This window comes from Myxine glutinosa, chromosome 13 (genome assembly GCF_964187855.1).
Source record: "Myxine glutinosa chromosome 13, kmMyxGlut1.1, whole genome shotgun sequence".
Taxonomy (NCBI): Eukaryota; Metazoa; Chordata; class Myxini; order Myxiniformes; family Myxinidae; genus Myxine; species Myxine glutinosa.
Window position 1 is genome coordinate 84623319 of NC_136273.1, and position 245217 is coordinate 84868535.

The following is a 245217-nucleotide window of genomic DNA, read 5'->3' on the forward strand; positions in this document are numbered from 1 at the left end:
CACTTTTCGCACTTGTGTTGGTGCAGGAAACCACTTTTGCACTTGTATTAGTGTGGAAAAAACACTTTTTGCACTTGTGATAGTGTTGAAAAACCACTTTTCGCACTTGTGTTAGTGTTGAAAAACCACTTTTCGCACTTGTGTTGGTGCAGGAAACCACTTTTGCACTTGTATTAGTGTGGAAAAACCACTTTTCACACTTGTGTTGGTTTAGGAAACCACTTTTCCCACTTGTATTAGTGTGGAAAAACCACTTTTCGCACTCGCGTTAGTGTTGAAAATCCACTTTTCGCACTTGTGGAAGTGTTGAAAACCCATTTTTCGCACTTGTGTTGGTGGAGGAAACTACTTTTCGCACTTGTGTTCGTGTTGAAAAACCACTTTTCGCACTTGTGTTGGTGCAGCGAACTACTTTTTGCCCTTGTATTAGTGTGGAAAACCCACTTTTCGCACATGTGTTAGTGTTGAAACCCCACTTTTCACACTTGTGTTAGTGTTGAAAAACCACTCTTCGCGCTTGTGTTGGTGAAGGAAACCACTTTTCGCACTTGTGTTCGTGTTGAAAAACCACTTTTCGCACTTGTGTTGGTGCAGGAAACCACTTTTGCACTTGTATTAGTGTGGAAAAACCACTTTTCGCAGTTGTGTTGGTGCAGGAAACCACTTTTTGCACTTGCGCTAGTGTTGCAAAACCACTTTTCGCACTTGTGTTAGTGTTGAAAAACCACTTTTCGCACTTGTGTTAGTGTTGAAAAAACACTTTCCGCACTTGTGTTAGTGTTGAAAAACCACTTTTCGCACTTGTGTTGGTGCAGGAAACCACTTTTGCACTTGTATTAGTGTGGAAAAAACACTTTTTGCACTTGTGATAGTGTTGAAAAAGCACTTTTCGCACTTGTGTTGGTGCAGGAAACCACTTTTGCACTTGTATTAGTGTTGAAAAAACACTTTTCACACTTGTATTGGTGCAGGAAACCACTTTTGCACTTGTATTAGTATGGAAAAACCACTTTTCGCTCTTGTGTTAGTGTTGAAAAACCACTTTTCGCACTTGTGTTAGTGTTGAAAAACCACTTTTCGCACTTGTGTTAGTGTTGAAAAACCACTTTTCGCACTTGTGTTGGTGCAGGAAACCACTTTTGCACTTGTATTAGTGTGGAAAAAACACTTTTTGCACTTGTGATAGTGTTGAAAAACCACTTTTCGCACTTGTGTTAGTGTTGAAAAACCACTTTTTGCACTTGTGTTGGTGCAGGAAACCACATTTGCACTTGTATTAGTGTGGAAAAAACACTTTTTGCACTTGTGATAGTGTTGAAAAACCACTTCTCGCACTTGTGTTAGTGTTGAAAAACCACTTTTCGCACTTGTGTTGGTGCAGGAAACCACTTTTGCACTTGTTTTAGTGTGGAAAAAACACTTTTTGCACGTGATAGTGTTGAAAAACAACTTTTCGCACTTGTGTTAGTGTTGAAAAACCACTTTTCGCACTTGTGTTGGTGCAGGAAACCACTTTTGCACTTGTATTAGTGTGGAAAAAACACTTTTTGCACTTGTGATAGTGTTGAAAAACCACTTTTCGCACTTGTGTTAGTGTTGAAAAACCACTTTTCGCACTTGTGTTGGTGCAGGAAACCACTTTTGCACTTGTATTAGTGTGGAAAAACCACTTTTCGCACTTGTGTTAGTGTTGAAAAAACACTTTTTGCACTTGTGCTAGTGTTGAAAAACCACTTTTCGCACTTGTGTTAGTGTTGAAAAACCACTTTTCGCACTTGTGTTAGTGTTGAAAAACCACTTTTCGCACTTGTGTTAGTGTTGAAAAACCACTTTTCGCACTTGTGTTGGTGCAGGAAACCACTTTTGCACATGTATTAGTGTGGAAAAAACACTTTTTGCACTTGTGATAGTGTTGAAAAACCACTTTTCACACTTGTGTTAGTGTTGAAAAACCACTTTTTGCACTTGTGTTGGTGCAGGAAACCACTTTTGCACTTGTATTAGTGTGGGAAAACCACTTTTTGCACTTGTGATAGTGTTGAAAAACCACTTTTCGCACTTGTGTTAGTGTTGAAAAACCACTTTTCGCACTTGTGTTGGTGCAGGAAACCACTTTTGCACTTGTATTAGTGTGGAAAAAACACTTTTTGCACTTGTGCTAGTGTTGAAAAACCACTTTTCGCACTTGTGTTAGTGTTGAAAAACCACTTTTCGCACTTGTGTTGGTGCAGGAAACCACTTTTGCACTTGTATTAGTGTGGAAAAACCACTTTTCACACTTGTGTTAGTGTTGAAAAAACACTTTTTGCACTTGTGCTAGTGTTGAAAAACCACTTTTCGCACTTGTGTTAGTGTTGAAAAACCACTTTTTGCACTTGTGTTAGTGTTGAAAAACCACTTTTGCACTTGTATTAGTGTGGAAAAACCACTTTTCGCACTTGTGTTAGTGTTGAAAAACCACTTTTCGCACTTGTGTTAGTGTTGAAAAACCACTTTTCGCACTTGTGTTGGTGCAGGAACCCACTTTTGCACTTGTATTAGTGTGGAAAAACCACTTTTTGCACTTGTGATAGTGTTGAAAAACCACTTTTCGCACTTGTGTTAGTGTTGAAAAACCACTTTTGCACTTGTATTGGTGTGGAAAAAACACTTTTGCACTTGTATTAGTGTGGAAAAACCACTTTTCGCACTTGTGTTAGTGTTGAAAAACCACTTTTCGCACTTGTGTTAGTGTTGAAAAACCACTTTTCGCACTTGTGTTGGTGCAGGAAACCACTTTTGCACTTGTATTAGTGTGGAAAAAACACTTTTTGCACTTGTGATAGTGTTGAAAAACCACTTTTCGCACTTGTGTTAGTGTTGAAAAACCACTTTTCGCACTTGTGTTGGTGCAGGAAACCACTTTTGCACTTGTATTAGTGTGGAAAATCCACTTTTCGCACTTGTGTTAGTGTTGAAAAACCACTTTTCGCACTTGTGTTAGTGTTGCAAAACCACTTTTCGCACTTGTGTTAGTGTTGAAAAACCACTTTTGCACTTGTGTTGGTGCAGGAAACCACTTTTGCACTTGTATTAGTGTTGAAAAACCACTTTTTGCACTTGTGCTAGTGTTGAAAAACCACTTTTCGCACTTGTGTTAGTGTTGCAAAACCACTTTTCGCACTTGTGTTAGTGTTGAAAAACCACTTTTGCACTTGTATTAGTGTGGAAAAAGTACTTTTCACACTTGTGTTAGTGTTGAAAAACCACTTTTCGCACTTGTGTTAGTGTTGAAAAACCACTTTTCGCACTTGTGTTGGTGCAGGAACCCACTTTTGCACTTGTATTAGTGTGGAAAACCACTTTTTGCACTTGTGATAGTGTTGAAAAACCACTTTTCGCACTTGTATTAGTGTGGAAAAAACACTTTTGCACTTGTATTAGTGTGGAAAAACCACTTTTCGCACTTGTGTTAGTGTTGAAAAACCACTTTTCGCACTTGTGTTGGTGCAGGAAACCACTTTTGCACTTGTATTAGTGTGGAAAAAACACTTTTTGCACTTGTGATAGTGTTGAAAAACCACTTTTCGCACTTGTGTTAGTGTTGAAAAACCACTTTTCGCACTTGTGTTGGTGCAGGAAACCGCTTTTGCACTTGTATTAGTGTGGAAAAACCACTTTTCACACTTGTGTTGGTGTAGGAAACCACTTTTCCCACTTGTATTAGTGTGGAAAAACCACTTTTCGCACTCGTGTTAGTGTTGAAAATCCACTTTTCGCACTTGTGTAAGTGTTGAAAACCCATTTTTCGCACTTGTGTTGGTGGAGGAAACTACTTTTCGCACTTGTGTTCGTGTTGAAAAACCACTTTTCGCACTTGTGTTGGTACAGCGAACTACTTTTTGCACTTGTATTTGTGTGGAAAACCCACTTTTCGCACATGTGTTTGTGTTGAAACCCCACTTTTCACACTTGTGTTAGTGTTGAAAAACCACTCTTCGCGCTTGTGTTGGTGAAGGAAACCACTTTTCGCACTTGTGTTCGTGTTGAAAAACCACTTTTCGCACATGTGTTGGTGCAGGGAACTACTTTTTGCACTTGCATTAGTGTGGAAAAACAACTTTTCGCATTTGTGTTAGTGTTGAAAATCCACTTTTCGCACTGGTGTTAGTGTTGAAAAACCACTTTTCGCACATGTCTTAGTGTTGAAAACCCACTTTTCGCACTTGCGTTGGTGTAGGAAACGACTTTTGGCACTTGTGTTAGTGTTGAAAAACCACTTTTCGCACTTGTGTTTGTGAAGGAAACCACTTTTGCACTTGTATTAGTGTGGAAAAACCACTTTTTGCACTTGTGATAGTGTTGAAAAACCACTTTTCGCACTTGTGTTAGTGTTGAAAAACCACTTTTCGCACTTGTGTTGTTGCAGGAAACCACTTTTGCACTTGTATTAGTGTGGAAAAACCACTTTTTGCACTTGTGATAGTGTTGAAAAACCACTTTTCGCACTTGTGTTAGTGTTGAAAAACCACTTTGCGCACTTGTGTTGGTGCAGGAAACCACTTTTGCACTTGTATTAGTGTGGAAAAACCACTTTTTGCACTTGTGATAGTGTGGAAAAAACACTTTTTGCACTTGTGATAGTGTTGAAAAACCACTTTTCGCACTTGTGTTAGTGTTGAAAAACCACTTTTCACACTTGTGTTGGTGCAGGAAACCACTTTTGCACTTGTATTAGTGTGGAAAAACCACTTTTCGCACTTGTGTTAGTGTTGAAAAAACACTTTTGGCACTTGCGCTAGTGTTGAAAAACCACTTTTCGCACTTGTGTTAGTGTTGAAAAACCACTTTTCGCACTTGTGTTAGTGTTGAAAAACCACTTTTCGCACTTGTGTTAGTGTTGAAAAACCACTTTTGCACTTGTATTAGTGTGGAAAAACCACTTTTCGCACTTGTGTTAGTGTTGAAAAACCACTTTTCGCACTTGTGTTAGTGTTGAAAAACCACTTTTCGCACTTGTGTTGGTGCAGGAAACCACTTTTGCACTTGTATTAGTGTGGAAAAACCACTTTTTGCACTTCTGATAGAGTTGAAAAACCACTTTTCGCACTTGTGTTAGTGTGGAAAAACCACTTTTCGCACTTGTGTTAGTGTTGAAAAACCACTTTTCGCACTTGTGTTAGTGTTGAAAAACCACTTTTCGCACTTGTGTTGGTGCAGCGAACTACTTTTTGCACTTGTATTAGTGTGGAAAACCCACTTTTCGCACATGTGTTAGTGGTGAAAACCCACTTTTCACACTTGTGTTAGTGTTGAAAAACCACTCTTCGCACTTGTGTTGGTGAAGGAAACCACTTTTCGCACTTGTGTTCATGTTGAAAAACAACTTTTCGCACTTGTGTTGGTGCAGGGAACTACTTTTTGCACTTGCATTAGTGTGGAAAAACAACTTTTCGCACTTGTGTTAGTGTTGAAAATCCACTTTTCGCACTGGTGTTAGTGTTGAAAAACCACTTTTCGCACATGTGTTAGTGTTGAAAACCCACTTTTCGCACTTGCGTTGGTGTAGGAAACGACTTTTGGCACTTGTGTTAGTGTTGAAAAACCACTTTTCGCACTTGTGTTTGTGAAGGAAACCACTTTTGCACTTGTATTAGTGTGGAAAAACCACTTTTTGCACTTGTGATAGTGTTGAAAAACCACTTTTCGCACTTGTGTTAGTGTTGAAAAACCACTTTTCGCACTTGTGTTGTTGCAGGAAACCACTTTTGCACTTGTATTAGTGTGGAAAACCCACTTTTCGCAATTGTGTTAGTGTTGAAAAAACACTTTTTGCACTTGTGCTAGTGTTGAAAAACCACTTTTCGCACTTGTGTTAGTGTTGAAAAACCACTTTTCGCACTTGTGTTAGTGTTGAAAAACCACTTTTCGCACTTGTGTTAGTGTTGAAAAACCACTTTTCGCACTTGTGTTGGTGCAGGAAACCACTTTTGCACTTGTATTAGTGTGGAAAAAACACTTTTTGCACTTGCGATAGTGTTGAAAAACCACTTTTCGCACTTGTGTTAGTGTTGAAAAACCACTTTTCGCACTTGTGTTGGTGCAGGAAACCACTTTTGCACTTGTATTAGTGTGGAAAAACCACTTTTTGCACTTGTGATAGTGTTGAAAAACCACTTTTCGCACTTGTGTTAGTGTTGAAAAACCACTTTTCGCACTTGTGTTGGTGCAGGAAACCACTTTTGCACTTGTATTAGTGTGGAAAAAACACTTTTTGCACTTGTGATAGTGTTGAAAAACCACTTTTCGCACTTGTGTTAGTGTTGAAAAACCACTTTTCGCACTTGTGTTGGTGCAGGAAACCACTTTTGCACTTGTATTAGTGTGGAAAAACCACTTTTCGCACTTGTGTTAGTGTTGAAAAACCACTTTTCGCACTTGTGTTAGTGTTGAAAAACCACTTTTCGCACTTGTGTTAGTGTTGAAAAACCACTTTTCGCACTTGTGTTGGTGCAGGAAACCACTTTTGCACTTGTATTAGTGTGGAAAAAACACTTTTCGCACTTGTGTTAGTGTTGAAAAACCACTTTTCGCACTTGTGTTAGTGTTGAAAAACCACTTTTCGCACTTGTGTTAGTGTTGAAAAACCACTTTTCGCACTTGTGTTGGTGCAGGAACCCACTTTTGCACTTGTGTTGGTGCAGGAAACCACTTTTGCACTTGTATTAGTGTGGAAAAAACACTTTTTGCACTTGTGATAGTGTTGAAAAAGCACTTTTCGCACTTGTGTTGGTGCAGGAAACCACTTTTGCACTTGTATTAGTGTTGAAAAAACACTTTTCACACTTGTATTGGTGCAGGAAACCACTTTTGCACTTGTATTAGTATGGAAAAACCACTTTTCGCTCTTGTGTTAGTGTTGAAAAACCACTTTTCGCACTTGTGTTAGTGTTGAAAAACCACTTTTCGCACTTGTGTTAGTGTTGAAAAACCACTTTTCGCACTTGTGTTGGTGCAGGAAACCACTTTTGCACTTGTATTAGTGTGGAAAAAACACTTTTTGCACTTGTGATAGTGTTGAAAAACCACTTTTCGCACTTGTGTTAGTGTTGAAAAACCACTTTTTGCACTTGTGTTGGTGCAGGAAACCACATTTGCACTTGTATTAGTGTGGAAAAAACACTTTTTGCACTTGTGATAGTGTTGAAAAACCACTTTTCGCACTTGTGTTAGTGTTGAAAAACCACTTTTCGCACTTGTGTTGGTGCAGGAAACCACTTTTGCACTTGTTTTAGTGTGGAAAAAACACTTTTTGCACGTGATAGTGTTGAAAAACAACTTTTCGCACTTGTGTTAGTGTTGAAAAACCACTTTTCGCACTTGTGTTGGTGCAGGAAACCACTTTTGCACTTGTATTAGTGTGGAAAAAACACTTTTTGCACTTGTGATAGTGTTGAAAAACCACTTTTCGCACTTGTGTTAGTGTTGAAAAACCACTTTTCGCACTTGTGTTGGTGCAGGAAACCACTTTTGCACTTGTATTAGTGTGGAAAAACCACTTTTCACACTTGTGTTGGTTTAGGAAACCACTTTTCCCACTTGTATTAGTGTGGAAAAACCACTTTTCGCACTCGCGTTAGTGTTGAAAATCCACTTTTCGCACTTGTGGAAGTGTTGAAAACCCATTTTTCGCACTTGTGTTGGTGGAGGAAACTACTTTTCGCACTTGTGTTCGTGTTGAAAAACCACTTTTCGCACTTGTGTTGGTGCAGCGAACTACTTTTTGCCCTTGTATTAGTGTAGAAAACCCACTTTTCGCACATGTGTTAGTGTTGAAACCCCACTTTTCACACTTGTGTTAGTGTTGAAAAACCACTCTTCGCGCTTGTGTTGGTGAAGGAAACCACTTTTCGCACTTGTGTTCGTGTTGAAAAACCACTTTTCGCACTTGTGTTGGTGCAGGAAACCACTTTTGCACTTGTATTAGTGTGGAAAAACCACTTTTCGCAGTTGTGTTGGTGCAGGAAACCACTTTTTGCACTTGCGCTAGTGTTGCAAAACCACTTTTCGCACTTGTGTTAGTGTTGAAAAACCACTTTTCGCACTTGTGTTAGTGTTGAAAAAACACTTTCCGCACTTGTGTTAGTGTTGAAAAACCACTTTTCGCACTTGTGTTGGTGCAGGAAACCACTTTTGCACTTGTATTAGTGTGGAAAAAACACTTTTTGCACTTGTGATAGTGTTGAAAAAGCACTTTTCGCACTTGTGTTGGTGCAGGAAACCACTTTTGCACTTGTATTAGTGTTGAAAAAACACTTTTCACACTTGTATTGGTGCAGGAAACCACTTTTGCACTTGTATTAGTATGGAAAAACCACTTTTCGCTCTTGTGTTAGTGTTGAAAAACCACTTTTCGCACTTGTGTTAGTGTTGAAAAACCACTTTTCGCACTTGTGTTAGTGTTGAAAAACCACTTTTCGCACTTGTGTTGGTGCAGGAAACCACTTTTGCACTTGTATTAGTGTGGAAAAAACACTTTTTGCACTTGTGATAGTGTTGAAAAAACACTTTTCGCACTTGTGTTAGTGTTGAAAAACCACTTTTTGCACTTGTGTTGGTGCAGGAAACCACATTTGCACTTGTATTAGTGTGGAAAAAACACTTTTTGCACTTGTGATAGTGTTGAAAAACCACTTCTCGCACTTGTGTTAGTGTTGAAAAACCACTTTTCGCACTTGTGTTGGTGCAGGAAACCACTTTTGCACTTGTTTTAGTGTGGAAAAAACACTTTTTGCACGTGATAGTGTTGAAAAACAACTTTTCGCACTTGTGTTAGTGTTGAAAAACCACTTTTCGCACTTGTGTTGGTGCAGGAAACCACTTTTGCACTTGTATTAGTGTGGAAAAAACACTTTTTGCACTTGTGATAGTGTTGAAAAACCACTTTTCGCACTTGTGTTAGTGTTGAAAAACCACTTTTCGCACTTGTGTTGGTGCAGGAAACCACTTTTGCACTTGTATTAGTGTGGGAAAACCACTTTTCGCACTTGTGTTAGTGTTGAAAAAACACTTTTTGCACTTGTGCTAGTGTTGAAAAACCACTTTTCGCACTTGTGTTAGTGTTGAAAAACCACTTTTCGCACTTGTGTTAGTGTTGAAAAACCACTTTTCGCACTTGTGTTAGTGTTGAAAAACCACTTTTCGCACTTGTGTTGGTGCAGGAAACCACTTTTGCACATGTATTAGTGTGGAAAAAACACTTTTTGCACTTGTGATAGTGTTGAAAAACCACTTTTCACACTTGTGTTAGTGTTGAAAAACCACTTTTTGCACTTGTGTTGGTGCAGGAAACCACTTTTGCACTTGTATTAGTGTGGGAAAACCACTTTTTGCACTTGTGATAGTGTTGAAAAACCACTTTTCGCACTTGTGTTAGTGTTGAAAAACCACTTTTCGCACTTGTGTTGGTGCAGGAAACCACTTTTGCACTTGTATTAGTGTGGAAAAAACACTTTTTGCACTTGTGCTAGTGTTGAAAAACCACTTTTCGCACTTGTGTTAGTGTTGAAAAACCACTTTTCGCACTTGTGTTGGTGCAGGAAACCACTTTTGCACTTGTATTAGTGTGGAAAAACCACTTTTCACACTTGTGTTAGTGTTGAAAAAACACTTTTTGCACTTGTGCTAGTGTTGAAAAACCACTTTTCGCACTTGTGTTAGTGTTGAAAAACCACTTTTTGCACTTGTGTTAGTGTTGAAAAACCACTTTTGCACTTGTATTAGTGTGGAAAAACCACTTTTCGCACTTGTGTTAGTGTTGAAAAACCACTTTTCGCACTTGTGTTAGTGTTGAAAAACCACTTTTCGCACTTGTGTTGGTGCAGGAACCCACTTTTGCACTTGTATTAGTGTGGAAAAACCACTTTTTGCACTTGTGATAGTGTTGAAAAACCACTTTTCGCACTTGTGTTAGTGTTGAAAAACCACTTTTGCACTTGTATTGGTGTGGAAAAAACACTTTTGCACTTGTATTAGTGTGGAAAAACCACTTTTCGCACTTGTGTTAGTGTTGAAAAACCACTTTTCGCACTTGTGTTCGTGTTGAAAAACCACTTTTCGCACTTGTGTTGGTGCAGGAAACCACTTTTGCACTTGTATTAGTGTGGCACTTTTTGCACTTGTGATAGTGTTGAAAAACCACTTTTCGCACTTGTGTTAGTGTTGAAAAACCACTTTTCGCACTTGTGTTGGTGCAGGAAACCACTTTTGCACTTGTATTAGTGTGGAAAAAACACTTTTTGCACTTGTGATAGTGTTGAAAAACCACTTTTAGCACTTGTGTTAGTGTTGAAAAACCACTTTTCGCACTTGTGTTGGTGCAGGAAACCACTTTTGCACTTGTATTAGTGTGGAAAAAACACTTTTCACACTTGTGTTGGTGTAGGAAACCACTTTTCCCACTTGTATTAGTGTGGAAAAACCACTTTTCGCACTCGTGTTAGTGTTGAAAATCCACTTTTCGCACTTGTGTAAGTGTTGAAAACCCATTTTTCGCACTTGTGTTGGTGGAGGAAACTACTTTTGCACTTGTATTAGTGTGGAACAAACACTTTTTGCACTTGTGCTAGTGTTGAAAAACCACTTTTCGCACTTGTGTTAGTGTTGAAAAACCACTTTTCGCACTTGTGTTGGTGCAGGAAACCACTTTTGCACTTGTATTAGTGTGGAAAAACCACTTTTCGCACTTGTGTTAGTGTTGAAAAAACACTTTTTGCACTTGTGCTAGTGTTGAAAAACCACTTTTCGCACTTGTGTTAGTGTTGAAAAACCACTTTTCGCACTTGTGTTAGTGTTGAAAAACCACTTTTGCACTTGTATTAGTGTGGAAAAACCACTTTTCGCACTTGTGTTAGTGTTGAAAAACCACTTTTCGCACTTGTGTTAGTGTTGAAAAACCACTTTTCGCACTTGTGTTGGTGCAGGAACCCACTTTTGCACTTGTATTAGTGTGGAAAAACCACTTTTTGCACTTGTGATAGTGTTGAAAAACCACTTTTCGCACTTGTGTTAGTGTTGAAAAACCACTTTTGCACTTGTATTAGTGTGGAAAAAACACTTTTGCACTTGTATTAGTGTGGAAAAACCACTTTTCGCACTTGTGTTAGTGTTGAAAAACCACTTTTCGCACTTGTGTTCGTGTTGAAAAACCACTTTTCGCACTTGTGTTGGTGCAGGAAACCACTTTTGCACTTGTATTAGTGTGGCACTTTTTGCACTTCTGATAGTGTTGAAAAACCACTTTTCGCACTTGTGTTAGTGTTGAAAAACCACTTTTCGCACTTGTGTTGGTGCAGGAAACCACTTTTGCACTTGTATTAGTGTGGAAAAAACACTTTTCACACTTGTGTTGGTGTAGGAAACCACTTTTCCCACTTGTATTAGTGTGGAAAAACCACTTTTCGCACTTGTGTTAGTGTTGAAAATCCACTTTTCGCACTTGTGTAAGTGTTGAAAACCCATTTTTCGCACTTGTGTTGGTGGAGGAAACTACTTTTCGCACTTGTGTTCGTGTTGAAAAACCACTTTTCGCACTTGTGTTGGTGCAGCGAACTACTTTTTGCACTTGTATTAGTGTGGAAAACCCACTTTTCGCACATGTGTTAGTGTTGAAAACCCACTTTTCACACTTGTGTTAGTGTTGAAAAACCACTCTTCGCACTTGTGTTGGTGAAGGAAACCACTTTTCGCATTTGTGTTCGTGTTGAAAAACCACTTTTCGCACTTGTGTTGGTGCAGGGAACTACTTTTTGCACTTGCATTAGTGTGGAAAAACAACTTTTCGCACTTGTGTTAGTGTTGAAAATCTACTTTTCGCACTGGTGTTAGTGTTGAAAAACCACTTTTTGCACTTGTGTTAGTGTTGAAAAAACACTTTTTGCACTTGTGCTAGTGTTGAAAAACCACTTTTCGCACTTGTGTTAGTGTTGAAAAAACACTTTTTGCACTTGTGCTAGTGTTGAAAAACCACTTTTCGCACTTGTGTTAGTGTTGAAAAACCACTTTTCGCACTTGTGTTAGTGTTGAAAAACCACTTTTCGCACTTGTGTTAGTGTTGAAAAACCACTTTTCGCACTTGTGTTGGTGCAGGAAACCACTTTTGCACATGTATTAGTGTGGAAAAAACACTTTTTGCACTTGTGATAGTGTTGAAAAACCACTTTTCACACTTGTGTTAGTGTTGAAAAACCACTTTTCGCACTTGTGTTGGTGCAGGAAACCACTTTTGCACTTGTATTAGTGTGGGAAAACCACTTTTTGCACTTGTGATAGTGTTGAAAAACCACTTTTCGCACTTGTGTTAGTGTTGAAAAACCACTTTTCGCACTTGTGTTGGTGCAGGAAACCACTTTTGCACTTGTATTAGTGTGGAAAAAACACTTTTTGCACTTGTGCTAGTGTTGAAAAACCACTTTTCGCACTTGTGTTAGTGTTGAAAAACCACTTTTCGCACTTGTGTTGGTGTAGGAAACCACTTTTGCACTTGTATTAGTGTGGAAAAACCACTTTTCGCACTTGTGTTAGTGTTGAAAAAACACTTCTTGCACTTGTGCTAGTGTTGAAAAACCACTTTTCGCACTTGTGTTAGTGTTGAAAAACCACTTTTCGCACTTGTGTTAGTGTTGAAAAACCACTTTTGCACTTGTATTAGTGTGGAAAAACCACTTTTCGCACTTGTGTTAGTGTTGAAAAACCACTTTTCGCACTTGTGTTAGTGTTGAAAAACCACTTTTCGCACTTGTGTTGGTGCAGGAACCCACTTTTGCACTTGTATTAGTGTGGAAAAACCACTTTTTGCACTTGTGATAGTGTTGAAAAACCACTTTTCGCACTTGTGTTAGTGTTGAAAAACCACTTTTGCACTTGTATTAGTGTGGAAAAAACACTTTTGCACTTGTATTAGTGTGGAAAAACCACTTTTCGCACTTGTGTTAGTGTTGAAAAACCACTTTTCGCACTTGTGTTCGTGTTGAAAAACCACTTTTCGCACTTGTGTTGGTGCAGGAAACCACTTTTGCACTTGTATTAGTGTGGCACTTTTTGCACTTGTGATAGTGTTGAAAAACCACTTTTCGCACTTGTGTTAGTGTTGAAAAACCACTTTTCGCACTTGTGTTGGTGCAGGAAACCACTTTTGCACTTGTATTAGTGTGGAAAAAACACTTTTTGCACTTGTGATAGTGTTGAAAAACCACTTTTAGCACTTGTGTTAGTGTTGAAAAACCACTTTTCGCACTTGTGTTGGTGCAGGAAACCACTTTTGCACTTGTATTAGTGTGGAAAAAACACTTTTCACACTTGTGTTGGTGTAGGAAACCACTTTTCCCACTTGTATTAGTGTGGAAAAACCACTTTTCGCACTCGTGTTAGTGTTGAAAATCCACTTTTCGCACTTGTGTAAGTGTTGAAAACCCATTTTTCGCACTTGTGTTGGTGGAGGAAACTACTTTTGCACTTGTATTAGTGTGGAACAAACACTTTTTGCACTTGTGCTAGTGTTGAAAAACCACTTTTCGCACTTGTGTTAGTGTTGAAAAACCACTTTTCGCACTTGTGTTGGTGCAGGAAACCACTTTTGCACTTGTATTAGTGTGGAAAAACCACTTTTCGCACTTGTGTTAGTGTTGAAAAAACACTTTTTGCACTTGTGCTAGTGTTGAAAAACCACTTTTCGCACTTGTGTTAGTGTTGAAAAACCACTTTTCGCACTTGTGTTAGTGTTGAAAAACCACTTTTGCACTTGTATTAGTGTGGAAAAACCACTTTTCGCACTTGTGTTAGTGTTGAAAAACCACTTTTCGCACTTGTGTTAGTGTTGAAAAACCACTTTTCGCACTTGTGTTGGTGCAGGAACCCACTTTTGCACTTGTATTAGTGTGGAAAAACCACTTTTTGCACTTGTGATAGTGTTGAAAAACCACTTTTCGCACTTGTGTTAGTGTTGAAAAACCACTTTTGCACTTGTATTAGTGTGGAAAAAACACTTTTGCACTTGTATTAGTGTGGAAAAACCACTTTTCGCACTTGTGTTAGTGTTGAAAAACCACTTTTCGCACTTGTGTTCGTGTTGAAAAACCACTTTTCGCACTTGTGTTGGTGCAGGAAACCACTTTTGCACTTGTATTAGTGTGGCACTTTTTGCACTTCTGATAGTGTTGAAAAACCACTTTTCGCACTTGTGTTAGTGTTGAAAAACCACTTTTCGCACTTGTGTTGGTGCAGGAAACCACTTTTGCACTTGTATTAGTGTGGAAAAAACACTTTTCACACTTGTGTTGGTGTAGGAAACCACTTTTCCCACTTGTATTAGTGTGGAAAAACCACTTTTCGCACTTGTGTTAGTGTTGAAAATCCACTTTTCGCACTTGTGTAAGTGTTGAAAACCCATTTTTCGCACTTGTGTTGGTGGAGGAAACTACTTTTCGCACTTGTGTTCGTGTTGAAAAACCACTTTTCGCACTTGTGTTGGTGCAGCGAACTACTTTTTGCACTTGTATTAGTGTGGAAAACCCACTTTTCGCACATGTGTTAGTGTTGAAAACCCACTTTTCACACTTGTGTTAGTGTTGAAAAACCACTCTTCGCACTTGTGTTGGTGAAGGAAACCACTTTTCGCATTTGTGTTCGTGTTGAAAAACCACTTTTCGCACTTGTGTTGGTGCAGGGAACTACTTTTTGCACTTGCATTAGTGTGGAAAAACAACTTTTCGCACTTGTGTTAGTGTTGAAAATCTACTTTTCGCACTGGTGTTAGTGTTGAAAAACCACTTTTTGCACTTGTGTTAGTGTTGAAAAAACACTTTTTGCACTTGTGCTAGTGTTGAAAAACCACTTTTCGCACTTGTGTTAGTGTTGAAAAAACACTTTTTGCACTTGTGCTAGTGTTGAAAAACCACTTTTCGCACTTGTGTTAGTGTTGAAAAACCACTTTTCGCACTTGTGTTAGTGTTGAAAAACCACTTTTCGCACTTGTGTTAGTGTTGAAAAACCACTTTTCGCACTTGTGTTGGTGCAGGAAACCACTTTTGCACATGTATTAGTGTGGAAAAAACACTTTTTGCACTTGTGATAGTGTTGAAAAACCACTTTTCACACTTGTGTTAGTGTTGAAAAACCACTTTTCGCACTTGTGTTGGTGCAGGAAACCACTTTTGCACTTGTATTAGTGTGGGAAAACCACTTTTTGCACTTGTGATAGTGTTGAAAAACCACTTTTCGCACTTGTGTTAGTGTTGAAAAACCACTTTTCGCACTTGTGTTGGTGCAGGAAACCACTTTTGCACTTGTATTAGTGTGGAAAAAACACTTTTTGCACTTGTGCTAGTGTTGAAAAACCACTTTTCGCACTTGTGTTAGTGTTGAAAAACCACTTTTCGCACTTGTGTTGGTGTAGGAAACCACTTTTGCACTTGTATTAGTGTGGAAAAACCACTTTTCGCACTTGTGTTAGTGTTGAAAAAACACTTCTTGCACTTGTGCTAGTGTTGAAAAACCACTTTTCGCACTTGTGTTAGTGTTGAAAAACCACTTTTCGCACTTGTGTTAGTGTTGAAAAACCACTTTTGCACTTGTATTAGTGTGGAAAAACCACTTTTCGCACTTGTGTTAGTGTTGAAAAACCACTTTTCGCACTTGTGTTAGTGTTGAAAAACCACTTTTCGCACTTGTGTTGGTGCAGGAACCCACTTTTGCACTTGTATTAGTGTGGAAAAACCACTTTTTGCACTTGTGATAGTGTTGAAAAACCACTTTTCGCACTTGTGTTAGTGTTGAAAAACCACTTTTGCACTTGTATTAGTGTGGAAAAAACACTTTTGCACTTGTATTAGTGTGGAAAAACCACTTTTCGCACTTGTGTTAGTGTTGAAAAACCACTTTTCGCACTTGTGTTCGTGTTGAAAAACCACTTTTCGCACTTGTGTTGGTGCAGGAAACCACTTTTGCACTTGTATTAGTGTGGTACTTTTTGCACTTGTGATAGTGTTGAAAAACCACTTTTCGCACTTGTGTTAGTGTTGAAAAACCACTTTTCGCACTTGTGTTGGTGCAGGAAACCACTTTTGCACTTGTATTAGTGTGGAAAAAACACTTTTTGCACTTGTGATAGTGTTGAAAAACCACTTTTAGCACTTGTGTTAGTGTTGAAAAACCACTTTTCGCACTTGTGTTGGTGCAGGAAACCACTTTTGCACTTGTATTAGTGTGGAAAAAACACTTTTCACACTTGTGTTGGTGTCGGAAACCACTTTTCCCACTTGTATTAGTGTGGAAAAACCACTTTTCGCACTCGTGTTAGTGTTGAAAATCCACTTTTCGCACTTGTGTAAGTGTTGAAAACCCATTTTTCGCACTTGTGTTGGTGGAGGAAACTACTTTTCGCACTTGTGTTCGTGTTGAAAAACCACTTTTCGCACTTGTGTTGGTGCAGCGAACTACTTTTTGCACTTGTATTAGTGTGGAAAACCCACTTTTCGCACATGTGTTAGTGTTGAAAACCCACTTTTCACACTTGTGTTAGTGTTGAAAAACCACTCTTCGTACTTGTGTTGGTGAAGGAAACCACTTTTCGCATTTGTGTTCGTGTTGAAAAACCACTTTTCGCACTTGTGTTGGTGCAGGGAACTACTTTTTGCACTTGCATTAGTGTGGAAAAACAACTTTTCGCACTGGTGTTAGTGTTGAAAAACCACTTTTTGCACTTGTGTTAGTGTTAAAAAAAACACTTTTTGCACTTGCGCTAGTGTTGAAAAACCACTTTTCGCACTTGTGTTAGTGTTGCAAAACCACTTTTCGCACTTGTGTTTGTGAAGGAAACCACTTTTGCACTTGTATTAGTGTGGAAAAACCACTTTTTGCACTTGTGATAGTGTTGAAAAACCACATTTCGCACTTGTGTTAGTGTTGAAAAACCACTTTTCGCACTTGTGTTGTTGCAGGAAACCACTTTTGCACTTGTATTAGTGTGGAAAAACCACTTTTTTCACTTGTGATAGTGTTGAAAAACCACTTTTCGCACTTGTGTTAGTGTTGAAAAACCACTTTTCGCCCTTGTGTTGGTGCAGGAAACCACTTTTGCACTTGTATTAGTGTGGAAAAAACACTTTTTGCACTTGTGATAGTGTTGAAAAACCACTTTTCGCACTTGTGTTAGTGTTGAAAAACCACTTTTCGCACTTGTGTTGGTGCAGGAAACCACTTTTGCACTTGTATTAGTGTGGAAAAACCACTTTTTGCACTTGTGTTAGTGTTGAAAAAACACTTTTTGCACTTGCGCTAGTGTTGAAAAACCACTTTTCGCACTTGTGTTAGTGTTGCAAAACCACTTTTCGCACTTGTGTTAGTGTTGACAAACCACTTTTGCACTTGTATTAGTGTGGAAAAACCACTTTTCGCACTTGTGTTGGTGCAGGGAACTACTTTTTGCACTTGCATTAGTGTGGAAAAACAACTTTTCGCACTTGTGTTAGTGTTGAAAATCTACTTTTCGCACTGGTGTTAGTGTTGAAAAACCACTTTTCACACATGTCTTAGTGTTGAAAACCCACTTTTCGCACTTGCGTTGGTGTAGGAAACGACTTTTGGCACTTGTGTTAGTGTTGAAAAACCACTTTTCGCACTTGTGTTTGTGAAGGAAACCACTTTTGCACTTGTATTAGTGTGGAAAAACCACTTTTTGCACTTGTGATAGTGTTGAAAAACCACATTTCGCACTTGTGTTAGTGTTGAAAAACCACTTTTCGCACTTGTGTTGTTGCAGGAAACCACTTTTGCACTTGTATTAGTGTGGAAAAACCACTTTTTTCACTTGTGATAGTGTTGAAAAACCACTTTTCGCACTTGTGTTAGTGTTGAAAAACCACTTTTCGCACTTGTGTTGGTGCAGGAAACCACTTTTGCACTTGTATTAGTGTGGAAAAAACACTTTTTGCACTTGTGATAGTGTTGAAAAACCACTTTTCGCACTTGTGTTAGTGTTGAAAAACCACTTTTTGCACTTGTGTTGGTGCAGGAAACCACTTTTGCACTTGTATTAGTGTGGAAAAACCACTTTTTGCACTTGTGTTAGTGTTGAAAAAACACTTTTTGCACTTGCGCTAGTGTTGAAAAACCACTTTTCGCACTTGTGTTAGTGTTGCAAAACCACTTTTCGCACTTGTGTTAGTGTTGACAAACCACTTTTGCACTTGTATTAGTGTGGAAAAACCACTTTTCGCACCTGTGTTAGTGTTGAAAAACCACTTTTCGCACTTGTGTTGGTGCAGGAACCCACTTTTGCACTTGTATTAGTGTGGAAAACCACTTTTTGCACTTGTGATAGTGTTGAAAAACCACTTTTCGCACTTGTGTTAGTGTTGAAAAACCACTTTTCGCACTTGTGTTAGTGTTGAAAAACCACTTTTGCACTTGTATTAGTGTGGAAAAAAGACTTTCGCACTTGTATTAGTGTGGAAAAACCACTTTTCGCACTTGTGTTAGTGTTGAAAAACCACTTTTCGCACTTGTGTTAGTGTTGAAAAACCACTTTTCGCACTTGTGTTGGTGCAGGAAACCACTTTTGCACTTGTATTAGTGTGGCACTTTTTGCACTTGTGATAGTGTTAAAAAACCACTTTTCGCACTTGTGTTAGTGTTGAAAAACCACTTTTCGCACTTGTGTTGGTGCAGGAAACCACTTTTGCACTTGTATTAGTGTGGAAAAAAACACTTTTTTGCACTTGTGATAGTTTTGAAAAAACCACTTTTCGCACTTGTGTTAGTGGTGAAAAACCACTTTTCGCACTTGTGTTGGTGCAGGAAACCACTTTTTGCACTTGTATTAGTGTGGAAAAAACCACTTTTCACACTTGTGTTGGTTTAGGAAACCACTTTTCCCACTTGTATTAGTGTGGAAAAACCACTTTTCGCACTCGCGTTAGTGTTGAAAATCCACTTTTCGCACTTGTGGAAGTGTTGAAAACCCATTTTTCGCACTTGTGTTGGTGGAGGAAACTACTTTTCGCACTTGTGTTCGTGTTGAAAAACCACTTTTCGCACTTGTGTTGGTGCAGCGAACTACTTTTTGCACTTGTATTAGTGTGGAAAACCCACTTTTCGCACATGTGTTAGTGTTGAAACCCCACTTTTCACACTTGTGTTAGTGTTGAAAAAACCACTCTTTCGCGCTTGTGTTGGTGAAGGAAACCACTTTTCGCACTTGTGTTCGTGTTGAAAAACCACTTTTCGCACTTGTGTTGGTGCAGGGAACTACTTTTTGCACTTGCATTAGTGTGGAAAAAACAACTTTTCGCACTTGTGTTAGAGTTGAAAATCCACTTTTCGCACTGGTGTTAGTGTTGAAAAACCACTTTTCGCACATGTCTTAGTGTTGAAAACCCACTTTTCACACTTGCGTTGGTGTAGGAAACGACTTTTTGGCACTTGTGTTAGTGTTGAAAAACCACTTTTGCACTTGTATTAGTGTGGAAAAAGTACTTTTCACACTTGTGTTAGTGTTGAAAAACCACTTTTCGCACTTGTGTTAGTGTTGAAAACCCACTTTTCGCACTTGTGTTGGTGCAGGAACCACTTTTGCACTTGTATTACTGTGGAAAACCACTTTTTGCACTTGTGATAGTGTTGAAAAACCACTTTTCGCACTTGTATTAGTGTGGAAAAAACACTTTTGCACTTGTATTAGTGTGGAAAAACCACTTTTTCGCACTTGTGTTAGTGTTGAAAAACCACTTTTTGCACTTGTGTTGGTGCAGGAAACCACTTTTGCACTTGTATTAGTGTGGAAAAAAACACTTTTTGCACTTGTGATAGTGTTGAAAAACCACTTTTCGCACTTGTGTTAGTGTTGAAAAACCACTTTTCGCACTTGTGTTGGTGCAGGAAACCACTTTTGCACTTGTATTAGTGTGGAAAAACCACTTTTCACACTTGTGTTGGTGTAGGAAACCACTTTTCCCACTTGTATTAGTGTGGAAAAAACCACTTTTCGCACTCGTGTTAGTGTTGAAAATCCACTTTTCGCACTTGTGCAAGTGTTGAAAACCCATTTTTCGCACTTGTGTTGGTGGAGGGAAACTACTTTTCGCACTTGTGTTCGTGTTGAAAAAACACTTTTCGCACTTGTGTTGGTGCAGCGAACTACTTTTTGCACTTGTATTAGTGTGGAAAACCCACCTTTCGCACATGTGTTTGTGTTGAAACCCCACTTTTCACACTTGTGTTAGTCTTGAAAAACCACTCTTCGCGCTTGTGTTGGTGAAGGAAACCACTTTTCGCACTTGTGTTCGTGTTTAAAACCACTTTTCGCACTTGTGTTGGTGCAGGGAACTACTTTTTGCACTTGCATTAGTGTGGAAAAAACAACTTTTCGCACTTGTGTTAGTGTTGAAAATCCACTTTTTGCACTGGTGTTAGTGTTGAAAAACCACTTTTCGCACATGTCCTTAGTGTTGAAAACCCACTTTTCGCACTTGCGTTGGTGTAGGAAACGACTTTTGGCACTTGTGTTAGTGTTGAAAAGCCACTTTTCGCACTTGTGTTTGTGAAGGAAACGACTTTTGCACTTGTATTAGTGTGGGGAAAACCACTTTTTGCACTTGTGATAGTGTTGAAAAACCACTTTTCGCACTTGTGTTAGTGTTGAAAAACCACTTTTCGCACTTGTGTTGTTGCAGGAAACCACTTTTGCACTTGTATTAGTGTGGAAAAACCACTTTTTTGCACTTGTGATAGTGTTGAAAAACCACTTTTCGCACTTGTGTTAGTGTTGAAAAACCACTTTGCGCACTTGTGTTGGTGCAGGAAACCACTTTTGCACTTGTATTAGTGTGGAAAAACCACTTTTTGCACTTGTGATAGTGTGGAAAAAACACTTTTTGCACTTGTGATAGTGTTGAAAAAACCACTTTTCGCACTTGTGTTAGTGTTGAAAAACAACTTTTCGCACTTGTGTTAGTGTTGAAAAACCACTTTTCGCACTTGTGTTAGTGTTGAAAAACCACTTTTCGCACTTGTGTTAGTGTTGAAAAACCACTTTTCGCACTTGTGTTAGTGTTGAAAAACCACTTTTCGCACTTGTGTTTGTGAAGGAAACCACTTTTGCACTTGTATTAGTGTGGAAAAACCACTTTTTGCACTTGTGATAGTGTTGAAAAACCACATTTCGCACTTGTGTTAGTGTTGAAAAACCACTTTTCGCACTTGTGTTGTTGCAGGAAACCACTTTTGCACTTGTATTAGTGTGGAAAAACCACTTTTTTCACTTGTGATAGTGTTGAAAAACCACTTTTCGCACTTGTGTTAGTGTTGAAAAACCACTTTTCGCACTTGTGTTGGTGCAGGAAACCACTTTTCCACTTGTATTAGTGTGGAAAAAACACTTTTTGCACTTGTGATAGTGTTGAAAAACCACTTTTCGCACTTGTGTTAGTGTTGAAAAACCACTTTTTGCACTTGTGTTGGTGCAGGAAACCACTTTTGCACTTGTATTAGTGTGGAAAAACCACTTTTTGCACTTGTGTTAGTGTTGAAAAACACTTTTTGCACTTGTGCTCGTGTTGAAAAACCACTTTTCGCACTTGTGTTAGTGTTGCAAAACCACTTTTCGCACTTGTGTTAGTGTTGACAAACCACTTTTCGCACTTGTGTTGGTGCAGGAAACCACTTTTGCACTTGTATTAGTGTGGAAAAAGTACTTTTCACACTTGTGTTAGTGTTGAAAAACCACTTTTCGCACTTGTGTTAGTGTTGAAAACCCCACTTTTCGCACTTGTGTTGGTGCAGGAACCCACTTTTGCACTTGTATTACTGTGGAAAACCACTTTTTGCACTTGTGATAGTGTTTGAAAAACCACTTTTCGCACTTGTATTAGTGTGGAAAAAAACACTTTGCACTTGTATTAGTGTGGAAAAACCACTTTTCGCACTTGTGTTAGTGTTGAAAAACCACTTTTTGCACTTGTGTTGGTGCAGGAAACCACTTTTGCACTTGTATTAGTGTGGAAAAAACACTTTTTGCACTTGTGATAGTGTTGAAAAACCACTTTTCGCACTTGTGTTAGTGTTGAAAAACCACTTTTCGCACTTGTGTTGGTGCAGGAAACCACTTTTGCACTTGTATTAGTGTGGAAAAACCACTTTTCACACTTGTGTTGGTGTAGGAAACCACTTTTCCCACTTGTATTAGTGTGGAAAAACCACTTTTCGCACTCGTGTTAGTGTTGAAAATCCACTTTTCGCACTTGTGCAAGTGTTGAAAACCCATTTTTCGCACTTGTGTTGGTGGAGGAAACTACTTTTCGCACTTGTGTTCGTGTTGAAAAAACACTTTTCGCACTTGTGTTGGTGCAGCGAACTACTTTTTGCACTTGTATTAGTGTGGAAAACCCACCTTTCGCACATGTGTTTGTGTTGAAACCCCACTTTTCACACTTGTGTTAGTCTTGAAAAACCACTCTTCGCGCTTGTGTTGGTGAAGGAAACCACTTTTCGCACTTGTGTTCGTGTTTAAAAACCACTTTTCGCACTTGTGTTGGTGCAGGGAACTACTTTTTGCACTTGCATTAGTGTGGAAAAACAACTTTTCGCACTTGTGTTAGTGTTGAAAATCCACTTTTTGCACTGGTGTTAGTGTTGAAAAACCACTTTTCGCACATGTCTTAGTGTTGAAAACCCACTTTTCGCACTTGCGTTGGTGTAGGAAACGACTTTTGGCACTTGTGTTAGTGTTGAAAAGCCACTTTTCGCACTTGTGTTTGTGAAGGAAACGACTTTTGCACTTGTATTAGTGTGGGAAAACCACTTTTTGCACTTGTGATAGTGTTGAAAAACCACTTTTCGCACTTGTGTTAGTGTTGAAAAACCACTTTTCGCACTTGTGTTGTTGCAGGAAACCACTTTTGCACTTGTATTAGTGTGGAAAAACCACTTTTTGCACTTGTGATAGTGTTGAAAAACCACTTTTCGCACTTGTGTTAGTGTTGAAAAACCACTTTGCGCACTTGTGTTGGTGCAGGAAACCACTTTTGCACTTGTATTAGTGTGGAAAAACCACTTTTTGCACTTGTGATAGTGTGGAAAAAACACTTTTTGCACTTGTGATAGTGTTGAAAAACCACTTTTCGCACTTGTGTTAGTGTTGAAAAACAACTTTTCGCACTTGTGTTAGTGTTGAAAAACCACTTTTCGCACTTGTGTTAGTGTTGAAAAACCACTTTTCGCACTTGTGTTAGTGTTGAAAAACCACTTTTCGCACTTGTGTTAGTGTTGAAAAACCACTTTTCGCACTTGTGTTTGTGAAGGAAACCACTTTTGCACTTGTATTAGTGTGGAAAAACCACTTTTTGCACTTGTGATAGTGTTGAAAAACCACATTTCGCACTTGTGTTAGTGTTGAAAAACCACTTTTCGCACTTGTGTTGTTGCAGGAAACCACTTTTGCACTTGTATTAGTGTGGAAAAACCACTTTTTTCACTTGTGATAGTGTTGAAAAACCACTTTTCGCACTTGTGTTAGTGTTGAAAAACCACTTTTCGCACTTGTGTTGGTGCAGGAAACCACTTTTCCACTTGTATTAGTGTGGAAAAAACACTTTTTGCACTTGTGATAGTGTTGAAAAACCACTTTTCGCACTTGTGTTAGTGTTGAAAAACCACTTTTTGCACTTGTGTTGGTGCAGGAAACCACTTTTGCACTTGTATTAGTGTGGAAAAACCACTTTTTGCACTTGTGTTAGTGTTGAAAAAACACTTTTTGCACTTGTGCTCGTGTTGAAAAACCACTTTTCGCACTTGTGTTAGTGTTGCAAAACCACTTTTCGCACTTGTGTTAGTGTTGACAAACCACTTTTGCACTTGTATTAGTGTGGAAAAACCACTTTTCGCACTTGTGTTAGTGTTGAAAAACCACTTTTCGCACTTGTGTTGGTGCAGGAACCCACTTTTGCATTTGTATTAGTGTGGAAAACCACTTTTTGCACTTGTGATAGTGTTGAAAAACCACTTTTCGCACTTGTGTTAGTGTTGAAAAACCACTTTTGCACTTGTATTAGTGTGGAAAAAAGACTTTCGCACTTGTATTAGTGTGGAAAAACCACTTTTCGCACTTGTGTTAGTGTTGAAAAACCACTTTTCGCACTTGTGTTAGTGTTGAAAAACCACTTTTCGCACTTGTGTTGGTGCAGGAAACCACTTTTGCACTTGTATTAGTGTGGCACTTTTTGCACTTGTGATAGTGTTAAAAAACCACTTTTCGCACTTGTGTTAGTGTTGAAAAACCACTTTTCGCACTTGTGTTGGTGCAGGAAACCACTTTTGCACTTGTATTAGTGTGGAAAAAACACTTTTTGCACTTGTGATAGTGTTGAAAAACCACTTTTCGCACTTGTGTTAGTGTTGAAAAACCACTTTTCGCACTTGTGTTGGTGCAGGAAACCACTTTTGCACTTGTATTAGTGTGGAAAAACCACTTTTCACACTTGTGTTGGTTTAGGAAACCACTTTTCCCACTTGTATTAGTGTGGAAAAACCACTTTTCGCACTCGCGTTAGTGTTGAAAATCCACTTTTCGCACTTGTGGAAGTGTTGAAAACCCATTTTTCGCACTTGTGTTGGTGGAGGAAACTACTTTTCGCACTTGTGTTCGTGTTGAAAAACCACTTTTCGCACTTGTGTTGGTGCAGCGAACTACTTTTTGCACTTGTATTAGTGTGGAAAACCCACTTTTCGCACATGTGTTAGTGTTGAAACCCCACTTTTCACACTTGTGTTAGTGTTGAAAAACCACTCTTCGCGCTTGTGTTGGTGAAGGAAACCACTTTTCGCACTTGTGTTCGTGTTGAAAAACCACTTTTCGCACTTGTGTTGGTGCAGGGAACTACTTTTTGCACTTGCATTAGTGTGGAAAAACAACTTTTCGCACTTGTGTTAGAGTTGAAAATCCACTTTTCGCACTGGTGTTAGTGTTGAAAAACCACTTTTCGCACATGTCTTAGTGTTGAAAACCCACTTTTCACACTTGCGTTGGTGTAGGAAACGACTTTTGGCACTTGTGTTAGTGTTGAAAAACCACTTTTGCACTTGTATTAGTGTGGAAAAAGTACTTTTCACACTTGTGTTAGTGTTGAAAAACCACTTTTCGCACTTGTGTTGGTGCAGGAACCCACTTTTGCACTTGTATTACTGTGGAAAACCACTTTTTGCACTTGTGATAGTGTTGAAAAACCACTTTTCGCACTTGTATTAGTGTGGAAAAAACACTTTTGCACTTGTATTAGTGTGGAAAAACCACTTTTCGCACTTGTGTTAGTGTTGCAAAACCACTTTTCGCACTTGTGTTAGTGTTGACAAACCACTTTTGCACTTGTATTAGTGTGGAAAAACCACTTTTCGCACTTGTGTTAGTGTTGAAAAACCACTTTTCGCACTTGTGTTGGTGCAGGAACCCACTTTTGCATTTGTATTAGTGTGGAAAACCACTTTTTGCACTTGTGATAGTGTTGAAAAACCACTTTTCGCACTTGTGTTAGTGTTGAAAAACCACTTTTGCACTTGTATTAGTGTGGAAAAAAGACTTTCGCACTTGTATTAGTGTGGAAAAACCACTTTTCGCACTTGTGTTAGTGTTGAAAAACCACTTTTCGCACTTGTGTTAGTGTTGAAAAACCACTTTTCGCACTTGTGTTGGTGCAGGAAACCACTTTTGCACTTGTATTAGTGTGGCACTTTTTGCACTTGTGATAGTGTTAAAAAACCACTTTTCGCACTTGTGTTAGTGTTGAAAAACCACTTTTCGCACTTGTGTTGGTGCAGGAAACCACTTTTGCACTTGTATTAGTGTGGAAAAAACACTTTTTGCACTTGTGATAGTGTTGAAAAACCACTTTTCGCACTTGTGTTAGTGTTGAAAAACCACTTTTCGCACTTGTGTTGGTGCAGGAAACCACTTTTGCACTTGTATTAGTGTGGAAAAACCACTTTTCACACTTGTGTTGGTTTAGGAAACCACTTTTCCCACTTGTATTAGTGTGGAAAAACCACTTTTCGCACTCGCGTTAGTGTTGAAAATCCACTTTTCGCACTTGTGGAAGTGTTGAAAACCCATTTTTCGCACTTGTGTTGGTGGAGGAAACTACTTTTCGCACTTGTGTTCGTGTTGAAAAACCACTTTTCGCACTTGTGTTGGTGCAGCGAACTACTTTTTGCACTTGTATTAGTGTGGAAAACCCACTTTTCGCACATGTGTTAGTGTTGAAACCCCACTTTTCACACTTGTGTTAGTGTTGAAAAACCACTCTTCGCGCTTGTGTTGGTGAAGGAAACCACTTTTCGCACTTGTGTTCGTGTTGAAAAACCACTTTTCGCACTTGTGTTGGTGCAGGGAACTACTTTTTGCACTTGCATTAGTGTGGAAAAACAACTTTTCGCACTTGTGTTAGAGTTGAAAATCCACTTTTCGCACTGGTGTTAGTGTTGAAAAACCACTTTTCGCACATGTCTTAGTGTTGAAAACCCACTTTTCACACTTGCGTTGGTGTAGGAAACGACTTTTGGCACTTGTGTTAGTGTTGAAAAACCACTTTTGCACTTGTATTAGTGTGGAAAAAGTACTTTTCACACTTGTGTTAGTGTTGAAAAACCACTTTTCGCACTTGTGTTAGTGTTGAAAACCCACTTTTCGCACTTGTGTTGGTGCAGGAACCCACTTTTGCACTTGTATTACTGTGGAAAACCACTTTTTGCACTTGTGATAGTGTTGAAAAACCACTTTTCGCACTTGTATTAGTGTGGAAAAAACACTTTTGCACTTGTATTAGTGTGGAAAAACCACTTTTCGCACTTGTGTTAGTGTTGAAAAACCACTTTTCGCACTTGTGTTGGTGCAGGAAACCACTTTTGCACTTGTATTAGTGTGGAAAAAACACTTTTTGCACTTGTGATAGTGTTGAAAAACCACTTTTCGCACTTGTGTTAGTGTTGAAAAACCACTTTTCGCACTTGTGTTGGTGCAGGAAACCACTTTTGCACTTGTATTAGTGTGGAAAAACCACTTTTCACACTTGTGTTGGTGTAGGAAACCACTTTTCCCACTTGTATTAGTGTGGAAAAACCACTTTTCGCACTCGTGTTAGTGTTGAAAATCCACTTTTCGCACTTGTGCAAGTGTTGAAAACCCATTTTTCGCACTTGTGTTGGTGGAGGAAACTACTTTTCGCACTTGTGTTCGTGTTGAAAAAACACTTTTCGCACTTGTGTTGGTGCAGCGAACTACTTTTTGCACTTGTATTAGTGTGGAAAACCCACCTTTCGCACATGTGTTTGTGTTGAAACCCCACTTTTCACACTTGTGTTAGTCTTGAAAAACCACTCTTCGCGCTTGTGTTGGTGAAGGAAACCACTTTTCGCACTTGTGTTCGTGTTGAAAAACCACTTTGCGCACTTGTGTTGGTGCAGGAAACCACTTTTGCACTTGTATTAGTGTGGAAAAACCACTTTTTGCACTTGTGATAGTGTGGAAAAAACACTTTTTGCACTTGTGATAGTGTTGAAAAACCACTTTTCGCACTTGTGTTAGTGTTGAAAAACCACTTTTCGCACTTGTGTTAGTGTTGAAAAACCACTTTTCGCACTTGTGTTAGTGTTGAAAAACCACTTTTCGCACTTGTGTTAGTGTTGAAAAACCACTTTTCGCACTTGTGTTAGTGTTGAAAAACCACTTTTCGCACTTGTGTTTGTGAAGGAAACCACTTTTGCACTTGTATTAGTGTGGAAAAACCACTTTTTGCACTTGTGATAGTGTTGAAAAACCACATTTCGCACTTGTGTTAGTGTTGAAAAACCACTTTTCGCACTTGTGTTGTTGCAGGAAACCACTTTTGCACTTGTATTAGTGTGGAAAAACCACTTTTTTCACTTGTGATAGTGTTGAAAAACCACTTTTCGCACTTGTGTTAGTGTTGAAAAACCACTTTTCGCACTTGTGTTGGTGCAGGAAACCACTTTTCCACTTGTATTAGTGTGGAAAAAACACTTTTTGCACTTGTGATAGTGTTGAAAAACCACTTTTCGCACTTGTGTTAGTGTTGAAAAACCACTTTTTGCACTTGTGTTGGTGCAGGAAACCACTTTTGCACTTGTATTAGTGTGGAAAAACCACTTTTTGCACTTGTGTTAGTGTTGAAAAAACACTTTTTGCACTTGTGCTAGTGTTGAAAAACCACTTTTCGCACTTGTGTTAGTGTTGCAAAACCACTTTTCGCACTTGTGTTAGTGTTGACAAACCACTTTTGCACTTGTATTAGTGTGGAAAAACCACTTTTCGCACTTGTGTTAGTGTTGAAAAACCACTTTTCGCACTTGTGTTGGTGCAGGAACCCACTTTTGCATTTGTATTAGTGTGGAAAACCACTTTTTGCACTTGTGATAGTGTTGAAAAACCACTTTTCGCACTTGTGTTAGTGTTGAAAAACCACTTTTGCACTTGTATTAGTGTGGAAAAAAGACTTTCGCACTTGTATTAGTGTGGAAAAACCACTTTTCGCACTTGTGTTAGTGTTGAAAAACCACTTTTCGCACTTGTGTTAGTGTTGAAAAACCACTTTTCGCACTTGTGTTGGTGCAGGAAACCACTTTTGCACTTGTATTAGTGTGGCACTTTTTGCACTTGTGATAGTGTTAAAAAACCACTTTTCGCACTTGTGTTAGTGTTGAAAAACCACTTTTCGCACTTGTGTTGGTGCAGGAAACCACTTTTGCACTTGTATTAGTGTGGAAAAAACACTTTTTGCACTTGTGATAGTGTTGAAAAACCACTTTTCGCACTTGTGTTAGTGTTGAAAAACCACTTTTCGCACTTGTGTTGGTGCAGGAAACCACTTTTGCACTTGTATTAGTGTGGAAAAACCACTTTTCACACTTGTGTTGGTTTAGGAAACCACTTTTCCCACTTGTATTAGTGTGGAAAAACCACTTTTCGCACTCGCGTTAGTGTTGAAAATCCACTTTTCGCACTTGTGGAAGTGTTGAAAACCCATTTTTCGCACTTGTGTTGGTGGAGGAAACTACTTTTCGCACTTGTGTTCGTGTTGAAAAACCACTTTTCGCACTTGTGTTGGTGCAGCGAACTACTTTTTGCACTTGTATTAGTGTGGAAAACCCACTTTTCGCACATGTGTTAGTGTTGAAACCCCACTTTTCACACTTGTGTTAGTGTTGAAAAACCACTCTTCGCGCTTGTGTTGGTGAAGGAAACCACTTTTCGCACTTGTGTTCGTGTTGAAAAACCACTTTTCGCACTTGTGTTGGTGCAGGGAACTACTTTTTGCACTTGCATTAGTGTGGAAAAACAACTTTTCGCACTTATGTTAGAGTTGAAAATCCACTTTTCGCACTGGTGTTAGTGTTGAAAAACCACTTTTCGCACATGTCTTAGTGTTGAAAACCCACTTTTCACACTTGCGTTGGTGTAGGAAACGACTTTTGGCACTTGTGTTAGTGTTGAAAAACCACTTTTGCACTTGTATTAGTGTGGAAAAAGTACTTTTCACACTTGTGTTAGTGTTGAAAAACCACTTTTCGCACTTGTGTTAGTGTTGAAAACCCACTTTTCGCACTTGTGTTGGTGCAGGAACCCACTTTTGCACTTGTATTACTGTGGAAAACCACTTTTTGCACTTGTGATAGTGTTGAAAAACCACTTTTCGCACTTGTATTAGTGTGGAAAAAACACTTTTGCACTTGTATTAGTCTGGAAAAACCACTTTTCGCACTTGTGTTAGTGTTGAAAAACCACTTTTCGCACTTGTGTTGGTGCAGGAAACCACTTTTGCACTTGTATTAGTGTGGAAAAAACACTTTTTGCACTTGTGATAGTGTTGAAAAACCACTTTTCGCACTTGTGTTAGTGTTGAAAAACCACTTTTCGCACTTGTGTTGGTGCAGGAAACCACTTTTGCACTTGTATTAGTGTGGAAAAACCACTTTTCACACTTGTGTTGGTGTAGGAAACCACTTTTCCCACTTGTATTAGTGTGGAAAAACCACTTTTCGCACTCGTGTTAGTGTTGAAAATCCACTTTTCGCACTTGTGCAAGTGTTGAAAACCCATTTTTCGCACTTGTGTTGGTGGAGGAAACTACTTTTCGCACTTGTGTTCGTGTTGAAAAAACACTTTTCGCACTTGTGTTGGTGCAGCGAACTACTTTTTGCACTTGTATTAGTGTGGAAAACCCACCTTTCGCACATGTGTTTGTGTTGAAACCCCACTTTTCACACTTGTGTTAGTCTTGAAAAACCACTCTTCGCGCTTGTGTTGGTGAAGGAAACCACTTTTCGCACTTGTGTTCGTGTTGAAAAACCACTTTTCGCACTTGTGTTGGTGCAGGGAACTACTTTTTGCACTTGCATTAGTGTGGAAAAACAACTTTTCGCACTTGTGTTAGTGTTGAAAATCCACTTTTCGCACTGGTGTTAGTGTTGAAAAACCACTTTTCGCACATGTCTTAGTGTTGAAAACCCACTTTTCGCACTTGCGTTGGTGTAGGAAACGACTTTTGGCACTTGTGTTAGTGTTGAAAAGCCACTTTTCGCACTTGTGTTTGTGAAGGAAACCACTTTTGCACTTGTATTAGTGTGGAAAAACCACTTTTTGCACTTGTGATAGTGTTGAAAAACCACTTTTCGCACTTGTGTTAGTGTTGAAAAACCACTTTTCGCACTTGTGTTGTTGCAGGAAACCACTTTTGCACTTGTATTAGTGTGGAAAAACCACTTTTTGCACTTGTGATAGTGTTGAAAAACCACTTTTCGCACTTGTGTTAGTGTTGAAAAACCACTTTGCGCACTTGTGTTGGTGCAGGAAACCACTTTTGCACTTGTATTAGTGTGGAAAAACCACTTTTTGCACTTGTGATAGTGTGGAAAAAACACTTTTTGCACTTGTGATAGTGTTGAAAAACGACTTTTCGCACTTGTGTTAGTGTTGAAAAACCACTTTTCGCACTTGTGTTAGTGTTGAAAAACCACTTTTCGCACTTGTGTTAGTGTTGAAAAACCACTTTTGCACTTGTATTAGTGTGGAAAAACCACTTTTTGCACTTCTGATAGTGTTGAAAAACCACTTTTCGCACTTGAGTTAGTGTGGAAAAACCACTTTTCGCACTTGTGTTAGTGTTGAAAAACCACTTTTCGCACTTGTGTTAGTGTTGAAAAACCACTTTTCGCACTTGTGTTGGTGCAGCGAACTACTTTTTGCACTTGTATTAGTGTGGAAAACCCACTTTTCGCACATGTGTTAGTGTTGAAAACCCACTTTTCACACTTGTGTTAGTGTTGAAAAACCACTCTTCGCACTTGTGTTGGTGAAGGAAACCACTTTTCGCACTTGTGTTCATGTTGAAAAACAACTTTTCGCACTTGTGTTGGTGCAGGGAACTACTTTTTGCACTTGCATTAGTGTGGAAAAACAACTTTTCGCACTTGTGTTAGTGTTGAAAATCCACTTTTCGCACTGGTGTTAGTGTTGAAAAACCACTTTTCGCACATGTGTTAGTGTTGAAAACCCACTTTTCGCACTTGCGTTGGTGTAGGAAACGACTTTTGGCACTTGTGTTAGTGTTGAAAAACCACTTTTCGCACTTGTGTTTGTGAAGGAAACCACTTTTGCACTTGTATTAGTGTGGAAAAACCACTTTTTGCACTTGTGATAGTGTTGAAAAACCACTTTTCGCACTTGTGTTAGTGTTGAAAAACCACTTTTCGCACTTGTGTTGTTGCAGGAAACCACTTTTGCACTTGTATTAGTGTGGAAAACCCACTTTTCGCAATTGTGTTAGTGTTGAAAAAACACTTTTTGCACTTGTGCTAGTGTTGAAAAACCACTTTTCGCACTTGTGTTAGTGTTGAAAAACCACTTTTCGCACTTGTGTTAGTGTTGAAAAACCACTTTTCGCACTTGTGTTAGTGTTGAAAAACCACTTTTCGCACTTGTGTTGGTGCAGGAAACCACTTTTGCACTTGTATTAGTGTGGAAAAACACTTTTTGCACTTGCGATAGTGTTGAAAAACCACTTTTCGCACTTGTGTTAGTGTTGAAAAACCACTTTTCGCACTTGTGTTGGTGCAGGAAACCACTTTTGCACTTGTATTAGTGTGGAAAAACCACTTTTTGTACTTGTGATAGTGTTGAAAAACCACTTTTCGCACTTGTGTTAGTGTTGAAAAACCACTTTTCGCACTTGTGTTGGTGCAGGAAACCACTTTTGCACTTGTATTAGTGTGGAAAAAACACTTTTTGCACTTGTGATAGTGTTGAAAAACCACTTTTCGCACTTGTGTTACTGTTGAAAAACCACTTTTCGCACTTGTGTTGGTGCAGGAAACCACTTTTGCACTTGTATTAGTGTGGAAAAACCACTTTTCGCACTTGTGTTAGTGTTGAAAAAACACTTTTTGCACTTGTGCTAGTGTTGAAAAACCACTTTTCGCACTTGTGTTAGTGTTGAAAAACCACTTTTTGCACTTGTGATAGTGTTGAAAAACCACTTTTCGCACTTGTGTTAGTGTTGAAAAACCACTTTTCGCACTTGTGTTGTTGCAGGAAACCACTTTTGCACTTGTATTAGTGTGGAAAACCCACTTTTTGCACTTGTGATAGTGTTGAAAAACCACTTTTCGCACTTGTGTTAGTGTTGAAAAACCACTTTTCGCACTTGTGTTGGTGCAGGAAACCACTTTTGCACTTGTATTAGTGTGGAAAAACCACTTTTTGCACTTGTGATAGTGTTGAAAAACCACTTTTCGCACTTGTGTTAGTGTTGAAAAACCACTTTGCGCACTTGTGTTGGTGCAGGAAACCACTTTTGCACTTGTATTAGTGTGGAAAAACCACTTTTTGCACTTGTGATAGTGTGGAAAAAACACTTTTTGCACTTGTGATAGTGTTGAAAAACCACTTTTCGCACTTGTGTTAGTGTTGAAAAACCACTTTTCGCACTTGTGTTAGTGTTGAAAAACCACTTTTCGCACTTGTGTTAGTGTTTAAAAACCACTTTTGCACTTGTATTAGTGTGGAAAAACCACTTTTTGCACTTCTGATAGTGTTGAAAAACCACTTTTCGCACTTGAGTTAGTGTGGAAAAACCACTTTTCGCACTTGTGTTAGTGTTGAAAAACCACTTTTCGCACTTGTGTTAGTGTTGAAAAACCACTTTTCGCACTTGTGTTGGTGCAGGAAACCACTTTTGCACTTGTATTAGTGTGGAAAAAACACTTTTTGCACTTGCGATAGTGTTGAAAAACCACTTTTCGCACTTGTGTTAGTGTTGAAAAACCACTTTTCGCACTTGTGTTGGTGCAGGAAACCACTTTTGCACTTGTATTAGTGTGGAAAAACCACTTTTTGCACTTGTGATAGTGTTGAAAAACCACTTTTCGCACTTGTGTTAGTGTTGAAAAACCACTTTTCGCACTTGTGTTGGTGCAGGAAACCACTTTTGCACTTGTATTAGTGTGGAAAAAACACTTTTTGCACTTGTGATAGTGTTGAAAAACCACTTTTCGCACTTGTGTTACTGTTGAAAAACCACTTTTCGCACTTGTGTTGGTGCAGGAAACCACTTTTGCACTTGTATTAGTGTGGAAAAACCACTTTTCGCACTTGTGTTAGTGTTGAAAAAACACTTTTTGCACTTGTGCTAGTGTTGAAAAACCACTTTTCGCACTTGTGTTAGTGTTGAAAAACCACTTTTTGCACTTGTGATAGTGTTGAAAAACCACTTTTCGCACTTGTGTTAGTGTTGAAAAACCACTTTTCGCACTTGTATTGTTGCAGGAAACCACTTTTGCACTTGTATTAGTGTGGAAAAACCACTTTTTGCACTTGTGATAGTGTTGAAAAACCACTTTTCGCACTTGTGTTAGTGTTGAAAAACCACTTTGCGCACTTGTGTTGGTGCAGGAAACCACTTTTGCAGTTGTATTAGTGTGGAAAAACCACTTTTTGCACTTGTGATAGTGTGGAAAAAACACTTTTTGCACTTGTGATAGTGTTGAAAAACCACTTTTCGCACTTGTGTTAGTGTTGAAAAACCACTTTTCGCACTTGTGTTAGTGTTGAAAAACCACTTTTCGCACTTGTGTTAGTGTTGAAAAACCACTTTTGCACTTGTATTAGTGTGGAAAAACCACTTTTTGCACTTCTGATAGTGTTGAAAAACCACTTTTCGCACTTGAGTTAGTGTGGAAAAACCACTTTTCGCACTTGTGTTAGTGTTGAAAAACCACTTTTCGCACTTGTGTTAGTGTTGAAAAACCACTTTTCGCACTTGTGTTGGTGCAGCGAACTACTTTTTGCACTTGTATTAGTGTGGAAAACCCACTTTTCGCACATGTGTTAGTGTTGAAAACCCACTTTTCACACTTGTGTTAGTGTTGAAAAACCACTCTTCGCACTTGTGTTGGTGAAGGAAACCACTTTTCGCACTTGTGTTCATGTTGAAAAACAACTTTTCGCACTTGTGTTGGTGCAGGGAACTACTTTTTGCACTTGCATTAGTGTGGAAAAACAACTTTTCGCACTTGTGTTAGTGTTGAAAATCCACTTTTCGCACTGGTGTTAGTGTTGAAAAACCACTTTTCGCACATGTGTTAGTGTTGAAAACCCACTTTTCGCACTTGCGTTGGTGTAGGAAACGACTTTTGGCACTTGTGTTAGTGTTGAAAAACCACTTTTCGCACTTGTGTTTGTGAAGGAAACCACTTTTGCACTTGTATTAGTGTGGAAAAACCACTTTTTGCACTTGTGATAGTGTTGAAAAACCACTTTTCGCACTTGTGTTAGTGTTGAAAAACCACTTTTCGCACTTGTGTTGTTGCAGGAAACACTTTTGCACTTGTATTAGTGTGGAAAACCCACTTTTCGCACTTGTGTTAGTGTTGAAAAACCACTTTTCGCACTTGTGTTGTTGCAGGAAACCACTTTTGCACTTGTATTAGTGTGGAAAACCCACTTTTCGCAATTGTGTTAGTGTTGAAAAACTACTTTTCGCACTTGTGTTGTTGCAGGAAACCACTTTTGCACTTGTATTAGTGTGGAAAACCCACTTTTCGCAATTGTGTTAGTGTTGAAAAAACACTTTTCGCACTTGTGTTAGTGTTGAAAAACCACTTTTCGCACTTGTGTTAGTGTTGAAAAACCACTTTTCGCACTTGTGTTAGTGTTGAAAAACCACTTTTCGCACTTGCGTTGGTGCAGGAAACCACTTTTGCACTTGTATTAGTGTGGAAAAAACACTTTTTGCACTTGCGATAGTGTTGAAAAACCACTTTTCGCACTTGTGTTAGTGTTGAAAAACCACTTTTCGCACTTGTGTTGGTGCAGGAAACCACTTTTGCACTTGTATTAGTGTGGAAAAACCACTTTTTGCACTTGTGATAGTGTTGAAAAACCACTTTTCGCACTTGTGTTAGTGTTGAAAAACCACTTTTCGCACTTGTGTTGGTGCAGGAAACCACTTTTGCACTTGTATTAGTGTGGAAAAAACACTTTTTGCACTTGTGATAGTGTTGAAAAACCACTTTTTGCACTTGTGTTACTGTTGAAAAACCCCTTTTCGCACTTGTGTTGGTGCAGGAAACCACTTTTGCACTTGTATTAGTGTGGAAAAACCACTTTTCGCACTTGTGTTAGTGTTGAAAAACCACTTTTCGCACTTGTGTTAGTGTTGAAAAACCACTTTTCGCACTTGTGTTAGTGTTGAAAAACCACTTTTGCACTTGTATTAGTGTGGAAAAACCACTTTTTGCACTTCTGATAGTGTTGAAAAACCACTTTTCGCACTTGAGTTAGTGTGGAAAAACCACTTTTCGCACTTGTGTTAGTGTTGAAAAACCACTTTTCGCACTTGTGTTAGTGTTGAAAAACCACTTTTCGCACTTGTGTTGGTGCAGGAAACCACTTTTGCACTTGTATTAGTGTGGAAAAAACACTTTTTGCACTTGCGATAGTGTTGAAAAACCACTTTTCGCACTTGTGTTAGTGTTGAAAAACCACTTTTCGCACTTGTGTTGGTGCAGGAAACCACTTTTGCACTTGTATTAGTGTGGAAAAACCACTTTTTGCACTTGTGATAGTGTTGAAAAACCACTTTTAGCACTTGTGTTAGTGTTGAAAAACCACTTTTCGCACTTGTGTTGTTGCAGGAAACCACTTTTGCACTTGTATTAGTGTGGAAAACCCACTTTTCGCAATTGTGTTAGTGTTGAAAAACTACTTTTCGCACTTGTGTTGTTGCAGGAAACCACTTTTGCACTTGTATTAGTGTGGAAAACCCACTTTTCGCAATTGTGTTAGTGTTGAAAAAACACTTTTCGCACTTGTGTTAGTGTTGAAAAACCACTTTTCGCACTTGTGTTAGTGTTGAAAAACCACTTTTCGCACTTGTGTTAGTGTTGAAAAACCACTTTTCGCACTTGCGTTGGTGCAGGAAACCACTTTTGCACTTGTATTAGTGTGGAAAAAACACTTTTTGCACTTGCGATAGTGTTGAAAAACCACTTTTCGCACTTGTGTTAGTGTTGAAAAACCACTTTTCGCACTTGTGTTGGTGCAGGAAACCACTTTTGCACTTGTATTAGTGTGGAAAAACCACTTTTTGCACTTGTGATAGTGTTGAAAAACCACTTTTCGCACTTGTGTTAGTGTTGAAAAACCACTTTTCGCACTTGTGTTGGTGCAGGAAACCACTTTTGCACTTGTATTAGTGTGGAAAAAACACTTTTTGCACTTGTGATAGTGTTGAAAAACCACTTTTTGCACTTGTGTTACTGTTGAAAAACCCCTTTTCGCACTTGTGTTGGTGCAGGAAACCACTTTTGCACTTGTATTAGTGTGGAAAAACCACTTTTCGCACTTGTGTTAGTGTTGAAAAACCACTTTTCGCACTTGTGTTAGTGTTGAAAAACCACTTTTCGCACTTGTGTTAGTGTTGAAAAACCACTTTTGCACTTGTATTAGTGTGGAAAAACCACTTTTTGCACTTCTGATAGTGTTGAAAAACCACTTTTCGCACTTGAGTTAGTGTGGAAAAACCACTTTTCGCACTTGTGTTAGTGTTGAAAAACCACTTTTCGCACTTGTGTTAGTGTTGAAAAACCACTTTTCGCACTTGTGTTGGTGCAGGAAACCACTTTTGCACTTGTATTAGTGTGGAAAAAACACTTTTTGCACTTGCGATAGTGTTGAAAAACCACTTTTCGCACTTGTGTTAGTGTTGAAAAACCACTTTTCGCACTTGTGTTGGTGCAGGAAACCACTTTTGCACTTGTATTAGTGTGGAAAAACCACTTTTTGCACTTGTGATAGTGTTGAAAAACCACTTTTCGCACTTGTGTTAGTGTTGAAAAACCACTTTTCGCACTTGTGTTGGTGCAGGAAACCACTTTTGCACTTGTATTAGTGTGGAAAAAACACTTTTTGCACTTGTGATAGTGTTGAAAAACCACTTTTCGCACTTGTGTTACTGTTGAAAAACCACTTTTCGCACTTGTGTTGGTGCAGGAAACCACTTTTGCACTTGTATTAGTGTGGAAAAACCACTTTTCGCACTTGTGTTAGTGTTGAAAAAACACTTTTTGCACTTGTGCTAGTGTTGAAAAACCACTTTTCGCACTTGTGTTAGTGTTGAAAAACCACTTTTTGCACTTGTGATAGTGTTGAAAAACCACTTTTCGCACTTGTGTTAGTGTTGAAAAACCACTTTTCGCACTTGTATTGTTGCAGGAAACCACTTTTGCACTTGTATTAGTGTGGAAAAACCACTTTTTGCACTTGTGATAGTGTTGAAAAACCACTTTTCGCACTTGTGTTAGTGTTGAAAAACCACTTTGCGCACTTGTGTTGGTGCAGGAAACCACTTTTGCAGTTGTATTAGTGTGGAAAAACCACTTTTTGCACTTGTGATAGTGTGGAAAAAACACTTTTTGCACTTGTGATAGTGTTGAAAAACCACTTTTCGCACTTGTGTTAGTGTTGAAAAACCACTTTTCGCACTTGTGTTAGTGTTGAAAAACCACTTTTCGCACTTGTGTTAGTGTTGAAAAACCACTTTTGCACTTGTATTAGTGTGGAAAAACCACTTTTTGCACTTCTGATAGTGTTGAAAAACCACTTTTCGCACTTGAGTTAGTGTGGAAAAACCACTTTTCGCACTTGTGTTAGTGTTGAAAAACCACTTTTCGCACTTGTGTTAGTGTTGAAAAACCACTTTTCGCACTTGTGTTGGTGCAGCGAACTACTTTTTGCACTTGTATTAGTGTGGAAAACCCACTTTTCGCACATGTGTTAGTGTTGAAAACCCACTTTTCACACTTGTGTTAGTGTTGAAAAACCACTCTTCGCACTTGTGTTGGTGAAGGAAACCACTTTTCGCACTTGTGTTCATGTTGAAAAACAACTTTTCGCACTTGTGTTGGTGCAGGGAACTACTTTTTGCACTTGCATTAGTGTGGAAAAACAACTTTTCGCACTTGTGTTAGTGTTGAAAATCCACTTTTCGCACTGGTGTTAGTGTTGAAAAACCACTTTTCGCACATGTGTTAGTGTTGAAAACCCACTTTTCGCACTTGCGTTGGTGTAGGAAACGACTTTTGGCACTTGTGTTAGTGTTGAAAAACCACTTTTCGCACTTGTGTTTGTGAAGGAAACCACTTTTGCACTTGTATTAGTGTGGAAAAACCACTTTTTGCACTTGTGATAGTGTTGAAAAACCACTTTTCGCACTTGTGTTAGTGTTGAAAAACCACTTTTCGCACTTGTGTTGTTGCAGGAAACACTTTTGCACTTGTATTAGTGTGGAAAACCCACTTTTCGCACTTGTGTTAGTGTTGAAAAACCACTTTTCGCACTTGTGTTGTTGCAGGAAACCACTTTTGCACTTGTATTAGTGTGGAAAACCCACTTTTCGCAATTGTGTTAGTGTTGAAAAACTACTTTTCGCACTTGTGTTGTTGCAGGAAACCACTTTTGCACTTGTATTAGTGTGGAAAACCCACTTTTCGCAATTGTGTTAGTGTTGAAAAAACACTTTTCGCACTTGTGTTAGTGTTGAAAAACCACTTTTCGCACTTGTGTTAGTGTTGAAAAACCACTTTTCGCACTTGTGTTAGTGTTGAAAAACCACTTTTCGCACTTGCGTTGGTGCAGGAAACCACTTTTGCACTTGTATTAGTGTGGAAAAAACACTTTTTGCACTTGCGATAGTGTTGAAAAACCACTTTTCGCACTTGTGTTAGTGTTGAAAAACCACTTTTCGCACTTGTGTTGGTGCAGGAAACCACTTTTGCACTTGTATTAGTGTGGAAAAACCACTTTTTGCACTTGTGATAGTGTTGAAAAACCACTTTTCGCACTTGTGTTAGTGTTGAAAAACCACTTTTCGCACTTGTGTTGGTGCAGGAAACCACTTTTGCACTTGTATTAGTGTGGAAAAAACACTTTTTGCACTTGTGATAGTGTTGAAAAACCACTTTTTGCACTTGTGTTACTGTTGAAAAACCCCTTTTCGCACTTGTGTTGGTGCAGGAAACCACTTTTGCACTTGTATTAGTGTGGAAAAACCACTTTTCGCACTTGTGTTAGTGTTGAAAAAACACTTTTTGCACTTGTGCTAGTGTTGAAAAACCACTTTTCGCACTTGTGTTAGTGTTGAAAAACCACTTTTCGCACTTGTGTTAGTGTTGAAAAACCACTTTTCGCACTTGTGTTAGTGTTGAAAAACCACTTTTCGCACTTGTGTTAGTGTTGAAAAACCACTTTTGCACTTGTATTAGTGTGGAAAAACCACTTTTCGCACTTGTGTTAGTGTTGAAAAACCACTTTTCGCACTTGTGTTAGTGTTGAAAAACCACTTTTCGCACTTGTGTTGGTGCAGGAAACCACTTTTGCACTTGTATTAGTGTGGAAAAACCACTTTTTGCACTTGTGATAGTGTTGAAAAACCACTTTTCGCACTTGTGTTAGTGTTGAAAAACCACTTTTCGCACTTGTGTTAGTGTTGAAAAACCACTTTTGCACTTGTATTAGTGTGGAAAAAACACTTTTGCACTTGTATTAGTGTGGAAAAACCCACTTTTCGCACTTGTGTTAGTGTTGAAAAACCACCTTTCGCACTTGTGTTAGTGTTGAAAAACCACTTTTTGCACTTGTGTTGGTGCAGGAAACCACTTTTGCACTTGTATTAGTGTGGAAAAAACCACTTTTTGCACTTGTGATAGTGTTGAAAAACCACTTTTCGCACTTGTGTTAGTGTTGAAAAACCACTTTTCGCACTTGTGTTGGTGCAGGAAACCACTTTTGCACTTGTATTAGTGTGGAAAAAACACTTTTTGCACTTGTGATAGTGTTGAAAAACCATTTTTCGCACTTGTGTTAGTGTTGAAAAACCAATTTTCGCACTTGTGTTGGTGCAGGAAACCACTTTTGCACTTGTATTAGTGTGGAAAAACCACTTTTCACACTTGTGTTAGTGTTGAAAATCCACTTTTCCCACTTGTGTTAGTGTGGAAAAACCACTTTTCGCACTTGTGTTAGTGTTGAAAAACCACTTTTCGCACTTGTGTTAGTGTTGAAAAACCACTTTTCGCACTTGTGTTGGTGCAGCGAACTACTTTTTGCACTTGTATTAGTGTGGAAAACCCACTTTTCGCACATGTGTTAGTGTTGAAAACCCACTTTTCACACATGTGTTAGTGTTGAAAAACCACTCTTTGCACTTGTGTTGGTGAAGGAAACCACTTTTCGCACTTGTGTTCGTGTTGAAAAACAACTTTTCGCACTTGTGTGGTGCAGGGAACTACTTTTTGCACTTGCATTAGTGTGGAAAAACAACTTTTCGCACTTGTGTTAGTGTTGAAAATCCACTTTTCGCACTGGTGTTAGTGTTGAAAAACCACTTTTCGCACATGTGTTAGTGTTGAAAACCCACTTTTCGCACTTGCGTTGGTGTAGGAAACGACTTTTCGCACTTGTGTTAGTGTTGAAAAACCACTTTTCGCACTTGTGTTAGTGTTGAAAAACCACTTTTCGCACTTGTTTTGGTGCAGGAACCCACTTTTGCACTTGTGATAGTGTTGAAAAACCACTTTTCGCACTTGTGTTAGTGTTGAAAAACCACTTTTCGCACTTGTGTTAGTGTTGAAAAACCACTTTTGCACTTGTATTAGTGTGGAAAAAACACTTTTGCACTTGTATTAGTGTGGAAAAACCACTTTTCGCACTTGTGTTAGTGTTGAAAAACCACTTTTCGCATTTGTGTTAGTGTTGAAAAACCACTTTTCGCACTTGTGTTGGTGCAGGAAACCACTTTTGCACTTGTATTAGTGTGGAAAAAACACTTTTTGCACTTGTGATAGTGTTGAAAAACCACTTTTAGCACTTGTGTTAGTGTTGAAAAACCACTTTTCGCACTTGTGTTGGTGCAGGAAACCACTTTTGCACTTGTATTAGTGTGGAAAAACCACTTTTCACACTTGTGTTGGTGTAGGAAACCACTTTTCCCACTTGTATTAGTGTGGAAAAACCACTTTTCGCACTCGTGTTAGTGTTGAAAATCCACTTTTCGCACTTGTGTAAGTGTTGAAAACCCATTTTTCGCACTTCTGTTGGTGGAGGAAACTACTTTTCGCACTTGTGTTCGTGTTGAAAAACCACTTTTCGCACTTGTGTTGGTGCAGCGAACTACTTTTTGCACTTGTATTATTGTGGAAAACCCACTTTTCGCACATGTGTTAGTGTTGAAAACCCACTTTTCACACTTGTGTTAGTGTTGAAAAACCACTCTTCGCACTTGTGTTGGTGAAGGAAACCACTTTTCGCACTTGTGTTCGTGTTGAAAAACCACTTTTCGCACTTGTGTTGGTGCAGGGAACTACTTTTTGCACTTGCATTAGTGTGGAAAAACAACTTTTCGCACTTGTGTTAGTGTTGAAAATCCACTTTTCGCACTGGTGTTAGTGTTGAAAAACCACTTTTCGCACATGTCTTAGTGTTGAAAACCCACTTTTCGCACTTGCGTTGGTGTAGGAAACGACATTTGGCACTTGTGTTAGTGTTGAAAAACCACTTTTCGCACTTGTGTTTGTGAAGGAAACCACTTTTGCACTTGTATTAGTGTGGAAAAACCACTTTTTGCACTTGTGATAGTGTTGAAAAACCACTTTTCGCACTTGTGTTAGTGTTGAAAAACCACTTTTCGCACTTGTGTTGGTGCAGGAAACCACTTTTGCACTTGTATTAGTGTGGAAAAAACACTTTTTGCACTTGTGATAGTGTTGAAAAACCACTTTTCGCACTTGTGTTAGTGTTGAAAAACCACTTTTCGCACTTGTGTTGGTGCAGGAAACCACTTTTGCACTTGTATTAGTGTGGAAAATCCACTTTTCGCACTTGTGTTAGTGTTGAAAAACCACTTTTCGCACTTGTGTTAGTGTTGCAAAACCACTTTTCGCACTTGTGTTAGTGTTGAAAAACCACTTTTGCACTTGTGTTGGTGCAGGAAACCACTTTTGCACTTGTATTAGTGTGGAAAAACCACTTTTTGCACTTGTGCTAGTGTTGAAAAACCACTTTTCGCACTTGTGTTAGTGTTGCAAAACCACTCTTCGCACTTGTGTTAGTGTTGAAAAACCACTTTTGCACTTGTATTAGTGTGGAAAAAGTACTTTTAACACTTGTGTTAGTGTTGAAAAACCACTTTTCGCACTTGTGTTAGTGTTGAAAAACCACTTTTCGCACTTGTGTTGGTGCAGGAACCCACTTTTGCACTTGTATTAGTGTGGAAAACCACTTTTTGCACTTGTGATAGTGTTGAAAAACCACTTTTCGCACTAGTATTAGTGTGGAAAAAACACTTTTGCACTTGTATTAGTGTGGAAAAACCACTTTTCGCACTTGTGTTAGTGTTGAAAAACCACTTTTCGCACTTGTGTTGGTGCAGGAAACCACTTTTGCACTTGTATTAGTGTGGAAAAAACACTTTTTGCACTTGTGATAGTGTTGAAAAACCACTTTTCGCACTTGTGTTAGTGTTGAAAAACCACTTTTCGCACTTGTGTTGGTGCAGGAAACCGCTTTTGCACTTGTATTAGTGTGGAAAAACCACTTTTCACACTTGTGTTGGTGTAGGAAACCACTTTTCCCACTTGTATTAGTGTGGAAAAACCACTTTTCGCACTCGTGTTAGTGTTGAAAATCCACTTTTCGCACTTGTGTAAGTGTTGAAAACCCATTTTTCGCACTTGTGTTGGTGGAGGAAACTACTTTTCGCACTTGTGTTCGTGTTGAAAAACCACTTTTCGCACTTGTGTTGGTGCAGCGAACTACTTTTTGCACTTGTATTTGTGTGGAAAACCCACTTTTCGCACATGTGTTTGTGTTGAAACCCCACTTTTCACACTTGTGTTAGTGTTGAAAAACCACTCTTCGCGCTTGTGTTGGTGAAGGAAACCACTTTTCGCACTTGTGTTCGTGTTGAAAAACCACTTTTCGCACATGTGTTGGTGCAGGGAACTACTTTTTGCACTTGCATTAGTGTGGAAAAACAACTTTTCGCATTTGTGTTAGTGTTGAAAATCCACTTTTCGCACTGGTGTTAGTGTTGAAAAACCACTTTTCGCACATGTCTTAGTGTTGAAAACCCACTTTTCGCACTTGCGTTGGTGTAGGAAACGACTTTTGGCACTTGTGTTAGTGTTGAAAAACCACTTTTCGCACTTGTGTTTGTGAAGGAAACCACTTTTGCACTTGTATTAGTGTGGAAAAACCACTTTTTGCACTTGTGATAGTGTTGAAAAACCACTTTTCGCACTTGTGTTAGTGTTGAAAAACCACTTTTCGCACTTGTGTTGTTGCAGGAAACCACTTTTGCACTTGTATTAGTGTGGAAAAACCACTTTTTGCACTTGTGATAGTGTTGAAAAACCACTTTTCGCACTTGTGTTAGTGTTGAAAAACCACTTTGCGCACTTGTGTTGGTGCAGGAAACCACTTTTGCACTTGTATTAGTGTGGAAAAACCACTTTTTGCACTTGTGATAGTGTGGAAAAAACACTTTTTGCACTTGTGATAGTGTTGAAAAACCACTTTTCGCACTTGTGTTAGTGTTGAAAAACCACTTTTCACACTTGTGTTGGTGCAGGAAACCACTTTTGCACTTGTATTAGTGTGGAAAAACCACTTTTCGCACTTGTGTTAGTGTTGAAAAAACACTTTTGGCACTTGCGCTAGTGTTGAAAAACCACTTTTCGCACTTGTGTTAGTGTTGAAAAACCACTTTTCGCACTTGTGTTAGTGTTGAAAAACCACTTTTCGCACTTGTGTTAGTGTTGAAAAACCACTTTTGCACTTGTATTAGTGTGGAAAAACCACTTTTCGCACTTGTGTTAGTGTTGAAAAACCACTTTTCGCACTTGTGTTAGTGTTGAAAAACCACTTTTCGCACTTGTGTTGGTGCAGGAAACCACTTTTGCACTTGTATTAGTGTGGAAAAACCACTTTTTGCACTTCTGATAGAGTTGAAAAACCACTTTTCGCACTTGTGTTAGTGTGGAAAAACCACTTTTCGCACTTGTGTTAGTGTTGAAAAACCACTTTTCGCACTTGTGTTAGTGTTGAAAAACCACTTTTCGCACTTGTGTTGGTGCAGCGAACTACTTTTTGCACTTGTATTAGTGTGGAAAACCCACTTTTCGCACATGTGTTAGTGGTGAAAACCCACTTTTCACACTTGTGTTAGTGTTGAAAAACCACTCTTCGCACTTGTGTTGGTGAAGGAAACCACTTTTCGCACTTGTGTTCATGTTGAAAAACAACTTTTCGCACTTGTGTTGGTGCAGGGAACTACTTTTTGCACTTGCATTAGTGTGGAAAAACAACTTTTCGCACTTGTGTTAGTGTTGAAAATCCACTTTTCGCACTGGTGTTAGTGTTGAAAAACCACTTTTCGCACATGTGTTAGTGTTGAAAACCCACTTTTCGCACTTGCGTTGGTGTAGGAAACGACTTTTGGCACTTGTGTTAGTGTTGAAAAACCACTTTTCGCACTTGTGTTTGTGAAGGAAACCACTTTTGCACTTGTATTAGTGTGGAAAAACCACTTTTTGCACTTGTGATAGTGTTGAAAAACCACTTTTCGCACTTGTGTTAGTGTTGAAAAACCACTTTTCGCACTTGTGTTGTTGCAGGAAACCACTTTTGCACTTGTATTAGTGTGGAAAACCCACTTTTCGCAATTGTGTTAGTGTTGAAAAAACACTTTTTGCACTTGTGCTAGTGTTGAAAAACCACTTTTCGCACTTGTGTTAGTGTTGAAAAACCACTTTTCGCACTTGTGTTAGTGTTGAAAAACCACTTTTCGCACTTGTGTTAGTGTTGAAAAACCACTTTTCGCACTTGTGTTGGTGCAGGAAACCACTTTTGCACTTGTATTAGTGTGGAAAAAACACTTTTTGCACTTGCGATAGTGTTGAAAAACCACTTTTCGCACTTGTGTTAGTGTTGAAAAACCACTTTTCGCACTTGTGTTGGTGCAGGAAACCACTTTTGCACTTGTATTAGTGTGGAAAAACCACTTTTTGCACTTGTGATAGTGTTGAAAAACCACTTTTCGCACTTGTGTTAGTGTTGAAAAACCACTTTTCGCACTTGTGTTGGTGCAGGAAACCACTTTTGCACTTGTATTAGTGTGGAAAAAACACTTTTTGCACTTGTGATAGTGTTGAAAAACCACTTTTCGCACTTGTGTTAGTGTTGAAAAACCACTTTTCGCACTTGTGTTGGTGCAGGAAACCACTTTTGCACTTGTATTAGTGTGGAAAAACCACTTTTCGCACTTGTGTTAGTGTTGAAAAACCACTTTTCGCACTTGTGTTAGTGTTGAAAAACCACTTTTCGCACTTGTGTTAGTGTTGAAAAACCACTTTTCGCACTTGTGTTGGTGCAGGAAACCACTTTTGCACTTGTATTAGTGTGGAAAAAACACTTTTCGCACTTGTGTTAGTGTTGAAAAACCACTTTTCGCACTTGTGTTAGTGTTGAAAAACCACTTTTCGCACTTGTGTTAGTGTTGAAAAACCACTTTTCGCACTTGTGTTGGTGCAGGAACCCACTTTTGCACTTGTGTTGGTGCAGGAAACCACTTTTGCACTTGTATTAGTGTGGAAAAAACCACTTTTTGCACTTGTGATAGTGTTGAAAAACCACTTTTCGCACTTGTGTTAGTGTTGAAAAACCACTTTTCGCACTTGTGTTGGTGCAGGAAACCACTTTTGCACTTGTATTAGTGTGGAAAAAACACTTTTTGCACTTGTGATAGTGTTGAAAAACCATTTTTCGCACTTGTGTTAGTGTTGAAAAACCAATTTTCGCACTTGTGTTGGTGCAGGAAACCACTTTTGCACTTGTATTAGTGTGGAAAAACCACTTTTCACACTTGTGTTAGTGTTGAAAATCCACTTTTCCCACTTGTGTTAGTGTGGAAAAACCACTTTTCGCACTTGTGTTAGTGTTGAAAAACCACTTTTCGCACTTGTGTTAGTGTTGAAAAACCACTTTTCGCACTTGTGTTGGTGCAGCGAACTACTTTTTGCACTTGTATTAGTGTGGAAAACCCACTTTTCGCACATGTGTTAGTGTTGAAAACCCACTTTTCACACATGTGTTAGTGTTGAAAAACCACTCTTCGCACTTGTGTTGGTGAAGGAAACCACTTTTCGCACTTGTGTTCGTGTTGAAAAACAACTTTTCGCACTTGTGTTGGTGCAGGGAACTACTTTTTGCACTTGCATTAGTGTGGAAAAACAACTTTTCGCACTTGTGTTAGTGTTGAAAATCCACTTTTCGCACTGGTGTTAGTGTTGAAAAACCACTTTTCGCACATGTGTTAGTGTTGAAAACCCACTTTTCGCACTTGCGTTGGTGTAGGAAATGACTTTTCGCACTTGTGTTAGTGTTGAAAAACCACTTTTCGCACTTGTGATAGTGTTGAAAAACCACTTTTCGCACTTGTTTTGGTGCAGGAACCCACTTTTGCACTTGTGATAGTGTTGAAAAACCACTTTTCGCACTTGTGTTAGTGTTGAAAAACCACTTTTCGCACTTGTGTTAGTGTTGAAAAACCACTTTTGCACTTGTATTAGTGTGGAAAAAACACTTTTGCACTTGTATTAGTGTGGAAAAACCACTTTTCGCACTTGTGTTAGTGTTGAAAAACCACTTTTCGCATTTGTGTTAGTGTTGAAAAACCACTTTTCGCACTTGTGTTGGTGCAGGAAACCACTTTTGCACTTGTATTAGTGTGGAAAAAACACTTTTTGCACTTGTGATAGTGTTGAAAAACCACTTTTAGCACTTGTGTTAGTGTTGAAAAACCACTTTTCGCACTTGTGTTGGTGCAGGAAACCACTTTTGCACTTGTATTAGTGTGGAAAAACCACTTTTCACACTTGTGTTGGTGTTGGAAACCACTTTTCCCACTTGTATTAGTGTGGAAAAACCACTTTTCGCACTCGTGTTAGTGTTGAAAATCCACTTTTCGCACTTGTGTAAGTGTTGAAAACCCATTTTTCGCACTTCTGTTGGTGGAGGAAACTACTTTTCGCACTTGTGTTCGTGTTGAAAAACCACTTTTCGCACTTGTGTTGGTGCAGCGAACTACTTTTTGCACTTGTATTATTGTGGAAAACCCACTTTTCGCACATGTGTTAGTGTTGAAAACCCACTTTTCACACTTGTGTTAGTGTTGAAAAACCACTCTTCGCACTTGTGTTGGTGAAGGAAACCACTTTTCGCACTTGTGTTCGTGTTGAAAAACCACTTTTCGCACTTGTGTTGGTGCAGGGAACTACTTTTTGCACTTGCATTAGTGTGGAAAAACAACTTTTCGCACTTGTGTTAGTGTTGAAAATCCACTTTTCGCACTGGTGTTAGTGTTGAAAAACCACTTTTCGCACATGTCTTAGTGTTGAAAACCCACTTTTCGCACTTGCGTTGGTGTAGGAAACGACTTTTGGCACTTGTGTTAGTGTTGAAAAACCACTTTTCGCACTTGTGTTTGTGAAGGAAACCACTTTTGCACTTGTATTAGTGTGGAAAAACCACTTTTTGCACTTGTGATAGTGTTGAAAAACCACTTTTCGCACTTGTGTTAGTGTTGAAAAACCACTTTTCGCACTTGTGTTGGTGCAGGAAACCACTTTTGCACTTGTATTAGTGTGGAAAAAAACACTTTTTGCACTTGTGATAGTGTTGAAAAACCACTTTTCGCACTTGTGTTAGTGTTGAAAAACCACTTTTCGCACTTGTGTTGGTGCAGGAAACCACTTTTGCACTTGTATTAGTGTGGAAAATCCACTTTTCGCACTTGTGTTAGTGTTGAAAAACCACTTTTCGCACTTGTGTTAGTGTTGCAAAACCACTTTTCGCACTTGTGTTAGTGTTGAAAAACCACTTTTGCACTTGTGTTGGTGCAGGAAACCACTTTTGCACTTGTATTAGTGTGGAAAAACCACTTTTTGCACTTGTGCTAGTGTTGAAAAACCACTTTTCGCACTTGTGTTAGTGTTGCAAAACCACTTTTCGCACTTGTGTTAGTGTTGAAAAACCACTTTTGCACTTGTATTAGTGTGGAAAAAGTACTTTTCACACTTGTGTTAGTGTTGAAAAACCACTTTTCGCACTTGTGTTAGTGTTGAAAAACCACTTTTCGCACTTGTGTTGGTGCAGGAACCCACTTTTGCACTTGTATTAGTGTGGAAAACCACTTTTTGCACTTGTGATAGTGTTGAAAAACCACTTTTCGCACTTGTATTAGTGTGGAAAAAACACTTTTGCACTTGTATTAGTGTGGAAAAACCACTTTTCGCACTTGTGTTAGTGTTGAAAAACCACTTTTCGCACTTGTGTTGGTGCAGGAAACCACTTTTGCACTTGTATTAGTGTGGAAAAAACACTTTTTGCACTTGTGATAGTGTTGAAAAACCACTTTTCGCACTTGTGTTAGTGTTGAAAAACCACTTTTCGCACTTGTGTTGGTGCAGGAAACCACTTTTGCACTTGTATTAGTGTGGAAAAACCACTTTTCACACTTGTGTTGGTGTAGGAAACCACTTTTCCCACTTGTATTAGTGTGGAAAAACCACTTTTCGCACTCGTGTTAGTGTTGAAAATCCACTTTTCGCACTTGTGTAAGTGTTGAAAACCCATTTTTCGCACTTGTGTTGGTGGAGGAAACTACTTTTCGCACTTGTGTTCGTGTTGAAAAACCACTTTTCGCACTTGTGTTGGTGCAGCGAACTACTTTTTGCACTTGTATTTGTGTGGAAAACCCACTTTTCGCACATGTGTTTGTGTTGAAACCCCACTTTTCACACTTGTGTTAGTGTTGAAAAACCACTCTTCGCGCTTGTGTTGGTGAAGGAAACCACTTTTCGCACTTGTGTTCGTGTTGAAAAACCACTTTTCGCACTTGTGTTGGTGCAGGGAACTACTTTTTGCACTTGCATTAGTGTGGAAAAACAACTTTTCGCATTTGTGTTAGTGTTGAAAATCCACTTTTCGCACTGGTGTTAGTGTTGAAAAACCACTTTTCGCACATGTCTTAGTGTTGAAAACCCACTTTTCGCACTTGCGTTGGTGTAGGAAACGACTTTTGGCACTTGTGTTAGTGTTGAAAAACCACTTTTCGCACTTGTGTTTGTGAAGGAAACCACTTTTGCACTTGTATTAGTGTGGAAAAACCACTTTTTGCACTTGTGATAGTGTTGAAAAACCACTTTTCGCACTTGTGTTAGTGTTGAAAAACCACTTTTCGCACTTGTGTTGTTGCAGGAAACCACTTTTGCACTTGTATTAGTGTGGAAAAACCACTTTTTGCACTTGTGATAGTGTTGAAAAACCACTTTTCGCACTTGTGTTAGCATTGAAAAACCACTTTGCGCACTTGTGTTGGTGCAGGAAACCACTTTTGCACTTGTATTAGTGTGGAAAAACCACTTTTTGCACTTGTGATAGTGTGGAAAAAACACTTTTTGCACTTGTGATAGTGTTGAAAAACCACTTTTCGCACTTGTGTTAGTGTTGAAAAACCACTTTTCGCACTTGTGTTGGTGCAGGAAACCACTTTTGCACTTGTATTAGTGTGGAAAAACCACTTTTCGCACTTGTGTTAGTGTTGAAAAAACACTTTTGGCACTTGCGCTAGTGTTGAAAAACCACTTTTCGCACTTGTGTTAGTGTCGAAAAACCACTTTTCGCACTTGTGTTAGTGTTGAAAAACCACTTTTCGCACTTGTGTTAGTGTTGAAAAACCACTTTTGCACTTGTATTAGTGTGGAAAAACCACTTTTCGCACTTGTGTTAGTGTTGAAAAACCACTTTTCGCACTTGTGTTAGTGTTGAAAAACCACTTTTCGCACTTGTGTTGGTGCAGCGAACTACTTTTTGCACTTGTATTAGTGTGGAAAACCCACTTTTCGCACATGTGTTAGTGGTGAAAACCCACTTTTCACACTTGTGTTAGTGTTGAAAAACCACTCTTCGCACTTGTGTTGGTGAAGGAAACCACTTTTCGCACTTGTGTTCATGTTGAAAAACAACTTTTCGCACTTGTGTTGGTGCAGGGAACTACTTTTTGCACTTGCATTAGTGTGGAAAAACAACTTTTCGCACTTGTGTTAGTGTTGAAAATCCACTTTTCGCACTGGTGTTAGTGTTGAAAAACCACTTTTCGCACATGTGTTAGTGTTGAAAACCCACTTTTCGCACTTGCGTTGGTGTAGGAAACGACTTTTGGCACTTGTGTTAGTGTTGAAAAACCACTTTTCGCACTTGTGTTTGTGAAGGAAACCACTTTTGCACTTGTATTAGTGTGGAAAAACCACTTTTTGCACTTGTGATAGTGTTGAAAAACCACTTTTCGCACTTGTGTTAGTGTTGAAAAACCACTTTTCGCACTTGTGTTGTTGCAGGAAACCACTTTTGCACTTGTATTAGTGTGGAAAACCCACTTTTCGCAATTGTGTTAGTGTTGAAAAAACACTTTTTGCACTTGTGCTAGTGTTGAAAAACCACTTTTCGCACTTGTGTTAGTGTTGAAAAACCACTTTTCGCACTTGTGTTAGTGTTGAAAAACCACTTTTCGCACTTGTGTTAGTGTTGAAAAACCACTTTTCGCACTTGTGTTGGTGCAGGAAACCACTTTTGCACTTGTATTAGTGTGGAAAAAACACTTTTTGCACTTGCGATAGTGTTGAAAAACCACTTTTCGCACTTGTGTTAGTGTTGAAAAACCACTTTTCGCACTTGTGTTGGTGCAGGAAACCACTTTTGCACTTGTATTAGTGTGGAAAAACCACTTTTTGCACTTGTGATAGTGTTGAAAAACCACTTTTCGCACTTGTGTTAGTGTTGAAAAACCACTTTTCGCACTTGTGTTGGTGCAGGAAACCACTTTTGCACTTGTATTAGTGTGGAAAAAACACTTTTTGCACTTGTGATAGTGTTGAAAAACCACTTTTCGCACTTGTGTTAGTGTTGAAAAACCACTTTTCGCACTTGTGTTGGTGCAGGAAACCACTTTTGCACTTGTATTAGTGTGGAAAAACCACTTTTCGCACTTGTGTTAGTGTTGAAAAAACACTTTTTGCACTTGTGCTAGTGTTGAAAAACCACTTTTCGCACTTGTGTTAGTGTTGAAAAACCACTTTTCGCACTTGTGTTAGTGTTGAAAAACCACTTTTCGCACTTGTGTTAGTGTTGAAAAACCACTTTTCGCACTTGTGTTATTGTTGAAAAACCACTTTTGCACTTGTATTAGTGTGGAAAAACCACTTTTCGCACTTGTGTTAGTGTTGAAAAACCACTTTTCGCACTTGTGTTAGTGTTGAAAAACCACTTTTCGCACTTGTGTTGGTGCAGGAAACCACTTTTGCACTTGTATTAGTGTGGAAAAACCACTTTTTCTACTTGTGATAGTGTTGAAAAACCACTTTTCGCACTTGTGTTAGTGTTGAAAAACCACTTTTCGCACTTGTGTTAGTGTTGAAAAACCACTTTTGCACTTGTATTAGTGTGGAAAAAACACTTTTGCACTTGTATTAGTGTGGAAAAACCACTTTTCGCACTTGTGTTAGTGTTGAAAAACCACCTTTCGCACTTGTGTTAGTGTTGAAAAACCACTTTTCGCACTTGTGTTGGTGCAGGAAACCACTTTTGCACTTGTATTAGTGTGGAAAAAACCACTTTTTGCACTTGTGATAGTGTTGAAAAACCACTTTTCGCACTTGTGTTAGTGTTGAAAAACCACTTTTCGCACTTGTGTTGGTGCAGGAAACCACTTTTGCACTTGTATTAGTGTGGAAAAAACACTTTTTGCACTTGTGATAGTGTTGAAAAACCATTTTTCGCACTTGTGTTAGTGTTGAAAAACCAATTTTCGCACTTGTGTTGGTGCAGGAAACCACTTTTGCACTTGTATTAGTGTGGAAAAACCACTTTTCACACTTGTGTTAGTGTTGAAAATCCACTTTTCCCACTTGTGTTGGTGCAGGAAACCACTTTTGCACTTGTATTAGTGTGGAAAAAACACTTTTTGCACATGTGATAGTGTTGAAAAACCACTTTTCGCACTTGTGTTAGTGTTGAAAAACCACTTTTTGCACTTGTGTTAGTGTTGAAAAACCACTTTTCGCACTTGTGTTAGAGTTGAAAAACCACTTTTCGCACTTGTGTTAGTGAAGGAAACCACTTTTCGCACTTGTGTTCGTGTTGAAAACCCACTTTTCGCACTTGTGTTCGTGTTGAAAACCCACTTTTCGCACTTGTGTTAGTGTTAAAAAACCACTTTTCACACTTGTGTTGGTGTAGGAACCCACTTTTCCCACTTGTATTAGTGTGGAAAAACTACTTTTCGCACTCGTGTTAGTGTTGAAAAACCACTTTTCGCACTCGTGTTAGTGTTGAAAATCCACTTTTCGCACTTGTGTAAGTGTTGAAAACCCATTTTTCGCACTTGTGTTGGTGGACGAAACTACTTTTCGCACTTGTGTTCGTGTTGAAAAACCACTTTTCGTACTTGTGTTGGTACAGCGAACTACTTTTTGCACTTGTATTAGTGTTGAAAATCCACTTTTCGCACTCGTGTTAGTGTTGAAAACCCATTTTTCGCACTTGTGTTGGTGAAGGAAACCACCTTTCGCACTTTTGTTAGTGTTGAAAATCCACTTTTCGCACTTGTGTTGGTGGAGGAAACCACTTTTCGCACTTGTGTTAGTGTTGAAAAACCACTTTTCGCACTTGTGTTGGTGTAGGAAACCACTTTTCGCACTTGTGTTCGTGTGGAAAAACCACTTTCCGCACTTGTGCTCGTGTTGAAAACCACGACCCGCACTTGTGTTAGTGTAGAAAAAGCACTTTCCACACTTGTGTTAGTGTTGAAAACCACTTTCCACACTCGTGCTCGTGTTGAAAACCACTTGCCGCACTTGTGTTAGCATTGCAAAACAACTTTTGGCACTCCTGTTTGTGTTTAAAAGCACTTTTTGCAGTCGTGCTGGTATTGAAAACCACCTTCTGCAAATGTGCCAGTGTTGAAAACCACTTCCTACACTTGTGTTAGTGTTGAAAAACCACTTTTTGCACTTGTGTTGGTGGAGGAGACCACTTTTCGCACTTGTGTTAGTGTTGAAAAACCACTTTTCGCACTTGTGTTGATGGAGGAAACCACTATTCGCCCTTGTATTAGTGCGAATATTATGTATTAGTGCGGTATAAATTGGTGGAGAAAAAAAATGATGATGACGCCATCCGTGACGTGGTTCGGCCGCTATATTTGTTTTAACACAAAAGCTTTTTTTTAAAACACTGAAAATACATCCTGGCGAGTGTTTGCAATCTCTGATTGTTCTTTTTCTTGTTTATATATGCATTATGAGTGTGTTACAGCAGGCCTGGATAAAATAGTTATTGGGTGGGACACAGAGGTGCTGATGACTCTTGACATGAAAGCTTGGAGAGAAGGGCACAAAATAATAGATCCAGGAAGATAATTCCACAGAGAAAGTTCTCAGCATAGAGTGCAAAAATCATGATTCATGAATCATGGTATGTTCCTGTCTGTAAAACCTGAGCGCAACTAAATTTGTTTCGAAATGTGTATCTCGCGCCCTCTGGCGTCATTATGATGTCAGTGTAGGCATTTGTCGTGACTTTTTACTCGTGCCTCAAGTACAAACTACAAAGGCCGCAATGAATCCCACCTTCTTGTAGAGTCGGCCTGACAAGACAGCAGGTGACGTGACTCACATTGTAAATGCAGATTTGCACGTCCCAATTGATATGATAGTTGTGTAATCTCAGCGATGGGCCAATTTGTGCCTCAACTTTTGTGTGAGGCCTTGTTGTAAATATCATGTTAACCCATATGAGTTTTTGTCCCCCGTCGCACCGCGGAGCGAAAGGGGGACTATGGTTTTCCCTTCCGTCCGTGTGTGCGTCCGTCCGTCCATCCGTGCGTGCGTGCGTGCGTCCGTCCGTGCATGCGTGCGGACGTGCGTGCGTGCGTGTGTGCGTAACTCCTTTAACGAAGGATTAAAGCGAAGGACCGAATTCTAATTTGGTGTGTGGGTGTATCTAGGCATAAGGAAGAACGCTATTGCAAATTGGGTCACCCCGTCAAACGCCAGGATGGCCGCCACCATGTATGTCTGAACCTTGTGAGCGGAATATCTTGAAAAATAAGCGAAGTACCAACTTCTAATCTGGTGTGTGGGTGTATCTACGCATAAGGAAGAACGCTATTGAAAATTGGGTCGCCACGTCAAAATCCAAGATAGCCGCCACCATATATATGTCTGAACCTTGTGAGCGAAATATCTTCAAAAATAAGCGAAGTACCAACTTCTAATCTGGTGTGTGGGTGTATCTACGCATAAGGGAGAACGCTATTGAAAATTGGTTCGCCACGTCAAAATCCAAGATGGCCGCCTTGCGTCTTCCACTTTGTCAACTCACATCACTTCACCGACAGGGGACCTAGGTGTAACGCTTATTTTTGTTAAACACTGGTGTAAGTGTCATGGATTAACCTTTACACATATCATATCTAGGACACAAACACGATGACATATCCACCAGGACATCAGCAGACAAATGGATAAATTTATAGGTTTTGGAGGGATCTCTGCTTTCACAAGCCTTATTATTCAGATGGAAACTGCAAAGGTGACAATTGTTTTTCCCCCGTTGAAGCCAATTTCTTTTGCGGTTCTGAAACTGACCCATGCAAAGGGCAAACTGTGATATCATGTTGTTGTCCCTGGATGTAACATTGGTGACCTCCTCCAGAACTTCACCAGTGTTTGTAATAAGATCTCATTTGGTTCGATAGCACGCACAATGCAATCACAGGTTAACAGGAACAGTCCGATTTTTTGATTTGACTAAAACTTGCATATGTAATAAATAGATAACTGTACAGTTTATCACTTATGCCATGATGTTTATAAGTTTGGCTAACATTCACTCACTTTAATATACAATTAAATGATTCCACGACCTGAATGTGGGCCACCATTGTTAAGAGATTCAATTTGGACCCTTACCTCTTGGGAAAAAATTGTGGTTAGTTTTTAATTTTTGGATAATACAGTGGTGGTTTTTTTGATACAGTACCACCAAGAACGGCACCCGGTAGAGCAGGCGTACCTCTGCCAGGCTGAACAGTTTACGTTTTGTATCCTCCTGGTCTGGATCCGGACCTGAATCAAACTCTAATTTTTATTTTTTTTGTATGCAAGATCAAGGCTCGTGAAAGAGCTAAAAGCATGGCTCATTGCTTGTTCTTGTCACCTAACTAACTCATGCACCTAGTTTTTTTTAAATATCAGGTTATATATCGTTTTTGGCCCTGTCACTCAATGGTAAAGAATCACCCGTAAAAATTAAAAAATTATCGTATCCGGATCCGGATTCGAATCTTCACCAAAATTGAATCAATTCATCATTGTCACACACCCAACCTCTCCACCAGGTTTCGTCCAAATTGATCCACAACTTTTTGAGATATCGTGTTCACAAACAGACAGACAGACTGGAAATCGGTCAGAGACCGAGGACTTGCAGGAATGTACTTTTTTTTCAGGGATGTTGGTTAGAAGGGAATCGGATAATGTTTGACAGAGTTATTAGTAAAAAAAAAAAAAAAAAGATTTGACCTTGAGTTTGACCTTTCAAGGTCACTCAAGGTCAAAGGTCATGGTGCCAAATGAAATGTCGTATGTGACTTCCTATATGTCAGTAACAGTAAGTGTATGCATATCTCTTGTACTTTTAGAGTTATAGTGGTTTGAAATATATTTTAAATGAAACCTCGATCCCCCTGATTTCACTTTTTGGGTGACCTTGAGCTTGACCTTGGGCCTCGAAAGTTTTTGGCACATACTATTCCAGGGCAAGGCAAATATGTGTGTAAAGTATGGCAATGCTATGTGCAACGATGTAGACATAGAACTGCGCACAAACAGACAGGCAAACCAACCAACCAACATACTTGCCGGAATTTTTCTGGCAAGTAACAAACGGACAGGTGAAAACATAACCTCCATTCACTTTTGGTATTGGAGGTAAAAACTATTCCATCTATCTATAATTCCACTAATCTCTGTGTGTATGTGTGTGTGTATGTATGCGACAACGATTTCTCGACAACTACCGGTCCGATATACTTGAAACTTGCCAGGTATATTGCTGGGGACCCGAGGATGTGCCTTTTCAAGGTTTGAAATTAATCGGACAAGTACTTACCGAGCTATGGCGATTTAGCCGTTCGCCGTTCGCTTTGGCGTTGCGAATGGACCAAACCATTCCATGTAAATAGAGGGGGGGGTTCTGTGGTCGTTGCGAATGGACGAAACCATTTCATGTAAATAGAGGGGGGGGATTGTCACTGTACTCGCAAGCCGTTCGCCGTTCGCTTTGGCGTTGCGAATGGACCAAACCATTTCATGTAAATAGAGGGGGGGGATATAATTTTAGATAGATATATAGTACGGGCATATATATAGTACGGGCATGCCCTAGTTAAGATTAAATAGTACAACATTATTTTCCTCTTTTTCTTATTTATTCCCTCCTATTCTGATATCTCTCTCTGGACCTGCTTTTTTGAATGGCTCAAATCTTCTCTTACAGATTGTACATCAACTTTCAACATTTCTGGCTATTCATGGGACTCTGTCTGTCCTGGTGTCATGAGAGACCTGTTATTGATGCACTCTTGTTTTCTCTTTGTCTGCATCTACTTGGGATAATCTTATGTAATATCAACATCATCTATGATCGTAACACCATCAATACCCCAAATATATCTATATTCTTTACCTATCCAATCAACATTATGAGATGCTCTCTTCCTCAACTCTGAATTAAATCCCACAATGTTGAAGTAGTTTGAAATTCAAACATGGATGTCCATGGACTTGGTTGGATTCCCCAAATTCAGTCTGTCCGCACACCTCAACTCTTGTTCATCTCTTCTCCCACCTTCCCGAAGCTGTTCAATCGCATTCTTCCCTCCAGGTCTTCAGGCAGACGATGAAACACCATTACATCTCATTTCATCATCCATCCATACTATACCCCCAAACGTTTCAACCCCTTTCATCCTCACGCAACCAACATAACACGCATAACATGAATTTAAAGTAGAACAGCACTCGGTAGAACGCATGCCTCCGCCAGGTTGAACCCGTTACGATTTGTATCCACTTATAGGCTGTATATCTATATAAATAAAGGAGGAGTGTCTGTGTGTGTGTGTGTGTGTGTGTGTCTGTCTGGATGTCCGCTTATAACTCAAGAACTACGCATCGGAGAAAAGTTTTAGACAGATTCGGAATCAGCATAAAATTCCGGTGGTTATAGGCTACTTTTTATTTTAATATCAATGGTTTAAAAAACCGGGCCAGCTGCAATTCTGTGGTGTAGTTTGTGGCGGCGCTATTGCCCCTTTCCGATCCCATGACGCATTGCGGTTCCGATTCGCGATAAGGTCTATGCGCTATCACCGACACTTTTCCACCTTTTCCATACCTTTTAATCAGATTTACCTTATCGTCCATCGTAACCACATTATGCTTGGAAACACTAGCATTATCCTTCTTCGGACCCATGGCTAACACAGACACAGTAAAGGAATACTGTACGTCGCCTCTGTTTTGAATGAGAATCAGCAGTTGCGCATACATACAGTATACTGTACGTACATATTTATATTTTTTTAATGTGCTTTTTATTGTATTTTAAATTGTTTTTTAGCTTCTTTTATTGTTAATTTATGTACTATTTTATTTATTTTAAATATATTTTTAAGGAAAACAAATGTTTTCACATCCGTAGGAGTGACGTAATGTCGCACATAATGACGTTCACTGCCCGGTCATGAAAGAAATTATGATTCTCTTGCCAAAGTGACATGAAGATCAGGCAGTAAACCTCCCAACTGAGTTTCTCAACAGTCGTCAGCCTCAAGGACTCCCAACACACAGGTTGATTCTCAAGGTGGGAGCACCAATCATGCTTCTAAGGAATCTTGATCCACCAAAGCTGTGTAATGGAACACGATTGACAATCCAGCAAATGATGCCGCATGTCCTAGAGGCAACCATCCTCTCAGGACAATACAGAGGAGAGAAAGTATTCATTCCAAGGATACCACTTATTCCACCTGACCTTCCATTCTCCTTCAAGAAGATTCAGTTCCCCATCAGGATATGTTTTGCTATGTCCATCAACAAGGCGCAGGGGCAATCAATGAAGGTTGTAGGCCTGAACTTCACAGAACAAGTGTTTGCCCATGGCCAGCTGTACGTGGGCTGCTCGAGGGTTGGAAAACCAAGCAATCTTTATGTCTTGGCACCAAGTAAGAAAACCAGAAATGTTGTATACCCAGAGGTTTTGAGAAATTGAAAATTGAAAAAACGTCATGTAGGAAATGTAGTGATATTGCTATAAAATATACATGTTCTTTTCATCATATATTTGTATTATTCTTATTCAACCCGGGCGAAGCTGGGTACCTCAGCTAGTCTTCTATATAAGAGAGATTTTGGTCTGTGTGTTTGTCTGTCTGTCTCCGTGTCGCCATTTTTCTCAGAGATAGCTGAACGGATCTTTGTCAAACTTTCAGAGGTTCATCAGTGAGTGCCTGGGTGTGTTTTGGAGGGGGGAAAAAAATTGAAACAAAAAAATGTTTTTTATTTTTTATTTTTATAAAAATCGCTCATTGTGTCAAAACCTTTTTAATTAATGACAGTTATATACAAGTACAAATTCGCATATATAAATACAAAACAATCACCAGACATTTGAACACAAATAATAAAACTTCCAGAAGCGGTCGAAGTTGGTGGTAAGGCTTCTTCTTCTTCCTGGGCGTCATCTTAACTCAGAAACGTGATGAACGGCATATTCACCAGCATATATTCAACGAAAAAGTAAAATGATGATTTGACATTTGTGATGGATTCTGATTTGGATGTAATTGCTTTTCCATTATATTTCCCCTCATTTCAAATATGTTAATGTTTCTTTTTCGCTTGAGCAACGTGGGGTACTCCAGCTATAAACGCTTATATACTTTACTCAGGGTACAAAAACAAATAGAACTTTGTCTGGGGGGGGGGTGGGGGTAACATAGGCTATGTGGCCGCGGCCTCATTCGGATGTGTGGGGGACTGGGAGAGGGGCATAATTCTCTATGTAAATGTGTACTGTGTAGCGCCACCTGGTGATGGTGGCAGTGGGTATTACAATTTCCATTTTTACCTGTGCAACACCGAGGTTATGAAGCACTCTTGGGAAAATTCTGACGCATGGGAAAATTCTTCCTCCTTCCCTTCACCCCCCTCCCCCAAAATGGAAGGGCCTGTCAAATCCACCCCCCCCCCCCCCCACCCCCCGCATTCCCCTCACCTTCCCCTCCTCTCCCCCTTCCACTCCCTTCCTCACCCCTCCCTCTCCTGGTCTCCCCACTCCCCCCCCCCCCCCCCCCGCATTGCCGGGTACTCCTGCTCGTATTATATATTGTTTTTGGCACCATCACTCAATGGTGAGGATTCACTTGTATAAAATTTTTAAAATCCTCTTATGCGGATCTGTATCCGGATCTTCACCAAAATCAAATTGATTCTTCCTTGTCGCACACCCAACCTGTACGCCAAGTTTCAGCAGAATCCGTCCATACATTTGTTAAATAACCCGCTCACAATCAGGGGTGAATATATATACTATATAACCTCTGTCCACCTTCAGTGGCAGAGGTAAATATCACTGTTGAGCAACAATGGTCTTGGGAGGATCAATGGTGCAGAGAATGATTCCTGTCTGCATTTTTTATCAAATCGCACTGCAAGAAATCTATGATTATCTATGATCGGTGAATCATAGAAATCTATAATTAATCAAGGTAGTGCTCACACTGGGATGAAGATTTTTGTTGATCGAGGGATCTTCAGAATCGTTCCTCAACTGTGAGGAACGACTGTGAGTTCCTGCCTTTTAAAACTCGCACAACCTCAACTATCAGGGTTTACAGATGACTCACCTTTTAATCATCCTCCCTCAAAGTTTAACCAATCCTATGCACATCCTTCTGTTCAGAGCGCTCAAGATGTTCCTCGTAAATGAAGAGCGCTGTGTACGAAACCGATCGTGTCGAAGTGTTTTGCTCAGAATGTTCAGTTGCTAACGCTGGGAGGCGTCCTCTGCCCATGTCAGTCCAGCTGTAGTCCTGGTCTCTCACACACCACGGGTCCCTCCTCCACCCCACCCATCCCTTCGTTAATCCAGGACTCCCCCTCCTGGCCTCGCCCAACCCCACCCGGGCTCGCCTACCCGACGTTCGTCCCAAAGTGCGTCTGTCCTCGACTCGAGTCCAGGTACGAGTGATCGGTGTCCTCCAACCAGAGACTTTAACATGGCGAGAAGGACGTTTGGACTAACCCTGTCGTTCTGCATGGAATAATGATGTACTTCATATATTGTCTTGCTCATTGTGCATCGTTTACTCACGTGTTTGCAATATTCCCGAGCTCGTACTGTAAAGGCAGATGCTGCTTTGAAGCGGCGCTCATGATTGTGCGCTTGTCCCTCCGACTGCCCCCCAATTGTCTGTGTCCACGTGTCTCGATGTCTCCTCGCGCTCCGCATAAGGAGCTCCGTGCAATTGTGCGCTCCCGTTATGTTGCACGCAATAGGATTCCGTTATGTTGGGTACGTTACAAAGCACAGTCGTTACAATTGTATGAAGGGGCAAGCCATGTATTGGGCACACTATGGTGTCCTGTGAGCTGCGTGGCTCGTTTTAATATGGCACTTGAGCCAATCAGTGCACGTTATATAGGGGGAAGTAGGCCTAATAATACATGGTGCTCCATTGGATGATGTTCCAACAGCCTCCTCCAGACCACTTCATAACTGATATAGTTTTAATGCATTTTACCTTTCCGTCGGTCACGTCCACCAGTTTTGAGCAGAAAACCAATGGGAGAGGAGCAGAACATCCTCAGAAAAACCCGAGTGTTCTCATTGTCTCCTTGCGATCTCTCATCCAAAAGACCTTCTGGTCCAAAGGGAAGGTCCAAAAGACCTCATTGTCTCCAGAAAACTAACCTCTCAATGTGTATTGTTCTTCTCGATACTGTTTTCAAACGTCCAAACTTTTCTGAAAGGGAGACATTCCACTTTTCTGGAGACGTTCTACATAGTTTGTGAAGTCTTTTGAACGTTCCACGCAGAGTTCCTGAAATATTTGGCTGAAATTGTCTCTTCCAGTCCTTGTTCCACCCGAACCATATATTTTGTGGCGTTTTTTCGTTCTGAACCACTCGTGTTGTAATTAGAGTCATTGATGCACATCTTGAAGTTTTCTTTTGGCACGGGTAGCCATAGAGAAACTGAAGGGAGGGAGAAACTGAAGGGCATAACTGAAACAATTATGCCAATTATATGTTGGTTCAGATTGTTACCGATTTACCTTGTGGTGCAAATATTTTACCAATCCGCTTGATTTTTCGTTTACGAAATGAAAAACTCAAACCGACGACGAACTTTGGGAACGCCAAAGTGCTGACCTTTTGATTTGGCCGAATGACGTCATCACGATGGTTGAGCGCAGTAAGTTTATCGGTTGTGTGTTCCATTACCAATCAGCTCGCTATCCCTCGGCAAGCCAGCCGTTCCTTATCAACCGTTTCCAGGGATGTAGTCCAGCCGGAGTGCACGGTGGCGGAGCTCCGGCAGTCAATCCATCAGAGGTGCACCTTAGATCCAACAGTTTAAAAAGAAAACCTGTTAGTGTCTTGTTGGGGTTTGTTAGTGTCTTGTTCTTGCGCCCTACATCGGGCAATTAAAATACATTTAATTATTCATGCAGGTGCATGAATCAAATTGGCACCCCTGTATATGAGATTTTCTAGAGCATTACCTGGTTCCTCTTAAGAACACAAGGGTAGTTCAGCATGCACACGAGATTTTTTGAATGTCCCTTATTTTGTATTGTTTGACATTTTCTACAAGCAATGGAATGTACCTTCTTTTCTATACTTTGCCACATGGCACATACCATATAAAGGGGCCTTTTCTATGCCCCTGGCATTTTCCCCAAGAATTACTACCGGAGTCGAAATTTTTATATGTCCAACTTTTTGGGGATCGCCCCTATGAGCCAAGCAAAAATAGGACCAAGGGTCCTGAAACTCACCTGGTTTAGGAGCAACAGTCACTCAAACCCCCCACAGACTCCCTCAGACCCTAAAAATTTTAATGCCGTGAACAAACTTCGGTACATCATGGGCGATGAAGGTTGCGATCAAGTTTCATTGAAATCGTGTGTGTAGTTTCGGAGAAGAGAGCAAATACCTATTTTGGGGGAGTCAATCACCCCTCCCCCGTAAACGACTTTAATGTGCTCAGATTTTGATGGGGTTAATACACCTTTTTTGGGCATCAGATATGAAGCTTGTGGCCAAATTTCATAAAAATTGTGTTTGTCGTTTCGAAGAAGAGAGCAAATACTTATTTTTGGGGGGGAACTTGGAAAATTAATGTTTTTGGGGGGGGGGGTCAACTCCCTCCTCCCTCCAAATAAAACATTAATTTTCTAAGTTTCAGATGTATATTCCAAGTTTCAGCTAATTTCAATGTATAGCCTTTGAGATATGAGCACCAACACATTTTTTGAGCGGAGGGACGAACATGTATGGGATTTGAACATGTATGGTATATATGGGATTTGAACATGTGTGTTATGCAGGATTTGAACATGTATGGTATATATGGGATTTGAACATGTGTGTTATGCAGGATTTGAACATGTATGTTATTTGGGTTTAAACATGTATGGTATACAGTATGTTAAACCTGGGTTCTGAGCATCATGAGCAATCAGTTCTGATGATAATACAAAACAAGCAATAAATACTTTGATTGAATGATTATTATGCACAATAATAACGACATTACAGCAGTGATTCTATGTTATTTATGAAAAAGATAAATGATCACAGTGAGGATGATTGTAATGAATGATACAAATTTATTACTTGTGCTCTACAGACAACAGACATGAAAGCCCTGGCTCTGTTACCCCTGTTGCTGTTGGTGTGGTGCATTGTACATACACTTGCTCTGGGTAAGACCATCTATAGTCTATACGGTCGTGAACAAAAGTTATTAGGTTTACTCTCCATGAAATGGAGAGTAACCTATTATATTACTGCTAGAGTTTTTCTTATTATTCTTCCGCCCTATTTTGCACCTCCGAAAACTTCATAATTAATGTTCTCAGCAACCGCTGGTCGGATTGACAGGAAATTTTCATCAAATGATCGTCTCGGCTCCTAGAATTTTATAATGCTAATTATGACGTCAAAGGTCACGTGGTATGGGCGCCATCTTGTAAAACAAATTCAACTTTTCCCCTCTGTATCTCCGAAACGCCTCAATGGAAAAATTTGAGGAATGGCTCATTCTAAAGAACTCTTCAACGGGAACAAAAGACATGTGTATCGAGTATATTAAAAATGCTAACCTTAAGAGGTTAGAATTCGTCAAACAAAAACTTTTCTCCCCGTAAATGGGATTTTTTTCCCAGATGCTTCGTTAAAAAAAACTCAGTTTTCAAAAAATTTCGAAGTCATACGTCACATGGTTCGGTCGCCATCTTGTTTTACGTGAAAAAACACAAAAACCCCTTTTTCTCTGCAACGGCTGAACGGATCGAGCCCAAACTTGGCATGCGTATTCGCATACCCATGACGAACAAACAAGTCAGTGAGCACGACGTCATCCGACACATGGTTTCAGAGTTATGACGTTTTAAAGCTCAAACTAGAAATGGAATCACCTCCATAATTTGTGGAGATATCGAGTGGAAACTTTAAAAACATGTTCCTCATGGGGGGATGTTTCATCGTTACTTGAGACGTTTTGATAAGTCACATGGTTTGGCCGCAATAAATAATGGAAGTTAAATTTTAAAAAGCTTGTAACTCTTGAACCACTGCATGTATCGACTTAAATTTTTAATGCAATGTAGCTCTCATCAAGCGAAACAAGTGTGCAAAATTTCAAGATGCTTGGATGTACGGTCTCGAAGCTATGTCTTTATTGTTGAAAGAAGAAGAAACACACCATTTTTCCTTCCAGGTCACGTCTCCCAGTGCTATTGCCATTTTAAGTTTTAATTTCCTTTAAAAAACATTTTCTCTGCAATAATAGGGCCGATTGAGATAAAATTTTCATCATAGGAGGGACTCGGTCGGTAGAATATTTTTATGGTAATTATGACATCGCAGGTCACGTGGTTCGGCCGCCATATTGTTTTTCGTGAAAACACGAAAACCCCTTTTTCTCTGCAACGGCTGAACAGATCGAGGCGAAACTTTGCAAGCAGAATCGCATACCCATGACGAACAAAAAAGTCAGCGAGCACGACATCATCCGACACATGGTTTCAGAGTTATGACGTTTTTAAGCATGAACCTTTAAAACCTAGCTCCTCCCTCATTTTTGATCCAATCGAGGAAAAAATTCACAGATCTGTTCAGCATGTCAGTCTACTAAAATGTCATTTTAGAATTTGCGATAGGTCACGTGGTTTGGCAGATATCGTTAATTAAACGAAAATTTTATTTTTTTAAATGGATATCTCTTGAATCGCTATATTGATCGATGTGAAACTTCATACTGTAGTAGAAGACATGAAGAGTAACAAGTGTGCAAAATCTCAAGATGATTGGATGTACGGTCTGGAAACTAGAAGTTGTTATTGCCTGAAGAAGAAGAACCACAACACTTTTTTTGGACCAGGCCATGTGACATAACCACCTCACGAGCTAAGGGTAGCTCGAAATTAAATTGTCTTCGGATTTGGCAGTCGCTGGAGGGTGTTAACATTCGAATGCAACAAATCTGGGCAAATTCTGATGAATTTTCATAAAACTACACGATATTGTCATTCACATTGGAAAATAACATTGTAAAACTCTCCGCCGCCTCGGCTTATTTCTCGCTCTGAAGTTCATCCTGTCTTCAATTTTAAGGAGAAAGAGAGGTATTTGCAAGCAATGGTGACCTTTATTTTGTGGAAATCCGATTTAAAATGATGAAGTTATTCAAAATCTAACATTTTAAATGGGTCGCATTTCCAAAGTGATTCTTCCACAGGTAAAATATCCACACGTGCAGGCACACCTTACGGCGTCAATTTGGCTCCGATTTCAAATCGGATTTCGATTGTCGTATTGCCTCGGATGAGTTAACAAAATACCACAACAAATTTGGTGACAATCATGAAAAATTTGACCAAGTTCGATCGACCTGATACTTCGTTCTTCCGCTGACATACGGCACGGGCCACGGACGACGTCATGCCACGGCAGGACGTTCTTCGACGGGTGGCAGATATCGTTCATTAAACGAAAATATATTTTTTTAATGGATGGGGTGGGGGGTGTGTGTGTGTATGTACGTGTGGAGGGGTGTGCATGTGGGGGGAGGGGTGTGGGGGTGTTTGTGTGTGTGCATGTGTGTTGGGGGTGGGGGGATGTATGCGTGTGTTTGTGTGTGTGTTAGGGTGGGGTGTGTGTGTGTGTGTGTGTGTGTGTGTGTGTGTGTGTGTGTGTGTGTGTGTGTGTGTGTGTGTGTGTGTGTGTGTGTGTGTGTGTGTGTGTGTGTGTGTTGGGGGTTGGGGTGGGGGGATGTGTGCATGTGTTTGTGGGTGGGGATGTGGGTGGGGATGTGTGTGTGTGTGGGGGGTGGGGGGGGCGGTGGGGTTGTGTGTCGGGGGATGTGTGTGGGGGATGTGTCTTGGGGGGTGGGGGGAGGGGGATGTGCGTTTGTCTGGATATGTGTGTGCGTGTGGGGGGAGGGGTGTGCGTGTGTTTGTGTGTTTGTGTGTGTGTGTGTGGATGTGTCTGTGTGTGTATGTTGGGGGTGGGGTGTGTGTGTGTGTGTGTGTGTGTGTGTGTGTAGGGGGGATGTGTGTGTGTGTGGGGGGGTGGAGGGATGTGTGTGTGTCGGTGGGGGGGGGGGGGGGGGGGGGGTTGGTGTGTGTGTGTGTGTGTGTGTGTGTGTTTGGGGGGAGGGGTGTGGGTGGGGGTAGGGGGGATGTGTGTGTGTGTGTGTGTGTGTGTGTGTGTGTGTGTGTGTGTGTGTGTGTGTGTGTGTGTGTGTGTGTGTGTGTGTGTGTGTGTGTGTGTGTGTAGGGGGGATGTGTGTGTAGGGGGGATGTGTGTGTGTGTGTGGGGCGAGGGATGTGTGTGTGGGGGGGGGGGGGTAGGGATGTGTGTGTGGGTGTGTGTGTGTGTGTTTGGAGGGGTGTGCATGTGGGGGGAGGGGTGTGTGTGTGTGTGTGGGAGGGGGTAGGGGGGATATGTGTGTGTGTGTGTGTGTGTGTGTTTGGGGTTGTGGTGGGGGGATGATTGCATGTGTTTGTGTGTGTGTGTGTGTGGGTGGGGGGTAGGGGGAATGTGTGTGTGTCGGGATGTGTGTGTGGGGGGGGGGGGGGTTGTGTGTCGGGGGATGTGTGTGGGGGATGTGTCTTGGGGGGTGGGGGGAGGGGGATGTGCGTTTGTCTGGATATGTGTGTGCGTGTGGGGGGAGGGTGTGTGCGTGTTTGTGTGTGTGTGTGTGTGTGTGTGTGTGTGTGTGTGTGTGTGTGTGGATATGTGTGTGTGTTGGGGGTGGGGTGTGTGTGTGTGTGTAGGGGGGGTGTGTATGTGTCGAGGTGGGGGGTGTGTGTGTGTGTGTACATGTGGAGGGGTGTGCATGTGGGGGGAGGGGTGTGGGGGTGTTTGTGTGTGTGCATGTGTGTTAGGGTTGGGGGGGTGGGGGGATGTGTGCGTGTGTTTGTGTTAGGGGTGTGTGTGTGTGTGTGTGTGTGTGTGTGTGTGTGTGTGTGTGTGTTGGGGGTGGGGGGATGTATGCATGTGTGTGTGTTAGGGTGGGGTGTGTGTTTGTGTGTTGGGGGTTGGGGGGATGTGTGCATGTGTTTGTGTGTGTGTATGTGGGTGGGGGGTAGGGGGAATGTCTGTGTGTGTGGGGATGTGTGTGTGGGGGGGGGGGGGTCGTGTGTCGGGGGATGTGTTTGGGGGATGTGTCTTGGGGGGTGGGGGGAGGGGGATGTGCGTTTGTCTGGATATGTGTGTGCGTGTGGGGGGAGGGGTGTGCGCGTGTTTGTGTGTGTGTGTGTGTGTGTGTGTGGGTGTGGGGGGCGGGGGGGTGGATATGTGTGTGTGTGGAGGTTGGAGGGTGTTGGGGTGTGCGTGTGGAGGAAGGAGGGCTGTGTGTGTGTGTGTGTGTGTGTGTGTGTGTGTGTAGGCGGGGGGGGGGGTTGGTGTGTGTGTGTGTGTGTTTAGAGGGGTGTGCATTTGGGGGGAGGGGTGTGGTGGGGGTAAGGGGGATGTGTGTGTGTGTATGTATGTGTGTGTGTGTGTGTGTCGGGGTTGTATCCAAGGGGGTTGTGTCAAAGCATGTCCAATGAAAGTGGGGTTGTATCAAAAGTGGGGTTGTATGAAAAGTGGGGTTGTATCAAAAGTGGGTGCGAGTAAACCGGTCATCACTGCCAGCAGTTTTAAAGTGGCAGTTCTAGTTTTTATTATTACTACTACTACTACTACGCCACGCCACGCCACGCCATTTTGCTGCTCCTCGAGCCGTGCTATTTTCGACATTTCCATCTCACCCTCTTCCGTTTTCGTTTGTATTTTTGGTTTATTTGGGTTATTTGAACCGAGTTGGTTCATTTTGTTACTTTACTTTGACGTCCCGTTTGAGTTATTAGCCCTTTGTGTTCGGGCCTAGCCGCGGCGTGCGGCCGCACCCGTGTGGGACTAGATTTGCCGCGCCCGATTTGTGGCGTATCACAAACTGTTTGACTTCCTTGTTTTTGCTTAATGACCCTTGACTTTCTGTGCTAAATTTGCATAGTTTTGGCGATTAAGCCGATAAGTTATTTGCTCAACGCGTGTTTGTTTATCCTTTTGAGCAAATCATTAGCATACCGGTACGGTCGTGCTAAAATAAGCAGAAGCTCGCGAACGAGCTCATTGATATATTTTTTTCCCATTTTCATTTGACGGGAAATATACCGTTAATAGCAATCATGCCTCTGGATGGTACGTGGGCAAAAATGGCCGCTACTACCTCTGGTGCAGGTGGGAACCGCCCTGCCCACCCGTTTAAGGCATTAACAAGGAAGCACGGGGTGAAATGCGAGTTGGGACAAATCACCCAAATAGAGGCCTATGTGAACGCACTCGCTAGTGTGGTTGATCCAGCAACGATAGTTGCAGCCTCGAAAATGTATGGACAAGCTGTGTTCTTTCTAAACTCAGAGGCTGCAGCAAACAAAGCCATTGAGAAAGGGATTAGTGTGGGAGGACTCTTTGTACAAGTCGAGCCGCTCTCAAGTCTTGGTACAAGGATAATTATATCTAATATACCTCCTTACGTGCCTGACAATGTCGTGGTGCCTTTCCTGGAACGACTGGGAGTGTTGAGATCACCCATCAAGCCTGTGTCTTTGGGCTGTCATGAGCCCTCCCTACAACATGTCTGGTCTTTTAAAAGACAAGTATCCATTGAATTGGGAAAGGAGGCTGAATGTGAGGGGTCGTTTGTTATTCCTTTTGACGGAAAGAATTACAGGGTGTTTTAAATGACAAACGAACCCCGTTGTTTTGTATGCAAAGCGAAGGATCACAGGAGAGCAGACTGCCCCACCATCATTAAAGAGGTTGCAGCTCCTCAACGTCCAGATCAGCCTCGAGAGGATCCCAGCGTCACTGTAGGTAACCTAAGAGAGGCGGTTGCTCCTTTGTGCTCGAGGGCAGTGGACCCTCAAGAAAGTTCTATACCAGCTTCTCATCCCAACTCTTCTGCTGCCATAAATCAATGGCAGGCAGTGGGAGCAGGGAAGGCAAAGAGAGCACAGAAGAGGAAATCAGAACCCGCAGAGGATGGGACGACGGAACACCCTGGTACAATTGAGGATGACACGGGAAGTAATGTGTCAAAGGGATTTGTAATGCCTAGTATTCTGAAGGAGAAAAGAGTGGTAACCCAATCTGAAGAAATGGAAGAAGAAGAAGAAGAAGAGGAAACTATTCATCAAACGACAGGATATGGAGAGTCTTCTCTCTCAGATCCACCCAAAGACAGTTTGAAGAATGAACAGGAAGGGAGACCGTCAGGTAGTAAACCCAGCACGGTAAAGACAAACAACCTAGAGGTATCTGACTTGACAGGGCCAAACGATACTGTGATGTTGGCTCCTGAGAAAATGCATCCAATAATAACAACTGCAACGAAGCTTCAAAATAAACCAGGGATTGAAACATCTACAAGAGCAGTTCTGAACCGAAGGATTAACACCGAAGTTTCAAAGGATTCTGAAGTAGCATTCATCGGTGGGACAGACAGAGAGAGGGAACCAGACACACAAGCATCAATAAAGTTGCTGGCACTGACCGACATCTCAGGTGATGTCACTTCACTCACTGTTGGCGCAGAAAGGGGAATAGTTGAGCACATCTCTATTTTACGACCCCAAAAGGTTGGATCTCCTATACCAACTGAGGAGGAGGCATCCATTCCCACAGGTGTAGCAACGTCCGCCGCATCAGAGCGAAAGGGGCGTTCCTCTGCGCCAGAAGATTATGCCAAGTCAGCCTTGAGAGACGACATGGCAGAAGACTTGACACATTGTACAAGTACACCAAAGGAGAAGGATCTTGAACCTCCAGACAGCGATGATGATGGGGAAGTATTGGTGATGGGGAAGACTATCAAGGGTCACTGACTGGTTTAGAGACAGACCTACCGGCAGGACGCCATTCCTACATTCCCAGCCAGGAGATACTCGAGTTCCTGGAACAAAGCTTGCATAGCAGGAAGAAAGTGGAAAATGCGCTGAAACGGTGGAAAGATTATGACTTGCTAGTGCATTCCTTGTATGCACTAAGGAGAGAGGGACATAAAACAAAGACTTCAGGCTCGGCCGAACAAGCCCGAGTCAGGAAGTTTCTAGCAAAGTTGTTGAGTTACGGGCCTGAATATAAATTCGTTTAGGAGGATGAATTTCACAGAAACAAAACTCTCAATACAATAATGACATCAAACTTACGAATAGGATAATTGAATGTCAATGGCTGTAAGGATGCATTCCGTGTGCACCAGGTATTGTCATTCTGTGTGAAGGAAAAACTTGAAGTAACCTTTTTGCAGGAAACCCACACGACCCCAGAGGCTGCATCCCGATGGGAAAACCAATGGGAAGGCTTGGCCTTTTTCAGTCACCTAACGGACACATCTTGTGGAGTGGCTACCCTCTTTTCACCAAAGAGGAAACCTGAAATACTTGTCGTAAAGGAAGCCAGTGTGGGGCGGTTGCTACATATAAAAGCAAAGTTTGAAGAATTTGTTGTCAATTTCGTCAACATTTATGCACCTTGTGTAGGAGTTGCAAGGGGGATTTTCTTCAACCGGTTGCAGAGATTCATGCTCACCTTGCCTGGTGAAGAGTGTGTAATTCTTGGAGGAGACTTTAATTGCACTCTAAACCCCTCCCTTGATCGAATAGGTCAGGAGCCGCATAATCCCTCTGTAAGAATATTACAACAAACCATAACACTGTTAAACTTGAGGGATACTTGGCACATACAACACCCCACAGACAGAACATTCACGTATACGAGTATCAGAGGTGGTCATATATCACAATCCCGGCTCGATAGAATTTACGTGTCTCACCGTTGGTGTAAGAGTGTCAGTGACTCCGGCATAAAAGTTGCCCATTTCACAGATCACAACTTGGCCTGGATCAAGTTTTCCCTGGCGGAAACAAGGCGAGGCCCTGGCTTGTGGCACCTGAACAATGCTTTAAGTCAGGATGAAGCCTTTTTGTCAATCTTTTTGAATTTTTGGCAAGCCTGGAGGAATAAAAAGGGAGATTTTTGCTCACTTGGATTCTGGTGGGATGTAGGCAAGGTACGATTGAAATTGCTGTGTCAGGAATACTCGTATGGATCGAGCAAAACACTTGGGTTAGGGATCAAAAGACTGGAAGAGGAACTGCTGCACCTTGAGAAGCACCGGGCCACACTTACCTCTACTGAACTGCAGGCATACCAAGAAAAAAAGAGCACCCTTAAAGCATGTAGTCGTGTGAAGGCACGAGGGGCATATGTGCGCTCTCGTTTGCAGTTTATTTCTGAGGATGAATATGTCCTGAATTATCTCAAAGGGGTGGAAAAACGCAAAGGTCAATTCAGGGCTATAGCGAGTGTTCTCGCAGAAGATGGTCTCTTGCTCAATGGCTCTGAGGGTGTTCAAAAACGAATTAGAGCCTTTTACGCTCAGCTGTATTCGGGTAAGAGCACAGATGCAGGTGCAGGTGGCACTTTGTGGAGTAGTCTTCCTGAAGCCTCTGTAGAAGACCGGGAGCAGCTGGAGACTCCATTATCTCTGGAAGAATTGAAAACCGCCCTGCACAGCCTATCAAGAGATAAAGCCCCTGGCATGGATGGCTTATCATGTGAATTCTATACAAAAGTATGGGACTTGGTTGGACCTGATTACCTAAGCGTAGCTCAGGAAGCATGTGATACAGGTATAATGCCCCTTTCTTGGCTTCGAGCGATGCTGGTCTTGATTCCCAAGGAGGGTGACTTGAGAGACTTGAAGAATTACCGCCCTGTGTCTCTGCTGTGTGTGGATTACAAGGTCATGGCTAAAATGTTGTCACTCCGTCTCGGACCAGTCCTGACAAAATTAGTCAGCCCGGACCAATCTTATGCCATTCCAGGCAGGACAATACATGACAACATATCCCTTGTCAGAGACCTGATACAGTATGCGGACATGACTCGGACTCAAGTCGGATTTCTTTCCTTGGATCAGGAGAAAGCCTTTGACCAGATGAACCATGAGTATCTGTTTGAAACCTTGCTAACATTTGGGTTGGGGAGGAGATTTGTAGGCATGATTCAGACGTTGTACATGTCGGCAGAATGCCTAGTCAAAGTCAACGGTTTCTTGCTCGCGCCCTTTCCATTTGAGAGAGGAATAAGACAAGGATGTCCCCTGTCCGGCCAATTAAATTCCCTATGTATCGAACCCTTCCTTTGTTTGATGAGAAGAAGGCTAACTGGCATTGTGGTGCCACACAACACGGTCAACCTCAAACTTTCTGCATATGCAGATGATGTTCTCGTGTTTGCCAGTAATGCAAGGGATATGCAAATAGTTTATGATTGTCAGCAGGTCTATTCAGCAGCATCGTCTGCTACAATCAATTGGAGGAAAAGCTCGGGGCTTCTAATTGGACAAATGCAGGTAAAGGAGTTACCAACACTTTTTCAGAAATTGACCTGGAGTCGCAATGAGCTCAAATATTTGGGGGTGCACTTATCCACTTCCCATGGGTCCTCACCACTCATTAACTGGAACACTTTAGGGGACAAGATCGAAGCAAAGTTGAGAGACTGGAGTGGACTACTAAAAGTCCTGTCTCTGAGGGGAAAAACACTCCTTATTAAACAGTTTATAATTCCGAAGTTAGTATTCAGGCTCTCTTGCATAAGCACTCCAGAGGAGTTTCTGGTTAAGATGCAGAGGAAGCTACTGGACTACTTTTGGAATGGTAAACACTGGGTTTCCCTGGGCATTCTGAGCTTGCCTTTTTCAGAAGGTGGACAGTCTTTTCCCTGCCTTCGAAGCCACTACCACGCATCCAGGCTGAAGACCATACAACGTTACCTACATCTGAACCCTGCACCGCAATGGTGCTCACTGGCATCATACTTCTTCAGCAAAGTGCTCAATCTTGGGTACAAAAGGAATCTTTTCATCATTACATCTCGGAGCCTGTCTAGTGCTACATTGCCTCCTTTTTATCAAGAAATGCTGAAGGCTTGGAATGTAGTCGACGTACAAAGAACAGTTCCTTATCCAGGCAAGGACCTGTTAGAAGAACCACTCATTCTCAACCCTCTTCTACAGGGCCCAACTCTGGCTTCCTTTTCAGTAAGAAGGAGCCTCTTAGCTGGTAGCATATCCACAGTGGGAGACCTTCTGAACGATGGTAAGAGAACGCTTTTACCCAAGGAACTCGCAGCGAAAATGGGCCTGAGGACAATCAGGATCCCCTCCAGGATACTTGAAGAGGTCAAAAGCTCCTTGCCTCCCGATTGTCTGGAATATCTAGAGAATCCCAAAGAGGGTGATGGATCTGGACAGATGTCCATCGGTAACTCCATGGATTTTAAAATCCGACCACGATGTTGCGAGCTCTCTCAGCCAATACCTGCAAACAATATGAGTAAGACCCCTGGCACAGTGGAAATGTCGTTCTGTGGGCTATCAAGGAAAAATATATACCTGCTAGTGATCCACTCGCTCCATTATATAGCTCTTGCAACCCGACTGGATACTCCCTGGCGTGAGATTCTTCCACTTCCTTCGACTGTTCATCCACGTTGGGATTCACTCTATCTCTACCCAACGCCAAGAATGATGGCAGACTTAAGTTGGAGGTTGCTACATGGTGCACTGAGCTCTGGATCTATGATGCGGCACTTCACTAACGTCTCAGAGGATTGCTGCTTTTGTGGTGAAAGGGAAACTATATTTCACATATACCTTCAATGCCACCGTCTTGAACCAGTGTTCTTACTGATGAAAAATCTTCTCTTGCGCTTCTGGCTTCACTTCTCTCCAACACTTTTTATCATCGGGCACCCGGTAAAGAAACTAAGCAAGTCACGAGATCTCCTTGTTAACTTTATTTTAGCCTGTGCAAAAATGGCAATATATAAAACCAGGAAGGCAAAAATTGAGAAAGATGTGGTGGAACACAGTTCTGTATGTCTGAAGGGCTTAATACGCTCACGCATTATTTCGGAGTACAAGGCGGCAGAATATAGTAACACTGTTCAAAAGTTTAAGGAAACCTGGACTATAAATGATGCACTTTGTACGGTCTCCCCACAAGATATTTTGCTCTTATTTGTATAAATGTGTTATTTGGCATTCTTTTTGGTGTTCTTTGGCGTTCTTTTTTTTGGTGTTCTTTGGCGTTCTTTTACCTTCCCCTTATCTGTCTTGGTAGTGCTTTCTCTTCAAAATGCTCTACCTTGTCTACTGTAGTTCAAACCATGGACTTGCAGAGATGAGGAATTGAGCGACATTAAACTGGGAACATATGTTTGCCTGAGCTTGCATGAGCTCTGAACGCAAATCTCTGTAACCTTTCCAACAAAAGCACTACTACTACTACTACTACTACTACTATAATACTACCTCCTCCTCCTCCTCCTCCTCCTACTACTACTACTCCTCCTCCTACTACTACTCCTACTACTCCTCCTACTACTCCTCCTACTCCTCCTCCTCCTCCTCCTACTACTACTACTCCTCCTCCTACTCCTCCTCCTACTACTCCTCCTCCTACTACTCCTCCTCCTACTCCTCCTACTACACCTCCTACTACTCCTCCTCCTCCTACTCCTCCTCCTCCTCCTCCTCCTACTACTCCTCCTCCTACTCCTCCTCCTCCTCCTATTATTCCCACTTCGTTGTGAGGTTAGCCAGGAAAAGTGTTCGGTCCATGAACCGTCTGGTCAGACATGACATTTGACTGAAGATGATTTGGGCAGGAATTTGTCATTTATTTCAGGGTGCCAGTGATAACTCGCCTTCTCTTTGTCTAAGACATTGAAGGACCTTTTGCATCCACAGACTAATGCTAGCAGACTGGGTACCCACGTCCATCTCAGGGTCGGCCCACCACCCTCCATGTGAAGCACAAATCCAACAGTTTACAGTCAGGTCGGAAATCAAACCCAGGCTCCAGAGCTCACAGGTAAATGCGCTACCTGTGCAACATCCTCTTGGACTAACAACGGTTATTATAGATTAATACAAAATACAGGAAATAAGTAAAGAAGAAGATAAAATTTAATATAACGGCCAAAATTGGATAGTGCACGAATTATTTGAAAGAGGGTAAAATTGAACCGTTGGAAAGGTGAAGAAAATGATCCTGTGATGAAGTTGCAATGGCGTTCCGACTGTTGGCAGCAAACAAATCCTGACATAACAGCAGATGAAAGTCTTGCGGATGGAGCTGTAATGGAATGCTTGATGATCGTTGAACATTCTGAGCCTGGAACTACTTTAGGCCTTCAACCAGTTCAGCACATGGACCGACATGAAGAAGTACAGAATACGAAAGCAATTAAAAGTTGGCATGAACTCTCTTCATCTCTCGCCAGATCTTACCAGCTCCGACTGCTTTCTCCAAACACCCTGTTGTGTAGAATCCATCTCGCAGAACTTTGTAGCATTTTCTCTTGTTCTCGAACAATCTGCCGTTTTCTCTTTCATGTTGCGCATGCTTGAATTCCCCACACTGGATGCAGCATTTTGTTTTGTTTTCTAATAGAGCTTATGTCGTCGTATGCAGAAGTGCATGCTTTTTTGTACCTTGACGCGGATGAGCAATACTCTTTTGAAAGTTGGTGGAGATTCACGTTGATTGGACAAAAAAAAAAACTGGTCAATTAATTTTTTATTTTTAAGGGCATTTTTCCCACTACATGCAAAAATCTGCCCTGTTTTGGTAGATGTAAATCAAGACTGCCAAAATTTTAACAAAATTTAAATTAATTAATTTAAATTAATTAATTAAATAAATTAATCTGAATTAATTTAAATTAAATTTAAACTGCCAAAATCAAGACTCTCTGCTCACCTTCACTCCTTCATTCCTCTTTTCTCCCGCCTCTGGAACAAACTCCCTCACTCTCTTCAATTCCACTTCTCCCTCCATGTCTTTAAAACAGCTGTTCACCGCCATCTCTTATCTTCCCCCATCCAAAACCTTGATCTTTTCTACCCCCGCTAATTTCACCCCAAATCCACTTTTTTGAAATACCAACTTCTTTCCTGGAAGTCCTTGGTGTCCTTGTGTTTTATACTTCTCCCACCTCCCTCCCCCTTCCCACGCCTCCTCCCCCCAAGCCCTCTCCCTCCCACACATCTCCCGATGTCCCTGCTCTCAAATGTTGTGTATGTGTGCTTCCCCTTCTCTCCCCATCTTGTCTACCGCTCCCTCTTTTTATATATTTTGTTTGTCTGTTTGATTTATTTTTTTGGTGATAAATGTTAGCTCTTTCACGAGCCTCGATTCTGTATACAAAAAATATATATATATTTAATGTTTCCACTAATTGCGCCCTTAAGACAAGCTCGTCAACACTGGGGCGAGGCTGAGCACTGTTTAAAGCAACTTGCTCGGGTGTTGATAAATGTTTGTGTAATGCCATATAGCTTTTTATTATGCAATACATTGTGTGTAGGTTTATCAATAATATACAAGTAGGTTGTAGTTTTGAAAGATTGATTGTATTCATATGTAATCTGAGTTGTAGAGTCAACACCTTCATAAGTCTTTCATTGAGTTGTCAACCGATCAGGATTGGTGGAGGTGGGTAGAAAATGAAGAATACTATTAGGAACAAGTTTATAATTAAATTGAAATAAAATATTGATTTTAAAGGTCGTATAAAAAATTCCTTAAGTTTAGCGGCATTGATGCAGTCTTATACACCTCCTTATTTAACATGTCTAAGTAATGCTAAACGGAAGGGTTTTTAAAATGACAAAAGGTGATTTGTGTCCTGCAGTCTTCAAGTGTTTAATTCAATTTATATAAAACAAAGATTGTAAAAGTCGTATAAATGAATTAATTCCAGAATTCACCGCCGTTGAAACAGTGTCGATTGCACCACCCTGTCAAACACATTACATTAGTTATTAGTGCTTGTTGTTTGTGTCCTTTATGACGTTAAAAACAGTGAGTTTCCTGTTTGGAAGGATTTTCAATTTTGTTTAACTGCCAGGCAGACAGACAGAGTGGAGACATTATCTCACTTCTCTTTGCACATATGCGATCAGGACTGATTCAAAGCCAAAGTACTGCTATTCCTTGAATCAGAGCCAAAACTTGTTTTCCGATGAATGTTCCGATTCGTGTTCAAAATATAACATTCAATTGAAATACGAGTAAGTTGTTCCGCGATGATAAACTGACATTTTTTGACAGAAGGACAGACAGACAGAAGTGAACCGATTGCTTAACCTTGCATTTTACTTCAACCGATTTAATTTTGCCTTCTCCCCCCAAGCCCTCTCCCTCCCACAGATCTCCCGATGTCCCTGTTCTCTACTGTTGTACTTGTATGCTTCCCTCTCTCTCCCCATCTTGTCTTCCGCTCCCTTTATCATATGTTTTATGTGTCAGGTTTTTTTTTTTTTGGTGATTAATGTTAGCTCTTACATGAGCCTCGATCTTGTATACAAAATAACACAAGGTAATGGGAATATGTATGCAGAGATGGATTTGGTGTCAAACTCCTGGCATTTTGTGTACACAACATGTACATCACTACAAACTATAATACAGTCTTCTTTCCTTTGTATATTCTTTCCTCTGCTTTCATTTATTTGTGACCATAAGTCCTGGTCTTCACGGACCCGAGTGCCCAATGGATGCCGGCCTAGTTTGGAGGGAATCTTTGCATCATGTATGTGCATTATGTCAGCATAATTTTGCATTTAGGGTCAGAGTTGCTGTTTGTTTATTTTATCCTTCCTGACTACATCCTCACCTCTTAACTGGTGATCAGTGGGGTAGAGACGATGCATTCATGTGGCAGATGGCACTTGTTGCCAACAGGTTGTGCAGCATTTGCTGTTATGGGACTCGATCTGTGCCTTGCTGCCTCATCAAGTTAGGGGGTTTGAGATATATATACAGTATATATATATATATATATATATATATATATATATATATATATATATATATATATAAATATATATATATATATATATATATATATATATATATATACATACGGGTGTCCCAACACCTTAGCCCTCCCCCCCCCCCCCCCCCTTGCCCAGCCCAACGTAGGAGAGGTAGGGAAAAACCACGAATAGGAAAAAAAACCTTTATTATTCGACATCTCATGTGCACAGTTTCAAAGCTTTGCTTCAATATTTGGTGTGCCCACCGCCCGCCGACCGAACTGCCTCCAAACGCGCGGGGTAGGATTCCAAGAGAGACCCAAACAAGTCACGATCGAACTCCATTTCTTCGAGGACGTTAGTCAAAGCAGTGAGAAGCTCTTCCCTGGTGTTCTGGAGGCGTTGTTCAACTCTGTCCTTGAGTATCGCCCCCAAATGTTCACAGGCGTTGAGGTCGGGCGATGCTCCCGGCCACTCATCGTTTCCGAAAAAATCGACCTTGTTCGCCTTCAGAAGATTCTGGGTCGCCAGTGCGCTCATGCACGGGCCTCGGTCGTGCAGAAACGTGGTCTCCTTGATGCTGAGGACATTTTCTGGGTTCCGTAAGAACGGAATAACATGGCGGGTCAGCCAGCACAACGTCTCGGAGGTATTTGCCATCCCATGATTGTCCTTGCTCTTTGATGACCCACATCAGCCTTTTCGCTGTGAACATCAAGAAGACGCCAACGCACCGTGCTGTCTTCTTCTTCTTCTTTCGTGTATCATCAGATGGCCAGCTCAGTGTCGTGCAGCCATGCCCTCCTCTCTAGTCCTACGTCGAAGAGGCCGGCTTCTGAAGGTGGTCTGTATAGGGGGCAGGTGGTAATTATGTGTTCGGCAGTCTGCTCAGGCTCGCCGCACTCGCACGCGGCGCTGTCTGCCAGGCCCCACATCTTCAGCGATGATTTGAAGCGGCCGACCCCCGTACGTAGACGGTTCAGCAAGGTCCATTGCAGGCGTGGTAGATCTTCTCCTACGACGCCACCTCCTGGGTCCCAGATGTAGCGGTGGATGCGGGTGGGCCCGGCCGTTTCCCACACCTGCTTCCAAGTGCAGTGCTCCAACTCAATGTACTGTCCTCGATTTCTCTCGAATCTTGAGTTCTTGTGGAATGTCATCATTGTGAAGAGCCCAAATTCTGTCGTTCTGGAAGTTGGGACGTCGAGCCTCATAAATGAAAAATTCATCAGAAAGGGCCAGGAAAAGAAAATCATCAGAGGTCCACTCGCTCAACAACTCACAAAACCACATTCGATCCTCGACGTTCCTCTCCGTCAGCTTCGGTGCTGGAATTTGGTGAAAAGCCTTTGCGCCAATGGACTGAAGGAACCTGTGGATACTTGATAAGCTCTTCTTCTTCCCTCGAACCCGTTCAATCTCCTTTTGGAGCCCGCGAATGCTTTTCTTCTCCTTGGCAAGCGACTCAATGATGATATCCCTGCTTTCCTGAGACAAACATTGTGCTGTCTGGTCGGGCCGGCTGTCCATCTCGCAATCGAAGGGATCACGGTTCCAATTGCGTTTGACGAAGTCCTCAGACCTGTTCAGGTACTTGGCAACCCAGGATCGGGATATGGTTCCCGGCGTCTGATCCCTGGCGACTCGGAACGCGATAGCCATGATGCGGCATATCCACCTTTGCTTCTCGGAATCACCCGACCACGACATCACTTCACAAAATCTGCAACAGAACAAGAGAGACTCATTAGATCATTATGAAATTTGGTATTTGAGATGTCAAATGAATGATCCTTCCTGCTATATGCCCGTCATTGTACAGTGGCGACCCAGTAGAGCTGGGCAGGGGGGGGGGGCAAGGTGTTAGGACACCCTGTATATATACATACAGTGCCTATACAAAGTCTACACCTCCTTTCAAAATTTTCACATGTTGTTGCCTTATAGCTTGGAATTAAAATGCATTAAATCAGGCTTCCTCCACCTTTATTTACACATCGTAACCCACAACTTCCAAGTGAAAAACAAATTCGACAAATTTCAGAAAATTAATACAAAATACAAAACTGAAATATCTTGGTTGGATAAGCATGCACCCATTATAATAGCAATTGTTAATATTATATATGTCTATATGTGTATATATGTATACATGTCGAGATATGTATACATGTCGAGATGTGTATACATTCGTGGCCAAACATATTGGGATCCTTGCACTTCTTTCAAATAATGCACCCTTTATTTCCAGAAAATTGTTGAAATAAAAAAATCTTTTGGTATCCACAAATTTATTTCTTTGGTTTGCAGTGGAACAAAACAAAAAAGCTGAAAAAATTACTAAATCTTAGCTCATTCCACACAAATATCTTAAAATGTCCCAGACAATATTATTGGCACCTTTTAGAAGTTGTTAGAAATAATTAGATTTCAAGCAGGTGATTCTCCTTTACTTTGGAATTGAACTCACGAGTGGGGGGGCCTATGTACTCAATTTCAAGTTCGTGTGCAGTTCATGTTAATTTTGGCCAACCACTATAAATGTATTCCACTGGGTCCTACTAATCGGAAAAATGATGTCACCATTTTTTTTCTGTTGACCTTTAGTGACCTTGACTCAAGGTCAAAGTTCAAACGTCATTACAGTGACCATACTTCATTCAAAGTATATCGACCTTGGTACCAAAATGTGGCAAATTTCACAAGGAGCATTGGTTATGACATTTGTTTTGTCATTTGCCCTCTCAGATGTTTGCAATATGCAAATTAATAAGCAAATGACCTAATTAGAGAAAAAATATGCATAATTAACATATAGTCTTCACCATACATGTAAATCCCATCACTTCACATTGTTATTGAATGTCAATCATTCGTTACCATCTCAAAAGTGTTCTGCTGGATCCTAAACTGGAAAAATATGTTGCTTATTGTTTTCTGTTGACATGTTATTGATATTAACTGACCTTTGACATGTACTTGACTTTACTTACCTTGACCCAAGGTGAAATGTCAAATGTCACATGTGTGTGTCAAATGTCAAATGCACAGAGATGTGTGTGAGTGGTGCAGATGATGACAACTGTACTAACAATGACCACGGACATGCTTTTGGGATTGATGAAGAAGAAAAAGATTATGAAGATCCTTTGTTGTGAACAATATCATCTAAAAGCAAAAACATGTTTCCAGTTTACTCAGTGCAAAATTTTTTACAATGTGTGTCAACAATAGAACACAATCATGGTAATGCAGAATTGTGGCCAAAATATGCTCTTTGAACTTTGACCTTAGTTCAAGGTCACAAGAGTCACAAGACTATTGACAACATCAGTCAGCTAATAGGACCCAGGATACATTTGTGATTAATTACTAACAATTAACATTTTCTGGAGACGGGATGTACGAGCCATTATATGTATAACCGGGATATATGTTTAATAGGGAATGCTAATTATGCATATTTTTGTCTCTAATTAGCTCATTTGCATATTGCAAAAAAACCAAAGGTCAAATGACGAAACAAATGTCATAACCAATGCTCCTTGTGAAATTTGCCACATTTTGGTACCAAGGTCGATATACTTTGAATGAAGTATGGTCACTGTAATGACGTTTGAACTTTGACCTTGAGTCAAGGTCACTAAAGGTCAACAGAAAAAAAAACGACATCATTTTTCCGATTAGTAGGACCCAGTAGAACACACTTATAGTGGTTGCCCAAAATTAACATGAACTGCACACGAACTTGAAATTGAGTACATAGGCCCCACCCCCCATCCCCCCCCCCCCCCCCCACTACACCTGTGGTGAGTTGCAGGTGCCTGCAATATAAATATCACTCATTCATCCAGTTTGAATCGAGAAAAGGAGTCATTCTGCTGTTTTGTATCACTGTGTGTACCGCAATGAGCATGGAGAAAAGAAAGAAAACCGGAGACTTGTCTGAGGAAGTCAGACACAAGATTGTATCCAAGCATGGACAATCTCAAGGCTACAAGTCCATCTCCAGAGACATTGATGTTCCTGCGCCCTCCGTAGGCAATATTATCAGGAAGTTTAAGGCCCATGGCACTGTAGACAACCTCCCTGGACGTGGCGGCAAGAGGAAACTTGATTGAAGATTGCAGCGAAGGATTGTTCGAATTGTGGTGAAACCACCTCGATAAACTGCCAAACAGATTCAAGCTGACCTTCAGACACAACGTATGACAGTTTCAACTCGCACCATCCATCACCAACTCGGTGAAAGGGGGTTCGTTGGTAGGAGACCCAGGAGGACCCTACTGCTGAAAGACAGAGACATAAGAAAGCTCAACTGGAGTTTTTCCAAAACACACCTGAACAAGTCCAAATCCTTCAGGGAAAATGTCCTGTGGACAGATGAGAACAAATTAGAGCATTAAGATAAAGCACATCATCTCTATGTTTACAGAAAACAAAATGAAGCCTTCAAAGAAAAGAACACCTTCCCGACAGTCAAACATGGAGGAGGTTCAGTGATGTTTTGGGGTTGCTGTGCTGTCTCTGGCACAGTGTGCCTTGAATGTGTGCATGGCATCATGAAATCAGGAGATTACCAAGGCATTTTGGAGCGCAATGTTCAACCTAGTGTCAGAAAGCTGGGTCTCCATCGAAGGTCATGGGTCTTGCAGCAGGACAATGACCCCAAACACACTTCAAAAAGCACCCAGGAATGGTTCAAAACAAAACGCTCGAATGTTCTGAAGTGGCCAGCAATGAGTCCAGATCTACATACCATTAAACACCTTTGGGTAAATCGGAAAACAGCAATTGGGAGAAGGCACCCTTCAAATCTAGGAGAACTGGAGCAGTTTGCACAAGAAGAGTGGGCCAAACTGACAGTAGAGAGGTGTTGGAAGCTCATTCATGGCTACAGGAAGCGCTTGACTGCAGTTATTTTGTCCAAAGTCTGTGCTACCAAATATTAAGTCCAAGTTGTCAATAATTTTGTCAATGCCATTTCTTTTTTTTTTCTGATTTAAAAGGATATATTAAGTTCTAAATAAAAAACAAAGGTTCTGTAATATTAACAGTGAAATAAAAAATTGTGGAGCCCAAATATTTTTGTCAATTTCAACTTATTTTTAGAGAAAATTGTGAGTTATTTGAAAAAGGTGCTAAGGTGCCAATATTTTTGGCCACGACTGTGTGTCGATAAATGTATATATGTATGTATGTATGTATATATATATATATATATATATATATATATATATATATAGATAGATAGATAGATAGATATATATATATATATATATATATATATATATATATATATATATATATATATATATATATATATATATATATATATATATATATATACATATATATATATATATATATATATATATATATATATATATATATATATATATACATATATATATATATATATATATATATATATATATATATATATATATATACACAGACCCAATGTATATGTAATCATTGCACTGTATATCGAATTAAATTTTAATAGGGTGAAAGAAAATGAATACAGGTGGATAATAAGACACCACCCTGTATAAATCTGACTGTTGAAGGTGAACCCACAATCCGTCTCACCTCAGATAGGCATTTTTGAGATTAGTTTGTCATACTGTCAATGATCTATTTCCTTCAGTTCATGTACGTTGATTTTTTTTCTCTCCTTTTGCTTTCATCGCAGTGGAGAGCCCAAGAAACCTGCGAGTAAAACAGCTCAAGAATAACCGGCTCAAGGTGGTCTGGAAGCCTACAAAGCAGGATGTCTTGGGCTATCGGGTGACAGTGACACCAGAAACAGGTCTCATCGGAGTTATTTGAACATACAGTAGTTGATTATTCAGGTTTATTTTTGGTTTCATCCAAGTTATTTTTTAATCTGAGTTGTTTTTTGGGGTGCGGAGGTGGGGCTGCTTTCCTAATACTTGTTATTCTCCTGGCTCTGATCACTTTAGGCTTTCGGCGGATAACTTGTGATTTCGACTTTTCCTCAAGATGTCCAAACAACAATGTCATCAGATAGTCATGGGCAAAATCAACTCTTGCATTGCGTTCCAACATGTGCCAGCATTAAGGTTATTTCCAAAGGCACCAGGAATGCTCCATGTATTGGCGATTTAGGGAATGTTGGAATTTCTACTGAGACCAGTTTATGTCAGAAGATCATAGTCTTGGTGGGTGAGATATTGATAACATCCTTCATAAACAACTCAGCGCCAGGAAAACCATTAAAGGCCCAGGCCTGGAATGTCCATACTTGGTTTTTTTTTTACAAGTCGCCAACTACTCGGTATAATCCTCAGGGAGGTCCGGGTAATGTGAACCCATGAACTAATTTACTCATCCCAACCTACCTTTGGTTTACCAAGGTTATGTATTGTCAATGTCCTATTAAACCATGTGTTCCTAAATGATCTAGACCCGTAATGCAATTTCATCAAAACATCCCAAGTAAGTGCTCCAAACCATTTTTTTATGCGGCCACAAATTCCTTCGGGGAATTTTTCCATCAAAGTCAGTGTTGTCCCTCTTATTTCCCAGTTTTTCTTCCCTTTGAGGTATTGAATGAATGTCTGGTATTGATATAAACTTCTGAAAGTACGTGTGACCCTTACATACCGGATCCTTTTGGGCAATGATCCATCGGGGTAATGCCATGTGGAGATCTATACCCCATCTTACAATCCTTCCTCCTCTTCTATTTTCCTACACTTCATTTCCTTCTTCCCTTCGTAATGCCACATCCCTTTCCTCTTGCTTACTCGATCTGTGACCTTCTCCCCCACCCCCCCCCCCCCCCCCCCGACCACCCTGGGGAGCATCCTGCGTGCCATTGTGTTACTATAAACCATTTAAATGATGGAAATCAGGTTGCTTATTGAAGTTTTCTTGTGAAATTATATTACAGTTTTGTGGATGCACCACTTAATGATAACACAAATAATACTCCTAATAATAATAACTAGCCGAAACCCGTGGAACATCCACGGAAGGGAGGATGTGGTGTATGGATAGAGTGTACCATTATGGATGGCATAGGGGATTTGCTTGTTCGAGTAAGAGTTAGGAAGAAAGATGAGAATGAAGAGTGCGTATATGAACAACGTATTTATTGCAATCTACTTAAATGACAACGCTACGATATACTTTTGAAAAATGAATGGATTCGTAATAGGAATCGGCATAGCACCACTCTGGGATTGTCCACTCAGTGGACGGCTTGCTGTCGCCTTCGACTGTCCAATCAGCGGACGGCTTGCTTCGCCTTCACCCAGCAGACGCCAATAAGATGGCGTCGTAAGATGGCGTCGTATCGGCAGTTAATCGGATGCTTTTGGGCCCCAACGTCGGCTAATTCAGATTTTTCGAGTATGGCTGTACGTGATAAACAAAGAGCGCGGTTCGTAGATCGTAAATCCATGAGTGCCGTGGGCATCGGGTCACTGGGTGCGGCGTAAAAGGGATAACAAAGTCGAGTCCTTACGCTATTATTATATAGATATCAATATAATAATAACAAGGATGATGAAACAGCAACGCACCTTTTTTTTTTTTCCTTTTTTCTTTTTTGTTGTACACAAGGTCGAGGCTCGTGTAAGAGCTAACATTGATCACAAAAACACAAACTGACACATAAAACATAAAACATGATAAAGGGAGCGGGAGAACAAGATGGAGAGCAGAGACATCGGGAGATCTGTGGAAGGGAGAGGGCTTGGGGGGAGGAGGCATGGGAAGGGGGGGGGGGGTGGAAGAGGTAAAAAAAACAAAAACACAAAGACACAGCAAGGACTTCCAGGAAAGAAGTTGATATTTCAAAAAAGTGGATCTGGGGTGAAGTTAGCGGGGGTAGAAAAGATCAAGGTTTTGTATGGGGGAAGATTAGAGATGGTGATGAACAGCTGTTTTGAAGACCTGGAGGGAGGAGTGGGATTGAAGTTTCATTCGTCTATGCCATTTTTCACCATATGTGAAAGGCCCAAACTGTGTCATAGATCAACGTCTAATCTTGATGAATGAGCCGTACTTGCATGTACAACATAAATGTGTTTGAAAGTAACATTGGTTATGTAAAAAAAAAACTTTGTTTTAATTCATGGCGTTATTTTCACAACACTGCATGATCTGAGTGGTAAACACTGGCAAGCCGCAGCTGCCCACCATGTCCTCCAATCGGACAAAACGTCTTGGCAAACGCACCATCTCGTTCTGTGCATGATTAGAGGAGCTTTTGATTCCCTCCCATCCCATAGCAGAACGAATGCATCGACTGCCCTTTACTCCAGGAAAGTTCTCGACCCCCTTGGTCAGTATGGCTAATGCGATTGTGTGGGTTTCCTTTGCCTCGTGACCGTTCGTACCAAAACCAGAAGCAGACCACCATCGGTCCTCGATAACACATGTTGTGCAGCAGCTCTCGGAAGAAGAGGGTTTCCTCGGCTCCCTTGAAACAATAGAGAGGGACGTGCTCGAGATGGCTTTAGTCGAGGCCAGGGGGTTTTTGAGGCTGAGATGGAATGAGAATAATGCATCCTGTGGGACGTGGGGATGCTTTTAACTTTTATGTTTTCTTGGCACGTCGCTGGCCAAAGCTGAGCGTATTCACATTTGTCACTTGCTTTGTTCATGTCGCAAGTATTACGCATAATGAAAGAGCACTTATCTACGTCATAAAGACACACAGTCTCAAGATATTTTTTTTGGAAGCAGTTTTTATATCCAAGCTCAGGATGTGTAGTTGATGTGTTCATATATATGTAGTAGATGTACTGGATCGAGAGAAATCTTTGTCCAGGTGTCCATGTGCATGTTTGCTTGATATATTAGACTGTGGTTTATTATTGCCAAAGCACGAGGTACATTTTTATGAAGTTCATGGTCCTTAGAACATCAGCTCATAAAAAGTCAGTTAAGCAAAAACAAGAGGATCGTTTTCGAAATTGAACCTTGTGTTTTAATCTTGTGTGTGTGTTTCTTTAGGAGGCCCAGCACAGCATTTAAATTTACCCAAGACCAAATCTCAAACTGTCTTGAAGAATCTCCAGTCAGGGTTGGAGTACACCATCCAAGTCGTCGCCTACGATTCTTCAGGAGAAAGCCGGGCAGCTACGACCAGAACTCGCAGTACGTCACCCTCACACCTGGTCCACATCTGTGGCGTCCACCCGTGCCTTGTCCCATCTGCCCTGGTTGTACCACTGCCATCTATGCATTATCCCTTTCATTTCTCAATGGTGCCTCCGCATTTGGTCAACTGTCCCACCTTGTGCATGTTTACAATAAGCATTATCTGGAGCAAGATTGAACCATAGGAATGTATTAATTAGACCTGCCATGACGATACACAGGTGTAGCTAAAGGAACATTAATACTGTATTGGGTTCATAATAACACAAATGATTGTATTTCTGTTGGGAAACTTTTTTCAAATAGTCATTGGTTCTGGCACAAGCATGGAATGTATTCACAAATATATATGTATGTATGTATGTATGTATGTATGTATGTATGTATGTATCTATGTATGTATGTATGTATGTATGTATGTATGTATCTATGTATGTATGTATGTATGTATGTATCTATGTATGTATGTATGTATGTATGTATGTATGTATGTATATATATATATATTTATATATATATTTATTATATATACCTATATATATTTACCCTGCGCTCGCGAAGTGAAAAGCGGGGTTAAGCATTCGGGTACGTACGTGCGTGTCTGCATTTCAGTAAAGTAAAGTGTGTGCCGTGTCAGCATTTTAAAAATTCATTTTCTCGGCAACCGTTGGTCCGATTGACACTGAAGTTTTCACCATAGGAGGGCCTCCTCCTGTAGAATACTTTAGTGAATATTATGACGTCATAGGTCATGTGATACGGGCGCCATCTTGGAAAAAACAAAAAAAATTGCACCTCCATATCTCAAAAACCGCTGCATAGAAATAATTGAGACAGGTCTCATTGCAAAGACATCTCCATGCGGAATAACGTATGTGAATGATGACGTCATAGGTGCCGCCGTTATGATGTCATAATTCGACAAGTAAAAAACTTTATCCGATTAGGATGAAATTTCTTGAGCATCTTCTCGGTATAAATTGATGAGAAATAAAATTATAATGACATCGTAGGTCACGTGGTTCGGCCGCCATATTGTTTTGAGTGGAAAGCCTGAAAAACCAATTTTCTTCAAAACGACTGAACAGATCGAGGCCAAACTTTGCAGGCAGAATTGCATACCCATGACGAACAAAAAAAGTCAGCAAGATGATGTCATGCATCACATGGTTTCAGAGTTATGACGTTTTTAAGCATAAACTTTTAAAACCTAGCTCCTCCCTCATTTTTTATCCGATCGAGGGGAAACTTCACAGATGTGTTCAGCATATCAGTCTACTAAAATGACCTATTGGAATTTGCGATAGGTGACTTAGTTTGGTAGACATAATTAATTAAACGAAAATATAAAAAAATTCATAACTCTTGAACCGCTTCATTGATCGACGTGAAACTTTATATTATAGTAGAGGTTATGAAATGTAACAAGTGTGCAAAATTTCAAGATGATCAGATGTACAGTCTGGAAGCTAGAAGTTGTTATTGCATGAAGAAGAAGAGTCTTCTAGAGTGGGCATGGAATTAATTATCACACTGCACATGACGAGCAGGCAAAGTACGAAGCGACCTCACGGGGTCATTTTGACCTCAAATAAAATTCTGATTTCAGATTTGTCAATCGCTGAGGTATATTAACACATGACCAAAACAGATTTGGCGAAATTCCAACGATTTTTGACGAAAATATAACATTTGTGTCTGCATTTCAGTAAAGTAAAGTGTTTTCCATGTCAGCATTTAAAAAATTGAAACGTGACTCATTGTAAATAACTCCATATTGGCAATAAGTGTTGTTAACGATGTCATAATTATGGCACCAATGACGTCGTCATAATTCGACAGGGACAACGCTTAGTCTGATCAGTTTGAAATTTATTGAGCATGATCTATGCAACAATTATTTAGAGAATATACATTTATGATGTCATCGCTCACGTGGTCTGGCAGCCATATTGGATCAAAAAAAAAAGAAACAATTATAATAAAACACTGTAATAAAACTGTAAAACACTGTAAGTCGCCAAATAAAACACTGCGTGCCCTCATTAGATTGGATAACTAAAATTAGATTATAATTGTTACTCCCGACCGCATCGAGGCAACACCATATAATAAGTGGATACCAGAGATAATGTACCGTATGGCAGGCGGTACTTATCGCTCCCATTAAGGTACAGTGATAGCTGAATGGGATACCTTAATGGCGGTTCACCACTGATGGTATGGAGTCGCCTAATGACTGATATATATATATGTGTATATATATATATATATATATATATATATATATATATATATATATATCAGAATATAATTATTTAGTGCTCCAACCTAATGAGCGCACGCAGTGACGTCACCGCCACATACATACACCTTGCCTGCCAAACTCCAGAGGAGCCATCTAGCAGTACGTAATTTTAGATCTTATTTCAAATACAATCATTAGTGCATGCAAAAGCTCACAGTTCGTACGTGGCGGCGACGTTCTGGTTCTGGTTCTTCTAAAAATTGCTTTGAAGTTTTTTTAATCTTTGCTTTCTTAGATTGAGGCTCATGGAGGAGCTGATGAAAATGGTGAGAAGGTACATCAATATGGGAGTAGAGTCAAACTGGCAGACATGTAATGGATAATTGGACAAGGAATGAACAAATGCGCAACATAAGTAAGGACACAGACATGACAAGAGAACTGAGGCGTTCAGCAGACAAAGGATATGTATGCAGAGAGGAAAAGTTGGAAAACATGGTAAATGTGGAAAGGCATGCTGGTGGACTGGAGGGTAGGCTCAAAAAGATGAGAATCAAAATAGGAATATGGAATGTCACAAGATGGCAATGTCTCACCATTTTAAGGGAGTGGAGGGAAGCACATGATTGGAAAGACTCAGGGAGGTGAATACATCGTGGAGAGCAGGAGGACAAAAGCATGAGGTGGGCTGTTAATCAATATTTTTGGAAGACAACAAGGTATGGATTTGTTGGCTGAGCCAGTGCGACCTGGGTGGAGGGAGGAGGGTAGTGCTCAAGCAGAACGGACGGCTTAGAGGGCGAGTTTATAGGGCCACAACAAATCTGAGGAGATAAGCTATTGCTAGGCCACTAACTTCTCTGTGGTGGGAGAGGAGCAGAAGAGGAGCAGGCCTTGCCCCCTCCACTCCCCTCCAGCTTCCTGACGAGTTGCTCCATTTACTACTCATTTGTCCTTAGGTCATCCTGCCTAGATAAACAACCCTTGCTGGCTCATCCATGGTGCACATGCCGACAGCGCTGTTTGTTCAGTGTGCTAAATAGTTAATTCCTTAATCCTCAACCTGATGTGTGTTCTTGACATGGAACTAACGATTCAATAACATGACGTTTGTAGCAATTAACTCCATGGGACTTGACGAATGATCCGAACCTCTCCTAATTCCACATTTTAACTTCTCCTCTCAAAATTCCTTCTCCCCCATCCCATCTCCCACTCACCCTCACCTTCATTCCACTGCCCCACCTTCCACCTCACACCATTGGGGCAAAAAAAATAATTCTGTTTTTACAGATCTGCTCATCCATGACTCTGCAGCATTTCTGGATTATTTGTTTAATCCAAGGTTTTCTCTTGCAGGATTTTGCTGATTCATTTCTCCCTGATAAGTTATACCCTTGCTTTGACAGACCCTCTTGTTATAGTGATGGAGGAAACTCTCTCTCTCTCTCTCTCTCTCTCTCTCCATGACTTCTTCAGTCTCAACTTTCTCCTCCAGTGTTCTCAAACCTCTCCTCCAACCTAACTTCACTGGAGAAGGTAGAGAAAATTCTGTCCAGCTTCAACCCTGTTTCAGCAACGAGTTCAGATGCCACCAGTGCCCATGTTCTCAAATCATGCCCTGCTGCTCTTGCTTCTCCTCTGTCTGTGCTCTTCAGAATATCCTTGACCTTTGGCCACCACATTCTGCCTAGAAGTCAGCAAACATCACTCCCATCCACAGCAATGGGTACAAAAATGGATCCGAACACGGCAGTGACTTCGGCTCTGTCTTATTCCGATCATCTACGTAAACGACCTCTGCGATGCTCTGGAAGCCCTCGCTTCCTTTTTACAGATGATTGCCCATTTTATTGTGTGGTACCCACCTCATCCCACTAACAGAATGAAAACAGTTGCGTGATTCTCGGCTCATCTGGGATTGATTAAATTCTGCTCTGAGAAATGGATCATGTCTTTCAATCTTGGAAAATCTCCCAGTCACACCTTGTCACTCTGGAAGCATTGTCAAATGAACACACCATCTATTTTTATTGGTCAGTTATGATAAGAGGTTCAGTCTCTCAAACTCGTAAGTCTCATCATCAACCAGGAACTCTCCTGGGTGGACCATATTACAAATCTGGTCTCTAAAGCCAGGCTTGGACTGCACGTTCTCCGTCATTCCGAGTCATTGCTCAAAATATGAACTACTTACTCATGTACTGTTCTCACCTATGGTCTGGGGTCCCAGCATCAAATCTCTCTTTCCTGGATTTAGTGCATCGAAAGTTCTCAACAATATTGCATCTCCCATGATGAGGCCGAAGCACAAGACCTGTTGCTGTCCATTGCACACACGTAGGTCATTGGCCTCTCTGTTTTACCGCCTCTCCTCCAGCTTCACTCCTTCTAATCTCTGAACCTTCCTAGATCCCCCAGTAGGCTTGCATTCTAGTAACCCCTCCTGGTTTAGACTCCCAAAATTGAGGCTTTCTGCACACCCCCACTCTTTTGGTCCTCTTTTCTCCCATTTCTGGAATGGTGTTCCGGAGACTGTTCAAGTCTACTCTTCCCTCCAGCAGTTCAAGCAAATGGTGCACCACCATCTGATATAATCTCCAATTCGCTCTTGTGATCATTTCTCCCCCGTTAACCCGACCTCACACTCTCATATTTGCAAGTTACTGTCTTTCCTACCCGACTCTCTTTCCTCGTTTCCTGTTCATCCATTCCCTTCCTGTGCCAAACTCTGTCCCCACTGTCCCACTGTTTGTTCGTTGCCCTTTTCCCATCTGTGGTTTCTCATGGTTTCTTCTGGTTGTATATCTTTGAGCTATTTTACATATGCTGAGCCACTGCTCTACTTTTACTTGCCAATTCTCTCCTTACACTATGGTGTGTCTGTGTGCTCTATTCTGTGCCTGTTTCCCCTTTACTACCATCTGTTGACCCTTTTCTTTCTAACCCTTAGCTCTTCTGAAACGGTGACGTGTATAAAAGAGGTGGAATGCCAGATTCATATCCGGACTAGGGCTCAATAGCAGATTCGTATTCAACAATCTCAATGTAATCTTTGTACTTCCATTCCCATGTTTGAAAAGCATTCTTCCAAGCATTTCAGGGACTGCCTTTTTAAAACCAACACTTGGAAGCCTATAGAAAGTATGAAGAGGTTCTACCTAGAAAGCCTCACTGACTGATCATTCACAGAATTATTATTTTTGGTTCGGATCTCAGTGGAACCGCTCCAAGATTGCTTTCCAAATGACTTCATTACTTCACTCACTCCCAGGATAAACCAATCCCCCCCCCCCCACCCCCCCCCCCACCTCTTTCCAAGGTCGAGTATCATGGAAAAGGATTTAATCATGTTTTTCAACCTTTCATGTAAAGATAATTTTATTATCCTACTATTAATTTTCAGTGTATCACTGGCTTTGACACCAATGCAAATTTTAATTGCGGATCCTAGGCATCAAAAAGCTACACATATCAAACAAACAGTTTCAAATGGAGCAATTGTTCATTTCAAATGGAGCAATTTCAAATGGAGCAATTGGACTTCTGCGCATGCGCAAGATTGGTCGTCACGTCTCTTCAAAGCTGTCCCCGCGCGCACGCTTTAGAAGTTAAGTAATTTTTCACAATTGTGTTTTTGTCGAATCTGTATCTTTCTTTCGGTGTATGTACCTATTGGGGTGACTTTAATAGGTTTCTCGGTGTTGGTTTTTCATACCTGTGTACAGAATCGTCGTTTTTTTCGTATCGTGTATTCTGAGGCCTAGTGTAGTGCTAGTAGGCTACCGTGTCAGCCCTTGGCTTGAGGCTTTTTTTTGTCTCAGCGGTTCTTCGATCACGCTGCAAATTACTTTCGGTCTCTGTTTTTCACGGTCTTTTCACCCCATACTTCCTTGTTTTAAAATCTCAAAAAAATAATAATAATAATAATTTTTTCCTTCCCTGTTCTTATTCGTTTATTCGTTCTTATTTGTTCGTTCGTTCTTCGACCACGTTCGTGATCACGTTGTTAAGAAATGTTTCATCTGTCCCCTGAAGAACTTTATTTTGTCATATTCTATAACACCTTTTTCTTCTTCTTCTATAAAAGAATGCTTTCGACTTGCTCACCAAATCTATTCATTCCAAAAAAAAATTCCATCTCTTACAGTGCATCTTTCATTCATTCCCTAAACTCTCCAGAACTCCACCCATCCTTCAGCGTCCTCAAATGTATTTTTGACTCGAATGTCTCAAGAAACTCATTTTGCAATAAATGTTCGTTTCCCATTAATCATACACTTTTCAAAATCCAATCTCACCCCTTCCCTCCAAATCCTCCCCATCACCCATCTCTTTCAAATCTTCCCCCTTGCCCCTCCCCCCCCAAATCTTCCCCATCACCCATCCCTTTCAAATCTCCCCCCCTGCCCCTTCCCTCCTAAACTCACCCCACTCCCCTCCCCTCCGAGACTCTCCCTCACTCCCCCCCCCCCCCTCCTAGACTCCCCTCTCACCCCTCCTCCTCAAAGCGTCCTCCCCGCTTCTTCCCCCTTCCAACTTTCACCTTCTTCTCCCTCAACCTTCTGCCTCACTCTTCCCCCTCCTCAAATAACACCTCACTGCACCTCACCCAATCACCATCAAACCTTTTGTCTGCCCCATTCTTCCCTTTCTCCAAGCTATTCTGTAATCTCTGACACACCTTCAACAGCTCTCCCTACCTCTTCCTCCTCTTCCACATCTTATCCTACCGCTCCCCCCCCCCCCCCCCCTGTTCTGTATCCGATTCTCCCCCTTCCTCTTCCTTAACAGTATGGACCTCAAACATCCGGGGCCTTCGCTCAAACTTAACTGATCTCTCCATACAGGTTGCTTCTGACAAACCAGACGTGATCTGCTTAACAGAAACTTTCCTCCTCCATGATGTCTCTGATTCCTTGGTATCTTTCCCAGGTTACTCCCTCCTCCGGTATGATAGACCTGAGCCTCGTCCTGGAGGTGGGGTTGCTATCTTTATTTAAAAAAACTCTCTTCCTCACTTGCCCTGCACTGCCCTCTCTCCAACTCACCCCCAGGAATACCTTTGGCTACGGCTTCCCCTTCACTCCCACCTTTTGTTCATATGTGTGTTGTACCGTCCACCAAACAGTGATGACTCCATCTACATCTCGCTGTCTGATAATATGGACCAACGTCTATCTACCCATCCCAACTCTCTCTTCCTCATATGTGGTGATTTCAACTGTCACCATGCCAGTTGGCTGGGGGTGGGTACCTCTCTCACCAGCCATGGCTCTTCAGCAAAGGACTTCTGTGACTCACTGGGACTGACACAATCTGTCAATTTCCCAACCCGGATCTCAGTCAATGGAGCATCTTCTCTTCTGGACTTGGTTATGACTAACTTCCCTGAAAATGTCTGCTGCTCTTCTTCTGCTCCAATCGGCTCTTCTGATCATGTGCTTGTTAAAGTGGACATCTCTCTGACCATTCTCAGAGAGCCTCCTCAGCGTCGACGAGTCTGGCATTTCACTCAGGCCAACTGGCACGGTCTTCAAGCAGCCATCAATCATCTGGACTGGTCTCCCATCTCTACTGCCTCTGACATCAACTCATCCTGGGAATTCTTCCAAAGTAAATTGCTCTCTCTCATGCACAGATTTATCCCATCTCGTCTTCAGTTGTCATACCCTTCCTCCCGTCCATGGTACACGGAATCTTGTGGTGAGGCTATTGCGCAGAAACAACTTGCTTTCGTCTCCTGGAAAGCAAATCCAACGGAAGGAAATCTCATTTCCTTTCACAAAGCCCGAAACAAGTGTGTGTCCACCCTCAGGAGAGCCAGGAAACAATATCTCTCCGTTCTCAGGACCGAACTCTCTTATCTGTCTCCCTCTTCCAAATCCTGGTGGCATCTGGTCAAATCTGTTTCTGGTGTTTGTTCCCCCTCCATCCCCTCCCTCACCTCAAATGGCCACACGGCTGACTCCGCATGTGAAAAGGCTGAATGCCTCAACTCTGTGTTTGCCTCTAAATCTTGTGTCCCAAACCCATCCCTCTCTGTACCCACCATACCCAGTCGTACCCAGCTGCTCTTGGACTCTGTGTCCTTTCCTCCTGACAAGGTGGAAAAGTTTCTGTCAACCCTCGACTCTGATTCTGCAACTGGACCTGATGGCATCAGCCCACGGGTCCTAAAATCATGTTCTTCCGCTCTTTCACTCCCTCTCTCTGTTCTCTTCACCCTCTCTTTTGCTCAAGGTCATCTTCCATCTGCTTGGAAATCTGCCAACATCACCGCTTTGCACAAAAAAGGTGCAAAAACAGATCCCAGCAACTACAGACCAATTTATCAGAAAAGCCTTCTCCCAATTATCAGCAAAGTCATGGAATCCATCATTGCTTCAGATATGAAATCTTTCCTCTTCTCCAATGGCTTGATCTCTGATCATCAATTTGGTTTCAGACCTGGACACTCCACTCTGGACATGCTGCTTCTGCTTTCTCAACAATGGATGGAGGTTCTCAATGCCAAACAGGAAATTAGAGCAGTCTCCCTTGACATATCACGTGCCTTCGATACGGTCTGGCACCCCGCTCTGCTCACCAAACTCTCCTCTTTTGGTATCCATGGAAATCTCCACGCATGGCTGGCGGACTTCCTCTCTAGTCGTAGTCAATGTGTGACCCTGAATGGGTTTCTCTCATCTCCTCTTCCTGTTCAGGCTGGAGTTACCCAAGGCAGTGTTCTGGGCCCTGTGCTTTATCTGGTCTTCATCAATGATCTCTCTGACTCTCTTGAAAATCCTCTCTATCTCTTTGCTGACGACTCTACTCTCTGTCGCTCCATTCTTCATCCCTCAGATCGGCAGTCTGCAGCCTCCTCACTCTCTGCAGACCTTGACAAAATCACAGACTGGGCAAACAAGTGGAACATGTCTTTCAATCCTGACAAATCTCACACTCTTACGATGTCTCTCCGAAAAGACCGACTGGACAACTCTCCCATCCACTTTCTGAATAATCCTCTCCAAGAAGTTCTGTCACCCAAGCTTTTGGGTCTCACTATCTGCCATGATCTTTCCTGGGAAAACCACATTTCAAATCTGGCCTCCAAAGCCAGTCGCCGACTGGGCATCCTCTGTCGTGCGAAGTCCTTCCTTGGCACACCTGAGCTCCTCACCACATACAAGGCTTTCATTCGCAGCTCAATGGAATACTGCTCTCCCCTCTGGGCTGGTGCTCCTGCCTCACACCTAGCTCACCTTCACGCTGTTGAAACCAAAGCATTCAGAATCATTGGAATCTCCCGCGATGAAGCTAACTCCAAGGGCCTCTCACTCACTCACCACAGGCAGGTTGGTGGTCTTTCCGTCTTCTACCGACTCCTCTCTGGCCTTGCCCCCCCAGCTCTCTCTGGGCTCTGTCCCGCAAATATTCCTACAGGTCGCACAAGATCTGCCTGCAACCCTCTTATGGTTAAACTGCCAAAATCAGGACTCTCTGCTCACCTTCACTCCTTCATTCCTCTTTTCTCCCACCTCTGGAACAAACTCCCTCACTGTCTTCAATCCCACTCCACCCTCCAAGTCTTTAAAACAGCTGTTCACCACCATATCTTATCTTACCAAAATCCAAAACCTTGATCTTTTCTACCCCCGCTAATTTCACCCCAATTCCACTTTTTTGAAATACCAACTTCTGTCCAGGAAGTCCTTGGTGTCCTTGTGTTTTATACTTCTCCCTCCCCCCCCCCCCCCCCTTCCCATGCCTCCTCCTCCCGGGCCCTCTCCCTTCCACACATCTCCCTGCTCTCGGATGTTGTGTTTGTGTGCTTCCCCTTCTCTCCCCATCTTGTCTTCCGCTCCCTCTTTTTGGGTATTTTGTTTGTCTGGTTGATTTGTTTGTGACGTAAATGTTAGCTCTTTCACGAGCCTCGATTCAGTATACAAAAAAAAAGAAGAAAAAAAAGCACCTTGTCGCCATTAGAGCGTTTAAATTGCATCAAATGTGGCAATAAATGCGAATTGTTGCTCCCAGCATGCAGGTTCGAAGACAGAAGACGCCATTTGCATTTTTCCTGCCTACATGCCTACCCCGTTTAAAATCCCGTGTGGGCACAGGCCACTTTCTAGTGATAACAATGATAACAAATCTAATAATGAGTGCAATATAGAAAAAAAAAAACCTTTTTTGGTTTTCTTTTTTTTTCATTTGCAGTTGGTGAACCTTCAAGAAGAGACAGAAAAAAGGAAGAGGAGGAAGAGAAAGTAGAGCGAGAGGAAGAGAAAGAAGATAAATACAAAGATCTTTTTGATGGCAGTAAGTTCCCAAGTTTTGAGAACACATTCTCGTAACTGTAATACAAGGCTGTGGCTGCCATGCTTTGAAAAATTTCCATGCATTATGTTTGTAATTTGTGAACATCTTCACGCTATTCATTTGTTGATTAAACACTGACTGTTCGACCAGATGATTTACTTTGCACATAAACTTAAAGCTGTTTCATGAACATATCAGAACTGTTCGAGTGTTCATCCGCCATGTGCAATAGGAGGAAACATCGAACAAAAACAGCAAAAGTCGTGATTAATTGATTCCTTTTTTTTCACACGAACCACATAACCTAACAAAGCCAAAGCACATACGAGACCAGGGCAAGGCTTGGTTGGCAGCAGGCCCAAGGTGCTTGGCTCTGATTGTGGAAAGGGTTTCGGTGACAATGAGCAAGCAACGTCTTATCCTCATGTAGCCTGAAACATCATAAAGCCTTGAGAGTATTCTCTACCTGACAAGTCATCAATGAATATGAAAGGGGCAAACAAGACCCTGAATGCAAAGAAACAATAGTTGAAACAAAATTATATATATATATATATACATATGCAGTCTTGGCCAAAAATATTGGCACCCTTGCACTTTTTTCAAATAACTCACAAATTTTCTCTAAAAATAAGTTGAAATTGACAAAAGTATTTGGTCTCCACAATTCTTTATTTCACTGTTAATATTACAGAACCTTTGTTTTTTTATTCAGAACTTAATATATCCTTTTAAATCAGCAAATAAAAAGAAATGGCATTGACAAAATTATTGACACCCAAGACGTAATATTTGGTAGCACAACCTTTGGACAAAATAACTGCAGTCAACTCTTCCTATAGCCATGAATGAGCTTCCTACACCTCTCTACTGGCAGTTTGGCCCACTCTTCTTGTGCAATCTGCTACAGTTCTCCCGTATTTGAAGGGTGCCTTCTCCCAACTGCTGTTTGTGTATTTATATATTTGTATTTTATATATATATATATATATATATATATATATATATATATACTGAAACGCAAAAGAAACTTACCACCTTTGAAACCTTTAAATATCAACAATAACACTGCGTGTAGTAAATGTGTGAACTTATTTGTGGACAATAGTGTCCTTACTGTCAGACAAAACGGTCACGGATAGTCACTTGAACCTTCAATGGTCACTTCATAGCACAGCTGTTGAACAGCCGTTTTGACTGTCAGTGATTAGCCAAGGGGTACGGGATGATTTTAATGAGCTGCACGTGATGTCTTGATATTGGCTTTAAAAAGGCCAGTGCAAAATGGGCATTTCAATCAACATGCCACGATTGTCAAGGGATCAACGGCAGCGTGCCCTGGGCATGCTGCAAGGCGGACTGAGCTACCGTGAGGTGGCATGTCGCCTTGGCTGTTCACACCAGACGATATCGGCCCTGGTGAACAGAGACACCCTCCACAACTCTGCAGATGACAGACCTCGATCAGGGAGGCCAAGAGTCACCACTGCAAGGCAGGACAGGCAGATGGTCCGAAGTCACCTGCGGGATCGATTCCGTCCAGCATCCCGCACTGCGGCAGAAACTCCGGGGCGTGCAAACCCACGGATCTCCAATGATACTGCACGAAGACGACTGCATGACTATGGTCTGACTGCCAGAAGACCATACAGAGGCCCCGTGATGACGGCTGCGCATCGCCGCAACCGACAGAGATGGTGCCAGCAGCATCAGCGGTGGACCTTGGCGCAGTGAAACGAGGTCGCTTTCAGCGATGAGTCAAGGTTCTGTGTGGACAGTCCTGATGGGCGTGAGCGTGTCTGGAGAAGAACTGGCGAGCGATATGCCGATTGTTGCGTGCGTCAAGCCAACAGGTGGGGTGGCCCAAGTGTGATGGTGTGGGCCGCCATATCAGGCCGGTACAGGACGCCACTGGTGGTTGTGGATGGGAATCTTAACGCCCAGCGGTATGTGGATAACATCCTGCGACCTCATCTGCTGCCATTCCTGCGAGACCACCCAGAACTGAGAACCTTTCAGCATGACAATGCTCGTCCCCATGCTGCTCGCTTTACCACTGCATTTCTCCAAGGCGAGAACATCAACACCATGCAGGGGCCTGCGCTCTCCCCTGACCTGAATCCCATGTGAACAGCCAAGGCGACGTGCCACCTCACGGTAGCTCAGTCCGCCTTGCAGCATTCCCAGGGCACGCTGCCGTTGATCCCTTGACAATCGTGGCATGTTGATTGAAATGCCCATTTTGCACTGGCCTTTTTAAAGCCAATATCAAGACATCACGTGCAGCTCATTAAAATCATCCCGTACCCCTTGGCTAATCACTGACAGTCAAAACGGCTGTTCAACAGCTGTGCTATGAAGTGACCATTGAAGGTTCAAGTGACCATCCGTGACTGTTTTGTCTGACAGTGAGGACACTATTGTCCACAAATAAGTTCACACATTTACTACACGCAGTGTTATTGTTGATATTTAAAGGTTTCAAAGGTGGTAAGTTTATTTTGCGTTTCAGTATATATATGTATATATATATATACACACACACATGTATACACTACATGATCAAAAGTATGTGGACACCCCTTCTAATTCGTGGATTTGGCTGTTTCAGCCACACCCATGGCTGACAGGTACATATAATCAAGCACACAGCCATGCAATCTCCATAGACAAACATTGGCAGTAGAATGGGCCTTACTGAAGAGCTCAGTGACTTTCAAAGTGGCACCGTGATAGGATGCCACCTTTTCCACAAGTGTGCTCGTCAAATTTCTGCCTTGCTAGAGCTGCCCCGGTCAACTGTAAGTGCTGTTATTGTGAAGTGGAAACGTCTAGGAACAACAGCTCAACCGCGAAGTGGTAGGCCACACAAGCTCGCAGAACAGAACTGCCGGGTGAGGAAGTGCATAGTGCATAAAAATTGTCTGTCTTCGGTTGCAACACTCACTACCGAGTTCCAAACTGCCTCTGGAAGCAATGGCAGCACAACATCTGTTCGTCGGGAGCTTCATGAAATGGGTTTCCATGGCCGAGCAGCCGCACACAAGCCTAAGATCACCATGCGCAATGCCGAGCATCAGCTGGAGTGGTGTAAAGCTTGTCGCCATTGGAGTCAGGAGCAGTGGAAACGCATATTGCTCCATACATGCTTGTTCTATGTTGCATGGGGTACGCATGATTTTAAATAACATTTGTTATATTGCTTCATACACGCTTGTTATATGTTGCATGGGGAACGCATGATTTTAAATGACATTTGTTATATTGCTCCATACATGCTTGTTATATGTTGCATGGGAAACGCATGATTTTAAATGACATTTGTTATATTGCTCCATACACGCTTGTTATATGTTGCATGGGGAATGCATGATTTTAAATGACATTTGTTATATTGCTCCATACATGCTTGTTATATGTTGCATGGGGAACGCATGATTTTAAATGACATTTGTTATATTGCTCCATACATGCTTGTTATACGTTGCATGGGGAACGCATGATTTTAAATAACATTTGTTGTATTGCTCCATACACGCTTGTTATATGTTGCATGGGGAACGCATGATTTTAAATGACATTTGTTATATTGCTCCATACATGCTTGTTATATGTTGCATGGGGAACGCATGATTTTAAATGACATTTGTTATATTGCTCCATACATGCTTGTTATATGTTGCATGGGGAACGCATGATTTTAAATGACATTTGTTATGTTGCTCCATGCACGCTTGTTACTCTCGCCTGAGGAGAGGGTATTGCATTTGAGTCCGTTTGTTTGTCTGTTTGTTTGTCCGCACAGAATAAATATGATTTTCTCTGCAACCGTTGGTCCGATCAACAGGAAATTTTCACCATATGTGCAACTCCATCTGTAGAATGTTTTAATGATAATTATGACGTCATAGGTGATGTGGTTAGGCCACCAGCTTGGAAAAACCGGGAAAACATTGCACCTCTATATCTCCGAAAGGACTGAATTGAAAAAATTGAGACATGGTTCATTGTAAAGAACTCTCCATGGGGAATAAAATATGTTAATGATGATGTCATAGGTGGCTCCATTATGACGTCATAATTCGACAATTACAAAACTTGACCCCATCAAGATGAAATTTCTTGAGCGTCCTTTAGGCATAAATTGGTGGAGAAAAAAGAATAATGATGACGTCAAAGGTCACGTGGTTCGGCCGCCATCTTGGAAAAACCGAAAAACTCTGCACTTTTATATCTCCGGAAGTGCTGTATAGAAAAAATTGAGACATGGCTCATTGCAAAGAACTCTCCATGGGGAATAAAATATGTTAATGATGATGTCATAGGTGCCTCCATTATGACGTCATAATTCGACAAGTACAAAACTTCATCCGATCAAGATTAAATTTCTTGAGCATAATCTAGGAATAAATTCGTTTTGAAAAAAATAAAATGATGACGTCATCGGTCACTTGGTACGGCCGCCATATTTGTTTTAACACAAAAGTCTTAAAAACCACAGAAAATACATCCTGGCGAGGGTTTGCAATCTTTGATTGCTCTTTTTCTTGTTATATGTTGCATGGGGAACACGTGCTTGCCGATGAAGGAGGAATAAAATGATTGTTGTATAAAATTCATTTGATTTAGCTGTCATTGTGCATTTTATGGTAAATGCATTCATATGTGCAGTAAACGTTTGGAAACTTTCCGACAGTGGTGAAAGTGTGAAAATATAAAAGTGAAATACGAGTGTGAAACTACAAGCACAATATTATGTATGTCATGAAAGAGTGAAAATGTTATCCAAGTCACCGTGCCACCGCTTAGAGTATGTTTCACAATGTACAATCATAACTCAATTGTGAAAGTATTGTTATATCAGTCCCTACGTTGCGTTGCGATAATATTTGTCCTCTTCTTGACCAATTTCCTTGAAGAGCATCATTTGGAAACTCAAATATTTGTGGTTAAGGATGGGGGGGTGCTCCCTTAACTTTAAGGAAGGATTTAAGGAAAAACTTAAGGATTATTCATCTATGCAACCATCCTCAACTTAAGGAGGTCCTTAAGGGGAAAGTTAACGAAATCCTCAATTTTTCCTTTCGGATGTCTTATGCAACCGGGCCATAAACTCCGCCAACCTTAGGTGGCGGAAGTAATAAAATGGTGATTGAGAATCGAATGAATTTTACTGAATAATCATTGTATTCCTCCTTCATCCACAAGCAAGTGTTCCCCGTGCAACATATAACAAGTGTCATTTCAAATTCCGTGGTCATTACATGTTCATGCTTTTGAACGTCTCTTCCTATATCTAATCTGATTGGTTGCCTGGCATAGCAACAGCTCCTAAGAATTTCCTTTACTTAAAGGATATCCTTATGGGTTGTTTATGCAACAACACTTAAGGAAATCCTTTGCTAAGGAATTATGATGTACCTTAAGGGAAATCTTGCCTTAAGGTTAAGGGAGTTTCATTTAACCCGGGCCTCAATCTTTACCCAGCACACATGATATGCGTTCGGCCACCCAATGAACCTTATCGATAGGTGTTTATGTGCATATGTGGCGAGCATTTTGAAACGGATTACATCATTTCAAGATTCACATTCACTTTGTGACCCTCCCCCCAAGTTTCTACAGGACTCACACGGCCAACGATCAACCAACCCCCTCTGGTGAAACTACCTAAATCCAGGATCACTGCTCACCTCCACTCATTCGTTTGTTTTTCCCACCAGTGGAATCAACTCTTTCATCATCTTTAATCTCACTTTTCCCTCCAGGGTTTCAGGACAGCTGTTCACCACCTTTTCGGATTATTCCTAATCCAAAACCATGATCTTTTCCACTCTCGTTAACCCAACCCTGATCCCTCCTCCTTCCAATTTTCTCGTTTTCTCTCCTTGGAATTTCCTGCTGTATCCATTTTGTACACCCCATGCATACGTGTTCTGCAACCTGTTTTTGTCTGTTATGTCCTGATCCGTTCAATGTCCCAGCTCTTCCACGAGCCTTGACTATGTATATAAAATAAAAAAATGTTTATTTTGTTGATGGTCTTGGAGAAGGTTTCAGATTGAAGTTGGAGTGAAAAATCTGAATTTAGCTATTTGAAAAGCCTTTTTCTCTTTATCAGTGGGTACCGCATACGTACCTTTTGTAAAGCGTGCTAAGGTGCAGAGAACCATTGATTCATTTTTCCAAAAACAACAGGTCTGCAATCAAAGCTGAAATTATCTGGAAAATATTATAATTTGTGTTCCGTCATGTCACCTTTTCCGCTCCTTTTATTGGAATGCAGGCAACGAGAACTTGCTGGTGAGTCACGTGACCCCGAATGGATTTCGCCTCGTGTGGAAACCATACAGCGAAGAGGTTTCAAGCTACAAAGTGGAATATCGCAAAAGGGGCAAGCGCCATCCAGCCACCACACAAAATTTGCCAGGAGACAGAACCTCCGTCAAATTTAGTGGTCTGGAGGGCGGCGTCACTTACGAGGTCGACGTCACACCCGTTCTCACTTCAGGGCTACAGGCAACAACGTTCAGCGGCAGCATCAGGACACCTCTTGGTACAACAAACTTTAATTCCTGCAAATGTTTAACCTTCCTCCCTAACCCCTTCTCTCCTAGGTTATTCCTCATCGTGATGTACCTGCTTTCCTCAACTACATGCCTTACCTTAAATCTGTAGCACCATATCCCTTCGTGTTTTGGGCTCCGTAACATGCTTTGTCAGTCCCCTTCAATTTGAAAAAATAGTTTATTCTTCTCAAATCATTCATAGATCCAATCTTTTGAATATGGCCCACCGATTTTCGTAAACAGGAAGTTTACGAAAAATTAGTAAGTAAGTTTGTACTTTGTAAGTACTTTGTAATTACTTTGTAAGTAATTACTTTGTAATTACTTTTTGTAATTAATGTAATTACTTTGTAAGTACTTTGTAATTAGTAAGTACTTTGTAAGTCCCCTTCAATTTGAAAAAATAGTTTATTCTCCTCAAATCATTCATAGATCCAATCTTTTGAATATGGCCCACCGATTTTCGTAAACAGGAAGTTTACGAAAAATTAGTAAGTAATTTCTTACTTTGTAAGTACTTTGTAATTACTTTGTAAGTAATTACTTTGTAATTACTTTTTGTAATTAATGTAATTACTTTGTAAGTCCCCTTCAATTTGAAAAATATTTTATTCTCCTCAAATCATTCATAGATCCAATCTTTTGAGTATGGCCCACCGATTTTCGTAAACAGGAAGTCACATGGTGATCGATCAGTTGATTATTGAGGATGCTTTAGAGCTTTAACCTTTTTGCCGAAACCTCAAGCACCAACGCAGCCATGTGCGAAGGAGCTCCTCCGTGCTGAAGAAATAAGTCTTTCATTCGCCCAAATTCTGAAGGAGGGGATTTAAAGAATCCATCGGTTTCATTCAAAGTTGTTTCCTCTGATTAATATCCCACGACTCCTGGGCCTAATTCCTAGCTTACCATTCAGTTGTCATGAAATTTTACTGCCCAACTTTAACGTCTCTGTTCTCAGCACATTTTGTCTTCTCTTTCCACACACGAGAGCAATGGGATCTTGTTATTTGTTTTCATAGGGAATGCCAAAGATTAAGATTATGAAGAAGGTTTTGTACAGACATGCAGCCACATCGAGTAAAAAGGAGAGTGAGTGCAGTAAGCTTTTTAACATCTGATAGCCAGATGGTGTGAACTGTTGGCACCATATTGAAAATGTGTTTTTGGCTTGTGCTTGTGTTCTGCTGTCCGGGCAGCTGGGCTTCCCTGGCATGAGTTGTTGCTTCACCTCCCAGTGCTTCCACAAACATGCATGTGCATCGTCTCTTTTCCTCAGCAAGAGGAGTTGGATTCCAGGAGGCTCTGTAGGTTAAGGGCCAATTTTCACCTCACAGAGCCTCCTGGCAGCTTTCTCAACATCTCTGAGATGCCCCGATCAATCATCGTTTGCTAACGATCACTCGCATTCTTATGGTGGTTCTTGTGCAGCCTATGGCTGCTGGTTACATCATTTTCTGGGGACGCGGCTGTGCTGCTGATGCAATGCCCTCTGTTACCAGTAAGCTGTTACTCATTTTGCCAACCTCTGAAGGATGACAGGTTGTCACCCCACCTGGTATTTATTCACTCGTGGAACGACAAAGGCTCAAACTCAGGACCCTAGGATCTCAAGCGAGCCACCTTATTCGTTAAGCCAAAACCAGGCCTGTTTTTTTGTTTGTTTTTGTTTTTGTTTTTGTATACAAGATCGAGGCTCGTGTAAGTGCTAACATTAATCACAAAAAGACAAACTGACACATAAAACATAAGATAAAGGGAGCGGGAGACAGGATGAGGAGAGGGAAGGAAGCACACAGGTACAACATTTGAGAGCAGGGACATCGGGAGATCTGTGGGAGGGAGAGGGCTTGGGGGGAGGAGGCACGGGAAGGGTGGAGCGGAAGGGAGGGGGGGTAGGAGAGGTATAAAACACATTGACACTGCAAGGACTTCCAGGAAAGAAGTCGGAATTTCAAAAAAGTGGATCTGGGGTGAATTAACGGGGGTAGAAAAGATCAAGGTTTTGGATGGGGGAAGACTTAGATGTTAGAGGCTCTTAGATGTTGTTGTATTTTGATTTAGCATACTAATTGAACTGACTGGGTGTACTGAGTATTTTCCTCGATCTAAGAGCCAGTGCGTTGATGGACTGCTGTGAGCTTTCTAGGCTTAATTTATTTTCTCAAAAAAGGCAGGCCTCTGTGGTGATGATTTGCCATAAAAGTTGAAATATGGCATATGAAGGACAAAATGTCCTCATGTGCACAACCAGTAATAATCTGACCATTTTGTAGCTCATAACTCTACTCAATCATAGGTGACAATAAATTCCGATGAACCAAAAATCCTTTCTTTCTCCAGAATCTCAAGTACCACCTCCACGTGACCTCATGGTGGCGGAGGTCTACAAAGACAGTGTGAAGCTCACTTGGAAAGACCCTGCAGTTGCTGTCACAGCTTATCGTGTTTCGGTGTTTCCTGAAGGCCAGAAGGACCTCATGTCGGAAGTGCTGCTTGAACCTCCTGAGAACATGGTGTTACTGCAATACCTCAGGTTAGGAGAAGAGAGTATGGCAAAGATGGGAGCAAGAACATCTTTATTAGTTACTCACAGTTGTCGGACCTCAAATAAAATTGCAGTTCACAAAACGGTTAAATGTGCTGCAGGCAAATAATCCAGCCAGCTGAAAATATGATGTAATCACAAATACCATTTTCACACACAAGTACCATGGACAACTACCTAAAAAGGAGGGGCAAAATGTGACGTCAGGGCTGTTTTAGTGCCAAATTGAGCCAATATGTATTGTGTCTGCGGTTGAACGAAGAATGGTCAGCCATTGTGTGTGCCCATTCATTGCAGCCCGAGCACTGCGTACGAAGTAAGCGTACATGCTATATACCAAGTCGGGGACAGCGAGGGGGTCACAGAGCTATTTACCACAGAGCCTACTGCTACCACACCTCCCACATCATACGAATTTTCAGGTAACCTGTATTATAATGCAGTGATGCTTTATGACTTCATCTTGCAGTTTGTTTCATTATTGAGGCACATGGTGTCCTGAGGAGTTTTAGTTGGCCCACCATATTTGTATTCTGTACATGCAGATGATTTTGCCTGTGCGTCGCTAAACAAGGCTGACGTCGTTCTGCTGGTGGACGGCTCGTGGAACGTTGGACGGTCCAACTTCAACCTTCTTCGACATTTCTTGACTGAACTTGTGGAGCCTTTTAAAATTGGTCTCGACAACGTGCTCTTTGGTTTGTTGGTTTTTTGGGCTTGTGTTGTTTTTATTCTCAATCCACTTTTCTTCCTTCATGTCCCTGTTTTTATTTGCTAGTATACCCGCAGACTCTGTGAGCGGAAAAAAGGGTCACTCCTCTTTGGGGTATGTAGATTACATTCAATCTATGAGCGGGTCTCAAGAACATTGGGTGTGTATTCATTTACCAAGTTTCTTGTGAAGATATCACCAAGTGGTTTAAGCATTTGAGCCAGCACTCCATTCAAAACCGTTAAGTAACGGCTGGCTTGGCAAGCGCTAGCTAGCTGCTTGGTAAAGGAGCACAACCTGAGCGTCTTTCAGTTTCGTATCAAACAACAGGAACGAGTTTCAAAAGTTCGCTACGAAAAATGCCACGGTAGCGGCAGAAAGGGTCATGTTATTACCCAACATTTGTGGGTTATATAGAGTACAGTAGATCTTCGCTCAGTTCTGTAAGTAAACCTTACTTCACGGATGTCGGGATTCCTCCAAATTTCTTCATTTAGTGTTATAAAGAGCATTAGCGACTGTTTAAAAAGCTAAGCATACGTGTTTGTGGTTTATAATATTTTTACTTCCTGTCGAAGCTGTTGCTCCCACAGAAACGCCATTATAACTACTAGTACCCGACTGCAAAGCCGCAATGAGCCGTCGAAGCCAAAGCCTCTTGCCACTATTTTACCCATCACTATGGCATCAGTAGGTTAGGTAGTTGGTAGTAGGTAGGTGTAGTAGGCACCGTACCTGGTAAGACTTGGTAAAAGAGAAGAGTAGACAGTCCTCCCCAATACCTACATACAATAAATGTCACAATAAGCTTCAGGAAGTAACTATACAATGTGCTAGCTTTGGGCCTATTATAAGAAATTTTTAACTGGGCCTAACATACGTTTTCACAGTATGTGTGTAGTCTTCTAACTTCAGTCGCTGTCAGGACTGGTTCTCTCCGGGCACTGCGGCTTCCTCCACCAGAAGAAGTTAGCTTGCAGTAAGATCAGTGCCGACAGGTCAGACGATAGCGCCGTTTCAACGGCAATGTGTGACTGTCGTTAATCAAACCGTGTCGATGGCGCTGATTGGCTGACCTAAGCTGATCGCTGATTGGTCAGCTCACAAAATTTCGCAAATTCAGACCTAAAATGACACCATTTGCATTCTGGATGAGATTAAAATTTATAAAATTTACTTCTTGATTAATTCGGTGAATTACGTCTCAACTTCGGATATTTCCGGCCGTGAAAAACTATCCCCTACGGCCGCGAGATTTCTAAAAAATAATTCTTCGTCAATTTTAGAATATTTGACGCCGTTTTCACCCTCCGAAACGCGTAATAAGCTTTTTTGAAGTATTTTTTCAAATGCTCGAATCTCATTGGTTCCGGTGTTTGGTGACGATTTTCGTTGAAGATAACGAGGTTGGTCTTAAAGTATTTTTATTACAAATTAGAGGTGCATAGGATTGTGAATCAAACAAAGACGGGTGAAACAAACTCCTATTGAACTTTTTTCAATTTGTTATGCATACTTCCGCATCCGCAAGATGGCGGCCTCCATTGAGCGATTTGGTGCGTCAAAGCTTCGAAATTCTCAAGCCAAGGTATCCAGCAAAATCTGGCTTTTCAACACAATACGTACGCGTTCATTGACAACACCGGCTTCACCGGCTATAAGCTATTTATAAACGTTATCACTGCAGGAAAAACGCCTTGGGGAATTGGGACATTATTAGTATTAATATTGTTTTGCAATAACATTAACAATATGCGATTATCATTAATTTTGTTATTAAAAGCGTCTTTGGAAAAACGCCACGATAAATCTTCTTTGGAAATACGACACCATAAAGCTAATTTAACATTTATATACACCTCAACGTGCAACCGCAATGGCGGGTAAACTCGCTCGGGGGGAGAAAACCCCCTTGGGGAGAGGGGAAAATGAATGCGCTACAACCTTCATTGTGTAACCCTTGGTTATCCTGTCAAGTTTGGATGAGATCGGATAAGTCCGGTAACGACAGAATGTATTGGCGTCAAAAATTCATCAGACAGACAGACACAAATGGCGTATTTTAGTATGATTTATTTGCCTTTCACGTTCTTCTTTGTCATGACGGTGCACAAGCAACATCCTCATGCTGCCATCATGTGTTCATGTGTGCAGGCTTGGTACAATATAGTCGAAAACCTCAAACTGAGTGGGACATCGATACTCATTTGACCAAAGAAGACTTGCTGAAGGCCATTGAGAAGCTATCAATAATGGGTGGCATTCCAAAAACAGGTATCTTAAAATTCCACACTGATAAAATCCATAAATGAGAGCAATGCAGCACAGAGTGTGCAGGAATATATGAGTGGACTCCGTTTGTAAATTAGTCATGAAAACTTTCAAACACCTTTGATCTGATCCACATGCGATGTAAGGGGCACCTTTTCATGTAATGCGTGTTGTGTATGCAGGAGAGGCGCTCAAACACCTGCTGGAGAGCACGTTCGCGGACGGTATGGGTACGCGAGTGGGGGTTCCTCGTGCTGTTGTGCTGGTCACAGATGGACATTCAGAAGATGACGTGGCTGGACCGGCACAAGCCTTAAAAGAGGCCGGAGTGATTGTGTTCGTCATAGGTATGTCTATCAAACCTTGGCAGAGCCTGGCAATTGTGGCAGAGACAGATGTATGACTTGAGATTCATTATAGGTAAAAACACGAGATCATTATTGAAGACGAGAACGACACTCGGTAGAGAGTGCGACACTCCGCCAGGCTGAACAGTTTACGTTTTCCATGCACTGATAGGCCGGAGGTGGATTTCTTCCTGAACCAATAGCTAATCGGCTTGTTCTTGTCACTTTTTTTATTTATTACTTGCAAAATCAAAGATTTTTCAAGTATATTGGTCGGTTGAGTTTGTGGTCCTGTCTGTCTGTCTGTTTGTCACCGGCCTACAGGTCACAATTCTAAACCGATCGTCACGAAACTTCACCAAGTTCTATAGGTCGTCGCAATTGAAAAGCCTATTGTTTTTGAGATCAAAAGGTCAACATAGGCCAAAGGTCACCAACTTTGCTAAATTTCTAAAATCCTCAATTTTCATCCGATTGACTTGAAATTTCAAAAGGACTTGCATATCTGGTCACTGAATTCAACCACCAAGTATATTTGAGGTCAACATCGGCTAAAAGGTAAACATAGGCCGAATTTCTAAAATCACCAATTTTCAGTTGATTGACTTGAAATTCTAAGAGGATTTACATATATGGTCACGGACTTCAACCACCAACTATTTTTGAGGTCAACATAGGCCAAGTTTTTAAAATCCTCAATTTTCATCCGATTGACTTGAAAATTGAACAGCATTTGCATATTGAATCACTAAATAGGGAAACTAACTATTTTTGACCTCAAAAGGTCAAAGGTCAACTCAAGGTCAACCTTCCAAAATCATTTTTCATCTGAAAAATCGTCACTTTTCTTCCTGTTCACCCGAGCTTTGATCAAGATTGTCAATTTTAATCTTCATGAAATGGACAATTTGCTGTATCAATGGATTTTTTTTTCTTGGGGGTGTGGGGGGTCGATTTTGCAAGTATCGTGCTCCGCATGACGTCTTCTTGTTTATCGATTTTTGTATACAAGATCGAGGCTCGTGTAAGAGCTAACATTAATGACAAAAAAAAATAAACGGACACAAGACGAAATAAAGGGAGCGGGAGACAAAATAGGGAGAGAGGGGGAAGCACACAAGTAGAACAGTAGAGAACAGGGACAACGGGAGATCTGTGGGAGGGAGAGGACTTGGGAGGAGGGGGCATTGAGAGGGGGTTGGGGTGGGAGAAGTAAAAATGGACACAGAGGTTTAAAAAAAAAACACTTGCAGAACTCATCCACCAAGTTTGGTCATAAGCCGTCCACAACTTTTTGTGATGTCATGCTACATATCGATTTTGGCACAATCAATGGTGATGAATCACTGAAATGGTGATGAATCACTGAAAAAAACAACATCCGGATTCGAATTCGAATCTTCACAAAAATCGAATCGATGCTTGCTTGTCACACACACAACCTGTCCACCAAGTTTCGTCTGAATCCGTCCACAACTTGTTGAGATATCTTGATTTTTAAAAATCGTTTTGGCCCTCTCTCTCAATGGTGAAGAATTACTTTAAAATACTCAGATCCAGATCCGAATCTTCACCAAAATCTAATCATTTCGTCCTTGTCACATACACAAGCTCTTCACCAAATTTCATCCAAATCCGTGCACAACTTTGAGATATCTTGTTCACAAACAAACAGAAAGACAGACAAACAGGAGTGAAAACATAACCTCCATCCACCTTTGGTGGCGGAGGTATAAATGTTGATTGTGACATCATTTCGAGTGAATAATTAGAGAACATGATGACTGTGCATAAAAAATAAAAAATAAAAACCTTTAGAGGCCATTTTTCCCCACAGAGCAGGGGTTGGCCTTTTTAGGGTACCGTGGTCCCCTTTTTGAAGCAATGTTTTATGGCCGGATGCCCTTCCTGCCACCAACCCTGTTAGTCACCTCTTGCAACACACAGGGAATGACCAGTGAGCTGGTACTCAATTTGCCGACCGCAGAAGGATGACAGGCTGAGTCAACCCCGCTGGCGTTAATTTAGCGATCGACCGGGATTGCGAACCCAGGATCCTAGGATCCCAAGCCGGCACCCTAACCGCTAAGCCAACACCAGGCTATGATGACATGATGACTGTGCATGATGAATTAATATTTTCTGGATGATGACAAATTGCATTACTACCGGATTCGAGGCATAATTCAATCGAGGCAACGAACATTGACATGGTCTAAAAACTGATTGTGACAAGGACGATATAGTTCAAGTTTTATGATTAGTTCTGCGTTTGTGTTTCCTGGGCCCAACAACCCAACCAGAGGTCATAGAACACGTTACCCCACGCAATCTTGAGAACAAAGGACATGGGCGGGGTCTCCAAACAACACATTTGATTGGTCGTGAGGATGTAAAATGCCGTAATGTTTTGTCCAAGTACTGCCAAACTGAAGGGTTTTCAAAATGCCAAGAAGTGACGGGGAATCTGTATAAGATTCCTTGGAATGTGAGCAGAACTCTGAATTGGACACACAAATGAGATTAATCAAATTGGATTTTATCCAATCCGGTTTCACTTCTAACATGCCAAACCTTTTAATGTGAAACTGTTCAAACAGGAAACTTTTCAGATTTGACTGTATTTGACAGTCGCTATGACAGCCATAAAAAAAACAAAAATTCAAGGGACATGAAAACGATCCTAGCAGAAAGTTATTTTTTATTATGAAATCCGATTTTGTCGTTAGTTTCCCACCATTTTATGTATGTGCATGTGGAGAGCTGTTTAAAGCAAATGACAGTTGTAATTAAAAGGAAATCTGTCTGTTGCCGAAACATGTGTCGACGTGGATTTTTTTTTTTTTTTGGCCAGATGACAATTTTTTAACTGAATAGTACAAATGCTTGTGATGGTGACTGTGTCCCAAAACCGTAAATAGAGACGGAAAGAAGACAAACAAGAGGAACGTTATTAATTCAATATGTGTAATGAAAACCGTGATTTAAACTGATGAAAGATGGTCTCACCCTCCCTCTCGTTAATCAGAGAGGAAGAGGGTGAGAGAGAGGGAGAGAGAGCGTGTGTGTGTGTGTGTGTGTGTGTGTGTGTGTGTGTGTGTGTGTGTGTGTGTGTGTGTGTGTGTGTGTGTGTGTGTGTGTGTGTGTGTGTGTATGTGTGTGTGTGTGTGTATGGGTATGTGTGTGTATGGGTATGTGTGTGTATGGGTATGTGTGTGTATGGGTATGTGTGTGTGTGTGTATATGTTTGTGTGTGTGTGTATATGTTTGTGTGTGTGTATATATGTTTGTGTGTGTGTGTGGTTATGTGTATATGTTTGTGTGTGTGTGTGGGTATGTGTATGTGTGTGTGTGTATGTGTGTATGTGTGTGTGTGTATATGTTTATGGGTATGTGTATAAGTGTGTGTGGGTATGTGTATGTGTGTGTGTGTGTGTGTGTGTGTGTGTGTGTGTGTGTGTGTGTGTGTGTGTGACGTGTGTGTGTGTGTGACGTGTGTGTGTGTGTGACGTGTGTGTGTGTGTGTGACATACGAGTGTGTGTGACATACGAGTGTGTGTGTGTGTGTGTGACATATGAGTGTGTGTGTGTGTAAAACGAGATGAGCGTGTGCGCTTGTGCACGTGGTTTTGTGTGTGTATGGGTATGTGCTCAGTAAGTTTCATAAGCTCCAATCTTGCCAAATTATTCTTCTGTTCTCAAACCAATGACTGCTGTATAACAGTAAGACAACAGTAGTATTATTGAGGGCAATCTTAAATATGTGATCATGGTTTATAATTATTCACATGATGAATTTATTTAAGAAATCAGACAAAGAAGTTGTCATGCTTGGATATCCCAGGATAACTGAATTTAAGGGCTTAAATATGGTCAGATGTCCTCTCAGAGCATGAGTAGCTCGACCCCAGAGCTTCCAGGAGGAATCGCCTCATATGCCTGGGCGATCACCTGGACCACAAACTACTTGCTTTGCTTGTCGAATCACAGACGTCTACGTTAATTGACTCAGCCATGTACTTTAGAGCTTAATGAAAACCCTTCTGACATGTTCTGCGGCAGGCATGAAGAATGCAAAAAGACAACTTCTGGAAGCTATATCATCAAAGCCAATGTCGAGTTTCATGTTCCACCTGGATCGTTTCACGGAGCTTGATGCCATCGCAGACATTGTTTCCCAAGAGCTGTGCTCAAAACTCACCGAAAAAGGTGACTTTCCATAATTTGGTTCATCGGATGACTAAGATTGATCATTTGAATAACAATGATTGCTACTCATTTGTCTTTTCATTGACTTTAATTTCATGTGTGCTATGGTTTTGTCTTTTTTTCCTTTATCGTCTCTAAGGATATATATATATATATATATATATATATATATATATATATATATATATATATATATTGTCGTGCGACTCCGGTTAACACCAGAGACCGAGGATAGGCCTAAATGGTTTTAATTGAGGCGACGACCAAACACGGATTTGACTATCAAACGCGGGAGGAAGAAGGAAAATGGAAGGCTGTGGTAAAAGCACTTACCTTGGTGAAACGACGGCAGCTGCAGGGAAATTAATGCACGCAACACCGAATTAAAATGTACAAAAATAAAGATTTATTCACGGACCCGATAACAATGAAACGCGACGGCAATCAAATAAACTAAATCCTATAGTTGGGATCACACACACCAGACCTCAAATACAAACGAGGGACAAGAATCACCAAAAGAAAAACGTTCGTTATGTTTGGGCGAAATGTGTAATGGCCTCATCTGGTCCTGTCGTCTCGTCTTTGGCTGCCGTCCAACGTGGCTCCGTTCAGCCCTGATGCACCCACGAGGTCCCTCGCTCCAGCACCACAGCACCAAACACCGCTCCAAGCACAACGAGGTCCCACAGCAGGAAAAGCATGGTGCGTCCAACGCAGGCTAGCGGCTCCAAGCGAGGTCGATCTTCACACACGATCGGCCTGCCACGTCCCAGTCAGCTCTCCTGAAGCAAACGTGCCAGAAGCAAGTGAACTCCACTCAGGCTATGATTCAATCAACTCGGGCTGTGCAAGACAAAGCGCCGGATGTCCAAAAAGGGCTAGCTGCGCAAACAAGAGCACGAACCGCAAGAGCCGAAAGAGAGCAAGAGAGTAAGAGAGTAAGAGAGCACTGCCAGATGCAAGAGACTCAAGAGAGAAAATGGCATTCAGCGCTCCCTTAAATAACCTTCCCGCAGTGGTGACGTCAGCCCTGGCGCGCCACCCAATCAGTGCCCTCCACCGACTCGCCGGCTGGAGGTCCACGCTTACCGCGCTGCCCCTTCACTCGTTCCCTGTTCCGTGGTCATAGCGCGTGGCACTTGATGTGGCTAGGCCTGCCGGAGGTGTAGGTGGCGGCGGCCATCGGCGGTGCCCCGGCCTGGTTTCCTTGCCTGTTAGTCTTTCACAGTCATGTCAGGGAAGGGAGTTATTTAGTGTTGCACTAGGGACCTAACTACATGTCTATGTTGGTGTGCATTGCCATAAGGGACAACGGTTTAGCTACCAGGTGTGACACACAGGGGCGCCACTCTTTAATCCCTACACTACTTATCACTCAAACATCCTGGTATGCTCACAGGTATACTCTTAACGACAAAACGCCTACACATGAAACTTATTACAGGGCAGATTCCTTACCATGACAGACGAATACCTACCTACACAGATCTACCTGGCTCTACATATTGCTACCCCACCGACATAATATATATATACATATATATATACTAGTTTGGCTCGGCTCGCGCTTACTGAGGAATGGGCTTATTTTAGCTGAGGCTAATGACTGTACCTGAGTTGCTGTGTTGTCATGATTTACACCAATCATAATACAAACAATTACTTTGCACAAATGTATTTGTTGTGTTTGTGATATTACATATTTATAGGCAATTTAGGTTGAAGATTTAGGTTGAATGTTTTTTGTTTTTTTTCAAGAAAGAACCCCTCAGCACATACATAGGGGAGGGGTAGGTGCAGACTGGAAGTTTGGGACGATTACACCTCACCACCACGTAATTCAAAACACCTCACCACCAAGTAATTTAAAACACCTCACAGCCATAAAACACGCAATAAAAACACCTCACAGCCATAAAACACGCAATAAAAACACCTCACCACCACAAAATTAAAAACACCTCACCACCACGAAATTGAAAACACCTCACAGCCATCAAACACGTAATAAAAACACCTCACAGCCATAAAACACGTAATAAAAACACCTCACAGCCATAAAACACGTAATAAAAACACCTCACCACCACGAAATTGAAAACACCTCAGCCATAAAACACGTAATAAAAACACCTCACAGCCATAAAACCCGTAATAAAAACACCTCACCACCACGAAATTAAAAACACCTCACAGCCATAAAACACGTAATAAAAACCTCACAGCCATAAAACCCGTAATAAAAACACCTCACCACCACGAAATTAAAAACACCTCACAGCCATCAAACCCGTAATAAAAACACCTCACAGCCATAAAACACGTAATAAAAACACCTCACCACCACGAAATTGAAAACACCTCACAGCCATCAAACCCGTAATAAAAACACCTCACAGCCATCAAACCCGTAATAAAAACACCTCACAGCCATCAAACCCGTAATAAAAACACCTCACAGCCATAAAACACGTAATAAAAACACCTCACAGCCATAAAACCCGTAATAAAAACACCTCACAGCCATAAAACACGTAAAAAAACACCTCAGCCACGAAATTGCATACACCTCACCATCACGTCATTTAAAAACACCTCACCACCACGTAATTCAAAACACCTCATCACCAACTAATTCAAAACACCTCACCACCACGTAATTGTAAATACCTCACCACCACGGAAATCAAAACACCTCACCACCACGTCATTTAAAAACACCTCACCACCACATAATTCAAAATACCTCACCACCACGTGATTCAAAACCACCACAACGTTATGAAAAACACTTCACAGCCACGGAAACAAAAGTTTGAGGGAGTCGTTAAGTGACAACACATACACTGCCCAGATGTGTAGATATATAGATAAATGACTGTACCCGAGTTGCCGTTTTGTCATGGTTTAAACCAATCATAATTCAAACAATTATTTTGCACAAATGTATTTGTAATATATCACATTTTATAAACAATTGAAGTTGAAAAAAAAAAAATTCCCAAAAAAATTCCAAAAGAAAAATTGGAAAATTTTTCAGAAAAATACCCTTAGGACATACCGACCGGAGAGATATGTGCATACCAGAAGTTTGGTACGATTTCACAAAAGTTTGAGAAAGTAGTTCAGTGACAAGACAACACAACACAGGACAGATGCTGCACAGATATATATATTTATGTATGTGTACATGTCGAAAGATTTGTAGCTCAGGATTCATATTGTAAATGATAGTACACTGCAGTAAAATAAATAAAAATTCTTTATTAATAGCCTGACGTTTCAAGAACAAACTAGTTCTCTTCCTCAGAATTGTTGAGTGTGGTTGTTAACCGTTAAGTTCCGTTGGGGAGGGGACTGTTCACGTAATGGATTGGTCCAAGTCCTTGCCAATCACAGGGCTTCCCTCTACCATTTTCACAGGGCATTTGAATGCAGGGAAGAGGATTTTCACGACTCGGGAACCTATCACCCATTTTTCCATTGAAACAATGCCCCGCTATTTGCGGTTTCACAATTCGCGGATTTTCCAGGAACGTATCCCCCGCGAATAGCATGGTCCCACGGTTTAGGAAAATCCTGTTTCTGATCTATAGAAAAGGATCTGTTGAAAAGAAGATTCAACTAATCAGAAAATTTTATATCACTTTGGCTGCAAAGCTCCGATTGTCTAAACATACACGGAACGCAAGTTGGAATATAGGAAGGAAGAGGCTCAGCACTTTTGGCTTTTGATTTAGAAAAATTCAGGCTCTCTCCACATTGTCTCCTTGGGTTAGAAAGATTGTAAAGCTGGAACGTACACAGAAGATTACCCTGACTTGTCTACATAATTAAGGGCTCTTCTTTTTTTTCTTAAACCTGAAACTGTTAATGGGTTTTGGCAACCTTTAAGAGTAGACAGACGTACATTTTAATTCCTCGCCAATAGGTTTTTGCCTTCGTGGCTGAAAAGACAAAATGTTTGGCAATGATTGTTTCCACACTTACAAAAGTATTGCTTAGCAAACAAGCATAAAGCTTGTGTTTAGGATTTATTTAATAGCCTGTTAAGTCGGTGCCTGTATTGCCTGTCCGAATCAACTGTAGACATAAATAAATTCCTGCACAAGGTCTGAAGTTGGGAATTTTGATCGAAGCAGAGAGATAAGTCCGAAGTAAACTTTGGAGACACGAAAATACGCTTTGCAACGATCGTTTGTGTTTGACACACAATGTCTGCGGATGTTCTTGTTGTCCGGCCATAGAGATCGTCATGGGGATACAGTGGAGATCACTAACGCTGGAAGTGCATATTGTGACGGTCGGTGGGCCGTTTGGAACCGTATTGTAGAGCTTCCTTGATTATCATGTACACACTGAGTGCAGTTCATAATTTTCTCTCCTCTTGGCTCCCTCCTCTCTCATTCCCTCTGCCCCTCGTACTTTTGTCCCTCTTTCATTTGTTTGCTCCTTATCCACAGTATTTACAGTACATATACCTCATGTACATTTACAGTGTTTTCAAGACCTACCGTGAGTTTCATGTTAACAGAGTTTGCAGGAAGAAAGCCAGATTGAGATGGAATGCGCTGTTCGTAGTTTTTTGGCTGTGGTTGTTTGGCCTATGTTGGTCATAAATCCAGCTTGGCAAGGAAGAAGAGCAGCTGTTCTTTGTCTAATATAGCCAGCAATAATGCAAACATGGTTCCTCAGCTGTGCTGAATTCAGTTACAGGCAGTTGGCCTCTCATTCTGAACCCTCAATAGGTTGCAGTCACTTTGGGTAGAAACTTTGCAAAAAAACTGAAACCTTTTCTGAAATCAGTGTTTGTTCTACAAGGCCTGAGGTTAAAAATTGCATGACAAACTCAAGTATACACTTTTGTGAACCCATTGCATTCATTGCTGACTTTTCTACATCTGGCAACATCCCCACACCTTCCAGTACCTGTGACAGGATTGGATCAAGATCTCGTGCCTCCATCGGCCCTCAGGATTTCAGACATGACTGCCCGAAGCATGTGGCTGTCGTGGAATGCTCCGCCAGGTCCTGTGGAAGGTTATCTAATTGTCTATGCTCAATTGGTCGGTGGTTTCCCTCAGGAGGTACGTCCTATTGCACATGTACAGTTATTTTGGGTTGAATCTTGCATGATGAGTAACGCTGAGTGTAATTGTTCTTGCTCGACTTCTCACAGATTCAGGTGTCGAGGAACCAGAACTCAATGTTCCTAGAGAACCTGGAACCAAACACTGAGTATCACATCTCGGTGTCAGCATTGTATCACTCTGGCGAGAGCAAGAGTGTCACTGGGACTAAAAAAACACGTAATTGACTCTGGCAGACGCTGCACATCACATATTGTCTGTTTCATGAATATGCCCATGAAAGGTTTTATACCTGTGCTTGTATTCCTGCAGTACCTTTGCTGGATGCGAGGTCCCTTAGATTCCAGGATGTGACCTCAAGCACCATGGAAATTGCATGGCCGCCCTTGGATGGTGTGACTGGCTATACTATAATGTACTTTGCCCTTGGTGATGCAGTTGACGACCTGGAGGTACAATTTCCTTATTGGTACAATTCTGTTATTAATACTAAATCTGTACCTTGGGTGTGACTTTAGATTCTGTTACGTGGTCCTCTCGGTGACTACCTGGTCTCGGTGACCCCCGGACCGTGAGAGGAACTTCGCCAGAAAGATGTATTATATATGCGCTTTCGTAACGCAATCCATATGAATTCCACCCAAGAGAAAACTGATTTTCAATGATATATTTCAATGGTAATGATACCATACAATTTCAATGATACAATCAAGGATATATTCCCCGAGCAATCCACCATCAACAATTCACACTCAACAATCAATCCCCTAGATGATTAAGATGGCCATCTTACATACGTGTGTCCCCTTTTGTACTCACGACCCCCTTTGGTCTCTGTCCCTCACAATGTCTCTGGGCCCCTCCTGACCAAGATGATGGTCGGCTTCGCCGCACTCGGGCGGTTGAACGAACCCCGGGCGGACGTGTTTCCACCGGGCATGTATCGTACCGGGAACCACGGCTGCAGCCCCCTCCTGGCCAAGCGAAGCGGGTACTGTAAAGCAGGCAAAAGCCACACGCCGCTTGCAATGCGTGTTAGGCCCCAACGTGCGACCCGTACGCATCTTTGTAGACGGTGCCGCGAACGGTGCCAGACGCTGGGTCGGTGCACGGCCCCACGGCAGCTTGACGTGTCCACCGGGTAGGTACACGTCCCGGTAACTCCTCTCGCCAGACGGGCTTTGGAACGCAGCTTTTCCACGCGGCTCAATATCGATCCCACCTCTCGTCGGAGCGGGGCGAGGAAGAAGAATCCTCGTCGCTTCTCTCGACCTCGTGTCTTTTCTCTTCCGTTTCCGGTCTCTTTTTCCAGAAGGGCTCCTGACCCTCCAACCACAACAACCCTTAATCGACTACACATTGATAAGCAAAGACCTGAATAGTAATTCACATACATTCACATAAATATGTAACATTCCCCTTTACTTCCTGTTAGCACTGATGAGAATATCTCATGATGTTGTCACACTTGTGATATTGCCAGCTGGAAGAGTTGTATCATGGAGCTCACTTTCCTTCAGAGGAGATACTTCATCAGCTGTCATCTGTTTGTACCTGCTAGTGAGCATTGGAGATCTCCGTGATGTCTTTCGTAAATAGAACTGAGTCCCAGCAAATTGACTCCCAGATTGACTGTGTGGTTGACCGCATTCCCTCATTTTGATCCTTTTCTGACCATTTGACTACTGTGATGATCCCGGTGAGGCACCTCACGGTTTTCCTCCAATGGGAAATCAGATGGGCCTGAGCTCCTTACTTAATTACTAAGAAACTTTACAATTAATTTTATTACATCGATATTACATGAGAGTAGGAGGTGAAATATGTATCAACGATGATATACCATCCTCATTTTACCTTTTAGCATCATTTTGCAACGTCACAAAAACTCCTTACTAACCTGTCACACTATGGAATAGCACCTGAAAAGAACATTGCTATTAAAGAAATATATATATATATATATATATATATATATATCGTTTTGTCCATGTTTTGTTTATGAAGAAAACTGTTGGTCCTGCGACGACGTCATTGAAACTCACTGGATTGAGTCCCAGCACAGACTACACAGTGACAGTATTTCCGCTGTTTGGGACGGACGTTGGCGAGCCAATCACAGGACAACAAGTGACTGGTATGTACCACCCACAATAATTAAACCCTTATCTGTCTCATGGATTATTGTTTGTAATTGCATGAAATCTGTCATGTGTAATTCAAACAAAAGTATTTTTGGTAATGCATGAATAACATGTTTGACAGAGTAGTGCAGAGGTTACTTAATCTGGGTTCGATTCCAAACTCCTTTGAACGTTTGATGCTTTGCAGGGCATCGCATCACAAAGCGTGCCATCGCTCGCTAGACGTAAAGCCTGGCGTCCCGTCTGCTCGCAATAGCTGGTGGAGTTGAAATATATATATATGTATATATATATGTATATATATATATATATATATATATATATATATATATATATATATATATATATATATATATATATATTGTCGTGTGATTCCCCAGGTGAACACCACAGGGCTCACGAATGGCCAATAGCGAGCTTTTACTCAGTTCAGTTCAATTGCTGACTTTACTATATAGCGTGGGAGTGTGGCGGACACAAAAGCCCACTGGCGTGGTGACATCATTCCGCGCACCAAGTGGGCGGTGGCCACGCCCGAGGGGTAGGCGTGGCCTCATGATATACACCGGGCGCGCAGCCCGGAGCGCGCCAGTGTTACAGTGAGCTCCTGAAATAAAGACGCTTATAAGTTACCGCTTGTCCGCTTCCTCCTTGCTCGCAAGCAGCGCGCTTTACTGGTGACCCCCTCGACGTTGGATCTGCCGGAGCGATCCTTCCACACGCGACGCCATTGCCATGGCCAACTTCATCAAACTTCCCGAATTTTGGGAGGCTCAGGCCGAAGTCTGGTTCATCCAGGCCGAAGCCCAATTTCAGCTTCGGCGCCTCACCGGCGATGACACGCGCTATTGCCATGTCGTCACCTCCCTCGGGCCCGGCACGGCCGCTCGAGTTGTGTCCGTCCTTCGCCACCCACCGGGCGGCCACAAGTACGAGGCACTCAAGCGGCTACTCCTAGCCACGTTCGGCCTCACGGACGACGCATGGGCCGACCGCCTCCTGGATCTCCCCGAGCTCGGTGACACGCGCCCGTCGGTCCGAATGGACCATATGCTGTCACTGTTGGGCGACGAAGCCCCCGGTTCTCTATTCCGGGCGCTTTTCCGTCGCCAACTTCCAGCGCAGGTTCGCCTCGCGTTGGCCGGGACCGGGCTAACGGAACCCCGAGCATTGGCAGCCGAGGCGGACAAGTACTTCGCCACTTCGCGGGCGAGAGTCGGCGTGGCCGTCACGGCCCTCGTGGCTGATGCTGCTGATGCTGCTGCTGATGCTGCTGCTGATGCTGCTGATGCTGCTGATGCTGCTGCTGATGCTGCTGATGCTGCTGATGCTGCTGCTGATGCTGCTGCTGATGCTGCTGCTGATGCTGCTGATCCACAGCATCAGCTTATACAGCATACGCAGCATGCTGATACGCACCTCGTGACCGCCGCCACGCCCCGCCCACCGCCGCGGCGAAAACCGCCACCGCGGGGAAACCCGCCAACTCCACCGGCCTGGCGGAGCCAGCCGCGCTCCTCCAGCTCCACCACCTGGTGCTGGTTCCACGCCAAATTCGGCCACAAAGCTCGGCAGTGTCATCCGCCATGCTCCTTCAACAGGTCGGGAAATGCCCGGGCCGGCGCTCAATAGTGGCGATGAGCGCCGGCCGTTCGAGCAGCCTGCTGTTCATAACGGACACCTTCTCCGGGCGCCGTTACCTGTGCGACACGGGAGCGCAGGTGAGTGTCGTTCCCGCCGGCACGTCAGACAAGCACGCCGCGGGTGGGGGCCCCGCGCTGCTTGCCGCGAACGGGACGCCCATCCGTACGTACGGAAAACGCTGCCTCTCTCTGCGGTTCGGAGGGCAGGTTTTCCGATGGACGTTCGTCACCGCCAACGTGCCCATGGCACTGCTTGGCGTGGACTTCCTGTGCGCTAATGGGCTCCTGGTCGACGTCAAGAGCAGACGTCTTGTCCAGGCCGAGACGTTCAGCTCGCTCGCTTGTGCGTTGCCCAGCTCAACGAGCGGCTTGCCAAGCGGCTTGCCGAACGGTTCGGTTCCGGCCACGTTGGTCTGTACGCTTCCGGCAGCGGACGCATTCACCCGCCTCCTCGCCGGCTTCCCGGCCCTCACGCGGCCCACCTTCTCGGCGGGGGCCGTCAAGCACGGGGTGGCCCATCACATCCCCACCGTCGGGCCACCGGTCTACGCCCGGGCACGCCGCCTCGAGCCGACGAAGCTGGCGGTGGCAAAAGCGGAGTTCGCTACCCTGGAGTGACTCGGCATCGTTCGGCGCTCAGAGAGCGCTTGGGCATCGCCGCTGCACATCATGCCGAAGCCCGGCGGGGGATGGCGACCGTGCGGGGACTATCGCCGTCTCAATGACGCCACGACTCCCGACCGCTACCCCGTCCCCCACATTCAGGACTTTTCCGCCCGTTTGGCGGGCATGTCCTTCTTCTCGAAGGTGGACCTCATACGCGGCTACCATCAGGTCCCCGTCAGGCCGGAGGACGTCCTGAAGACGGCGGTCATCACGCCATTCGGACTCTTCGAGTTCCTGCGCATGCCCTTCGGTCTGAAGAATGCGGCTCAGGCGTTCCAGCGACTGATGGACAGCGTCCTGCGTGACTTGGATTTTGTCTACGTCTACCTGGACGATATCCTCGTCGCCAGCGCGTCCCGCGAAGAGCACCTATGCCACCTCCGCACGCTCTTCGAACGCCTGGGCCAGCATGGCCTGATTGTGAACCCCGCAAAGTGCCGGTTCGGCGCCACCATAATCGATTTTCTGGGGCACCGTGTCACCAGGCACGGAGCCGTCCCCCTGCCGGCCAAGGTGGAGGCGGTGAAGGGGTTTCTGCGCCCCCGCACGATCAGAGGGCTGCAGGAGTTCCTGGGCATGGTGAACTTTTACCATCGGTTCCTGCCCCGTATCGCCCAGCTCCTGCGCCCCCTGCACGAAGCTCTCCGAGGTAAGCCAGGCAAAGGCGACGTTACCTGGACCGAGCAGATGGACACGGCGTTCACGGGCGCGAAGCTCACCTTGGCTAACGCCACCATGCTCGCGCACCCGGCGCCCGATGCACTGATTGCCCTCACCACCGATGCCTCGGACTACGCGGTGGGTGCGGTGCACGAGCAATGGGTGCGTGGAGCTTGGCAACCGCTGGCGTTCTTTAGCCGGCAGCTTCGCCCGCCCGAACGCCGTTACAGTACCTTCGACCGCGAGTTGCTCGGGCTTCACTTGGCGGTCAGGCACTTCTGCCATCTGCTCGAGGGCCGTGCGTTCACTGCCTTCGTCGACCACAAGCCGCTGATCTTCGCGATGGGCAAGGTCACCGAGCCGTGGTCGGCCCGGCAGCAGCGTCACCTCTCGGCCGTGTCCGAGTACACGACGGACATCCAGCACGTCGCGGGGAAGGACAACCCGGTGGCGGATTGCCTTTCCCGGGCCGTCGCCCACGCAGTCCACCTCGGCATCGACTATGCCCGGATGGCAGCGCACCAGGCCGCTGACCCCGACGTCCAGGCCTTGCGGATCGCCGTCACGGGCCTCCGCGTCACCGAGGTGGCATTCGACGGCGCGGGCGCGGCCCTCTTGTGCGACGTCTCCCTCGGGCGTCCTCGCCCCATCGTGCCCGCGGGCTGGCAGCGCCAGGTGTTTGACGCCATCCACGGCCTGTCCCACCCGGGCGCGAGGGCCTCCCAAAGGCTGATCGCCGACAAGTTCGTCTGGCATGGCCTCCGGAAGGCCGTCCGCGGCTGGGCCAGGACGTGCCTCGCGTGCCAGCGCGCCAAGGTGCACCGGCACACCCAGGCCCCGTTGGCCCCGTTCACGGTGCCGGAACGCCGGTTTGACCACGTCCATGTGGACCTGGTGGGACCTCTGCCCCCCTCGCGGGGTTTCACCTATGTCCTCACCATGGTGGACCGCACCACCCGGTGGCCGGAGGCCGTGCCCTGGGCGTCGACAACGGTGGCCGATGTCGCGCAGGCTTTCATCGCCACCTGGGTCGCCCGGTTCGGCGCCCCCTCAGACATCTCGTCCGACCGCGTCCCCCAGTTCACCTCGGAGCTCTGGGGGGCGGTCGTGCAGGGGCTCGGGGTCCGGCTGCACCGAACCACGGCCTACCACCCCCAGGCTAACGGCCTGTGTGAGCGATTTCACCGCTCATTGAAGGCCGCGCTCCGGGCCACCCTCCGCGACGGTGGCTGGGTCGACAGGCTCCCCTGGGTCCTGCTGGGCCTCCGGACGGCGCCCAAGGAGGACCTGCGTGCATCCGCGGCGGAGTTGGTCTTCGGGCAACCACTGCGGGTGCCGGGCGAGTTCCTCCCCGACTCCACGGCACCATGGTCCGCGGCACAGCAGCGCTCCGCTCTGCAAGAGACCGCCCAGAGGTTCGCCCCGGTGCCAACGGCATGCCACGGGCACCCACCGACGCACGTCGCCCCGGAGCTTCGCACGGCGGAGTACGTCTTCGTCCACCACGATGCCCACCGGACAGCACTGCGGCCCCCGTACAACGGGCCTTTCCGCGTGCTGGAGACCGGGGCGAAGCACTTCACCCTGGACATCGGCGGTACTCCTGACCGCGTTTCGGTAGACTGCCTCAAGCCAGCCCACCTCGACGTGGACCATCCACCGCCAGTGGCCCGACCCCCACGTCGGGGCCGCCCCCCTGCGGGCGGACCCCCAGCCCCGCCGCCTCGCCGCCCCCCGGTCCTGCACCCATCCCAGGGGCATCCAGGGGCATCCCACCTGGCATCCCTGCACCCCGGACGCCGCCGATCGCCAGGGGGCGCTTCGGCCGGGTCATTCGTCTGCCCCGCAAACTGGCCCTCCAGGTGCGCGGGAATTCTGGGGGGGCGCGTGTGGTGGACACAAAAGCCCACTGGCGTGGTGACATCATTCCGCGCACCAAGTGGGCGGTGGCCACGCCCGAGGGGTAGGCGTGGCCTCATGATATACACCGGGCGCGCAGCCCGGAGCGCGCCAGTGTTACAGTGAGCTCCTGAAATAAAGACGCTTATAAGTTACCGCTTGTCCGCTTCCTCCTTGCTCGCATGCAGCGCGCTTTAGGAGGAAAGAAAGGGAAAAGGGGAGGAAGCTGAATCGCTTACCTGAGCGATCCCGCCGGGCAGTCTTCAACCTGCAGAAAATAACAAAACAAAAACCGGGTTTAGAAATGTACAGAAAATAACGAATGGATTTATTAAAAACGGAAGCCAATAACAAGAAAACGCGATGGTAAAACTAAATTTCCTAAATGGGATCATCCACACCAGACTTAAACACAGACAAAGGGATTAAATAACGTTGGAAAATAAAAACGTGTGGTTTATCGTGCACTTAGCTCTGATTAGCTCAGGGGGGAGGGGGAGGTCTCGCCAGGGTCTGCAAATGGGTCCGGCCGGCGTTGCACGCGAAGCGCGCATGTTGGCGGGAACTAGGCCTCGTTGCACCCGTTCGCACTGCAGCGCTTGTACTAGGCCTCGTCATGCTGCAGCGGCAAGCCGCGCATCGTTTCCACCTGTAAAACTCTGCACGTCTCCCGGTGGCGTCTCTGAACACGGCCGGTCCAAGCACAATCGTCCCGAGGTCCAGAACGAGGGACAAGAGCAACGAGGGACAAGAGCAACGAGGGACAAGAGCAACAATGGAGCAAGAGATAGGAAGGCAAGAGTGAAGGCAATGAGCAGAGGGCAAGAGAAGAGGGCAAAAGAGAAAATGTCAGTCCGAGAGTTTTTTAACGTCGGGTTGTGACGTCATCAGCTCTTCTCCACCAATCAGCCTGCAGACCACCACTGCTTGCTCAGCTCTCCACCAGTCAGAGCGCCGCTTCTTGCCCGCTCTTCTTTCACCAATCGATGAGTGCCTTCTTGCTCCACCCTGGCCAATCAGCGAGTCCTTCTTACCCCGGTCTTCCTGTTGGTCAACCCCGCCCAAACACCGTCCTTCTGGGCGTGGCTCTCGGCCTGCCAGAGCGATGCGTGCTTGCAAAGTCGGGGTTGTCAGCCCAAGTGTTGATGTCTGGCTTCTGGTTGGTTTTATTGTAGTGTGGTTGAATTAATGGGCATTTCCTCTCTAGTGTCTACAGTGCGGTGCCAAAAGAGATAAAGGATAAATTACTGAGGTTTGACAAACAGGGGAATTAACATAATCCCTATACTAGTTAACATGCCCCATTCCTCGTAATAGAGACGAAGATACACCAAACTCCGACATTCAGCTAAACAAAACTTATTACATGGTGATAGTTCTTACCTGAGGCGCGTGCGATTTGGTCTCTTCCGAAGACAGAAGCCTCTTCCGGAAGATTGCTTTGCGCCGAACAGGCAGAAGAGAAGCAAGATGGCGGCCAAACATGTATTACTCGCGCTCATGATGAAAGAATTAGACAAAGATGACGCAAATATCCAGATTGTGTTTTCACTTGCAAGTTTTGCTGCGTAAGTATAACCTCTTCTCTTCCGCCTCTTCTTCCTCTTCCTCTTCTAACCGCCTCTTCTGCTGGATAACGGAAGAGGCAGAAGAGCTTCCGAGAAGAGAAGAGTCCAAATCGAACGACCGAAAGAGTCTTCCGGAATTCTCTTCCTCTTCCAGAAGTGCAAATCGCACGCGCCTCTGACATCCAGAGCATGATACCTACACAAATCTACCTGACTACATATCACTGCCTATCCCACAGACATAACAGTATATATATATATATATATATATATATATATATATATATATATATATATATATATATATATATATATATATATATCTATATCTATATATCTATATCTATATATATATATATATATATATATATATACACAAAGAATTAAGTTAAGCACCCCCCCGTTTTTTTACAACCTCGCACATTACAAGTTTGTTGTCGTCAAAACAGTGTAATATACCCATGATATTGCTATATTTTCTGGAGAAGTGATATTATGGTCACATAAAAACATAACAATCATGCCGTTTTCAATATTTTATTCTGAATAATTTAAGGTGAAATTTTTTGGGAATTTTAGGCATATTTTCACCTCAATTTAAGTATGGAGCTATAGGTCCATCACGGACAGTGTGGATGACGTTTATGTTTTCTAACGTACAGTCATTGTTCTGAGAAGACCTCTAGCGATCTTTGCGTCAATAACGTGTGTAGGACCCACGTGATCGGATCACTGACTCAACCCTACGTCTCATAGACCCTGTAAGCCGTCGTATGCGTTGCTGTGGCAGGTTGTTCCATTCCCGATGTAATGCACGTTCCAATTCATCCAGATTGGCTATTGGAGGGACCATCTTCGCAATTTGTCGTCCCAACATGTCCCAAACGTGCTCGAGGGGGTTCAGGTCAGGACTGTACGCAGGCCAGGGGATGGTTGTCACAGCACCTTGCTCCATCCGATCACGTGGGTCCTACACACGTTATTGACGCAAAGATCGCTAGAGGTCTTCTCAGAACAATGACTGTACGTTAGAAAACATAAACGTCATCCACACTGTCCGTGATGGACCTATAGCTCCATACTTAAATTGAGGTGAAAATATGCCTAAAATTCCCAAAAAATTTCACCTTAAATTATTCAGAATAAAATATTGAAAACGGCATGATTGTTATGTTTTTATGTGACCATAATATCACTTCTCCAGAAAATATAGCAATATCATGGGTATATTACACTGTTTTGACGACAACAAACTTGTAATGTGCGAGGTTGTAAAAAAACGGGGGGGTGCTTAACTTAATTCTTTGTGTATATATATATATATATATTGTTACGGCCTGAAGCACACCAAGCCAAGCCTTCAATCACATTGTCTTTATTTATGGATTATCACACGAAAATCTCTTCCCACACATAAAACCAAGAAGGGAGAAAAGAGGGAAAAACCCGAATAGGCCAGTCCAAGAGTAGGCAGGTCCAAGAGTAGGCAGGTCCGAGAGTAGGCAGGTCCGAGAGTAGGCAGGTCCGAGAGTAGGCAGGTCCGAGAGTAGGCAGGTCCGAGAGTAGGCAGGTCCGAGAGTAGGCCGGTCCGAGAGTAGGCCGGTCCGAGAGTAGGCCGGTCCAAGAGTAGGCCGGTCCAAGAGTAGGCCGGTCCAAGAGTAGGCCGGTCCAAGAGTAGGCAGGTCCAAGAGTAGGCAGGTCCAAGAGTAGGCAGGTCCAAGAGTAGGCAGGTCCAAGAGTAGGCCGGTCCAAGAGTAGGCAGTTCCAACAATAGGCCCCATGGCAGGGCCAACAGTAGGCCCCAAGGTAGGCCCAACAATAGGCCCCAGGGCAGGCCCAACGGTAGGCCCCAAGGCAGGCCCAAAAGTAGGCCCCAGGGCAGGCCCAGTGGTAGGCCCCAGTGCAGGCCCAGCACGAGGGTAGGAGTAGGCATGTCCACGAGTAGGCCCCAAGGCAGGCCCAACAATATGCCCCAGGGTAGGCCCCGTAGTAGGCCCCACAGCAGGCCCAACAGTAGGCCCAGTGGTAGGCCTCAGGGCAGGCCCAGCACGAGAGGGTAGGAGTAGGCAAGTCCAGGAGTATGCCCCAAGGCAGGCCCCAGTGGTAGGCAGCAAGAATTCGATCAACGTCACCCTTCAGGTGGAGATTGCAGCGGGACACTCCACAACCCCCGAAAAAGCACTCTGCCATAAGCCCTCCTCCAAAATGGCCACTCACTCCTCTGAATCACCTTCCTGGCCACACCCCTGCCCCACAGCCAATCATACACTTTATACACATGGACCAAACCACTTGGTCTAACTCACAGGGGGGTGTGGGGGGAAGGAAGAAGAAAAAGGTCACAAACCGTAACACCTCCCCCCCCTTAAAGAAGAAAACTTTACCCCAAGAAAAGTTTTCTTTTACAAAGGCAGGATAAACAGTGCGAGCATAAAGTTAACCCAGCATAAACAGTGCAATAAACAAACAGCCATCTCTCCTTGTGACATTTACAGGCATCATAGCTCATAATACCTTTTAAGCATAGTAACGTGGCACACCCGGTGGGGTTTCCATCTGTCATGGGTCCGCACCACGTAGTTCACCTCACTCAGTTTTTTTTTCGACCCAGTAGGGACCGCTAAACTTCGCCAATAGTGGCTCCCCAGGCAGAGGTAGTGAAACGAGCACTTTTTCTCCAGGCCTAAAATTACGAGCTGTCGTATTCAGGTCAAAACGGGCCTTCATTACTCGCTGAGGTACTTTCAAATGTTCCTTGGCGACATTGCAGGCGGTGGTAAGTCTTTCCCGGAAAGTACCTACATTGTCCCGAAGGTTAGGGTTCTCCGTCTCTTCGAGAAATCTCTCTTTCACTACTGGGGAAACACAAACCCTATTGCCAGCCAAATCATTTCCCAGTACGAAACTAATACCCTCGATGGGGAGAGTGGGGACTATTCCTACCATCACGGGTCCTGTGACCAAATCAGACTTCAAGTTCACCCTATGTAAGGGGACTGGGACATAACGACCTGCATTGCCCTGGATTAAGGCACTCGCTTTCCCCGAACTACTCAAAGTCAATGGGAAAACGGTAGACAACATCAACGACTGGGCGGCCCCAGTATCCCTCAGAATAACCATGGACTTGACTTTCCCATCCCAAGACACTTGGCCCTTTGACACAAAGGGTTTATAATGGTCCTGTACGGGGCTCGGAAGGTCCGCAGTATCCTCAGCCTTAACTGTAAGGGCATGATCCCTGTGGCTGTCCACTTTGGTTCGAACCAATGAAATAGGTCCAACGGAGTCTCCCTGCTTCTCCTCCCTTTGCAGTTTCCAACAATTCGACTTCAGATGTCCCCTCTGTTTACAGTAATAACACGTGGGGGCCGGTCCCCAGCAAGATGCCTGACGACCACTCAAACTCTCTACCCAGAGACGGCCGCACCAATGGACCCCTATGGTCTGTCCACTTCCCCTCTGACCGGTCCTCACTAACCCCCTTCTTGTTATCCCAGGTAGTACCGTAATGAGGAAAACCAAGGCCTCTCTTATGGGTAAGTTCATAATCATCTGCACCAACAGCAGCTTTTTTCAACTCACCAACCTTATGATCCGTAAGGTGTGTCCTAATGTCCCAGTGGATACTGTTACTAAACTCTTCCATCAAGATAACCTCCCTTAGATTACCATAGGTCCTATCCACTTGTAGAGAACGATACCACCGATCAAAACTCATTTCCTTCTCCCTCGCAAGTTCAACAAATGTCTGCCAAGCCTCTCTTTTTAAGGTTCGGAACTTCTGCCGGTATGCTTCCGGAACTTGCTCATAGGCTGACAACACAGCCTTTTTAACAGCCTCATAATTCTCTGACTGATCCTCCGACAGAGCTGAATACACTTCCTGGGCTCTCCCTATGAACCCACTTTGTAGTAGCAGGGTCCAGTATTGTACGGGCTACTGGAGACGTTTTGCTGTCTTTTCAAAAGACCGAAAAAACGTTTCCACCTCCTCCTCGTTAAACTTGGGAACAAGCCTAATGTTCCGAGCCACATCAAAGGAACGGGGGAGATCATTTTGACCCCCACCTGAATCGATGGAAACCGGTTGGACCTGTCCCACCTGAATTTCTAATTTTCTTAACTCAAACTCTCGTTGTCATTCTTCTTTTTCTCTTTCAAACTCTCTTTGCCGTTCCTTCTAACTTTAGTGTGAGCTGACTTTCTTCTGATTCTATCCGGGCCAATTCTAAGGCTTTACTCCTCAATCTTACCCCTGGTTCTAAACCCATGTGACTGACAATAGCCGAAACAATCTCCGCCTTTTTCATACGAGATGTCCCACTAACCCCAAGATGATCAGCTACAGCTCATAACTCTACCTTACATAACAGTTCTACATCTTGCACTGATAGCCCCTTCTTCTCCACAAATTCCTTCACTTCAAAATCCATCTCCTCAGCCATGGTGTACGACTGCAGTAAATATAGAAGTATCAGCACCATAAACAAAAGTCAAATTATCTGCCAATGAGGAAACTTACTACTGCGAAAAAACAAAAAAAATCCAAGAAAGGTATCATGTAATCCAGATCCCGGACGAGCCCCCAATTTGTTACAGCCTGAAGCACACCAAGCCAAGCCTTCAATCACACCATCTTTATTTATGGATTATCACATGAAAATCTCTTCCCACACATAAAACCAAGAAGGGAGAAAAGAGGGAAAAAGCCGAATAGGCCAGTCCAAGAGTAGGCCGGTCCAAGAGTAGGCCGGTCCAAGAGTAGGCCGGTCCAAGAGTAGGCCGGTCCAAGAGTAGGCAGGGCCAAGGGTAGGCAGGGCCAAGAGTAGGCAGGTCCAAGAGTAGGCAGGTCCAACAATAGGCCCCAGGGCAGGCCCCGTAGTAGGCCCCACGGCAGGCCCAAAAGTAGGCCCAGTGGTAGGCCCCAGTGCAGGCCCAGCATGAGAGGGTAGGAGTAGGCAAGTCCACGAGTAGGCCCCAAGGCAGGCCCAACAATAAGCCCCAGGGCAGGCCCCGTAGTAGGCCCCATGGCAGGCCCAACAGTATGCCCAGTGGTCGGCCTCAGGGCAGGCCCAGCACGAGAGCGTAGGAGTAGGCCCCAAGGCAGGCCCCAGTGGTAGGCAGCAAGAGTTCGATCAACGTCTCCCTTCAGGTGGAGAGATTGCAGCGGGACACTCCACAACCCCCGAAAAAAGACTCTGCCATAAGCCCTCCTCCAAAATGGGCACTCACTCCTCTGAATCACCTTCCTGGCCACACCCCTGCCCCACAGCCAATCATAGGCTTTGTACACATGGACCAAGCCACTTAGTCTAACTCACAGGGGGGTGTGGGGGGAAGGAAGAAGAAAAAGGTCACAAACTGTAACTATATATACTGTAACTTCTCCCCATCTTGTCTACCGCTCCCGATGTTATTTGTTTTGTGTGTCTGTTTGTCTTTCTGTGTGATTAATGTTCGCTCTTTCACGAGCCTCGATCTTGTATACCAAAAAAAAAAAAAAAGTGCATTCAGAAAGTATTCAGACCCCTTAACTTTTTTCACATTTTGTTATGTTGCAGCCTTTTGCTGAAATCGTTTAAATTCATTTTTTCCCCTCATCAATCTACACTCAATACCCCATAATGACAAAGAGAAAACAGGATTTTAGAAAGTTTTGTAAATTTATTAAAAAGAAAAAACTGAAATATCACATTTACATAAGTATTCAGACTCTTTGCTATGACACTTGAAATTTAGCTCAGGTGCCTCCCATTTCTCTTGATCATCTTTGAGATGTTTCTACACCTTGATTGGAGTCCAGGGTTAGGGTTGTTAGGGTTTCTTGCATGCTTAAAACATTTCATTAAAACTCCAAGTGATCTTGTATTTTTCATTCGACACACCAAACAGGCCCATCTTGTTGAATGTTACACACCTCATAATGATGTTCAGTTCACTCAGGAATCCTTTTAATTAAGGTTCTTTTATATCTCGATATCATCATTGCAAGAAAAGTTAATCCAGGTTTTTTGAAATATTTCACGAATTCCTGAAGATAAGGGATCCTTTCAGTTCTCAAACAAAAACTTTTTTGAACTTGGACTTCACTCGCCTGTTTCAGTCCACTGTAGGACAAAGGCCTCCCTAATTACCACATGGTATGTTCTTATCTATTCTCTGCTATTCGCGGATGTTGTACTGCAATGTCTTTCAAATTTGCGTCTCCTTATAATTATTGGTTTCATCTGCTGCTTCTTCCAGGTCGAGTTTGGTTCTTTTTCTTTTTATTCGGCATGACATTTTGTTTTCAGATTGTAGTCGGCTCACCGCCGGATGTCTGTCTCGGTACTTCTTGATGATTTGCCATTCTTGGTTACTCGTTTTATCCGTATATGTTTGCAATTCACGATTTACTCACTCTCCACAATGTTCGGTTCTCGAAGTTCGTCCATTGCTTTGACTGACTGTGCGAGCAGTACCACATCAGAATAGTGAACGTGACATATCTATTCCTGCCCCCCATCTGAGCTGGCAATGCTTTTTCTCAGTCCGTTTGTGATTATTGTTATTATTGTTCATCGGTTGTCTGTTCTTCTTCCTCTGTGACCATCCCATTTCCATTTCAGTTATTTTCATTTTTCGACTGATGTGCCTTGAATTTCGTTAATGCTTCTTTTCTTAAATTAATAATTGCTTTCTTCAACTAGAACAGTACTCGTTAGAGAGCAAACCTCCGCCACGCTAAGCAGTTTACGTTTTGTATCCCACTGATAGTCCGGATCTGCATCCGGACCTGAACCAAAATCGAATCGGCTTGTTCTTGTCACCTATTCAACTCATCCACCAAGTTTTGTCATAACTCATCCACAACTTTTTGAAATATTGTGCTAGATATAGCCTGGTGTTGGCTTAGCGGTTAGGGTGCTGGCTTGGGATCCCAGGATTCTGGGATCGAATCCCGGTCGTATCACCGAATTAACACCAGGGGGGTTGACTCAGCCTGTCATCCTTCTGAGGTCGGCATATTGAGTACCAGCTCACTGGTAATTCCCTGTGTGTCGCAAGAGGTGACCAACAGGGTTGGTGGCAGGAAGGGCATCCGGCCAAAAAACATTGCTTCAAAAAGGGGGACCACGGTGCCCGGAAAAGGCCAACCCCTGCTCTGCGGGGAAAAATGGCCTCTAAAGGTGGTTCATTTTCATATAGTTTTTAGCCCCATCTCTCATTGGTGAACAATCACAAAATTTAAATAATTCTCGAATCCAGATTCAAATCAGGATCTTCACCAAAATTCCCCCAAGCCCCCCCCCCCCCCACCTCTAATTTTTTTTCATGAAGGCATCATCACAAACAGAGCGAGTTGATTTTTTTATTATTATTTTTTGTAGTATTTATTTTAGTTTTTTATTTATTTTAGTAGTATTTTTTTTCATCATCACAAACAGCTTTTCATCATCACAAACAATGTCATCATTGAGCGAGCCAAATAATTATTTGACCGAAATTACAGTAAGTATAATTTGTTGATACTTCAAGTACAATAAAACCAACACAACCATCCCCGCAGTGACTCTATAGATAATATATGAAGGTTGCACTAAAATGCACAAAAGTTAACAGGCCTCTGGAGGAAGATGAACTTGTTCTAGATAGAACCGAAAACAGTGATTACCTGCTCTACAGTATATGCATTCGGAAAAATACAAAATCGCTTCACATTGCGCGTGAAAGATGAAAAAAATGCTTCCAACTTGGAAAAACTCAGAGCTGATCCTGATCCACAAAAGAGAGGCAAGATGGAGCTGAGGGATCGTCATCCAATTGGCCTGCTCTCCAATGTTTATATATTGTTCATAAAAGTGATAAACAACTGGAATACGTCATCTAAACTGGACAGTAATCAACCACGGGACCGAGCAAGGAGGTTTTTGGTAATGGAAAGTCATTCGATCAATAGTTCAGCTTCTGGAAAAATAAAAATCAAGAGAATATAGACTGCGTCCTCATCCCTCACATTTAATGGTTACGAAAAAGCCTTTAAAAGAGTGCAACTATGGATGGGTAAACGTATTAAGTGAAGTCTGCGGTGGTGGAAGAGTGACCTCCAGCCCGCATTAAAGCATGGCAAGACCAGGATCAATAGAGGAGCCAGACAGGGCGGCACAACATCCCCCAAAATGGGTTCATCGAGTGCCGCAAAGGAGTGTTCCAACAGCTACAATGGGACAATAAAGGAACAATTCTCAATGGTGAAAGACTAAACCATCTACGATTCGCAGACAGCAATGTTTTAATGCTCCAAACAACACCGAGGAATACCAGACTCAGTGGGATAATGATTAGCGTGCGGTCTGAGTCTGGGAAGTTGATGGTTCAATCCTGATCCTGGCGAGTCATACCAAAGACTAAAAAAGTAAAGTAAAGACTAAAGTCCCCGTGTGCGACTGACATCTTTTTCCCAATGGTTTCTGAGAGGATTTTAAAGTAAATTACCTGAAGTTGAGGGGAACCCCCTTTTCAGCTTCTTATAGGGGGTGGATCAAGATGGGCAGCGCAACACCATGATATTTTACCGTTCTGATGCATCGTACCAAATTTGGTCCATATCGGTCATGTCGTTTGTTAGGAAAATGTTTCAGTGAATATGAGGGATTAGGGGAGGGAGCCTGTGGCCCTCTTTCCAGGGGAGATACAGCCGTGGGGAGCACAACTTAAGATTAGGGCATGGCGACGATGCCGCATGGGCAGTTTCGTCTGGATCTGGTTGTTAGATTCTGAGAAGATTTTTCAATGAAATACCAATATTTGGGGCAAAACCCCCCTTTTACCGTCTGAATAAAAAGGTGTATCCGAATGGGAAGCACAACCCCATGAGACATTGCTGCCCTGACACATTGTCCCAAATTTGGTATGTATCGCTCAGGTAGTTGTGGAGATGATGATGTTTTATTGAAAATGAGGGATTCAGGGAGGGGCTCTTGGCCCCTTTTCCAGGAGAGATACCACCATGAGGAGCACAGCTTAAGGTTAGGGCATGGTCCCAATGTCTCGTGGCACGTTTGGTCTGGATCTGTCTGGCGGTTTCTGAGAAGAGGATTTTTAACCATGAAATACCAATATTTGGGGCAAAATCCCCCTTTTACCACCTTTATAGGGGGTGCATCCAGGTGAGGAACACAACCCCATGAGACCTTGCTGCCCTGATGCATCGTACCAAATTTGGTCATAATCGGTCAGGTAGTTTGTGAGGAGAAGATGTTTTCGTCAAATGTTAATGGACATACATACAGACGGCCAGACACCAGGAGCCACTCCATGAGGTTATTTTGGAGAAATAACCTGAAAATGATATGTGATGCTTCCTTGCTTGATGGATGCTCATTATTGGGAGAACAGAGCACGAGGAAACAACCAGAGATTGGCATCGAGGAAACAACCAGAGATTGGCATCCATGGGGAGGTGGACATTCCTCCAAATTGCCCCACTGAGTGCGGAGAGAAAAGTGATGTCATTAAAGATGGCGATTCTGACACGAAGAGTGCTCTGGCAAGTGACGTCACTTCCCCCAAGCTCAATGGCTGTTTTTCTGAAGTCGCATCCGACGAGTTCTCCGACAAGGAAGCTCAACACAAGTCAACCATTACACCCATCAAAACCTGTGCTAGGGTTGCCAACCAATGGTTATTTGTCCATACTCTAGCCTGAGGCTAGACTGTGTATGATGCATGTGTATGATTTGGGTATCAGGTCCTCGATGAAAATTAAGCGGCACCAATTTGATTAATGCAGCTGCATGAAGAAGTAAATGTATTTGATTTGCCAGATGTAGGGTGCCCTTTTATATTAACTTTTCTACAGCATTACCTGGTTCCTCCTAAGAACACAAGGGTAGTTGAGCATGCACGCGAGATTTTTTGAATGTCCCTTCTTTTGTATTGTTTGGCATTTTCTACAAGCTATGGAATGTACCTTCTTTTCTATACTTTCTCACATGGCACATACCCTTATATAAAAGAGCCTTTTCTATGCCCCTGACATTTTACCCAAGAATTTATTTTGTTTATAATGTTGCCGGTGATAAAGCTCCTGCTCGTCTTCAAACGATGCCGTGGAATCTTTAATGTCCATCGTTTATGGTGCCGGTGATACCTCGTCTACTCCTCGTCGATAGAAACGATCGGATCTTTAACCTGTCTGTGAAACACCAATCAGGAAACAGAAAAGCACAAAACAGTTTATGGTCGAGTCGAGAATCAAATCCAGTCGAGACAGCTTGATGATGATCACATGACCATGAAACTATTTTGCCATCCCTTCGATGATGATTTAAAAGTTTGAATGCCAGTGGTGTGGAAATGACAATGACTGAAGGTGTGGACATGACCATGCATGTTGTGCCATTGCAGCGGCCCTGCCACGGTCCAGTCACCTGCAATTCTCCGAGGTGACCGCGAGCAGCTCGCGGGTTACCTGGAATGCAGCCTTTCCTGATGTCCAAAGATACTTTGTGCGCTACCAGCCCGAAGGGGAACAAGAGGTGGAGGTGAGCCAGTTCAACATTGTCCGTCATGAAGTGAATTGTGCCGAACCTGAACAAAGACCTTGAGTACTGGATATTGGTGGGACAGTGACCGAGGGTGGTAGTTCGGAGGCAGAGGTGCGAAGGAGGGTATATGTGGAGGGACTCATGGTGGAAAGGAAATCAAAAGGGAAAGTTCTGAGTTATTGTGCAACACCGGCCTACCTTTATGGTCTAAAGGTGGTGGCACTGACAGAGAAGCAACAACAACAGGCTGCAGGTGTGCGAGAACAATCGGGTCAGGAGCATAGCGGAAGTGACGTGTGTGGATTTTTTTATTTTTTTTTTGTATACAAGATCGAGGCTCGTGAAAGAGCTAACATTAATCACACAAAAAGTCAAACCGAAACATAAAACATATAATATGGGGAGCGGTAGACAAGATGGGGAGAGAGGGGGAAGGACACAAACACAACATTTGAGAGCAGGGACATCGAGAGAACTGTGGGAGGGAGAGGGCTTTGGGCGAGGGGGATGGGAAGGGGAGGGGGGTGGGAGAGGTATAAAACATATCAACACTGCAAGGACTTCCAGGAAAGAAGTTGGAATTTCAAAAGAAGTGGATCTGGAGTGAATTAGCGGGGGTAGAAAAGATCAAGGTTTTGGATGGGGGAAGATAAGAGATGGTGGTGAACAGCTGTTTTAAAGACCTGGAGGGAGGAGTGGGATTGAAGGGAGTGGGGGAGTTTGTTCCAGAGGTGGGAGAAAAGGGGAATGAAAGAGTGAAGGTGAGCAGAGAGCCTAGATTTTGGCAGTTTAACCATAAGAGGGTTTGAAGAAGAATGGACGAACTAAGGAAGGATGTGAAGGTGAGTTTGACAGAGATATTGGGAAAGTGCCGGCTGAGGTGGGCTGGGCACCTGGTACGGATGGAGGAACATAGAGTGGCAAAGGAAGTGGACAGGGTGAGGGAGCAAGGTAGGAGGAAAGCAGGTAGGCCATGGCTGAGATGGAATGATTGTATGAGGTGGTATTTACGTAAGCTGTTGCTTGGTCCATGATGTACAGAGATTGGTCCAATGGTATTTTAACGGCTTGTAGACCTCGAACACCATGCACATTTTGTAATGAATGGACGTATGTGATGTTTTTACGATCGATGATTCAAACCTTGATCTATCATCTCGCAAGCTGTGTTCAGTACGATTTCAGTACGAGTTCAGTGCAGCTCCTTTGTGTTTCATGGGTTTATGTGCTTGGTGCATTTATTCATCCCATGGATGGAAGGAAACTGGGCCACGTAGCTGGTTGGCTTACCTTGGCTGAGACAAATGGCATGTCGGTGCGAATTGCTTGATGTTTTGAACGAACTCTGTTCAATGTGTCCTGTGCCAACTCGGCATCAGGAATGATTTTTTGAAGTTGTGTAGGAAGCTGAACGAACAATCCGGAAGGTTTTTATCCTTCCTTTTGCATTATGAACAATTACAGGAAATGAGAGTGGTATGACGTCATTTATTTATTATTTACATCACTGGGCTGGTGGTATATTTAGACGTATACTGCATGTGGCTGCGGGTTAGCAGATCAGATCTTGCAGTGGCAAAGCGATGCCAATGATGCAGTGCCCCCTGTAATTTAGAGCTGGAATTTGTAATTTCATATTGATTATAAATGTATAAAGTGATAAGAAATATATAATAAATATATAAATAATTATAAATATAAATTGCGTTCTTGACCGGGGTCGTCCAGATAGCTCAGATGGCAGAGCACTGATACGGTTCACCAGCGAACCTGGGTTCGATTCCCGGTCTGTGTGCGTAATTTTCCCACATATATCGAATTAATTTTTAATTTCTTCAGCGTGCCGTCGATAGCTCGCCTACTCTTCGCGAAGGACACCGTGGCAACTTTAACGTCCACCAACGTATGCTGGAGGATGGGGCGCCCACCTTAACATCCCCTTGAGGGACGGCATACAGACCGATGCCTCGCCCTGCCTCCGAAACACCAGGGTGACGGTTTATAGCTAGGTTGAGATTCAGACACCAGCAAGACAGGTCAGAGGTTAAGGCATACCTCTAGGTAATTAAGGGCCCCAGGCTGTCCTGCCATCCCAGGAGGAAGCACCAATGAGAGGGAAGTATATGGGCATTCATGGGGCACAAGAGTAGATGGCATAGAACGAAAATTGTCATACTCAAGTATATTATAAACTCAATGGTATTCATAGAATACTTACCCTGCGCAGTCAACTTGTTACGAGCCAACTCTTCTATATTTAGAACGTTTCTTTTTTTTTTTATCCAATATGGCTGCCAGATCACGTGAGCGATGACATCATAAAATTTATATTCTCTAAATAATTGTTGCATAGATCACGCTCAATACATTTCAAACTGATCAGACGAAGCGTTGTCCCTGTCGAATTATGACATCATAATTATGGCACCAATGACGTCATCGTAAACAACACCTATTCCCCATATGGAGTTCTTTTCAATGAGCCATGTTTCAATTTTTTCCATTCAGCGGTTTTGGAGATATAGAGGTGCAACATTTTTCAGGTTTTCCAATATGGCATCTGTACCACGACCTAGGACGTCATGATTATCATTAAAATATTCTAAAGGAGGAGGCGCTCCTATAGTGAAAATGTTGTGACCATCAGACCAACAGTTGATGAAAAAAAAAAATGATCGCATGTATAAGTGTTGTATTTGTCGAATTATGACGTCATAACGAAGGCACCGATGACATCATCATTACCATATCTTATTCCCCATGGGGAGTAGTTGACAATGAGCCAGTTCTCAATTTTTTCCATTGAGTGGTTTCAGAGATATAGAGGTGCGATGTTTTTCCAAGATGGCGCCTGTACCACGTAACCTATGACGTCATAATAATCATTAAAATATTCTACAGGAGGAGACGCTCCCATGGTGAAAATTTAATGTCTATCGGACCAACGGTTGCCGAGAAAATGAATTTTTAAAATGCAGACATGGCACACGTACGCCACTGAATGCTTAACCCCACTTTTCGCTTCGCGAGCGCAGGGTAATAAATGACCTTTTTGTGATTTCTTGTTTTGCAGCACTTTGTGAGCAGGTAAATGAGTTATGAATATTAAACATTGCGGTATTTTCATGCACAGAGTAAAGCACTGCAAGTCTTGTCTCGATATAAACTTTCATCATGGATATGGACCATTTGAATACGCATGAGGATATTACAGGTATGGTTGTTGCTACAGGTCTCGTTGCTTTGCAGGAGGAAGTTGATGCTGCAGTAACAACTACGGTTTTACACGGGCTTCCAGCAGCTTCTCGGGTTCGGGTCTCCGTGCACCCAGTTTATGCTGACAGTGAGGGGGCAGCCATCACAGGGGAGATCACCACACGTACGTACTGTTGTCGATGCGATGAAACTCGGAAAAGATCACCGGAAAAACAAAACGTCGGTCGGTGTGGCACACCTGATGTCTTTGAACTGGTGGCACCTGGTCGGTGTGGTCGGTATTTTGAACTGTGCTCGCTACGTCTAGACACTTGGCCAAAGGGAAGGACAATGTTCATGATGTAATTATGCATTCGCTGTATGTCAATTGTGCAATCCAATGAGATTTGTTCATTTCATAACATGATAAATGCCTTCAGTTATTATGTTCGACAAATGATTTGAGTTGCAGCAGCGGAGCCAAATCAAAGAGTACAGTCACGTGAAAAAGTAAGTACACCCCATGTAAAGTTTTGACTTTTTCAACATATTTCAACATACAGCTATTTGATCTTCATTTCAACAATATTGATAGATAAAGGTGATATAATATAACAAATATCATGAAACATTTACATTTTGTAGTCCATTGTATAATTTAAATAAACATAAATGCAAATTTCGCATGTGGAAAAAGTAAGTACACCCCTTCATTGATCACGACTTAAAATACCTAAAATTAGAATCAGGTGCACCAGCTCAGGTGCAAATGATTAGAACATCGTTAGAGAGGATCTTGGAGGAACCTGTCTTATTTGAACCTCAGACATTTCATTTGGTTTGCTCTTTGTTGTTGAAGTGTGCGGTGTCACCATGCCTAGATCAAAAGAGCTCTCTGAGGCCTTCAGAAAGAAGGTTATAGATACCTACGAGTCTGGGAAGGGATTTAAAAAGATCTCCAAACAATTTGAAATCAATCATTCGACTGTCCGGAAGATCATCTACAAGTGGAGGAGATTCCAAACAACTGCCAACTTGTTCAGGCCAGGCCGCCCCAGCAAGTTCAGCCCGAGAGCAGACCGCAAGATGCAAAAAGAAGTCTCTAAGGACCCCCAGAATGTCATCACGGGACCTACAGGTAGCTCTTGCCACGGTTGATGTCAAAGTGCACGGGTCTACCATCAGAAAGAGGCTGCACAAATTTGATGTACATGGGAGGTGTGCCAGGAGGAAACCTTTGCTGTCCAGAAAGAACATCAGGGCAAGACTAAAGTTTGCCAATGAACACTTAGGCACTTAGAACTCCACTTGGAACACCAGCACTTCTGGAACAATGTGCTCTGGACAGATGAGTCAAAGGTAGAGCTATTTGGCCACAGTAACAGAAGACATGTTTGGCGAAAACCAAAGACGGCATTTGACCACAAGAACCTGATACCAACTGTAAAGCATGGTGGTGGAAATATTATGGTTTGGGGCAGCTTTGCTGCATCAGGGCCTGGGCAGCTCACCATCATGGAATCCACTATGAATTCTTCATTGCCCCAGAGGGTGCTTGAGGATAATGTGAGGCCATCTGTCGGAAAGTTGAAGCTCAACCGAAGGTGGACCTTGCAACATGACAATGACCCTAAACATACCAGTAAATCCACCAAGGAATGGCTGAAAATAAAGAAATGGAGGGTTCTGGAATGGCCAAGTCAAAGCCCGGATCTAAATCCCATCGAGATGTTGTGGGCGGATTTGAAACGAGCTGTGCATGCAAGAAACCCCTCAAACATCGCACAGCTGAAAGAATTCTGCTTGGAGGAGTGGGCAAAAATTTCTTCCAGTCGATGTCAGAGACTGGTAGACAGTTATAAGAAACGCCTACTTGAGGTTGTTTCTGCCAAAGGGGGCAATACCACCTATTGGAGCCAAGGGTGTACTTACTTTTTCCACATGCGAAATTTGCATTTATGTTTATTTAAATTATACAATGGACTACAAAATGTAAATGTTTCATGATGTTTGTTATATTATATCACCTTTATCTATCAATATTGTTGAAATGAAGATCAAATAGCTCCATGTTGAAATATGTTGAAAAAGTCAAAACTTTACATGGGGTGTACTTACTTTTTCACGTGACTGTAAATGGCACCTCTCATCAGGGGGGCTAGGTCTCAAGGTCTACTTCAGGTTGAAGGCCTTGCTATTCTTTCTCACTTCTCTGCTGGACTTAATGCTCCTGCCCTTCCTTCTCTCCACTCAGCTCCTTTGCTTCAGAGGTCATACGTATTATACCAGAAATCCAAACCTAAACACCTTCCAATCTACTTCCTGGTGCCCAAAAAAAATAGTGCCCCCCCCCCCAAAATAGTGGGCTCCCATTTGGGGAACCATTCGAAAAGACAGCAGATCGATACAGAAGTATTTAACACAGCACACAGCTGTATACAAGTTTTAATACAGTATTTTTTTTTAATTTTATTTATTTATTTATTTTTGTTTAATTTTATTTTATTTATAATATTGACAAGTTTACGTAGTAGGTGAAAGTGGCTGCCACTAATATACCAGCAATGGTAGTCCTAGGGCAGAAGGCCATATACACAAGTGTACATAAATAAATAACAAATGAAAATATATAAATAAAACAGTAGATAAAAACAGTCTGCCATTTGCTGATCCCATTAAGTTCTGTACATATTCTAGCATTAAATTATATACATGTTCTTTTTTGAAACATATCGTGATGTGTACACCAAAAAAAAATCTTGGGCGCTATGGGCCTTTTCTGATTGTCGTCCTGGCACCATTGTAAACCCGACACTGCTCGAGTATCTAAACATTTTTGTTCACCTGTTCTCCACTAGCCCTCTGCTAATCAGTTGATCCTCTTGTCTTCTGTTCAGCTCTTCCATGAGCCTCAAGAACACAGGATGGATTAGGATGTAACAGAATGAAATGAAGAGTAGAAAGAGAGAGGAGGGGAGGACTGGGGGGGGGGGGTGGGAGGAAATACCAAAAGCAGGGTTGGAGGACAAAATAGAGGGGGAACAATGAGAGTAAGGGGAGGACACAGGGGGATGAACAAGATGGACAAGATGGATCATACAAAACAGTGGGCACGTTCTTCAAATAGCTTTCCTTGTATGTTCCACACAATAAGTGTGCATTACCAGAGGAATATACGCAATGTTGGAGACATATGTGTCGGACAAATGATACTTTACCTGATATTAAACCAAATGGACATCATGTACTTCCCTTCTTTATTGTGTGTTCAGTGCAGCGCACAACCCCTCAAGCACTTCGGTTCTCGGATTTAACAGAAGAAAGCATTCACATCTCTTGGACACACGATGATGAGAATGTAGCCAATTATTTGGTGGAGTACTTGCCAATCGACGAACCCACTCGGATATTGGAGGTGAGGCTACCAGTTGGAAAATCAAATACAATGCTTACACGGCCATGTGGGGATGAAGCGCTGATTGAAGAGTTTGAAGGAAATGATCGAGTGATCTATCGATGTCCATGGTAGAAAATGGTAGAAATATCCAAATGAATGATCGAGGTCCATGGTAGAAATGTCCATGGTAGAAATGGTAGAAATGGTAGAAATGTCCAATGAATGATCAAGGTCCATGGTGGAAATGTCCATGGTACAAAATGGTTGAAATGTCCAATGAATGATCGAGGTCCATGGTAGAAATGTCCATGTTAGAAATGGTAGAAATGGTAGAAATGTCCAATGAATGATCAAGGTCCATGGTGGAAATGTCCATGGTAGAAATTGGTAGAAGTGTCCAATGAATGATCAAGGTCTATGGTGGAAATGTCCATGGTAGAAAATGGTAGAAGTGTCCAATGAATGATCGAGGTCCATGGTAGAAATGTCCATGGTAGAAAATGGTAGAAATGTCCAATGAATGATCAAGGTCCATTGTGGAAAATGGTAGAAATGGAAGAAATGTCCAATGAATGATAGAGGTTAATGGTAGAAATGTCCATGGTAGAAAATGGTGGAAATTGTAGAAATGTCCAATGAATGATCGAGGTCCATGGTAGAAATGTCCATGGTAGAAAATGGTAGAAATGTCCAATGAATGATCAAGGTCCATTGTGGAAAATGGTAGAAATGGAAGAAATGTCCAATGAATGATAGAGGTCCATGGTAGAAATGTCCATGGTAGAAAATGGTGGAAATGGTAGAAATGTCCAATGAATGATCGAGGTCCATGGTAGAAATGTCCATGGTAGAAAATGGTGGAAATTGTAGAAATGTCCAATGAATGATCGAGGTCCATGGTAGAAATGTCCATGGTAGAAAATGGTAGAAATGTCCAATGAATGATCGAGGTCCATGGTAGAAATGTCCATGGCAGAAAATGGTAGAAATGGTAGAAATGTCCATGGTAGAAAATGGTAGAAATGTCCAATGAATGATCGATGTCCATGGTAGAAAATGGTAGAAATGGAAGAAATATCCAATGAATGATCGAGGTCCATGGTAGAAATGTCCATAGTAGAAAATGGTAGAAATGTCCATGGTAGAAAATGGTATAAATGGTATAAATGTCCAATTAATGATCGAGCTCCATGGTGGAAATGTCCATAGTAGAAAATGGTGGAAATGGTAGAAATGTCCAATGAATGATCGAGGTCCATGGTAGAAATGTCCATTGTAGAAAATGGTAGAAATGGTAGAAATGGCCAATGAATGATCGAGGTCCATGGTAGAAAATGGTAGAAATGGTAGAAATGTTCAATGAATGATCGAGGTCCATGGTAGAAAAGGGTAGAAATGGTAGAAATGGTAGAAATGTCCAATGAATGATTGAGGTCTATGGTAGAAATGTCCATTGTAGAAATGGTAGAAATGTCCAATGAATGATCGAGGTCTATGGTAGAAATGTGCATTGTAGAAAATGGTAGAAATGGCAGAAATGTCCAATGAATGATCGAAGTCCATGGTAGAAATGTCCATGGTAGAAAATGGTAGAAATGGTAGAAATGTTCAATGAATGATCGAGGTCCATAGTAGAAAATGGTAGAAATGGTAGAAATGGTAGAAATGTCCAATGAATGATTGAGGTCTATGGTAGAAATGTCCATTGTAGATATGGTAGAAATGTCCAATGAATGATCGAGGTCCATGGTAGAAATGTTCATTGTAGAAAGTGGTAGAGATGGCAGAAATGTCCAATGAATGATCGAGGTCCATGGCAGAAATGTCCATGGTAGAAATTGGTAGAAATGGTAGAAATGTCCAATGAATGATCGAGGTCTATAGTAGAAATGTCCATGGTAGAAATGAGAGAAATGTCCAATGAATGATCGAGGTCCATGGTAGAAATGTCCATGGTAGAAAATGGTAGAAATGTCCAATGAATGATCGAGGTCCATGGTAGAAATGTCCATGGTAGATAATGGTAGAAATGGTAGAAATGTCCAATGAATGATCGAGGTCCATGGTAGAAATGTCCATGGTAGAAATGGTAGAAATGTCCAATGAATGATCGAGGTCTCTGGTAGAAATGTCCATGGTAGAAATGTCCAATGAATGATCGAGGTCCATGGTAGAAATGTCCATGGTAGAAAATGGTAGAAATGGTAGAAATGTCCAATGAATGATCGAGGTCTATGGTAGAAATGTCCATGGTAGAAATGTCCAATGAATGATCGAGGTCCATGGTAGAAATGTCCAATGAATGATCGAGGTCCATGGTAGAAATGTCCATGGTAGAAAATGGTAGAAATGGTAGAAATGTCCAATGAATGATCGAGGTCTATGGTAGAAATGTCCATGGTAGAAAATGGTAGAAATGGTAGAAATGTCCAATGAATGATTGATTTAAACCATTTGATCCGCAGCTGATGCTGCCAGCCAACAAGAAGAGTGTGGTATTGACTAACCTTGACCCATGGACCGAGTACGAGGTACAGGTGTCAAGCGTGTACACGGACAACACGTACAGCGAAGCTCTAAGCGGAGCCTTCATCACCCGTGAGCAAAACACGCACGCCCCTCGGAAGCATCTGTTTTTGTTTTGTCTTTGTCATTGTACGCAGTGTCTACACTACTTTCCACCTTGCCTATAGCTTTTGCTTTAGTGCCGTGACCTTGTGCAACAGATATCGCTGAGGAAACTGATGACGTTGAGCCCCCGCTGACTTTCCCAGGTGAGAAGGATCTCGACACATTTTGTAACCGTACCTGCTCGCACTCCATTTGCCAACCTTTTTCCACCAATCAGACAATACAACTCGTCACGTTTCCTTTCCAGACCTCGTCCCAGAGAGAAGGGAACCACGTAAATTGACTTTCCAACACGAGAGCCCAACGAGCTTCGAGGTGCTGTGGGACCCGGCGGAGGGCAACGTACTCCAGTACCGCATCACTTACATTCCCACCCGCCGCACCATGCATGAGCAAACGGTAACCAGGATTTTCATTCGCACGTACACGATTGCTGCATTATTGTACGACCTGTGTGAGAGACTGAGATTCACCTTTTACCTGTCTAGTCCAACGCTCACCGACAGAATTTGATTGGGCAATGAAACACCTGGTGCACCTGAAAAGTATGCTGTCTTTTATGAGGAGAGACATTTAACTTTGCCATCTCATAGCTCTCACTAGTGCATGTTTAGAATCTTGCAGGATCTTTCGAAAGCAGTAGGCCATTGTGTGCCGGTATCGTGGGCAAATTGTGGAAGTCTGACCCTGGACTTCCACTGGAAAGATGCTGACCTTGATATAGCTCTCACTAGTGCATGTTTAGGATCCTGCAGGATCTTTCGAAAGCAGCAGGCCATTGTGTGCCGGTATTGTGGGCAAATTGTGGAAGTCTGACCCTGGACTTCCACTGGAAAGATGCTGACCTTGATATAGCTCTCACTAGTGCATGTTTAGAATCCTGCAGGATCTTTGGAAAGCAGCAGGCCATTGTGTGCCGGTATCGTGGGCAAATTGTGGAAGTCTGACCCTGGACTTCCACTGGCAAGATGCTGACCTTGATATAGCTCTCACTAGTGCATGTTTAGGATCCTGCAGGATCTTTGGAAAGCAGTAGGCCATTGTGTGCCGGTATCGTGGGCAAATTGTGGAAGTCTGACCCTGGACTTCCACTGGCAAGATGCTGACCTTGATATAGCTCTCACTAGTGCATGTTTAGGATCCTGCAGGATCTTTGGAAAGCAGCAAGCCATTGTGTGCCGGTATCGTGGGCAAATTGTGGAAGTCTAACCCTGGACTTCCACTGGCAAGATGCTGACCTTGATATAGCTCTCACTAGTGCATGTTTAGGATCCTGCAGGATCTTTCGAAAGCAGTAGGCCATTGTGTGCCGGTATCGTGGGCAAATTGTGGAAATCTGACCCTGGACTTCCACTGGTAAGATGCTGACCTTGATATAGCTCTCACTAGTGCATGTTTAGGATCTTGCAGGATCTTTGGAAAGCAGCAGGCCATTGTGTGCCGGTATTGTGGGCAAATTGTGGAAGTCTAACCCTGGACTTCCACTGGCAAGATGCTGACCTTGATATAGCTCTCACTAGTGCATGTTTAGGATCTTGCAGGATCTTTGGAAAGCAGTAGGCCATTGTGTGCCGGTATCGTGGGCAAATTGTGGAAGTCTGACCCTGGACTTCCACTGGCAAGATGCTGACCTTGATATAGCTCTCACTAGTGCATGTTTAGGATCTTGCAGGATCTTTGGAAAGCAGCAGGCCATTGTGTGCCGGTATCGTGGGCAAATTGTGGAAGTCTAACCCTGGACTTCCACTGGCAAGATGCTGACCTTGATATAGCTCTCACTAGTGCATGTTTAGGATCTTGCAGGATCTTTGGAAAGCAGTAGGCCATTGTGTGCCGGTATCGTGGGCAAATTGTGGAAGTCTGACCCTGGACTTCCACTGGCAAGATGCTGACCTTGATATAGCTCTCACTTGTGCATGTTTAGGATCCTGCAGGATCTTTGGAAAGCAGCAGGCCATTGTGTGCCGGTATCGTGGGCAAATTGTGGAAGTCTAACCCTGGACTTCCACTGGCAAGATGCTGACCTTGATATAGCTCTCACTAGTGCATGTTTAGGATCTTGCAGGATCTTTCGACAGCAGCAGGCCATTGTGTGCCGGTATTGTGGGCAAATTGTGGAAGTCTGACCCTGGACTTCCACTGGCAAGATGCTGACCTTGATATAGCTCTCACTAGTGCATGTTTAGGATCCTGCAAGATCTTTCGAAAGCAGCAGGCCATTGTGTGCCGGTATTGTGGGCAAATTGTGGAAGTCTGACCTGGACTTCCACTGGCAAGATGCTGACCTTGATATAGCTCTCACTAGTGCATGTTTAGGATCCTACATGATCTTTCGAAAGCAGTAGGCCATTGTGTGCCGGTATCGTGGGCAAATTGTGGAAGTCTGACCCTGGACTTCCACTGGCAAGATGCTGACCTTGATATAGCTCTCACTAGTGCATGTTTAGGATCCTACATGATCTTTCGAAAGCAGTAGGCCATTGTGTGCCGGTATCGTGGGCAAATTGTGTAAGTCTGACCCTGGACTTCCACTGGCAAGATGCTGACCTTGATATAGCTCTCACTAGTGCATGTTTAGGATCCTGCAAGATCTTTCGAAAGCAGCAGGCCATTGTGTGCTGGTATCATGGGCAAATTGTGGAAGTCTGACCCTGGAATTCCACTGGAAAGATGCTGACGTTGATATAATAATCATGTATTTTAACCAATTAGCCAAAAATGACATCTCTCATACAATGTAGCTTGCATTCTGAGACTCGTCAGTCTTCTTGCGAAACAAACTTCTCTATCATGACGTATTCAGGAATCTTTCCTCTGCCGAATGCAATATTAATAAATAGCACCGCAAAGCGGGCGTAACCCCTCAGCCCATGCATGGTGCAAACCAATTTCAAGATGGCTGCCGTGGCGGCAATATTGAAAATCGCAGCGCGCTCATTTTCGAAAGGCTCCTTCCTCTACTCAACCCTAACACACACTGCAAAAATGGATTTAATCAGACAAGCCATTCTGCTCGAAATTGACGGAAACCAATTTCAAGATGGTTGCCGTGGCGGCCATATTGAAAATCGCAGCGCACCCATTTTTGAAAGGAACCTTCCTCTACTCAACCCCAACACACACTGCAAAAATGGATTTAATCGGACAAGCCGTTCTGCTCGAAATTGACGGAAACCAATTTCAAGATGGCTACCGTGGTGGCCATATTGAAAATCGCAGCGTGCCCATGAACCTTCCTCTACTCAACCCCAACACACACGGCAAACATGGATTTAATCCGACAAGCCGTTCTGCTCGAAATTGACGAAAACCAATTTCAAGATGGCTACGGTGGCGGCCATATTGAAAATCGCAGTGCGCCCATGAACCTTCCCCTACTCAACCCCAACACACACTGCAAAAATGAATTTAATCGGACAAGCCATTTTGCTCGAAATTGACGGAAACCAATTTCAAGATTGTTGCCGTGGCGGCCATATTGAAAATCACAGCGCGCCCATTTTAGAAAGGAACCTTCCTCTACTCAACCCCAACACACACTGCAAAAATGGATTTAATCGGACAAACCATTCTGCTCGAAATTGACGGAAACCAATTTCAAGATGGCTACCGTGGTGGCCATATTGAAAATCGCAGCGTGCCCATGAACCTTCCTCTACTCAACCCCAACACACACTGCAAACATGGATTTAATCGGAAAAGCCATTCTGCTTGAAATTGACGGAAACCAATTTCAGATGGCTGCCGTGGCGGCCATATTTAAAATCGCAGCGCGCCCATTTTCGAAAGGAACCTTCCTCTACTCAACCCCAACACACACTGCAAAAATGGATTTAATTGGACAAGCCGTTCTGCTCGAAATTGACGGAAACCAATTTCAAGATGGCTGCCGTGGCGGCCATATTGAAAATCGCAACGCACCCATTTTCGAAAGGAACCTTCCTCTACTCAACCCCAAAACACACTGCAAAAATGGATTTAATCGGACAAGCCGTTCTGCTCGAAATTGACGGAAACCAATTTCAAGATGGCTACCGTGGCGGCCATATTGAAAATGGCAGCGTGCCCATGAACCTTCCACTACTCGACCCCAACACACACTGCAAAAATGAATTTAATCGGACAAGCCATTCTGCTCGAAATTGACGGAAACCAAAAGTTGACGGACGCCCGGATGGCTGCCGTGGCGGCCATATTGAAAATCGCAGCGCGCCCATTTTCGAAAGGAACCTTCCTCTACTCAACCCCAACACACACTGCAAAAATGGATTTAATCGGACAAGCCGTTCTGCTCGAAATTGACGGAAACCAAAAGTTGACGGACGCCCGGATGGCTACCATGGCGGCCATATTGAAAATCGCAGCGTGCCCACGAACCTTCCTCTACTCAACCCCAACACACACTGCAAAAATGGATTTAATCGGACAAGCCGTTCTCCTTGAAATTGACGGAAACCAAAAGTTGACGGACGCCCGGACGACGCCCGTAACGACAATACCCTTTAGCCCAATTTGGGCTGAGGGGTGAAAACAGCAGAACTCAAAGTGCCTTCCAAGCCTGGCCTTGGCTCGTCTGGGTGTGGCTCGTCATCGTCAGTAAATTCATACATTGGCCTGGGATTCAATAACGAGTTCTCTGCTGTTTCCATCATTACATGCACACAGCTGTGCTGCTGATGCAGTGTCCCTGACACATATTAGGACAGGAATGTAAAATAATTTGCCGACTGCTTGTCAAAGGACACCCTGATATCTTGAACGTCCACCAGTGAGCTGACAGGATAGCTTAGAGGTGTGTGCACTCACCTTGAGCTGTCTGGTGTTCGAAGCGCGACACAGCTATAAACTATCATTGTCCGTCGAGGAGAGTAGTCAAGCTACCTCCGATACCCTGAACAAATTCCTGCACTCTCAGTCAGGTATCCTGCATCAGAGTGGTGACACATTCCGTATTGTAGGCCTCACCAAAGAACCTCCCTTGGAATAGCCATGGTCTATGGGACACTGGGACAGGAGCTAATGCTGGCAGATGGGTCGCCGAGCTAGGGTACGTTAATTGTAGCAATGCCTGAGCTACAAAGCACCAATGTCACAGTTTATAGCCGGGTCGAGAATGAAACCCAGACGAGACAGGTGGAAGGTGACTGCCGGTCTGACAATGTAACGTGGTTTGTGAATCATTTCGATTTCTTTACGGATGACAGAATGATGAAGAGTAGGTATCTATTTAGTAAAATGTAATTAGCTGTGCAGGAGACAGCTTTTGCAATCGTGTGTGTGTTTGTGTGTCGGTGTGTGTGTGTGTGTGTGTGTGTGTGTGTGTGTGTGTGTGTGTGTGTGTGTGTGTGTGTGTGTGTGTGTGTGTGTGTGTGTGTGTGTGTCGGTGTCGATTTGTGTTTGTGTGTGTGTGTGTCGATTTGTGTGTGTGTGTGTGTGTGTGTGTGTTTGTGTGTGTGTGTCGATTTGTGTGTGTGTGTGTGTGTTTGTGTATGTCGGTGTGTGTGTGTGTGTGTGTGTGTGTGTGTGTGTGTGTGTGTGTGTGTGTGTGTGTGTGTTTGTGTGTGTGTCGATGTCGGTCGCTGTAATGTTTTTATCATTTGAGTTTTGTCATCAAATTTACACCAAAGATTTATTATGATAATACGGAGAAGGCAAATTAATAATTTTGTCAAAAGGTCAAAGGTCGGCATCACATAAAATCATCACTTTTCATCCAATTGACCTGAAATTTTAAAACTTTGCATATCGGTTCACTGAATTAGTTTACTAATCAAAAGGTAGGAGTTGATTGTTTTGTTTTTTTAGATCAAAAGGTCAAAGGTCAAGGTTGCATAAAATCAATTTTTGTCCAATTGACCTGAAATCTTAATAATTTGCATATTGTGTCATTGTTTCAATCTCATGTTTCCCAGGTAACAGTGCCAGGCCATGCACGTGCTGTAGTGCTGCAGCCACTTTCAGCTGACACGTCGTACAAGGTCACCGTGACTTCGCTCTATGCTGAATGGGAGGGAAGTACCCTGACTGGCGTCGGCCGCACCTGTACGATATACCTTTCCCGCACCACGCACTTGGAAAACGATGCAAGCTCATATTAATGTTGCCACCATTCGTTAATATTAACATAAAGTACAAATATAAATGATGACCAAAGAGATTCAATAACATCTTTTTATAATAACAATAGTGATTATTATCGTAATAACAATAATACTGTCATACAAATGCTCAATGCAGCACTTCCGTGATAGCTTTTTCCTGCTTCCAGTGGCACTAAATGGACCCCGGAATTTGCGCATTACTGATCAATGGTACAACCGCTTCCGGGTCTCCTGGGAATCACCGGACACGACCGTCATGGGCTTCCGGGTCATGTACCAACCAGCCGGTATGCCATTTTAAATGAAGTTTCCTTTTCGATATATGCACATCAGCTGCAACATTTGATTGAATGCGTTGTGGTTGTTTCGTGGCCACCCATTGCCATCCAGCCCCACTACATGATTGTTAACTCAACTGGATTACCGTCCAGTTGAGTTCATCACATACGGAACCCTCCGGCGTCCGTCGTCCGTTAACTTTTCGACGTTAACACTTCAGCGTCCACAAATATCAACCGATTCTGATCAAACCTGACATGCAGCATCCTTACCCCAAGGACCAGGTTGGTATTACATTCCAACCCGATCCGTCACAAAATGGCCGCCATAGGCCGCCATATTGTTTTCAGCTCCAGAATGACGTTAAGACTTTAACGTCCACAAATATTTATGGATTTTGATCAAACTTGGTGTGTGAGACTCTTACCACACGAGGTAGGTTGCTATCACATGTCAACCCGATCTGTCACAAAATGGCCGCCATAGGCCGGTGTCACGAAACATCCGCACCCGAAACAGATCCGCCCCCCGGCGATTCTGTACCGGTACAGATTCGCCCCCCTCGAAATAGATGCGCCCCCCTGCCACGAAATAGACTCTCTCCTGTGACAAAATCGCCCCCTCATAATATATATGAACATGTTTCAGCAGATATTCAAACTTTGAAAAATGTGTAACAATTGTATGGGTCTTGGTGATTGTGGAAGAGTTCTTTTACAATTAATCTACAACTAGAGCAACTGAATATTGGTGTAAACCAATAAAAATAAAACCATAATAACCATAAAAATAAATAAAAATAACCAAAAATAACGATAAAATAACCATGAAAACCATAAAAATAAATAAAAGTAACCAAAAATAACATAAAATAACATAAAATCACCAAAAATAACCATAAATAACCCTAAAAATAACCATAAAAATAACCATTAAATAACCATAAAAATAACCATAAAATAACCATAAAATAACCATAAAATAACATACAATCACATAAAATAACCATAAATAACCATAAAATAACCATAAATAACCAAAAATAACATAAAATCACATAAAATAACCATAAATAACCATAAAATAACCATAAAATAACCAAAAATAACATCAAATAACCATAAAATAACCATACAAATAACCATAAAAATAACCATTAAATAACCATAAAAATAACCATAAAATAACATAAAATCACATAAAATAACCATAAATAACCATAAAATAACCATAAATAACCAAAAATAACATAAAATCACATAAAATAACCATAAATAACCATAAAATAACATAAAATAACCATAAAATAACCATTAAAATAACCATACAAATAACCATAAAATAACCATAAAATAACCATAAAATAACCATAAAAATAACCATAAAATAACCATAAAATAACCATAAAACCATAAAAACCATAAAACCATAACCAAAATAAAAATAAACCAATAAAAATCTTTCAATAATTACGATATCAAGTGTTCAAGTATGTCTTTAAAAGATTGAGAAAATGTGTAATTCCGCACGCAATCAATTCCCCAAACAATATTAGTAGTACTTTTATCACGTCCCCTCTTGTAAACCAATATTTCCATATGTATATTTATATATCCGCAAACGAGAATGGGTGGCGATTCTATTCTGATTTGGGCGAGAAACGTATCCGCCGGGGGGCGAGTTTATACCGGTACAGATTCGCCGGGGGGAGAGTTTATAGGGGGGCGGATTTATTTCGCGACACCGCATATTGTTTTCAGCTCCGGAATGACGTTAAGACTTTAACGTCCACAAATATTTATGGATTTTGATCAAACCTGGTGTGTGAGACTTACCACACAAGGTAGGTTGCTATCTTAAGTCAAATCTAGTACAGACACCTGACCTACTTTAAAGTTGTCCGGTCAGTTCAGTTGAGTTCTGCTTCCCTGGAAGCTCTAGTTTGTAAGAGTGTTCTTTGTGCCAGACAAGTGGTCAGATATGTCTGCAGGTAGTGTGGCATGTTGGTTGACATGAGGTGAAGGATGCAGCCATGCTTAAAGAGGAGGGAAGAGGGACAAATGGATGAAGACGAAGGGCAGACAAGGGATGGCTTTGTTTATAATCGTATGCTACCTTAGGGAGCCTGGTATAGATGGACAGAGGTGTCATTTACCTTTTGCTGGGGTTTACCATTGTTCACCATAGTGAAAAGTCATCAGCGATATGGTATTAAAGGTTGTTTAAGGAGCAAGAAAGGTTACCGATTATGGACAAGTATGGTCCAAACATGCACCAAACGACATAAAGATGAGGTGCGACTCTGGTCCACACATATTGACCCCGAGTAGACCGAAAAACACGACACTTTCAACTGCACAACACATGTTTTTGTTTGGTTTTTTTTGAATTTTTTTTGTATACAAGATCGAGGCGCATGGAAGAGCTGACATTAATCACAAAAACAACAAACGGACACACAAAACATACAATAAAGGGAGCGGGAGACAAGATGGGGTGAGAGGGAAGCACACAAGTACAACAGCAGAGAACAGGGATATCGGAAGATCTGTAGGAGGGAGAGGACTTATGGGAAAGGGGGGGGGGGGGATGGGAGAGGTATAAAACACATGCACACTGCTAGGACTTCCAGGAAAGAAGTCGGAATTTCAAAAAAAGTGGATCTGGGGTGAATTAACGGGGGTAGAAAAGATCAAGGTTTTGGATGGGGGAAGATAAGAGATGGTGGTGAACAGCTGTTTTAAAGACCTGGAGGGAGGAGTGGGATTGAAGAGAGTGAGGGAGTTTTTTTTTTGTTTTTTTTTGTATACAAGATCGAGGCTCGTGAAAGAGATAACATTAATCACACAAAAAGTCAAACCGACACACAAAACACAAAAAATAAGGGGAGCGGCAGACAAGATGGGGAGAGAGGGGAAAGGACACAAACACAACATTTAAGAGCAGGGACATCGGGAGAAATGTGGGAGGGGGAGGGCTTTGGGGGAGGTGGGAGAGGTATAAAACATATGAACACTGCAAGGACTTCAAGAAAATAAGTTGGAATTTCAAAAAAAAAAGTGTATCTGGGGTGAATTAGTGGGGGTAGAAAAGATCAATGTTTTGGATGGGGGAAGATAAGAGATGGTGGTGAACAGCTGTTTTAAAGACCTGGAGGGAGGAGTGGGATTGAAGGGAGTGGGGGAGTTTGTTCCAGAGGTGGGAGAAAAAGGGAATGAAAGAGTGAAGGTGAGCAGAGAGCCTATATTTTGGCAGTTTAACCATAAGAGGGTTGCAGGCAGATCTTGTGCGACGTGAAGGAATATTGGGGGGACAGAGCACAGAGAGAGCTGGGGGAGCAAGGCCGGAGAGAAGTCGGTAGAAGACAGAAAGACCACCAACCTGCCTGCGGTGAGTGAGTGAAAGGCCCTCGGAGTTAACTTCATCGCAGGAGATTCCAATGATTCTGAAAGCTTTGGTTTCAACAGCGTGAAGCCGAGCTAGGTGTGAGGCAGGAGCACCAGCCCAGAGGGGGGAACAGTATTCCATTGAGCTGCGGATGAAAGCCTTGTATGTGGCGAGGAGCTCAGATGTGCCAAGGAAGGACTTCGCACGACGGAGGATGCCCAGTCGGCGACTGGCTTTGGAGGCCAGCTTGGAAATGTGGTTTTCCCAAGAAAGATCATGGCAGACAGTGAGACCCAAAAGCTTGAGCGACAGAACTTCTTGGAGAGGATTGTTGAGAAAGTAGATGGGAGGGTTTTCCAGTCGGTCCTTTCAGAGAGACATAGTAAGAGTGTGAGATTTGTCAGGATTGAAAGACATGTTCCACTTGTTTGACCAGTCTGTGATTTTTTCCGGGTCTGCAGAGAGTGAGGAGGCTGCAGACTGCCGATCTGAGGGATGAGGAATGGAGCGGCAGATAGTGGATTCATCAGCAAAGAGATAGAGAGGATTTTACAGAGAGTCGGAGAGATCATTGATGAAGACCAGAAATAGCACAGGGCCCAGAACACTGCCTTGGGGAACTCCAGCCAGAACAGGAAGGGGAGATGAGAGAAATCCATTCAGGGCCACACGTTGACTGCGACCAGAGAGGAAGTCCGCAAGCCATGCGTGGAGATTTCCATGGATACCATAGGAGGAGAGTTTGGTGAGCAGAGCTGGGTGCCAAACCGTATCGAAGGCACGTGATATGTCAAGTGAGACAGCTCTGATTTCCTGTTTGGCATTGAGGACCTCCATCCATTGTTGAGACAGCAGAAGCAACATGTCCAGAGTAGAATGACCTGGTCTGAATCCAAATTGATGATCAGAGATCAAGCCGTTGGAGAAGAGGAAGGATTTGATATCCGAAGCAATGATGGATTCCATGACTTTGCTGATAAATTGGAAGCAGGCTGATAACAGCTTACTGACAGTTTGTTCCAGAGGTGGGAGTAAAGAGGAATGAAAGAGTGAAAGTGAGCAGAGATGCCCAGAAAGAATGGCACAATCTCTTGCTCGACCTTCAAGATGTCCTTATGTTGTTTCATTTTGAAGTTGCATGCCCAGTGTGAAGTGACTGGTGCTGAAACATGGAGGTCAACGGAATGTGATATTTGGGATATCTTTAAGTAGGGACCCCACAATGCTAAGTTTTTATAGATTTCTCATCACAAAACTACAACCTAAACACTTACGTTACCTGTATTTATAGGTAATTCCATGCTGACTTGCCTTGCTAACTCGACTTCGATTTTTCTCCTTTGGTCTTATCCGAAGCCACGTTGTAGTCTCACCTCTTCCAAAATGGACAGGAGCGACTACTGTAATCTGTCTGTCGGTCAGTGACGATGTGAGTATACCGGCAGATCTACTTTAAGGACCTGTGAGCAGGTCTACTTTAATATAGACCGGCCTTTAATATAGACAGGCCTTTAATATAGACAGGCCTTTAATATAGGCAGGCCTTTAATATAGACAGGCCTTTAATATAGACCCGCCTTTAATATAGACAGGCCTTTAATATAGGCAGGCCTTTAATGTAGACAGGCCTTTAATATAGACCCGCCTTTAATATAGGCAGGCCTTTAATATAGACAGGCCTTTAATATAGGCAGGCCTTTAATATAGACAGGCCTTTAATATAGACCCGCCTTTAATGTAGACAGGCCTTTAATATAGACCCGCCTTTAATATAGGCAGGCCTTTAATATAGACAGGCCTTTAATATAGACAGGCCTTTAATATAGACAGGCCTTTAATATAGACAGGCCTTTAATATAGGCAGGCCTTTAATATAGACAGGCCTTTAATATAGGCAGGCCTTTAATATAGACCCGCCTTTAATATAGACCGGCCTTTAATATAGACAGGCCTTTAATATAGGCAGGCCTTTAATGTAGACAGGCCTTTAATATAGGCAGGCCTTTAATATAGACAGGCCTTTAATATAGGCAGGCCTTTAATATAGAACGGCCTTTAATGTAGGCAGGCCTTTAATATAGAACGGCCTTTAATATAGGCAGGCCTTTAATATAGAACGGCCTTTAATATAGGCAGGCCTTTAATATAGGCAGGCCTTTAATATAGGCAGGCCTTTAATATAGGCAGGCCTTTAATATAGAACGGCCTTTAATATAGGCAGGCCTTTAATATAGAACGGCCTTTAATATAGAACGGCCTTTAATATAGACAGGCCTTTAATATAGACAGGCCTTTAATATAGGCAGGCCTTTAATATAGACAGGCCTTTAATATAGACAGGCCTTTAATATAGACAGGCCTTGGGTGGCCTTAAGCACAGGTTCACAAGGTTGTATAATTCAACCATGGCGTCTTTGTCTAATTTTCCTCCGCCACCGAAGTTGGATGGATGTTACGTATTCACCCCTGTTTGTTTGTCTGTTTGTGAGCAGGATATCTCAAAAGGTTATGGACAGATTCGGACGAAACATCGTGCACAGGTTGGGTGTGGCACTAGGACTAATTGATTAGATTTTGGTAAAGCTTCGGATCCGGATCAGAGAATTTTTAAGGTGATTCTTTGCCTTTGAAAGATAAGGCCAAAAACTATATGTAGCATGAAATTTCAAAAGATTGTGGATGGGCTATGACAAAACTTGGTGGATGAGTTGGTTAGGTCACAAGAACAAGCTGATTGGATTTTGGGTAATGTCTGATCCAGATCCGGCCCATCAGTGGGACACAAAACATTAACTGTTCATCCTGGTTTAACCACGAGCCCATTTTATACGGTGAATGTGGAGTATGTCCTAGTTAGCCGTACCTGTACCTGGGGTTATGTGTATGTGCACCTACATATATTCTCATGTCTATCATTCATTTGAAGGCATCAATGTGAGTCTCATGCATGCAGCTCTACCGTACATAGGACTTGGAGTGGAGGAGTACATAGGACTGGGAGTGGAGGCGTACATAATACTGGGAGTGGAGGCATACATAGGACTGGGAGTGGAGGCGTACATAGGACTGGCAGTGGAGGCATACATAGGACTGGGAGTGGAGGCGTACATAGGACTGGGAGTGGAGGAGTACATAGGACTAGGAGTGGAGGAGTACATAGGACTAGGAGTGGAGGAGTACATAGGACTAGGAGTGGAGGAGTATATAGGACTAGGAGTGGAGGCGTACATAGGACTAGTAGTGGAGGAGTGCATAGGACTAGTAGTGGAGGAGTGCATAGGACTTGGAGTGGAGGCGTACATAGGACTAGGAGTGGAGGCGTACATAGGACTAGGAGTGGAGGCGTACATAGGACTGGGGAGTGGAGGCGTACATAGGACTGGGAGTGGAGGCGTACATAGGACTAGGAGTGGAGGCATACATAGGACTGGGAGTGGAGGCGTACATAGGACTCGGAGTGGAGGCGTACATAGGACTAGGAGTGGAGGCGTACATAGGACTAGGAGTGGAGGCGTACATAGGACTAGGAGTGGAGGCATACATAGGACTAGGAGTGGAGGCGTACATAGGACTAGGAGTGGAGGCGTAAATTGGACTAGGCGTGGAGGCATACATAGGACTAGGAGTGGAGGCGTACATAGGACTAGGAGTGGAGGCGTACATAGGACTGGGAGTGGAGGCGTACATAGGACTAGGAGTGGAGGCATACATAGGACTAGGAGTGGAGGCGTGCATAGGACTGGGAGTGGAGGCGTACATAGGACTAGGAGTGGAGGCATACATAGGCCTGGGAGTGGAGGCGTACATAGGACTAGGAGTGGAGGCGTACATAGGACTAGGAGTGGAGGCGTACATAGGACTAGGAGTGGAGGCATACATAGGACTAGGAGTGGAGGCGTACATAGGACTAGGAGTGGAGGCGTAAATTGGACTAGGCGTGGAGGCGTACATAGGACTAGGAGTGGAGGCGTACATAGGACTAGGAGTGGAGGCGTAAATTGGACTAGGCGTGGAGGCGTACATAGGACTAGGAGTGGAGGCGTACATAGGACGAGGAGTGGAGGCGTACATAGGACTGGGAGTGGAGGCGTACATAGGACTAGGAGTGGAGGCGTACATAGGACTAGGAGTGGAGGCGTGCATAGGACTGGGAGTGGAGGCGTACATAGTACTAGGAGTGGAGGCGTACATAGGACTGGGAGTGGAGGCGTACATAGGACTAGGAGTGGAGGCATACATAGGACTAGGAGTGGAGGCGTACATAGGACTAGGAGTGGAGGCATACATAGGACTAGGAGTGGAGGCGTACATAGGACTAGGAGTGGAGGCGTAAATTGGACTAGGCGTGGAGGCGTACATAGGACTAGGAGTGGAGGCGTACATAGGACTAGGAGTGGAGGCGTAAATTGGACTAGGCGTGGAGGCGTACATAGGACTAGGAGTGGAGGCGTACATAGGACTAGGAGTGGAGGCGTACATAGGACTGGGAGTGGAGGCGTACATAGGACTAGGAGTGGAGGCGTGCATAGGACTGGGAGTGGAGGCGTACATAGGACTAGGAGTGGAGGCGTACATAGGACTGGGAGTGGAGGCGTACATAGGACTAGGAGTGGAGGCATACATAGGACTAGGAGTGGAGGCGTACATAGGACTAGGAGTGGAGGCATACATAGGACTAGGAGTGGAGGCGTACATAGGACTAGGAGTGGAGGCGTAAATTGGACTAGGCGTGGAGGCGTACATAGGACTAGGAGTGGAGGCGTACATAGGACTAGGAGTGGAGGCGTAAATTGGACTAGGCGTGGAGGCGTACATAGGACTAGGAGTGGAGGCGTACATAGGACTAGGAGTGGAGGCGTACATAGGACTGGGAGTGGAGGCGTACATAGGACTAGGAGTGGAGGCGTACATAGGACTAGGAGTGGAGGCGTGCATAGGACTGGGAGTGGAGGCGTACATAGGACTAGGAGTGGAGGCGTACATAGGACTGGGAGAGGAGGCGTACATAGGACTAGGAGTGGAGGCATACATAGGACTAGGAGTGGAGGCGTACATAGGACTAGGAGTGGAGGCATACATAGGACTAGGAGTGGAGGCGTACATAGGACTAGGAGTGGAGGCGTAAATTGGACTAGGCGTGGAGGCGTACATAGGACTAGGAGTGGAGGCGTACATAGGACTAGGAGTGGAGGCGTACATAGGACTATGAGTGGAATGTGCTGTGGGCATGGATCTGCTTGCGAAAGCCCAAAGGCCTGGGTTATAGGTGTGAATGAATGAAAGAATGATCGTTTTAAGGCCATTTTCCCTGCTTGAGCAGGGGTTAGCCTTGCGGGCCCCATGACAATCATGGTTCCCTGTTTGAGGCAATGTTTTTTATGGCCGGATGCCCTTCCTGGCGCCTGGGTTATAGGTGTCTGTTTGTTATATTTCTTGGCTGTTTCTGAGGCTGTTTACATTGGCGTCCATTGATGGAAAGGAAGCCTTTCCGTGAAAGGCAGACGACTTTTCAGACAGTTCTGCGGCCATGGTGGATAAAGACAAGGAAAAGAGTCCTTCAAATTTCCACAGAATAAATAAATAAATAAAAAGGGTCCCATGTGATCTCTGCCTTATTTTGCATAAAATTGTAACAATTGACCCTCATCAAAGGCTTACAATCTCTATATATCTTTCAAAAGAAAAAGGACTTAAACCACTTTTTAAGTTGCAATTGAAATTTCTGTATTTAATATATAACTCTGGAAGATCAAGAGTTTGATTTTTTTGGGGGATAGGATGTGACAACAGACTCTACGTGATGCTCCTCAAGAAGGCTAATGCATCATGGAGTATGCTGTCCTTTCTGAGGAGACATTCAACCGGCTGTTCCATTTAAAGCTTGGTTGATGTGTGTTGAATACCCACAACAGGACCTTTTGAAAGAGTAGGCCAATGCGTGCAAGTGCCATTGCCAAATTCCAAACTCTTGCTTGACTACCTTTGGGAAAGAATGGCAAACCACCCAATGTGTTATCTGTCAAGCTCCAGTCTCAGAGCATTTGGACATGGATGAAACTGCAGTCTCAAACTGGAACGGCAGGCACTTGGGAGAGCGCATACCTCTGCCAGGCTGAACAGGTGTTGTGTTTTGTATAGACAGTCGAGGATCATGGAAGAGCTAGTATACGGAACAGATCAGGAAATGACAGGACGCAAAAGGAACAGTACAGATGCACGGAAAAAGGAATAGTAGAGGGGGAAACACCAACAACAAAGTTTGAAGGCTAGGATGGAGGGAGACTTTGACAAACAAAGGGTGAGGGGAGTAATGGGGGGGGGGGGCAGAAGAGGTTTAATGGGGTGGACAATTAAGATGTGTATGGGTTGGGCAAGATGGAGACAGAAGGGAACTCCAAGGATGGAAAACTGGAAATTAGGATGGAGTAGGGATTTGGGTGGGGTTAGCAAGGGTATAAAAGATCATGGTTTTTGAGTGGGGATGATCTGAGATAGTTGTGAACAGCTGTCTTGAAGACCAGGAGGGAAGAATGATGTTGAAGTTGGTACCACAGGCAGGAAAAAAGAGGAACAGATGATTGGAGGTGAGCAGTGGTCCTGGATTTAGGAAGTTTAACCAGAAGGGATTGATGGTGGACTGTGTGAGCTCTGCAGAAAGAAGGATAAGGCATGGAAAGAGCAGGATGTACAAGACCAGAAGGAGGTGGTAACAAACAGAGAGACCACCGACCTGTTCCAAGACCGACCAAGAAACCTTGACCTGATGGTCAAGTGATGAGCCCATAAACTCAGCTTCATTGTGGGAGATTCCAATAATCTTAAAGGCTTTGGTTTCCACGGCCTCAAGCTGAGCAAGATGTGGGAGGCAGGGGTGCCAGCCCAAAGGGGAGAGCAATGCTCCATCAAGCTGCGGATGAAAGCCTTGTAGGTAGACAGGAGTTAAAGTGTGCCCAAGGAAGGACTTTGTACGATGGAGGATGCTCAGTCGGCGGCTCGATTTGGAGGGCAACTTTGAAATGTGGTTTGCCGAAGAAAGATTATGGCTGATAGTGAGACCCTGGAGTATGAATAAGTGAACCTCCTCAAGTTGATTGTTGAGAAAGCAGATAGGAGGGTTTGCCAGACGGTTCTTTCAGACAGAGATAGTGAGAGTGTGAGATTTGTCAGGATTGAAAGACACGTATTCCAAGTGTTTGACCAGCTTGTAATGTTGTTTCAAGGTCTAAAGAGAGGGAAGAGGCTGCAGCCTGCCTGTCTGAAGGATGAGGGATGTCACGGCAAAGGGTGAAGTCATCAACAAATATATAAAGTGGATTTTCCAGAGATTCAGAGAGATGATTGATGAACATTAGGAATAGGACTGGGCCCAAAGCACTGCCTTGGGGCACTCCAACCTTGACAGGGTGAGGAGATCAAAGGATTCTGTTGAGAGCCATGCGTTGGTTATGAGAGTAGAGGAAGTCAGGAACCCATTTGTTGAGTTGGCCTTGGATGCCATAGGCAGAGAGTTCGGAGAGTAAGGCAGGATGCCAGACTGCATCAAAAGTACAATATATGTGCAGACAGACATATCCGTTTATGTTCTTTGTCCCACTGATAGGCCGGATCTGCATCTGGACCTGAACCAAAATCTAATCAGCTTGTTCTTGTCACCTCTACCAAACTCATCCAACAGGTTTTGGCATTACTCATCCACAACTTTTTGAAACGTCAAGCTATATATCGTTTTTAGCCCTATTTTTCAATGGTGACGAATCACTTTAAAAAAAAATAATCTGGATGCGGAATCAGATCTTCACCAAAATCGAATCAATTCGTCCTTGTCACACACCCAACCTGTCCACCAAGTTTCATCAAAAGCTATTCACAACTTTTTGAGATATCCTGCTCACAGACAAGCAGGCAGACAGGGCTGAAAGCAAAGCCTCCCTCCACCTTCGCTGGCGGAGGTCATAATGATGAAAATATAGCACAAGACCAAAATATGAAGTTTTATTCGTCTGGTGGAAAGTATTTGATTCAAAGAGCCATTTCCAGAGACTCAAGTATCTGCTGGATGTTCTCCCTGTGATTTTGATGATCAATGGTGTTGTCTTGGGGATCTAAATTCAGTGAAAGGAATGCATTTTCATGAGCAAATAAGCTATAAAGAGTTATTATTCGGCACTTATTGATACAGTCACATGAAAAAGTAAGTACACCCCATGTAAAGTTTTGACTTTTTAAACATATTTCAACATACAGCTATTTGATCTTCATTTCAACAATATTGATAGATAAAGGTGATATAATATAACAAATATCATGAAACATTTACATTTTGTAGTCCATTGTATAATTTAAATAAACATAAATGCAAATTTCGCAAGTGGAAAAAGTAAGTACACCCCTACATTTATCACTACTTCAAATACCTAAAATTAGAATCAGGTGCACCAGCTCAGGTGCAAATGATTAGAACATCGTTAGAGAGGATCTTGGAGGAACCTGTCTTATTTAAACCTCAGACATTTAGTTTGGTTTGCTCTTTGTTGTTGAAGTGTGCGGCATCACCATGCCTAGATCAAAAGAGCTCTCTGAGGACTTCAGAAAGAAGGTCATAGATGCCTACGAGTCTGGGAAGGGATTTATAACGATCTCCAAACAATTTGAAATCAATCATTCGACTGTCCGGAAGATCATCTACAAGTGGAGAAGATTCCAAACAACTGCCAACTTGTTCAGGCCGGGCTGCCCCAGCAAGTTCAGACCACAAGATGCTGAAAGAAGTCTCGAAGAACCCCAGAATGTCATCACGGTACCTACAGGTAGCTCTTGCCACTGTTGATGTCAAAGTGCACGAGTCTACCATTAGAAAGAGGCTGCACAAATTTGATCTGCATGGGAGGTGTGCCAGGAGGAAACCTTTGCTGTCCAGAAAGAGCATCAGGGCAAGACTAAAGTTTGCCAATGAACACCTAGGCAAAGACCAGCACTTCTGGAACAATGTGCTCTGGACAGATGAGTCAAAGGTAGAGCTATTTGACCACAGTACCAGAAGACATGTTTGGCAAAAACCAAAGATGGCATTTGACCACAAGAACCTGATACCAACTGTAAAGCATGGTGGTGGAAATATTATGGTTTTGGGCAGCTTTGCTGCATCAGGGCCTGGGCAGCTCACAATCATAGAATCCACTATGAATTCTTCATTTCTTCAATTCTTCTTCAATTCATGAATTTTCTTCAATTCATGAATTCTTCAATTCTTCAGAACAAGGTGATTACCAGACGGTGCTTGAGGATAATGTGAGGCCATCTGTTGGAAAGTTGAAGCTCAACCGAAGGTGGACCTTGCAACATGACAATGACCCTAAACATCTATCTATAATTCCAGTAATCTCTGTGTGTGTGTACGTGACCGCTGTTTCTCGACAACCACGGGTCCGATATACTTGAAACTTGCCAGGTATATTGCTGGGGACCCGAGGATGTGCCTTTTCAAGGTTTGAAATTAATCGGACAAGTAGTTACCGAGCTATGGCGATTTAGCCGTTCGCCGTTCGCTTTGGCTTTGCGAATGGACCAAACCATTTCATGTAAATAGAGGGGGGGGGTTCTACCGTACTCGCAAGCCGTTCGCTTTGGACCAAACCATTTCATGTAAATAGAGGGGGGGGATTGTCACCGTACTCGCAAGCCGTTCGCTTTGGCTTTGCGAATGGACCAAACCATTTCATGTAAATAGAGGGGGGGGGTTGTCACCGTACTCGCAAGCCGTTCGCTTTGGCTTTGCGAATGGACCAAACCATTTCATGTAAATAGAGGGGGGGGATATCATTTTAGATATATATATAGTACGGGCATGCCCTAGTACCAGTAAATCCACCAATGAATGGCCAAAAAGAAAGAAATGGAGGGTTCTGGAATGGCCAAGTCAAAGCCCGGATCTAAATCTCATCGAGATGTTGTGGGGGGATTTGAAACGAGCTGTGCATGCAAGAAACCCCTCAAACATCGCACAGCTGAAAGAATTCTGCATGGAGGAGTGGGCAAAAATTTCTCCCAGTCGATGTCAGAGACTGGTAGACAGTTATAAGAAACGCCTACTTAAGGTTGTTTCTGCCAAAGGGGGCAATACCACCGATGAGAGCCAAGGGTGTACTTACTTTTTCCACATGCAAAATTTGCATTTATGTTTATTTAAATTATACAATGGACTACAAAATGTAAATGTTTCATGATATTTGTTATATTATATCACCTTTATCTATCAATATTGTTGAAATGAAGATCAATAGCTGTATGTTAAAATATGTTGAAAAAGTCAAAACTTTACATGGGGTGTACTTACTTTTTCACGTGACTGTATATGAGGTGCAAGGCTTCCCATGCTCCCTTGTCCCAGGCCTTTGCTGTGTGATTTGGGATGCCAATGTGTTCATGGAATATGGAGCAAGCATTGCCAGTAGGGGAAATGTCGCAAGAATGTTCCACCGAACGAACAGTTCCATCAGTAGCTTGATGATGTGTCGGTGCTCATTAGCCATGAAATAATGTGTTATTTGGTTCATTGAAGGAAAATGGAATTTACATCATGAATTTGCTGTTATTCAGTCACGCCACTACACATCAGGATGAGGCTGCCAGCCAGGAAACACCAGGCCAAAATAGATTTCGGTGAAATACAGTATATTGGATTGGAGAGGTTTGCAGAATGAAAACACCCAGTGGAATAAGGTGGGAGTAATATGCTCCTGGCAGGAAAACTACTGTGGAAAGACGTCTCTGTGGTTCGATTTGAACGGCGCACGCTGCCATGTTTTTGCGCTGTGTTTTCGTTTCAATTTATCCATTTTTCTGGTTGGTCTGTTGAGACTCGTTCCCACTTGAACCCGTAGCTCATGATGTGGCAACCCAGGTTCAAATCTTGAAATCCGGTATACCATGTGCGTTGTCCATTTTATTTGTAAAACGCCCTTAACATTGTAATTCATGTTCAAGTACGGTTAGTACGCTGTCTTCAAATGTCCTGTAATTGTCCCGTAATTGTCCCGTAATTGCCCTTATTGCTTCCCACGGCGGTTAGCACAACTCGATCAACATCCTGTCGATTCAATCCATTGTTTGACTTGTCCGCAGATGCAGGTCGACACTAGCCCTCTCAAACATGGACTATTTCTTCATCCTCCCCCTTGTGAATGCGTGCTCCGGAGCACTGTTGTGCCTTAATATATTTTATTCCTTCATCCTGCAAAATTATAGGATTTAACATGAGTGATCTTAACGTGTAAGAGTTGCTGCTTTTCCAGTCATCCTGGTTACACATAACTCCACAACAATGTTCATAACCTGTCAAGATTTAAGAAGGTTGTTCATCACATATGTCAGTTTCATTTTAAACATGTCACGTACTGATATTACCTACCGCTGCTCATCCTACCTCACATTACCCTGCAAGCAGGTATGTATGAACAGAGTAACGTTTACTGCTATCTGAAAGGCAGCAGGTAGTTAGCCCATCCCGTGCACAGTAGGAGACGGGGTATTGCAATCACTTCCGTGTGTCTGTCTGTCTGCGTGTGTGTGTCTGTCTGTGTCTGTGTGTCCAGCCATAACTTTTTTTACCATTTGAGGTTTGTCATCAAGTTTTCACCCAACCTTTATTATGATAATATGGAGAAGGCAAATTAATAATTTTGTCACAAGGTCAAAGGTCGTGGACACATAAAATCATCAAATTGACCTGAAAATTCTAATTTACCATTTGAGTTATGTCATCAATTTTTCAACAAACCCTTATTATGAAATTATGGAGAAGACTAATTAGTAATTTTGTCAAAAGGTCAAAAGGTTCAAAGTCAGTGTCACCTAAAATCATCAATTTTAATCAAATTGACCTGAAATGAGTTGTATATTGGGTCACTGAGTTGGTTCACCAATCAAAAGCAACAAGCTGATTGTTTTTTTTAGATCCAACGGTCAAGGTTGCGTAAAATCACCAATTTTCACCCGATTGACCTGAAATTTGAGGAATTTGCATATCGGGTCACTGAATTGCTTTACTAATTAAAGGGTAGGAGTCGATTGTTTTTTTGTTTTTTTTTAGATCAAAAGGTCAAAGGTCAAGGTTGCATAAAATCAATTTTCGTTCAATTGGCCTGAAATTTTAAGAATTTGCATATCGGGTCACTGAATTGGTTCACCAATCAAAAGCAAGAATCTCATTGGTTTTTTTAGATCTAAAGCACAAAGGTCAAGGCTGCATAAAATCATCAATTTTCATTTATTTTTTATTTTTATAACAGTTTTCGTCATTTTGAGCATACACAAGAAGAAGACGTCTGAATACAAACGGACGTGGACAGGCTTTGCATTTTCAGATGTTTTCTAGTTTTGCTGTTGTTCTCCCCATCTTGAAGGGTTTCATATAAATAACAGAATAAGGTTCTGCGGATGATGATGATGATGAGTGTGTGTGTTTTTTGTTCTCCCTCACCCCCAAACTCCCCAACCCCACACCCTCCCTGTAGTGGGTGGACAGGCATATGAGACGGTGGTTGGAAACAACGTCAATTCTGTTTTGGTGCAAAACCTTAAAATCGGTGAAGATTACATTGTGCAGGTGTCAGCCACATACCCAAGTGGGTCAAGTGCTCCATTGAAGACCCGCACCGCTACACGTAAGCCCTCTGTTTTCCCATAATGCATGGTGCCACCATTGCTTGTGATGTTTCCTTACATCGCAAGCTAGTATCACTTTATTCCATTGTTTCCTTTATTAAATAAAATATTCTATGCTTATCGAAGAGCTGGTTGACATTAGAGAATGAAAGGTCAATGGGTCAGAAATTTAAAAAACTGGTGGACAAAAATGGACAAACAAGGATCAAAGCAGCCAAGAACAGTGTTCCTTATTTTCATGACATGATTCACAATCTTTACCATTTCGACTCTTAGAGCATCTTCATTTTTTTTGTATACAGAGTCGAGGCTCGTGAAAGAGCTAGAACACGCAGAGAAAGAACAGGACACAATATAACAAAATGAACAGCAGAAAGAGAAGTGGGAAATGCCAATGGCGGGGCCGAGGGCCAAAATAGATGGGGACGGACAACAACGAGGGACAAAATAGATGGGGACGGACAACAACGAGGGACAAAATAGATGGGGACGGACAACAACGAGGGACAAAATAGATGTGGTTAAGAATGAGGGGTAGAGGAGGATGAAGGGAGATGGTGGTGGGTGAACAGCTGTCTTGTAAATCTGGAGGGAAGAGGGAGATTGAAGAGAATGTGGAAGTTTGTTCCACAGGTGGGGAAAAAGAGGAACAAATGAGTGTAGGTGAGCAGTGATCTTGGATTTAGGTAGTTTCACCAGCTGTCAACGTTGTTTATTTCATTTAGGTACAGAAATCTGGGGAGAGAGCAGAGGGCAGAGGGCAGAGGGTGCATGACCAGAAAGGAGACAATGGAAGACAGAAAGACCACCGATCTGTCTGCCATGGCAAAGTGATAGGCCGATACCCAGCTAACACAACAATGTTGGGCCAACGTTGGCATTTGGTCAATTGGTCGCAAGCGCATTGTTGACATCAGGGTGACGTCGTTTGTTGGTTGCAAACGCAACGTCTATTTTCAACATTGGCCCAACGTTTATTGGTTGTAAGCGTGACGTCTATTTTCCAACGTTGGTCTAACGTTGTTGATTGGTTGTAAACGCGACGTCTATTTCCAAACGTCGGTCCAACGTTGTTTATTGGTTGCAAACGTGACGTCTATTTTCCAACGTTGGTCTAACGTTGTTGATTGGTTGCAAACGTGACGTCTATTTTCCAACGTTGGTCCAACGTTGTTTATTGGTTGTAAACGCGACATCTATTTTCCAAAGTTGGCCCAACGTTGTTTATTGGTTGCAAACGTGACGTCTATTTTCCAATGTTGGCCGAACGTTGTTTATTGGTTGCAAACGCGACGTCCATTTTCCAACATTAGTCCAATGTTGTTTATTGGTTGTAAATGCGACGTGTATTTTACAAAGTTGGCCCAACGTTGTTTATTGGTTGCAAACGCGACGTCTACATTCCAACATTAGTCCAACGTTGTTTATTGGTTGTAAACGCGACGTCTATTTTCCAACATTGCTCCAACGTTGTTTATTGGTTGTAAACGCGACATCTATTTTCCAACCGTGGCCGAAGGTTGTTTATTGGTTGTAAACGTGACATCTACTTTCCAACGTTGGCCCAACGTTGTTTATTGGTTGTAAACGCGACGTCTATTTCCCAACATTGCTCCAACGTTGTTTATTGGTTGTAAACGTGACATCTATTTTCCAACATTGCCCGAACGTTGTTTATTGGTTGTAAACGTGACATCTATTTTCCAACATTGGCCGAACGTTGTTTATTGGTTGTAAACGTGACATCTATTTTCCAACATTAGTCCAACGTTGTTTATTGGTTGTAAACGCGACATCTATTTTCCAACATTAGTCCAACGTTGTTTATTGGTTGTAAACGCGACGTCTATTTTCCAACATTGCTCCAACGTTGTTTATTGGTTGTAAACGTGACATCTATTTTCCAACATTGGCCGAACGTTGTTTATTGGTTGTAAACGTGACATCTATTTTCCAACATTGGCCGAACGTTGTTTATTGGTTGTAAACGTGACATCTACTTTCCAACGTTGGCCCAACGTTGTTTATTGGTTGTAAACGTGACTTCTATTTTCCAACATTAGTCCAACGTTGTTTATTGGTTGTAAACGCGACGTCTATTTTCCAACATTGCTCCAACGTTGTTTATTGGTTGTAAACGTGACTTCTATTTTCCAACATTAGTCCAACGTTGTTTATTGGTTGTAAACGCGACGTCTATTTTCCAACATTGCTCCAACGTTGTTTATTGGTTGTAAACGCGACGTCTATTTTCCAACATTGCTCCAAACGTTGTTTATTGGTTGTAAACGTGACATCTATTTTCCAACATTGGCTGAACGTTGTTTATTGGTTGTAAACGTGACATCTATTTTCCAACATTAGTCCAACGTTGTTTATTGGTTGTAAACGCGACGTCTATTTTCCAACATTGCTCCAACGTTGTTTATTGGTTGTAAACGCGACATCTACTTTCCAACGTTGGCCCAACGTTGTTTATTGGTTGTAAACGCGACATCTACTTTCCAACGTTGGCCCAACGTTGTTTATTGGTTGTAAACGCGACATCTATTTTCCAACGTTGGCCCAACGTTGTTTATTGGTTGTAAACGCGACGTCTATTTTCCAACATTGCTCCAACGTTGTTTATTGGTTGTAAACGCGACATCTACTTTCCAACGTTGGCCCAACGTTGTTTATTGGTTGTAAACGCGACATCTACTTTCCAACGTTGGCCCAACGTTGTTTATTGGTTGTAAACGCGACATCTATTTTCCAACGTTGGCCCAACGTTGTTTATTGGTTGTAAACGCGACGTCTATTTTCCAACATTGCTCCAACGTTGTTTATTGGTTGTAAACGCGACATCTATTTTCCAACGTTGGCCCAACGTTGTTTATTGGTTGTAAACGCGACATCTATTTTCCAACGTTGGCCCAACGTTGTTTATTGGTTGTAAACGCGACATCTATTTTCCAACGTTGGCCCAACGTTGTTTATTGGTTGTAAACGCAACGTCTATTTTCCAAAGTTGGCCCAACGTTGTTTATTGGTTGCAAACGTGACATCTACTTTCCAACGTTGGCCCAACGATGTTTATTGGTTGTAAACGCGACGTCTATTTTCCAAAGTTGGCCCAACGTTGTTTATTGGTTGCAAACGTGACATCTACTTTCCAACGTTGGTCCAACGTTGTTTATTGGTTGTAAACGTGACATCTACTTTCCAACGTTGGCCCAACGTTGTTTATTGGTTGTAAACGCGACGTCTATTTTCCAACATTGGCCGAACGTTGTTTATTGGTTGTAAACGCGACGTCTATTTTCCAACATTGGCCGAACGTTGTTTATTGGTTGTAAACGCGACGTCTATTTTCCAACATTGCTCCAATGTTGTTTATTGGTTGTAAACGTGACATCTACTTTCCAACATTGGCCGAACGTTGCTTATTGGTTGTAAACGCGACGTCTATTTTCCAACATTGCTCCAACGTTATTTATTGGTTGTAAACGCGACATCTATTTTCCAACGTTGGCCCAACGTTGTTTGTTGGTTGTAAACGCGACGTCTATTTTCCAAAGTTGGCCCAACGTTGTTTATTGGTTGTAAACGTGACATCTATTTTCCAACATTGCTCCAACGTTGTTTATTGGTTGTAAACGCGACGTCTATTTTCCAACGTTGGCCCAACGTTGTTTATTGGTTGTAAACGCGACGTCTATTTTCCAAAGTTGGCCCAACGTTGTTTATTGGTTGTAAACGCGACGTCTATTTTCCAACGTTGGCCCAACGTTGTTTATTGGTTGTAAACGCGACGTCTATTTTCCAACGTTGGCCCAACGATGTTGTGTTCGCTGATTGAGCTTCATCGTGTGTGATTCCAATGATTTTGAAGGGCTTGGTTTCCACAGCATCAAGCTGAGCAAGATGTGAGGCAGGGGAGCTAAACCATAGGGGAGAGCCACACTCCATCCAGCTGTAGATGAAGGCCTCTGTAGGTGGATAGGAGTTCAGGTATGCCAAGGAAGGACCTTGGATGACAGAGGATGCCCGACTTTGAAATGTGCTTTGCCCCAGAAAAGAATGGCTGAGAGTGAGACCCGGGAGTTTTTGTAACTGAACATATTCAAGAGGATTGTTTGAAAAGTCAATAGGAGGGTTTGCCAGAAGGTGGAGAGGAAGAGAGAGAGTGTGGCATTTATCAGGATTGAAGGACATATTCCAAGTGTTTGATTGTCTCAAGGTATGAAGATAGAGCTGCTTGTCTGAAGGATGAGGGGTGTCACAGCAGAGGGTGGAATGATCAAACAAAGAGAGAGGATTTTACATGGAGATCTTCCTCTTTAACGGCTACCATTATTCCACCTTCCTTGCAGGATCGGCCGGGGGGAACGTAGCCCATGTCTTCACGAACCGGCTGGCCAGGCCTGATGTTCGGCTAGTTTGGGCAGTTTGATATAAAACTGCTAATTGATATAAAAGTCGGACTTGATTTAATCAGTTTGTGAATAATGTTTTTTTTTTCTCCATTTGCTCCTTTTAAAGAGTGATCCTGATGACCCACAGGTGATATGGAAATCCGTAATGTCATTGCCACCAACATGGATACCATGGGTTTCTGCGTGGAATGGCAACTGCACCGTGATGCCAGCAGCTACCAAGTCACATTCGATGCTCTTCGAGGTGCCCACCTTGATCACCACCCACTAATCTAATTACCGAATTACCTGCATGTGTTGCTTCTGGTGACCAAGACAGATTGTGTTTGCTTTATCACAAACCTTCATTTTTATCTCACCTGGAATGTAGTCCTGGCGAGCTTATGGGATGGCGCGTCGTCCGTCCATCAGTCTGTCAGTCCTTAAACACTTGCGACTTCTTCTCCAAAAACTGCTAATGTGATTGTGACAAAACTTGGCTAAAAATGGGGAGAGGTGGGGTGGAGTCAACGTGGGCCCAGGTTACCCCCCCCCCCCCCCCCCCACTCCCCCTCCCCAAAATAGGTATTTGACTTCTTCTCTGAAACTACATACACAATTTCGATGAAACTTTACCACAACCTTCATCACCCATGATGTACCAAAGTTTGTTCACTTCATTTAAAAAAAAACCTGGGTTTAATGGGGTGTGCGGGGAGGTTTGACCCCCTAAAATAGGTATTTGCTCTCTTCTCCGAAACTACATGCACAATATTGATGAAACTTGATCACAACTTTCATTGCCCATGATGTACCAAAGTTTGTTCATGGCATTAGAAAGATCGGGGTCTGGGGGGATCTATGTGAGAGAGAAGGGGGGAAGCAATTGGAGGGGGGAAGTCAGGGTGGATGGGTTTCCCCCCAAAATAGTCTTTATAGCTAAACTGGAATAAAGTTCAGGGGAGCTTATGCGATGGCGCTTTGTCCGTCCGTCAGTCCAACCATCCGTCCGCCCGACCATCCCGTCCGTAACACTTGAAACTTCTTCTCCGAAACCGCTAATGGGATTGCGACCAAATTTGGCACAAATTATATTTGTTGTGTTGTGACTAAAGTTTGTTCACAGCATTAAAAAAAATCGGGAACTAAGGGGGTTTACCGGGGGTCAAAGTAGATCCAGGTTTGACCCCCCAAAATAGGAATTTGCTTTTTCCTCTGAAACTACACACACGATTTCGATGAAACTTGACCACAACCTTCATCACCCGTGATGTACCAAAGTTTGCTCACGACATTAAAATAATCTGCCTCTTTAGGGATCTACGGGGGATCAAAGTGGGTCCAGGTTTGACCCCCCAAAATATACTGCTTTATTCGATCAGGTGAGCGCCCAGAGGTATCGCCTCTATTTTTATTATTTTTCTTCTTGTCAATAACCTAAAACTCTCTGAAGTATGAACGTCATTGCAATATTGCAACTGCTGGCTGCAAGTTTGCTTGATCTTGTACTGATGCAGATCAATAACGTGATATTGGGTGCTTGCACAGGAGAACAGCCGAAGAAGGAATTCCGTTTGACACGCGGCATTAACTCGTACTGTGTCAGTGACCTTCTTCCGGGCGTCGAGTACAAAGTGAGCGTTCGGGGCCTTTACCGTGGTGCCGAGGGTCCCATGCGGAGCATCTTGCAGTCCACAAGTGAGTGGTTCATCCTAACTGTCCCATTTCAGTTTTTTAATACGAGATCAATATGATTTGTACTTTCTCATGTTTCTTCATTGCTTCCATCTCTTGTGCTGTACACCTGTTATAGAGGAGTCAAGGCTCATATACAGTAAAATTTAACAAAAGTGGGTAGATGTTTCAAGTTTCTGGAACAATTTTTTTTGATTTCTGGAATCTTTTCTGGAAAACACATTTTCTATTTCTGGAACAATGTGTATGACCTGCATGGACAAGGGATGAGTGGAGAGAAGAAAGGACAGGAGGAGCAATTCTAAAATAGAAGCAGTGAAGTCCAGCAAGGTCTCCAACCTGAAGCAGACCGTGAGACGTGCCCCCCCTGAGATATGGAAGCCCCCCCCCCCCCTGTTGAGAGATGTCTGATTCAGAAGGCCTTAAATTGTGTTGCCTAAAGAGAGGCAAGTTACACCAGCCCAGAGTTGGCAGCAAGATTCCTCCGTCCTTTAAATAAAGGCTTTGGACAATGTCATCAACTGAGGATGGCTCAGAAAGGATTTGGCTCACCAAGGTGGCGTGACCATGGTGGGGACTGGTCGTGGAGGCCAGCTTGGGTTAAACAGGTTGTGGCTGTTAGTGGTGACTTTCCAGCGATTCCACATGACCCCAGAGGTTGAGTGCGGAATATTATTGGGGAATGTTCCAACAGATTATTATCGAAGGCCTGAGTGAGAGTGTAATTTAGGAGAGGCAGAGTCAGAATTAATTTATTTTCTTCTTTATTCCTCCTTCTCCTTCCTTCCATTCCATCAATTATCCGTAAAAGTTTGAGTTTATAAAGCCTGTATCAGACTGGTATTTATGAATGGAAGTGAAACGTGGGCACTGCAGATGGAAGATGAAAAGAGAATGGAAAGAAGAGTGATGAGAATAATACGATGAATGAATTGATTGTCTCTGTCTGAAAGAATGCTCAGAATGAATGAGCTCAGGAATCAGGAAAGAGATTTTAAAATCAATGCTAATTAAGAAGAACTTAAGAAGAGAAGACTCGGTTGATGTGGTCATGTGTGACGAAGGTCAGAAGAGGAAACTGTGAAGAAAGCAATAAAGCTCTTGGTAGAAGGAAGAATGCGACGAGGACATCCTAACACTACATGGATTGAAACGGTCGAGAAAGATATGGAATGTTTGGGTTTGCACGAAACTGATTGATCAGTATGGAGGAATGGCATCATTCGGTTTCTTCTCCGACTCTTCTTCTTCTCCTTCCATTCTGACTTTCATTTTATTTTTTGAATTCCCATTTTGTTGCACATCCTCGATCATCATCACACATGTTCATTTGGTAACAAATTACGAAACCTGTTGCTGGACTCCTTTCGGATTATTGATGGACCACACATGTGACTGGTCGCCTGGCTCAAAACAGTGCAACGTCTGACTTCAAACTACCACAAGGGGATGTGAAATGCACTACCTTGATAAGGAAACAACCAAGCCACATCCGGGTTAATTCCAATTTTTTTCCTCTGTCTCCACAGACTACGTAAGGGATCCCCACCTGTTATCCGGTCCTGAACCTACACTCCTTCCGGTTATTCCAGGTGTGTAACCATATCTTGCATTTGGTTGATCTCTCTTCCCCTACCTTTCCGCACCTTAAGAAAATGATGTCAACAATATTCATGTTCAACAACCATTTTCAATACATCTAATAATTTCCAATCATTGTCCCTGGTGTTGGGCTAGCGGCTAGGGTGCCGGCTTAGGATCCTAGGATCCTGAGTTCGAATCCCGGTCGATCGCTGAATTAACGCCAGGGGGGTTGACTCAGCCTGTCATCCTTCCGAGGTCGGCAAATTGAGTACCAGTTCACTGGTAATTCCCTGCTTGTCGTTAAAGGCGGCAAAAAGGGTTGGCGTCAGGAAGGGCATCTGGCCGTAAAACATTGCTTCAAAAAGGGGACCGAAAAACAACAACAACCACAGTTCCCGAAAAAGGCCAACCCCCGCTTGCGGGGAAAAATGGCCTCTAAAGGTGGTTTTTAAATAATTTCCAATCAGCGGTTAAGGTGCTGGCTTGGGATCCTAGGATCCTGGGTTCGAATCCCGGTCGATCGCTGAATTAATGCTTGGGGGGTCGACTCGGCCTGTCATCCTTCCGGGGTCGGCAAATTGAGTACTAGCTTGCTGGTAATTCCCTGTGTGTCGCAAGAGGTGACTAACAGGGTTGGCGGCAGGAAGGGCATCCGGCCGTAAAACATTGCTTCAAAAAGGGGACCATGGTTCCCCAAAAAGGCCAAAACCCGCTCTGCGGGGGGGGGGGGGGGGGGGGGATGGCCTCTAAAGGTGGTTCTTTTTTCTTTTAAAAATTCCCAATGAAGAATGATCTCATCTCCTGATTTTCAATTCTGTTGCGACATGGGACCCACATTACCCCTCAAGTTTGCATTCTCCTCACTGTTTGCAGACATTTGTATGCATCTCCTAACATTTCTATGCATCTCAGGCTGCTACCGGGCCAAGGCAGATTTGGTCTTCATGCTGGATGGTTCATGGAGTATGGGTGAGGAGAACTTCAAGAAAGTGTTGCAGTTCGTCCACAGCCTCGTCGAAGCCTTTGAGATCATTGGGCCCAGCGGTGTTCAGGTCACATGTTTGGCCTTTTTTATTACGTTGGAGGAATATTGCTATAAATCATTATTTTTCTTAATGATCATATTCCTCAGCTCTGTTTAGTTTCTGTATTACTCTTTATTAACCTCCTTGTTATTGTCCTATTTATTATTGGTTTAATTTGAATCTAAGCACCGAATCATTGACTTGAGCTCGTTTCCTAATTATCATGTTTGCGATATTAACATCTCTTAACACACGTTTAACACGTCACTTAATGGTGGATCAGAGACATGCTGAATGGAGAAGGTGGATCAGACTCGGCAACGGTTGCTAGAGTGAGATGTGCATGGAAGTAGTTTCGGGAAATGAGTGGCGTGCTGACGAGGAGGGGGGTGTCGTTGAAGCTAAAGGGAAAGGTGTATGCTGCATGTGTGAGAAGTGTTATGATTTATGGGAGCGAGACATGGGTAATGAACGTAGAGCAGCAACGAAGGCTGGAAAGGGTGGAAATGCGAATGGTTCGGTGGATGTGCGGAGTATCGTTGAAAGAGAGGAAGACAAATGATGAATTGCGAAAGATGATGGGAATAGAGCCTGTGATTGATGCTGTGAAGAGGAACAGGTTGAGATGGTTTGGTCATGTGTTGAGGAAGGATGAAAGTGACTGGTTGAGAAGAGTGATGGAAATGAATGTGGAAGGAAGTAGAGGACCGGGAGACCGAGAAAGAGTTAGCTAAAGATTGTGGAAGAAGAAATGCGAGCAAGGGGGTTAACAAGGAGAGATGCAGAAAATAGGGCAAAATGGAGAAGATTGTCATGGGGACCGCAAGGCTAACCCCCGCTCCAGCAGGGAAAATGGCCTTAAAATCCTTGTTGTTGTTTGTTTGTTAACATTTCACTGATTACCTCTGTCACCTCTGTCTGTTTGTCTGTTTGTTTCTTATGACTGTCTCGTTTGTTTGTGTGCGAGTGTGATAACCCCCGAACCTTTGCCAGTATAATATAATAAGTTTATTTACGAGGAACTTCAATGCAGGCGGAGGCTATGAGGCCCATACAGCCAGAGCAGTTTGTCAACCGATGGTTGTTTGTCCACGCTCTATCTTTTGAAATGCTGAGCATCAAGCAAGAAGCCGCAAGTACTATTTTTAAGTACGACTTGGCCGGGGTTCGAACCACCGACCTCTTGGTCTCGGAGTAGACGCTCAAACCACATTGCACCACGAGTTTGGTTTTTAAGTGACAAATTTAATATTGAACACACCTAGTGGAATAAAGTCTGGTGTTGGCTTAGCGGTTAGGGTGCCGGCTTGGGATCCTAGGATCCTGGGTTCTGAATCCAGGTTGATCGCTGAATTAACGTCAGGGGGGTTGACTCAGCCTGTCATCCTTCCGAGGTCCACAAATTGAGTACCAGTTCACTGGTCGTAAGAGGCGACTAACAAGGTTGGCGGCAGGAAGGGCATCCGGCCATAAAACATTGCTTCAAAAAGGAGACCATGGTGCCCGAAAAAGGCCAACCCCTGCTGTGCAGGGAAAAATGGCCTCTAAAGGTGGTTCCACACCTAGTGGAATATACTTTGTTGAAGAAAAATTTGATTTCAGTTTTCCTCATTTTTCTGCAACATTCCATGTTTCCTTGCTTTTCAAATTCGCATTGAAAACGATATTTTTGTTTTGATCAGAAAGTTTGTGTTATGCTGACGTCGATCACATCATTTCTCAAACGGACATGACATTCGGTCAGATTCCACCTCTCCCCGCCCCCCCTCCCATTTCACACCTTCGTGCAGGTGGCAGTGGCTCAGTTCAGCGATGTGCCGCGTGCGGAGTTCTCACTGAAGCAGTACACGAAGCGTGAAAACTTGCTCGACGCTATAGACGCCATTGACTACATGGGAGGAAACACCAAGACAGGTATCTCCTCCATGATGATCAACCAACCTCCACTTATCAAAACAACCATCATTTGCACTTTCTGGAAAACTTTTCCACCATAACTTGTGGAATTGTGAACTTTCTAGTGCGACCTCCATTTTGTGTTGTGTTATATCTGTATCCATACCAGGCCGCGCCCTGAAACTTGTGCGTTCCGAGCTGCTGGCACCAGGTTCTGGTACACGTACAGCCGTGCCCAAAGCTATCATCGTGATCACAGACGGTCGCTCCAAGGACCAGGTCGACCGGATTTCTGAAGAACTACAACAGAGTGGTTCGTTCATTATTTCATTTTCCACCTCATTTTTTACATTTTCTTTCTAACTAGCCGAAACCCGTGGAACATCCACGGAAGGGAGGATGTGGTCTATGGATAGAGTGTACCATTATGGATGGCATAGGGGATTTGCTTGTCCGAGTAAGAGTTAGGAAGAAAGATGAGAATGAAGAGTGCATATATGAACAACGTATTTATTGCAATCTACTTAAATGACAACGCTACGATATACTTTTGAAAAATGAATGGATTCGTAATAGGAATCGGCATAGCACCACTCTGGGATTGTCCACTCAGTGGACGGCTTGCTGTCGCCTTCGACTGTCCAATCAGCGGACGGCTTGCTTCGCCTTCGCCCAGCAGATGCCAATACGATGGCGTCGTAAGATGGCGTCGTATCGGCAGTTAATCGGATGCTTTTGGGCCCCAACGTCGGCTAATTCAGATTTTTCGAGTATGCCTGTACGTGATAAACAAAGAGCGCGGTTCGTAGATCGTAAATCCATTAGTTCCGTGGGCATCGGATCACTGGGTGCGGCGTAAAAGGGATAACAAAGTCGAGTCCTTACGCTATTATTATATATTTTCCCTGCTTCATGTTGTTTTATTTTATGTTTCAAACATATATATATATATATATATATATATATATACATATATATATATATATATATATATATATATATATATATATATATATATATATATATATATATATATATATATATATATATATACTAGCTTGGCTCGGCTCACGTCGTTACAGAGGAACGGGCTTTGTTTTAGGTGAGGATAATTACTGTACCTGAGTTGCTGTGTTGTCATGATTTACATTTTTATAAGCATTTATAATTTTTATAAGTGTTTGTGATATTACATTTTTATAAGCAATTTCGGTTGAAAAAAATATATAATTTTTTTTTTTTAAACTCTCAGCACATACAGTGCATTCAGAGAGTATTGAGACCCCTTCACTTTTTCACATTTTGTTATGTTGCAGCCTTATGCTGAAATCGTTTAAATTCATTTTTTCCCTCCATAATTATTAAATGGAAGAGGTTTGGAACAAGCAGGACTCTTCCTGGAGCTGGCAGCCCAACCAAACTGAGCAATCGGGGGAGAAGGGCCTTGGTAAGAGAGGTGAACAAGAACCCGATGGTCACTCTGGCTGAGCTCCAGAGATCCTGTGTGGAGATGGGAGAAACTTCCAGAAGGACAACCATCACTGCAACACTCCACCGATCTGGGCTTTAAGGCAGAGTGACCAGACGGAAGCCTCTCCTCAGTGAAAGACACATGAAAACCCGCTTGGAGTTTGCAAAAAAAGCACCTAAATTACTCTCGGACTGTGAGAAACAAGATTCTGTGGGCTTTCATGTGTTAATCTAGGAATAAATTAGTTTAGAAAAAAACAAAATGATGACATCATCGGTCATGTGGTTCGGCCGCCATATTTGATTTAACACAAAAGCCTTAAAAACACTGAAAATACATCCGGGCGAGGGTCTGCAATCTTTGATTGCTCTTTTTCTTGTTTATTCCTAGTTTATGCTCAAGAAATTTCATCTTGATCGGATGAAGTTTTGTACTTGTCGAATTATGACATCATAATGGAGGCACCTATGACATCATCATTCACATATTTTATTCCCCATGGAGAGTTCTTTACAATGAGCCATGTCTCAATTTTCTATATTCAGCGCTTTCGGAGATATAGAGGTGCAGTTTTTCGGTTTTTCCAAGATGACGGCCGAACCACGTGACCGATGACGTCATAATTATATTAAAAATTATACAGGTGGGGATGCACCAATGGTGAAAATTTCCTGTCAATCGGACCAACGGTTGTAGAGAAAATCATATTTATTCTGTGCGGACAAATAGACAGACAGACAAACAGACAAATGAAAAATCACTCATAGAGCAACACTTGGCAAAACAGAACAAAGTAGAATGGCACTCAGTAGAGCATCCTTTTGACCTCAAAATAATTTGTGGTCGAATTCAGTGACCTGATATGCAAATCGTCTTCAAAGTTTAAGTTAATCGGATGAAAATTGACAATTTTAAAAATTCGAAAAAAGTGGTTGACCTTTTGCCTATGTTATAGTTGGTGGTTGAATACAGTTAATAATAATAATAATAATAATACATTTATTTTATATAGCGCTTTTCAAGAAGCCCAAAGGCGCTTTGACAGAGTACAAAAAACAAGTGCAAAAAGACAAAAATCAATAGGTAAATAATCAAAGCAAAAGGAAGGAGAAGGAGAAGAGATAGTCAGGGGTTAAATGCTGTGGGTTAAATGTTGAATGCAGTGCTGAACAGGTGGGTCTTGAGTGATGTTTTGAATGCGGTGAGTGAGGAGGAGTCTCTGATGGTGTGAGGTAGTGAGTTCCAGAGGGTGGGAGCAGCGATGGAGAAGGCCCTGTCCCCCCAGGATCTGAATTTCGTCCGGATGGGGGGGGGGGGGGTCAGGAGGTTGGTACCAGCAGAGCGGAGGTTGCGGGTGGGAGTGTGTCTGGAGAGGAGGTCAGTCAGGTAGGATGGGGCCAGGTTATGGAGGGCTTTGTAGGTCAAGAGGAGGATTTTGTACTGGATTCTCTGGGGGATGGGGAGCCAGTGAAGCTTGTAAAGGACGGCGGTGATGTGGTCACGGGTCCGGGAATGGGTGAGTAGACGGGCAGCGGAGTTCTGAATGTATTGGAGTTTATTAGTGATTATTGAGGGTGATATGCTGATAGAGTTAGCTGATATGAAAATCCCATTCAAATTCCAAGTCAATCGGATGAAAATTGAGGATTTTAGAAATTTGAAATAGTTGTTGACCTTTGGTGTATGTTGACCGTTTGCCTACGCTGACCTCAAAAATAGTTGGTGGTTGGTTTCAGGAAGCTGATGTGCAAATCCCATTCAAATTTCAAGTCAATCGGATTAAAATTGAGGATTTTAGAAATTTGAAAGAAGTGGTTGACCTTTGGCCTATGTTGACCTTTTGACCTCAAAAATATATAGGATTTTGTCGGACCACAAACTCCACCATTTGGTGAAGTTTCGTGAAGATCGGTTTAAAATTGTAACCTGTAGGCAAGTATAAGTGAGCGGACAAACAGACACAAACACACAAACCGGAGTGATCAACATACTTGCAAAAAAACATTTATTTATTTTTGCCAAATAACAAACGGACTCAAATGCAATAGCCTCCCCTCAGGCGAGGGTAATGATAAAAGGTAAAAGCAGGATCACATCAAGATGGTAACTGCATCGTTTGCCACACCATTTCACAATCACAAACTGCTCCTGGCTTTCCTCACGTGTTTCGAGCCACGTCACAAAGCTGGCCCGTCCTGGGCCACGGCTTTTCGTGACCACTGTTCCCAACTACCCACGTGGGAGTTTCTGGTGATGAAGCCTTCAGTACAAACATGCAGCTGCCTCGCATTATGATTTTTACTCCCCATCTCAGTCAGCCACCCAGGCCCTCAACCAGAAAAGTTGCCAGATGTCGACGAGCACTCACTTTTTCTCTGTCTGTTGTTGACCAAACTAATTTGAGACCACTTTGACTTCCTCCTGCATCATGGGAAAGCTAAGGCCCAGTGCAGGCCTGACCACATCATTTCAGCCATAATCATGCTATTTCAAAGGCAAATAAAGTAATGATTGTCGTGTGTGCCAATGACCTCTCACTTCCTGAAACTTCTCGTGCGGTGGATGCAATACAGCAAGAAGTAATCAAAACAATAAGTGTGCGGCAGCTTGGCAACTTTCTGCTGAGATGCCCCATTCCCCAGGTCCCCATTCCTTCATCCTTTCCCCATTTTCTCAAACTTCTATTTTTTTTGCTATTTTTCTATTTTTCTTCTATTTTTCTATTTTTCTCAAACTTCTTTCAAATATTTTTCCCCACTAAGTACTTTCCACCCCAAAACCCCCCATGTCACTCTCCGCTTCCGTTTGAAGCCCTTTTATCATGAATATTCCGCATTTCCACCAAATATGGGCGGAGGTTTTGTTTTCATCTGTATGTCTGTTTGTCTGTCTGTCAAGAGGATATCTCAAAAAGTAGTGGACGGATTCAAACGAAACTTGGTGGACAGATTCGGTGCGTGACAATGTGAAATGATTCGATTTTGTTGAAGATTCGAATCCAGATCAGACCATTTTTAAAGTGATTCTTCACCATTGAGTGATTGGGCTAAATACGATATGTAGCAGGATATCTCAAAAAGTTATGGACGGATTTGGACGAAACTTGGTGGACCGGTTGGGTGTCTGACGAGGACAAATATATTCGATTTTGGTGAAGATCTGAATATGGATTCGGATATGAGAATTATTTAATTTTTAAGTGATTCTTCACCATTGAGTGATGGGGCTAAAAACGATACACAGCAGGATATCTCAAAAAGTTATGGATAGATATTGACAAAACTAGGTGGGTGAGTTGGTTACGTGACGAGAATAAGCGATTCGATTTTGGTTCAGGTCCGGATGTGGACCGGTCTATCAGTGGGATACAAAACATAACCTGTTCATCCTGGCGGAGGTATGCGCTCTACCGAGTGACGTTCCAGTTATTTTCGTGACGTGGGGCAAGACGCCCCTGGCAGGAAGGTTCGGGCAATACTCCCTGCTCCTCCCACCATGTCTTCCTTTGTCCTGTTGTTCCTCTATTTGGCCAGAGAGCCCTCTGGTGTGGATGTTCAGGTACCAGCAGGACCGAGGTTACACAATGTGGAGGGTTGGGGGACATTCTGATCTACTTTCTCCGCTTTTTATCCTTTGCTCAGTGATGTGGCACTGGTGGTGCAATTGGTGATGGCACAACTGGAAAGGGGGTGTAGAGTAATTTATTGTTTATTTCGGGGTTAGGCATTCGGTTGCGTCCGTACGTGCGATGTGCGTGTCTGCATTTTTAAAATTCATTTTCTCGGCAACCGTTAGTCCGATTGACACAAAATTTTCATCACAGGAAGGCCTCCTCCTGTAGAATATTTTAATGATAATGATGACGTCATAGGTCATGTGGTACAGGCGCCGTCTTGGAAAAACTTCACACCTATATAGTATCTCTAAAACCACTACATGGAAAAAAATTAACATGGCTCATTTTCAAGTACTCCCCATGGGGATTAAGATATGCTAATGATGATGTCATCGGTGCCTTCGTTATGACGTCAAAATTCGACAAGTACAACGCTTGATCCGATCAGTATTAATTTCTTTTCTCTGTAACTGTTTGTCTGATGAACATGAAATTTTCACCATAGGAGCGCCTCCTCCTGGAGAACATTTTAATGATAATCATGACATCATAGGTCAGGTGGTACAGGCGCTATCTTGGAAAAACCGAAAAATGTTGCACCTCTATATCTCCGAAACCGCTCCATGGGAAAAAATTTGAAACATGGCTCATTGTAAAAAACTCCACATGGGGAATAAGTGTTATTAACGATGACGTTTTGGTGCCATAATTATGACGTCATAATTCGACAGAGACAACACTTGATCTGAACAGTTTGAAATTTATTGAGCATGATCTATGCAACAATTATATTGGAGAATATAAATGTATGATGCCATTGCTCACGTGGTCGGGCAGCCATATTGGATTTAAAAAACCTTCAAAAACAGAAGAGTTGGCTCGCACCAAGTTGACTGCGCAGGGTAAGCAGGCCTATTCTATGAATACCATCTAGTTTGAAGTTGTTTTGATTGAAAAGTTAGACGTTAATTAAATGTGATACGTTTAATGATGTCACAGGAGTGCGATGTGAAGTGATGTCTTTTATCGAAACAATTGTTGAAAAAAGCCTGTGACTCGTTAATAATAACAGCTAGAGCGGCACTTGATGGAGCTGAACAGTTATTTTCCATTGATAGGCCGGATCTGTATCCAGACTTTGACCAAAATCGAATCGGCACGTTCTCGTCACCCACCCAACTCAACAACCAAGTTTTGTCATCATCCGTCCACAACTTTTAAAGATATCGTGCTATGTCGTTTTTGCCACTATCTGTCAATGGTGAAAACTCACTTTTAAATGGCGGATGTAATTTTAAAATTCTTGTTTCTGGATCCAGATTCGGATCTTCACCAAAATCTCATAATTTCGTCCTCGTCCACCAAATTTCATCCAAATCCGTCCATAGCTTTTTGAGATATCCTGCTCACAGACTGACAGTCAAACAGGGGTGAAAACATAACCTGCGTCCACCTTCGGTGTTGGAGGTAAAAATGCTGCCCAATCTCTTCGCTCTTTCAGGATGTGCCGTTTTTGCTTTGTTTGTGTCTATTTGTCTCTGTTTCTCTTTCCCAACAACTGAGTGACAGCAAACATAGTCCATTCAGCATCTAAATATCTAAGTTTAATGTCTCGTTTGTTGCGTCTGCTAAAAAAAAAATAGGAGTAGTAATGGCACAGACACCTTTGCCCTTTGTTCAACAACACCTACCACATGATGGCCTACCGCCTTCCCTCTGGTTGACTGCAGGTCACAGCGTGTTCGCCGTGGGTATAGACAGCGCTGATGTCACCGAGCTTGGCATCATTGCAAGTCGTCCGGCGGACCATCACGTGTTCTTTGTCGGCGAATTTGACGAGCTGCGTCGAATCGCTGTTCGCATTGCCGACTCGATTTGCCAAGTTGCTTCTGCCAGTGAGGATGAATTATTATCATATTTTCCAACTGCTGAGTTGTGTATTGTGTTTGGAAACCCATAACATCTCACATCCAACCACTAGAAAAGTCATCATGTTGCATTTACTGCTTTATCGTATTATTTTCACGCAATTATCTAAAAATAATATAGGAATTATCTTATTTTTAATTTTGCGTTGTAACACCTTTGCGAGGTCTGCTGGGTCATTGGATTTACCCACAGTTACACCTTTACCCCACCTTTAGAGGCCATTTTTCCCCGCAGAGCAGGGGTTGGCCTTTTTCGGGCACCGTTGTCCCCTTTTTGAAGCAATGTTTTATGGCCGGATGCCCTTCCTACCGCCAACCCTGTTAGTCACCTCTTGCGACACACAGGGAATTACCAGTGAACTGGTACTCAATTTGCCGACCTCGGAAGGATGACAGGCTGAGTCAACCCCCCTGGTGTTAATTCAGCAATTGACCGGGATTACAAACCCAGGATCCTAGGATCCCAAGCCGGCACCCTAACCGCTAAGCCAACACCAGGCTCATTTAACCACAGTACGACAGTATAAATCCTTTTTTTTCATGATCCTTGACTGAGAGCTGTTAAAATATTTAAATTTGAATGTTATTTTCACCTTTGCAAGCTACAGTGCGGGTATGCATAGCATGGTAAAAGGTGTCGTCCGGTTTCCGTTAACGGATGCAATGATCCATTTGAGAAATAAATAAACAATAAATATCAGACGTCGTGCAGAGCACAACCCTTGAGAAATCCGTAAAACAAATTTGACCTTAAAAATAATTGTTGATTGAATTCAAAGTACAAATATGCAAACCCTGTTCAAATTCAAAGTCAATCGGATGAAAATTGACGATTTTAGAAATCTAGCCTATGTTGACCTTTGGACCTCAAAAATAATCAGTGGTTGAATTCAGTGACCTGATGTGAAAATCCTCTTCAAATTTCAAGTGAATCGGATGAAAATTGAGGATTTTAGAAATTTGACATAGGCTATTATAACCTTTGGCCTATGTTAACCTTTTGACCTCTAAATCAAAAGGCTTCGTCTACCTTATGACCAACACTACCGTTTGGTGTAGTTTTGTGAAGATCGGTTTAAAATTGTGACCTGTAGGCGATTGACAAACAAACAGGCAGACAGAGCATAACATGCGTGACCGCCCAATATACTGTACTTGAAAAATCTTTGATTTTCACAAGTAATAAATGTTGATTTTAAATCATCATTGACAATAATCATTATTGTTGTTTTACCCACCCTCAGCCTGCCCCTCTGTCTACCTCCACGGCTTCACAGTATCAGGTATGGACATTCGACATATCAAAGCAGAATGATGAGAGAGCCATTTCGTGCTGTGACATGTTTGATATGTTATACCTCCCTGTGATTGCCACAAATAATGCAGGGAAAGTCAAATTATTTTCCACGACTATCTCCTTCCATGGCAGCCATTATTATCCTAAAGCCAGTAAATTATCAGGTATGTATTAAATTGTGTGAGTGTTTTGACTTGTGCTCCCAGGGTTTAAGATGATGGAAGCGTTCAGCCTCACGGACAAGACATATTCCCAACACAGCGGCGTTTCAATGGTGCCCGGTTCGATGAACGTGTTCACTGCTTACCTGCTACATGCCGGCTCGAAACTTGAACAGCCAACCAGGTGTGATTACCATTATTTATTTTTTTCATCTTGATAAAAAATTAAAGCAGGCACAATCAGTCGCATCGTCAGTTATTTCTTTATAAGAACACTTTGTGTCAAGGTCTTTCAAAGGGTTTTTTGTTGACAGGGTCTAAAGGTCATAGTGTAGCTGAATACACAAATCATACAAATAAATCAGACAACGCGGGCCTTCATAAAAACGTGGGCCTTCAAAAAACGCGGACCTTCATAAAAATGGCAGTCTTCATAAAAATGACAGTCTTCATAAAAATGGCAGTCTTCCTAAAAACGCGGGCCTTCATAAAAACGTGGGCCTTCATAAAAACGCGGGCCTTCATAAAAATGGCAGCCTTCATGAATAAAAACGCGGGCCTTCATGAAAATGCAGGCTTTCATGAAAATGCGGGCCTTCATTAAAATGGCCGTCTTCATAAAAACGTGGGCCTTCATAAAAATGGCAAGCTTCATAAAAATGGCAGCCTTTATAAAAATGGCAGTCTTCATAAAAACGCGGGCCTTCATAAAAACGCGGGCCTTCATAAAAATGGCAGTCTTCATAAAAACGCGGGCCTTCATAAAAACGCGGGCCTTCATAAAAACGCGGGCCTTCATAAAAATGGCAGTCTTCCTAAAAACGCGGGCCTTCATAAAAACGTGGGCCTTCATAAAAACGCGGGCCTTCATAAAAACGCGGGCCTTCATAAAAATGGCAGCCTTCATGAATAAAAACGCGGGCCTTCATGAAAATGCGGGCCTTCATAAAAATGGCCGTCTTCATAAAAACGTGGGCCTTCATAAAAATGGCAAGCTTCATAAAAATGGCAGCCTTTATAAAAATGGCAGTCTTCATAAAAACGCGGGCCTTCATAAAAACGCGGGCCTTCATAAAAATGGCAGTCTTCATAAAAACGCGGGCCTTCATAAAAACGCGGGCCTTCATAAAAACGCGGGCCTTCATAAAAATGGCAGTCTTTATAAAAACGTGGGCCTTCATAAAAACGCGGGCCTTCATAAAAATGGCAGTCTTTATAAAAACGTGGGCCTTCATAAAAACGCGGGCCTTCATAAAAATGGCAGTCTTTATAAAAACGTGGGCCTTCATAAAAACGCGGGCCTTCATAAAAACGCGGGCCTTCATAAAAATGGCAGTCTTTATAAAAACGTGGGCCTTCATAAAAACGCGGGCCTTCATAAAAATGGCAGTCTTTATAAAAACGTGGGCCTTCATAAAAACGCGGGCCTTCATAAAAATGGCAGTCTTTATAAAAACGTGGGCCTTCATAAAAACGCGGGCCTTCATAAAAATGGCAGTCTTTATAAAAACGTGGGCCTTCATAAAAACGCGGGCCTTCATAAAAACGCGGGCCTTCATAAAAATGGCAGTCTTTATAAAAACGCGGGCCTTCATAAAAACGTGGGCCTTCATAAAAACGCGGGCCTTCATAAAAATGGCAGTCTTTATAAAAACGCGGGCCTTCATAAAAACGTGGGCCTTCATAAAAACGCGGGCCTTCATAAAAACGTGGGCCTTCATAAAAATGGCAGTCTTTATAAAAACGCGGGCCTTCATGACGGAATTTCACAAAACACACTCTGGGTACCAGTGACGCCATCTTTTATGATGCCGACACTTTTCTCTCTGCACTCAGTGGGGCAATTCAGTTGGAATTTTCTCTCCATGGATGCCAACTGTTGCGGTTTGTCCACGCCATGATATTTAAATGCCGAGCATCATGCAAAGAAGCAGCGCGTATGACTATTTATTTGGTATGACTTTGCAGGTGTCGGCATCAAACCGCCAAACTCCCAGACTCGGAGCGGACGCTTCACTCTTTTACCATCAAATCGGGTCGTACTTTGTTTCCTTGCATTCCAATTTACTGTATTTATTTCATTGCTATGAAGAGCGTTCAAAATATTCCAGGGATGAGTTATAATATTTCAAGACACACCAAGGTTCTTTTATTTTTCAATACATAAATATAATGAGATAATTTTTAAGGAAGTATGCAAATGGGACTTTTTAAGGAAGTATGCAAATTTTAAAGGAACCTCCACCACCAAAGGTCGACGGAAATTAAGATTTCACCCCTGTTTTGTCTGTCTGTGCCGTTCTAGTCTTTACTTGCGTAGACGCCTCGTTTTACTGTGTCTTAGACAATTGTGAGTACTTCGTTTACCTTTTGAGAATCCCATGTAAAAGAAATTGTAAAATAATATGGGTTTTTTTTCGACTTTCCTTCTCATGCTTCAGGAATATTCATGCAGAGGGATTGCCCGATGACTTCACTCTCTCTTTCCTGCTGCGAGTCCGTCCCGATGCCTCCCACACTCCAATTGCAGTCTGGCAAATCCTGAGTTCTGACGACAAGCTACAAGTCGGTGTCGTGCTTGATGGTAGGCCCTATCACAGTCTGCACACATTATATGTCACTGCATTGGCAAAGATTCAACAATCCAATGTAATTGCTTTTCACAGTTTGATGTTTGGACGTTTAGAGCTTTGTAAAATGAGCACAGGTGAGGGGGATTCAGAAGGTTCTACGAACACGACAACCACAATAGTCCAAAACTCCGATATCTTTATTTCTCCTTCCTTTCTGTTTGGTTATTTAATTATGTATTTTTGTCTTTGTTTTATGTACTATGTCAAAGCGTCTTTGGGTTTCTTGAAAAGCGCTATACAAAATAAATGTATTATTATTATCTTTTCATTTTTAAATGTGCAAGAATGTGTATTTAAGTTCGAAAGGTTGATGTGTTTTTGTTTATTTATTTATTTATATATAATACTAGCAAAGGTACCTGGTGTTGCCAGGCAACGCTGGGCCCCTCCTCCCACGCCTCCTTCCACCTCCTCTCACCACCCTCTCTCGAGATTGCTGCTCCACCCCTTCCAATCCCTCCTCCCACCTACTCACACCCACTTCCCCACCCCTCTGGACTCCCACAAATAAAATTATTTTACACCACGTTGTAGAATAGAAGTACCGAATTCAACTAAAGTCAATGATGTCATACTCAGCGGCACATTAAAAAAAAAAATTTTACAGCTTTTTTTGCTCGGGAATTACCACTGTACCGTAGAGCGGGACTGAATGAGCACACACACACACACACACACAAATACACACACACACACTCACACACACATACATACAAACATACACACACATTTTCTTTTATTATTATTTTTTGCCCGTGAATTGACACTGTAACGTAGCGCAGGTGACTAAATTGAGTACGTAATACCTCGTCGTTCACTTCACCTTACTACGTTGCTCACTTGTCACTGCCACGTCGTAAAATGACGTGTGTGAACACAGTGGGGACGCATCGCAGGTCTCTCTCAAAATACCTCCCGTCACTAGCAAATTCCACCCGTCGCTTCGCTGAATATGGATAAGGAGGGATCGTCCTATTCTTTTTACGTTTTATGGCGTTTTCAGAGCTGAGGCTCTATATATGCCACACGCCCAGACAACAGTGGTGAACAAAGAAGCCTTTAGGACAGGGGTCCTCGACCATTTTTGATCGTGGGCGAGAACCAAAATTCCTTATTAACACCTCGTGGGCCACACAACCAAAGACATTTTAAACAAGTAAAAGCTACATTCTGTAGATACCACCCCTTAAAAACGTTCTTTAAAATGTTCCACCCCTTAAAGGTCAGGGTGGTGCGGTGTATGTGAGCAGTGCTATCACTTTTGCTCATCCATGTCCATGATCTTCACTATCTCCCTATAAGGAATGAACCATGGGCTCTTCTTCTTCTTCTTCACCTCAATCTATCACACATCTTTGTTTTCTTCAGAAAGATTATTTTATTCCTTTGTGCAGTTCCTTTTGTTCTGTTGCATCCTTGTCTGCTCTATGTATCAGCTCTTCCAGCAGCTTGATTATGTATACAACACAACACAACATGCATTTTAAGGCCATGTTCCCTGCTAGAGCGGGGGTTAGCCTTGCGGTCCCCATGACAATCTTCTCCATTTTGCCCTATTTTCTGCATCTCTCCTTGTTAACCCCCTTGCCCGCATTTCTTCTTCCACCATCTTTAGCCAAGTCTTTCTCAGTCTTCCCCGTCCTCTACTTCCTTCTACATTAACTTCCATCACTCTTCTCAACCAGTCACTTTCATCCTTCCTCAATACATGACCAAACCATCTCAACCTGTTCCTCTTCACAGCATCAATCACAGGCAATATTCCCATCATCTTTCACAATTCATCATTTGTCTTCCTCTCTCTCAACGATACTCCGCACATCCATCGAACCATTCGCATTTCCACCCTTTCCAGCCTTCGTTGCTGCTCTACGTTCATTACCCATGTCTCGCTCCCATAAATCATAACACTTCTCACACATGCAGCATACACCTTTCCCTTCAGCTTCAGCGACACTCTCCTCCTCATCAGCACGCCACTCAGTTCCCGAAACTTCTTCCATGCACATCTCACTCGAGCAACCGTTGCCGAGTCTGATCCACCTTCTCCATTCAGCATGTCTCCGAGGTAGCAAAATGTTTTCACACCTTCCAGCTTCATGCCGTCTCCAAGATCCAACTCAACATTTCCTCCATCTGCAGCTCCCTCTGTGCACACCTTACATTTGAATGTAGCTGCCACACTGGTTAATGACCCTCTCAGACCACTACATTTTTGATGAACCCACTCAGCACACATTGTACATTGAATGGAGTTCACTCCGACACCCTTCCTGCACACAGCACACGGCCACTTCCCAGTTCTTTCCACCTCACCACATGCTTTACCACTTGCCATCACCTTTGTCTTTCCGATATTCACCTTCAGACCTTTTGTCTCCATACATTCCTTCCACTTGTTCATCTTTTCCTTCAGTCCATCCATACTTTCCACAATCAACACCAGATCATCTGCATACAACAACTCCCACGGTAAACCCTCCTTTACGGTCTGAGCCAGCACCTCCATCACAGCTACAAATAGTAGTGGACTTAGTACCGACCCCTGATGCACTCCCACCTTCACCTCAAACTCACCACTGTTCCCGTCCTTCGTCCTTACAGCTGTGCGTGCTCTTTTGTACATTGCCATCACTACTCTGATCAACCATTCCTCCACTCCTAACTTCCTCAATGCCCATGTCAATACTTTGCGTGGAACCCTATCGAATGCTTTCTCCAGATCAACAAACCCAAAAAACAATGTCTTCCTCTTATCCATGTACTTCTCCTGCAACTGCCTCACAATGAAAAGCGCATCTGTCGTTCCTCTTCCTGGCATAAATCCAAACTGCATTTCGTCGATCTTCACTTTCTTCCTTATCCTCCTCTCCAACACCCTTTCCAATACCTTCATTCCATGCTCCAATAACTTTATCGCTCGGTACGAGCCACACTCCAGAGGGTCACCTTTCCCCTTGTATAGAGGGACGAGGGTACTCAGTTCCCAATCCACTGGAATGCGGCCTTCTTTCACCACCAGATTACAGATCTCTGTCATTCTCTTCACACCCCAACTTCCTGCTGCCTTCAACATATCTCCCACAACTCCCGTCGGCCCTCCCGCTTTTCTACTCTTCATTGCTTTTATCGCTTCCTCAACTTCCTTCTCAGTTATCTTCTCTGCCGGTCCTAAAACTGGGTTACTCTCTATGTTGCCATCCCATTCATTCTCTGTATTCAACAGCATTTCCATATATCTTTTCCATCTTCCTTTAATTCCATCTGGGTCCACAACGATTTGCCCCACTTCATCCTTCAAGCAACTCACCCCCATCACATCACACCTCTCTTTCGCTATCTGCTTTGCAATCCTGAATACCGCTCTCTGACCCTCTTCCGAATCCAAGCGTTCTCCGAACATTTTCCTCCATGCCTCCTGCGCCTTTGCTACCTCGTTCTTTGCAGCCTTCTTGGCTGCCTTATAACTTTCATGCTCTGCTGTTTCTGCTCCCGTACCCTTCGCCTTCTGCCACTCTTTGAACTTCTTCCTCTTCTCGTCAATCCTCTTTCCAACCTCAACATCCCACCACCATGTTTCCGAGTGCCTCGGTGGTCCTTTTGTCCATCCACATACCTCACCAACGGCTCCCAACAGACTAGCTTTCATTGACATCCAACCACTTTCAAGCTCAACCACATCATCCTCTACCCTACTCAGCCTCTCTTTTAATGCCTCCCTTACTGTCACCTCTTTCAACCTCCACACCTTCATTCTCGGTTGGTACTTCACCCGCCGAGCTCTCCTCGCACCTTTCACCCTTATGTCGCAGACAACCAAGTGGTGCTGTGAAACAGCCTCCTCCCCCGGGATCATCTTTGTGTCCCGGAGGTGCCCCCTATCTCGCCGACGCACCATCAGGTAGTCAACGGTTGTCGTCGACCCACCTGATGTGTATGTAACAAGCTTATTGTCCTCTTTCTGGAACTGAGTATTACAAATCAACAAATCAGCTCCATCAGCAAACTCCAAAATCCTTTCACCTTCTCCATTTCTCACACCATATCCGTAACCCCCATGAACTCCCTCAAAACCATCCATACTCCTTCCCACATGTCCATTCAGGTCTCCTCCCACCACAACAACTTCCTCATCTTTCACGTTTTCCATCAGCTTCTCTATCGCACACCAGAACTTGTCCTTCTCTTCATCGCTTCGACCAACCTGCGGAGCATATCCCAAGATGAGGTTCACCAAGAGCTTTCCAATCATCATTTTCACCATCATCAGCCTATCACTCACTCTAGTCACACTCACCACACTGTCTACAAACTCCTCAGAAAACAGGACACCAACACGATTCACGCCCTCCGGGCACCCTTGCCACACAAACGTGTATTTTTACAAGTAAACCGGGAACCGGGAACCGGGTTCCCGGAACCGGGAACTTGTACGTCCGGGAAACGTACAAGTATTACATGTAAACAAATGGCCGCCACCATTTGGCATTATGTATGCCAAAGAAAAAAAAATCCATTGATGAGGAATTAGGTAGGATTAGCTCTTTGGTCCTGACTGATGATGTTTGCTCTCCGGATTTGAACCGCTGTCCACCTTTTGAGTATCCTTCCTTTAGGTGATCGATAATACTATATATGGATTTACCGCTCTCTTTTAAAAATCTCAGAACCGCCTTGCAGAGTTGTCAAATGCTTCTGGTTCAAATGCCTGAAAATGTTAGGCAGATCTGACCTGCCAATCCCCACCTCTTTCATACTTTGGAATAGACTCAATCTGGTCTGGTCAAATCCGTTTCTGGTGTTTGTTCCCCCTCCAATCCCTCCCTTACCTCAAATGGCCACACAGTTGACATCGCACGTGACAAAGCCGAATGCCTCAACTCTGTCTTTGCCTCAAAATCCTTAGTCCCAAACCCATCTCTCTCTGTTCCCACCCTTCCCAGTCGAACCCAACTGCTCCAGGACTCTGTGTCCTTCTCTCCTGACAAGGTGGAGTTTTTGTCAAACCTCGACTCTGATTCTGCAACTGGACCAGACGGCATCAGCCCACGGGTCCTAAAATCCTGCTCTGCCGCTCTATCTCACCCTCTCTCTGTTCTTTTCACCCTATCTTTTGCTCAAGGTCATCTGCCAGCATCCTGGAAATCAGCCAACATCACCGCTTTACACAAAAAAGGTGCAAAAACAGATCCTAGCAACTACAGACCATTCAGCCTGCTCCCAATTATCAGCAAAGTCATGGAATCCATCATTGCTTCGGATATGAAATCCTTCCTCTTCTCCAATGGCTTGATCTCTGATCATCAATTTGGTTTCAGACCAGGTCACTCTACTCTGGACATGCTGCTTCTGCTGTCTCAACAATGGATGGAGGTCCTCAATGCCAAACAGGAAATCAGAGCTGTCTCCCTTGACATATCACGTGCCTTCGATACGGTCTGGCACCCAGCTCTGCTCACCAAACTCTCCTCATATGGTATCCATGGAAATCTCCATGCATGGCTTGCGGACTTCCTCTCTGGTCGTAGTCAACGTGTGGCCCTGAATGGATTTCTCTCATCTCCCCTTCCTGTTCAGGCTGGAGTTCCCCAAGGCAGTGTGCTGGGCCCTGTGCTATTTCTGGTCTTTATCAATGATCTCTCCGACTGTCTGGAAAATCCTCTCTATCTCTTTGCTGATGACTCCACTCTCTGCCGCTCCATTCCTCTTCCCTCAGATCGGCAGTCTGCAGCCTCCTCACTCTCTGAAGACCTGGACAAAATCACAGACTGGTCAAACAAGTGGAACATGTCTTTCAATCCTGACAAATCTCACACTCTTACTATGTCTCTCCGAAAAGATCGACTGGACAACCCTCCCATCTACTTTCTCAACAATCCTCTCCAAGAAGTTCTGTCGCTCAAGCTTTTGGGTCTCACTATCTGCCATGATCTTTCTTGGGAAAACCACATTTCCAAGCTGGCCTCCAAAGCCAGTCGCCGACTGGGCACCCTCCGTCGTGCGAAGTCCTTCCTAGGCACACCTGAGCTCCTCACCACATACAAGGCTTTCATCCGCAGCTCAATGGAATACTGTTCTCCCCTATGGGCTGGCGCTCCTGCCTCACACCTGGCTCGGTTTCACGCTGTTGAATCCAAAGCTTTCAGAATCATTGGAATCTCCCGCGATGAAGCTATCTCTGAGGGCCTTTCACTCACTCACAGCAGGCAGGTAGGTGGTCTTTCTGTCTTCTACCGACTCCTCTCCGGCCTTGCTCACCCAGCTCTCTCTGTGCTCTGTCCCCCAAATATTCCTACAGGTCGCACAAGATCTGCCAGCCACCCTCTGATGGTTAAACTGCCGAAATCTCGGCTCTCTGCTCACCTTCACTCTTGCATTCCTCTTTTCTCCCGCCTCTGGAACAAACTCCCACACTCACTTCAATCACACTCCTCCCTCCAGGTCTTTAAAACAGCTGTTCACCACCATCTCTTATCTTCCCCCATCCAAAACCTTGATCTTTTCTACCCCCACTAATTCACCCCAGATCCACCTTGTTTGAAATTCCAACTTCTTTCCTGGAAGTCCTGGCAGTGTCCATATGTTTTATACCTCTCCCACCCCCACCCTTCCCAGGCCTCCCCCCCACAAAAAACCTTTCCCTCCCACAGTTCTCTCGATGTCTCCATGTCTCTCGGTCCCTGCTCTCAAATATTGTGTTTGTGTCCTTCCCCCTCTCTCCCCATCTTGTCTACCGCTCCCGATGTTATTTGTTTTATGTGTCTGTTTGTCTTTCTGTGTGATTAATGTTCGCTCTTTCACGAGCCTCGATCTTGTATACAAAAAAAAAAAAAAAAAAATCTGGGTCCATCATTTAGAGGGAATTTTTAAAAACAGATGGTTCAAATATTCGGCTTTCCTTTGAGTATTTCAGATTCCAGTGGAGTGACACCCTATCTTATGGAGGATTGAGTATTAAGACAACAGTGCAGAAGGAGGGATGACAGCCATGCTTACATAAATATACTTAGTTATAAGAATAACTAATTTCTTAAATTTTTAGCTCACTTGGAGCGAAGTTCAGGGGAGCTTATGCGATGGCGTGTTGTCCATCAGGCCATCAGTCCGTAAACACTTGAAACTTCTCCGAAACCGCTGATGGGAATGCGACCAAATTTGGCACAAATGATATTTGTTGTGTTGTGACTAAAGTTTGTTCACGGCATTAAAAAAAAAAAATCAGGGTCTAAGGGGGTTTACCAGGGTCAAAGTGGATCCAGGTTTGACCCCCAAAAATAGGAATAAGCTTTTTCCTCTGAAACTACACACACTATTTCGATGAAATTTGATCACAACATTCATCACCCGTGATGTACCCAAATTTGTTCACGGCATTAAGAAAATCAAAGTCTAAGGGGATCTATGGGGGGGCCAAAGTGGGTCCAGGTTTGACCTGCCAAAATAGGAATTTGCTTTTTTTTCTGAAACTACACATACAATTTTGATGAAACTTGACCACAACCTTCACCACCCGTGATTTACCAATGTTTGTTCACGGCATTAAAAAAATCTGCCCCTTTTGGGGTCTATGGGGGGGTTGCCCCCCCCCCCCCGCCCAAATAAGTATTTGCTTTCTTCTCAGAAACTGCACACGCAATTTCAATGAAACTTCACCACACCCTTAATCACCCATGATGTACCAATGTTTGCTCAAGGCATTAGAAAAATTGGGGTCTTTAGGAGGTATATGGGTTTGGGGGAGAGGGGTGTTTGGGCATCCCCCAAAATAGGTATTTTTTTCTTTGTTTGTTTAAAGTCTTACGATGATGTTAATATGATTCTACATGCTGCCCTGTCTTCTAGCAACCATTGAAATTGGTTTAAAATACCCTTAGTCGGTGCAGTGTACTGTTTATTCTACCAGGTGAGCACCAGGGGTATTGCCCCTATGTTTCTGATTGCACTCCAGATTTCGACACTTATTTAGTCCACAGGATCCGATCCTCAAATACGAAGCCAGATGTCGAATATATACTTTAATTGGTCTGCAAGAGGTCATTGTGGTTCCAAGGCAAGCCATTTTTGAGCAGGCCAAACAAAATGGTGGCTTAAGAACCCAGTAATGTGCTAGAGAGCTGTCAAAGATGGCACGCTGCTATTTCGGTAAGAACTATTTTGGTTTGTTGTGGTGAGCATCCCCTAAATTATCTTCAAAAGGGGTGTTTAAATTTACCCAAATACCCAGTTTTCATTCATGCACTCCCTTGGAGTTCCCTTGGTAAGCATACAAAGGTTTGGGCCGCTAAGTTTCATGATTTTGGAGTTATGGAGGAGACACACAAACTGACTGACACATTATCTCTCTTGTTTATTTATATATATATGTGTGTTTTTTTTGTTTTTTTAAGCATGCTTTACGGGTTTTTAAACATACATTTTCATTTACGGACGCTTTTTGACGGTTCTGTGTTTTTTTTTCCGGTGTATCAGCTTAGATCTCCGTCGGCATGCAAAATTTCAGCTTTCTGCGTCACCCGGAAGGTACCGAACATTAATATCAGTCAATCAGTGAGTCAGCGAGTGAGTAGTTAGAATGAGCTTCATATATTACCAGTGGGGTATGCAAATGATATTGTTGTCCTTTTTTGGAGCATCTTGGAATATTGCGAGTGTGTTGTAGAAACTTTTTAATACTCTGAAAAAGTATAAGCTGAACAAGTTAAATATTGCATGTTTTAAAGGTGATTCACTATTGGTCTGTGGTCATATACAGACTTGGTATTTAATATGGAATATTTTTTTGGTGGGGGTGAACTTACTTTTCAAGATGTCTTAGAACCAAAAGTTCATTGGAATTATGTTGAAATTATTCTAGATTTTGTTAATGTGACCTTTAAAAGAAACAAAAACCACATTTGACATTTCAAAACAAATAAATTGATCCTTGAAAGTGATGTAAACTGATATCGAACTCAATTCATGGACAGTACTGTGTTAAACTTCTGTACGTTTTCCAGAAGTATCTCTTTATTTTGCACATTAGCCAAAAATTTTTTTTAACAAAAACAAAAGTTAAATTACGACTGGGATTACGGACAGTAAAATTACAGTTCAGTACTTCGTGTAACCCCCACGAGCATTCAGGAGAGCACGTACACGTTGAGGCATGCTGTTCACGAGATTTGCCAAGGTTTGGACAGGAATCGCTTGCCATGCAGTGACAATAGCCTGCTGCAATTCACGCACAGAGGTCGGCTGCTGGTCCAAGTGGTCGATTTGACGCGTTAATTCTGCCCACAAGTTCTCCATCGGATTCATATCTGGGGACATGGCAGGCCACTCCATATGCTCTGCACCACGGTCAGCAAGAAAGTGTTGGATCATGCGAGCATGATGAGGCCGTGCATTGTCATCTTGGAAGACAAAGTTTCCTCGAAAGGCTGCACGAGCAAATGGAAGCAATGTTTCTTCCAGAATGGCCCTGTACCTGAACTAGTTCAGGTTTCCATTCAGAACAACCAGGTCAGTTTTGCCCCCTGCATGAAAAGCAGCCCAAACGGTCACCACACCACCTCCAGCTTGGACTCTTGGCACTGTACAATCTTTGTTGTAGGCTTCATGCACTTGTCTGCGCACTCGGACGTGGCCATCTTGACGATAGACCAGAAATCTAGACTCGTCACTGAAGATCACGTGATTCCAGTGTCCTGGCTGCCATTGACGGTGCTCTCTGGCCCACTGCAATCGGCACTGGCGGTGTTGTCTGGTCAGGCGTGGCTTTCTCAGGAGACGCCTGGCACGATAGCCTGCTTGAACCAGTCGTTGGTTGACTAGCCTTCTGGATACAGGCACATTTGTCACTTGCTGCCACTCAGCCCTAAGCCGATTAGCTGACTTGGTACGGCCATTGCGGACTAACCGGTACAGCTGGCGACCATCCCTCCTTGTGGTTCTGCGGGGACGTCCTAGACTCGGTATTGGAGTAGGGACACCCCTCTGAGCATTTCGTTTGGGGATCTTTGACACCTGACCTTGAGTGATGCCATACTGCCGAGCAATAGCACGCTGTTTCATGCCGTAATTTCGTAAAGCCACCACTCCATGACAAACAGCATTGTCGAGTTGACGGACCATCTCCAGAGTAAGCGGCAATAACTTTTGGAGATGTGCAGCAGTTGTTTTCCACAAATACAGAACGCAACAACCCTTGTATACCCGACTGTGAAGCCAATCATCAAATGCACCTGTCCGTACATTTTGCCACGCCACCTGTGATATAATCCTGTTGTTGACTTCTTGCTGCAACAGACAATCAGTGACATGGTTCTTTGAACAAATAAATCACCAAAGTGTAAAAGAAACTCACCAGATTGATATACTGAGTTAAGAAAGTAAACCCAAGTCAAGAAAAAAAATATTTTCCATATTAAATGCCAAGTCTGTATTTACGTGAGTCTACCTAGCAAGTGCTAAAAGAACAATCGATTTTTCAGGCAGCAAGAGAATGTTGGAGTTCCACGGGCTGGATGAGACAAACTCCTTGCAGACAATTTCTTTTTCCGGGCCTGGAGTGGAGAAGATCTTTTTCGGCAGTTTTCACAAGGTCTCAATCCCTTCTGCTCCTGATGGAAATTTGTTCTAAAAGTTTTAACATTAATTTCTGCTTCCTGATATTAAGATTAATGCGCAAATCAATGGTTCAATCTGTCTTATTATGCAACCTGTCCATCTACTGCAGGTCCACGTGGCAGTGACTCCCACGCAGGTAACCCTGTTTGTCGACTGTGGCCTAATTGAAAAGAAGGCCTCCCAACCATTGGGACGCATCGATGTGACTGGCCGGGAGGTGCTGGGCCAGCATCCAGGGTCCAATTCACTCGGTGGTTCTGCAGCTTCGGTAAGAATAAATTGTCAGTTCCTTCTAAGAAAAACACGATATTTGGAAACGCTTTGTCTCTTTAGAAACGCAATTCATCACAAAACAAAATCAATCATAAAAAAAGTACTTTACTTGTAACTGGCTTTTTTGGTTGAGTGGTTAAACGCTTGTTATTTTTCTCTACTGGCTGCTGTGGGATCAAATTAAACAGCTGCTCGCACTCGTCAACCCACACTTAGCAAGCGTGGAGAGTATGATGCTGTTAGTATGATGATGTGATGCCAAATAGCCCTTCAACTGAATTAATAAAAGGTCTTCGTCCTATGGTGAATTAAAATGTGCTCGTTTTAGTCCGGCAGATATGTGAAGAATTGTGGTAGAATTGTGCCTTTGATGATACAAGCATGAAACTTGGCACACAGTTAGGGCATACCCTTACAGTGAAATTTGGATGTAGGGGCATTCCAGATTTCTCCTTGGCCCAAAATGGCGGCTAAGAAGGACATATTTACCTATTATTTCAGACTTGTCATTTGTGCTGCTATTGAAACACAATGTAATGAGCATATTATAAATTGTCATGTACATGCTATGCAATACCTTCATACTGGGTTCAAAATTGGAATCTACGGTGGCCTATAAGGGGCAGAACAAATGGTTTACCATTGCAATAGACAGGACTGGTCTAGCGGTTTAATTATTTAACTTTGCATGACTATCTGATTTCTCCTGGGTGTAATTTTGGTTCAATACCTTTATATGAACAACTTTGATGTAGCTTTATGAACTTTCCTATCATAGACTAGGTGACTATAAGGAACAATGCAAGGCTAGTGAAAAGTTACGAAAGCGAATTACTATATTTATGATAATAATGTATGTATTTCTTTTTCAGATGATAACTCGACTGCACTGCACCTTCGCTCATTGACTGTAGTAGCTACCTAGATTTGGTTCCCAATTTGTATATTGATTGGATGGTGGTGGTGGATAATGCTTAATTGACAATGGCCAACAAAAATTTCAAGCTATTAGACCCCCAAAGCCCTAGTACATCTGGAACAAACATGCCTTATCTGACAGATTGGGAGAAGTGTGTGTTATGTCAGGAGGTCACCGATGAGGCCCTTGCCTGTCCAGTTGATTCCAAGCGAACCACAGGGTCCGGATACCAAACTCTTGCAGATTATCTCCTCACCTTCAGCCATATGGGCTGCCTGCCAAAATCTCTAGAACTGTCCCGCCTGGACGATGGTGAAGGTATCCAGTCAACCTTCCAGAGCCACAAGGCTAAGTGGCATGATTCATGCAGACTGAAATACAACAAAACTGAACTGCATCGGGCACAAAAAAGAGAAACGTCTAGTGAAGAAACCGCAAGTGTCTCAAGAAAGTACACCCGTCACAGAGTACATGTAGACCACACACAGCCACAGCCTGAAAAGTGTTTCTTTTGTGACAAACCAGCGGGTACTAATTCTCTGCGAAAAGCTTCCACCTTCGACCTCGATAAACATGTCAGGACAGCTGCCCTGAAACTAGGAGATCAGGCACTTCTTGCTAAACTGAGTGCAGGTGACCTTATAGCACAAGATGCACAGTACCACGTGAAGTGTCTGGTGTCACTTTATAACAAAGCAAGGGCCACAAGCACAACACTGAATGAACAAGATGATATCAATCACGGTATAGCACTTGGAGAGCTAGTGTCCTACATCGATGATGCCCGCACAGATGCTCTTGTGACACCAGTGTTCAAGCTGGTAGACCTAGCAAGACTATACACCACCAGGCTGGAACAGCTTGGAACAGTCTTGACCAGGCGTGTCCACTCCACCAAACTCAAAGATCGAATCATGACATATTTTCCAGACCTAGAGGAGCACATGTCCGGTCGAGATATTCTGCTTGCTTTCAACCAGCATGTTGGCTCAGCCCTTCAGAAGGCATGTGATCACGACACTGACAGTGATGGAGTTTGTCTTGCTAGAGCCGCAAATATAGTTCGCAGAGACATGTTGAAAATGAACTCAACATTTAGTGGTTCATTTGAAGCCCACTGCCAAGAACATTCGGTACCTAATTCGCTTGTATCACTAGTTTCTATGATCTTGAATGGTCCTAACATCCAAGAGCAGTCAAGCCACTCGTCGGTATCAACACCTACTCTCACAATCTCACAACTCCTTATGTTCAACAGTTACTCACGCCGCAGAGAGAGTAGCAGTACTACCACGTCCACGAGGCACAGTCACAATCGGGAGACTCCCCTGCCTGTGTACCTGGGCACCCTTATCCACACAAAGACTCGAAAAAGAGACCTGGTTGATACTATGTTCAACCTGGGTCTCTCGATCTCCTATGACAGGGTGCTTAGCATCTCCACGGACTTGGGGAACAGAATCTGCCGTTTCTTCCAAAATGAGGGTACAGTTTGCCCCCCTGAGCTAAAAAGTGACCTCTTCACAACTGGGGCAGTGGATAACATTGATCATAACCCCAGTTCAACAAGTGCCCACGACTCCTTCCATGGCACTGGCATTTCACTTTTCCAGCACCCAAATAGCGATAGCCGTGGAGTTCAACGGGTAAACCCAGATGACACATCAACAACAGATGCACACCTGCCACAGTCATACACCATCGTACCTCCTGTTGTTCTGGGTAAATGTGACCCACCTGTACCCAAGCTAGCGGGTCCCAACAAAAGCAACTGCCAACTCATCCCTGAAGCAATGCAGATTGAGTACAGGTAACTGATTATTGTGTTTGAACTGTGGACAGTTATATGTGTACCTAAATAACCAAGACTTGTTAACTTGTGTGGACTTGTTTGTTCTTAATTGTGTTCATTATCTTGCATTTTGACAGGTGGCTGGAGCAGATGGAGAAGACAGTGCTATCTGACACACCACTTAAGGGAGACGAGACAGTATCATGGGCTGGATACCATGCCAGCAAGCAGTCTATTCCAGAAGAACCAGAGTGTAGTGTGGCCTTAACTTCATTGCTGCCTCTTTTCTATGACCAGGCAAAATCTGTGGCAATGATTCGTCACTCCATGGATGTCATCAAGAAAGCAATCGATATTCTGAATCCAGGTCAGATCCCTGTAATCACACTTGATCAGCCACTGTACACACTTGCCAAACAGATCCAATGGAGATGGCCAGAAACACACGGAGAAGATCACTTCGTCATGGTCTTTGGTGGACTCCATATTGAGATGGCAGCATGGAAAACCCTCGGTGACCTTCTGGATAGCAGTGGGTGGACAGGCGTTCTGATGCTTGCAGGGGTTGCTACAAGTGGTACTGCTGATTCCTTCCTGAAAGTGACCCATGTGACACGCACACGACGAGCACACCAAGTCACAGCCAGTACTCTCTATCTTCTCCTGAAGGAAGCCTACAGCCAGTACACCAGTGGACTAGATGAGGGACAGGATACGATACCACTAGATGACTGGTGCGGTGAACAAGCCAATGCAAGTCCACAGTTTCAGTTCTGGTTCCTAATTATGCAGCTAGAACTGGCAGTCCTGATCTATGTGAGATCCGTCCGTGAAGGAAACTTCCAACTGTACACTGATGCTCTGACCAAGCTTGTACCATGGTTCTTCGCCTTGGGACATACAAACTATGCCAGGTGGATCCCAGTTCACTTGCGCGACATGGTGACACTTGCAACAAAGCATCCAACTGTATACGCACAGTTTCTGGCAGGAAACTTCACCATGAAGAAGACTACACGTGCATTCTCTGCCATAGCCTTAGACCAGGCACACGAGCAAAATAATGCATTGGTGAAAGGTGATGGAGGGGCTGTAGGTCTTACGGAGAATGCTGCAGCTTTGCGCCGATGGATGGTGTCTGGTCCAGAGATGGCCAAACTGATCTATAAGTTCGAGGCCACAACAGAAAAAAGAATTAGGAAAACTGAACTAAAACACCATGAACAGACAAAGCACACGCAGGTAGCCTTTGCTCGAGATGTGAGAGCACTCACCCGTGTCATAGGAGAGATGGGGAACCCATTCTGTGACGACAGCAAAGATCTCTTGGTGCTAGACAGCAGAGACCTGGCAGACCCAGCAGTCATCAACACCCTTTACCAGATCGAGAAGCTGGGAAAAGAACAGTATGACACATATGTGAACGAGAGGCTTGTACATCAGACAAAGCCTATCACTGACCCAATAAAAAGAAACAATCTCCCTCTCTTCAGCCGACCCCCAGTCAGAGAGAAGTCAAGAACAGAGTTGAAGGTGGTATCTCTGAAGAATGACTGCGTTCTGTTCTCCAGGCTGTTTATTGCATCCCAGACACGGAATGGAGATCTTGATGAATTCTTTGCACATGAAAACCAAGCTTGTCCCCCTGCATTGTCACAAATGGGCAAAATCCGGCTTGGAACCAAGTCTGATCTGGTTGGGTGCTTAGAAGATCTGATCACCTCACGGGAAAATGATGATGTAAGCCCCCCTGTTGAAGTCATGATCCTGGATGGAGCAGCCATCGTGAACATGCTGGCACCTCGTAATGCGAAGACCTTCTCTGAGTATGCATCACTAGTATTCTTGCCATACATCACATCTCAGATACAAAATAAGAGCAGGGTTGATATTATCTGGGATGAATATTTCCCAGACAGTTTGAAAGCCGACACCAGGAAGACGAGGGGTAAAGGCACCAGGAGACGAGTTGAGCCATCTAGTTCCATCCCTCGAAACTGGCAGGCCTTCCTTCGCATAGACGAGAACAAGGTGGAGTTGTTTGACTTTCTAGCAACGAGGATAGCAAACATTGAGACTGACAAGCAAATCGTCACCACAAACCACAAAGAAGTTTTTTGTACACAGCCACGAGATGTTACTGGTCTTTCCCCGTGTAGTCACGAGGAGGCAGATACAAGGATACTACTCCATGTCCAAGATGCAGTCAGACAGGGCTATACCAAGGTGTCAATCCGCACAGTGGACACAGATGTTTTGATCCTTGCAGTGGCAGCAACTGGATATCTTGACATCGATGAACTCTGGGTTGCTTTTGGCACAGGGAAGAATTTCAGGCACTTGGCAGCTCACGAGATGGCTGTGGCACTGGGACCAAACAAGTGCCGAGGGTTGCCATTCTTCCACGCCTTCACTGGGTGTGACACCGTGTCCTGCTTCGGCGGAAGGGGGAAGAAAACAGCATGGGAAACATGGAAAGCCTATGATGAGGTCACCTCAGCTTTCTGCGCACTGGCTGCCACACCAACCATTTCAACTGCAAATGACAACATGGATCCACTGGAGCGTTTTGTTGTTCTGCTCTACGATCGAACAAGCAGCCAGGAACATGTTAACGATGCCCGCAAGCATCTCTTCACCCAGACTGGTAGATCAATAGAGGCTATCCCACCAACGCAAGAAGCCCTCAGACAACACATCAAGAGAGCTGCCTACCAAGCCGGCTTTTGTTGGGGCCAGATGATGATTTGCGCACCTGAGCTCCCATCGCCAAGTGAATGGGGTTGGAAACAGAGTAATAACGGCTGGGGGATATATTGGACAACCCTCACAGAGGCAACTGAGGCATGCCGACAATTGATTAGATGTGGATGCAAGAAGGGTTGCAGGAAACAGTGCAAGTGTGTTAAGGCCGCACTCCAGTGCTCAGCTCTGTGTCACTGTGCAGGGGAGTGCACACGATAGTATACAGGAGGAATAACACACCTGTTACATATACACAAACATGTGGAAGACTGTTTTGTAGACTGTTTTATAGTGAAAGTCACTTCCACAGCGTTAATGTGGCATTTTCACTTCATTTCCATTGTGTTTCTGGAGTTTGCTCAAAATAGCTCAAAAAGTAATTATTTTTGTAAAGAATAAGGACCAAATAAATGTTATGTGAGTTTGTTGACATTTAATTATGATCTTACAACCTGTTTACGTGAAAAAAACATCATAGGTGTGCTTGAGCAATAAGTAAATCTAGTTTTATAGACATCGGTACTGTGTATCTTATTATCCGTAAACGGCCATTTTTTAAATGGCCGCCATTTTGTCCCTAGGAAAAGATTTGAATGCCCCTATATCCAAAAATCTTCCTAGTAGTATGCTCTATCAGTGTTCAAAATTTCATGCTTGTATCACCAAAAGCACAATTTTTTCACATATCTGCTGGGCTATTTATGCATTTTCCCTTTGACATTTTCTAATGTTATTATTTCTAATTTTCTTTAACATTAACATCATAACAAGCAGGTAGGTGGTCTTTCTGTCTTCTACCGACTCCTCTCCGGCCTTGCTCCCCAGCTCTGTCTGTGCTCTGTCCCTCAAATATTCCTGCAGGTCGCACAAGATCTGCCAGCAACCCTCTTATGGTTAAACTGCCAAAATAAAGACTCTCTATTCACCTCCTCGCTTTCATTCCTCTTTTCTCCCGCCTCTGGAACAAACTCCCCCACTCCCTTCATTCCCACTCCTCCCTCCAGGTCTTTAAAACAGCTGTTCACCACCATCTCTTATCTTCCCCCATCCAAAACCTTGATCTTTTCTACCCCCGCTAATTCACCCCAGATCCACTTTTTTGAAATTCCGACTTCTTTACTGGATGTCCTAGCAGTGTCCATGTGTTTTATACCTCCCCCGCCCCTTCCCATGCCTCCTCCCCCCAAGCCCTCTCCCTCCCACAGATCTCCTGATGTCCCTGCTCTCAAACGTTGTACTTGAGTGCTTCCATCTCTCTCCCAATCTTGTCTCCCGCTCCCTTTATCTTATGTTTTATGTGTCAGTTTGTCTTTTTGTGATTAATGTTAGCTCTTACACGAGCCTTGACCTTGTGTACAACAAAAAAAAAAAAAATTCACTTGATTAAAATGAAATGGAAGTCTCTTGACAGAGCGTCGGTGCTGCTGAAGCAGTTACTGGGCAAAGGTTATGCTAGGTGGTTTGCCATTGCCATCCCATTGGTCAATCGGGGCAGCAATTTGTAATACTAGGGCATGCCCGTACTATATATATGCCCGTACTATATATCTATCTAAAATTATATCCCCCCCCCTCTATTTACATGAAATGGTTTGGTTCATTCGCAACGCCAAAGCGAACGGCGAACGGCTTGCGAGTACAGTGACAATCCCCCCCCTCTATTTACATGAATGGTTTGGTCCATTCGCAACGACCACAGAACCCCCCCCTCATGCAATGGTTTGGTCCAAAGCGAACGGCTTCCGGAGTTTGGTAAAGCAATCGCCATCGCGTGCACAAACGCGCAGGAAAGCGAATGAATCGCAAATTCGTTTTTATTAGTGATACGAATTGAATTGGGAGAAATTGGGAGATGAATGAATTGGGAGAAATAATGCGCATAAGAAATCGAATTACGTACCGTAATGGCGGTCAGCTCGTAACGCGCTCAGCTCCGCTCGTCTCACATCGGCCACGCCTACGCAACAAAGCGTTCTGTGATTGGATGCCGGAAAGCGTGCTGCCGGACAGTCGTCACTGTCCGGAAGTTCGCAAATCGCAGTTAGGATGAATCGTTTTAATTTAATCGCAGTTTGAATTCGTTTTAAAACATAGTTTAACGGCAACATAGTTTTCCAACGTGAAATAAATGAATACGCTGTCAAATGTGCCGTCCGAGGCAGAGTCTGATCGCCACGTTCGGCACACGTGATAGCTCGCTGCTCTCTGATTGGTTGAAGCGTTTTTTGGACATATCTCGGTAAGTAATTGTCCGATTAATATGAAACCTTGAAAAGGCACATCCTCGGGTCCCCAGCAATATACCTGGCAAGTTTCAAGTATATCGGACCCGTGGTTGTCGAGAAACAGCGGTCACAGACAAACAAACACACAGACAGACACACACACACACAGAGATTACTGGAATTATAGATAGATGTTCACGATTCGCCTTCTCTTCGTGAAAGACGCCTGTGGGATCTCTAATGTCCACGCTGACCATTGCTCCTGGTCCAATAATTGTCTTTAGGACGTAATGCCAGAGAAAGTCAGCCAATTCCTCTGGCATTACGTCCATCTGATGAGCGGCATTTGGCATCTGGTACTCACATTGATGAATCGCCCTGCATGTGAAATACCAGTATGATCGTTTATAGCCAGGCCGGAATTCAAAAGCAGGATAGACAGCTTAGAGGCAAATGTGCATACCCCTTGAGTATCCTCCCGGCACTTTTTAATATTTACTCTACATGGAAAAAACAAAATTATACTCCCATGTAAAGAATTATATATTTATCAACAATGAGCTGGTACCCTAGGTCACCCACCTTTTGGGTGGTACGAGGAATAAATCTGTCATATGAAAGGTAAATCTTGAATGTTTTTTTAACTGCCGTGTATGCAAGCTAAATTAACCGAGATGGTTACCATGGCAACATAATTCAGCCAATCACCACCGTGATCTAATCAGGTTGAGATAATCTAATCAGGAATAGACGTCTGCAATATGAAAGTTAAATGTTCAACGGTTTTTTTGGGGTTTTTTTAAAATATCGCGTACACAAAAGTACATGGATAGATGATCAGTTGGTCGGACAGAGCTCATTTTAATGCTCCCCATCTTCGACCTTATGGGAGGGGCCAAAAATGGTAGCTCACCATCAATATGAAATCTCTGAAAGAGTTGCTGTTGTCATGGCTTCAATGCGGGAGGGGGGGAAACTTGTTAAACGTACTTGACATCGACCAAAAATTACAAGCCAGAAGCATGGCTGAAGTCTGAAATGTCAGTAAGTTATTATTACTCTTTATTTATTTATATCTGCAAGCCTGGCGTTGGCTTAGCGGTTAGGGTGCCGGCTTGGGATCCTAGGATCCTGAGTTCGAATCCCGGTCGATCGCTGAATTAACGCCAGGGGGGTTGACTCAGCCTGTCATCCTTCCGAGGTCGGCAAATTGAGTACCAGCTTGCTGGGATGAATGATCCCGGTGTGTACCCCGGCTTAGAATAGGTACACCGTATCCCTACGCATCGTAAGAGGCGACTCAGGGTTGGCATCAGGAAGGGCATCCGGCCATAAAATGCCATAAACAGGGAACCATGATTGTCAGGGGGCCCGCAACCCTGGCGTTAATTCCCCCCTGTCACAACCCCACTCTAGCAGGGGAAAAATGCCCTTAAAACGATCATTCATTCATTCATTCATTTATTTATATCTGCAACAATCTAAGGCTCCTGGAGGAACTTGGGAATATTCCACAGACATCCCAAGACATGTATCCAGCAAAGGACATTAGTAGACATTAGTAGACATTGGTGTGCTTTCACATGGCATTAGGAAACAAAGAACAAACAGTCTATGGGATTTGAACCTGCGTTCCCCACATCATGAGCCAGGGGTTCAGTTATGAACACTAACAGGGGAACCTTTGCTAACATGTCAATAATTTATTTGAAAAATAATAAATGGGAGCACTTGCTGGGTCAAGATGCTCTTTATAATAATCATTGCTCCTCATGGTTCTGTTAGGATAGTTCATAGGTAGCTTCCTCATCCTTGGGCTGTCTTTTCTGGGTTTGATTCATACCCCGACTATAAACTATCATCCTGGTGCCCTTTGGGCAAGGAAACATCCTTTGAAGGGATGTTAAGGCAGAACTGTCCAGTTTGTTTACAGTCATTGGTGGAAGTCCAAGATCCCATGGCTGCTTTGCAAGAAGTGTCGGCCACTGTTTGCCAGTACCCTGGTCAATTGCCGAATTCCTACCCTCATCTATGGCCAGGAGCGGGTTGGGGTTATGGATGCTCCTCATGTCACCTTTCATAAACATTTGTGATTAACCCTCATGTATCCATTGTATGCCTCCACCGATGAAGTCGCATTATGTTTTCCGGTTGTCTGTCCAACCGTCCGTCCATCCGTGATAGGCTTTCATTACCGTGATAACTTGAGAACGGCTGAAGAGATCTTAGTCAAACTTGGTACAGGTATGTATAATGAGGTAAAGAATAACTGATTTTATTTTGGAGTCACGAGGTCAAAGACCAAAGTTCAGAGGTCAAGTTAGGTAAAAATCCTGTTACCATGATAACTTGCGAACCAGAGATGGGATTCTGACCAAATTTGGTACAAGGGTGTATTATGATGCAAAGATAACCCGATTCGATTTTTGGGTCAAGAGGTCAAAGGTCAAAGTCTGAAATAGGTCGATAACTTGAGAACCGGTTAATGGAATCAAATTCAAACTTGGTACAGATATCTACAATGATGTAAAGATTAACTGATTCGATTTTGGGCTCAAGAGGTCTAAGGTCAAATGTCAGATGTCCCGTCTGGTAAAAATTCTGTTACCGAGCTAACTTGGAACCATTCATGGGATTATCACCAAACTTGGTATAATTATATATTTTGATGCAAAGATAAACTGATTCGACTTTGGGGTCAAAAGGTCAAAGATCAGAGATCATGTTAAGTTACAATTATTTTGTTACCGTGATAACTTAAGAACGGCTGAAGGGATCTAAGTCAAACTCGGTGCAGGTATGTCTAATGAGGTAAAGATCAACTGATTAGATTTTCGCATCAAAGGTGAGGATTGAGGTGATTTTGGTGAGGTCATGTCAGGTAAAAGTGATGCTTGACACCAGCTGAATGGATTTAAATCAAACTTTGTACAAATATGTATAATTATGTAACAATGTGGGCGGAGGCTTATCGGTCGACGTCGTGACATCGAAGAGTGTCGTTGTAGTTCTATCTTGAAACATTGTACTCGTTGTGGTTACTGGAGTGCCAACTGTCATTTTGTTTTGTTATTGTAAAACGAATCAGGATGGTGGATCATGTCTGTGACATAGTGCATGGCAGTGAAAGATGCACAAAACCCATCCACACATGTCGTTGCAGTTCGAGCTGCAAATGCTGGATATGGTGTGTAGCGCCGACTGGGGCATCCGTGACAAGTGTTGCGAGTTACCCGCACACGTAAGTAATTCTATCATTATGTTTCGTTGTTTTAATTTGACATCCTTTTGAAAATAATATGTGATGTTGTTGTTCCCCATCAATGCAGCGTGTGGAGATGTCCTGTCCATCGCTTCCCCACGCTTGCTCCTGTGCTCAAGACAGCAAAGGTCCTCCAGGACCTGCTGGTCCACCGGTGAGCATAACCGACCCCATGACACTTGGCGGAGCCTTTGAGAGATAATCCTCATATAGGAGTTATGGAATCCATTGCCTCATGCATCAATCGGTGTTTTCCCAATTTGCTCTCAAAAATCATCCCTCAAAAAAAAAAACACAAATTTCCATTCTTTTTTTTTCATTTTCTCATTTTTTGCATTTTTGTTTTCCAAAAAAATGTTTAAAAAAAATTCACAACAATTTTCAATTTTTTTTATTTTTTTTCATAAAAAGGTAAGAAGATGTATTTCATAATTTCTAAAAATATATATTTATATTCTTTTTTTCATTCAAAAAAAAATCTCAAGATTCAAAAAAAAAAAATCAAAAACGCATCCCGGTGTACACAGGCCATCATTCCATTTTTACAGATGTACTGGAATGAAATGCAATTGTGAATTGTCTTATTGTAAGAAGAAAAACGAATTGTTCTGCAGATTTATGACTGTGTGTACGTGAAGTGAGTTTCCTTAAACATTTTTCTTGCTAATGTAAACTCACCCCACCACTCCTCCCACCACCCTCCCATCTCCCAATTCCAACCAAACCTCTGATCCATCCTTTGATCGTCCTCCAAAGGGGGCCACAGGAAACAAAGGACCAAGAGGCTCTGTCGGATTACCAGGACAACAGGCGAGTTGTTTTTCGATAGTTTTAAGGCTCATGGAGGTGTTGTCACACACACGCACACACACACACACACACACACACACACACACACACACACACACAGCAGTCAACACAAGACTTGACATTAGACAAGCACAGCCGTTAACCTTCGGTGAACTTACTTCCTGAAACATACTGGGTGCTGGTGGCACCATCCAATCTCCCTCCACAAGGGATGAAAGTAATGTGGGGTTCGTCTGTGCTCTTTCTTGTAAATGCTGATCATCAGGCAAGGAAGCAGCACAAACCATTGGCAAAGTCTTAGGTATGACTCGGCCAGGGTCACACTCTAACCGCCGACTTTCCAAGCTCAAGCGGATGCTTTAACCACAAATTCACCGAGTCCTGCATAACTCTGAATGATCATCTCATTTGTCCTCCCATCCACAACATAAGATCTCGGCTCGTGGAAGGACGAGGCCACGGAGGATCAAAAGGACAACAAACTGATATGGCGGAAGTGGGACCACATTTTGACTCAACAAGTAGGGGAATGAACAAACAGGAAATTAGAAAGGCATGAGGCATCAGGCACAGACCATTTTACCTTTTAAAACACAAAATATATTATTACTGATTTCGATGTTATCTTCACCACAGATTCCAGTGACTAAAAAACCAACCACCTTTAGAGGCCATTTTTCCCCACAAAGCGGAGGTTGGCCTTTTTCGGGAACCGTGGTTGTTGTTGTTTTTCGGTCCCCTATTTGAAGCAATGTTTTACGGCCGGATGCCCTTCCTGACGCCAACCCTTTTTGCCGCCTTTAACGACAAACAGGAAATTACCAGTGAACTGGTACTCAATTAGCCGACCTCGGAAGGATGACAGGCTGAGTCAACCCCCCTGGCGTTAATTCAGCGATCGACCGGGATTCGAACCCAGGATCCTTGGATCCTAAGCCGGCACCCTAGCCGCTAGCCCAACACCAGGGATTCCAGTGACTGAATGTATTAAAATGGGAGCTTGATACAGTACCAGGCATGCGAGGTCTGTTCAAGCAGAAAAATACAAATCTGTATACTGCATTGGCAAAATGTATTCAACTGGCAATAAATCTTACTGTGGTGGGAGTGAAATCCACTTGTCAGGGAAGAAAGGGACCACCGATACTTTTAGTGTTCCCCCAAGCCGGAGGGAGCAAATCATCCAGGCCAACAACTGCAGTGCTGAAATCACAACATTATGTCAAGGAACCATTTTATGGACAAAGTTTCCTCTTCTTCTTGAACACCCCTCCTCGTGACAGGAAACAATGACGACACAAAATGTCACAACTCATAATTACCTCCGCTACTGAAGATGGGCGGAGGTTAATTTTTTCACCCATGTCTGTCCGTTTGTTTGTCTGTGAGCAGGGTATTTCAAAAGGTTATGGGCGGAATCGGCCGAAACTTGGTGGAAAGATTTAGTCTAAGACAAGAACCACCTTTAGAGGCCATTTTCCCCCGCAGAGCAGGGGTTGGCCTTTTTCGGGCACCTTGGTCCCCTTTTTGAAGCGATGTTTTATGGCCGGATGCCCTTCCTGCCGCCAACCCTGTTGATCACCTCTTGCGACACACAGGGAATTACCAGTGAACTGGTAATTTGTTTTGGTAATTTTGTCATGATTTGGTAATTAATTTTAATTTAATTTTGGTTTTAATTTGATTTGATATTAATTTAAATTAAATTTAAATTAATTAATTAATTAATTAATTAATTAATTAATTAATAATAAATTTATTTATTTATTATTAATCAATTAAATAATTAATTTCAATTAAATTAAATTTAAATGTTTTTTAATTTGTATTTTTGGTAATTTTGCTGGTAATTTGGTAATTTGTTGTGAGATTTGCCAACCTCGGAAGGATGACAGGCTGAGTCAACCCCCCTGGCGTTAATTCAGCGATCGACTGGGATTCAAACCCAGGATCCTAGGATCCCAAGCCGGCACCCTAACCGCAAAGCCAACACCAAGCTTTCTCGTCTGAGACAAGGACGAATTGATTCAATTTTCACGAAGATCCAAATCTGGAAACGAGAATTTTTTTAAATTCCCAAGTGATTCTTCTCCTTTGAAAGATGGGGCCACAAACGATATGCAGCATAATCTTTCAAAAAAATTGTGGACGGATTATGACAAAACTTGGTGGATGTAGGTGACAACAAGAAGTCCGTTAGAATTTTGTTCAGGTCCGAATCCTGATCCGGCCTGTCATTGGGATATAAAACGTAAACTCTTTAGCCTGGCTCTGCTGAGTATGCTCTCTACTGAATGTTGTTCTAATGTATTTTCCTTTTTTTTTTTTACTAGCAGAAGTACCCGGCGTTGCCGGGTGGAGGGGTGATGGGGGGAAAAGGGGGGGAAGGGGAGGGGGAGACGGAAAGGGGGGGATGGGCGAAGGGGGAGGTAGGGGGAAGGGGGAGGGTAGGGGGGGAGAGGGGGGAAGGGGGAGAGGGAGGTAGGGGGAGAGGGAGGTAGGGGGAGTGATGGGGGAAGGGGAGACCGAAGGGGGGGGGAAGGGGAGGGTGGATGGGGGAGGCAAGAGAGGAAGGGGGTTCATATATATGCTGGTGGGTGAATGGGGTGAATGTGGCGTTCATCACGTTTGAGTTAAGTGTGATACCGATTAGGAAGAAGAAGAAGCCGTACTACCAACTTCGTGCACTTCCGGAATTGTTTGATTTATTTGTATTCAAATGTCTGGTGATTGTTTTGTATTTATTTATGCGAATGTGTACTTGTATATAACTGTCATTAATTTATAAAAGGCTTAGGCACTATTGACCGATTTTTTTTTTTTACTCCAAAAAAACGATATTTTTTTTTTTTTTTTTTTTTTTTTGCCTAAAACACTCCCAGGCACTCACTGATGAACCTCTGAAAATTTGACGAAGATCCGTTCATTCATCTCTGAGAAAAATGGCAACAGACAGACACACACACAGACAGACAGACATCTCTCTTATATAGTACATTATTTTTTGTATACAAGATCGAGGCTCGTTTAAGAGCTAAAATTTACACCAACCTTTAGCAGTAATGCCAGAACAGGGAATTATATTTGTTGTTTATGTGCAGGGGCTTCAAGGTTTGCGCGGAGGCCCAGGGTCTCCCGGGGCTGTTGGTAACCGTGGACCAAGAGGGCCGAATGGCTTCACTATCACTGGACCGCCGGTGAGTGCAATGCGTTGTACTGTTTTTGCAATGGGGTAATGCTTTAAAAGCGGAAGCCACGAAACGGTCAGCTTGTGTGGTCTTTTTAAAACTTGTATTGAATAATTTATTAGCTCATCCCATTCCTCCACAATCCCAACATTTCCGTCTTTCACGCCCCTCCTCTCAACTTGCATCTCCATTCGTATCAAACCTGAGATTTATCGAAGCATTCAAGTCCATGCCACAGGCCTCACCACGCCAAGTCAAAAAATCTTGAAATAATGAATCCAGTAAGTTAATATTTTCTTATAGTCATGATAATTGCCGGAATGATATTATCCTTTGGAATAAGCCTTGATTGGGAGTGAAATGTCCTGAGGTTTACATGGGATTCACTTGGTATTTTTCTCCATGCAGGGCGCTAATGGTGAAAAGGGAGAAAAGGGAAACATGGGTCCCCCTGGCATGATGGTACGTACGTCTCTGTGACCTACTAACCCAATGGGACAAACTCAATCTTTCATTAAAACCCTCACTTTGTCTACTGCTATTACATCTCCTGCATTATCTCCACAGGGTCCTGTAGGACCACAAGGTGCCACAGGCAGACAAGGAACAGAAGGACCGAGAGTAAGTTCCCTCATTTTTAAATGTCTGATAAACGAGTCTCTTCCTGTGTATCAATGTGTCTTCTTATTTTGATGTCTTCTTTTTCTCCACCAATCCTTTCACTTTCCTCAAACAGGGTAAGCCTGGCAAAGGTGGCAGCCAAGGTGGTGTTGGCCCACCAGGTTCAGTGGTGAGTTACAAAAATTGACCGTTAAAGGGGGAAACAAAAGATGAATTGACACTTCTCATTCTGATTTATTTATTTTTCTCTTCTTGCCGATGGTCATGTGATACTGGCTGCTTCATCATTCATTCCGCAACCAATTTGCCCTCAGCAGGAAGACGAGCACAACATTCAGCATCTTCACAATTGTAATTGGATAACCTCACTTCTCAATCCTTGCTTCTCCTTCCAATGCCTCTCAGGGTCCTCAAGGTCCGGCTGGTGCGGATGGACCAGGTGGAAAGCCAGGGCCCCGAGGTTCAATAGGTGATTCAGTAAGTCAGTATGTTTTGTTCTCATACTTCATACAGTAGTCCGAACATACAGTAGTCTGAACATAAAATAGTCCACAGTAGTCCACATTGGTCCAGTCCAGTATTGCAGAACATACAGTAGTCCGAACATACAGTAGTCCACATTGGTCCAGTCCAGTATTTCAGAACATACAGTAGTCCGAACATACAGTAGTCCACATTGGTCCAGTCCAATATTGCAGAACATACAGTAGTCCGAACATACAGTAGTCCACATTGGTCCAGTCCAGTATTTCAGAACATACAGTAGTCCGAACATACAGTAGTCCACATTGGTCCAGTGCAGTATTGCAGAACATACAGTAGTCCAAACATACAGTCGTCCACAGTAGTCCACATTGGTCCAGTCCAGTATTGCAGAACATACAGTAGTCCACATTGGTCCAGTCCAGTATTGCAGAACATACAGTAGTCCGAACATACAGTAGTCCGAATATACAGTAGTCCACATTGGTCCAGTCCAGTATTGCAGAACATACAGTAGTCCACATTGGTCCAGTCCAGTATTGCAGAACATACAGTAGTCCACATTGGCTAAGCCCGAATCAAAACGCTTGCACGTTCAAGGCCAAATAAATTATTAAGTATTCTCAAGCATTATTTTTTTGTATAGAACCTCAAGGTTCGTGGAAGAACTAGAACACATAATGGATCAGGATGCAACGGAACAAAAGGAACAGTGGAAAGAGAGGGAACGCACCAACTGCAGGGCCAAGGGCCAAAATAGACGGATATGGACAATGGATGTGGGTGAGAATGACGGGTCGGGGAGGATGCAGGGGATGCACCACAGGGATATAGAAGCAAACTCTCAGGAAGGGAAGACTGGGAATTTGAAAAAATGTGGGAGGCTTGTGGAAGAAGGGATGGGGGGAGGGTTAACAGGGTAGAAAAGATGGTGGTGAACAACTGTTTTGAAGACCTGGAGGGAAGAATGAGATTGACAAGCGTTATGCCGAGGTCCCCCGTCGGTGAAGTGATGCGAGTTGACAAAGTGGAAGACGCAAGGCGGCCATCTTGGATTTTGACTTGGCGACCCAATTTTCAATGGCGTTCTCCCTCATGCGTAGATACACCCACACACCAGATTAGAAGTTGGTACTTCGCTTATTTTTCAAGATATTCCACTCACAAGGTTCAGACATACATGGCGGCGGCCATCTTGGATTTTGACGTGGCGACCCAATTTGCAAGAGCGTTCTCCCTTATGCGTAGATACACTCACACACCACATTAGAAGTTAGTAGTTCGTTTATTTTTCAAGATATTTCGCTCACAAAGTTCAGACATATATATGGTGGCGGCCATCTTGGATGTTGACGTGGCGACCCAATTGTCAATAGCGTTCTTCCTTATGCCTTGATACACCCACATACCAGATTAGAAGTTGGTACTTCTCTTATTTTTCAAGATATTTCGCTCACAATGTTCAGACATACATGGCGGCGGCCATCTTGGATTTTGACGTGGCGGCCCAATTTTCAATAGCGTTTTTCCATATGCCGAGGTACACCCACACACCAGATTAGAAGTTAGTAGTTCGTTTATTTTTCAAGATATTTCGCTCACAAGGTTCAGACATACATGGCGTCAGACATACATGGCGGCGGCCATTTGGATTTTGACGTGGGTTCCACCCACACACCAAATTAGAATTTGGTCCTTCGCTTACGCACGCATGTACGCACGCACGCACGCCCGCATGCACGCACGGACGTACGGACACACGGACGGAGGGGAAAACCATAGTCCCCCTTTCGATCCGCGGTGCGACGGGGGACAAAAAGAGAATGTGGAAGTTCTTTACACAGGCAGGAAAATTTTACATCTCTTTTCCTAAATTGGAGGATAGTTTGGGGGAGAATCACAAGGGTCCTTTATGTTGCGACCACCAAACCGCCGAATGATGTCGAGTGATTCTGTAACTGATTCGTAATGAGGACCGAGTTGTTGAGTTGAGGGTTGAGATGTTGATGAGGTGACTGGCACTGTGTAATAGTTTGAGAATTTTGTGGACTTCTGTAAAGAGCTTCTTACGGACTGAATCCATCGACGTGGCCTGGCTAATGGTCTCCATGCCAGTATCACGGACAACAGTGGTCTCCGATCTTACAAAATCATGTATCATTTGTAGCTGGAGGCTTAGACGTTCTAGAGTCTAGATCAACGTCGTTTTTGCACTTGTCTTCAATTGATTTGGGTATTTTAGAATAATCCCCATTCGAGAAGAAGGTTTTCAAACCTGGATGAGTCGCATGCCTTTTTGCTCAAATCTCCTGTCAAGCTTCTTCTTTTTTTTTTTTCTTCTTTTTTTGTATACAAGATCGAGGCTCGTGTAAGAGCTAACATTAATCACACAAAAAATACAAAAACGGACACATAAGACGAAATAAAGAGAGCGAGAGACAAGATGGGGAGAGAGGGGGAAGCACACAAGTGCAACATTTGAGAGCAGGGACATCGCGAGATCTGTGGGAGGGATCACCCGTTGAACTGCTATGACTTCCAGGAAAGAAGTCGGAATTTCAAAAAAGTGAATCTGGGGTGAATTAACGGGGGTAGAAAAGATCAAGGTTTTGGATGGGGGAAGATAAGAGATGGTGGTGAACAGCTGTTTTAAAGACCTGGAGGGAGGAGTGGGATTGAATATTGATTAAACAGCTCTTGATCTGGAATGTCAAGGACTTCATAGAACTTCTGTCGTAAGTACTCTTCTACAGAGGAGAACTTGTGTGGTTGTGTGCCTTCAGCAATTGTCCTTCCTGGAGTTTCCCTAAGTAGTACTGGGCTCCCTTTTAGCCTTCGGATTCCTCTACGAGGAGATCAGGAAACTTGTGGAACTCCTCATTTCGTTGCTATTGATAGAAGGTGTGTTACAAGTAAATGGTGTTAATTGCACCCTGGATGGACATTCTTACCTTGTATATTTATTGACACCTGTTCTGCCCAAGAGAAGACATGTTATCCCAATTTTAAGAAAAACACCCTGCCCGAGAGGCACCAGGATAACAGGTTATTGTCAGGTCAATACTCAAACCCAGGCCTGGCAGTTCAAAGGTGAGTATGCCATCTCTGAACTACCCTGCCAGCCCAATACACAAGGTAATCAATTCGATATTTATAACTATAAATCATTATTTCTCAGAGATCCTACCTCATAACACCAATGTACCTCGTGGACGCAGGAGGCAAGCACTCGAGTACCAGTCAAATCTACTGCTTCAATACCTGCTGCTACCTTGTAATTACTGAGTGGTGGTGGTTTGCACGCTCCCTCGCTCACGGCATGTATGTTTTCCCACAGGGGTTGCTGGGAGTAAAAGGAGATAAAGGCGAAAGGGTAAGTACAAATGATCAGTCTCAAGGGTTAATACAAGTAGTTTTGCGAATGGAGGCAAAAAATTCACCTCGTCGTCATCCCAAGCACGACAGTGAATACCTGTGTGTACCTGCGCCTACCAGGGCGACAAGCAGGGGCAGCAGTTTGTGAGAGACATTGCACGGCAAGTTTGCGAGCAGCTTATCAACGGTAGGTGGTGTGTCCCTCTTCCTCCTGCATCGAAGTTCCTTGGAAGGGAACTCATATTGTTAGTGTTTAGTGGCTGTACTGCACATGCATAGGATGTTTGTCATGAAGACCTTTGTGCGTCGGATTCTCCTACTGCACAGCTCAAGTCTCCAGATTCAATAACATACTGGCTCAGCTTCCACGCCTGAAGGTTGGCCAAGCATCTGCGGGGCCACCTGGAGAGCCAGGTCGTGAAGGGTCTCGAGGAACACGTGGTGAAACTGGGGGTCGTGGCAGACCGGGATTCCCTGGACCTCCAGGCCTTCCGGGTCGAAAAGGCGAAAAGGGTAAGTATGTTCCGTATGGTTGGAGAATATAGACCGTTACATATTCTGTTCATCTCTTCTAAATAATGTGATCTGTGGAAATTTGGTTAATATTGTTTCATCATTATTATCAAACTAAAATATGCAATTTGGTGTCTGTCTGTCTCGTGGTTCTTGAGCAGCCTTTGGCTGCTGGTTGCATCATTTTCTGGGGGTGCAGCTGGACCTCTGATGCAATTCCCTCTGTTACCAATCAGCTGGTACTCATTTTGCCGACCTCGGAAGGATGACAGGCTGAGTCAACCCACCTGGTGTTAATTCAACAGATTGACCTGGGCTCAAACTCAAGACCCTAACTTCTCAAGCCGGCTACCTTAACCGTTAAGCTAACATCAGGTTTATCAGCCTGTCACACCAATGTCGGTCTGTCAGACCGTTATTTATCCAATGTCAACCAAATTTGGCAGGAGGACTGAGGGTCCCATGATGGAGGTTGTAGCGACTTCATTTGCCCCCCTATGCAAGGGGGTTTTCCGCTTTGGGTGAAATCTGTGTCAAGGTGTATAGTTAGCTTATTGTGGCATTTTTCCTCAGCCACTTTTTTTTTCTTTTTTTCTTTTGTATACAACATCGAGGCTCGTGTCAGAGCTAACATCAATCACAAAAAAACAACAACAAACAGACACACAAAACATACAAAAAATGGAGCGGGAGAAAAGATTGGGAGAGAGAGGGAAGCACACAAGCACAACACAATTTTACAAATTACAGATGTTCTAATTACAAAAGTAATAACAATAATAATAATAATAATAATAGCACAATATAAATTTTATTACAACGCAAAATTGATACTAATGATATCCCCTCTCCCCAAGAGGGTTTTCCTCCTTGGCCAAATGCGTGTTAACGTGTATAAATAGCTTATCTTGGGAGTACCCCAACGTATGTTTACCTTTTAAACAGTCGTGACTGCTCTTTAACACTAAACTGAAAGGGAAGAAACCCGACGTTCGAGACATTATATGCTTATCGCGTCCCCCACAGACTAACACACTCGAGCCTAGATCTACTGTAATCTACATACCCCACAGAGGATAATAGCACGACCCTTCCTGCCACTCCTGTAGGGAGTGGGTGTACTAGTGATTCCAAATACAACTACTGAAGCTTGGTAACAAATGTCTCAAATGTAAGACACAGAAATCACCTTTCAACTTTGCTAAGATGATGATTTGTTTCCTGTGCATTCCCTTTATTCAGGTGTTGGTGGGGAAAAGGGAGTGAAGGGACTACAGGGTGTTGGCTCTGTAGGGCCTCCTGGAATACAGGGTCCACAAGGTGAATAGGAGTGTCTCCTGGAGGTAGACGGGATGTCCTTTTTACCATTAAACCGATCGTTGTCGTTCATTAAAGGACATGTCGAAATGGCTGCTAGGAATTAACGATTACCATTTTTGACCTGAAAAGTGTCAAATAGTTCATAGTCAACATATTATTGCAGGCATGGAGTGCCCATCACTGTGGTATGCCAGCAAACCAGGAACCAGTTTTACTCTGAGAGTAAGGCCTGGGGGATTAAAAGCACACCAACAAAATGGCTTGACCTCTGGACTATGAACAAATCTCACATTGCTATTTAACGACTTTCTTTGTAGGTGCAACGGGTACAGGGCGGCCAGGAAGCCCAGGAGAGGTTGGGTTGCCCGGTCCCCGTGGAGTTGAAGGTTCAGCTGGTACTCCAGGGCGTCGGGGCTCCCCTGGGGCCAATGGCTACTGCGACCCTTCACACTGCAGTAATTATGGTGGAGGTAAACTTCTTTCTTCATCGAATCCAAGTATTTGGGGCATTTGGCAAGTACAAGGGAAGAATGATCGATGTCGATGGGAGAGGGTCGGACACGGCGGTTTTGTCATACAAAGTGTCCCCTTGGGCACAGTTTTTTGTTTTTTTTTGTATACTGAATCGAGGCTCGTGAAAGAGCTAACATTTACTTCACAAACAAATCAACCAGACAAACAAAATATATAAAAAGAGGGAGCGGAAGACATGATGGGGAGAGAAGGGGAAGCACACAAACACAACATTTGAGAGCAGGGAGATGTGTGGAAGGGAGAGGGCTTGGGGGGGAGGAGGCGTGGGAAGGGGGGGGGGGGAGGGGAGGGAGAAGTATAAAACACAAGGACACCAAAGATTCCAGGACAGAAGTTGGTATTTCAAAAAAGTGGAATTGGGGTGAAATTAGCGGGGGTAGAAAAGATCAATGTTTTGTATGGGGGAAGATAAGAGATGGTGGTGAACAGCTGTTTTAAAGACCTGGAGGGTGGAGTGGGATTGAAGAGAGTGAGGGAGTTTGTTCCAGAGGCAGGAGAAAAGAGGAATGAAGGAGTGAAGGTGAGCAGAGAGTCTTGATTTTGGCAGTTTAACCATAAGAGGGTTGCAGGCAGATCTTGTGCGACCTGTAGGAATATTTGCGGGACAGAGCCCAGAGAGAGCTAGGGGGGCAAGGCCATAGAGAAGTCGGTGGAAGACGGAAAGACCACCAACCTGCCTGCGGTGAGTGAGTGAGAGGCCCTTGGAGTTAGCTTCATCGCGGGAGATTCCAATGATTCTGAATGCTTTGGTTTCAACAGCATGAATACGAGCTAGGTGTGAGGCAGGAGCACCAGCCCAGAGGGGAGAGCAGTATTCCATTGAGCTGCGGATGAAAGCCTTGTATGTGGTGAGGAGCTCAGGTGTGCCAAGGAAGGACTTCGCACGACGGAGGATGCCCAGTTGGCGACTGGCTTTGGAAGCCAGATTTGAAATGTTGTTTTCCCAGGAAAGATCATGGCAGATAGTGAGACCCAAAAGTTTGAGTGACAGAACTTCTTGGAGAGGATTATTCAGAAAGTGGATGGGAGGGTTGTCCAGTTGGTCTTTTCGGAGAGACATCGTAAGAGTGTGAGATTTGTCAGGATTGAAAGACATGTTCGTCCTGTTTGCCCAGTCTGTGATTTGTCCAGGTCTGCAGAGAGTGAGGAGGCTGCAGACTGCCGATCTGAGGGATGAAGAATGGAGCGACAGAGAGTAGAGTCATCAGCAAAGAGATAGAGAGGATTTTCAAGAGAGTCAGAGAGATCATTGATGAAGACCAGAAAAAGCACAGGGCCCAGAACACTGCCTTGGGGAACTCCAGCCTGAACAGGAAGAGGAGATGAGAGAAACCCATTCAGGGCCACAGTTATAGGCACTCCGTCACGCAAAAGATGAAGAAAGTGACGCAAATATGTCATTGTGTGTTTCATCTTCACTTTTCACGTTGAGCACTGAAATCGAGCGACAAAAGCTGCAGAACCGAGGGTGTTGGCCTGTCGTGAAACAGAGTCGACATTTCCAGGAAGAGCGGTTTGTCAAGTATCGTTTGCTTTCAAAACTAGGTGGTATTCATAGAATACTTGCCCTGCGCAGTCTTGAGGACTTGGCGCAAACCAACTCTTCTGTTTTTTTTTCATAATTATAATTTAAAAAATTATACGGGAGGAGGCGCTGCTATGGTGAAGATTTAGTGTCCATCGGACCAACAGTTGCTAAGAAAAAAATTTCATTACTTATCAATCAAGCATTGTACTTGTCGAATTATGACGTCATAATGAAGGCATCATTAACATATCTGATTCCCCATGGGGAGTACTTGACAATGAGCCATGTTTCAATTTTTTCCATGGAGCGGGGTGGGAGATATAGGGGGCAAAGTTTTTCAGTTTTTTCAAGATGCCGCCTTTACCGCTGAACTGTGACGTCATAATTATCATTAAAATATTCTACAGGAGGAGGCGATCCGATAGTGAAAATTTCGTGTGAATCGGTCCAATAATTGCAGAGAAAAATCATACTGATCGAATCAAGCGTTGTACTTGCCGAATTATGACGTCATTATTATGGTACTGATGACATCATCATTAACATATCTTATTCCCCAAGGGGAGTGCTTGACATTGAGCCATATTTCAATTTTTCCCATGGAGTGGTTTTGGAGATATAGAGGTGCAACTTTTTTCGATTTTTCCAAGATGGCGCCTGTACCATGTGACCAATGACGTCATAATTATCATTAGAACAATTCTACAGGAATAGCCGCTCATAATCTGAAAATTTCATGTTCATCTGGCGAACAGTTGCAGAGGAAATTTTTTTTTCATACTGATCAGATCAAGCATTGCACTTGTCGAATTATGATGTCATAATGGAGGCACCGATGACATCATCATTAACATATCTTATTCCCCAAGGGGAGTGCTTGACATTGAGCCATATTTCAATTTTTTCCATTAAGCGGTTTGGGAGATATAGAAGTGCAACGTTTTTTGGTTTTTCCAAGATGGCACCTGTAACACATGACTCATGACGTCATGATTATCCCAATCCCAATCGCCAAACACAGACACAGTTACCACACAGACACACAGTTATCGCACAGACACACAGTTATCACACAGACACACAGTTATCACACAGACACACAGTTATCACACAGACACACAGTTATCACACAGACACACAGTTATCACACAGCCGCACAGTTATCACACAGACGCACAGTTATCACACAGACGCACAGTTATCACACAGACGCACAGTTATCACACAGACGCACAGTTATCACACAGACGCACAGTTATCACACAGACGCACAGTTATCACACAGACGCACAGTTATCACACAGACACACAGTTATCACACAGACACAGTTATCACACAGACACACAGTTATCACACAGACACACAGTTATCACACAGACACACAGTTATCACACAGACACACAGTTATCACGGAATGTATGCACAGTTCATGTTATACATCTCATGAGTGATAGCATGTGTGCCTGGCTTAAGGCAATTCGCTCTCTTAGGGATCAATGGTTTGCGTCTTCTCGAAACCTTCCTTTTATCCACATGGGAAGCAAAATGTTTCAGGGAATATGGATATTGCAAGCCCAATATTCTCGTGTTTCAGACTTAGAGGAGTGTTAAAGTCTGCCTCACATGGCAAATAAATGCAGGCCGTAGGGCACGAGAAAGTTTTGAGCATGGGACAGGTCGGAGTGTCAGACTGCAAGAAAAGTCCTTCTGCATAACTATCCTGTAAGGGGACTGGCAAGTTGGGCTCGGGGAGGGCAAACTCACCTCAAAGCTTTCTCATCTGGGTTTGAATCCCGACCCAGCAATAAATTATTATCATCCTGGCATTTCACAAGCAGTGTGAGTTATCGATGTGTGTGCCGTTCCTCGGATGGACGTTAAACGGGCGTCCCGTCTCCCAGTATTAGTTGGTGGACGTTGAAGTCTCCACGGTGTCCTTCGCAAAGAGTAAGCGAGCTATCACTGGCACCATGAACAACTTACCAATCCCTGCCATGGCTAGTGCTGGGAAGGCAATGGCAAACCACCCAGTATCGGCCTTGCCCAGAAACTGCTTTGGCAGCGCGAACGCTCTATAACAGAGTATGGTACATCAGAATTAGAATCATGGCAGGCATCTCCTTACTTTTGCTTGCTCAAAGAGAGAGCATCAAGCGCAAACTTTACTGATATTGCTACTGCTGCCCCAATTATTCCCACTTTCTTGTGGGGTCAGCCAGGGAATTGCTGGTGGGCCCGAATCTTCCACGAACTGACTGGTCAGGCCTAATGTTTGACTGAACGTGATTTAAGCAGGAATCTGTAATTTGTTGAGGGTGCCGGCGATAACTCTCCCGACTCTTCAGGAAAGATAACTTGCCTACTCTTGGGGAAAGATACCGTGAGATATTTGACGTCCACCAACGCCCAGAGCTGGCAGATGGGTCCTTAAGCCGTCCTTCTGATGGATGCCGCGTGCGTTGATGCAATGCCTGCATGATAAACAACAGGGTGACAGTTTATTGCTGGGCCGAGATTCAAACCCAGGCTAGACAAGCTCAAAGGAAGCCAGTTCGTGAAAGCCTTGGACGATGCCATGTTGTATTTTTATTTTATTTTATTGTATACAAGATCTAGGCTCGTGTAAGAGCTAACATTGATCACAAAAAGACAAACCGAGACATAAAACATATGATAAAGGGAGCGGGAGAACAAGATGGAGAGCAGGGACATCGGGAGATCTGTGGAAGGGAGAGGGCTTGGGGGGAGGAGGCATGGGAAGGGGGGGGGGGGGGGAGCTCTCCCAAATTGTATCATTGCAATCCCAAATTGTATCTATAAAAGCTTCCCAAATTGTATCATTGCAATCCCAAATTGTATCTATAAAAGCTTCCCAAATTGTATCATTGTAATCCCAAATTGTATCTATAAAAGCTTCCCAAATTGTATCATTGTAATCCCAAATTGTATCATTGCAATCCCAAATTGTATCATTGCAATCCCAAATTGTATCGATAAAACCTTCCCAAATTGCATCATTGCAATCCCAAATTGTATCTATAAAAGCTTCCCAAATTGTATCGTTGCAATCCCAAATTGTATCATTGCAATCCCAAATTGTATCTATAAAAGCTTCCCAAATTGTATCATTGCAATCCCAAATTGTATCATTGCAATCCCAAATTGTATCTATAAAAGCTTCCCAAATTGTATCATTGTAATCCCAAATTATATCATTGCAATCCCAAATTGTATCATTGCAATCCCAAATTGTATCTATAAAAGCTTCCCAAATTGTATCATTGCAATCCCAAATTGTATCTATAAAAGCTTCCCAAATTGTATCATTGCAATCCCAAATTGTATCATTGCAATCCCAAATTGTATCATTGCAATCCCAAATTGTATCTATAAAAGCTTCCCAAATTGTATCATTGCAATCCCAAATTGTATCGATAAAACCTTCCCAAATTGTATCATTGCAATCCCAAATTGTATCTATAAAAGCTTCCCAAATTGTATCGTTGCAATCCCAAATTGTATCATTGCAATCCCAAATTGTATCTATAAAAGCTTCCCAAATTGTATCATTGTAATCCCAAATTGTATCATTGCAATCCCAAATTGTATCTATAAAAGCTTCCCAAATTGTATCGTTGCAATCCCAAATTGTATCATTGCAATCCCAAATTGTATCTATAAAAGCTTCCCAAATTGTATCATTGTAATCCCAAATTGTATCATTGCAATCCCAAATTGTATCATTGCAATCCCAAATTGTATCTATAAAAGCTTCCCAAATTGTATCATTGCAATCCCAAATTGTATCTATAAAAGCTTCCCAAATTGTATCATTGCAATCCCAAATTGTATCATTGCAATCCCAAATTGTATCATTGCAATCCCAAATTGTATCATTGCAATCCCAAATTGTATCTATAAAAGCTTCCCAAATTGTATCATTGTAATCCCAAATTGTATCGTTGCAATCCCAAATTGTATCATTGCAATCCCAAATTGTATCTATAAAAGCTTCCCAAATTGTATCATTGCAATCCCAAATTGTATCATTGCAATCCCAAATTGTATCTATAAAAGCTTCCCAAATTGTATCATTGCAATCCCAAATTGTATCTATAAAAGCTTCCCAAATTGTATCATTGCAATCCCAAATTGTATCATTGCAATCCCAAATTGTATCATTGCAATCCCAAATTGTATCTATAAAAGCTTCCCAAATTGTATCATTGTAATCCCAAATTGTATCATTGCAATCCCAAATTGTATCATTGCAATCCCAAATTGTATCTATAAAAGCTTCCCAAATTGTATCATTGCAATCCCAAATTGTATCTATAAAAGCTTCCCAAATTGTATCATTGCAATCCCAAATTGTATCTATAAAAGCTTCCCAAATTGTATCATTGCAATCCCAAATTGTATCTATAAAAGCTTCCCAAATTGTATCATTGCAATCCCAAATTGTATCATTGCAATCCCAAATTGTATCATTGCAATCCCAAATTGTATCTATAAAAGCTTCCCAAATTGTATCATTGTAATCCCAAATTGTATCGTTGCAATCCCAAATTGTATCATTGCAATCCCAAATTGTATCTATAAAAGCTTCCCAAATTGTATCATTGCAATCCCAAATTGTATCATTGCAATCCCAAATTGTATCTATAAAAGCTTCCCAAATTGTATCATTGTAATCCCAAATTGTATCATTGCAATCCCAAATTGTATCATTGCAATCCCAAATTGTATCTATAAAAGCTTCCCAAATTGTATCATTGCAATCCCAAATTGTATCTATAAAAGCTTCCCAAATTGTATCATTGCAATCCCAAATTGTATCTATAAAAGCTTTCCATATACTCGTACCTCAAGGCTACCCTCCCCATCCCTGCAAAGACCGGAAAATTCAAGATAGCTTGATCAATTTAACGCAGATAGATTTAAATATGCAACACCACCTTGCGACGAGTACAAACAAAACTACCGACCTACTCGTCCCACCATCTGCATGCTGTTTGTTCAGCTCTCAAGCACCAATTCAATTACCTTATTAAACTGATCATCTGTTTTTCCTTATTACTCTTCCTGGTGAACGGTTCCACATAACATACACTCTTACTTGTTCTGTTTATCTGCATTCCATTCCCTCCCTGCTCATTCTCCAATCTCTACTTGCTTCCCTCCTTAGGGTGCCAACTGATCCCATTCTTCATTTCCTATACCCCACTTATTCACTCCCACCTCCCCACATTCTCCACCCTCCTCCATACTCCACTCCCTTCACAATTCCTCTTTTTGCTTTTGTTTTCTCAGAAATACTTTCTCCGATATAATTCGACGAAAATCTCTGAAATCCCATCTTTTCCCATCCGTTCTCCTTGCAGCAGGTATTTTGATGTTTGGAGTAATTTACGATGCCCGTCGTGTCCTCAACGCCCCCACAACCCGCCCGTCCCGTGTTCCTACAGGAGGTTACTCGCCGGAGGGTGAGCCGCAGGCCCCGGCCGTACCCGTACCAGGATATGACAGTTACAACCCATATGCACAGCCACAGCCCCCAAACTGTAAGTGCCATTCAGACTGTTTACATCGCCAGGGTGGGGGTGCGCATGGTGGCACAGACAGAATACAAAGCAGATAACGGTAGCCAAAAGACAGTGAGAGGTGAAGCAGTCGTGTCACATGACCTGCACAAGCACTTTGACTAGAACGCAATTAATAAAGCCAGCAATGTCTCGTCACACTAAGAAATGTCTGAGACAGGAAGTAGAAATCTATTGAAGAGCAACCTCCATATTTTTTTAATAATAATACAAGTTTCCTGAATTCCTCACAAGGAACTTCAACGCAGGAGAAGGCCATTTGGCTCATCAAGCCTGTGCATTGTTTGCCAACCTATGGTCGTTTGCCCATGCTCTATATTTTTGAATGTTGAGCGTCAAGTGAGGAAGCAGCACGTACCGTTTTTAAAGTCGTCGGTACGACTGGGCCGGGCTTCGGACAGCCGACCTCCCAGACTCGAGAGCGAACCGCCGAGTCTGGTTGTAAACTAAACGATGCTCATTTGATGTCACTTTCCTTGCATGCAGCGACACAAAGTCTCAGTAGTGTTCGTCAAAATTTGTGACATCTCCATGGCACGTAAACAACGAAAGTAAAGTTGCTGACACGGTTGTTTGCACGACTCAAAACTTCAGAATTTATTCCACCCTTGCACACGTGACAAGAGGCGACACGAGTAGTTGATAAAGTAGAAAACAAGACCTCTGACCATAGATGAGTGGTTATCATACTGAGACTTCATTAAGCCATCCTGCTCAGCATTTGTCAGATCTACTTGAGGTGTATTCGTCTTTTGCAAAAGCTGTGTGGGCCTGCTGATGATGCCATAGAAATAAACTTAAGCTACTCCACACTGCAAACTGCCCCTTTAGGGCAGCAATCTATGGTAATAATCTATGAGAGTAATGGTACTGCCTCGTCTGTCTTCCTGCTCGTTTCCACAGATGGGAGCCAGTCGTACGTGTCTCAGACGGCAGGAGAAACGTACCATGAAGTGGAGGAGTCAGACATCTCGTCTCCAGGAGTTTTGAGGATAAGTGGCTAGCCTTAAAGGAAGTAAGGATTGGGGGGAGCGGGGAACAAGGGGAGGGGCACGTAAAAAGTGGGTATAGAATCAGGAAGAGCAGTCACTTGTCAAGGCACTTAATGTAAGGAATGTGTCAAGGCACTTAAGGAATGAGGAGGAGGGGATTAAACTGAAATTTAGTCATAATCCTAACTGCACAGTTAAATCCCAACATTGCGTGAACTTCCACAAATACTTCGGATCCGCACACCACACAGATGTGTCCAACGAAATTATATAAATGGCTGCTCTGGCCCACACTACTGCAGTACGGCTAAAAATGACAAGCAGAAAGCAACCAGAAATCTCATGCAACATCAAACATTCTTGACAAAACGACAGCAAATGGCTTCGGCCTACCTCCTCCCTCCCCCCTAAAGCTAATGAATGGCTTTTTCACGTCTTCAAGTACTGCAGTGACCGTGTCCATTTTTTAAATACGTTTTTGGCCTAGATATTTTGTACTTTGGCAGCAAACACCAAAGAGTTGGAGCTGTAATGCTGTTTGGCATTCGACCAATCTCGATCCATCGGAGCTCCCACCCGGTCGGGTGCGAGGAACAGCTGGTGCATGTTCCATCCGGGGCGGCGGTTCAAGCATTATCCAAAAATCGATCAATCAAAACATTTGGAGAGAAACCCGTGTGATGTTGGCTGAAGTCGGTGCTGGAATGTTGTAAAGAAGTTTTTTTAAATAATAATGATAGTAAATAAAAGGCGTTTTTGTCAAGAATTGTGGAGAAATTATATATAGTTATAAATTATAATGCAGTGGAAAGAGAAAGGGAATGAAGCAAGACGGGGATGTGCGTGAGCGCCATTTTGAGCATTACATTGTGGGTTTTAGCAATTTTGCGATTGCGGTTGTGGCTGCTCGGTTTTGTGATAGTCTTCCGGTTATAATTCACGATTGGAAATTGTGGCTTTGAGCGCTCGGTGTCGAAACCCATTTTGAATGCTCGACTTCTGAGAGGACTACCGGTGCCCATCTACCTTGGGGTCTGCGCAGTAGCTCGCGCCCCCGTTCCACAAAGGACTGATGAAGGGGATTGCAAGTAAAAGGAGTGGGAAAACTGTCAGGTTTTGATATGCGTTTTGGAGTACACCCTCAATGCCGTCAACCGGTCGTCTTGGTAACAGCATACGATTCTGTGCGAAGGATGGAAAAACATCATCTTGTCAATAAAACGAGAGCATCCAGAGACCATTGTTGAAAGTTCTTCTTCTTCTTTTAATCTGACCTCGTCATTGTCCTTTTATCAAAATATCTTTCATTCACCAGTTATTTTGCAGACAGGAAGAGTTTCGCTGCCTTAGGGAGGTTGATCATTCCATCTAAACGCAATGGGATTTTGGATGATGTCCAAAATGCCGTAAGCATGTACACCCAATATGAGGCATGATTTAAATCCATGGTACATGCAAGTTTCAAATAATACCTCAGATAATTAGTGGTAAATACACTAAAATGCTGCACTCTATTGAAGAGCCAGTTATGTGGTGCTGCCTACCGTGAGATAGGGATCCTTGGACATTGAAATGTCATTGCCAGTGGAAATCCTCAGGCCTGCGAATGAGAAATAGAAAGTGAGCGACGGGTCATTCATTCAAGTGGTGCTTATGTTCACTCAGCGGTGATGTTTGTGGAAGACAATTAATGCAGGTGGATACGTTGGAAAGATAATTCATAAAAGTGTAGAAGAGGGCACAGGTTGATATTGATGCATCGTTTTCTGTGAAAAGCTACAAAATTGCAGTTAAGTTGAGAGCGTGTGTAGGTTCCCAAGCTCACGGGGTCCAGATTTGGGGGAAAGCAGCTCGTTCCTCAGCAGTGTATTGATCCAAGCGTCGTGGTATGTTGCGAGGCTGTCGAAGCTCTTCTCCCAGGTTTTTACACACCTCTTCAGGCACATCCTGGAAGAAAAGTAAATACCTTGGGCCTTTAGACTTATTATTTCCTATAGTCTTTAAGGCTCATTGAAGTGCATGCACATGCGCGCACACGCACGCACGCACGCACACACACACACAATCCTACAGATGATGCCTTTCCACCACAAGTGGTAGAATGAGCTAGTTATCAGACATTTGTCTTGCAATATCTTGTCTTCTTTCGAAGGATCTCTGACATGTATCGCATTTGCAATTGGCAAGAACACGAGTTGCCAGTTCTTGTCTGGAAAGGGCAATTATAGCGTCGTTCGCTCTGTCCATCTCCACTCTCTTCTTGGCACAGACATCTAACCCCTCTTTGCATTTCGTTCTCCAATAATGTCTCCTGAGTAACATGGATCTGGCTGTCTCCATCAATATTACACTTCTTCATATCTTGTCTCGCATTGTCTCTCCATCTCAGCTTGGTTCCATGTGTCAGTCGGCACTGCCGGAGTTTCATTGGGATGCAGTTCTCTTCCATCTGGGCAAGATGACAGCCAGCTAAAGCTTTTGGCTGCAATAATATCTTCGAATAACTCCTCCATCCCAAACTGTCTCTCTGCTAGTGCACGACTAACTTTCTTGTCCGTTGTTGAATATTACTGATATATATATATATATACATATATATATATATATGTTGATCAAGGCACCTCCTAGCTTTAATGGTGAGCACTAGCCACGAATTATGTCTCACACGGTAAATACCGCATAACCCGCAAGGAACCAACAGCCTGTCTGCCACACAGACCATCGTTCCCACCAGTGCAAACCAAAACCAGGGGGTGCGGTGCGATCGGCGAGGATAATAATCAACGACATAACAGCGTGACGAGCGCTGTCCCGATCTCCTGTGGACCGAAGTCCTAGACCAAAGCGTCACCTCCGACCCGGAGGCCTCAGCCCGGCCACTCTGTCAACAGACAGAGATTTATTCATTGGTCCCCATTGGCTAAACATCAAGCAGAGCCACCAATCCAGATTTCGAGCTTATTAACCCTCGTCCGGACGGCATACTGCAAAAAATCTAACCAATGAGGACCAAAATCGTCTATTAAGTTGATCAAGGCACCTCCTAGCTTTAATGGTGAGCACCAGCCATGAATTATGTCTCACACGGTAAATACCGCATAACCCGCAAGGAACCAACAGCCTGTCTGCCACACAGACCATCGTTCCCGCCAGTGCAAACCAAAACCAGGGGGTGCGGTATATATATATATATATTTATTTATTTTATTTTTTTTGTATACAGAATAGAGGCACGAGCCTCTATTCTGTATCTAGCACATTAAACATGAAAACGTGAAAAATGAACATTACTAGGAATTTCAGGAAAGAAGTTGGGGATTGAAAGAGGCAGATTTGGGGTGTTTTAACAGGGGGTAGAAAAGATCAAGGTTTTGGATGGGGGAAGACAAGAGATGGTGGTGAACAGCTGTTTTAAAGACATGGATATACCTAATATGTCTCAGAGGCAACTGTTGTGGAAGGCCTCAATCTTCCTGGAGATATTTCTTCTTGGTCCATGTCTCAGCTTGATGCCATGAAAACCAAGGTCTTTAAGATTATTGGAATCTCCTGCAATTAAGCTCAGCCTATGGGTCTGTCACTACGCCATCGCAGACAGGTCAGCTGGTCTCTCGTTCTTCTACCGCCTCCTTTCTGGTCTTGCACCCTCTGCTCTTTCCGTGTTTTATCCCCCCCCCCCAGTTTTCTGCAGGGCACACACAGTCCACCGTCAACCCCCATCTGATTCAACGACCTAAATACAGTAGATGATCACTGCTCACCTCCACTCATTCGTTCTTCTTTTTCCTGCCTGTGGAACCAACTTCCACATCCTTTTCAATCTCATTCTTCCCTCCAGGTCTTCTAGACAGCTGTTCACCACCATCTCAGACCATAACCAATGCAAAAACCATATTTTCTAACCGTTCACCCCCCTCCCAACCCCACACCAATCCCTCCTCCTTCCAAATTTCCAGTTTTCCCTCCTGAGATTTTCCTTCTGTGCCATCGTATCCATGCTATGTATCCTTTCCTGCCCCCTATTCCCCTCCACACCCATTGTTTGTCCAAGTCTGCCTCTATCTTGGCCTTCAACTCTGCTGTTGGTGTTTCCCAATCTCTCGACTGTTCCTTTTGTTCTGTTGTGTCCTGATCCATCCAGTGTACCGGTACTAATTCTAGCTCTTTCACGAGCATCAACTATGTATAAAAAACCCATAAATCAGCAGCAAAAAGTACTACAGCACAGTAGACAAGTCTTTTTGTCTTCAGGGAAAGATCATTGTCCCTGAATACAGGTCTGCATGGGGCTCCAAACATTCTCGAGGCACAGACAATCCTGTCTTCCATGCCCTTTGCGGTAACACCATTTGATTCAATTATTGCCACGAGATATCTGAACATCAGTCACTATATTAATGGCCTATCCTCTGATGTATATTGGCTGTGTGTCCTCCTTGTCCGTACACACGCACACACACACACACACACACACACACACACACACACACACACACACACCTCGGAGGAAGTAACGTCCTGGAACACACAGGGTGCAACAGTAGGACCATCTAAGTATCATTCTTGCCACAGTAAACGGTGCATTTGAAGGATGAAATCTCCCTAATGGGATGCCAACTCAGGGTATATCCATGTACTAGTCTCTAAAAGCTGAACATCAAGCGAGGAAGCAGGAGGTACGATTTTAAACAGTCTTCATGGTACAACTCTCTGGTCAGAATCGAACCACCGACCTCTCAGACTCAGAGCAAATGCTCTTACTGCATCGTCAATGACTCTCGTGACTTGTCCCGCACCTGCGTCTTGTTACCATCAAATGTAGATGGTGTCGTAGCATCATCCCTCACGAAGCAGCAAAATGGATGCACAAAACTTTGTTTTGAATAATCACAATTGATTCATAATCGCACAATTAACATTTGGAATTCCACAACGCTTTTTTAAGGTACTAGTGCAGACCAGCACACGCGTTCAAATCCACCTCATCCGCGAAGAGGTGCAGACGTGTCATCATGGTCCTGCGGTGCAAGTTCTTCGGCAACATTCGGTACACAGCGAAGCGTACAATCTGTCACACCGCAGCACACACACGTACATGCACATGTCTTACGGAAGCCGAGGCCATCGGTTGAACACTATTCCATCAGAATTCCAACCTATCAAGTTTAATACTGAGACTCGACAGTTTCACAAAGCAGGTGCTTACACTTGCTGTCCATTAAAAGGATATACCTCGATGCTGATTGGCTCATCAGCCGAGTCAAGACAACGCAATACACATAGCAACAGGTCTATAACAAAACCTTCATACAAATTTTGACTAGTCTTCAAAAGGACTACGATTGGATTTGATGGCAGGTACCTCGGCTCACCTTGGTAGCACGCTCGCCATTGTGCTTACTACCTCATCTTGAGTCAAATGCCAGCAGACCCGGGCTTTGGACGGATTTAGACGACATATGGTGGAGAGGTTGGGTATGTGACGAGAACAAAATTATAACATTTTGGTGAATGTCCGGATCCGATCATTTTTAAGTGATTCTTCACCATTGAGTGATAGGGCTAAAACCGATGTACCGTATAGCACGATATCTCAAAGACTTGTGGACGAGTTATGACAAAACTAGGTGGATGAGTTGATCAGGTGACAAGAACAAGCCGATTCGATTTTGGTTCAGGTCTGAATCCAGATCCGGCCTATCAAAAAAAAAAAAAAAAACACCTTTAGAGGCCATTTTTCCCCGCAAAGCGGGGGTTGGCCTTTTTCGGGAACCGTGGTTGTTGTTGTTTTTCGGTCCCCTATTTGAAGCAATGTTTTACGGCCGGATGCCCTTCCTGACGCCAACCCTTTTTGCCGCCTTTAACGACAAACAGGGAATTACCAGTGAACTGGTACTCAATTAGCCGACCTCGGAAGGATGACAGGCTGAGTCAACCCCCCTGGCGTTAATTCAGCGATCGACCGGGATTCGAACCCAGGATCCTTGGATCCTAAGCCGGCACCCTAGCCGCTAGCCCAACACCAGGGATTCTACAGTGGGATACAAAACGTAAACTGCTCAGCCTGGCGGAGGTATGCGCTCTACTGAGCGCTGTTCTAGTTTGAGGTATCTTCGCAATGGGCTCGTACACCTTTTGACAAGCCAGGGAATCCACAAGTTTGGAATAAAAAATGCATGACATTTAGTGAACACGTGGGACTGGCAGGATAGTCTAAATGTACGTACACTCACCTCTGTGCTGTCTTACCTGGGTTCGAATCTCGACCCAGCTACAAACTGTCATTCAGGTGTTTCGCAGGCAGGGCTAATCATCAATGTGTTCGTCATCCCTCGGATGAACGTTAAACTGGGATTCTAGTCTCCCGGCATTAGTTGGTGGAAGTTAAAGACCCAATGGCAATGATGTTCTTTACCGAGTAGTTGAGCTATCGGTGGCACCATGAACAAATTCCTGCTCTAACCTGCAGAGGGCACTGCTTTAGCGCCGCTACAGTGACCCCGCAACTGGTGCCAACCTGCAGCCAGGTGCTGCGTAATAAACGGAGGTTATGACGACAGCGAACACTTACAATTTCACTCTTTTTGGGGGAGAGCACAATCAACAGGTTTAAAAGGATTGCAAACACTCCAAGATCACATGTGTATGTCAGGACTTGTTCGGACAAACCGTATTTGCCAATTCTCAAGATTTCCCTCCCATCATAAGAAGTGTCCTTTCACCCTCCAACATTTCAATCGATATGGCAGTTATGGTATTTGGCTGAGGAAAAGAGACCCAAAGTTGTTCTCATAAAACAGTAGCGGCTCATTATTGGGGCCTGTTCATTCTGAACACGTTCACGTCCTAATTAAAATGGGTTGCACAAACAGGAAATTGTCACCACGTTGTCCAGCCAAACATCTTTAAGTTTCGACAGGCTCCATGTTTTAATTGATCGGAAATTTCATAGCCATTCACCGTTCTGCCAAATTTATCCCAGTTGCCACCATCTTGGATCACAGTACGTGCATCGACGCAGGACACGCGTGTGGCTTATGGATATTAGTTAGCGATGCTGTGAACGCAAGTTCTCTCAAAAATTATTAATCTACAGACATTGCTCTGGCCCTTTGAAAATAAAGGCCCAAGTAAAATTGAGCCACTCTTGTATATTATAGTTAATCGGTTGCATGGTCCAATGACTGCTCGCTCGGAATTATTAACATGTGCCGCTTTTATTCATTCTGTCCATGCCGGCACGATCAAGTTGGGCAAATAAATAGTAATCTTCTTTTCCATGCATCACACGGCTGTGGGGTAGCATCATTGTTTGAGAACACGGCTGTGCCGCTAATGCAATGCCCTCTGTAGGTCGGAGCAGGAATTTGTAATTTATTCATGGTGTGATAACTCCCCAACTCTTCGCGAGAGACACCGTGGGTTCTTTAACGTCCACCAACTGATGTCGGCGGACAGGATGCCTCGTTTAACTGATGGACGGCAAACACATGTATCATTGTATCATCCTAACTTATCGTTGGGTCGGGATTCGGAGCCCAGCTAGACGCGTTCCCTTAATCTTCAATTTGTTGAACAGCTCACCAATACTTCTTTCTAACTTGTCTCTCATTTATGTCGCTCAGCCAATTGTGGGTTATTGTGCAACAAATTAGCATCAAGCAATTAGACACCAATATCTTCATTGTCAAGGAACAATCCAAGTGACCCAAGTCTCAACAATAAAAGGAACACGTTGTGGGATTGTGAACAACTTCCATCACAAAGAGATCGTGCTGGCGGAAAAGGTTATCCATTTGCTCGTTTTAAAAACGTACCGCAAGAGGGTCCTTCAGGTGGAGATCAGAAGCGGTAACCTGCTTAAATCCCCCAGGATACCTGCGAAGACAATGGACATACATCCGTCTGTCGTTGCACTCTACCGAAAGGTTTGGACGATAAGGCAATGAAGATAACTCGGGCAACTGGTTACCAGATCAATCTAGGTGCAACCTACCCTGTGTGACTGCTATAGACCTTCTGTTCCCATTTGTTCCCAGAAAACGCGATATGCCTTGTGTTAATGACCACCACATGGTCACCACAATCACCTGCAAAAGCATACCACAGTGAAAGCATGGTAAGTAAAAAAAATAAAAATGGTGTAACATCCATTGTTAAAAGGGTTTCGGATATAAAGTCTTCACTCTTCGCTCCGCTCGCTACCTTCATAAAATGAACTAGAGTGAAGTCGATGGATGACACGCCATCGCATATCCCGACGTTTCCCACCGAAAGCAAAGTTTAAAGATGGCAAACACGTCCACCAGTAACAACGCAACATCAAATTTTGAGTTTAAAAAGAAAATTTCCCCATTTTAGCCCCTGTGTCCCCAAGTCCCTCCTGGAGTGGGGTCAAAAAGGTCAAATACCAAAAATGAAATATAATGAAATGTTGTATATGCAATCAACGTTGGGTGACACATGAAATAGGTAACGATTTTTTGGGATTTCACCCCCAGTTCATGCCCCAGGGGTGGGGACTTAAGGTCACAGGGGTCAAAAACTGTTGTTTTTTTTTGTTTTTTTCTTTACCTTTGATATTCGATCATTCCTGGTGGAACGTTTTGCCATCTTTCAACTTTGATTTAGGTGGGAAACGTGGGGATTTGCAATGGCGTGCCATCAACTTCGCTCCATTTCAAAATGTGCCCCTAATTGAATTTTTTTTTTGTATTTCACCTTTTGACCCTGCCCCGGGGGGGGGGGGGGGGGGGGGCAGAGCCAGAAATGATACCGATCTTGCACCTTCTTGAAATGTGGTGATCATAACTACCAGGTTTGCTGAATTTCTGCCCAAACGTTTAGCAGGAGATAGCGAGACGGACGGACAGAGCCGATGAGCATGTACCTCCGCCTCAAAAAAAGGAAGAGCACAAGACGAAATGTTGGCTTGTAATCGCAAAATGGCGGCCAAAAGGAACATCAAGACAGGAGAGAGGTAGTCTCGACGAATACTCACTGGTCGCATGATAAATGGGCTTGTGCTTCCCTTGCAGGTGCTGGCAACAGACCTCGGCCACCTTCCCCGGCGGCTGCAATTTGGCGTCGAGGAGGTACCAGAAGCGGGCAAATGTCGCCCATTGCTGATGGCACACAGACAGCACAATGGGGAAGCTCAAAATGCAGGTCCGTGTGCTTCGAAATCCAAGATCTGATGCTCATGGACGGGCTTGTCCTTGCATCTCATGTCAGACAAGGACGTTGGGAGCCATCAATGCACATTTTACTAATCGCAAGGACATTAGGAGACGTCAGGGAACCTCAACATGAATTTGAAGAATATTGGGAGCACGGGTATGATAAATGGGCTGTTTCCACTTGTAGGTGCTGGGAACAGACTTCAGCCATAGCTGCACCACAACCCTCTACAGACTGGGAGTGGATCGAATCAACAGCACAACTATTGCTTAGGACATGAATTTGGCTTTTTATTTCTTTAACGGACCACAAGCGAAAACTAGAAGATGAGACAGCCGGCTTAACGTCCACTGATGCAACGTCACACCTGCGAGGCATCAGGCCGCGGGAGCCGAATCCAAAACAGAAGCTAAAGACCATCGGAGATCTCCTGTGGCCGCGTTTCTAACCGATGTGGTAAAGTACAGTACGTACAGTAAAGGACATGCTCATCGATTAACTATAACTGACCTGCGCCGCCCTGCTGTAGCTTGACATATTAGCAGGTACTCTGACCTTTTTGACAACTTCAAATGGCGTTTCATAAAAATAAAATCCTGCTGTGACTCGACATGCGCCGCACCATTAATCATTGGCTCATAAAAGTTAAAACGACCACCGGAAGCCAGCACTTGGTTGTCCAATGTCCAGTGTCCACTGAGGGAGGGAGGAAACCCACCATGTGGAATGAAAAACAAAATGCTTTAAAATATTCAAGAAAGAAACATTTTTTTTTCATTTAATATTCCGTAAATATTTATTGCACGACTAACGATTGTCAAAATAAGAACCTGCTTTGTGCACTCGTACACTATACCGTCGAGGCCGCTTTTACAGAATAAGAAGGAAATAATTAAATTAATGCTTTCCTATTTACATCGTTGAGTCAATACGTCACAAAATCATTTTTTAAACCTGTAATCACTGGTTGCAGGGAATGCAGATTTGACGATCAGCTGATTTATGTGTGTGTGTGTCTGTGTGTGTCTGTGTGTGTGTGTGTGTGTGTGTGTGTGTGTGTGTGTGTGTGTGTGTGTGTGTGTGTGTGTGTGTGTGTGTATTTTAGACTTGGACAATATTAAACAATAAGGAAAATTGCTTTGCAATACATATCCATTTGCAAGTTTCAGATCAATATCAGTAAACGCGGACCATTATTTGGGCGGTGTATAAGGCCGCGTTCGATGCCGAAAATATTAAAAAGAAAACATACATATTGATATTCTTTATTGTGGTCCACGTAAAAACATTAAGCAAAAACATAGGTACGGCGTATGTGCATAAATAATATATCGTTGTTATATACCTGGGATCAATCCAAATGTATTGGGCCATGGATTAACACCCAGGCCTGAGGCTTGCTGATTTATGCTGCTTCATTGGGGTGGAGTCAAGCCACCTGTCTAACCAATGGGTGTAAAACAGTGGGTGGAGTCAGGGCAGCTGTCTAACCAATGGGTGTAAAACAGTGGGTGGAGTCAGGCCACCTGTCTAACCAACGGGTGTAAAACAGTGGGTGGAGTCAGGCCACCTGTCTAACCAATGGGTGTAAAACAGTGGGTGGAGTCAGGGCAGCTGAAAATTGAGCTACGTACACAATGGCATATTTTCTTCGTTCAAAAAGGGCATAACTCCATGGAAAATTGGGGAAACATCCCAAATCTCAAACTTGTTCTGTAACTTATAATAAAGGCACGTACCAAGGTTCAGTTGAATATGTTAAAGGGTAAGGGTGTGAAGTAAGGTAAACCACAGGACAGACTGACGGATGGAAGGACAGAAGGACGGATGGGCGGAAGGGAGGTCTAGAAATATCACAGGACGGACGTAAGGACGGACAAATGGGCGGAAGGACGGACGCACAGAAGGACGGATGCATGGAAGGATGGGCGAATGGACGGAAGGACGCATGGACGGAAGGATGCACAGGACGGACACATGGAAAGACGGCAGGACGCACAGATAGAAGGACGGACAAATGGACATACGGAAGGACGCATGGACGGAAGGACGGACACACGAAAGGCCGGAAGGACGGACACATGAAGCGACGGAAGGACGGACACACGAAAGGACGGAAGGATCAATGGACGGAAGGACGGCCAGAGGGACACACAGACAGAAGGATGCACGGTGGACAGAAGGATGGATGGAAGGACGGACGGATGGAAGGACGGACGCGGACGGAAGGACGGATGGGCGGACGGAAGGACGAGGGAAGGACGGACAGAGACGGGGGGGGGGGACGGACAGAGACGGGGGAAGTACGGACAGAGACGGGGGAAGGACGGACAGAGACGGGGGAAGGACGGACAAAAGACAGACACACAAAAGGACGGAAGGACGGACACATGGACACACGGAATGCTGGACGGACGAATAAGGAGATGGTTTTGAAATTACATGTTCGATGCGAATCTTGTTGTGCAATCGACAAATGCGGTTGATGTTAATTGATAAATGTTGGTGGGTGTTAATCAAATCGTTTCATTCGTTTCGTTTCGACATCATTTATAAACTCCAGTTAATGAGGCTGTTGGTGTATGTACTGCGGAATTAATTGTGCACCACAATCAAATTAATTATCATATCGCCTGAAGGCGTAAAACCTGTAGCTTTATGTCAGCGCATGATACTGTGTACACTGTACGGTATGTTATATAAAGATGGTGTTGGGTTCACGTTGACAGCGATTGCTTTGGAATCTGAAAGTCGTGAGTTTCAAACCACAGACGAGTAGCCTACGTCGATGTAGCAACTCGTACACCTTAGCCAATGGAATTCGTGAAATTATCTGTTTTAACAAAGTACGATGCGCAAAACTACCATCGACTTCGTTTAGGAAGTCGAA

At 43.1% G+C, this 245217-nt stretch overlaps 2 protein-coding genes across 2 annotated transcripts; one reads left to right on the forward strand and one right to left on the reverse strand.

The window, feature by feature from the left end:
- The first annotated feature begins 60933 nt into the window (after nucleotides 1–60933).
- LOC137439093 (collagen alpha-1(XIV) chain) lies at nucleotides 60934–234382 on the forward strand. Its single transcript, XM_068134790.2, has 52 exons — nucleotides 60934–61008; nucleotides 63686–63761; nucleotides 84144–84260; nucleotides 87440–87583; nucleotides 98037–98138; nucleotides 104425–104694; nucleotides 107051–107243; nucleotides 107553–107677; nucleotides 107801–107953; nucleotides 110122–110241; nucleotides 110421–110585; nucleotides 114648–114794; nucleotides 119724–119884; nucleotides 119977–120106; nucleotides 120200–120339; nucleotides 121895–122024; nucleotides 138860–138996; nucleotides 142249–142378; nucleotides 145467–145609; nucleotides 148057–148189; nucleotides 148318–148365; nucleotides 148470–148621; nucleotides 154135–154264; nucleotides 154491–154610; nucleotides 170502–170651; nucleotides 175198–175314; nucleotides 176598–176747; nucleotides 178274–178336; nucleotides 179241–179380; nucleotides 181144–181267; nucleotides 181419–181562; nucleotides 188067–188231; nucleotides 189509–189547; nucleotides 189768–189906; nucleotides 192164–192306; nucleotides 202828–202937; nucleotides 203073–203231; nucleotides 214081–214158; nucleotides 214247–214333; nucleotides 214936–214989; nucleotides 218091–218186; nucleotides 218586–218639; nucleotides 218745–218798; nucleotides 218914–218967; nucleotides 219204–219275; nucleotides 222619–222654; nucleotides 222777–222843; nucleotides 222984–223169; nucleotides 224412–224489; nucleotides 224807–224959; nucleotides 232021–232116; nucleotides 233059–234382. Exons 2-52 carry the CDS (start codon nucleotides 63695–63697, stop codon nucleotides 233157–233159), a joined length of 6066 nt encoding a protein of 2021 aa, XP_067990891.2. The 5' UTR covers nucleotides 60934–61008; nucleotides 63686–63694; the 3' UTR covers nucleotides 233160–234382.
- On the reverse strand, nucleotides 232725–243055 carry MRPL13 (mitochondrial ribosomal protein L13). Its single transcript, XM_068134791.2, has 8 exons — nucleotides 242838–243055; nucleotides 242149–242272; nucleotides 241144–241237; nucleotides 240965–241025; nucleotides 238129–238215; nucleotides 234973–235094; nucleotides 234692–234747; nucleotides 232725–233160 (listed from the first exon to the last, which is right to left on the reverse strand). Exons 1-7 carry the CDS (start codon nucleotides 242862–242864, stop codon nucleotides 234723–234725), a joined length of 540 nt encoding a protein of 179 aa, XP_067990892.1. The 5' UTR covers nucleotides 242865–243055; the 3' UTR covers nucleotides 232725–233160; nucleotides 234692–234722.
- Nucleotides 243056–245217: the final 2162 nt, after the last annotated feature.

What these genes read in the sequence shown, in the direction of transcription:
- LOC137439093 (XM_068134790.2), top strand. Translation starts at nt 63,695, where the DNA reads ATGAAAGCCCTGGCTCTGTTACCCCTGTTGCTGTTGGTGTGGTGCATT. An exon ending in AAGGGGAACAAGAGGTGGAG is followed by an intron (nt 138,997 to 142,248) that starts GTGAGCCAGTTC and finishes GTTGCTTTGCAG; the next exon opens with GAGGAAGTTGATGCTGCAGT. An exon ending in TCACTATCACTGGACCGCCG is followed by an intron (nt 218,187 to 218,585) that starts GTGAGTGCAATG and finishes TTCTCCATGCAG; the next exon opens with GGCGCTAATGGTGAAAAGGG.
- MRPL13 (XM_068134791.2), bottom strand. Translation starts at nt 242,864, where the DNA reads ATGTCAAGCTACAGCAGGGCGGCGCAG. An exon ending in GCTACAGCAGGGCGGCGCAG is followed by an intron (nt 242,273 to 242,837) that starts GTCAGTTATAGT and finishes GTGTGCCATCAG; the next exon opens with CAATGGGCGACATTTGCCCG. An exon ending in GTCTATAGCAGTCACACAGG is followed by an intron (nt 241,026 to 241,143) that starts GTAGGTTGCACC and finishes TTGTCTTCGCAG; the next exon opens with GTATCCTGGGGGATTTAAGC.